This window comes from Pezoporus flaviventris, unplaced genomic scaffold (genome assembly GCF_033815535.1).
Source record: "Pezoporus flaviventris isolate CSIRO_AGI_PZ_B2104156 unplaced genomic scaffold, CSIRO_AGI_Pfla_v1 ptg000002l, whole genome shotgun sequence".
NCBI classification, from domain to species: Eukaryota; Metazoa; Chordata; class Aves; order Psittaciformes; family Psittacidae; genus Pezoporus; species Pezoporus flaviventris.
Genome location: NW_026892550.1, coordinates 21,922,712 through 22,211,069, shown reverse-complemented (window position 1 = coordinate 22,211,069; position 288,358 = coordinate 21,922,712). Strand labels below are relative to the sequence as shown.

The following is a 288,358-nucleotide window of genomic DNA, read 5'->3' as shown; positions in this document are numbered from 1 at the left end:
GCTTGTCAAAGTTGATTTCAAAATCAAGCTGTCTTTGACACCAGACATGAGGCCTCAGAACACCAGAAACCAGCAAAATGAGGTTTCTCTTTAAATGAAATGGATTTTCTGCTTTCTACAGCAACCAAGAAGTTACTAGACTGTATTAAGTCAATTTTAACATCAGATGCATGTTGTATCATTAACTCTATTGTTGAACTAGCCAGTTTGCTAAGGGAAGGATTACTAGCAATAATCACTATATATATACACATACAAAAAAAAAAATCCACCCCAAAACCAACAAACTAGTTAACAGCAGCAAGTTATACTAGAACTGAGCAGACTGACTATCAAGATAGAGGATTCTTATAATCAATGAATACCCCAAACAAAAAACTTGTTAAGGTTTTAGTACCTAAATTCTCAAGAGTTAAGCTTGCACATCACCTTCTCAAAATCTGAAAAGCAAGACAAGAGAAATAATTTCAATTCCTTATTGGTCACTTACAGCAGTGCATAGTGAATTAAGTAGAAGAATTCTCAACAAACCAAGGAAATCAGTTGCATTTACAGTTTTCCAAAATCAAACAGACTTATCAAAAATAGTTAGACTGGAAGGCAAACAGGTTTTACACTGCCTTGAGGAGTCTCTACAGAGGAAACTCAGTAGCATACTCTGAAAATGCCTGCAATAAGCCATAGGTGTTTTGCCCTTCTATAGAGAAGCATCTTCTTCATGTAAACAGGCTCTTCAGTGCTACAATAACATATTTAACCAATAAAATAGCACTAAATCTAAAACTAAAAATAAAACAAAATTAAAGCGATGTTCACTCACTAACTGTCAAGAAGTCACAGAATAATCAGGTTGGTAAGGACTTCAGAGGGCCTCTACTCCAACTTCCTGCTCCACACAACAGCAGCTCTCAGGTCTGACCAGGCTCTTTACAGCTGTCTCTTAGTGAGGCACAAGACACCAGGAATGGTGATCTCCCCGCTTCTCTGGGCAGCCTGCATCATTGCACAACTGGTCTCGTGGAGAGAAGAAACCTTCCCCTATGCCAACTCATAACCTTCCCTATTTTAGTTTATGACAAGTATCTCGCTTTCCTGCCACATACCTCAGAAGTGCCTGGCTCAGCCTTCTCAAAAACCTGCCCACAGGTACTGTGGGGCTGCTGCCATGTCTCCACAAAGCGACCTTTCCTGAAGAGGCCCAGCCCCATCACCCTCTCCCTCAGGGCAAGTCCCCCAGCCCCAAGCAGCCTGGGGGGTCTCTGCTCAGCTCCCTCCAGCTTACTGATGTCCCTCTCACACTCTGGTCCCCAAAACTAGATGCAGTATATCAGGTGTGGCCTAGCAAGTGCCAAGCAGAAGCAACCAACCACTTACCACTTCCATCAGTCTACTGGCTTCAGAATAACCATGACAGGTAACCTCCTCCTGCTGAGGCTGTTGTCCCACAAGTCCCCCCAGGTCCTTTCCTGCTGAGCTGCTGCCCAGCAGTCGCTCCCCACCCTGCCCCATGTACAGGGAGTTCATTTATTCTGTTTATAAGACAAAAAGCAGTAATAGGCAGTATTATTTTCCCCCATTTTAAGCTGGGGTGTGTTAGAGTTCTTCACATTCTTACAAGGCTGTCTGAAGGGCAAACAGCCCTTTCACCTGAAACAGCTATTAACATAACTGGGAGGAGTTTCAGCTATCCGTTTTGATGCTATGTTATTGGTGCCATAGTGGCTGTTGTAGTCATTGTGGTCTGAGGGACTGAGCAGGGCAAGGAAAGACAGTACTTTCTTCTCTAAATGATATATTGGAAGGAGGAGGCAGGAAAGCTTAGATCTTCAGGGTCAGCATAACAAAATGTTCATACCTTCAACTTATGCAGCTGCCCTTTTAAGTAAAAGCTTCACCTCTATAAATCTTGGTTTTTCTGTAATATTGTTCCAAAACTGCTCGTTTGCAGAGAACTAATGCACAGAAGTATTCATCTGTGGACAAAAAGATTCTAGACTGGTAGATTTTCCAAACAAAAGATAATGCTATTCTTATAACCTGTCATGAACAACATTGCCCAGAATAATTTTAGAAGGTAGAAAATGGCTCTGATGCATTGACCTGCTATTTATCCCCCATACTTGGGAAAGATTCCACTTCCCTTTTTAGAGGACTAAAAAAATTTAAAACATTAAGAATGCAGTTATTACTAGCAGAAATAAGTTCAGTGAGGTTACATAGCTGTGCTAACTGATCTTCACCTTCCATTGCATAATGGCTTTCCAGACTCCTGTGTTAAGGGCAGATCTTTTACCCATTTTAAAATTTTAGTACTGAAAGGAGAAATTAATGCAGTTTTACAACAATTAACAGCTCAGTCCTGCATTTTCTGACATTATCCCTTTATCAATAGTATTGTTGTTCTGATTAGTCTTACCTCTGTGCCAAGTGCTACTTGTAACATGGCTTAAACAGATCTCATGACAAGGGAACTGGGTCCATGTACACCAGACAGAAGGTCAGCTGCCAGGCAACTGGGAAAGGAGAAAATTTCTAGAAGGCAGCAGTCTGACAGGGTCAGGGAGTTTGGGCAGGTTCTTCCACCTCCTTTGAATCAATTCAGTTTTCATTCCACCGAATGACTAACTTAGCCAGAATGATGAACATCCCATCTGCCCTGTCTGCAGTCCCTAAATGTTGCCCAGAAAGAGATATAGAGATAGCAGTGAAGAACTCTCCATGATCAGTCACTATAACCACAGTAGTATTATTCTACACACACATCCATCTAGGACCAGAAGCCAGCCACCCACCTTTTGTCTTCTCATGGCTGCTTTACAGACACTGTGGGAAGGATTCCTTTGGCCTAACTTTAGCTTGTCCACGAATCAGGCAACTTGTCTAACCCATCTGCATAGGTTTCTTCTAGCCTATCCTTGCTTACTTTAATAAATTAATTCCCAATACATTAAGTATATAGGTAAGACACACTTCCAGTAGAAGAAAAAGAGCAAAAAAGAAAGGCTGAACAATGACAAATTTGAACTGTAGGCACTACTTAGCAACTCATTCAACCACTTTCCTACAACATTTAATTAATAAAACCATGCAGTCTTAAAGTCATCATTCTACACTTACGTGGTTGCATTCAAATCATCTCCTAAGGCAGTCAGACTGACTTCTCTGGAACTGCTTGCTGAAGAAAATGTTTGTTGGATTTGATCCGTTCCTATCCAAACAACAGCAAGACTGCAGTGGCACCCAAGGTCCCAGTCTGGCTAGAGGCACCAGTGTTTTAGGAACTGTGTCAGTGTTCAGAGGACTAGATCATACTCAAGGATCTCAAATTCAGGTTCACAGCAAATGAAGAGTAGATGTCCAAACATATTTGGAAATACAAACTCTCCTGCGGGGCATGGGTTACTCATACACTCAGTGAATCACGGAGCTTACCCAATACTTTTCATTAAAAGAGCTTTATCTCTGATGTTCCTCATACTATATTTTGAAGATCATATAAACAAACTTGCGCATTCCTCAAGTTTCAGGCCCCTACAGCAGATACTCCAAACAAGCCCCTTCACCAATCAGAAAAGGTTCTGTCAATGGTCTCCTTTTAAGTTATGCTTTTGCAGTGGGAGCCATAAGTCTTAGCTCTCTGGCACTTCATTGCCAGGAATGAGAGACATCCTAAAGAAACCCTGTTTCCAGACTCCTGCCACAAGACAGTCACATGAAATTTATTTGCCTGAATCACTGAACTGGTTTTATGGCTCTATTACTCTTCTCATAGAGACAGTGCTGCAGAGGAGTTCTGCCATGTGGTATGCAGAGGCACTAAGGAATACACTTGGTCCCACTGCTTCTCCTAGAAGCAGCACCAGTGCTTCCCTCTTTAATTCAGAAGTCTAACACGGGTAAGTGTTTTTGCTAGAAGGAAAAAATAAAATAACCCACAAACACACAACAAACCCTTCTGGCTGGCAAACTTCTCCTTAACTAGAGCATCCTCAAGGGGAATATATACAACGGAAAAGTAGCACACTTACTAGAACTTGATAGGATTTAGCCTACACACATCTAAGGCAACAGAAAAGTCAGGCACTCACCACAGGGGACAGAAAAACTTCACTTGTTTATTATTACCGCACAACTATAAAGGAAGCACTCTTATTAGCTGGCAAAGTTTATAAGGAATGTAAGTCTACGGAAAAGCCATCCCTAATTGAACCAAGTCTTAACAATGAGGAGAGAGCATATTAATGAGGCACGGCTAGGAGGTGTGATGAGGAGATAACAATACCCTTAGGAGTTACACTAGTACTAAATGTGACTTTATTACTGTACTACCCTCTTATGAATCTTTACAGCAAGAATAAATGTTTATACAGATGTTCTTTCAGCCATCAGTTATTCTAATTTAAACACATATACAGGGAACCTTGACATTTTAAGATTACAGGCCATTAGTTTAAATTAGATTTGTTATTTTGCTGTTGTAACCCACTACACTTTACAAGGCTGATATATTCTTTCAGTGAAACTGAGATGCCTTAACTGAAATGAAATACCACACCTTTAATAATGCAGACTGATGTAGCTCTCTCATAGGGGCTTTTTTTTTTGTTCGGTGCCTTTATTTTAATTCCTCTGAGTGCAACTAATATGGTTCATTTTATCATTAAGAGGGCATTCTTCACTTAAGTAGAACATGCCAAGCTAAACTAAAATGCCACCACTGGTTTACTGTTACACAGAGGGATGTACGGTTGATATTTATGTAAAATTAAACAAGGCTGACCTCTGTTTTTCTACCCAAAATGACTGGTGATCAAAGCGAAAAGTCCACAGAATTCCAAAAATCTCACCTTCTGCAACATACAGATGACACCAAATCTATCACTGCTTGAAATACTGTCTTACAAAACATAGAGTGCTAAATGTATAAGCAGCCTTGGCAGTAAGAGTCAGAGCTCTGACCACCCCTTTTCCCTGCTCAGGTGAACACATTAGTGCTGCTGGTTCAGAGCTCCAGGGAGACACAGAGGATTATTATAGGGATCCACCCAAACTTCAGCACAACTTAGGACTCTCCTATCCTGCAGCATCGAGATGAAACTAATGCTGGCAGAGGAAAAATAAGACTTCTGGCACCCAGAAGACCTGATCTGATAAAAGGTCACAGACCCAAGGAGTAAAGACAAGATCTCTAAAACCTCTGGACCAGAAGAAGGGAAGTACCTCCATCTTTGCAGATTTATAGGTTCAGCCACTTCATGTTTTGGCTCCCCATGTGTAAAAAGAGGACAGCCTCCCTTTCCAGTCCCACTAGAGAAGAAATGCACTGCAGACCACATGGTTCATTCCTGTCAGCACTACACGATGGTGACAGTGCTCATGTGAGGATTCAAACCAGATGAGAATCAAACTAGCAAGTCACACAACTTAATTGTTAGCAGTAAAATGCACAGCAAGCTCAGTTTTCAATCTGTCCATTCCTACTTTAATTTCCTTGTGTGGCAACATTTTACAGCCCAAGACAGGTTTGAAACTGTCTCACACCACTAACATCCTCACTAGCCTGTTCTCTCCATCCTAGGGAGATACACCAGCCCTGGTTTCTTTTATTTTTGTTTGAGATGCCATTTTAAACAGTCAGAAGTGAGCTGGAAGACACAATACAGTGGACATTTGCTGTCTCTAGACCAAAGAATAAACTGGTGAGAGACAATGACAGAGCCAGCAGAAGCAGATAGGTCTAGTAGCCAGACACAGCATGACCCCCGTTTCTGGTTTTCACCCAAATTAGCAGGGCTTGGCACACTGAATGTTGACACCTATAACATTTCTCGATTTTTATATTTTATTTCTTTTTAAGATTGACATTGCTTTTCAGTAACTTTGGACTAATGTCAAGCTCGGTATAATTCAGTCCAAATCATCCAGATTTAGAACAGTGAATGGTGACCTGATTTTTGGAAGAGATAATAACCCTCATGCTCCAGGGCTTAAGCCAAACTGGGATTAAAAGGAAATACAATGTGTTAGGCAAATTAAGTCACATTTGCTTCACTGGCAGCTTCTTCCTCCTTTCTCTCAGTAGAAGCATCAGCTCTGGGCACTGCTGGAAAGGCAGACGCTTCCCTCTCACACCACAGCCATGTCACTCCAGGCTTCTGACACACTGCCTCAGGCAAGAGGGCAGTGGCAATAGTTACAGCTTTATCATTCATGTATCAAGCAGATTAAAAAAGAGAGGAGGGAGCACAAGAAGATACAGGCAGCTCCCTTTGTACGCATGGGCCCCCTGGGCCTGCATGGAGGACACAAGGGCTGGAGAGCCCTTCTGCTCTGCTCACCAGACCCTGGGTCACACAGGAACTGACATAAGACCTCCAGTCACAGCAAACTGCAGCATACACTGCCCAGGAGGGGAATTTCCAACTGACCCACAAGTTTCTGCTCTTACACAGGAAGACTTACACCCCATTAATTGTTATCAGGCCTGGAGTGGTTGCTGGCAGCTTCACTACCTAGAGAACTGCTTCACCATTGAGTTCTTGGCTTCATTAGCAGTCAGCAGAACTCATGTCACAAGGTATTTCATGTACCATACATATGATGGGGTCACGTGCCACTCTCTTGGACCTCTATTGCAAAGAAGGAGATATAGGAAGCACCACATTCATCTTCACAAGACAACCGGAGTTTATACGCACTTCCCTTTCCCTCTTCCAGACTGCATACTCACCTTTCCTTGGCACAAAAGCCCTTCTTTTCACATTTCTTACTGCTCATACGTCCCTCGTCCCATACCAGCAAGTTCACTGTGTCAGTGCCAATTCCCCGAAGCATTACACAGCATTACCTTTCCAGCTGATACTGGAGTGAACTATTACAGTTCTGAAATTCCCAAGGCTTCAGGGAATCTTAAAGGCACAGCAATTTTAGCAATAATTTGCCTAACTGCTGTCAGAAAACAGAATCCACTGAGGCTTACTAAAAGCTGCAGATTAAACTCAAAGCCCACAGCTGAAAGGGAGCTGTTACCCTGGTATCTGGGTTTATACCACCTTCATGCGTGTTCTGACCCAGCAATCAGATGAAGAGCTATTTAAAGTGTGTCTATTGTTACATGCCAAAATATTTTCCTATTAAATGTCACCTGCCACCTGCCTGTCTTTGCGTTTTGCGCACGAGCAAACAGCAAGCAGGTCTGGGTTTTTGCCCTGCCTCCAGAGCGAGGCCGGGTGTCTCTTCTTGGCTCGGCCGAGCGATGGGAGAAGCGGCTGCAGGGGGTGCTCCCCGCGGGACGTGGTTCCTCCCCCACCGACCGCCTCTTCGCGCACTGCGGAGCGGTAGCTGCGCGGCCGCGGGCATCCCCTGCGGGCCAGGGAAGCTGGAAGGGCGCGGGGCCGGGGGATCCCCAGCAAGGAGGGGGGCCCTCTCCGACCCCGGCTGGGAGCCGCGCTACGGGACTAGTGAGGCCCGCTCCGCAGCTCTGCGCACCTGCGTGGCTCCTGTTTACAGCCGCTCTGTTCATCCATCCCAACCCCAGGGGCGCAGAAGGGAAATGCGATTAGGAGATTAAGTTTGGAAGAGATGCGCCGGGGGAAGGTGGTAGGGGCTCACCCAAAGGCGCGTATCTTGCGCTGGCGCTGAACCGCGGCTCAAGCGTCCCCTACCTCTTCCCCGCAGCGAGCAAAGGGGGGGGGGGGGGAGCGGGACGGTGCTCGACATGGAATAAAATGCTCAGTCTCCGTGATAAGGCGGGCAGGGAAGGGCACCGGGTGGTGTCGCGGGGTATCCCTGTCGCCGGCCATCCCGCGGTCTTACCTCGATCCACTTCTGAGCCTCGGTGAAGGCCAGCTCGGGCTGAGGAGGATCAAGAGGAGGCTGAACCTCTCCCAGCTCCACTCCAGGACTGGCCATCTGCAGGGCCCCGGCGCGCCGCGGCTGCGGCGGGGGAGCAGAGAGCCCGAGGTGAGCCGGAGCGGCGGCCGCAGCGAAGACGCCGGAGGCCGCTGCCTGTCTTTCCCTGCCTCGCAGCCGCCGGGGCGGGGGCCGGCGGCGCTCTGCAGCCCAGCTGGCTGCGGCTCCCTGCGGTAACCTCTCTCTGCCGGTGCCCGTCCGCCCGCCCTGCCGGCTCGGTCCTCCCTCGGCTGCCGCCCCGCCCGCCCCGCCGGCGGAGCGGAGCTGCGCTGCCCTGAGCTGCCGGCTAAAAATAAAGCAGGCAGGCGAAGCCGCTTTGCCTTCAGCCCATGCAAATGCCCGCGCCGTCGCCTCCCCGCCGCCAGCATCGCATCGCAGGCGGCGCTGCGACCGGGGGGATGGCACAGCACCCCCGGCTAGAGGCGGGGGGACGACGACACCAATCTGTCCCTCCCCGGAGCGGCTAGAGGGCACCGAGCCACCCATGCAAGCGGCAAGCTGCCGGTTGCGGCTGTTTCATTAAGCACCTGGTTAATTGATGTCGCCGCACGAAGCACCTGAGAACCTCCGGCCCCGAGGCGGGAAAGTGTCCTGCTCCCCCGCCCAGATTCTCACACACATCCCTGGGACTGGGGGCCTCCCGCCCCGGCGTCCAGCATCTGTAGGCATCTCGTTGTGTGGCGGAGGCTCGAGAGCGGCCTGGCAAGGACAAAGACAGGTGAGGGCAAGCACGGAGCCTGACAGCGATCTTAGAACCATAGAATCATAGAATCGTTAGGGTTGGAAAGGACGTTAAGATCATCTAGTTCCAACCCCCCTGCCGTGGGCAGGGACACCTCACACTTAAACCATCTCACCCAAGGCTTCGTCCAACCTGGTCTTGAACACTGCCAGGGATGGAGCATTCACAGCCTCCCTGGGCAACCTATTCCAGTGCCTCCTGGAATTTTCGCCTTTAGGAAGTGAAGCAGGCATCAAGGTGTGCTTAAAAAATACCCTGTGTGATACTCGGGTTTTCTGTTTATGCAGAGGAGAAAACAAACTGTCCCGCAGAGACCTGCAGGCCTAGCTTGCATTGTGTGAGCAGTCTTAGCTCAAAGAGATGCTCTTTGGCCTAAGGTTAAGTGTAGAAGTTTCTAGAAACAGGAAAGAAAATTTTTTCACAAGGCCTTTTAAGCCTAAACCCCCTAAAATGTCCATTTATGAGTGTTGGAAAGATGAGCCAAAGTCATTTGTGTGTATTTATGCAAGCGTAGAAAGATCTCTGTGTTAGAAAAGTAGGTATGCAAACCCCTGCTACTAAGGGTTTTTTGAGAAGAGTCGTCACTGGCCATGTTTTCAGATTGTGATAGTTGTCAACAAATTTTGATGAAGCAAACTCCAGGATCTATTTAACAAAATTCCCTTTATTTAGGTCTGAATTCACCTCAGTTCAAAAGTTGGGATTTTTAATCTTGTTTATTGTTATAAATTAGTCAAAGAAAAAAATGCCAATTTTGAAATATAAATATATCACAAACCCACATGTGTTTAACTCTGTTTCCATTCTAGGATTTTGTCTTTATTGTTCTCTACCTTTTGTTTTGCTCTTTGTTTATTGTTTCAAATTTGCTGCAGTAACAGCAGGCCTAAAAACAGGAGATAAGGTTTGTAGGGATTTTTCTGAGAACTGCAACTAAAAAAACCTTGATGAATGGTAACCTAATCTCAGACATTTACAAAAAAATAGTAAGTGTATTTTGAAATACTTGTGCTAACACAAACTGATTCTTATAATATTTAAGTATCACCAGTGTGTATCAGACATCAATTAGATTTCTTCTCCCAGGGCAGTTGAAGACTGACAATTTAAAATCATTAAAATCATTATCCTCTATTTTATTATTTTTACTGTACAACATTGAATGTATGATCTTGCTGTCTGGTGATCTCAGCATTGCCTCTCAGAGAACTAGAAGAGCTAGAATGGGATAAGCACCACACCACATAGAAAATCCCTTCAAGACAGAGACCACCATGTTCCTTGTCTGAAGCTGAGAGGTGGACATTCATTTCTTATTTATACAGTCAGTTTTCATGGATCACTGTTCTTATGCACACTCTCACACATATTCCTATGCACACCCTTACTTTCAAGCATACACAACTTTTAAAATTTATTAGATCTACACAGAGATGCAGATAAAGAGTTAGTACAGTCTTTAAAGAGCCCTGTCGTGTATTTAGGAGCGTAAAAGACACCCTGAATAGCAGCAGGAATCTGGACACTTCTTTCCTAATCCTAATCCTGACTCTGCTTCCCATTCTGTCAAGTACGAGGCAGCATCTCTACCTCCCTGTTACCATGGAAACGCACTTCTAGCATCAGCCCAGCCTGCCTTATTTACTTTTTTTTAAAACCACCATCTGCCTGGGGAGTTTCAGGGTTTGCTCTAAGTCCCTTCAATACCAGTCACAGGGGTTTTAGTCATTTTCCTTTCCCTATTACAGCCACCCTGGCAACTGGTATAGTGGCAATATGCGAAAAAAAGCACCTCGGAAACTCCAGCAAGGTTTTCCTGAGGTCACTCTGCTGCTCCTTACTAGAAACGTAGCAATGACATTTGTAACAGCAACAAAGCAACAGAATTTTTCTTGTAGATCTTTGCAAAACTCTCTTGTTTAAAAACAAATGCTTCAGTTTAGCTTCTCTGGTTTTCTTTCCAGTAAAGCTCAAGCTCACATCTGGGCGGTCCTTGGCATCTGAAACAAACTTGCATCCATACTTATTAGATGGAGGTGCAGGTATCAGTGCCAAGCTGCTTATCTGTGTCCAGGTACAGTCACTCTTCCCAAAAGCAGACTGTGCCTGTCCGCATGTAAAGCAGTTGTGGAAAAATGTGCAATATGGTGGCTATAGGTACCATAGGTAGAAGTAGAGAAAGGGGGTCTTGTCTGGTTATCAGGGATCTCCCTGCTGCTGTGCACAAAAAGACAAATAGAGGCTTTTAGGAAGATACAGTTTCAGGTAGAGTGGGGGTTCAGCTTGTGTTAACTAGTTTGGTCTTCTACTCAGTTTAGTTTTCTCTGCTGGGAAGAGGAACTCTCCTGTTCCTTTTTGTCTTCAAGACAACACCTAAAATCTTTAAGCCTCTTGAACAGCAGGAGCAGGGGTTTAGTAAGGCCTGACTGGTATCATGGGAGGCCTGATCTTATCCCACAGCAGCAATGAGCAGCTTGCATCAAGGAAGCTGTGTCCCGGACAGCCCCTGCCACTATCATGTGTATCCCTGAAGAACAGGTCTAGTGTTCAAGCTCTGAGCAAAACTACTCCTACATGGCATCTTTGTGGTCTTACTCCTTTTTCTGCTTGCACTAACCTGACAATAAATCTTTCCCTTCAAAGCAGATCCTCCAGTAACAAAGGCACCCTCCTTTTGGAAAACATTACTTTTACCAAAAAAGTACTGCTCAAAGAGCAAATGGGTGAAACACCTGAGGATCCTCTATTTCTATTATATCTTACCTGGCTTATCAATCTTTTCTGTGTGACCTTTTATAAATGTGCGTTAAACCAGCAAGGACCTTGGGCTGGTTAAGAAGTGAAGTTATCCTGCTAGCACCAGGGCTTTTCTGCCTCCTTATCTCCTCCACAATCTGTCAGTCCTGGCTGATATTCTCTGAGCAGATCTTCTTTTCCCCCCAGACCATAATGTTCATAGCTGGGGATGTTGCTCAATCCTGAGCCAGATATTGGAGAAATCTGAGCTGAGCCACAAGCAGGCTGTTCTGGCTAAATATCTTTTCTGTTGTTTGCCTAAGGACTTTTCTACATTTCACTGGTTCGCTTGTCCTTTTTGTCCCTTTAACAAACCACTGAATATCACACAGAGAATTTGAGGCTGTATGGTATTTACTGTAAAAATTCTGCTTGGAATTCCTCCATTCTCCAGAGTATAAAACAGGGGTAAGCACACCAGCATAGCTCTGTATAACCTCCAGATTATTTCAGAGCTGCTCAGAGCTACCGTGGGACTCACACTGTTGCAAAGAGCAACGTGGCTGCCTGATGATGGTGTGGGAGTTGGACAGCTCTGGCTTAAAACATCGCCACTGTTAATACCTCTCAATAGGTATTAATCCTGCTGGAGAGTGGAGATTTTTTACTGACTACTGAAGGCAGGTTGTGCACTTGCACAGATTGTCATGTGTGAAAGGGTGAAGTGAGAGGTGAGCTGAGCAAGCAGATGAGAAGAACCCTTACAGCAGCATCCATCAAGGCAGAGGAGTGTGGTGGAAGAGATCTTTACCAGAAGTTTACCATTTTCTTCCTTGATGAAACTAGATTCAAAGACAGGCCAACTCTCAGTGACATGCAGCCTGTCTTTGAGAGCAGGCTGGTAAAGATACCAACTCAGAAGCAAGAGAGAGAAAAATCCTAATTCTGAAAAATGACTCAAAGGAAGACTGTTCCTATTGAAGATGATTTTTAATATATATCTTAAAAACTTACAAGCTAAAATAAAGTAACAGCAGAGCTTTGGTTATTTTTAATTCTCATGAAAAAGCAATGAAACTAATCATGAGAGCGTGTTGATTTTTTTCAATCACTCGAACAAATGCTGTGACTTCACATTTTATTTAACCAGGGCATCTGCTGTGATGCATTTACTGTGTTCAGCATTTGGCTGACAGCACCTGTTTGTTTATCCCAGCCATGCTGTCTTCTGTCACCGTCACCTTCTTTCTGCTACCACTCACTCAGCAACATATTGCCAGGCTTGGCATCGATGTTCTCTGTCATTCTGAAAATTACAAGAGTGGATGAATCATCTGAATTTGCTCTTTCCTTGGAGAAAAGCAGTATTATGCCTTCTCACCCAGTCCTGGGAGAGTGAGAAGCAGTTTTTCTTTACCTTCGAGTTTTATGTTGATTTTTGAAAGCTAGTACATCTAATATTCATGTGATGAGATCTATATTCATAGATGAGAACCATTTGACATTTTCCAATTTACCTCTGTTTGCATTTAATTAAATGTTCAGATCTTAAAAGCTGTTGACTGTCCCTGATCAGTATATCCCAGATATACTACTACACATGCTGCTATTTAGCTAGCTATAAGCCTAATGAATCAGACTGTAGGCAATTCAGAATAAGAGATTGTGTGCATAAATGTCTGTAAATATTCAACATTATTTACAAAGCATAATTTTGGGGGTCTTTACCATCCTCTCTGTTCCCTGTGTAATAAATCCCTGATCAGTATCTCTGTGGTGTGACTGCGGCTATGTTTTAGGTGTGGGGTTTTCCTTGCCAGGCCCTCCATTCTGACTTTGACACTAGGTTCTGCCTCTCCTGGAGACCTTCAGATCCCAGATGGATAGCTCTGCTGATTGCACAGAGCTTGGCTCAGCTTCTCCTTTCATCCGCAGCCACGGTCAATTCTCTCACCCAAACAGCCACTTCCTTCCTTCTCTATATTGTTCTCATCAAGACCTGTCTTTCCTCCAGTGTAGGAAATTCCTATATCTAGAAGCCTCTTTAATTACCATCCTTTTTTCCTCCACCAGCCTGCTTTGCTTTGTCCCAGACTGCCATAGTCTCCTGTCTTTCAGCCCCATTCTCTGTCTCTTCAGTCTCCGGTACTTCTCCCTTCCTGTTGTAGGAGGAGGGACAACACGTCAAGTATAAACCATGAAAACCACTGGGAAAGAGAAGCAGAAGGAAAGAAGGCCAGTGAAAGGAGAAATATCATAAATAAGTGGTACCAAGTTACAAAAGGTTAAAAAGACATAAACTGGGTTGATTGAAGAGCAACTGTATGAAAAAAAGTGGAGGAGTGGTGAAAGGGAAGTGAAACAACCAGAAATAATGAGGTACCAGGGTAAAGAGTAGACCTGATCAGAAAACCAGTGAACTTGTCAGGCCAGGGAGCATCCTTTCATTCTGTGTTGGTAGCTGCCAGGCACAGCAAAGGTCCAGGTCTGTACATGTGCTTTCTAGAGCCTGCTTAGAATGCATACCATGTTACAAAAGGAAAATGACAACTCATGCAAACCAGCAACTGAAAGAGGACTTTGAAGGAAAGTGTGGGTCTCTCAGTCAGCTCTCTGCTCCCAAAGCTGCATAGTTCTGCTCTCTGGATAGGTCAAGTTGGGAAAAGGATGTGGCAGGACAATCAGGCTTTCAACAGTTGTTATCAAGGATCTTTTTAGCCCATTAAAACAAAAGCATGTTCGTGGGGAGCTGATGCTCGTACATTTGTGTACCTGCAGTGAGACGCCCTGTTTCTTTAATGCAAAAACAACAAACAGCCTTCACTTCTCTGCTGAGCCGGAAGCAGCACAGAAGAGCAAAACAATTATTTCCCTTCCAGTTTTCTTTTGAGTTTGCTTTCTGGCTACTTACCTATGATCTACTTTATTAACTGGAAGTGGAAGTGTGTTCTTCAAAACACAGTTTGATCTGGAGCAGGAATCTCCCCTTCCAGTATGTACTTACAATAGCCCTCCAGCTGATTTTTCACTCTGCTCATTTAAATGCAGCATTTTCCCCCACTGTCACCCACCCAGCATACATCTTACCCGACTTCACTATCCTGAGTAAATTTCAAGCTCACAGAGTTACTCAATCTTTTCCCAGTGAGGGGCATAGTAGAGGGGTTTTAGTACCTTAGGGGAGATGTTCCTCAACACTTCTTTTGTAGTGCCATCACCTAAGATGGGGCTCTTTTAAGCCAGCCAACATGCTCAGAGAGCCCATGCCAGCTGCAAGTTCAGCAGCTGAGTCTGTCTACACTGAGTACATGAAAAGATGAGCAGCCAGAGCAGGTTGTTCATCAGTCTGCAGGCCAATGCAGCAAGCCCTGTCTTCAAACCAGTGCTACAGAACTGTGCTGTTCCAGGGAAGCGAGGGGCTGTTATGTATGAGACAGGATGCAAAGAAGGCAGTTAAAAACTTTTGCCAAACTGATGTCAAATGGGATGAAAATCAAAAACTGTATGTGGAAAAAGAGGTGATTTGGAAACCAAGTCCTAGCTTTCAAAGTAAATTCCTAGGTTCTGATACTTGTTTTCTTGGTGTATAACAAATTCTGTGGTGACATAACCATGCAGTTCACCAAACATGCTCTTTTTGTCAAATATGCAAAAGGAATAGCAAAAACCCTCTCACCAGTGTTAGAACAGCTACTTGCTAGGTAGCTGCTTGTGAAAGTTTGAGAGATCTGGGAAAAGCCACATCATTTTCAGCCTTTAATTTTAGCAGTGACTTGCATCATCCAGAAAGAACGGGAGAGCAATATCTTCCCTTTACTTTTCTTAGTAACTATCCCTGTGGAGCAGATCAAAAGGGAAAACCTGTATCTGAAATTAACACTGGGCTTAATCCAAATTTGTTTGGGGTATTAGCTCATTCACAGAGAATTGGAATACTTCATTTACTCAAGATAAGGAAATAGGCAGCTGAAAGTGAAAAACAGAATGGAAAAAAGAGAAGCAGGGGCAGAAAACACGATAAAAAATAAGTAAGAAAAGACTGACTTCATGCAGCAGGACAACAATATATCTTATTTAGCAACATTGTAATTTAGTTCTATGACATAAGAATATTTGTTTGGGTTTTTATCTCCTATGTATTGAATTTCTGAAGGGCAATATTTAGCAGAGGACTGTGTTCAACTGGGAGCAAAAGAAAGCAGTGTAGTATAAGGTGCATGTGAGTTTATCCCTGAAGGCAGGCTCTCTTACTCAGTGATCTCCTGTGGTCTGACAATCCTTGCAAACGGGACACTCTTTAAAGCCACGACAGGCACCACTTAAGGGACAGACAGCATCCATCATGCCATCCAGACATGGATGGTCACATATGCAGAAGAATCGGGCTGTCAAAATCTGCAATCAGTCCAAAATCAAAATGAAGGCTATTATGTGTTTTTTTTGTTCCACCACCATTTCAAAGGATGGAGTATTATTTGCAACCCCACCTAAATTACTACTTCACATTAAGAGGAGCTGTGGACATCTCTCCAGATAACAACTGCAGGTACCAGCAGGCTGATACGTCTTAGCACTATTATTTCACCATTTACATACACATACCAGCTGAAAGCTCATTCACCAGAGCTACTGATGGTGGAAAATGTAAATCTAAGTGTGACCAAAGATGCACAATACTTCATAATATGTGTGTGACATTTAGATATCAAAGAAACAAGCAGTACAATGAGTATTTATTCGACCTTCCTATAAGCTTTCAGTGCTCCCAGGGGATTACTTCCTCTGCTGTCCTCTGGACCTCTTGGGGATCAAACCTGACTTCACTGAAACCCCTGGGAACTTTTCTGAACTAGGCCTTATCCTGTAAGAGTGGGAGTCCAACAGGGTCTTCCACACCTCTCAGGGCTGGAAGGGCTCACATAAGCTTTGAACTTTGCTCTTTCAAACCAGACGTAAGTTCATTCTGCTCCCAGCTGGTCAGATATGAGCCAACTCCAAACCAGTAACTCCATTACTATACCACTGACTGTGACTTAACAAGCTGGGCTTATTTGCTCAAGCCCAAGTACCTAGGAGCACATTTTGAAGCAGCTGGCTCTCTCCCAGCCTGCTTGAGGACTCAGTGTGGTCTGTCTGTCTGACCATGGTCCATGTTGACAAACTGGAAAGAGAAGGGTATTACACTTTGTTGAATCACTGTCTGAACTGCTAAATGATTTATTATATGAGAGCTGCCCACCCATACAAAGTGGAATTAATGAGATTGCCAAGAAATCACTGCTTTTGAGCATACAGCCAAAAAAGTTCATGAGCATGGCCCTTAAAATAGCAAAATAGGGGGGGAAAAAAAATCCCTTTAAATTTATTTTCATAACTTTCTCATATTATTGCTTTTTTAATTATGTCTTTCTGTCTGGCCAGCAAAAGTGTCTGGAGTTTTTCCCAGTTTAGAGGCCCCAGTGCTCCTCTGTGGGCCTCCAAAAGAAGCCCAAAGGTCAAAAAAACCTCAACTGATCACTCAAGAGAAAGGAAAATACTTTCTGGGAGTTGATAATCCATGTTACTGAAATGGTTGCCAACACCTGTTGACTCATTCTCTGGCACATTTTGGCCACTGATGGGACTGCCCATCACAGAACTCCTGATATAGTCAGAGGAAAGGGCAGGCAACCCATCTGCTGCAGAACTGTCCTGCCTGTAGCTCATGCAAGCCAGCATTTTGGAGCACATCTACGTTTTTCCATTAATCATTGGTTTTTGAAAAGGGCTGTGTTTACCAAGTGTTTTTTCTTCTTGAAATATAATATTCATTGAATGTGTCCTCACTGAATGGATGACCCGTGCCTGGTAAACTGGGTAGGGATTTTCATAGGATGTTAAAGGAGTTAGATACTCAAATCTCATAAAAAAATAATGGGATCAAGCACCTAAGTCCCATCTATGCATTAAAAAATTCCAGTCCTAAGACACCACTGACACCATGTTTGCTTAGTGTGGTAGTAGAGCAGCAAAAGATCAAGATGTTGGTATGCCTCTGAGAGATTGGAGTACTAACATTGAGAAAACATTTTAGAAGTCATAGCTCTAAGCTAAGGTCAGACAGCACAGGGAACACTAGAGTAATTCATTGTTCAGCAAACTTCAGTTCAGCATCAACCTTTTCTAAGGGACAAGGGGTCTCCAGTTAACTTTAGACAATTTGCGGAGCGATGCTTCTCTGGAAATAAGTATTTTAATCAGTTTTCTGGGCTGGTTTAGAACATGCCGAACATGTGTCTGTGCACTACTTTTTGACATTTCAATCAAGCTTCATTGCAAATCCTTCTCTTTATAAACCACTATAGGTGCAGGAAGCGATGATCAGTCTCTGGAACACCTTGTGAGACTGGTCAGCATCTGTGAAACTGGGGAATCAAGACCTCAAATCTTGTTGGTGATCAAGATCTATGGGATCTTCATCCCAGTGAGTAAGGGAGGTCATGTAAGTGGTTCGACAGAGTGGAAGATTGTCCAGCAGCACAGAGTGACTAAGCTATCAGCTGTGGGAGCTCTTATAACATGAGATTGTTTCCTTGGTAACTTAAGGTAGCTGATATTGATACATCACTCAAGTATTCATGATCTAAGCCGGGGGGGGGAGGGGCAGGGTACCTCAACAAGGAAAATGAAGCCTCATGTATAGGGAGCATGACATCTAGAGAAAAAGTGGTTCTTCAAAGCAAAAACTGTGGCAACCTGTCTGTATGTCCTGGCATCACTAGGTTGCTACAGTCTTCCCTTCCACTTTCTAGAGCAGTTAATTTCTTCAGCTGCTGAAACACTGTGTAAGAGTTGAGTACAGAGCATGGAAGCAGCAGAAAGCACTCACAGTGTAGGAGAACCCAGCTGCAAACTTGTGGCGCATGTATGTGCATACTGGAGATGCTGTGCTGTGGAGAAGTACAAGAGCTGCGCATATCCTCCATTAAAACTCCTGGTTTGTACGGCTGCTTTATTGCAGAAGCTGTGTGGCTCTTGTTTTCTGAGGCTTTGAAAGTGCTGGGGCCTCCAGGAGCAATGCAGGGGAAAGAATAAGATGTCAAGAAATTCCTCAGCCCTCAGGCAGGTAAGAAGGATTTCTTAGGGAGGGAATCTGCTTTTCAATATGTAGGATATGGACCTGGTTTGGTTTTTTACTAATTCTTCTGCACCCCTGTCATGACCTTGGGAAGAGCATGTAGACTTTCTGAATAGATTTGTATTTTTCAGTTCTCAAGACTGAAACACAGGGAGGAAAGAGAGATGAGGTTTCTGCAGCCCAGCCCAGGGAGGACGTGATACAGTGGCGCGAGCACATCCTAACATCCAGGATCTGCTTCTTATTTCTCCCTTAAACTTCTGGCACTCAGTGCCTGAATTGAAAAGACTTTATTGGAACATTCTGCATTCGAAAGCTTGTGATAATATAGAAAACATCCTCTGACTGATTTCTTCTTACAGAAACACCATTCAAAAGTCTGGAGGGAGATGTTTACATCAACAGATATCCTTAGTTTATAACATGGTGAGTGATTGTGAAAGTTAGGACTGACTTTCCAAACCCATTTCTCAAGTGACCATGACACAGTTAATAAATCCTTTACAGAAAACATGTACAAAAATAAGGAAATGAACACTTAAACACGTAATAAATCTTTGTTCTCCACAGAATAAATACGTTGTGCTTATCAGGTATAAACTGTGGCCTGTTTCTTCGTAATCGTAATCATAAATGTGGCTCAGCCATTGTGTACATTCTACTATCTGTGTATTTACTTTTGAAGGATACTGCTGTAATTTCTGACAGATAAAGGGATTAGGATTTTTCACAGATATTTGCAAGTTACTAGTTGTGGGTGATAACAGCAGGAATGCTGTCAGAAAGGAAGGTACATAATGACAGTTTATCTTAAAATTACACGTGCAGCTAAAGTTTCACCTAGGATTGGAAACAGAATAATATTGCTTTTCAAACTTTATATATATATGTTATTGAAAGAAAACATAAAAGTTTTGGGGCACGATTGAAACAGTTGCATTTATGTAGAAATACACCTTTCGTTACAGTTTAGAAAGGAACAGTGTGTTTTCTGTCGTGGGTCAGATATAACTACTTGTTACTTTGCTTTCAGGCATGCCTTGGTATTGATGCTGTGGCAGCTCTCTAGCTGCAAGGCTTACAAAGACCATTGCGCTGTAATGGGCGCTCTGCACCCTGAGGAGAAGCCATGCTGCTGAGCTGTCCACGTGGATTTCGCAAAGGGTTTTGACTCTGTGAATCAAGGTAATATATTGATATTCCTGGATAAATTAAATACTCCTAAACCTGATGAACTAACAAGTCTTTGTATGGGGGTGTTTTCATTTAATTATATTTTTATAAATGTTTTATGGTTACAAGCAGTATTAAGTGAACTGGCATATTTGCTCTGGTGTTACTGAGAATAATGTTTGCTAAACTACTGCTGAGCACTAAGGATGCTTACTGTGCCATTGATACATGGCAATGTTAAGATAGAAGAGCCCTTGTCATGAAGAAATTATGTGCAAAGAGAACGAAGGAAACCATGTATGACTTGTCATGTGTAAGCAGTTGTTTTTAGTTAGCTTCTGCTAGTAATAATAATCATTTGCACATTAATCGCTTCAAATATCTTACAATGCATTTGGATTTATGTTCGCTCTGGAAAAAAGAAGTTATGTTTCAACCAGGACCATCTGGTTTGCTATGGATGTTTAAAGTATTGGTGCAAAAGCAGTTGAAGAAATTTGCTGAAGAAAAATCTGTCAAGGGGTATTAAATATAAAGATACCACATCTGCCTGTGTGGTGTCCCTCCACCCCCTCATAAGCTGGTTCAGCATGTAAGGGCACACCACTATATGTTTAGTCTCCTCTTACCTTCCACCCCAAGGTCATGATATTTGCCATCCACAGAGGCTGGATATTAAACCAGGGTGCTTTTGTATCAGATGCTGTGTAATGCTATAATGCTCTTGAGACCAGAAATCACACTTGCGATTTGAAATGCAGCTCAGTGTTACTGATGGTTTCAAGGGCTTTTTACCTTCAGTGTGCTTTTTTGAGATGGCATAATGCTGATAGCCTCAGAAATATTGTGGGCAGGAAGCAAAGCATTTGGAAAGTTACAGTGCCATCTATGGAAGGAACGAACACAGCACCAGCCTGCAAACTGAGCAATCATTGCCTTCAAAAACCTTATTTTATACCTTCACAACAAGGTCTCTGTTTTAACCATCAGCTGTAACGAAACGTTAAATCCAACAGAAAACTGTTGGAACATTGCACTGAATCTTAGGGCACTACTGAAATCCTCATAAAATCTGTTTGTTCAGCTTCCCCCCCTAGCTCCCTCAAACCGTATTTTTCTGCTAGTGTTGTTCCAGCATTGCATTTGTTTTTTCTAGTGGTCCTCCATCTCCTGGTAACACAAGCTGCTTGGTGGTCTCAGTTAACAGCATGGGGGTGCCAAGGGAGTGGGCTAGTAAAGGTACTTAGATGATACTTTGCACAAGACAGAATTGACCAAAGTCTGATCACCCAGTGGCAAAGGCTCTGACTGGGAGGTCAGGAGTTTACCTCCAGCTCCCTATTGTACTTGCAGCTGGTGCTTCTGTATTTTAGGAGCTGGCAACCACCAGCAGACTGTTACAGTGTACGGTGAGTTTTACAGCTCTCTGAATTAAGTTTTGCATAAAGAAACTGGATATACATTAAGCCAAGGAGAGGTGCTGAGGTGTTGACTTATGATGAGGAGTTAGAAACTGGTGTGGAAGAGTCAGATTCAAGTCCCTGTTCCAGTGACTGTTTTGTTGCTTATGAAGTGGAGGACCACCGCAGGAAGAAAGAGAGAGAGCCATTCACCATGAAGTGACAAATAGCTTAGTATTTAAACTTAGTTAAACATGGAGAGCTTCAGTGTATGTTTTAGCAGCAGAGCAGGAGAAAGGACATAACCCAGGGCTGTCTGTCATGTCTGTTTTCTCTGTCATTCACAAGGGCACCTAACATTAGGAGAGTACTCATGGTAAGAGCACGGTAAGCAGGGAGAAACACCTTCCTGTTGCTGTCACAGTGTGTTTATCTCCTCTTAGAGTAAGTGCCCCTCATTCCTCCCATTGGTTTTGCAGGGGACCGTGCTGCCTGACTGAAGGCAGAAGTTTCCTTGAGGGACAGCATGTGTGGGAGTGGGGCTTTGCCCTGTGTAGCTTGTTTGAGAAAGCTGGTGCCACAGCAGCATGTTTAACGTAAGGCTCTGGTGACCCAGCCTGACTGCCTGGTCCTCCTGCTTTTCTCTACCAGTTGGCCTCAGTGCTGTAGTGTATCACTAAGCGTCCTCATTGCTTTGGGCAATACTGGCTACGGTTTGGAAACTCTGCCTCTTATAAATCTGTAGCGTTTGGTTAGGTGAGTAAAAAAAGACCCAGGATCTAATGTACCATCATGTACCATCGCTTGGCACTTTGCCACCAACTTCAGCTAGTTTAGGAGTCGGTTTTATGACCCTGAAAGAACTGGATGAACTGTTCTTAAGGTAATGAAGGGAATGGTTAACTCCAGTTACTTTTATACTGCCTTCTTGCCCACACTTGCTTCATTCAGACCCTGATTCTGGAGGACATAAGATCAAAAAAGTACCCAGCTTCACTGTGCAGCTGCATTGCTTGTGCCTACCTACAGCAAAGTGCTTCCATTTCCAACACTGGCAAAACCTACTTGCAAACCAACTTGAAAACAAAAGACATAAGACAAAATTCACAGACATTTAAAAAAGAAACATTTTAAAGACCTTCAGCAGTGAAAATGACTTTTTGCGTTTATTTGGTATTCACGGAAAATGCTGTGTTATCTTTTCAAAAGCCTTAGACATACTTTGAGGAAAATATTTTGAATAAGCAGGGAAAATTAAAATTTGTCTTCCAGCAGGACTGATGCTTATGATCTTAGATGCAGAGAGGTAACAAAACCGCTGTTAACTCACGGAAGTCTGACTAGCTGAGATGAACATCTAGATGCTGCCATTTCAGAAATACAGCCCTGTAGTTTTTTTGACACTGACACCTTCCTTTATCTGTAATCTAAGTGAATACTTCCTTTCTCTAAAAGTCTACAACTCTGCAGAAAGCAGTCTGTAGAAAGCAGGGCAGAGTAAGATGATACTTCACAAGAATTAGGGCATGAAAATGAGTTATTAGCTCCCACTGAGCTGAGAGCTCCATGGGGTCTCCTGGGCAGAGGCATTCTTTGCACAATGAAGGGAGAGTATCACCCTTTGAGATATGGTGGAATTGAAGAGGATATCTTAGGACAAAGACCATTCTGGAAAACAATCCCTACATCATTTCATGCTGGTTAAACCCCAGCATAACTCATGCTGTGTGGCTGCTGTGAAGGAATGCAGACCTGGGTTGCTTCTGTCCATCTGTTGTGTCTCATCCAGAAGGCCTCCCAGACTAGCACACTTAGAGTTGTACTAAAACAAGCACATCTGGGCCACCAGACAGAAGTGAAATTCATTACCAATCCAAGTACAAAATCTGTATGGTAGAATACATTTCTATATGAAAAACACATTCAAGACCATGAACATTTTTCATACTAGCTATAGTTTTAGATGAACCATGAAATGAGAGGCCTGTCCTCCCATACCGTGTGCAGCAGATGTGTATATGAATGCCATAAACATGCACTGGCTGTAGTTCCGGCAAGCATTTTCCAGTAGTCCATTCTAACAGTTTCTGGTGTCCTTCCTTTTTCAATGCAGAAAGGTCAACTGTAATTCCCTACAAGAAATGACATGAGTTTCAGAGTACTTTCCTACATTATGGGTTATTTCTTTATTTTCACAGCTTGTAAGTAAATGCATGTTAGTAACTGCAGAGATTTCCTCCAGCCAGTTCCCTCATTGCTGCTGCACAGATTTTTAAGGGTACCACTGTGTACCCCTTTGTTTTGTTATGGATTTCACTGTTCATGCTTTATTTGCAAATAAAGTATGCACAAGCTTTTATTTTGCCCCAGATAAGAATGAATATGAATAAATAAACAAGCAGGTGTTGAAAGCCTTTTCTAGTTCCTGTATCTGTGTTTCCCTCCCAAAACAGAATTCATTCTGAAAGCTTCACTGAAAGCTTGCTTTGAAAATGAGTATTTTTTTTGACTGCTGACTGTGGTACTACATTTACTAAAGAGATGCAGTGAGACAATGGTTTGCTTCTGTATTATCCATGTCATGGGCCAGAATTCTCCAGGGTGCTAACATTTTCAGTTAAGCTGAATTTGTTGGTGCACAGTGCAGCTATTTTCCTATTTAAAGCTGGTCCTAAATGGGAATGCTGAGTGCAATGCCTGGTTTAACTGTTTTCAGTTCTTTGTAGAGTCGAGGGGTGAAGTCCCCTTTCCGAGTAGCTGGCCACTCAATCTGCCATTTAACCTGGTGTTGAAGTTCCTTAATATATGTTCCTCACCCCATATATTCACTACTGTTGATTTTATAAAGTGACTCTGGCAGTGTTGTAGGAGGGTACCTGGAGGAGTTGATTGCAATCATCCATTAAAAAGAGTAGCTCAACAAAATACAGCCAAGGCCGGTCTCTCTGCACCAAGTCTAGGTACTAAGAGCCTAATTTAAATTCTCGAAATGTAAACCCGAGAATTTAAAAGATAACCTATTCCAGTAGACAGTGGATGATAAACTTTCCCTAAATTCAGTGCAGTAACTGGTCTTCTTTGTGTTCCTAATACTTTTGCTCTTACACTTCAATATGCTTCTCAGCAATATCTCTCAAGCATTTTTAAAAAGTACCATGCAGGATGTAGTGGCTGCATTTTGGTTTTATGATTTTTTATTTAACCTTAAAGTTTTAAAAATAATTCTATATATTATGATGACTCATGTTGTATGTTGCATATTTTACACAATCTGGATAAAGTATTAAATCTGTTACGTACATAAGAGAAAATAACAAATCTGGGTCAAGTCAGTGATTTCTTCAGGACAGTGCATGGACACCAGAAGATAAACTCTCTGGCTGGTTCCGGCTCTCATTTTCTATAGATCTGCTTGTTCTTCTGGAGAGAGCCTTTTCTTCACCTGCTGGTCCATACTGTATGCATGAAGTCATTACATGGATCTAACAAGAAGCATACCTTGGCCTGATGGCTGAAGCACACTGGATGGAAAAATATTGAGCTCTTGCCATAGACACAAAGAACAATGTGGGACTGGATAAACCATATCCAAGTTGTTATTGTTTTCTTTCCTAAGAAGCTTTATAGAGCTTATTTCTAAGAAGCTTTCCAGCAGCATTCTTATGAAAAAAAGTTAAAAACCCCATCCAGAGGGAAGCTGCTCTGTTGGTGGTCACTGCTGGTGAACACTCCAAAAACATCCTGTCTGAGAATGAAGGCAGAGACAGCCCACACAGGTCTGCGTGCTCCTAATACACACAAACGTTATCTATTATATTGCAGTGTGCAAATATGCTAGAAATGTATACTTTATTTATACAAACTCATGTTATTGCTGCGGTAAAAAGTATTTGAGGAAGCAGTTGAACTTGTGAACGCTTACACTTCAGACTAGAGTCACACTGTTGAGATTCACATTTTCTGCCTGGTTATAATCTAAACACTGGATTTAGTCAGGGAAAGTCTTCATACAGCTTAACTGCAATTTCCTGTGGTAAATGGAGTCTGATGAGTGAGGATATGAAATCTTGGAAAAGTTTAATCATTCTACGGAAAACTGTCCCACTTGATGGAGTAGAACCGGTGCAATTTTGTAAGGAGGATTGTCAGTTTGATAATTCCCTGTCCAATCCAGAATGAAAACTACCCAGTGAGGGGCTTCCACTTGAAAGCAAATGGGTTTTTGCCCTCCTAATATGATGGGATCAGGATCTAAATCTAAGCAGATGTGGAAATATCATCAACTGTCTCACTAAGGAAGTCACTTCAGCTTATACATAACTTCAACCACATGCTTGAGCCTAACTGAAAGGCTTGACTTCAGTTGAAATCATGGAGTAATTATGAGCTGAGGCGCTTTGCAAAATCAGAGCCCAAGTGGTACATAGTAATTAAAAATGAGCTCTCCTGTTGCACCCTAGGAGCACACTTTAGCTAGTGTATTTGAGGAGAGATTTCTCTGCCCCACCAAATCTAATGGAGTCTGCTGCCAAAGTGATAAAATGACATTTCTTGGCATGGACATTTCAAATCAATGTCAGTAACAAAAATAATATTGCTGTGGAGCTACTGTTTTAATTTTTTTTGAGAAGAATTTGCTGGTCTTTTGATTGCACCTTACAGTGGCCCAGATGCACTTGTGGATTCTCCTGTCAAAAGCACCAGCTAAGGCTATAGGATAAAAAAACCCCACCAGAATATTGGTTGCTGCTGGTGGGACATGTATGTCAAGTTCTGAAAATCAAAGAGATTTTAAGCTGATTTCTTCCCATGTTTTTCAGTCTATGAGTGCGTGGTTCTCAGATTGCAACACAGCAAGCATGTTTGCTGCAGGAAACAGAGGCAGCAGTCACAGGTTCTCCTGGGACGCTCTCCTATTAGAAGCCTCAGAAGTGGCAGCTATGAGCTATACGCATCAAAACTGCAGCTAAGCAAAGGATTAAAGTCCATCATCTGAGTGACATGTATCCCTGCAGCAGCTGTGCCATATGGGCAGTACAGATGAAGCAACTTTTGTAAAACATGTCATGCAAGATCCCTGGCTGCTTAACCAACAGCTTCTCATTGCCCCAAAACACTGCACTTTCCCAAAGAGCAACAACTTTCCTAAACCCTCATAGCCCAATCCAGGGCATGAGCATGCATCAGACTGATTCAAACCAAACAGAGGATTTTGCCACCTTTTATAGATTTGCATGATGTTTTACAGGGAAGTTCCTTGTCAATTCTGCATGTGCTAATCATTTCTCAAACTGCAGAAGGGGTTACTTTATGACTTGCTGTCAGAGGGTCATGAAAATTGAAAACCAAGTCCCAAAGTGTGTCTCATATTTAAGGGAGATCATGTCTGCCTCTGTATATAGCACTGGGCTGCACGGAAAACTCTAATAGCTGCTTTCTGATGTAGGGAACAAATAACCACTCAGTATCTAACCACTCCTCTTGCCTTGTTCAGTAAGAATTGATCCTGACAGATACGTTGTTTATAGCCATGACTTGACCATCAGGTCCATTGTTCAGTGAAAGGGGAAAGAATGGTTGGTAAAGTTAGAGAAAGTATCGAAGTAGCCAAATAATTATATTATTTTCTGAATTACCTTGTTCCTTCATCAATATTTCTCCAAACCATTCCATAAAACCACCAGGAACATGGCCACAGCTTTGCCACCTAACTCTTCTGTTGGTCAGAAAGCATGAATACTACAGTCACTGTTTTTTGTGTAATCATCTGCAGTTTAGATTTATGCACACTCCTCAACTTCGTAGTGTTGCTAAACATTTTTGTGGGATGGAAGGAGAAAAAGGAGGGAGAAAGTAGTGTTTCTTGAATGGTGATGCAATATACATCTACTGGAAAAATATCTTCAGGCATTAGAAGGGGACTCGGGAGACTGTATGTCAATACAGACCCTCATTTGCAGACAGACGTGAGTTCGCCTGACTGTTCTCAAAGTCAAATCAAGTTGAGGTTAGCCTAACACTGAGCTTCAGCTAATAAGCTATGCTAAGAGGCAGAGTATATTAACTCACACCCAAAGCCAAAGTAGAGTAAATATAAAACCCTGTCTCAAAAAAAAAACAACAATAAACCCAAACCCAACAAGCCACATGTAGTCATAAAGTAAGATTTAATTCCAACTCTGACATCAATTTCAAGCACCACCTTGGGCAAATAGCTGAACCTATGTCTTGGTTCCTTACTTGCAAAATGGGGATAGTACAACCACATTTCTCCCACTCTTCATACATTAAGTGGAAGCTGTTCTGGTAGGATGTTAACATACGCACATAGAAAGACTTGAAAGGAAAATGCAATTCAGTCTGGCTACAGTGCTGTAAGTAATAATACCTCTCAGTATGGTACTGAGTGTTCCTAAGCAATGGAATTGACTGTCTTGTTTTTTATGGTACTCTGCTTGAAATGCTAACCCTCTGAAATACCCTTGCCCTGTCTTGTTCCTCCAGTATCAAGCAGATCTCTTCACTTTTTATCTTGCCGCAGGACTTGCAATATCAGCTAAACACATCTGAAACTCATCTAAGCAAAACGTACGTAAGAAATCTTCAGATCAGTTCTACATAGCTCATTACCTGTGCATTAGGCTTCATCTAGAACCACATTTCTGACGCATGGCAATTCTTTAAGGGGCTAGGAAACTTTGTTAAACCATCTTATGTTGTTCATGATACTGCCGGAAACACCACAATTGAAAAAATGCACAGGAATTCTCTCCTTTTCCCATTTTCCATATCATTCTCTGCTCTTTTTCCTGTTCCTTGTTCCTAGCAGGATTTGCTGTCACCTGTAGGGATGTTACACACAACCTCAGGGAGGACTCCCCACATTTCTGTTTCTAATTCATTGACTGTGGGAGAGCTCCTTCAAATCTTCCCCGGCCCCAGCTTTCCCCAGCTCTTTGTGAAGAGGCAACCTTCCCATCAGTGACAAAACCTGCGTCACATCCTAGATGCATTGGATCCGTTCCTGCAGCCCTTCTTGTGCTTCCACCCCAGCCAGAGCAGAAAAGCAGCAGTCAGCAGCCTCCAGCTCTTCCTGCAGGAATGGCTCCCCCATGCACAGCAGAGGGAAGAGACTCACAATTAGCTCCTTGTCAAGTAGCACTCAGTTCCCAAGGCTGGAGCAACACTAATTGCTATTCCAGTTTTTCATCATGTAATAGGTAACCTGAGGCAGTTTAACAAAAGCTGGTTGTTTAATCCTGGTCCCTTGCAAACTTACAAAGATAGAGATGCCCTCATTTCTCTGATGACTTGTTCCAGCACTGTACTACTTTCCCATGAAGAAGTACTCTTCTAGTTTCCAAATATCCCAAACTGAACCTCCCAAGCTGCAATTTGTTGTTATTGCCCTTTGATACACCATCTCCAAACTACCAAGAAAAAAATTGTCATCTTTGCAACTGCCACTGAAGTAGCTATAAGGCTACAATTAGATACTCCCTTAGCATGCTCCATGCCAAGCTATATACACCCAGCTCCAACAACCTCTGCTTGTAGACCACACGCTCCATGCCTCTGTCTCAGTAGCCTGCTGCTGGATCCTCTCCAGATGCCTCCACATCCTTCTTGGACTGGGCAGGAGGAGAGGGGGGTGGATAGCACAACCAGAATTGAACATGCTATTCCAGGTGCAGCCTCAACAGTGCCAAGTAGAAATGGATAACTTCCCTCCATCTGTTGGCCTTGCTCCTCCCAACAGAGTATGTGATTTGCCTTATGAGGAGAGCACACAATATGTGGGCTTGTAGTCAGTTTGGCATCTCCCATAACCCCCAGGGCCCGTTGAGCAGGGCTGCAACTTAGCCCATCACCTCCCAGCCTGTGCAGAGACATACAGTGGCTCCAGCCAGGTGCCAAGAAACCTCACTGTGCTGAAGTTTAAAGAGGTTTCTTCCAGCACCATCCTCTCATCTATTGAGGTCCCCTGGGTTTGAAGAATTTGGAATGTCAACCACTCCCTGTAACATAATATCACCCTGTGCAAGAAGTTCAAAATGACAAAATGCAAGTGATATTTTAATTCCTTTGGTCACAAAGGACTTTTAATGCTCTTACTCATCTTTTGACCATGTTTTTCCCAGTTCTTGTTTGCTCCCATTTGGTCCACAGTCTCTCTGAGCTGCAGTCATGTCGTGAGCCAGGAGTCAGTCTTGGCTGGAGTTATGAGTCTTGGCTGGAGTTATGAGTCTTGTCTGTAAGCAGCACCAGGAGAGGGATGCTGTGTCCACAGGGTTTAGTGTGAAACTCCTGTTTTCTCCCTATGCCCAGTACAGGGGCTGGTGGAACTGGGTCCTGGAGCTCCCCAGTGCCTGTGCATCAAAGACAGAGGATATAATGTCTGGTTCCCTTTTTCAGGTAACTACTTCTCCATCTTAAGTATTTATAGACTGATAAACAGGTCTGTTTATCAATCTAAAAAAGCCAGATGCTGCTGGAGTTATTCCCCACTCTTTCTTTCTTTTTCAGAAAGGAAACTCCCCCCAGAAAGAATCCTATTTAGCATGGAAATAGTACTGCATATACTGTACTGCACTATGTACGACAAAGACGTGCATGGTGCTGTTTCAGCTGCAAATAACTTACGAACCCAGGCCAAAGGCTATTGAAATGCATGAGGCTTTGGACGTTGCATCATGCCTAAGGTAACTTTTGACTAAAATAAGGGTTGGCTATTTGGCTCTGAAATCGGAAGCGTGCTTAAGCAAGTGAGTGCTCCCACTAGAAGGAGTAGGTCTACCTGCGCACTTTATATACGTGGCTGAATAAAATTGGGCCTGGATCTGTTTCACCTCTGGGAACGCCTAAATCAGACTTGTGGCTGAAAGTTTCGCAATGCTGCCACCTACAGAATAGGTTAACTACAGCTTTCAACACAGGAGAGAAAACTAAGGAAATAATAGTTTGGTTCTAAAACCAGCAGTGTGCAGGTCTAAACAGGTAAACCTGAAATCCTAACTGAGATTCTGAAATATTTCTCAAATATTTCCAAGGATAGTTCTATATGTTAACTGTTAAAAGTCTGCTCTGGAAGGCTGCACAAAAATGGCAGGAACCTGTTAATTCAAATTTGATCAATAGATTTCTCACACATCTGGAAGAGCAGCAGCGGCTGCTGCCAGTCACAGATTCCTTTCAGAGCAGGCATAAAGCACAAAACAGGTTTCACAAGCTCCCGCCCTTCTCAGTAGCTATCACAGTGAAAATTCAGGGGTAAATTCAGGAAATACACATTGGGTTTTAGATGGGAAGTAGAGAGGGTCAAAAGACCTAACTTAATTAAGGAGGATGCACAGTAAATTCAGGAAAGGTAACAGTTCCATATGGAACTACAGATTGGAGATAAAAATACAGAGAGGGGAAAACAAGGAGAGGCAAGAAACAAAATAAGCCTCACTTCAGATAAGATGTGACCAACAGAAAATATTACATCACCACAGAGCATTTGCTCATGAAAACATGTTTTGATACCTGGCACTCTGGAAAAGCCTAGACATTTACACCTCCTGGTTCAAACACTTCTGCTAGACTGTGAAACAACAGGCAAAGACTGACGCTTGAAAACTTGCAAATAGGTAAACCTCTTAGTAAATATGCATGAAAATAATTTTTGAGCTTACACACACCTGGTATGACCCTAAAACATTTTCCATGTTTTCTACTTATGGCTTATTCTGTATGGTTTTAACTTGGTACTGTTACTATGGCAAAAGTTTCCATCTATGCAGCTTACAGATCCTCACCCATTGTCCACGACCTCCTTCTTCTGAAGCAACTCTCTCCCAACTCCTCAGATATCCACCAACTCATTTTCCTCTTTTTACCCAGGCTGTTCTAAAGTAAAGCCCAGCTGTTTAGCTGCCCCGATGGTAATTTTAGCAGGGGCAAACAGCCTTGCTAGCGATGTTACACAAGTGGATGGGTAACATTCATTCCTTATTTGTTCTCGGTATTTCCATCCTGTGAAGCTGTACCTGGAACCAGAAGGTAAGAAAGTAAGAAAGGTCTGTCAGAACCCTTTGCCTTGTTTTTCCAAGTGGCCAAAATTATTGAAGTGTTGCCTTTCAGCAGATCCTTAACCCAAATACTTGAGCAAGAGTAAAAAAGTTTTATGAAACAAGAATAACTTCAGTAGCCCTAGAGATTTATATTGCTAGATTAAAAAAACCAAAAAACCACAACCAAAAAACCACCAAAACCCAGACCACCACCACAAAACCAGAAACATTTTACTGCTGCAATGACAGTAGAAATACGGTATTATGTCAGAGGCACTTCCAGGTTGTGTCAGCATGAACTGCCTGCCTGTACACAGGCAGTTACAGCAGGTACCCTTGGCAATGGCCTTAAAGGCAGGTGAAGGGTTCCCTGTGGAATTAAAGCATGCTCCCCCAGGTACAGCATACAGCTGACTGAGTTCTGTATTCTCTCATATCCTCTCCTCAGCCCATACCTGGTTTTTATTGCTCCTTCCATCCTCCTTCCATCCTCCTGTGGTCACACCACATATGTTTCCTCTCTTGCAAGTTTTGTTGCTAAGCAGCCTGAGCTGCAGGCATGGCTCTGAGCCTACCCTGGAGCAGGAGGCTGCAGGAGATTCTCCAGGCCTCCCTCCACCCTGTGACAGCTTCTACTAACAGGCAGAGCAAAATTGCTGTTGTAGAGAACAGTGAGTAACACCCAACAGACATCTTCTCAGCAGGTAACATTCACCTCCCTGCTAACAGAATCTAATGTTCAGAATTACATACTCTGAACTTCAGCTGAGCCTCAGAATTCGAATTAAGATGTGTTGCAACCGCCTGCTAGCTTCAGCTATCAGGTAATTATATGGGCAGTAATAAAGCCCAATACTAAACATCTTCAGACCATGCAACTGCTTTAATTACAGCTTCTATTTCGAATCACCCTGCAAAGAAGCCTGGAAGAAAGAATCGTCTGCAGCATACACAGAGCACCAGCAACCACCCAAGAACTTAAGTTACCCAGCACAATACAACATGACTGGCAGGCACAAGCTAGGACATAATGCATCAGAAGAAAGTCCCAAGCTAAAGTGTGTTTTATCCCTTCTTACAGCTACCTGAAGTACCACCAAATTGTTGGAGGCAAGTAGCTAGACTTAGGAAGAACAGTTTCCACAAAAAGTCAGTTGAGGCCAAGGAGTATGTAGTATATATTAAATCTCTCCACCTTAAACCTAAAATTCTATTTTGCTATTAATTCACGTAGTGTCAGTTTCTCCTTTAAAGTTATCTGGTAAGGAACAGGTAGCATAGCCTTTCAAGGCCTTCCTAATGAAAATCAGAAGTTAGTAAGCGCACACTGGCTAGCTGAGAATTGTGTTCAGCATTAGCCAGATTTCTTTCAGTTCAAGGTAGGGAAAAAATCCTGTTCCAATACTGTCTCCCATTAGGAAACACAACACCAACCAATTCACTGGGTATGCTATTACTTGTAGCACTAATACAAACAGCCTCTGTTTAAGAGCAGACAGGTTTAAGCTGATATCTGAGTGTTAATTTACTACACTTTACCCCTCTAAAAATATATTCAGGGTGACAAACTGCAGCTTAACAGTTTCAGACTGGACATTAGGGAAAGCTTTACCAGAAGGGTAGCGCAGCACTGGAACGTGTTACACACACATGTGCATGTCTCCCATCACTGGAGGTCTTCAGGACACTAGATACAGGAGTTGCCCTGATAACGTGATAACATTAACTTTTTGCTCAGCAGAGAGCTTTGAGGGTCGTTTTTAAAAAAGGTTTATAGAGGATTTCACACAACTTTTGGAGAAAGTTAGTGATCACTTTAGACCATTTGACTTCCAGCAGAACATTTTATTCTCATTAAGGACAAGGAAATATCAACCAACAGCTCAATTAACATGACACAGATTAAAGAAGCCCTGTTAAGCATTTTCTACTTAACATGTGAAAAAAGTCTACAGACATCTGATGTGTCCAAACTGTTCACATTAAAACTTGAGCTCATCCTTCAGCGTAAGCTCAGCTGATGTTGCTCCTGTGTACAGCAAAAGGTGGAAACGATTTAAGTTACCAGAACAGCTGTGTTTAACAAGTACTGAAGCACTGGAGTTTAGACTGCATTTACTGGTGTGCTATTAGACTGCTTTCCTTGCATCTCTTCAGAGTCTCAGGCAGACTTGCAGAAAGCCACAGCAGAAAAACGAACTTCTCCTTTTTCACGTTCTGTAAATTGTCTGCAGATCTTTGCAGAATCCTTGGCAGAAAAAAAAGCTGTTTAGATTATCAGAATACACCTGCTACAGAGACCAAGTCTTTACAGCTCTACTCTGGGTCCCACCAAGTTTTCAACTCCTGCATTACCAGCTAATAGACAAGGTTATCTAGCTCTGTGGCACAGTACTACCTTGTTACCACTGCGTAAGAAGCACCAACTTGTACAGCAAGCCAGCACAGCTCCTATACACTGAATGCATTGCTCTCACCCTTCTATAAGCCTTGTTTTCAGGGAAACAAGCAACAAGGGAGAAGTCTTACCTTCAACAGCAAGTCGGCTGAGCTTGTGCCATGGTTTACAGGGAACGGCATGCGCCCATCTATGAAAGAAAGCCCTATCACCAAGAGTACTTACTGCTTCTGAATTAGCAGAACTGAGCATAGTGGGACCAAGATACAAGTACACTCAAAGACACCAGGGAGGTCAGAACAAGTCCCTTTGAGTGAGAAAGGGACAAAGTACTGCCAGCACTATAGGAGATGATATGCTTTACAAGAGGGCCTGGCCTTCAGTGCAACCCACCTCTAGTTAAAACCTTCAAGTGAAGGTGTAAGTTATTTATTGGCTTTGAGAGCCTCAGCAAACAGCTTAACTAGCACCAAGTTAAGCCCCCAGGGTTGTACAGTGTAAGGTAGGCCCAGTCCAACTACAGAGTTCTCAGAACCTTACCCAATTCATACAGATGTCCATCCACATTGGCAAACAGGATGAAATGGAAGTTCACACTGTTGTCCTCAACCTTGGGAAAGACCATTAGATACATTTGTTAGATTGTTAAAAGCCAAGCACTGCGGACCCTACTTGTAACTGCAAGACAGAGGAAATGTCCACAGCAAAGAAACAACAAAGCACTGAAGTTCAACTGAAGAGGTCTCTGCAAGACCTCTACAAGGTCAAGCACCAGAAATCCTACTGTATGGTCACATTTTCAGTCCAGATCTGAAACCAAATTTTCAGTCCATTTTTGAGGAAGAAACTGCGGCATGAGCATGTGCCCTTAAGTCACTCACTTCTTTCCTCACAAGCTATACCAATTATCTGCCACAAAAAATCTGTACTGCTCTACTACCTTCATTAATTCCGCACCCCTCCCCCAAGATTCTACACATTCATCTCTTACCCGACATTGTCCTTCTTGTGCAACAGAATTGTGGACTTCTTGTATAGCCTTAAGAGAAAGCAGACACAAGTTATTACATACTTAAGTGCTGACAGCTGTCAGAAGTTTATGTAGTTCATGTACCTTATTATTTGCAAAATGTTTTGCTCTCTCTTCAGGAGACAGACCAGCTGTTTCATCAAGAAACTTCTTCAGGACAGACCCCTCATCTGCACAAGATGATCAAAGATTTTATTCAGTATATGTAAAACATCAGTTACAGTTCAGATGCAGCCCACAGTAATCAAAGCTTGTTGCATTCAGCCTGGAACTATCCAGCATAAGCATATTGTAACTGCCACTTGAAGCTAGTTATCCAGAAGCTATCAACAACAATCCTACACAAACAGCTGAGTTTGAGTGCTTCAGAGTACTCCAGCTGCTTTGAATTCACTTTCAAATGGGATTTAGCTTTTCTGACTCCCCCTTTGCAGATTTGGCAGGTGTTCGGTCCCGCTTTGGAGAAAACTCAAGAAAGGTGCCAGCTGCAAGGACACTGAAATATCAACCAACAGAATACGGGTAGCTGAAACTAAGTTGTCTCAGTGTCTTCCAATGAATACAGCACTTGCTCATGATGGGCTTACTTTGGTTTTCCAGAACATAAGCTAGTAATGCAGTACTAAAGTGCACAGAGTTCTAATCTTACATGAAAGACATGCTGCATCATTCATATTGCTCATCAAGACTGTGTTATTTCAGAGAATCCTTTTCAGAAGAATAAAGCAAAGCTACTCTCATTAAGCCTTCCATAGCTTAAGAAGGAATCCCACATCACCCAGAGGGTTCAATTTCTCTTGGAATAAAGTTATTATTCAAAGACCAGAGAATTATAAAATGTTTCCTGGACTCTTTTGTACTTTTGACAAGCACTTGTAATCTTACACCCTAGGAGTTTCCAGCCACAAGTTGCCTAATCCAGTTTTATATCCTCTTCTATAGGAAGAGGACAATCAAACTATTACCTCTGCAAAAGAGGTCTGCTTTAAGACCTTTATCATCCTGTGTTACTTTGCCAGCAAGAAGAAAGCATGTTTTAGACTAATTCATAGGCTACCCCGAACAAGTTGTTCAAACTAGACATAAGCAGCATGAAAAACCTCAGTTGACATCAATGCTAATGTCAATAGCTACTTCTGAACATGATGCTTCCTAATTACAGTCTTTGGCCAGTCCTATTATGTGTCCTTTTCTCCTGCACTGCTCACTAGGATGATACCTCTGCAGCTGCCAGACAGGAGCTGAAGTACATTCCCTTCTGTGATTCAGGCAGTAGATGAGACCATATGCCTCTTCAAGGGCTGAAGACTCGCCAACTGAAGCAGTACAGCATGCCTTAGTTTAGCTTGTAAGAAAGCCCCAAGGCCTCCAATAGCCCATACCCACTCAATCTTTCCGTCATATTAAAAAAAAAAAAAAAGATGGGAATTCAAAGCACTTCAGAGCATTCATACTCACCAAGGTTCAGCTTGTCTTTGTTATTAGCAACTGCATGTATCAGACCAATTGTCCCACAGGAGTTGCTGACTGTCTGCTTCAGGAAATACACCTTGGAATTGATTTCTTGGTTCTTTATTTTCTCAGTCTGTTGTTTCCTGAAGTTCTCATGCTGCAAACATGTAACTGTTAAGCATTTCATCACAGGGATATTTTTTATTGTGCAAACTACTAGCAGTAGCTCTGCAGGAGAATCAATACCAGCACTGGACAAGGTTTTATCCAGAAATTCATCACTGCAGCACAGGTCCAGCAAAGCATTTGTCTATACCAGATGCTGGCCAAGTCTTAATGGACTACCTGCATGACTCAGTGATACCTAAAGGAACTGTTCTTAGCCTCTCCATCTGTTCTGTACACCGGAAATGGTTTCGGGTGGGTAATCATATAATGAAGAGACCCTTTTGTATCATCTTTCAATAGTTTTTGTCCATTTAATGAAACGACTTGTCATGTTTTTGCATAGTTTGCCTTTTTACCTTTAGTTTAATTCCCTGTATGAATCCCCCCGGTAAGAGTAATGGATGAAAAAAAAGGCGTAAATACCATCACTACTGAAAGGCTATAATCCTTCCTTTAAAGGACCCATTAAATATATTTTGAAATGAAGTCCATCTTATCTACTTCCTTAGTATCGATTGCACTAAGTGCATTTATCATACGTAAGTAACTCAGGCCTCTCCAGATGCAATGATTCAGCATTGTAACAGCATTGCTATTTCTCACACCGAGGACCACTTGTGGGTTTTTTGCCAGCCCAATATACAAAGTATAAGAGCAGCATTGGAGTAAAAGGCCTTGTTTTGTTGTTCAGCTCATTTTACGTCATACTATTTGGAAGCTGAGGCCAGGCACCCAGTATGTACTGCCTACCACCCACCTACAGCCCTAGTGCAAGCCAAACCCACTTCCAACCATCTGATGCTTCAGAAGATGACACAGGCACACTCCTGACAGCAACCAGCATTACCTGCTGACAACTAGTGGCTACAGACAGTGCTGCTAACAACAGCCTGCCTTTTACTCCAGGGGCATTTGGGCCATACATGGCTTAGTCAGCCTGCTCAGGGAAACAGCAGAAACCCCAAGAGCTACAGCTGTTCCACAGCACTAGGGCAGCCAAAGGCTTGGTGCCTGAACGCAGCCCATTCAGCTGCGGCTGCAGAGGTCCTGTGGGGCAGACGGCCCCGAGAGACACAGCAACCACCTCCACCGCGGGAAGCACCACCCACCTGCTCCGTGAGGGGGAACAGCAGGAGCAGCGCGCAGGCTGGGGTCGGCACAGCACCAAGCGCCTCCTCTTCGAAGCCCAGCACATCCACGAAGCGCCAGCCGGGACCCACCCCGAGGCGGGACAGCACCTGCACGGGGTACACTGAGCGGGTGGCACGGCCAAGGCATCCTCCCCACCTCGTGTCCCCACCCCCCAACATCTGGGCCCGGCCATTCCCCCCCTCCCGCCGCGCCCCAGTGACACAGCACAACGCGCGGCACCACGGTGCCACCTGCCGGCCGCGCCCGGGTGCTGCCTCAGGCACCACCTGCCCGAGGGGGCGCGCCGGGCGGAGGGTGCAGCCTCAGGGCCGCTCCGCAGGTGCGGCCGCGCCCGGCACAGCAGTGCGGTACCGCTCCGCGCCCGGCGGCGCTGCCCCGCAGGGCGGGATGCTGAGGGATGGATGGAGAAGATGCGGCGCGCGCCCGCCGGCGGCGTTCCTGCGACAAGGACTCACTTTGTTCAGCATCTGGAAGACAATGTGAGAAGAGAGGGGTGAGTGCCGGGGAGAGGCGGCGCCCCACCACCCCTCCCGGGCCACAGCCCCCTGCCCCGAGCCCCTTCCCCGCCGCTCCTCTCACACCTCAGGATTGATTTCCATCGGCTGCCAGGCCATGGCTGCAGGGTGGAAGGAAGCCGGAAAGAAGCAGGCTGCGCCCCAACCACCACGACGTTCTCCTCAACGCAAGCCCCGATACTCCCCACCGACGTCGACACAGGCGCAGAGCCCCCCACCCGGCTGTTATATAGGGGCGGGCTGGCCCACTCTACGCCGCGACGGGGGGAGAGGGAGGAGCAGAGCACGACCAAGGGACGGGGGGGGGGGGCGGGGGCCGCTGTGCCAGCAGCATCCCGGGCAGGCGCGTGCCCAGCGGAGGGAAGGGCTCGCGGTAGGGGAGTCAGTGTCGGGGAGCCGCGGGGGGGTGGAGAGAGCCAGGCCGGGGCAGCGGGAGGGCCGGGCACCGCCCGACCCCGAGTCCTGCTTCCTCCCCCGGAGCGGGCTGTGGCCGGCGGTGGGGAGGACCCCGGCCCGCCTTACGTCTGTGTGCAGAACGTGCTAGAAGCGTCGACGTGCGTACGCTTGGCGCGGCCCTGCCCGGCCTGGCCCCTGCCTCCCTCCCTCTCCCCCCGCGGGGCCGGGTCGCTTCGCGCTGCGTTGTGCTGCCAAGGGAGGCGAGTGACAGCCATCACTGTGGGCAACACGTTTCTCCACCATCGTCAGACCAGCCCCACAGCTCTGTTTATCCTTAGAGCATGTGCCTGAGCGCTGCCTAAGTGTTGGGCCCAGGTGTGTGTGCGTATTGCATTAAGTACATGTAGGTTCTGATGTTCAGTATAAGCAACAGATGATTATTTAAAAAAATTCTGTACGACTGCAAAACTGTCACTGAAGTGACCACGGATTTCATCAGTTTGAACCAACTACTGAACCAGTCCAATGAAGTTGGTTATAAAATGTCATGGAATCCCAGAATGGCTTGGGTTGGAAGGGACCTTAAGGATCATCTGGTTCCAACCCCCACGCCATGGGCAGGGACACCTTCCAGTAGACCAGGCTGCTCAAAGCCCCATGCAGCCTGGCCTTGAACACTGCCAGGGATGGGGCAGCCACAGCTTCTCAGGGCAGCCTGTGCCAGTGTCTCACCACCCTCACAGTAAAGAATTTCTTCCTTGTCTTTAAATCTACCCTATTTCAGTTTAAAGCCACGCCCTCTTGTCACATCCTTACTTGCCCTTGTAAATACTGGGCTTTTTATCTTTTATTCATGACCTGACAGTTTCTCCAAGCAATGTATTTGTACTAGAACACCTTTAAACACTGAAACAAAACCAACCTACTTGAAATACTAGAAATTATATGGAGTCCAAACAGCCTTTCAGATTTTACTGGTAAATAGCCAGATGGGAACTGTGGGGGTTGGAATGTATCAATGTTGTCAGAGACTATGGGAAGGAAACTACAGCTGGCAATTAAGAGTGACCTGTCCCTGACTGGTACTTGGAAGATGTTGGAACTGGCAAGGAACAAGGACGTCGGAACTGGAAAGAGGATGTTGATAAGAAAATCAGATAGACCTTTCACCTGATGTAACCGCAAGGCAAACACAGATGTGCTTTGCTACTTGCTTGGAAGCATATAAATATTGTGTAATCTTTTTAATAAATGATCCAGCTTGCACTCTACCTCTGGGTCCGTGCCTCCATCCTCACAGGGAACCTTGTGGATAACCAAGAGATGCTTCACTGTTATCTTTTAAATAAGGAAGATACTGAACAAAATAATCAACTGAATGTCTTCAGTCTGTTTGGTTTTTCACCTTGCTTCAGAATGATTTAGACCCCAGTGCAGCAAGATTTCTTAAGTACCTGCCTAATTTCAAACACATTTAAATTAACTTTCCATCTACTGCACTGTAAGTTAGTGGGAATCATTCAGATCAGGTGGTAGCACACATATTTTTGAACTGAGATCTGTTTATCAATCTTGTTCGGTTTACAATGAACTCCTAGGTATAGAAGCTTACAATTTAATCTTTGAAATAAGGGTACAAAAGGTTCAAGACACAGGGTCACATTGGTTCTACATGTAACAAGTGCTAGTGAAGAAAAAACAGGATAGCAAGGAGGGGTTTGTATTTTATGGGAAATCTGGGATGTTTCCAGACAGGGTAAAGCCTTGAGCAACCTAGGCTGGTATTGTAGCTGATCATGCTTTTCAGCAGGAGGTTGGTCTAGAAACATCCTGAGAGTCCTTCCAACCTGAAGTATCCTGTGATTCAGTCTATCACAGTAAAAGGAAGAACAGTACACACTGCTCAAAACCAAAGAGTTTTGGAGAGGACGGGGAGAAGGTTCACAGTAAACAATAGTATCATCTATTTCTGGTTTTACCCCTTATATTTTAGCTGAAAAGAGCCATTGGTACCTGTACGAAAGCTAAAATGGACCAGAATAAGAATGTTTATTCTTTATATAGTATCTTTGGCTATCTTTCCTTTATATGATCAACTCTTCATGCATTGTAAGATGCAAGTATGGCAAAACAATTGAATAGGCAGTATGTGCTAATGGTCCCTGATATATATGTAGGAGAGACTGCATGCAGCTTCTCTAAGAGGCTGGCAAAGCACACATCTTGCAGCCTACAAAACAGAAGGCTAAAAATGGCAATAAAAATCCTATTTCTGAATTTTCTCAGTGGCAAATGGTGGTTGTAACTTCAGTCTGCCTCAGAGCAGTGGCAGTGCTCAGATCCCAGGTTACGGAGCCTGAGCTCCCATGCTCAGGCTATGGGAGACTGCAAACAGCTTGTGCAAATGCTTCAGCCTCTCCGTGCCATGAGCAGCATACAGGGACCACAAGCAGGAGTGATCGTTTCTAAGGGATAATACGCCAAATCTGTCAATATATTAATTTTAGTAAGCAGTTAGTATAACAAGATAAACCTGCTAAAAATCTACCACCATTGCTAAAGATGCTTGCCTCTGGAAAGCCACATAAAAAGTCAGTGCTATCCAGTCATATCCAGTCCCCATCTAACTTCTTGCAAAGACAAAGTCTCTGGACCATCTTTCTTCAGTGCAGGTAGATACACCTAGCACATTTAACCCTATACATTCCCACTACTACAATAAGGAGGAACTAGACTTGCAAGTAAGGGCTGTTTCTGCCTTCAGAAGATTTAACAGAAGTACCTATGACAAGCAGAGTGGTGAAGGAGACAAAGCTGGCCTTAATCCAGAGCTCCTGAAGTGGAAGCTGAGCACAATGCCATATGCTTTGGGATATCCCTTGGTCAGTTGGGATCAGCTGTCATGGCTGTGTCCTCCTAACTTCTTGTGCAACCCAGCCTACTGCTGCAGGGACAGTGTGAGGAAACAGAGAAAGCCTTGATGATGTGCAAGCCCTGCTCAGCAATAGCTAAAACATGGGTGTGTTATCAGCACTGTTTTGGTCACAGGTCCAAAACACAGCACCATGCCAGCTGCTGTGGAGAATATTAACTCCATCCCAGCCAGAACGTGTACACTGGTACCAAATATAAAAATCAACACGGGTATAAGGTACCAAACTTAAAAATCAACAAACATATCTGACGCCACTGCAGGGTCAGCAGGCATCAGGGATCTGTGTAAGGCAGTAACATCCCCCTTCTCTCCTGGTAAATTGTCTGGAGCACAGAGTAATTCCTGCCCTATCCTTTATTAGAAGATCATAGGGATCAAAATGGCAAGCATAAAGACTTCTTTTGTAGAGGGCGTGGGTCCATGAAAGCTTTGAGCAAGAAGAGAGGTGTGTGTGTATTTCTGAATTGCAGCCAGGATAATTTAAATGCTTCTGTGAGGAGCCTTGGTGACTGTAGCCCAGTGCTGTGTGATAATGTAAGTCCAGTCACACCTTGGCACCTGGCTGCTAGGAACTCTGCCAGGAGCTCTGGGCTAAAATGTCCCAAACATCAAGCAGGAGTAGGACTGGGAAGTGAAAGAAATTCAGAGCAGATCAGACCTGAGTTGGGAATGGGGGAAAACCCCCAAATCTTTCTTTACTTACTGTAAAGGCTGGAAAACCTAGGTTCTCCCATCTCCCCTGCAAGAGGGGATATTCTGGCTAGGACTAAGGACTTCTAAGGTGGATACATGCTGAAGGATGTTACCTCTGGGTTTGACTTATGATGAAGCTCAGTGGGAGAGAGGTAACTCTGAAGTTATGCACATGAAAGTGGGCTTGCTCTGCCAAGCACTGTCTTTGTGTGTATTGACTTCCAGCAGTTACTCTGCAATTGCTCTGAACTACAGCTAAGTCTTCCAGCACAAACCCAAACTCTACAGAATACTCTTCTGGAGGTCTGTAGGTGTTAAATGGAAGTAGCTTTGAAGGCCTGCCTTGAGAGTCTTGGTTCTGGAGAGTGCAGCCATGGTTTTCTTGAATTCAGATCTGACTGGCAGGATGCTTAAGATTCTTCACCTTGTTCCTCTGCAAAAATGGTGCCCACCACATGGTGATGGTGTGTATCAGAGGCACAGTCATAGTATGCTTTGTTTCATGGCAAAAGTAGGACAAAGAGTGACTCCTTTTTCCTTCCACAAAGAAAGGCAGGATGGACGTGACTGTTGTCAAGAGTTTCCTATGAAGAGTGGGGTTGATTGAAGAATAGGGTGGATTGAAGAATGGGGTTGATTGAAGAATAGGGTTGTAAGTAAGTAACCTCAAGAACGTTAGGCTTATTTAGGATGCAAAATAACAGGAGGACAACCAGAACTTGGAGCAGCTAAGGAGGAAGCAATCTGCCAAACACCGTGACCATCCACAGTTAAAGATATCCGGACATTTCTGGGAATGACAGGATGGTGTCAACTCTGGATCCATGACTATGGTGTTCTGGAAACCCCTACCAAACCGTTGACTCATGATTGCTTGGCCACTATAGAGACAGTATATTCGAGCTGACCCGATCTGAAGGAGGAGCCTCTGGAGGGTGCAGATTTCTGGTTCACTGATGGCAGCAGCTTTGTTAAAGATGGTAAACGAAGAGCAGGATATACCATAACTACAACTTCAAAGGTAATAGAAGCTAAACCATTACCCTCTAACACCTCAGCACAAAAGGCAGAAATAATAGCCTTGAATAGAACCTTGGCGTTGGCAAAGGACAAGCGGATAAACATACGAACTGATTCCAAATATGCCTTTGGTGTAGTTCGTGCACATGGAGCAATTTGGTAAGAACGAAGACTTTTAAATACCCAGGGAAGACAAATTAAACATGCAGCGGAAATTCTACAATTGTTAAAAGCTGTAAAATTACCCAATCAAGTGGCTATCTTACATTGTAAAGGACATCAAAGAGGTAACTCTTATCAAGAGATTGGAAATAACTTGGCTGATCATGAGGCTAAACGGGCAGCAGAAACAGAGTTGAGGTGACGTCCTTAATTCCTGACGGTAAACTGGTAATTGAGCAAAATAAACTTAGGTACTCTAAAGAAGATATGAAACTAATTGAAGACTGGGAAGGACAGGAAAATAAAAAGGGTTGGATAAAAATACCTGATGGGCAAGTAGTGGTCCCCTATAATCAACTATGGAAGTTGATACAAGAAGAACGTAACAAAACACACTGGGGAAGTAATGCCTTGTATAAACATTTGAACAAACGGATCATAGGAAGAAATTTCTGTACCACAGTGTAATTAGTGACAAAACAATGTCAACTGTGTCTGAAAAATAACCCTGAGATTGAAAACAGGAATCAGGTAGGGACAATTGGAAACGTGAATTATCTGGGACAACAGTGGCAAACAGATTTTTCTGAATTACCTAGAACAGGAGGTTATCGATATTTGTTGGTATTGACAGATACTTTTTCAGGGTGGCCAGAAGCTTTCCCCTGTGGAATAATGCAAGACAAGTAATTGGAACATTGTTAAACAATATAATACCTTGTTTTGGAGTACCAGAGGCTCGCACTTTAGCACAAAATGGTGACAAGAAATTAGCAAAAAAATTAGAAATTGACTGGCAACTACATGTTCCATACAGGCCTCAGGCCAATGGGCAAGTAGAAAAGATGGTTCATCTGATCAAACAACAGACTGATAAAATATGTCAGGAAATGATTTAATATTGGTACCAAGGTTTACCACTGGCTCTATTAAGAATTTGAACTAAACCTCGGTCGAAAGAAGAGGCTAGGCCATGTAAAATTTTATACAGAAGACCATATCAGTCCCAGTTTAAAGGAGAAAGTCTTCTGGAAGTGGGAGAAGGCTATCTCTGAGAGTTTCTGGTCAACCTGGGAAAACAAGAAGAAGAAATAAGAGAACACGGGGACAAGAGTGAGAGGTGTGAATTATCCGACTCACCCTTTTAGATCCAGAGACTGGGTTTATGTTATGTTTCAGGAGATTTAGGAGAAGTGGAGCGGACCGTACCAGATAATATTGACCACCTTTACAGCAGTGAAGATAAAGGAACAACCTGCTTGGATACATTATTCAAGAACCAGAAACACATCAGAACAGAGAAGAAGTATGGCATGTTGAGTCTTCAGGACCCACACATATGAGACTACATCGATCATAATTTGGACTTGTATAATAATAGATGTAGAAGCATGGAATCAAAATCTGTATCTGAGATTGATACAAAATGCTACTAATGTCTTAAACAAGAGTGACTGTTGGATCTGTACTCAGCTACCTACATCAGGAGAGAGACTGGGTATTCCTTTAACTGGCCTCCCTATCCCCTTTAAGACAAATTGGAATAGATTGTTCCTATATAGATCAAAGTGGAAGAATTACTACTGATCTAAGGGAAATGCGGAAACAAAATATTTCATGAGGTGACTCAGGAAAACACCTCACGGGGCTTTGAGGAAATTTGGGAAAAATTAACATCATGAGTACCCAATCTCTCCTGGTTGAGACAGTTGTTTTTTTACTATACTTGTAATAATTGGAATGGTTGTAATTACATGCATAACGGTCCAATGCTCCTTTTGGTGTTGCAAACAAACCATGATGAACTATGACGAATGGAAGAGAAACAAAACTAAGCATCAAACAGAAACAGGGAAATACTTCAGGAAACTTTAAATAAAAATGAAATAACTCAGTTGCAAAAGAATTTGCAATGCGACAAGAAAAAGGGGGGATTGAGGAGTGGGGTTGATTGAAGAATAGGGTGGATTGAAGAATGGGGTTGATTGAAGAATAGGATTGTAAATAAGTAACCTCAAGAACATAAGGCTTTGTTAGCAACTATAGAGAAAACAAAATTACTAAGATAAGCTTTGCCAGAACCACCTACCTGGTGGTTACTGGTATGACAATGATCCTAAAACAAGGTGATGAAGAAATAACCACCGGGGGTCCAAAAGCCCACTACCACATTTTTGTATGCATACAGGAGGCATTGTCTAAGAAGTATGATGTAATGTATGTAATCTAATGAATATGTATGTTTAAGGACAATACAGTCACAGCCTGGTTGATGCCTGGGAGAGACACGCTTGGAGGAGCTATCCCGTGTGTCTCCTGGCGCCACAATAAAGAATATCTGCTTGTCAACTTAAAACTTTGTTGGCGAGTTCCTGGAGATTTCTCCGAATCACCTATCAAATTACATACTGTTTGCTTTTACTTGATATGAAAGCTTGCAAGGCTTGTCTCAGTGGATAAGGAAGACAGTATACTGGCACCTGGGCAATCAGCATGTGTCTCATTTCCTCAAATGCTTTCATTATAGACGTTAGCAAGCCACCCTTTTTCCTCTACAGAATACATCTTTCTAGTCTACTCTAGTAGAAGAGAACAATCCCTCATTCCTTCCTGTCTTTTGTTAATTTATAAACTCTTGAGATTAGTGCTTTTATCTAGAGAGTTAAAATATACTTCTCAAGTAAGAGCATCTCATTTTGTGCAATGTTTTACTGTAATACATATAATCATAAAATCATTGCATCATACAATGGTAAGGGTTGGAAAGGACCTTAAAAGATTATCTAGAGTAATAGCTAATAATAATGAATGCTAATCTTGATATAGCACTTGGATGATCTGTGATAAGGACTTGCATCCCTACGTACCTTTTCAGCCAGTTGATGCTTTCCTGAGATTAACAGGAACAAGAGTAAGTAAAATGAACCATGTGTGTTAAACTACTGGTTGCAAAAGATGTAAATAGCAGCACTTGACCCTTGCAGTTCGTTCTGGAGTATGCTACTTTTGTACACTCATCAGGCTAACATGGCACCCAGAGAGCATTCACAGCCTCTCTTCTGGGACTGCTAAAAGAGTTTACCTTAAGTAGCCTGAGCTTCTTGTGAAACAATAAAAGGCCACTTCATATCACCTCCTGAGCACTGTCTGCTCTTAAGCTGGAGCACAGCAGGGAAAAGAAAAAAGCTGAGGAATGCTGTCAGTCAGTAGAAAGGATATCAAGATAGTGATTCACTGTGCTTTTCAGGTGGCAGAGATTCACTTCCTCAGGTGCATGGGGTGCTGAGGGAAAGCAGTAAGCCACCTCCCAAATACCTCTACATCAGTGGTTTCCATCCTCAAGAATGAAACCTTTTCAGGGAAAGGAGGTGCTGAGGAGGGATCTAACCTCTGGACCAAGTCTGTTGTCACCTGTCATCTCTTACCATGGTAGCATGGGTTTGGTTTTCTCGGGGGAATGTGAAGAGCAAATAAGTGAGAGGTGGGGCTCTGCCAGAAGGGAGTAGCAAGAGCTTTTGTGTCTGTTGGGAAAAGAAGAAAGAAGGTGTCTCTTTCTGCTTGCATGACAACAGAGGCACCTGCAGACAAGAACTCTCCTGTGAAGGAGGTTTATTTTGAAATGTTGTCACTCCTCCAGTTTAGCAGCACAAAGTGGTGTACCCTATGTCCTGGAAGTCAGCCTCTTCTTTTATGGGGAAGGAAGAGGGGATAGTAGTGATGTGGATAAACCCAACTGTGGAAGGCCTTCCTTCATCCTGTCTTTGTTATGCAGATGGAACCTTTAGCAGAATTTAAAGTAGCTGACACTTAAAATCAGTGAACAACAAAGCCACATCATAAATAAAAGCTGCTTAGCTAACTCATTTATAGAATCCTGAAAGATGCTTGCTTTGTTCCAGACATCTGTTGTGGTCCTGCATTCTTGCTGTATCTTACGAATAGTCTCCTGGTGAAATATTTCCATCTGATTTTTACATACATGTTCACCCCCACCATTCTGAAATAAGCTGTGGCCAGTGTGGCATATTTTGTGAAAACTCCAGTTCCATAACAAAAACAGGTAGTACAAGCTACCCTGAACTCCTCCTATACATCAACAGGGACATACCACAATGTTTACACCAGCTTGTGCTGAAGGATTTAATTCCTCTTGAGTGCACCTACATGTGCACACTCTTGAGAAGCGTGGGGATTTTGTTTCTACTTGGAGAAGTGCCCTGAGGTAAAGCCTCAGCTGCAGACAGGTTGTGAGAATTTCAAGCATGGCTCTTGTGTAAGCTGTGTCACCTTGGGAACAATGCTGGCACAATGCTGCTGCTAGTCCAGTAAGTGAAGCTGAGAGCCTGAGGTCCCTGGATTGCCCTGAGACCTGCCTGCCTTTCTGGTCCTGTCCTGAAGTGGGCTGGCTGTGCAGGGCTGCATGGGAAAGACATTTTCTGCATTTAAGCCAGTCGCAAACTGTCCCTTCCTCATCACTCCTAAGGTCTATGGCATGTCTTAGAGTTACTAGCCACAATATACGTATGTATGCTTGGTGTGCAGCTCTGGCAGGCTGGTGACTCAGAAATGACTCAGAGCAGCACAGCTCTGATTTCTCAGTGTGACCACAGTCTCACAGACCAAGGTCTGAGCTGCTCTTGCTTCTCTGCTCTGTAATAGCACATAGAAGTATTAAATAGATCCCTTAATCATGCTAGTGGAATTCAGTATGTGCTTTTTAAACCACTGAGCTCTTTCCTGTACTGGTTCCTATGTTAATTACAAATTAACAGTAGCTGTTCACTTGTACTTACATGACAAGGCTTTGATTTCAAAATGTGTAAGAATGAGAGACTTAATCCCACATTAATAACCACTTTCCAGAAGTACATCTGGCAGAACGTATCCCTTTGATTAAGTTTAGTTCTGTAGCAAAGTATTTTACATATGTGTATCACTAATGAAAAGCAGTTGTGTTGTACGTGCTGTTCTTACCAGCTGGGGGGATGCAGCAGTGCAGAGGTCCAACTGCTCTGACTCTGCTGTGGATGTCACTGGTGGAAGGTTATTTTGCCTCAGTTGCAAGCAACTAACATTAAAAACACAGTGAAACAAGCCCAGTTGGGAAACATCACCCCTTCCATTCTTGCCTTTTGACCCAAGCCACTCTGATGATACTATATAGTGCCTCCTGTGAATCTTCAGAAGCTGGTCTCAGAGCATCAGCATCAGGGAGAAAGGGAGGCTTTTCTCCCTCTGCTCCAGGAATTTTTCCATGCTACATGAGGAGAGTATTTCTACCCCCCAACTTAAGAGGAATGTTTAGGCAGTGTTTGTCACTGGTGGAAAAACGTCTTCTCATGATCAGTTTAATAGGCACTGTTTTGAAGTGTGGGTGTTAAGAACACCATCATTTGGCCCTTAAGCCTTGTTTTAGTGGAGGTGTTTAGCGTATACAAAGCTGATAGCACACTGATACAAATCCCTGTCCCTGTCTCAGTAGAGAAAAATATTTAGATGGTGAGAGGAACTACACTATGGATCAGAAAAACAATGGGACCATATCACATTCTGCTGCTACAAATATAAATACAAAACATAGTGCTCTTTCCCATGTATGTTTATACACCTAGGGCAAAATTCCCATTGAATGCATTTGCAGCCTGGGCTTTTCTAGCTGTATTTAGGACATCAGACACCAGACTTTTGTTTCAGAGACAAAGCACTGGCCTTATGTTGCCAGTAAACCTAGTGATTCTAGCTTTATCTTAGCTTTCTACACCTCTCAGTTAATGCATACTGGTGCATGTGAATGCGTATATATGTATATATGGCATATGAGAGGGTTAGCCATTCTGGCTTGAGATGTAGGTTTCCTGACTGCCTCACAGGGAGCTGTAGTACTGCACCACCCTCAGTTGCTTGTCAGGAAGCAGAACTGGCAGTGCAGCACTTCCAGGAAAAGCTCCAAGGTTTGAAAGCAGCAGGGCTGAAACACAGCAACTGCCGGCAATGGAGAGGTGTTGGCCTAAAACCTCTAAGCTGTGCTTTATTTTGTGCTTTTTGAACACTGCCTTCTCAAAATATTTGTAGCCTCAAAGGCAAGAGGCATTGCAAAATCTCTGTTCTGTTTCTAATTCTGAGCTGTAGAAAAATACTGGTGATCTTACGTTTCAGTGCCCATCAGAAAGCAGGGTTATACTTCCCATTTTAAGCAGCAAAGGCAGGAATATCTAGCTATATGTTAGCTGTGCAAATGTGAGATATTCTCTTTATCTGACTACCTATAATTACAGGCCCTCCTGTGTGGCAACTTTTGATCATTTCTGTCCACATTAAATAATAAACAGAGTTTGCTGAAAAGTCAGCTCTGAAAGCACCTACTGTCTTGTAGCAGTGTGCCTAAGCAGCTGCTGTGGCATTTAGAAACTGCATTAAGGGCAGCTTTTTCTTACAAACAGCAGCTTTCTCTTGCCCTGCCTCTCCAACTAGAAGGAAGTCCAAAATGGACTGTTTTCCTGCAGTGGTGAGTTAGTATGTTCTCCTATCTCAAATACTGTGATTGTTTGCAAGCTATCACATTCACCCTGCTCACCTCCCCCGAACTTGCCTGTAATGTTGAAAAAATAAGTGGAGCTGCCCCTGTCTGTATAATATATATACATGATGTAATCAAGAGCCAGGCCACCTTTCCTTCACCCCACCTGTAGGAAAGCTCAATATACCGCTGTATAACAAGGAAGGAAAGAAGAGAGCAGAGAATTACGTCTATTCAGATGGCTAAGAGTTCATTTATAACTAACTTTACAACCATACCTGGATGCAAGACTTTGCATTCCTGAAGAGCTAGAAAGAAACCTTGAAATTATCACTCCACCTTGCTCGGCATGTCAAGAAATCACCAAACTGTTGGCCTGCAAATTGCCCCAGATTGCACTTGTTCCCATATGGCCTTCATTAATGTAGTGGTAATATGCCTGAGATAGCCAATGCAGTGGACAGTAGATGTCTCCATGAGTATAACAGGAGGCCTTGGTTTAGTTCCTGGCTTGATTAAACTACTGGAGTGATCTTATCTGAGACTAATGTCTCATGGTCATTGCTTCTCCATAAATAACACAGGGAAGTTCCTCCATGTCAGAATTAGTCTTTTATAATATGCTTGCCCAGGGAGCACTAATGAGACAGGAACTCAAAGTAATAGGAGCAGTACATGTTTTCACACAGGTCCTGTGAAGCAATGTGTCAGATGGACTGAACGCTCTCAAATGTGTTAAAGCCTGTAATGAAAAATTACATGCTACAAGTCTAATTCTTAAATCTAGCTGTGTGCAATGTGTGTGGTGTTTTTTGTCCCTTCTGGAATGTTACTTGCTTTAGTATTTTAAGATGGAGACTTAATGGCACAGCGAGCTGTGTGAAAATCTTAGAGAAGCAGTTCCAAAGAAAACTACCATTCTGCTATGACTGAATTTTCCTAATTAAATTTCTATATTAAGCTTGGGTTTATGATCAATATATTCAGAAAAATGTTATTTGGTGGCGTAGGTTCCTCGGAAATACGAAGGTACAGTTGCACCACTAGGTGGTACCCTTGCTTATTGCATATTCACCTCTTTCCTACCTTCCTCTGCAATGAGAAACAAGAGATGGGATCATTGTGTTAACTGTGTCCCTACACGGACCAACCTTTAAGTAAAAAACTGTAATATAGAAGAAAGCAGGGGAAGAAACCATAAGCTTCTCATCAGCACAGTCAGTCATAAAGCAGGGTCTGCAGACCCGTGCTGTACTGAGGAAGGTCGGGTGCAGTGGGTTACTTGCCAATGCAGCCTCCTATGGGCAGTCACTCCTTGCTGTAATGTCGGGTGGACTGCGACCAAAATAAACATGCAGATATAGCTCACACATAGAAACAGCAAGATGATGATGAAATAGTTTTGGTATAAGCTGATAATATAGAAAGGTGTATTTTTTCCCCTGTTATAAATGCTATTTCATGAGATGTTTGTATCTCAAGTAGAGAGGCAGTTAAGTGTTCAGTATCTATTCCTGAAGGCCATGACTGCAGGAACTATTTCATTGTACTTGGGAGTTAACACAATGGATTGCTCTAAACCAAGAGATCTGTGTATTGATGAGACTGGCTGAGCCTATGCAAGCAGCACATCCACTTGGAAATGTTTCTGAGATGTCTGAATGTATTGAGCGGCTCTCCATTTAGGATGTATATGAAATACCTTATTAAGTTTCTCCAACACTTCATATTTATGACTCTGCTTACTACACTGCAATCCAAATTCATTATATAGACTATGTAACTAAATGGCAAGCATAATTTCAACCGCATAACAAAACCCACAATGCAGTGCTTTTGCACGTCTCATCAGAGGAACATGAATTTATGAGTATCATACTGGCCTGTCAGGGAAATATATTAATAGCCTATTCACTAATAATCTTGGGTAACCTGATAGTTGTCTCGCATCTATCCAGCAAATAAAGTGCAAATTCCAGGGAGATTCAGCTCTTGTATGCCATCAAAGCGTAAAAGCTTTCCCTCATACTGGCTGAAGCGCTTTGTTGAAGAGGGAAGCACCCTGATTTGCAAATGCTGGAATTTGATGAATCACCTTTGGATGTTTCAGGAGGTCTTCAGTCCTTCCGGAATGGATTGTGATTAGGTTTCTATTACAGGTCATTAGAACTATTTGGAGGCTTTTCTGGAGCTTCATCATAGTTCTGGATCTAAAAATATAAACTGTAAGTTTTAGCTTATAAAAATTTTTTTTTTTTTAAACAGAAGATTAAATCATGTCCAATTTTAAGACAAATGGAAAAATGTGGGTACCAGTACATTAGAGTTACTAAGTACTCACATATAATTTCCAGCTGCTTTGCTCTGAATTACTACATCTTTGTCTAGTTGTTGCTTCTTCTTGTGCACCACTGTAGTACTCATAATTGCATTTTCTTTTTCCTGTTCTTTAGGCTGGTGGATGTCAATCTGATTCTCTCAACCCATAAACATTTCTAATTTAAGATGCTGTGTTCTTATTCATCTTACTGACCCCTTCTATTGCTCTGTTCATGAATGTTCTGCTTTTACCAGGAGCACAGCTGTGAAGCCAGGGGACAAAATACTGAAGAAGGTTCTAGAACACATAGAAAAAAATAATCTCTTTCAGATAGATTTGCCATTATAAATGGTGCAGCAAAGTAGACTTGGGCACTTCAATAGGATTACTAAATGTGTTTTCATTACAGGAAAACGAGACTGGCAGTTTCATTATTGTAATAGTTCTTCTTTGACCTCCTTGCATGTCTCTGGTCACTCCAGTACAACACTGTATGTTACTAATTGATTTGCATCTGCTGTTCCAGGGAATTCCTAACATTGTTAGAAGGTGTTGGACTAAAAGGTTTGTTAACAGTTACAAGTTTTCCACCGAGCTACCATCCTGTGTTAAATGTTTTGCTTTAGCAATGAGCAGCTTCTTCCCCTGTAATTTCAAAAGCCTACGTTGACAGAACAGACAAAATCTGCGTATTTGAAAGACTTTAAACAGAAGGATCTTCCCATGGGCGTGTTCTTTTAAGCTTAACTGTCCGGGGTGTTGCTGTGATTCCCTACTCGTGCATCTCAAGATTTGCCTAGAGATTTACTCTCAACCTTACCCTATAGTGCTGAAAGCAGATTAATAGTAGGAAGTTTCTGGGACTGGTCCTTTTACTCATTTCTTTGTTGCATTTGAGAACATCCCATTTCCTTCTGTCCATGCTGGCTACTGCACTCGAGACCCATCAGAACACTGCTGCCTGAAACACGGTGCTGGTGTCAAGTATCCTCTGTTAGCCCACGACTAGTGGGATTCACTGATGTTCGTCAACCACGCAGCATGCCAGGTTGAATGGGGCTTTGAGCAGCCTGGTCTAGCGGAAGGTGTCCATGCCCATGAGCTAGATGATCTTAAAGGTCCCTTCCAACCCAGACCATTCTGCAGGTGTTTGACCCACGCCCATGACATGTTGTGATGAGTCTATGTCCAGTGTGAAAAACGACCCATTCTCCCAGGTGGGTCCAACCCTGCTTGGCTATTTACCACTCCCAGTGTTACGGCCTGAGGAGTGCTAGGATACAGCAGGTGGCATTTGGGGAGCGTAAATGCAACTGTCTCACCTCTATCTGGGTATCATTACAGTTGCCAAGCACAAGCCTGCCGCTTCTTTTTTCCACTAAGAATGGTATTTCCTTGCTTTCAGGGGTACACCTACCCCCGCTCACACACCCTACCCCTTCGCGAAGCGCTGCTCTGGGGGTTACCGATGCGCCCCCAGCGCCGATCAGCTGAGAGGGCGCGGGATGCGGCCCGGGGGTTGGCCCGGCGGGAGCGGAGACCACGGCCGCCCCCCGCCCGGTGGCGGCCACGTAATATGGCGCCACGGCGCACAGCCCCCCTGCGGGCCGCGGCTCTGGGCGGAGGGAGAGGAGGGGCGGTGGCGGCCGGAATCGTTTCCTGGGTAAGCGCAGCAGGCTGGGAAGCGTTTCCGGAAGGTTGGCCGCATCCCGCAGCGGGCTACGGGCGCCTCCGGGACGAAGGCGCAGCGCGGAGCGGCGGGCAGGTGCGCACCGCGGCGGGCCGGGAGGGAGGGAAGAGAAGAGAAGGGCAGCGCAGAGCAGCTTGTCGCGCGGCAGGGCCCCGGTGCGCGGCCCCCATCGGTGCCGCCGCTCCGGCCGGCCCGTTACCGCTGCGAGCAGGCCGGGGAGGGTCCCGCTGGCCAGTCACAGAGCGGCTGAGGCGCATCCCGGCCCTCAGGCGTGCGGGGCCAGGGCTGCTGCGGCTGCCGGGTGTCATCGCCGCCCCGCTCGAGCTGCCTGCTTTCCCCTGCTGTATTGCGGTGCTGGGGCCGCTGCTGCAGAGAGCTGGCTGCAGCCCTGGAGAGAGCGGGGGCTTTCTGACGCGTAGGGACGGCGGCGGGTATTGTTCTGCTGCAGGGCGAGGGGGTTGTTTGATAAAAAAGCATCTGAAGTGTCAAAGGCGCCTGTAGAAATAGCTTTTTTTTTCCTTTTTTCCTTTTTCTTGTGATTCTGTTAGAGCTGAGCTCTGTGATTCAGCCGTACTTGAGGATTGCAGGCAGGGTTGCAAATGCGAGTGCAAAAATACAGTACTCTGAACAAAGCGTGGACCCCATTTAATCCCACTTGAAGTTCCCAGGAATTCGTCTGAGTCCCGTGACAGCAATGAAGCTCTTGAGGCTTGAGAGAGAATGAATTCAGGCTGAGAAAATAAAATGGGAAGTATAATGGTTTGTGTTTGTCCTTCATTGCTTTGCCTGCTAGTTCGTGGTCGTTTATAATTCTTGGCTGGGCTCCTGCTTGCTAGGGAGGATAAATGCAGATCTGTGCTTTAAACACAAAATAGCTAACATCAAGATTAAAAAATCCAACCCTGCACTGGTGCTGGCCTGGTAGGCTTTGTATGTTGTGGATGCTGTTAGTAGTCATACAGGATAAGAGTACCTGCAGTAAGCAGTACAGGATAACAGTACCTGAAACAGGTTTCAGTATGTGAAGCAGCAAGCTTCCCTAAAGGCCTGCTGTACTGCCCCAGAAGCTGAGGTGTACCTGTCGCTGCTGAGGTGCTGCAGTCTTGCTGTGTCCTCTGTCTCGCCAGTGTGCTCCTCCAATTCATTGTAGATACGACATGTCATCATCCTGCCATCTCATGATCTAGTACTTTCTGAAAGCCTGAATGAGTTGTCTGTCTCAGGTTTAAAACTATTTTTTGCCTGCGTGATTGCATTTGGTTAAAATAAGTGTGCAGATGTCCTAGCACTTAAAGGGAGAGACATCCTCTTACTGTGACCTTGGGACAAAATCTTGGCTGACTAACTTCCTTGTCTGGAACAGTTATGCTGAGTGTGGGATATTTTGTGCTTGCTTTACAGTGATCAGTATTTGATGGAATACTTCCTGGCTTGTATTTTTGGGGTTTTGGGCCACTTAGGGGAAATTGAGGTTTGGAGAGGACTGTGCAGGAGGAAGAATAGTTTTATCGTGTGTTATGAAGGGTACATGACTTGATTGTAATGAGAAGGAAGGTTCTTGGCTCTGAAGTAGCAGGAGTGAGTGTGCCATTCCCAGGGAAAAGAGGCATGTAAGCAATGGAGTACAGCAGTGAGGGAATAGTTTTCCAGGCAAGGAGATGCATGACTTGGAAACTGGGATTATTTCTTTTGTTCTGTTTCTGGTTTTCCGTGCTGCAGCTATATTGGGAACCAGTGACAAAACTGGTTTTTGGTGGAGCACTGGATGGACTCTGCTGTGCCCTTGGTCAGGAGGGATGATGGCTTCCTTAGGAAATGCCTGAGGAGCCTAGAGGGGGCTGCTGCTGGTCTTGAGCTGAAGAGAGTGGTGACTTCAGGAGCTGGTTAGGGAGGAATTTGAGTGCTTGAGATTGCCTACTGTAGGGATTTTTTTTTTTTTTTTTTTTTAGCAGAGGCTGTGAGAAACTAAAAGGAATCCTGGTGGTTGGTAGGAAATGGTGAGTAATCAACTGCTTAACATCTCTGTAGGGTAGCAGATCCATGCTTTTTAAAAGCTGACTTAGGTTGTGCAGTCATACTTGAACAAATAATTTGTGCTGAAAACAAACCATACCATACGTGCATCCCTTGCTAGTAGAAAACAAGGTCTTGCTTTTGTTCCCTGCTGTGAGCAAGGAGCTCTGCTGTTGGGAACAGCAGAGCAGATGTGCTGGGTACATTAGCTTGTTGCCAGCCAAGCTGCTGCTCTCTGATGCTGTGGAGAAAGTAAAGGCAATGGTGGAGCGTGTTAGGCCAGGACAGTGGCAGGAGGGGTGGAGGGGTGGGTGTGAGCTCTTGGGGATTGCCAGGCACAGGTCCTTTCCCCTGTGCTGCAGGTGGGACAAGATGCAAAGAGGGACTGGGAACAGAAATACCAAGTTTCCCAGAGGAGGCAAGGAAAGCCTGGCTTGTTTAGCCTAGCAAATGAGGCCTGAGAGAGAATATGATTGTAATCTGCAAATACAGCAGGGATCTAAACACTAGAAAGGGTAGAACACTGTTGGCAAAAGAACAAATGGATATAAACTGGCATGAATAAACTTAAGCTGGATTTTAGACAGTTCCTTCCCTAAGGAGTGTGGTTCTAGAACAACCTTCAAATGGGAGAAGTGGAAGAAGCCCTCTAACTGGCTTTTGAGGATATACTGAGGAAGTTTATTTCATATGCCTGGCTGTGGCAGTAGGAGATGAGGCTTGGTGACACAGGAAAAGCTTTTCTATACGCCTCAGTTAACTGAAAATAGATTTTCTGTGCCAGTGTTTCTTGGTTTTGAAATCTTGCAGAAAAGTAAAATACTTGCTTCACAATTTGCATTGCTACTCAGAAAGGTTTGTGATATGCTTAGTGGCCACTTTCTGAAATGTTTTGCAAGTTAGTTGATGTGTCCTCCCTCCCTCCAAAATAAGTGTTAGCTTGCAGTCGCATCTAATGGTGTGGAAATTCCTTTAAGCCAGAAATGTGTGAAGGGAGACTGTATGTTTATGTGTGCGAGCAGCTTGAGCTTATTATCCTTTAGGTTAAAAAAATGAACTGCAAAAAACCTTTTTTTTTTTCTGCCATTGAAGTAATTAATAAATCCTCTCCAAAAAAAGGAGGTTTTGGGGGTACAGCAGGCCTAAATGGTGTGAGCTGAGATCTGTGCTCCAAGCTATGCTATGACTGGAGGACTGGAATAAATGAAGTTTAAAGCACATATGAAAGCAAGCCTAGTTGAGCTAGTTGTGCATGGGGTTTGTGTTGTTTGCTGTTACACAGAACAGCTGAGTTACCTAGTGTGGTGGTTGCAGTAATTGAACTGAAATGGAAGCATGTAGTTGGTTCTAAAAGTACTGCATGTGCAATATGGAATGCGACCAGCTGCAGATGCTATATAATGGGTCCTGTGACTGTTAGTAGTACCTGACTACTTCTGAGAGATGTGATAAATATAGAAATGAAAGAGGAGCTGTGGTGGACCAAACCAGTCTCTCTCTAGCTGAGTGTAGCACAGGACTTGAGCAAGCCATGTAGTGGTTGGTTTTACCTCCAAGGAGCACCTCAGAGATGCCTCTAAGTGCTTCTGCATTGTTTCCTTGCCCTGTGTCTGAAAGTGGGTGCCCTGTGCTATCAGGAGGCATGAGGAGCTCTTGCAGGCTGACTTATGCTTTAGGCTTATTGCCAGCTGAAATCAAATGTACGAAAATTAATTGAGAGGTGAAAATGGGTGCAGTTATGATGTGCTTCATTGACTGTGACTAGCATCCCTTCTGCAGTTAAAAGGAGACCTTGGGCCATGTACATCTAATGCATGAGGCTGCAGTTCCTCTTCTGGCTCCTCCAGAGCCTTTGTGAGCTTATGGATGTTTTCTTAATTTGCAGCTTTCCTATCTATCACCTTAAGAAAGAAATGGGATCTTCTTGCCAGCTTCCTCCTGCCTCTCTGAGCTGGCAGCAGCTACATGGGCTGATGAGCTCCAGACTTGATGAGCAAGGTCCCAGAACCTCTATGTCTGTTTCCCTTTCCTTGTCTCATAATGGGTCTGGGTAGAGGATTTATCACTGCAGTCCCCAGAGCTTTAAGGAGCAGAGGATGCTGTTGGCATGCTCTGTGTTGTGTCCTGCTTTAGCTTCCTATTTTTTTTAACCCTTACCCTTCAGCCCGCTCCCTTTGTGATCTGTTATTCTCTGCAACTGTTTGGTTTTTGTTGTTTGTTTTGGGTTTTTTTTTTGGTTTGTTTTGTTCTGTTTATTTTCTTTTCCTCTCCTTGTAAGCAGATGCCCAGGGGAAAAATAAGAACAGGCTGATCTTATTCAAAACCTCCTCTATAGATGCTCTCGGAGCCTTAGGCTGTTCTCAGCTTGGGGTTGCCAGAGCTGGGTGCATTTTATTTCAAAACATTTGGTGGCATTCAGTTCCAGATGCTTGTCTAGACTCGCCTACAGCCCTCTGGGACCTCATTGCAGCCTCTACAGCCTTTGGCCAGGAATGCAGCTTGTCTGCGAGTCTGCTTCTGGCTGTGTAAAGAATTTCTTCCTTCTGCTTGTTTTCAGCTGGCTTCCTTCATTTGGTGGTTCTTAGCTCTTCTGTGGTAGAGATGGTTAATGATTTTATGTTATACCAGTCATGATTTTGTGGGCCTCTGTCTTCCTCAGTAAGTTGGCTTTTGACCTTCCTGAAGAGTTGCCTACTTACATATTCTTTGTGTGGAAGGCGTTCCTGACCATGAGCATCCCTTTCCAGGAGTCTGTCTTGGTTCTGTGTGTCCTCTTAGGACAGGAAGATCAGGGCTGTATACAGTTTTCAATATGTAGGTGAACTTTGGGCCTATACAATGGCATAACCATGTTTTGCTTTCTTTCTTAAGGTTTTGTAATGTTTGATTTGCTTTTTGACTGCCAGTGAGTTAATTTCATGCATCTGTGAAATTTTAATGTCAAGGTGTTGCTCAGGAGTATGGTCAGTTTGGACTCCCTTAGTTACATGTAGCTATGGTCGTGTCTTTCCCATGTACATCCTCTTACATTTCTTGTGTTTATTTGCATTAGCTTTCCTCTGCAGTGTTGTTAACTCAGACTCCCATGATTGTCTGGAATTTCTCACATCTTGGCCTCGCTACCACAATACATCTTTTTGATCATCAGCAGACTTCCTTCACTCGCTGCTTATTCCCCTTTCCTGGTCTCACATGACTGTGTCAAATGGCCAAAGTCTGAGCATGGGTCTCTGCCAAACTTCATTGGTCACTTCTGTTCACCCCAAGAAGAGCCTGTTTACTCATGCTTACCCAGTTTCTGTTTTTCAACAGTCTTATCATTCCACATAGGACCTTTCTTTTTGCCTGTCTGCTTAGTTTCCTTAAGAAGCCTGTAGTTTTTCTTAAGGAACTTGGTTGAAATCTTTTTTAGAAGATATGTCAGGATGAATGGGTGTATCTTGTCCATGTTTGGCAACTTTGAAGAACTTGAAGAGGGTTTCTTTCTATACAGACTGTGCTGACTCTTCTCCAGCAGCCATTTTCTATTCACCTTATGCAAAGGATGTTTCAAGTAGGTGGTTGCAGAGCTCTGGCAGAAGAATTTGACTGAAGCATTGAAGAAAGTGCCCTGGGATTGCTAATGGATGCTGGTTTAGCTCTGCCTCATCTGAGAGGTCTTGGTTGTGATTACGTAAGCTGATGGCCAAGGGTTTAATGGTAGCTCCCCCAGTGAGGTGACTGGAAATGAATGTAGGGGTCTGCCCTGACAAAGATGGTGGGTAACTGGCCTCCATCACCTGCAGGGTGATGAGTAGACCTTGTGTGGTGGGGGTTTCATACGTTAAAAAGATCAAACTTGATTTAACTTAAGATCTGAGGTGAACCTCTAAGTTATGTCTCGTACCATCAAATCCATTTTCTTTTTTTAACTGAAATGTGCCGAGCTTCTGTCTCCCCTGAGAATGTGCTATGTGTTTGGGTAAGCATTTAGATGGTGATTTTTACTGCTGAACAAACTTTGCATCTCTGTATAACACTGATTAGTGCCTTTTTAAAATGGTCTGCATAACAATTAGGATGATTAACTAGATGCAGATTTCTGCCTTTGTCAGTAGTGTGTGCTGCATTTGGTACTGAACACTGATCTGATGAATGAAGTGGAATGCATGAAGTCAGATGCAGTTTACTCTAGGATATTCAGAATGTAAACTGACTTGAGTAATAGTGCATTAAGAAAAATAGTATGTGACAGAGGAAGGCTTGCTACAAAATAAAATATGTAATTTTTTGCTTCTGATCCCAATACTAGATAGCCAGTGTCTGTAATTCTCATTTGTTTTAACTTTTGAATGGTGCTCCTGCTGGAAAGTACTTTAAGCAAACTCCTGGCAGACTTATATTTGACAGTTTAATCTTTCTGACTTCACAATTTAAAAACCTCTGCTGAAGTCTCGGTGGTGTCCTCCCGCAGCTATACCAAAATAGACTCATACCCACTGATTTGGTCATCTGCTTCTTACTGTTTGGCTGTCCTTTTTTTCTGTAGAAATCTAACAGAAATCTTTCTGTCTTTCCTTTGTGTTTGTTGCTGGATTATATTGCACCCCAGGTAATATGTCCCATCAGCTGTGCCTGCCCTTGGGAAAACCCTCCTGGAAGCACTAGATATGCTTTGCTATGATAGGCTTTTAAGCAGTTTTACAGTGTGTTTAAATCTTTTGTTGAAGTTGTGGGTTGTTTTTGTTTGTTTTTTAGTGCAAGTGCAGTTTAATTTCAAAGACACCAAAAGGAACATTTCTAGTGCAGATTTCAAGTGTAGAATATGTGCTTAAAGATAGCCCTTGGGTTTGATATTAGTGCTAAAATGTGTAAAATGCTTAGTCAGAACTGATTCTTTCCGATGTTTGTTAGCTGGTTATGGAGGCAGGTCTCCTGGTATAATTATTGTTTATACAGGACAGATTCCAGAGGGAAGTAAGCTGGCAGGCACTAAATGTTCCCTACCTTTATGAATTAACTTGTTTGAACAGAAGAAACTACAACAAAGTTTACATATTTTGTTGCTGTTGTAGACACATGTCATTCTTTTGCAGTGTTCTTGGGGTAGGAAGCCCTCAAAACAGTTATTAGTGACAATAATTTGGTGTGAATTAATATTGGTACAAATTAGTTAAGCCTTTATCGGAAACCTCACGAGTATAATTTCTCAAATGGGCTGGAGGGAGATGCTGCAGGCTGTTTACTGGTCAGCTGCCCGATTCAGCAAATGAGGAGTTTGACAGTAAACCGCCTATGTATTTAATATGTAATTTCATTATAAGGAACTGTAAGCAGATATTTGGGTAAATATGACAACTAATTCATTGCTTTTGTTGCCTTGTTGATTATACTTGCAAAGAGGATTATTGTTAGGAGGGAGTGTTTCTTAGCAAAATTTTGAATTGTGCAGCTATAAAGGAAGGTGAGCAGAGAACTAGCATGAAAGATGAAAGGTAATTGCAAGGAAGAGAAATAAGGAGGAGGGTTGCTCTCACATGGAGAACTTGGTGCTTGCTGGTTTAGATTGGGATTTAAGTGCAGCATAATAGAAAGATAGTTTAATTAGGTAGTTTAAATGTGTTGAAGATAACATGCATATAGGGCACAATCTATGAACTTACAGAAAGATTAATTTGGTAGCAAGTACGGTAGGGAATCCAGATGTTTGTGATGCACATGGTATCAAAGAAACCTCCAGCATTGTGGGATGACATTGTCTCATTGGCATCCTGTGTGCTTTGAACGTGAGCAGGAGAGGTAGGATCTCCATGTGATCGTTTCACTGACACCCACATGGGTGTGAAGGATGCTGTTTGGGGAGCATGCAGTGTGTCTGGGCCAGGCACCCAGGTGGAGCAGCATGGCAGGGGTGTGCCAGCAGTTCTGTCCTGGGACACTTCTGTTGCCCGTGAAATGGCTAGTGCTGGATGTGTTCTCTCGATCTCTGTAGAGATGCTGATCAGCAGAAAGAGCCACAAGAGTAAAAGTATTAGGACAGAGTTACATTTTGGTAACTCCCTTTAATGGAACAATGTGAAGTATTCCAAAGGAATGAAAGCAATTTATGCAAAAGTTTCTTGCTGTTTTTCTTCCTTTTTGAAAGCTTAAATGGCTGTTTTTCCTGGGTGTATAGAACTGTTTTCCTCTGACACAAGAAAATGTAGGAACAGACAAACAGGTCTGTGTTGCCATACCAGCAACGTTAGAGGTCTGTTTTAATGTCTTGAAACGTCTGGCGTGAAGCCCTTCAGCTAGGACAGATGAGTCCAGTGACGGAGTGGGTGCCAGATTTCTGGGGAGGAAGAGGGGTGATGTGGAGCTGGTGTGGCACAGAAAAGAAAATCCGGTGCTTGTAGAGGGACCATACCATAGCACTAGCCTTCATCCTAACTTCATCTCCTTTGTCTTCTTTCTGCAGCTCTGCCATCTGCTCTGCCATACTGCAGAGACCTGCATATGTTGGTGTTTACCAGTGTATACTTATTTGGATAGGTTAAGGGAAAGGTTATGAGGGTAATTTCACTTGAATCTGAAAAATAGGGGGAATTACCTGCTTGGGAAATAACAATTTTTTTTTTAGAGTCCTTTGGGCTTCTGTTTGCCTTCCTCCCCCCTGCCCTTTTTTTCCCACGACACTTCAGGGAAACAGTGAAACAATGTGAAAACTGTCAGTAAAGGGAGTGATTTAACCTAACACATCTGTATATGAAAAGCTTCATCTATTCAGGCAAATAAGATTGGGTTGTTTGGGTTGTTTTTTTTTTTGTTTTGAGGAGTTTGAGGTTTGTTAGCTTAAGGTTACCAAATATAAGTAATGAGTTTGACAACACCTGTGTATTTGAATAGCGAAGAAGGAAAAAAAATGTTTGATGTTTGCTTCTCAGGAATGTTTGAGGTTGGACTTATTGCTAGATGAATTTGTAGGCTGGGAAGATGACTACCCAAGGATATTGAAATAACTTGGTGACAAAGCAACGTTGGCTTTAAACATGCTGTTACTTAAGCACATGCAAGACCTGCTAGCAAGCCATACTTGACTATATAAATCTGTTTTAACCTTATTTTTACAAGCTTTGCATGCTGTTACATCAGCATTCAGCTAACTTCATTTTTTTTGCCAGGTCTTGCCATGACTAAACTTTTTCGGTAAAATATCCTATATGTTTCCCTTTGATACAAGTATGGATTAAAACTTGGGTAAACATACTGGTCCTATATATGCCAAAATACAGGAAGCTGACAGGTAGAGGCATATGAGCATTTAGGGACCAAGTAAGTCTTTCTTGAAAACCAATAGAGGTGTGTCCTAATGAGATAAAGATGGTGCTTTTGTTGGGGAAACTGCATAAGTAGTCCCTGGGTAATGTCTCTTTGTAGCCTCTCAGCATGTTGTTATTGTGATGCCCTAAATTTGCAACAAACCTTGATGGTAAGAATTGTATAGAAGTGTTCTTTGGGTAGCAGTGGCTCTGGTGACGCCGGGAGATGTGGCACAGGAAGAGGCGCAGGAGTTGGCAGCTGGCTGCTTGCCATTCTGAAGCACAGTGCTTTGGTCGACTGCTGCTAACCCAGCAGGTAGGAGTGCTAGCTGGGCGGAAAGCATGTTGTGGGGTTTATCCAGAATAAATAGCTAATGTTACATGGGTGAGGCTGAAATTCTTCTACTGCATCTCTTTCCACAGCAGAAGAGAAACCTGCCTTCCCCGCAATGCTTGTCCAAGTTTTTGTGCAAGTGCAAGGTAAAACCTATCCTCCTAAATTTCACTGAGTTCTCATGGGTGTCTAGATCTGTACCACTTTGAAAACCTGTTTGAAGACTGATAACCCAAACTTCTCTGAACCCTCCCAAAAGGTTCATGTCAAGGCATTTGGCTGGCTTCTCTGCTTCTGCTCTGTGCTTCTGCATAATCCCTCAAGTGTAAATATAGAGCTGGAAAAAATAGCACTCGATCTGACTGACAGTATTCCAGTTTGCACTAGGACTTGAGAAATAAAGAGCTTCTGCTGTAAATCAGAAATTTTGAGTTTGTAACCCCTTAATTTTTGGCCTGATAAATCCTATTACTCCCAGAAAGCTGATAAGGTTAATCTCTGTAAGTCTTGAGGATGTTTTAAATCTGTGGATTATTTAAGTAACGTGTGCCAAGGTTTAAAATAAGACTGCTAAGCCACACAACATGCTGGCAATAAAACCAGGAATGGACAGTGTGGGGCTGATACCGGAGATGCCGAGTGACTGATCCAACTTCATACCTTACTAGTGTTGAACTTTAGGTCCTGCTGCCTGTATTGTTTTTGCTGCTGTACAGGGATGGAAGATTCACAGGATGCTGATATTTGCACTAGTATTGTTAATTCTTGCAAACTAAATGGGGTGCATACTGGTTGCAGGGTGGCATTGGGCTGTTGTAGGATGTCTTTGCTTGGCATGTGGTTTTTACATGTCCCAGGCTTTTCCTGCTGCTTACTGTGAATGCTTGAGAGCTTCTTTAGGCAGCCAGCATTCAAGCAGTGAACTGGGCTTTCTTCCCCATTTTGGGGTTGCTCTTTGAACTGAAAATGCAAACAAATATTTTTGTCATGGGTATATGCAGCGTGCTGCTATGGCATGATGTGAAGCCTCCTTGCAGAAGGTGAGCTTGAAAAGAGGTGCTGAAATTCTAGATCCATCATGGTAGGGGATTAAGCTTGTATTTGTATAGATTTTTAAAAACTAAGAGGAGATGCTCTAAAGAGAGTGACACACATACCATGTGATTCCAGAATGAAGATACTGATGCTCCTAAAGGCTGGATCAGGAAAGGCGCTTGCTAAGGGGTTCAGGTGGAGGCAGGAGCTAGCACATAAATAGATGAAGCAGAATTTTAATTACTCAGAGGACTTAGATGATGAAATGGGCTGCAAAACGCAGTAGTAAAATAAGCCTAAATCACTGGCATGGGATTAGGCACTAACCTTGAAATAAAACTCCATGGAGCGGTGGGGAGGCATGCTCTGTAGTAAGTACAACATAAACCCACTTAATGTTTTCTAGGCTTCTTTCTTTTCTCCACTTGTCTGTTTTAAGGACAGACCTGGGTTTGTATTTGGTATTTCAAAATACTTTAAAAGTACCTAATTTGGAAATAAACATATTTTGTTTCACAAAAGCTGAAGTATGTTCCTTTGTATTTTCTTGGCCATTCCTAATACAGTAGTGTGTGTAAGTCTTATTATTTCTAATTCAAAAGCTTAAGCTAACTCAAATGCTTTCACAGTGCAACAGGAAACTTTAAAAAGTCTTGAGACACCCTGTGCTAAGCTTGTCAAATGGCCACAGCTGGTTGGTAAAAACGGATAGTTAAAAACTAGTGTTTTCCACAGTGGTGTTGGGCTCATAGGTCTGCTGTGTTTCTTCCTCTCAAAACTGGGGGTGAAAGAACCTTTTCTTCCAAGCAGAGCAGTGCACACATGAATGCTTTGCTCTGCTGGAGGGTAGTGCAGTCAAGAGGTAGAAGGTATCTATCTGCACACCGTAAAGAAAGTGGTAGTAAAATTATTAGTGTTCTTGAAATGGATGTTTTCATAGTTATTAGCCATAACTAGAAAGCATTACTAGCAAGAGCTCAATAAATGCTTAAACTTAAAGCAAAAGTGTTCCTCTAAAGGACCTTCAGTTGCAGAGAGCCTCTCAGTTTTGGAAGGTGAGAAGCGAATTGGTGGCTACTGAAGATTGACAGAGGCAGAGCACTGCCGTGAAATAACAGTGTGGGTTATTATTTAAAGAAAAATAATAGGAGCAGGTATTTAAAGAAAGAAAAAAGGCAACTCGGTAAGTCTAACAGTAGCGCTGTTAAGAGGCACCAGAGATGGCTTCAGAAACTGAACTTTTAATTGTAGAAAGGTTGCTCATTTTAAGACCCAAGATCAGGGAACTTGCTTTCTTGCTTCTGAACAGAAGTTTTAGGAGACTTTTACATGTTCATTGCTATTTCATGGTTTAACAAAAAAAAAATCTGTTTAAAACAAGCTTTTTCTTAAAACCGGAGGTAAAGCGCAAACTATTTATAATCTTAAAATTTATTTTGTTTTTTTTAGTTAGATGTTTTAAATAGAAAGAAATGGCATGCTGACGAGATGTCAGGCAAGCATAAACATTTAATGTATATTAGAAACGAGAAGTATTGTCTTCAGAAATTAATTGTGGGCCGCTGTAGAAGGAGAAAAGGGAGAACAGTAAGTCTTGTCTTCTTTTTCGTGCATCCTGAATGAAGTTGTGTAGGTAGATGCTGTGTCCTGCCACTGTGCTCAAACTGTGAAGGAAAGGTTCCTCAGTGTAATGTAACAATCACAGTTAGGTTGCTCAGAGGTGTGACCTATAATAATAACAAAGTCTTACGGGGACTAAGAAACTTGCAGAAGTGGTGCAGAAATGGGCTTAAGGGTGGCTATCTGAGGTCTCTGCTGCCCTGATGCTCTCAGCCTTGTCTCTTATGGTGCCTCATGCTATCACGAGGTAGCTGGTGTGTGATGTCAGATCTGCTTTTCAGCTTTGCAGATGAAGTCCTGCTGTCCTCTTTGGTATGGAGTTGTCCTCTATCAGGTGAGACCAAGGCTGGCTTTACATCTGAGGAGCCTAGCGCAAGAGGCATAAAGGACAGGCAATGGCACAGTCCCCCCAAATACTGATCGTGAGATGTGAATTTCTTTAGCTGTGTTAATTTTTTGTGCTGAAAACTTTGAATGCAGGTTGCATGTTGGTAATGGTTATGCTGCTGGAGGAAGCCTCTTGTTGTCACTCTTCGGGCAAGTGGCACATTTTGGATTTTACTCCTGTGAGGTGATGATGGACTGCTGGCCTATGTCACAAGGGCAGTAAAAGGTGTCCTGGTGAAACCTGTGCTAGGCATGTTTCAGCTGGGATGCCAGGCCTTTGGGGCTTGGGAGTGTGCACCTTGTTTGCTTCCATGGGCCTCTGGTGCCCCTTCTGAATCAAAAGGATTATTGTCCCAAAGTGCCTTTAAAAGAAAGGCGAGAAAGGGTGTTTCCAGTTGTTGATTCTCTGTCTCCCCCCCTGAAAACATGAGATTTTTAAATGAGGAATAATTACCATTTTAATTTTCTGAGTAGGGCCATTCGGTGCTACAAAAGCCACTAGTAATTTATTTATTTTTTTACCGGAGCTAGAAGTGATGATAGTATACCAGACTCTTCGAGGTTGCTTTTATCAGAAGGGATCTTCCTGTCTGAATATTCACTGGTAATCATTATCATTTAGGTCCCTCTGTCTTCAGAGGAAACAAATCCTTTAGCCTGCATCCTCATTTTGTGTGTGTCACTAATTGCTCTTCTGTTTCTGTACGCTGTGGCTAGCCACCATATTTGGGATCGTGGTATTATCATTAAGAAACTCTGGTGTTTAATTACCGCTCAGAAGCATAGCATATATGTATGAGAGGGGTTTTACACATTGGCTGGGCATCCCAGCATATGTAGTGAGAATAATACTTGAGATTTTTTTATGTCCATTTCTGACTGACTGCTCTTAAGACTGACATGTATGCGGAAGCCTTCAGCATATAGAGCACTAACTTGGAATATATAACTAGCAGAGCTTTACTCTGCTGAATTCATTCTCATGTTCTCAGAGACCAGAACTGCCTAAAATTTAGTGGCTGAATTTCATGTCAGTGACCCTTTGTACAAACATACACTTGTGTGGCTGGGGACAGCTGTGTGGGGTTGCTGAGGAAGAGCACTGCATGACGCTAGCTGAGCTGGAAAGTCTCATGTGTCCCTTCCCTGACATGGAATGGCTTAACACTTCCTCCCAAGGCTTGTGGCACAGTCGCGCTTCCCTGCAATTAGTCACTTGGCTAATTCCCAGTATTGGTGGGTGTTGGAGATAGAAATGCCATTGCTCTGGATTAGGTATTGTTAAAGAAGTGAAATTAACAGGTATATTTTGTTAAGGAAAACGTGGATTTTCTTGTTTTTTTTTTTCCTGTTGGGAGGGAAAGCACAAACTTTGAATTTCTGTGTCTCAGCAAACTGCTACTTCTTGGAGTAAGGGAACCAGAAGCTGTAGAAAAAGCTTTTATTTTCTTGGGTGATTAAATATATTGCATATTCTCAACATATACGTCATTCCTGTTTGTAATGAAAGAACTTCATAGGGGTTTGGGTGGTTTTGTGTGTTTTTTGGTTTGGTTTTTTTTGGGGTTGTTTTTGTACAGATTTTAAACTTATGCCCTGAGCAATGAAGTATTGTATTTTCATTCTTTGCATATTTTTTTGTTCTAATAGAATATGAACATGTGCATAAGTTATTTATTTTCTGAAATGGCAACAGGCCTGGTATGTTTGAAGCAGTATTGTGTGTTTACAGAAGAAACAGTCTTTTGATATGTAAAGTTTTAAAACTTATTAAAGGGAAAAGTAATTAAAACTATGAATGGATGATGGGACAAAATGCAGCGTAAATATATCCCTAGGCAGGCTGTGCCAGAGTAAATGGTCATTTTACCATTTTGTTTTTGTTTTGTTGGGTTTTTTTCTTCCCCACTCTCACCTTAAAATATGAATTAGGATAAATATATTGACTTTATCTGGTCTTTAATAAAACATTTCTTATGGCATGAAGTGGGAAATGCAAAACTAGAGGAGTGGGTCATTAGAGTTACAAAGCACTTAATGGCTAAAGGGGAAATAATAGAAGAGCAAAGGAGCCCTGTAAGCTGTGGAAGACTAGTGATGGGGTATTGCCACAAAAACTTTGGCAACCAGGAGTATGAGGAATGTGCAAAAGGTGTGTTAATCTTGATGGTATTAAATGAGATATTGTAGACCTCTAGATGTATCCAGCCATGATACAGTGTACTGTAGAAGTCTTGTCTAGGAAGAAATGAGTCTTTTTTTTATAATGAGAAAGAGATAATTTTAAGCCAAACTCAGTATAAGGCTCCTCATTCTGAACGCGTGCATTGGCTTTGCCCCAACTAGTACTCAGCATTTTATGGGGAGATTTCTGGGTTTCTGGGATTTTTTGGCTTCATGTTCTCTGGTCTCTCCCAGTTTCTTTTCCGGCTCCACCACTGTTTTCCATTTTTTTATCATGCTTTTTCTCTTGGAAGTCATACAGTACTCCTCTTTGTGCTCATGGCTCTGGAAAAGCTAATCGAAACAAGACTTTGCTAGTTGTCTCTGGAACTGGCTCTAAGGAAGACTGAACTGGCTTTCTCTGCCTGGGAAAGGGGAGAAGTGCTCTGTAGTTCCTGGACTGATCCTGGCTGTCTAATTTCCCAGGCTCTGGGTACAGCTTGCTATTTGGTCTCTCAGATCTTACTAGGAGGTGGATTCAGAAAGCATCAGCAGAATTTTGATTTTTCTGTGCTTGCTGAAAAGGCTTTGGCAAGGTCTTTACTGCATACATAACGGTATGTTAAATACAGAAGGCTGCATAGTACATTTCTGTTTATTAGATGCTATTGTTATCTGAATTTAGTTCATAGCTTGTGTGTAACCTGAAGTCCATGTCTGTCCTCCCTGCCCTTCCTGGTTTGGGGCTTCATTTGTGTTTCATAGTTGTCTTTAAAATGCCAAACACCATCTCCCTCCCTGATTTTTTTTAAATGTCAGTATAGCACTACTGTGGGTAAGTGGTTGTATCTTGGAACACAGTGCTGGGGAAGGGCGAGCAGGCCTAGGAGCAGTTAAGATTTTCCTGCTATCACCCTTCCCTAGTTCATGGTAGGTAAGTTAGGAGCTGCCTATTCCATCTCCATCCCATAAAGACAGGGAGTCATGATCCATGTAGTGTCTGTTCTTGTTCCTTGCAGACCTGCATAGCAAATGAAGATGGCTCTGTAAAGTAGACAGGGACAATATTAGAGCAACGATGAGGGATGGCCTCCCTGAATATTCTATAGTATTTAAAATCTTAATGTCATCAATTTGAGATTATATATATAGTCATTGGTGAACCTTTTATTCAAGTGGTAAGCTCCGTCCTGTGTTAAAGAACAGCATAGGAAGTATGTTCTTATTCTCTAAAGGAAGGCTTTTGCCACCCTTGTTAATGGCGTATGGTACCTATCTCTAAGTAACCTGTTGGAACTGGGGTGAATGAGGTAAGACTGTGAGCAGGGGTGGTAACTTTGGATTGCTTATGACCAGAAATTAAATATGACATTGTGTATGGTTAATTCCGTAAAAGATGTTGTTTCCAGGATCCTCAAAGACGTCTGGATCTGAATGGCTTGGGATGAAGCTACTAAGCTACTAAGTTACAACAGGGATTTTGATGTTCTTGAAAAATATTTTTACCTGCAGAAAAAGATTTTGTCTGTTTTGCTTAGCAGTGTCTGATTCTTTGACTTTGCTTTTGTATTTTAAGCACTGCTTTAATGCCTGCAGAACTTCTGTTTTGGCCTGCTGATGGTAATGGGATAGATGGGCTGAAGTACTTCCCTCTGATCAAGTGGGGCCTGAATGATGTTTGAAGGGCCTGTCACTTTATTCTATGAATTTATGCCTTCTTCTCCCTCCCCAGATATTGCAGCGTCTTGACACTGAGTCGTTTGCGTCTTGAAGAGCACAAGCCAGAGACAGCTTCACTTTTGCTTGAAGTCTCTGGCTCTAAGCTGATTTGGCTTTAGGCTGACAGCATCTAAGGAGCAGCCAAGCTGGAGCGTTTTTTTTTTTGATACTTTTTCTGGCAGACAGCGTGGCCTTTATAGTTTCAGGATATTGTTTTTCACATGTGTGCCATTAGTCTTAATGGTTCAGCTTGTGCTGCTTTAAAATTGATATATATCCAAGAACCAAGAGAAACTACTTGTCTGAGGAGAAACTGGAGACTGAATTAGAGTAGTGAAATACTGAGGTCAGGATGTTCTTCAGTTGAAAATGTTAGCTTTTGACAAGTAGTGTGTCTTTATAGCAAGAATATAGTGTTTGGACTCAAAGCTGACTGCAGTGGATTTGATGCAGAGCAGCATTCAGGAAGTGCATGACTTTGTGTGGAAGGCAGGAGCACAGCAATGGAAGTTTACTAATGGGTTTTGTACATGATTAAAGGAGGGCTGAGGCAGGGGAGCTGTGGCACAGAGCAAAGAGGAGGTGTAAGCACATGTATCATGTGGCCCTATTCCAGTCTGCCTTGGTGGGTCAGGCCATAAACTTCTCTATCTCACTCTTTGAGTTTTGCTTCCCGCCAAAGAAAACATAAACTTGCAGAGGATTTTCAGTACAGATGTACCTTTTAACTGCAGTCAGGACAGAACACCTCCTTCTCCATGTGCAGCCTGTAGCAGCATTTCTTGTGTCACTGTGTGACCAGAAATACAGAGAAAGATGAATAAAACCTTTCTTGCTGTACAGCTTTTTCCTCCAAGTTCAGATGGATAGGAAAGTTTAATGCGGTCGATGAGTTCTGACTTATTTGTTCTGGAGAAAAATTAAAAACTTGAAAGTTTGTGTTATCTTCATTTTCTTTTTAAACCCTCTGGTCATATCAAACTGTCTAACTAAAGTAGTGTTTTTAGCACTGTTTGGGGAAAATATATTTAGAAAAGCACTTTATTGTGGAATACCTTTCACATTATATAGAAAACCAGTATTTAATGACCAATAAGATAATTTATGTTGTTAAGGCAACCATGTTGCAAGACATGAAAACTAAGTATGGGTGCTGTTGATTGGTGCCAGGAAGGTGCCTGCCTTCAGTTCCCTACGTAACCACGTTGTGCTTAATCGTGAAAGGATCTGTCTGTGTTGGCAGTGCTTGGGGATTTAAGACATGCTCTAATGTTTAGTTTATGTAAGGATTCCTGCATATATTAAGTACTTGGTAACTGTGCTAGTGTGCTTTGGAGGAAAAGTGGAGGGAGGTGACTTGAGTAACATTGTGCAGTTGATAGTACAATAGATATGTATCTGTCTCTTACTGAGTCATAGATTTGAGGTGTAGGTGTCACTAAGGCATCATTTTCCTTAGCCTATAGAGAGATTTCTCCACCTCAGTTGTTGGCATGGGTGTTACGAGTGCCAGCTGCAAGCTTAGTCATGTAGATGATAACTAGTGTGGTAGATACATCTGTAGGGTTCATGTGTAACTAGCGTGGTAGATACATCTGTAGGGTTCATGTGACATCCAGGAATTTGCACGAGGGAAGTGTGTCTGGCCAGTTGATCGTTCACTTGCAGTTGAGCTCTTCTTTTATTAGAGATGGTTAAGACAAGAAAAGACTTCATAAATGACCTTGAGTCAGTGCCAGACTGTTTCTCTTTGAAAGACTAGCCAACAGGTTGTTTAAAAACTCATACAAGATTTAGCAGCCTGGCAGCCTGACCTGACACAGGCTTTGAATAGCATGTGCTTGGGAGCATTTCCCCTTTGCCTTGTCAGGATACCCAGTTTGACAGCAGGCATTATGCTTCTGGCAGGATTTGCAGACACATCCAGTTGCATTGGGCTCCTGAACTCCCATTGCTGGGGCATTCTGTTTTTCGAGAGTGCCTTTAGTTGCCTTCGACACCCTTTATCAATATGGCCTTACCATGGTATGGAAACCAGAAAGAGTTGCATAGAAAAGAGCCGTCTAGACCCTGACTGATGCTGCTTACATGTTTCATCATCCTTTTCTCCCATCAGGGATCTCTTTGGCCAGCAAGGAGGGGAAAGCCCACCAGCTTGTTTGCAGTGTGAGAGCCTGGAGAAATGTGAGTGGGGCTGTTTAAGTTGAAATGACTAGACTTTCTTGAAAGTTTAAGTTTTTGGGTGCTCTTAAGTAAAAAGAGGCGATGACTTTCCTAAAAGTTACCTGATAACCCTGAAGTATGTGCAGTAAGAAATTTGGTTGAAGTTCATACAGCAGTACATTTCAATGAAAACCGTAAAATGGTCGTGGCTAAGGTTTGCTTTTCATGAATTTCCTGTTCAGCTCTTTAAAAGCATTAATGCTGAGATATTCTGTTCCAAGCTCTTTCTTTTCCTTAATGTAAAAAGTTGTTTTGTTTGTTTGTTTGTTTTTTTAATTTTTATTTATTTATTTATTTTCCCTGCTGAACATTTATGGCAGAGAAGCTGGGAGAGGTTGTAAACCAACTAAAGTTGGTTTTTGGGAGTTAATGTTCTTGGGGTGGGAAGAGCTTTACTGAAGAGCAGCTGATTCCACAGGGCCAGAGGTCAGCTGCCCTGCCCTTTGGGCTCTTGCCTCAGTCCCTGGTCCCACTCCCGTGCTAGAGGTGGGGCATGGAGACACTGCCACCCTGGCTGGGGGCCGACCACTCTGCACAGCCACTGGCACTGCCAGAGCCCCTCTTTGGTGTCCATCTCCTACCAGGCATACCGTGAAAAATTCCAGTGCTAGCCGAGCTTGTAATCAATTAGGCACGAGGTGAAAAGGATAAGAAAGAAAAACCAAAAAGTGATAGCTGGGTGTGAAACGTCAGCAGGGCTTCATTAAGGACTATGTGATTGACAGCTGCTTGGCGTTGTCATTTGTGTATGTGCAAGCTGAGCCAAAGCTTCCAGTGCATCTGCTGCAAAGGCTAGGTTGATTGTATCCCTGTGTCTAACTGGTTTTTTGCACATCTGAGGATGTACTCTGCTTATAAAGTAACTGGTCCTGTGCCACTGCTCTGTCCAGCGTGGATGTTTACCTACCCCTTACCCTGAAGAGCCTCTGGTCTGAATATTCAGACTAAACCCGATTTATTTGGGTCCTTTAGCTTTGTTCTTGTTTGTTTTGTATCAGCAATTTTACGCAGCTTTGACTTTTGAACTCCTGTCCCAGTTTATATTCAGCATGCCTTTTTTTTTAAAAAAAAAAAAAGGTAGATGTGAAGAGCATGAATTCACCTTCAGAAATGCTCTCTTCCAGCCCCTGCTGTGACTCAATGTGGGAGGGGAAATCAAAATCTGGAGTGAAAAACTGTTGTTATGGCAGCAGAAATGTTTCCTGATTGAGACTTGCTATTCAGATGCTGCTTTCATGTTTCCTATTTCAATCTCGAAAGAAGTCTGTGTATTATATGATGAATTAAATGGCTTTTTAATAAGCGCATAACTAGTATCTCCCAAACTCTGTAATTTAGGCACTTACATGAATAATAGCACATGATGCATAATAGCATGTTGCCTTCAATTTTCCAGACTTTAATAGAGAGGGCAATGATGCACGAATGTATAACTTAATTAGGTCTTAATTTTTAGTACTTTGCAGCCCACTTTATGCAGATATCTTTATTTGTATTGTGGTGCAGTAGAATCACTGTAATAATCTGAGCAGTTAGGCTGCTGAACTAGGTGAGTCTGCAGAGATTAATATATACAGTTCCCATAGATTTTAGTTTTCTTTTTATTCAGCAAAATGTGCTGGATGGCACTGTTGAGAAAAATCGTCTGTTTTGACTTCCTGGGTAAGTACACATTTGTATACTAGCAGCTAACGTATTCTCTGACCATTATAACCTTCTGTGATGGAGCTATGCCTGCGCAACATGGCTTGTGTCTGAAGGAGAGTGTTGGCTCCTAGCATCTGCAGAAGACAGCTGCCTTCTGACTGGGGCTTTCCTCTGAGAGGCTGGGCTCTGAGCATCCTCATGTGAGGGAGCCAAATGGTTCCAGTTTCCTCCACTTCCTGTGTGAGTTTTGCTGCTGCAGAGTTGCTGCGTAAGAGGGAATTTCACCCCGTTGTAGTGGAGAGAGCAAACTTAAACACTGTTTCTTGAAAGGACTAATAACGCACCCCTCTGGAGTGTGTTTGTCCTGGGTGAGCATCTTGGGCCCTTGCAGTGCATGTGATTTCAGGCAAGTCCAAATCTTCAGTGTTTTGTTTTTCCCAGTTCCCCTCCCCGCTCCTTCTGTGTTGCTGTCCACAGTGAAATGTTGAATGTGATGATGTACAAGCCATGTTTTTCTGTAAGCCATTAATTGAACTAATTTTTTTAGTGAAGAGTGAAAGCTAACATATATCCCAGAGGTGAGTGTAGAGGGGAGTGGCAAGCAATGGAATGTGCTTTCTATGATGAGAGTTGATGAGTTTCCAGTGGAAACAGTAGAGGACTTTCAGTTGTATCTCCTCCACTGAGCACAATCATGTCTTCCCACTAGCTGGGCTTGTTAGTTGTTGGTAATTCCCTGGTCTGGGAACAGACAGGTAGGAAGGAAATGACAAGCTACATCTCGTGATTGTGTGTATGCAGCTCTAATTGGTATGGGACTCCTGTACCACCTTTACTGAAATAGTTATTGATGAGTTATTGTAATTGTTAACATTTCATCCCTCACTGGTGATTATCAGAATCACATTTAAGGGCTTAATCTCGGTGATACTGATATCAGGAGAATGAGAACCATCTTCCATCTAGAGATGATGACTGGATCTTCAGTAGGGAGTGAAAAGTGAATGGGGTCACACAGACTAGAATGGGTTACTTTTCCTTGGCCTGTGTTGTGAGTCAAAGGGGCTTTTGAAAGGACACTGTGGAGAAGATGGGATTTGGATGAACTGGAAGAGGGTGTCTGCTGGAGGAGCTAGCATCCTGGAAAAGCCGTGTCTTGGGCAGAAACACTGGTTCTTTTCCTAGCATAGAAAGGCAGATGACATGACAAATCTTGATGTCTCCGAAGACCACTTAGTTAACTCTGAACGCAAAGAAATTAATTACATTTGCTTGGCTTATGAAATGGCAGAAAAAGGCATAAAAACATTATTTTTCTTCAGTTGGAAAGAATTTCTTCTGGACTTGTCTTGAGGGCAGTAAGATGCTTTAATCTAAGGACTATTGATTTATCTAAGCTTCAAGCTAGGACATTAGGTCTCTGAGAAAATAGATCTTTGCCCACACATGACTCTATATACTTCCTGAGGTGAAGGGGTTGAAAAGTCTCTTTAGCAGCACATGCAGTACTGAGAAAATCATTAAGGAATGTGTACGATCCAGATGCTGAGTATGCAATTTCTGAAGCAATTTAAACTTTGCGCAATTTATGTAGAGGGTCCTCTTGTGTCTGTGATGTGTGAAGCAATAAGAGGAGGAGGAAGAGAACTCTCTGGCTGGGGTAGATGGCTTCCAAAAAGGTGTGACAAATCTCAGGATGGAAAATGCACCAAAATGTCATCAAAGTCACTGTTCTACAGATAAGTAAGAGGCAAGTCTGACATCAGAGAGCCTTTAAAGGGCAGCTTCTCTCCCTTCCTGAGCTGTAGCCACTCTGCAGAAGTTAAGCCTTTCTCTGAGCAGCCGTTGTGTGCTGCTTGTGCAAAGATCAAGAGGCTCCAGTGTGCTGAGCCTTATGGCTGGTTCTGTGGTCGTCTTTCTGTATCTTTTTGTCTCTTGGCGCTGTGTGGTTGGTGCTTCCTTGTTTTTTCAAACAGGCTGGCTTTGTCCGGGTGAAAGCTAGGAAAGGCAGATACGAGATTATAGGTCAGCTGGAATCATGGAATCATAGGATGCTTTGAATTGAATTAAAAGGGACATTTGAAAGATAACCTAGTTCAACAAGCTCCCTGCCTCGGGGAGTAGATAAGGTTGCTCAAAGCTCCCATCCAGCCAGACCGTAAACTTCCAGTGTTGAGTCATCCACAGTGTCCCTGGCAACCTGTTCCAGTGTCTCACCACCTTCATCACTAAAACTTCTTCCTTAAGTCCAGTCTAAATCTACACTCTTTGAATTTAAAACCAGGTCAGCAGGTTCATCTGCTCCTCTGCTGGGCCTCTTTTGCCTGGTACCAGAGGCAGACTCACTGTGGAGAGATCTTCATCTGTGCCAGATGGATGGTGTGCTTGCATGCTGTTTTGAGACTGTGGGTTGTCAGGGTGGATCAGGCCGTGTTGCTCTCTTTTCATTGTCTTGTCTACAAGGTGTTAGCACTGTATATTTCCAAAGAAGAAGTAGGAGCATCTCTGTTTTTTACGGGGTAATCTCTCCCATTGTTTTATCACAGTCTGTAATGGTTAGAGGTAGACCGACACCTTCAGAGTTGTCAATAAATGAATCTTAGTAATAAACCTTGCATAAATGGAACAACTGTCTGATCTTGGTCCTCACATAAAACATAATATACTTAATTCCAGTAACTTCCTGCAGGAGTTAATTTTATACACAGTTTATATTTATACATGTATGCACTGTCTTGTATATGCAAACAAAAACTGACAGACTTCCTTTTCCAAGAAAGTTTCTATCTTATCATACTTCGGTGTGTTTCAGAAGACTGGAATTGTTCAGGAAGTCTATTTTGAGGGTTTTTCCATTCTCAGAGCTGGACATGTTACCTCTCTCTTAAGCAGGTAACCCTGGCTGGTTCAGCAGCATCTTTAGGGATGACTAGCACAGCATGTGGTTATAGAGGAGTCTGTGCTATTGTCTTCTAGAAGACATTAATTAGGCTAATGTTATTCATCATCTCAATTACCATGGCTGCATCTTGAGCAGAGGCTTTTTGTGAGCTGTTCCAAGTCCCTTTCTAGAGCCCTTAATTAATGTTTTAATTTAAAACCTTGTGAGATGTTATAACAAGCATAAAAGCTCGCATTCAGTGCTCATTTGTTAATACTGAATTCAGTTGACATTGTATTTCTTGTCTGTCCATGTCACTTCTCTGCAGACTCCTTGCATTCCCGTCAGATACCGCTTTACATCAGAGATTGTCATCTGCTGATGTTCCTACCTTTCATCTCTACCTACTGCAGCCTTCCTTTCAGTTCATTGGACTGTGAAATACTGCAAAACACAAGGACATGGGAGACAAGCTACTGCTCCTCTTTGCTGTTACCCACACTAAGCCTGTATTCTCACTGTTGCTGTTGGTCTCCCAAACAGGGTTTGATATGTGGCATCGCACCACCTGCCTGTCACCTGCTTCCTTTAGCAAGCCCATGCTGCCTGGCTAGGTGCTTGTGACAGTACTGGTTTCCCTCCTCCTTGGTTGGGTAGGCAACGCAAAGTGTGCCTCATTTGAAATGCTTCAGGAGCTGCTGAATGTCAAAGCTGCCCTCAGAGACTGGTGTGTGTGTTGTGGCTGACCAGGGTTATGTTGCATGGTGAGGAGAGGAGAAATTTGGGCTTGTGGCCTTCATAGACCAGTCTAGTATGGGTTCTTTTATGCAATGAAGGGTGGTTTGTGTGACTAAGGCAAGAATCTTGCCTTAGCTACAGCTATTTAAGAATCAGGGTGGGGGGAACATTTTGGCTGAAATGATAAGAACTATTTTCTTCTTTGGCTGGTAAGTATCAGTTGCTCTAAAAGCATTAAAAACTTGGATGTGCTTCAGCCTCATATTCTACCCTTTCTTGTGCCTTTTCCCTCCTTATTTAGCTTTATGCCAAGAAACACCAATTCTAATCATTCAGACATGAGAACTCTTATTTCCTTTCCTTTTTTTTTTTTTGTTTTGTTTGTTTGTTTTAGCTCACCTTTTATATAAGCATGCATATCCTATTAACTTTTAAAAAACTACTGTTTGGAATTAATACTAAGCAGTAACGATGAGTGTGTTTGATTCCACTGTGTAAAAATTTAAAGTTAAAACTATTGGAGAGGGGGGTTCCATGTGCAGTCAGATGAGGGGGCACAGCCAGGCAACTGGCAGATATTGTTGGGTGCTCAGAACTGTAAAAGGAGGGGCTCGACTCCAGCTGATTTCCACCACCCCCATCCAAAGTTTGTTTTGACTTCAGTATCTGTAGGTACATGACTGCAAAGAGTAAGCTTTGCAATACATCTTTCCAAGTATTTCAGACCTTTAATGAGCACTAAGGGGATAGATTAGTACTAGTTTTTAATAGCCCGCAATGGCTTTTTAACTCAAAAGTAATCCCTATCCTGAGGAAGTAAGGCTTTATCGCTTTGTTAAATAAAGCATCATGCCAGATTTCATGTACATAATGAACTTGATGTAAAATGATGGCTAAAGTTCAATTTGATAACAGTGCCCATTCACACATTGCTCTGGTTTTGCTGCACATGAGCTACAATTTTTAGAGATTCATATCTGTTCTCTGTTTGAATGTTAAAAGAAATGTTGGGGTAGCTTCCAGCAATAAAACTAAACTGACCAGCTTTCCTGTGAAACTTCCGTTATTTCCTGCTTCTGTTCTGGCTTAAAATTGATGGTATTAAAAAACCTACCTTTTTTCCTGTCATTTCCATTTCTGATTTTAGCCAGAATGTGAAAGCAAGGAAGCACTGCAATAATAATAAATAACAGTTTTTAAGTTCATCATGATCACTCTGTTTTTAAATAACAGTCAGAGCTTTAGGTTTCTGTCGTTGGTTTTATAGAAGAGGTTCTTCTATGTCTGCCTGTATTTCCACATATTAAGATCTCAGTGCATATATGTATAGATGCATGAGGAAGAGAGGGAAGTGAGTTTGTAGGAAGAAGCAAGCAGCTGAATAAATACAAATTCTCTGTAAAAATTGTTTGACTTGAATAATTGGAATATTAGACCAGATAATGGCGTATATGTTGCTCTGGGGGGATTTATCAAGCAGTGTGTTAATGCTGCCTTGCTGCTCCCAGTGCAAGCCTGGCTGCTGAGATCAAATGGTGATTGAGTGTTAGTCAATAATTCTATGCACGTGGATCAAATATTTTCCAGCTCTCAACTGGTTTCTGTATACAGTGTCCTGATGGTACCCATCATCACAGAATTATGGAATTGTTTAGATTGGAGAAGACCAGTAAGGTCAAGTCCAACCGTTAACCTAGCACTACCCAGACCACCAGGAAATTGTGTCCCAGTTTGTTTTTTCTTTTTTTCTAGTATCCAGTCTAAACCTCCCTGGTACAACTTGAAGTCATTTCTTCTTGTCCTTGTCTCTGTCAGGTAGTTGCCAAGAGCAATGAGATCTCCCCTGAGCCTTCTTTTCTCCAGGCTAAACAGTCCCAGTTTTCTGAGCTGCTCCTTTTAAGACTTGCACTCTAGACCCCAGGTTGTATCAACAGTGAAGGAATAAAGGAAGAGTTAAAAAGAAAAGTACTGGATATGTAAATGAGTATAATTTGTGAAGTAGGTTTTATTTGTTGAGTTTAAAATGTAGAAGCAAGCTGACTTTAGGTGGTGGTGTTTATGGCAATATAAAAGTGCAATAATGCAAGTAAGTGCTCTGTCTTGTTCAGTCAAGTGTTTTTGGAATTCTTCTTGAATAGTGTTGCTCTACCCCCTCCCGCCTGGTTATTGTAGGAGGATTATCTGCATTGCACATAAATGTGCTGTGGCTACATAGGAGATCTGAGCTGGTTTCATGAAATCAAGCTCATGGACAGGAAGTTATGTGCTTGAGCTTGGGCAGCAGCATGCAGCCTTGGCAGTTTGGGGTGGTGCCATCTCAGGGATGGATCTCTGCTTTGGAATCTGCATTGCTGATATTTCTAATGTGCTCCTGTACCTTAGTTGATGTTACTTGAATTACTCTTGTTTTTACATTTGCAAGATGATATTTAAAAGAAAAGGCTTTATAGGTTGAGGAAAAATAGTTATCACTTGTGACAAGTCACCTCCAGGCATTCTGTCCTCTGCATCTTTACTTTGTAACATGAATAAAACTATATATATGTAAGCAACATCTCTTGTACTCTACTATTGTGTTATATAATAGGACTGTTACTGAAGGTTATATAAACCTGAAGTTTTTATAAATACTGAAGGTTTTTAAAAATACTGAAGACTTTATAAATTGTCTTTGGGTTTCTGTGGGGAAAATAATGCTGACATATTAATCAAATTTATGGGATTAAGATGAGGAGTTAAGTTAACTTTGACAGTTAAATACTGTCAAAGTGTATTTGAATTTGCTTGTGGAAACACAAGCAGGGTTTTATGAAAGATGTTAGGAAACAATCTGTTCTCTGTTACCATTTTAGAGGCCTGCAGTGAAAGAGAGGACTTTTTTTGGTTTTGCACACCCTGAGGAATGCGCTGTCTTGTAGGTGGGGTACCTCTGAATGCTTTTAACAGCCTAATTGGCACATAAGCAAAACCACCCCAAAGGCTGCTTTGTTATTATAAGGGCTGTGCTTGTGTGGTATGCATTTCTGGTTAGATCCAAGTAGGGAGTTTTTGGAAGCCTTTTGCTTTTGTAACCCTCTGAACAAAACATTTGAAGAACACACCCGTGTGGTGTTCCTGGGTCTTCTCTTTTGTCAGTGATCTGTTGTTTGAAAAAGCTGTGTCTAGAAGAAAGTGTGTGGCTACCTTTTTCAAAGGTATCTTTTGACATATTTCTATACTTCTTAATATAAAGAAAAGTATTCTTGCGATGTGCCCTGAAGATGTTGTTCGACAGCAGTGTAAGCCGGCATAAGCTGGTAGTTCTGGCAATGATGCCTTTGTAGGTAAGCTTCAAGTGGTAGACCACAGGGTTAGTGGTATGGGTTGCTGCATAAGCAGACTTTCATGTTTGAAGCAACTGGATGTGTTTCATGATTTCTGGAGAAAGCAAGCATTCAGTTACCTGGGGTGAATTTTCTTGATAAGCTGTCAGACTCTATTTTAACCTTCCAAAAGCCAGCTCTTATCTGATGGTAGAAAATAATGCCCGACTGTTCAAGTTGGTGCTGAGAAAGAAACGAGGAATCCTTGTAGAGGCTGGGCACCTCAGGTATGTGGCTGGTTCAGTGTTGCTGAGCACCTTCTCAGCTCAATTTGTTTCTTCGCAGAGGATCAGACCAAGTGGCTGGTACTGGATTTTGTACTGCGTTTCCCAACTGGCCCTTCCCTAGTGATGGGTATGTATTTCTAGCTGGCTTATAGTGCAGCAGAGATGCTGACATAGTTCACAAAAGCAGAGCAGTTACTCTTTAAAGATACCTCAAACTATGGAAGAACCTGAACTTCTGAAATGCTAATATGTAACTGTAAGACCTTCACGCTGCCTGCAGTGGGCTTTTGGTTTTATTGTTTGTTTGTTTTTAAAGCCAGCACAAACTCAGTGGGACCATGGCTGGCATTCGATTCCCTGTCATTGGGAGACTTTGAGGATGGTTATGTACAACCTCAAAATCCAAGCCCACAGTGGAGAACAATGTAGCAAAACATTCTTATGATTTCCTTATGAATAACTCTGTACGTGTGGGGCTGTATTTTTTGGTTTGGGGGTAGTAAACAGAGTGTCAGTCCTAGCCTGGACCTTCTGTGGCTAATTGAAAGTGGTTTTACTCCCCTGCCCCAGAGGCCTATAATTTGTTATCTGGGTCAGATGAACTGTGTGCACATGTGCTCTACTTTCATTGCACCTGGAAGCTAGAGGTATTTTTCCAGGGAAATTTTTGGCCATTTATGGTGTGGAGCCACTGGAACTGCATGGAGATTTTTTTCGTGTGTCTGGGCATCTAAGCAGCTGGTTATTAGCAAGATATTAACTACATGTTAGAAGGAGTATTGAGCAGTTCAGGTGTCGAGTTGTTGGGTGAGCGTAAGGAACATGAGCTTGATCATATGAAGATGACCCTTTTACTGCTGTGATTCTGAGGCACCCAGCAGCTGTCTACAGCTGGTTTGGGCAGAGGAAGATGGTGTTAACTTTCTTGGACCTAGCCAAACAGTGTACCATAGCTACAGGCAGAGGGTGATTCACCTTGTTGGTTAATAGAAGAGTGCTAATCCTGTGGAGGATTCCTGTCATTCTTGTGATGGAAGTTGTTCTGGGCTTTCACGCAACAGTCTTGATGTTATAACAAAAAAACAAAGGTGTGAGATGCTAATGTGGCCCTGTGTCCCAGACTATTTCTGTTGGTTGTTGTCCTTGGAACTGCTGTTGCTGAAGTAGAGTGTTGGCTGTATAGAAGCAGCTGCTTTCTTCACTGTGGGGTGGCTGCTGGCTTGTGTGTTTTGGAGCAAATTATGGTTGGGCATTTGGGTATATAGCTTTTTTAAGGCTGCTGGATGCCTCTTTCAGTTCTTCATTTCCCTATTACTCCTGCCTTTTCTGAGTTCCAGCAGGGACAGTCTGGGTCTAGTCATCAAGTGTAAGATTAATAGAGATGTTCCCATTGTGGCATGTTTCTTGAAGATGCTGTAGTCAAGGTCAGTGAGACAGGCTGGAAATCACTCTATTAAGTACAAAAAGGAATTGGCTCGACATAGTGACTGTCACTCCCTAGAGATGTTTGTCTAAGCATATATAAAAGTGCTTGTGGACTGAAGTTTGCTATTGCTTCAAAACCTTAGTCAGTATGCATCATGGTGAGTGCACAGGAGGTGCATTTTTAAGCTAGTATAACCAAGCAGAGAAGTAGCTTGAGTGCAGGGGATGCCTCAGAGAAACTTCTGTATAGAAAATGCAGCAAAGTATATCATCTAAATGGTGAGTTGTGGTTCTTTCAGGCATGACTTAACATGTCCAAGTGCAGAGGGAGGAAACATTTGAGAGCTTTGCAGCATTTTTTTCAGAAGATAGTAGTAGATCTTCCTAGCATGAGCTTTGCTGAAATATCTGCTGTGAAGAGCGTTGCAGCAGGCCTTGTTTGGAGGTGTGGCAGTGAACATGCTGCAGTTCCCTTGGCAAGGAGTATGCCGCTGGCTGACATGTTTGTGGTGGGCACTTGTGATTTCTCTGTTTAAACTAGTTGTTTGCATTAGATTGGTGGGGATGAAGGTGAAGTACTCTTTCCTTAAGTGATGTTGAAAATAATTGGATTTATGACATCGAAGGAGGAATATAAGCCAAGGGTAGAAAACTTACTCCAGTTTTACTGTATCTAACAGGCTTTTATATTTTAAATTTATTGCACTGTGTAATGTTATGCTTTGCTAGTCTGAAGTAAGCATTTTAGTGAAACTGAGTGCTCATTCACTAGCTTTCCACATCCCACTGAAACTCAGTGTTATTGAAAGTGCTTTCTGTTCCACATAACTTGTTTTGTGGTTTATTGGTTTGTTTGGTTTTGGGTTTTGTGTTTTTTTTTTTTTTAAATTTTATTTTTTTGGACTATTGCCTAGTGTTGCTGTTTCATCCTTTTGCTGTAAAGTGGTACATTAAAACAGGATGCCTTTGTCCATGCTCAGGCACTGACATTTTGAGGGGGGGTAGTTTACATGAGGGAGCAGGTGTTTGGTGATTACAGGCCTCTGGAGGAAGCAGGCAAAATGGGGCCTGGGTAGTAAAGTATACCTTCCCCAGGGTTTCCCCACTGCTTTACTTTTGCTCTGTGAGTTGCTCAAGCTGTGAAGAACTCCTGGCTCTTGGTGCTCAATGATATCTTGGTTAGTTGAAGGAGTGCCTATGCCATCTTCCCTGGTGTTGCTGGGCAGCAATGAGGGCAGGACGTCCTGTGCTGTGGGGCTGCCAATGAAGTCCTGCTTGTCCCATAGTCAGCCTTGCTGAATCCAGGCTGACCCTGTGCTGATCAAGCTTTGGTGGTAGGAGCCTTGTGTCCTGTGGTAAATATGTTCAGCAAAAGGTGACTTTTGAGACCAAACTGTCCATTAGCCGTGTCTCAAGGTTGGCACCACACAATTGCCTTGGCTGTTGTCTGCGGATTCTGGCTTCTGGGCAGTGGGAAGGGGAACATGGCAGTGAGGGCTCTTGCTATGCTCTGTTCCTTCAGTTGCTTTCCTTTAGGTATTTTTGGGCTGTCCTGCTACTAAACCACCAGTAGTCTTGCTGGAGTGTGGTAGTTCTCAAAGTCCTGTGCAGTTTCTCTGGGGAACTGTGGATCTGTGATAAAACTCGCAGCAGATGGGGGGAGGATTTCCTCTTTCCTTGATAAAAATAGTCTTTGGTTAAGGAAGAATCACGATTCCCAGAAATTCAATGCACTGGGCAAAAATTGGACTGTTGGGAAGCTCTTGCTGCAGACTTGCTCGTGAGCTCCAGAGGGTAGGTGTGTGGTACTGGCTCTGACAGCTGACATGCTGAGAGAAGGGTAGCTGTACTTGGGATGTGGGAGAGGAATATTCCATAGAAATAGTTGTCATTGGCTGTGGATTAACTTTTTTGAGAGTTTGGGAAATCAGTCTTCGATATTTGGGGCTAACTGGTGTCTCGGGCTTGTGTCTTCTTTGGAAACAAAGACCAGGAAAAAGAGGGAAGTACCTAAGATTATGTATGTTTCTGATGCTAAAATGGACGTATTTTGTACATCATGAGGTATATTTTGTTCTGCTTCACAGTTTTCTCAAATATAATTACACTTTCTTTGTGCTCTGATTATTTATTTGCAAAACAGAGCAATTATGTTGTCCTTCTTGATGCCTTGTTATCCCATGATTAGTCCAGAGGCATATATGTATGTAGGAGGACTTGAAGGGAAAACCCAGGAACACCCAGTGTGGATGAGGGAGCTGGCACTGCTCACACTGGCCCTGTAGTGTTCATAGCAAGCAGAAGTTCCAAGTGAGACCAGCCTGGCTGTAGGCTGTTCTGGAGGTATAGAGTGACTGTATACTGTAGTACACTGATGCTCTTTTCAAACTAAAGGTTTAGTACTCTGGGTACAAACTAAAGGTTTAGTACAAACTGGGGTTTGGTACTGAGCAATGCTTCCTCCTGTAGTAACAGTACCATACCCCTGCAGCAGGTACTGATTCTTACAGCGTATCTGGTACCTGATTCCGTATAGGTCAGAGGGAGAACAAAGTTGTCCCTGTTTGCTCTGCACAAGTTGTATTTACAAGGGTAAGGTAATGTAACAGCAGAAATGCAGTTTTGACAAGTTTGCCTGGTGGGTAATACGTACCAGACAGATTTTGTTACTAAGTCACATGAAGGAGGGTAACTTAAATGAATGTACTGATGTTGTGTTGGACCAGAACTGCATCTGAAGTTAATCAGTAAAGACCTGGCTCTATTTAAGTCAGTAATATGCTTGCTTATTGCTTCTTCCTGCTTAAAGAAAGGGTTGTGTGATTCTGCTGTTTCAGACCATGGGGAATAAAAACATTCAAAATACGAACTGCGGTCCTCTTGCTTACCGGTTGCCATAGAAATCTAAATAAAGAATGCTCTGCAAATAGTGCAGATATAGCACTTAACTTTCACAGCTCTCACTTTCTTAAAAAGACATGCCTTTGTTCAGATTTCTGCAGTAACTGAGCAGCTACTGCACGCATTCTGGATAAAATTGCTATATAAATACTGTATTTACACTATTTGCAAAGTATTCTCAGTATTGCAGAACTTTTCCATTACTCATTTTTAACATTAATTTGTGTTGAGACTGGCTGTGGTACCTGAGACTAGAAAGAGCTGCGTTTCATTCTTTATAAAAGCTGCAAAATGCTCAAGATCTTACATATTAAGGATGAGTCACCTACAGGACTGTTCATATAATTCCAGCAGGAACGCAACCCAGTGACATGCAGAGCAGCCAGTTGAAAGCTACAGCTAGAAATTCAGGAAGCAACAAGATGCCTTGTCTGGAAATGTGTTCCTCCTCTGGGGACCACTCAGACTCTCTTCTGGTCTGGCTTTCTTGCTCAACTTATTGCATAGCCCAAGATCTGGGAATGGAGGCGAGCTGGCATTTACGTTCTGTGAGTGGCATGGTCTGACTTGGGGCAAATCAGTGCGTGACCTAGTAGCCTTTTAGGAGCTGAATTGCTGCAGAGTGAAGTTGCTCCAGGTTTCCCCCTCTGTCCTTAGGAACACATATTATGCATGTCTTATCTGGTGGGACTTGGTGGTATTTTCACCAGTTTTCATTGCTTTCAAAGTAGATATTATAACTTTCTGTATTTTTTTAAAGCAGTCACTATGGTTTCATCAGTTTTCATCTGTTTCCAGTCATCTCATATAATGTAAATCACTTTCATGTAACGTAAATCACTCCATTTAACAGTATTTTTTTTATTTTATTTATTTATTTTTCCTGGTGTTGTCTCTCTGCTAGTAGTAACCTCCTTGCAGAAAGAGAGCTAAGCATGTAAGAATTTTAAATGAGTTTCCATCTGGTGTTGTTTTTGGCTTGGTAACAGGAATAAAGATGTTTTGCATTTTTACAAAGTAGAGGATTTTTTTATTTTTTTTTATTTTTCCCTCCTGATAATTCAAAACTGAATCTAGAAAGCAAAACGGAAATTTACAGATTTCCAGAGTCAGGTCACTGAGCTGTGCCTATACATCAACACACAGCTAGAAACCAAAAAACATCTGCAGCATGAGATGGATGGGCAAACTGGGGACTTTATGGGCAAATTTAGCTGGTGTGGCTTCCCAAAAGCTCTCTGAGCAATGTAGCTATAATTTCTGAGTTAGCTCTACAAGTCATCTGTAATGAAGCCAAACACAGTCCCCATGTCTATGTAACATTCCTGTATTGGAATGCTAACACCTAAAGAAGTGCTGCACAGAATTAGCCGGTCCAATAGGTACTTAACATCCTGGTGCTGGGTTGGGGAAAACCTCCTCTTCTTGTCTGGGGAGTGTGGAGGCTTTTGCAGATGTTGTCAATTTTGCTGTATTTGTCCAGAAAATGCAGGCATCTTTTAACGAATAGGATGATTTTGCATGAGGACAGTACTGGGAGATCTGTGTTTTTTTTCTCACTGACTTATGTTGTTATTTGGCAGTGTTGGTGCTGCTTGGGTCTGTGCCGTGTACGCTGCAGAAATGGCCCTGGAGGGTGCTTAATCTTTGTGTCATTCTGGTCTGGTCTGACCCACCCAGTGGGTGCCTCCATAGGGGGATCCATTCCTGTGGGGCATTGGTGCTTGGCTGTACTTCTGAAAGCCAGGAGGAATAATGTTGGCATCATTCACTGTGCCTGAGACCATTTATTTTAAGGTCAAAAGGATATAGGGGACATACTTATTATTTAATGGATATTTGACAATGTTTCAAGTCTGTTTTCTTGATATTCTGTCAAAAGATAAATAGTTGTTTCAGTCGCAGTTTTACCAGGCTTTTGTGATAAGAAGCTGATCTGAACTGAGAGTGAATTTTTTATTTTTAATGGATCTGCGATTTTGATCTTTTTCTTTTCCCTGTCCCACTTCCTGAAGAGCCTACTCAGCAAATCTAGCAACTATTGTATGAGTTGGCTGTGTTTTTATATGCTTGCAAAAATAGTAGATGGTAGAATTTTAGCTAAGCAATTTTCTTCTTAGATTTGTGCTAATACGGTGTTGCATTTCCCTTCCTCCACTAACTCATCAAAATTGAAAGCGGTTCTCACTAAGGCGTAGTGTGATAAAGAAAGGTTGAATTTAAATACAATGATGCCAAGTAATTGTAGTCTAGTGCAGAAATGCAGATGTAGCTTGAAGTTAAGATACAGCTTAATTGCATTTGAAACAATTTCAGCTGCAAACTATTAGTATGCTTTTTTGGACTTCTGGTTTATACGTGGTGTTTGCACGTAGCTATTGGTTCTTTTTCTTTCTGTCCTCACAGTAAAGAAATTAGTGATTTAATAAATAATTTATTAAATAATATTTTTCAGTTTCATCAACAGTCCCTTTGTGCTGTAGAAGATGGCTGCAGCTGGTAGGGTTTAAATCTGTCACTGTGCCTCACAGCTGTTCTGACAGCAGTGCTTGCAGTTGTGTATGCTGGTGCAGCAGCTCTGGGGAGAACTTGGATGTACATGAGCTCAGGTCGCTTCCCTTCATTGTGAATTGTTTATCCATTCATGGAGCTTTACATCAGTGTTAGATGCTTTGGGAAAGCGCAAATAACATTTTGACAGTGGTATTTAGTTGTCATAGATGTTGTCCTGTAAGGATCTGGTTATATCCTATCAGACATTGAGCATTTGCCCTGTAAGGGTCTGGTTATATCCTGTAAGACACTGAGCGTCATATCCTGCAATTGTTAAGGGAAAATTGTGGTTCACGGAGCATCAAGAATTGATCATTCTTGAGCCACTTTTATTATTTCTTGATCTGCAGCGAGAAGTTGATGTCATTTGCTGCGTGTTTGCTCACAACTGAACCATAGTGTGGTGGAATGAGTGATGACTAAAACTGTGCTGTTCTGAGGTGTCTTGCTGTTGGACATAGCAGCCTTCCAGTGTCTGAAGGGGGCCTATAGGGATGCTGGAGAGGGACTCTTCATTAGGGACTGTAGTGACAGGACAAGGGGTAACGGGTTAAAACTCAAACAGGGGAAGTTTAGGTTGGATATAAGGAGGAAATTCTTTCCTGTTAGGGTGGTGAGGCCCTGGAATGGGTTGCCCAGGGAGGTTGTGAATGCTCCATCCCTGGCAGTGTTCAAGGCCAGGTTGGACAAGGCCTTGGGTGATATGATCTAGTGTAAGGTGTCCCTGCCTCTGGCAGGGGGGGTTGGAACTAGATGATCTTAATGTTCTTTCCAACCCTAACGATTCTATGATTGTGTGATTCTAAGTTGCTTCTGTGGATTGTAGTGTTGATCACTAGTGAGCTGGTGCAGCAGTTTATCTCAAAAGACTTATCTCTATTAGGACAGTGATAGCTCTTTATATGCTCCAGTCATGGGCCTTATGCTGTAGTCTGTAAATTGTTCAGTCTCAGCAGTTTCAGGTTTATTGTTGCTCACAGTTGTGTTTCACCAAACAGAGCAACTAAATGGATTGCTTTAGAAGAAATGCTGTTGGGTCATGACCATTGACCCCTGAGTTTTCTTTGAGTTGAGAGTATTCCTAACATTAGCTTTGTGCTTCACTCAGTTCTGGGTGTTTATTACCTGTTTATTCTTATCCCTCGGAATGTTAAACTGATGCAGTAGATTTGTTATTAGTAACATAAATTCCTGCTTCATTTATCACTTGAGCCAAAGAAACTTTATATAGCTGCTGGGGGGGGGAGGGGATTTTTTTTTTTTATAGTTGGTTGGTAGGGTTTTTTGTTTCAGTTTTGTGTTGTTGGGTTTTGTTTTGTTTGTTGTGTGTGGGTTTTTGGTCGTTTTTGTTTTTGCTTTTTTTGTTATAAACTGCTTTTATCAGAAATGAAGAAAACAGTGAGAGCACAAAATAACAGTATAGCTTAGGTTTACATATTGTCTTTAGGTTTTTGTATTATCTTTAGTCAGTGGCTCTGGAGACGTTTTACAGACTTTCATCAAGCCTCTCCTGCCCTGAAAAATAATAGTTAAGAATGTCAGATGATGTGTGATTCTAGGCAGCAAGCAGCACTACTGCAGTAGGTGACAGTAGGCTCTTAACTCATCTTGCCTGCCTTGTGTGGGCAGGTTTGGCTGAATTCCTGAAGATCCATCTTATTTTGTAGGGGCTCTGGTGTAAGAACAGTTAGTCTGAGTCTCCTCTGACTGTTGAGGTATTCTTATTTGTGAGTAATATGTGACTTTGCTTTAGTATGACTCTTACCATGTCTTGTTTACTGGTTTATCGCTTCCTTGTACCTTGCTATGGCTCTTTGGTTTGGAAATTGCAGAGGTGATTGAAAAGACTCCATGTTTTGTGCACAGAATATACTTCAATGGAGGGTCTCTAAGCGGTGTCGAAATGAGTTATAAATACACTTGCAAAGGATGGAACAGGTATAGTCTTCCAGGTTGTTTTAACACACCTGTCAGGAAGCCACAGGTACTAATTGTGGTGGCTGTGGTTTTCAGTAGGTTTGTAAACTATCATACAGTGAGCTTAAATAATTTGTGCAAGGCCCTTCCCGCTGTTAGTAAATAAAATCCTTGCTTCCATTCTCTGAACTATTACTCTGTGTTTAGCCTCAGCTATGATTTTTCATAATCTTAACATTTAAAGAAATAATGTAGGTGAGGTGGGTTCAATCCCCCCCTAAACAACAGATGCCTTTAAGTATTAGGTAAGTTGCGGCTAACTAGGGGAATACAATTCACAGAGCTGCATGGTTGCAGGTATTTGAGAGGGTGAAGCAGCCAAAGGAAGTCTGGGGTTTATTGGCATTCCAGGTATGCTCTCCTGCTGTGTAAATAAATGATGCATTATCCTTGCTAAATCACATCTCTGAAGAAGAAATGGAGGCTTGAGAAACAAGTTTTCACTGCAAAAGAAGAATCTGATCTTTACCTGAGAATACTAAAAACCACTCATTTAAAATATCTGTAGTATCTTTTTTTTTTTTAACTGCAATCACTGTTCTTATGTTTCACTATCTCTGGTAATCACTATTACTTTTTTCTTTCTGCATAAAACTTAACTGCCACCTTTACTCTGAACAGGGCTCCATTGTATCTGTGTATGGGTGAGTAATCTACATTGTGTTACGGGGAAGACCTATTGTAAAAAGGTGTGTATGTGATTTCTTTAATTTCTAGCTGTTATTTTATTTAGGAAAACTGAAAAAAAAGCCTTGGTTCTGCAATAGATGTTTTCAACAGTTATTTTTAAAGTAATTGCATTTGTTGTAAATACAAGAAGGCAGTATATTATGTTAAACTCTTCTGGTACCTTGTATCTTCATCAGGCAAACCCAGGCTTTGTCTAAGTTGGGTTAAATTATACTATTGGTGGTGTTCTGTGCATCAGGAAACTGATCTTAATTTCAAAGTAACAGTTGTACTTTTTAAATGAAAAATGGAAACCAGCAGAATTTTTAGTCACAATTTAAAACCAAACCTTTCCTCACAGCTGGAGAGAAAAAGGCAGGCTGTTACCCTGTGTACTTGTATTTAAAAGGCAGATGCTCTCTGTTTCACTGTGGTGTGTAGTCTAAACTCTTAAGTTTTGAAGTAGGTGGTTGGGCTATCCACAGTATAAGCAGTTTGACTCGTAGCTTGCTGGGTGGTGCTGGAGTTCAGGAAGGGCAGGAGAAGGCAAGCATTGCACTGGCTGCAGACTGGGATGCTGGGAAGGCCTGGTAGCACCTCAGTCTAATGAGCTTCTGTGACTGTGTGCAGTTTATGTGGCAGGGTCTTACTAGTACAGAGGCTACAGTGGTGGCATCTGTGGGAAGCTGCTAGAAGATGGACCCACTGCTGGCCAAGGCTGAGCTCTCAGCCATAGTGGTAGCACCTCTGGGATAATGTATTTAAGATGGGGAAAAGGTTACTGCTCAAGAGCATCCTCAGCCAAAGAAATGAGTGAGAATATGTGAGAGGAACAGCTCTGCAGTCACCAAGATCAGCGCAGAAGGAAGCAAGGAGGCGCTCCAGGCACCAGAGCAGCGATTCCCCTGCAAATGCATGATGCAGGCCATGGTGAAGCATCTGTTCCCTGCAGCCCAGAGAGGAGCCCATACTGGAGCAGGTTTGCTGGCAGGACTTGTGACCCCGCAGGGGACCCTTGTTGAAGCAGTCTGTGTCTGAAGGACTGCATCCCATGGCAGTGACCCAGGCTGTAGCAGTCTGTTCCTGAAGGACTGCACCTCATGAAAGGGACTCATGTTGGGAGCAGTTTCTGAAGAACTGCAGCCTGTGGGAGGAACCCACGTTGGAGAAGTTCATGGAGGACTGTCTGCCGTGGGAAGAACCCCACACTGGAGCAAGCAAAGAGTGGCAAAAGAAGGAGCAGCAGAGACAACCTGTGATGAGCTGACCACAACCACTGTTACCCATCCTTCTGTGCCATGCAGGGGGAAGGAGGTAGAGAAAATAAAGAGTAAAGTTGAGCTGGGGAAGAAAAGAGAGGTGGGGGGAAGTGTTTTAAGATTTGGGTTTATTTCTGATTACCCTGCTCTGATTGGCAATAAATTAATAAATTAATTTCCCCAAGTTAAGTCTATTTCACCCATGACAGTAATTGCTGAATGATCTCCCTGTCCTTACCTAGACCCATGAGCCTTTCACTGTATTTTATCTCTCCTGTCCAGTTGAGGAGGGGAGTGATAGAGCAGTTTTGGTGGGCACCAGGGACCTAGTCAGGGTCAAGCCTCCAGAGTGACCTGGCTTTTGAAAACAAATGCATACTTGAAGGATAAGAGGATTGTCATTATCATTAGAAGGTCTCGCTTCAGAAGCGTTTTTGTCCATTTTAATGTCAGTATTGATCTGTCCCCGAATTAGTGAAGTGAGGAGAGATGGTTTGGGGTGATTATGTTTTTGGTTTTGTTTTTGTTTTTTACTCAATAGCAATTACAAATTCTCCATCAGAATATGGCAGAACTGAAATTACTTTGAAGTATTCTTCACTGAGAGGGAAGTGGACATGAGTCTGTCAAGGAAATGTCCCCAGTTTGGGAGGGTTGGTGTCTGTTGCACTTGAGACTGGAAATGGGCCAGGTGACTTGGGTAGCATTTATTTCCTCTCTGTTTAGTCTCTGGGGACTGTTTTCTTTTGGCTATCATAATATAAATCTTTGCTTGACTTGTGCAAAGCACAGTCACTTCCTTTCCTGGTTTTCAGGATTCACAGAATTAGCCCAGTTACAGATTTTTTTTGGCTTTACAGAATTTTTGAAAGTCATCTTGTGAAAAATGTGGCAACTGTTTGTGGGTTTTTAACTGCTCTCCTCTTCCTTATCGCCAATTTCTTGTGCAGAAGTGGGAAGAGAAGCTGTCGCTGCCTTTTGGTTGTAAGCTTTCTGGTCATGCTGTTTGGGATGTGTGTCCAACCTTTGTTAGGTGTGAGGTGAACTACCCCATTCTCAGCTAAGGCAGCCCCAGTGTCAAGTATCTTCTCTCGCTATAATTTGGCTGCCCCACGCTGCTAGATTTGAAAGCTCTGCATTTTGCTGGCTGTACCAGCCACATCAGCATTGAGTTAAATTTAAGCATAGATCTTTACATGCCTGCACAATGACCAACAAAGCAGCATGTATGTAGTTCATCATCTAGTGGTCTGCTACCAGTCAGCGACCTCTGCAGTGTGCATTTTGCATACAGGTATTCTGCATCAGGACTTTATCTTTTAGGAGAGTATTTTATTTAGTATGGTGAGCTTTTAGGTGTTATGTATTTTCTGCTGGTTTGATATGGTGATCTTGCAAAACGATGAGGAGCAAAGTCTGTCTCTTAGGAATACTTGCTGAATGGTAGTAACTGGATTTTTTAATAATCCCCCATGTTAAGGTTTAAGCACACAGTAGTGTGCCTGTGCTGTACTAATTGTGGATTTTTTTCTTATGTCTTTTTGGTAACTAGAAATAGATTTAATATTTTAATTTCTTTTAGCAGACTGTTTTTAGGTTGAGTTCACAAGCTGCTTATGATCAGTAATAAATACCCCAGGAGATCAGATGGCAGATGATGACTGGGATGAATGTAGTGAGAATTTTAAGGCATCCTCTTGCATCAGGCTTTTAAGCACATAGAATCACAAAATAGTTAGGGTTGGAAAGGACCTTAAGATTGTCCAGTTCCAACCCGCCTATCATGGGCAGGGACGCCTCAGATTAGACCATGTTGCCCAAGGCTCCATCCAACCTGGCCTTGAACACTGCCAGGGATGGAGCATTTACCGCTTTCCTGGGCAACCAGTTCCAGTGCCTCACCACCCTCACAGTAAAGAACTTCTTCCTTATATGTATCCTGAACTTCCCCTGTTTAAGTCTGAACCCATCACCCCTTGTCCTTTTGCTGCAGTCCCTAATGAAGACTTCCCTTCCAGCATCCTTATAGCCCCCCCTTCAGATACTGGAAGACTGCTATGAGGTCACCATGCAGCCTTCTCTTCTCCAGGCTGAACAACCCCAAATTTCTCAGCCTGTCTTCATATGGGAGGTGCTCCAGCCCCCTTATCCTCATGGCCCTCCTCTGGACTTGCTCAACAGCTCCACATCCTTCTTATTTTGAGGACACCAGAAGTGTACACAGTACTTCAAGTAGAGTCTCAAGAGAGCAGAGTAGAGGGAAGACATACCTGTCTTGGCATATTATATGGAAAGTGTGTGATGGTTTAAAAAAAAATGTTTATTTAATGTATTGTTTTCTCTAAAGATGTGATAAAGACCTGGCCAAATGTATCTGTAATTGAAAAGGAATATAAAAAAAAACCCACTGGTGTTTAGTATGGAATCAAGGTGCATAATCCTTGCCCTGTGGGTTTCACTGGGAGCAGATTGGTCTGCCAATTACTGCTATGAACAAGGCTTTCCCCTTGTTCACCAAAAGATTTTTCCCTAAATTTAAGGCCACGTTTAAATTACTGTGACTGACAAAAAGCATGTCTTTGAAATGCTTGTTCCTGTGAGTAGCATATACCAAATACTTCTTGATCCTCTGGCAGGGGCTTTTGCTTGATCGATGTTGGGGTCACCCTTCCTTTCCTTTCCAGTTGGCAAGGAAGGAGCAGGTGTGGCCCTGTGTCAGCTACTTCATCCTCCTTCTGGACCTTCAGAGAAGGAGGAAGACGACCAATTAAACTGTGCTAAAATTAGATCAGGCTCCCATCTGAAATTTGTGTGAACTCGTGGATTTTTGTAAGCTTCAGATATGACCTGTCGTGGTTTAAGCCCTGTAAATCAGAACCATGCAGCCCTCATGCTCACTCCCCCACTTTCTCACCCCGAGGGAGGGAGAGGAGAATCGAAAGAATGCAACTCCCACGGGTTGAGATAAGAACAGTCCAGTAACTAAGGTATAACACAAATCACTGCTGCTACCACCAATAATAATAATGGTGAGGGAAATAACAAGGGGAGAGAATACAATACCACCCACCGATGCCCAGCCAAGCAGTGTGATCTAGCCCTTCCAGGTAACTCCCAGTTACATCCCGGGCATGACGTGCTGTGGTATAGAATACCTCTTTGGCTAGTTTGGGTCAGGTGTCCTGTCTCTGCTTCCTCCTGGCTTCCCCCCCCCTCCCTGGCAGAGCATGAGGCTCACAAAATCCTTGGTCAGACCAAACATTTGAGCAGTAACTGAAAACATCGGTGTTATCAGCGCTGTTCCCAGGCTGAAAGTCAAAAACCAGCACTGCACCAGCTGCTAAGAAGGAGAAAAAAATGGCTGCTACTGCTGAACCCAGGACAGACCTCAGTGAGATTTATGTTCCACCACATCTCCTATTTTTAGACAACACTGAAAATACATTGTGGGCAGGATAGGAGTTGAGCACACTGGTGAGGTTATGGGTGTCATCCGAGTCATTAGTGCTGGCGGTGCTCCTGGCCTGTTATGTGTGCCAGATATGACATCTTTCAATGAAGTTTAAAGGCACGATGAAAGATTATGGGCACAGATACACATCACTTTGGACTGCTCCAAAATGAATGATTTAAAAGTGGTTGCTGACAGAAACTATGAAAGGGTGTCTGTCCATCATCTTCAAGCTATTACAACACACCTTTTCCCGCTCCCTGGCATATTTGTGTCGCCCTGTCCAAGATGATCAATTTGAGGACCCAGCAGAAAACTAATCCTTCAGAGAAGATACATCCTTGTGACACTGCTGTGATGAGGTGGCTGAGCCAGTCTGAAGGCCAGTTGCTGTTGAAAGGGACAGTTGGCTTAAATAGTGTATATATAAAACTGTACTGTAACATGAGGCATTTCACTCTGCCAGATGTGGAACAGCAGCTCAGTAAGTTGAGTTTTGACTGAAGACTCTTGAGTTGGCTAGCCTTGCAGGCATCTGAAATGCATGCCTGTGTCCATCCACATGCATACTTATATGTACATACCCATGCACACTTATCTCTAACAGAAAGTTGTGGAACCACTGGTTCTCCCCTAGTAGCTCTGAGCACAGCCAGCGTCCTAGGTGGGTAACCTGAAAACAATGGGAATTCTTCTTTGCTTCTGTGGACTTCAGCTGAGGTTGTAAGTGCTCACATCTCATACTGCTTTTTAGCAACTTCTGTCACTTTTTAGGTTTTGAAGGGCCTGGTAGAGCTTTTTAATGTTTTGGCTTCCAGGTGGTCCCACTTCAGCTGTCTGTGTTCAACCTTGGTATGATTGGTTGGTGGTTTTGTTCCTAGAGCTGTAGCTCTGCACTTGTACTTGAACCAAGAGGTTCTAAGACCTCTTGGAGGTGGTATGCGTGAGGAAAAAAAACATATTTGTAAGTTCCAAAGGAGTTTTGAATTTTATTTTTCAGTTTTTGGCACAGACCTCAATTTAGGTTCAGTGAAATTAGTGGCTAAATTCGCATTAGACTTACTGGAGGCTTCCTCAAGACCTCTCCATCAGTACTTCAGTTTGTTCTACCACATGCTTTGCTGCTTGTTCTAGAGGACCTTCTTGCATTTTTTGTCACAGATAAGCCAGAGGGTATCTATGCACAGACAGCTCCAGAACCCTCTTGTCCAAGCAGTATTGTTCTAGTCAGTACCAGTACTATCAGTTGAGCCCATGGCTCTGTTGAAGAGGTTAACTTTGTTTTTTGTTTTGCTGTATTGATTAACTTAACTGTTTTAAGTAAATTTGACTGCCTGTGGCTACTGCTGACCCTAAATTCCTGCAGTACTTCCAAGCAAGATGCTAAGCATAGCTGGCATTCTTGGTACAGCATGAGTGGGTGTGCTGGGAATTTGGGGGCCCCAAAACAAAGCATTGCAGTGCATATCCAGGGCAATGTTTTATTTGGGAGCAGGGGAAAGTGCTAAATTCAATTTGGGAGCACTGTGTTGAGATGTTCTTCTTGCTGTGGTTGGTAATGTATGATACCTCTCTCTGGAATTGAGGCCTTAGTTAAAACAAGGGAATGGCAGGAGATTTTAATTCATAGCCAGAAGTGATAGGGATATCATAGAATAGCTAGGGTTGGAAAGGACTTTGAGATCATCTGGTTCCAACCTCCCTGCCATGAGCAGGGGCATCTCATGCTAGACCGTGTTGCCCAAGTGAGCTAGTGTGAGGGAATTCTTAGGGTAAATTTTGTTGCTTACTTTTGAATCATCTGGCAATAGCTGCTGTCAGGTTTATTCTGAGATCATATTTCCTGTCTAAATCAAAGTGGTTGTAGCAGTGTACAGGGTATTTTACTTAAGACTTGCCATTACTGCAGCAACATACTAATTTCTGTTAATTTGACTTTTTGGTATTGACATGAAGTGTAAATATTTGGCAGTGTAATTAAGTATGTATGTTGTCCTGGAGGAAAATTTCCAGTTCAAGAGGAAATGAATTTAGAAACTTTTTGATTTAATACAAACATCACTGCCTCTCTTGTGTATGTGTATGAGCTTATTTAAAAAAAAAAAACGGACCAACAAAACCAACAAAAACCCGAGCACAATATTTGCTAATAAAAATCTAGGCCTTAAAACCTCAGGAATGGAGAATGTGGAAAGACGCAAAATGAGCATATTTTGGGCATAGCAATACAGCTATTAGTTAGTGTGCAACCTTGTTGTTTTATTAAATAAAACACTTGTAAAGTGATTTTCACTTGAAAGAGCTTTCTAATCAAGGAACTTATATTTTGTAATAAGTTAAATAAATAATTTTTTTTTTAATTTTATAAATAGCTGCCCTGTTGGATTTGTGAGCATGTATTGCTTTTTCCCCCTTTTTTTTTTTTTTTCCCCAAAGAAGAAATATGGAATGCAGTCCCACAGCATGGATGTGATGTTTTGTCTGCAACTGTCAGAAAGGGTTTTCCAAATTTGTGAAGAATATGCTTGTATGTTGCAGGATAGAGCATGGCTAAACTCTGGGGAATAAACTTCTGAAGCCTATTGGCTGGTTAAGGAAGGCTTTATATAACTGAAGGCAGAGACATAACGCATGTTGTTCTGAAGTCAGAGGTCGTACAAAAAATAACAGAAGTTGCTGGTCCACACAGGAAAAAAATGCAGACTATCTTTAAGGTCCCTTCCAACCCAAACCATTCTACAATTCCATACAGGAGTCTGGCATAAAAGTACCGGATTTCTTGTCATGTGACAGCCATCCTTGGAGTTTGCGCTTTAGCTACTGGTTCTCATGACCCGTCTATAGCTGATGAGTTTGTATGTTCTATCTTCCTAATTTCTGTGGAAAGTATTTTTTCCTCCTGTTGCTATCTATAATGGTTAAGCATCCTTTTTCTCAGGAGAGACTGCAGGATCTCTTCTACCAGTGGCCTGAAGTCAGCTCAAAAAAAAACAACACAAAACAAATAAAAGTATATGGCTTAGTTGATTGGTTTTAGCCTCATAGCAGGATTTATGACACAGTTGGAAAATGGATACTTGTTTTTTGAAGATGATCAGAAAATTAATCTCATTCTTTTCATCAGGTTTTTGCACCACGACTAGATCTCCCTATGAGAGGTAGAGGACTGAAAATACTGCAGAGCTCTACAACTGCAGGCTTAAGAAAAAAGAGTTTATCTAAGTATCTTTCAGTGCGAATTGTGAGACCACAGGTGCTGTATTTTTTCATCCTCCTTACTGCCTGAGGCAATCAACCCTGGATGGTGAGTCAGCTTGCCAGCAGAGATGATTAATAAAGGAGTAAGCTAAATAAGGATTTTATTTATTTATTTTTTTTTTATTAATCACTGACTATTCTGAGCGAGAAATATTCGAAGTACTTGCTGACCCTGGGTGCAAACAAAAACCCCAAATACCAACAATTGTTATTTAAGGTGATGGAGATGGGACAGGTCTGATAAATACTTCTAATGCTAGTTCTGTCTTAATTCTACTAAGCATGGGTATAATGATCTCTTCCAGACCTTTCATAGGCGTAGATATGATCTTTTAGTGTGGGGAAAAAATGGGCTGTAATTTTAACTTTCTTTGTTTCCGCCTGAATGACAGAGGCTTGTAAGGTAGAGGAGAGGATCCCTTCTTTACAGCTAAGCACTTACTGTGCAAAAAGTTTTGAATATGTTGTCTTGGTATACAGAATCAGTATGATTTCTGTTAGTACCCATTGCCAAAGTTAAAGGTTCTTCATTGTCTTTTAGCTGGCTTTGAAGCCAGAATTATGAGGTCTTGTAGCAGCATCATTAAAATTGATTATGGCTAAAACTGGAGAGAGACTTGAGCTTTTTATTCTGCCTTTTTTTTTAGTGCAGTCATTTTAAGTGTGCAGTCTGAGAGTCTGCCTGAGCTTTAAGGAATGCAGTTGGGTCTCCTGATGGACAGATTCCCTTATATGGATTTTCTTGATATATATGAAAATAATGTAAAAGAAATAGTATGAAACAATGCAGACATGAGACAAAGACACCCTTCTAATGGCATAATATATGTGCAGCGTGAGTGGATGCCCAGGCTAGTGTGCAGGCTGTGTGAAGGCAGCGGTGCTGGTGGAGTGATTGGCTGAACAGGATGCTGTAAGGCAGAGAGTGCCAGAGAAGCCAAGCTGGCCTTGCTGAGTGCCTTGTCCCATGATGCCGTATCTCTGTGCCTTGCTCTGGCATGGTGGCTAACAAGGATTCCCTAAGATGGAGCACCCTGTAGTGTACAGCAGAAGCTGAAAAGCACTGGAGAGTATCAGGAGGGGTTAGGAAGAATTATGTAGTGATAATGGTATTCAGAATAGGAATGAATAACTGAAGTCAGTTAGTGGGAGAGTTTGTGCTCAGAACACAGGTGAGTGATAATATTTTTTGAAAAAAAGCTGACTTGCAAATTCAAATTTCACTTCAGTTCTCCACTTTTAATAACCCATCTTCATTCCAGCAGGGTTACAAGCTAAGGCTAAGTGTGGCTCCATTTTAATTTATCCTGGTTTAGCTAATGGTTTGTGAAATTGTCTTAATGGTGGGAAAGTGCATCTCTTGGGAAATGTGAACAAAGAGCTACCTTGTTGGGAAAACTGTCTCTGGTTTGTGGGGCTCTTGAGCTGAGCAGATGATGTAATATTTTAACATCATCTTGTGAGAGGGTGTATTGCATTTCTCTATGTCCCTATTTCTTCTGCAGGGACTCATCCCGTTTTGCTAGGTTTGACCTGTCAATGTAAGTGCACAACAGGAGGTAGAGAGAGAATAATATGCTAGTGCCCTGGAGGGGGAAGGTTGGCTTCAGCTAGAATGCTGCCTCCATGTCCCATGGGTATGATATGTGGTAGAGTGACTGGATCTCCTGTATTATTCATTGCCACTGGCTTCTGCTGTGACGTGGGTGTTTATCACATGAATAGTTGTGCAGTGGGTTGCTGCGGAAAAGGTGTGTGTGACCTGAATACTCATCACCCACAGGTCTTTCTCTAAGTGACAGATAAAACCTGGTCTCCAGTGTGGTATGTCTGCTAAGAAGTCGAATCATTTGGAAATGTTTCTCTCGGACAGCCTGTGGGGGGGCATCTTAATTGCTTCCAGCCCTCATAGTTGGGCTCTGTTGCATGTATCAGCATGAATTTCTAGACTTTCAGTTCCTTGGCTTTCAATTCCTTTCTTAAAATTTGATGCCTGTTGTGAAAGTAAGTTTTATTCTTGGCATATATTTGGAAGAATGTTCAGCTAGCTGAGTTGCACCCCGTTGTGCTATGTGTAACTTTTTTTTTTTTGAGAGCAATTCTAGGCTGCTTTGTTTTCAAATATTATTCAAGTTTCTTTCTTTCCACTTCTAATATTTTTTTAAAATTCTTTTTATCATAGCTGCTTGAGTGTTTTCACAGCACACTTGTTTTGCTGCTCAAGTGCTAACAGCAAATCGTGTACTGGGCTTTGGCAAGCTCCAAAGCTTGGGTCAGGAGGGATGAGCAAACAGAAAATGTAGCTTTATTGCCATCCACTGGGGGCAAAACATGCTGCAGGGGTACCCAGCCTGTGCTTGAAGAGTTGCTGTTGAGTGATACATACCCCTCCGTTTGTTGTGCTATACTTTTGGTATAATAACCCAGAAACTGTCAGCCTCAGCCCAGATGAGAAAAATAGCAGCAGCAGCTACTTGTCTGGTTCTTGTTGTGAGTCATGATAGCAGTGATGCTGAAAGCTGGAGAGAAGGGGTGGGCTTAGGGGCGAAAGGGGAGGACACAAAGCTTAGTTGTCCTGCTGGGGGATGCTCGGTGCAGTGCAAACTGCCTGCCAGCCAGTGTGTGGGAGATGTATTCAGGATGCCTGTGTGCTCTCTACCTCTTCCACTGGCTTTTGAACGCTGGATGTGTGCTGAGACCTAGCACCAAAATAGCATCTGACTTTCTGGAACAGCTCCTTGTCCTGAATGGCTGGTTCACCCTTAGGAAGTTGAATTACTTGTCAGTGGAAATACCAGTTCCCCCAGCCTATAAGGGTAGGGTATTTCCATAATAGTTTTTACTAGTAGGATATTATGATCTATGGATAACTATACAAGTAGAACACAAATAGACGCAGGTTTTTGGCATGCACAATCTGACAGGACCAGGTGAGCTGGAGCCAGTGCTGTGCAGGGGTAGATGTCAGCCTCTCAGAGGCTGGAGATGAATTCTGCTTCAGTGTCAAACCAGTGCTTTGCTTCCTTCTGCTTTGGTATTTGTGCAGCATAGGTCAGCAAGCAGTAAGACTTGGGAAAAGCAGCAAGTCATGCAGCCAGAGCACCAAAGTAACACCCTAATTTTTGGGAGCAGTCACTGGTTATGTGGAGGTCTGTATAAATGATTTGGAGGTGATGGTGGGGAGGATTTGCTGAAATGAAAATACGTGTTTGGTCCACACTGGCATGAAAGGGAAGTTCTTGATGTCTTCTGCTCCACCCCTGTTCCAGCTGCACCTTCTGTGTAAAACTTTTTAAAGAGAAACAGAAACCACCTTCAAATATCCACTTTGGACATTTTAAAAAAAGAATCATTAAAATGAAGGGAACAGAATTCAGAATCATTCAGAAATGTGGCTTTCCCTCCTTGCAGTGTCTTCTGTAGTAACCCCGTGGTCAGCATGTGTTGTGGGGAGGGAGACCCATGTTCATGTTTCCTGTTGGACCAGGAGGACCTGACCCATCCTCTGCGCTTTTCAGAAAGGTGTCTAGAATATGCCTTTTAACCTGAAAGGGGAAGAATGGGACCCCTCCTGCAAATAATGGATAACCAAATCTCTTCAGTTTTGTTGGGCTTCTCAGAATTCATAAATAAAACAGTGCCATGTGTATTTCAGTGTTTTAGCCACTAACTGTGAAAGAAATGCTTCTTTCTGACCTTTGAAGATTTGTGAAGGTAAAATACTATCTAAGTGATGCTGTTTTCCTTCTGGCCCTCTAGGACAGTAAGTGAATTAATGTGTAAGGTGTTTCCTTCTCTGGAGTTGGCGGAAACTGCTATCAAGGAAAGTGAGATGCAGACAAGGAAAGGTAGATGCTAAAAATGTCAGAGAATTTTGGAGGTGGTGACAGCAGCCTTCTCTTTCACCCCATCTTTAATGACTCTTTTACCCATCATATTATGAGTTCTCCGTGTCTGTCAAGATTTGTTAATCTTTTGTTGTTGGCTTTCTGTTTGTGTTTGTTTGTTTGACTTTGTTTGTTTGTTTTGTTGTGGGTTTGTGGATTTTTAAAAACTATTTCCAGATTAAATACCCCAGAAACCTGAGAGCAAACCTCAGCTCTTCCTAGTCTCCTTCTGTTGGAAACAAACCCCAGCAGCCTTGGTTCTTGGGCAGTTGCATGAGGCTCACCAGGAGTCAGTCCTGTCTGATAGACTGGAGTTTAGAAACTGGAATGTGGTTTCTAGAAGGAAGGAAATTGTCCCCAGAACAGATGCCCATCCCATGGTGTACTTACTAATTATTGACGTTATGCTGGACTACTTCTTTGTTCTATTTCTAAATTGGAGAAAGAGGTGGAAATTTTAATTAAGGGGTAGGTGGGATCCTGTGATTCCTATTTAAAGACAGTTTAAGGCCAAGTAACCAGTCTGGTAACATAAATCATAGAATCATGGAATCATAGAATCGTTAGGGTAGGAAAGGACCTTAAGATCATCTAGTTCCAATGCCCCTGCCCTGGGCAGGGACACCTTACGCTAGATCATATCACCCAAGGCCTCGTCCAACCTGGCCTTGAACACCGCCAGGGATGGAGCATTCACAACTTCCCTGGGCAACCCATTCCAGTGTCTCACCACCCTAACAGGAAAGAATTTCCTCCCTATATCCAACCTAAACTTCCCCTGTTTGAGTTTTAACCCGTTACCCCTTGTCCTGTCACTACAGTCTCTAATAAAGAGTCCCTCTCCAGCATCCCTATAGGCCCCCTTCAGATACTGGAAGGCTGCAATGAGGTCTCCACACAGCCTTCTCTTCTCCAGGCTGAACAGCCTCAGCTTCCTCAGCCTGTCCTCATACAGGAGGTGCTCCAGTCCCCTGATCATCCTCGTGGCCCTTCTCTGGACTTGTTCAAACAGTTCCATGTCCTTTTTATGTTGAGGACACCAGAACTGCACACAATACTGCAGGTGAGGTCTCACAAGAGCAGAGTAGCGGGGCAGGATCACCTCCTTCGACCTGCTGGTCACGCTCCTTTTGATGCAGCCCAGGATACAGTTGGCTTTCTGGGCTGCAAGCGCACACTGCTGGCTCATGTTCATTTTCTCATCAACCAACACCCCCAACCATTTGTATGCAACCATTTGTACTGAAAACAGTACACTCATCTCTATACAGACAATATCCTCAGTCTCATGTTATTTCATAGCTGTGCTTCCATTCTAAAAGCCCAAGAATTGGGAAATCTTTAGCTGATTTTCCCAGAGCAACTGTATCACTGCTGGGTTGCATGTTACTGATTTTACACCCTTTCACCCTGTCCAGCACAGGCCAGTTTGCAGGCTGTTAGCAGTACAGAGCCATTACTATAAACGATACAGGAGTAGTGCTCAAGAGTGATATTATCCTAAAAAAATTTTTTCCCTAATGTAAATAGGTGGGTTTATTTTCCTACAAAAGACCAGAAAGACTGGTCTCCTTGGAGAGACATGACACTTCCAAGCTCAGGCTGGCTGCTCTCTGCTGGGGCCATCAAGAAGCAGTTGCCCAGTAGGGAACAGGGAAGGGTGGGTGACTGTTTTGTTGTTTTGGTGTTAGTTTTTAGATTAAGTGGATTTAGATTGAGACTAGCTCAGTTCATGTCAACAGAAACATCTGAGAACCTTGCTGGTGCAGGGTTTTTTCTGATTTGAAGGTGAGAACAAAACCGCAATGCCGCTGAGGAACACGCCATTTATGTAGTGTGTGCTTCAGGAAAAGGTGGTTACAGAAGTACAAAACATATTTTGGTACTGAATGACTCCAGTTGAAATTGTGCAATTGGAAACCTGCCTCTTTTATATTTAAACTAAAGTTTACGGTTCCTTACCAAAAGCCCAAAAGCTGGAAAGGAGAGCAATCAAAGCTGCCAGCCTTCTTAGTTCTTGTCAGGAAGCCACCAGGCTCAAGCGCAGGCTGCAGTGGAGCAGGAGGAAAAAAGCTGCAGTAATTCCTATCTTGGTGAATTCATGCTAAACCTCAAGAAAGTAACTTTGGTCTGAGTTTTGATGTTACAAATCTGTGGGGAGTCTCTGTCAGGTAGATGTCTGTCTCTGTTTTGAGAAATCTACAGAAGTAAGTTTTGTTCTAGCATCTCAACAGGAGTGATAACTCCCAATTTTTCTCCTTGCTGGCCAGTGCTTGCTGAGTTTTGGTTTTGTGAGTTCTAACTGAAATTCTGTGATGTGCCCAAGATCAGGTTTTGTGATCACTTGTTTCTGAGGCTACGTGAGGCCTGGATCTCAGGTTTGTGTCCCATGAAAATGCAAGTACCCAACAATATCTAATCCCACTTGAGGTGTATATAGCTATTGCCCTATCTTTGCAAAAGAAGGAAATAGGGACTATTTAATTTCTGAAACTTGCACCTAGTATTACCTCAACCGGCCAGTTGTTTATTTCATTAATTGTAACAGTATGTTCCTTCTTTGTCATCTGTGGGCGTTAAACATTTGCTAATTCATTCTCTAAGAAGAGTGCCAGTGTCTGCATGCTATCTGCCTTCCAATTTACTGCTTTTAATAAAGTCCTAGATGAATTATTCTAGCTTGGATAGCTCTGGGAGGCTGAGCTTGCTGCACTGTTGGCTCGCTGATCTTTTCTTTGAAATACTGAGATTCATAAACAGGAAGAAAAAAATTCCTGTCTCTATTCTCAAGTTGTTTTCAAGTCTGCCAATTTTCAAGGCAAGCAACATGGTAAAAATGTGGGTGGAGAGGTGAACGTGTTCAGCAGGACACTTGTGGTGGAGGGCAGATTCTGAACTGGGAAATAGAAAAAGTTGGGTGTGTCATCAGTGTTAATATCCCTTTGGTGAGAGGTCAGATGTCTCTTGCTGCAATTTTGTTTTGCAATGTGCTGTTTTGTTGGAGAGCTTGGTCATTCCTACCTTTGAGACCTGTGTTTTGTATTTCAGGCTTTCCTCTGATCTCAGAACTGGCAGCTGACCCCATCTTAGTTTGGATCAGAAAATTGTCTTGTTTCAGGCGTAAATGATTTTTGAGCTACTTGCTTATATTTTTTTTAATTGAATTAAGTACTCTTTGTGTTGTGGTTATGCTGGGCTTGGTTTGGAGCAAATTAGATTTCATATATAGGATGAAGAGGACTAATTACAGAAAGAATGTGTCTGTTTATCTTGAGAAGAAACCCCTTAAAATTATTTGGAAAAAGCTAGGTTGTATGTCCAGGCTGGAGAGAACTTCAGGGTGTCAACACTTAACTTAAAAGGTTTTGTTTGTACAAAACCTGTGAATCTAAAACAGAGAGAAATTGCTAGTTTTTTGGCTCTACTGGCATGAAGGTGTTAACACAATGCGTGTTTTCTTTCTCCCCCCCCCCCCTTTTATTTTTCCCCTCTATCTCGGGCCCTGGAATCTGGGTGTCTGATACAAAAGTACACAAATGTGCCTGCTGATTAGTTTAATGAGCATTGCTCTGTTTTCTTCCTGCCCCTTTGAAAAGTGTTATTTCATTAGTGAAATGGAAACAAGTATATTATACCTATTATATCTTGATTTCTTCAAAAAGGTTTAGATTTTAAAATTATTTTTATCTGGCTTATAGAAAGGTCTATTTTCAATTTTCCAAATGACAAATACAATTTTTAACAAGAACATTTTTAGCTCTCTTAAATGATCTGTTCTATCTCAGTACTTTCTAGGATTTATAGGTCTTGGATTTCTGTTAGAACAAGGACAGGAAAAAAATATCTCTCTTTAAAATGGAATGTAATTTGGCTTGATTGAGCCTGGCTTTTGCTTTAATAAAGGAAAAATAATGTCTTTTAAGCTCTACAGCAGATGAGATTTGTATCTTCAGTCTTGTATATCTGTTTTCTCCAGATGGGAGAACAAATATAAAGTTGAATAATACCTCAAATCCTAGAACATAATTTGACTGACAGATCTACTGCCGCTGATGGAGTGGTGGGGAGATGACCTCGCTTCTGTCACTGTGTGGCAACGATCACAATGTATTTTTTTGGTATCAAACCCCATAGTGTTAATATAATCATTTACCGGGGGTGGAAGGGTTGGGAAATGACTGTAATACAGCATACAGACTCTATAAAAATAATTGTATACTTGATGTCTACTGAACACAAGCATAACTGAAATGGCTTTTCACTTTATTTTCTGAATTAGGTTATGAACATACTGTTGAATGAGGGCTTTTTGCTGTTCTTTTTCTAACTTAGAGGCCATCTCTATTGTCGAAATGAATTTTGTGATAGTCAGTGCTTGTGCATGGGGAAACTGCAGGTCTGTTATCTAGCGCAGAGAGGGAGAATATAAAGCACGCTTTGCAGTGTCTCTTGCGTGCTCAAGCTGTTGTAGTCCAGCAGCAGCTTGTAACACCTGCCCTGTTTGGGAAAATGCATGCACTGCAGTATATAGATCCTCTGTTCCACTTACCCTGCATGGGTGTTTTTCAATGCAGATGATTTTTAAGGATTTAAACTGAAAGGTGGCTGTTTGGGTCACTCAGTCACTTGTGCTTGTCTGATTCCCAGGCTCCTGCTGCTGCAGAGGGCAGTTGTGTAGGTTTCTTCTGGTAACTTGTACCTTTGAGAGCTCAATAGTGTTCATTAATCCTGCCCTGACTTGTCATAAACAAAAACTCTAATACCCAATTTGTTTTTGTTTTGCAGCTTGCCTGACTTCTGCAGTGACCTGTGGGGGTGCTGGTGTCCAGGACTCCAGAACTTGGTGCTCTGGTACTGGCTTTCCAACAACGAGCTGGGGAGAATAAGTAACCTGCTCCATATTTGGGGATCCTCTGGGCTGGTGGGGCTCTTTCTGCACTTTTCTTGTCCCACATCTCAAACACTGAAGTCTCAGATTTCTCCCAGCAGAGAGACCACGTCCAAGGTACCTGCATTTCTATGTAATATTTACACTGTTTATTGTGATGCTTGTTAACAAAGATGCTCTAGCTCTTCCAGTACTCCAGCCAGAGCAGTTCTTAGTTTATCCATTCATGCAGTATTTGTGCAACTTGCTCTGCCACCTCACATGAGAAAAGGCTGTACTCAACAGGGATGTTTCATAGTAGTGCTGTTCCTCTGTGGTGTCAGTAATACTCTCTGTTAATTCAGACACCTGTGTTGGATTTCAATGTTCTGTGCAGCAGAAGTGCAGTCTCCTGCAATGTGTTCACATGGTTTTCTGTGGGCCTCGGAGTGGGAGGGAGGCCTACAGCAGCGATTGCTTTGTGGTACCAGCTGAGACCACCTGTGTGTATGGATTATCTGGTGGCATACTCCCCAGCAGCTTCTGGTGCCACGGTTTTCCTTTCATTCTCATTTGACCTTACAGGCATTTAAGGTCACACAGTAACTGGCAATTAAGGTTCACAGTAACTGGCAAGCCACAGGGCTTCTCATCTTCAGAAATGAGATAGTAAGAGGTCTGGCATTTTCTGTCCATGAAGAAAGTACTGTTAACTGGGAGACTTGAGCTAAGCATGTCTGTAGGCTTGCCTACGCTGTACAGACCATTGTACTGGTAGAGCCCCATGGAGAAACTGCACTGTTAGGTAGATGCAGGAAGTTTTCCTATCAGGATTGCTGTTCTGCCTTCTTGAAATACAGCAGCACTCTTCTGGATATTTGTTCATGTGATCCTTACAAGGGTGTTATTTTGTACAGTCCTAATTGATGGAGGTGAGCTGGCAGAGCTTTCAGAGGTATCCCAGCTGTATAGCCACCAGGCAAATCTTATACGTGCTTCAAGTTCTTGCTTTACATGAGGGGTGCATAGATACAGACTCTTATCCTGTAAGTTTCCTGTTTGGATGGTTAATTCAAATACAGAGAGGATATAAATTCTGATACCTAGCTGAGGCATTGATTTCAAAAAGGATCTTTCATGCTGCATATAACTTTCCCTAGAGAATTCCTTCTTTACAAAGGACTTCACATCCTGAGGAATTTCAGAGGTTTTATGGTTAGGTTCCCATCCCCATTCCATCCCAGCTCCCAGATGAAGCTACAGTGTGGTGAGATCTTTCTTATTAAAGCAGTCTTTGGGCAAAGAGAATGATTGGACTCCAGCCACAGCTAATATCATGTTGGTGTGCAGCTGTGAGACACACTAGTTTTAGCCAGTGCAGTTAAGATGGCTCTTCAACCCTGAACCCTTACATAAGCCTTTGTCTTGCTTGCTTTTGTTTTTGTCTTCATACTTTTTGTGTATGTTAATCAAGCAGATCTGGTGGTCTGTAATACACAGGAGACTGGGTTTGTGATGCAACTTTTCTTTCCAAGTTTGTTTTTTCGGTTTCTATACCTACTTGACAGAGCCCCAGTTCTTACATAGGAACCAAGCAGTATTCTGCTAAAACAGAAGAATAGAGTTGTCATGGAAATTATTAATTTGTTTCATATACTAAGTCACTCGCATGTCTTTTCTTCTTATTTTTTTTTTCCCTTTTCTTCCCTCTTGGTCCTTTCCCTTTCACTGGGAATAGCCTGTAAGTCCTCTTGCTGTCCTGAGTAATTTTATGTATCAGTGAATGAGTCTCAGAATTTCCCTTACGTAAGATTCCAGTGTTTTCCTTGGGAAAAAGCTATTGGGTTGAAGTCCTTCACCTTAATAGGACCAGTCGCCCTAGTTAATCTCATTCTGCTTTGCTGCCATATCTTCCTCCAAAGGCCTGTCCATCAACGCGTTCTTTGGGTGAATTGCTTGCTATGTGGTGCTTGACTGGCTCTCAGGAAGCACTCTGCCAGGGCATGGTGCAGCCAGTGCTGTGGTGTTAGGTAGGTGTCTTGCAGGCCATCCCTGCTAATCTTTAACCAGCATTTTAATGGCTGGCCACTTTGAAGCTTAGGTCATTGTTTAGTGCACTTGAAACTCCTCACCGCAGCTGCTCAGGGGGAGGATACAGCTTGCCAGGTCCTAGCTTTTTACGTTGAAAGGAAAGGTTACTCATTTTGTGATAACTCTGGGTTTTGGAGGTAATGGAGTCAGTGGGGGTTCAAGTACCTGTGCAGCTATCGCTGTTTTTCACAGTCTTTTAGCAAGCCTTGCAGACAAGGCATGAGAGTCATGCTCCGAGTGGAGCTGGTGATCACCACATCATTTCATTCACAGATGCTGTAGCATAGACTAATTCTCTTTCAAATTTCACTTTTCAGATTAACACTTATGTTTAACATGTCTACAGAATACATTTTAAGAGCGGAAGTCCATGCCAAGAGCAAACTCTGTGTGGACACAGCAATAGCTCAGGTTATCCTTCAGGTCACATCAGCATCTTCCTCCATGCCCCAGTGGGGTCTCTGCTTCTCTACTGCTAATAACAAGAAAGTTCAGTTTTCACAGCTGTTCTGGTATTTCTGCTAAGACAGTCATTTCTGTTGTGTGTGTTCTCTGTTAGGGGTTGAACCAGAATCAACAATTTGTTTCATAGCCTCGTAGAAAATTCATGGTTGCTGTCACCTCAGGATGTATTGGTATTGGTGACTGCTCTTTAGTTAATCAGTTTCTTAAGAGTAATTTAAAACTTTGGCTACAAAGGAATAAGGTTGGTTGAACCTGAATTTCAGGCCCAAATGTGGCCCAAAAGACACACATTCTGTGATACTTTGTAGAGAGCCTGTAGGAGTTTAATGAGTCCCATTCTGGTTTACTAATTCAGCCTGTTTTGGTGCTGAAGTCATGAGATATCTATAGTGCTTGTTGCTTGGCAAATATGGTTGCAGTATCTCCATGGTAGCTCTCCAGTAGTGTGTTGCAAGCCCTGATAGCAGAGGCTGTCAGAAAGTTTCTGCTGCGTTATCATCACTTAGGCCTGGAGAGAATAGCAGCTTGTTTATGGAAGATGTTATTCACAAAATCAGGCTAATTCTCTGGTGCCTGATTTGGTTAATAATATTAATAGGTTGTGAAGGAAACCCTGGAGGAACTTCTTAAATTGCAGTAGGTGAATGGAATAACCTATGCTTCTGCTCCCAGTGTTGTCATCATTCGTCAGCACCTTTTGCTGCTGGTAACAGCAGCAGCAGATACAGTGCTGGGTAGTGTGGGGTATGGTTCAGCCTGTTTTACTACCTTAGTATATCCTACTTTCAAAAATAATTACATTTCTTGCTATATTGATAGCAATTGTCCTTGCAAACCAAGGATATAGCTCTTGCCGTGGGGGAGATTGTTGTGGAGAGGGAAGACCTGAAAAGAAATAATTGAATCTTGTCTGGTTGTTTATCTTGAGCTGATAGTTTAATTGTCCCCAGACTCATCTTATTTGTCAAAAATTGGGAAGTGGTACCATGAGGTAGAAATTAACAGTATTTTAGAAAATGTTAAATAACATTCTTTTTAAATGGAGCACTGCAGTATTTGACATGGTTATTCCTGGCTCAGTCAGGATTAGGAAGCATCAGACACATGACAGATGTTTAATTATTACAAGAATTAGGTCTTCCTAAGAATAAGTTCTTCCATCAAGAAAGGTGAAACTCCTCTGTGATAACTGCAGATAATGAACTGTACCTTAACTTGTGACTCAGTTAAGTTTTTCTTTTTGGATGCTGAGAATCCTTTCCACTACACTGTTGCAGAAAAACATGACACATGGCACATCAGCTTTAAGGAACAATTTATGCTCTATTGCAGCGACAGTCAATACAGTTTGGGTTGTGAATGAAGAGGGAAGGAGGTACTTCTTATGTTATTCATTATTAGCTTTGAGGAGGGAATCAAAGCTTCAGTAAGAGCCTGTCTCAGAAATACTCTTCTGTTATTTATGCACATGATTTTAGTGACTAACACTAATATAAAACTGTATTCAGATGAAGGGTGGGGATGGGGAGGAGAATCGAAAGAATGTAACTCCCATGGGTTGACGCAAGAACAGTCTGGTAAAAAAGGTATAACGCAAATCACTACTGCTACCACCAATAATAATAATGGTAAAGGAAATAACAAGGAAAGGGAATACAACCGCTCACCACCCGCCGACCAATACCCAGCCCAACCCAAGCAGTGATCTAGGCCTTCTGGGTAACTGCCCCCAGTTTATATACTGGGCATGACGTGCTGTGGTATGGAATACCTCTTTGGTTAGTTTGGGTCAGGTGTCCTGTCTCTGCTTCCTCCCAGCTTCCCCTCCTCCCTGGCAGAGCATGAGGCTCACAAAGTCCTTGGTCAGGGTAAACATTACTGATCAGCAACTAAAGAGATCGGTGTTACCAGCGCTGTTCCCAGGCTGAATGTCAAAACCACAGCAATGCACCAGCTACTAAGAAGGAGAAAAATGACTGCTACTGATGAACCCAGGACAAAAGGAGAGGTTTCTTTTGTGTGCTCCGTTTGGATGCTACAGCATTGTTGTCTATGGAGTTGCTCATGACTTTCAATGTATTTTTCCTTCATATCCCTGTGGGTTAAAAAACAAAACAAAACCCAGTGGGCTGAATTGTTTTCTTGCCAAAAATGTAAATGAGTTGCTTGCTTCCTACATCTAAGACTCTAGTCCTTCCTTCAGCAGCAAAAGAAATATGCTGCTTATGTTTCTAGAGCTGTAACTGTTTGTCCAGTTTATGGCAAATTGAGACATTCAGCTGTGCTTGGTAACTGCACCTAGAAAAAGGGGCTTTTTAAAGAAGAAAAAAAAATAGTAGTAATTAAAATCCTGAATCATACCTCAGAAATAGTTCATCTGCTTTCAGTTATTCTTGGGCTTGATTGCTTCAGAGGAGCAAGAAGGCCAAGAAATTCTGCAGAAGGCAGAGTGAAAAATCTGTTCACAAACTTTCTTCCAAATCCTATTAGATGAAAGGATCTTATCCTTTGAAACTTGATACTCCCTATCTTAGGTGTTTGGTGTTTGGTTTTTGGTTTTTGTTTGGTTTTTTTTTCTTTGTGATTGATTGATGTATTTATTAAGGAATATTTTGTACTCTGGATATCCTTGTTATTCATTAGTGATACAATTTTGTAACCCTGATGGATTTTTGTCAGGAGATGGTAGTTTAGATTCTCATTGACTTCTCGGTGAATTCCACAGAAAAACTGTTGATTCTCTTTTTAATTAAAAAAAAAAGTCACATTTGAAGAACTGCAGCTCTTATTCATACATTTATCCCCAGCATATTAACACAATTCATAACTTTGATTTTGTTAGATGATTTTATACCCTTTTGGAAGGCCATTCTTGAACTGCTTTTCTTTGATGTTAGGTACGTTCTAATTTCGAGCCTAAATTTAGCAAAGACTACCTTACATGCACTCGTTTCTTATGCCAACAGTATACTTTAAAGTTGCTTCTCTCAGCCTTCATTTTGCTGTAAGCCAAACTCTTAATATTCTTGTATAAGGCAGAAGCCTGATACCTTGATTATCTTCCAATTTCCTGTGTTTTCCATTAATCCCTGGTGTGTGAGGGACCAGATGCTACTAGGCTGTTTCAGATGAGGTCTGGGCAAGATGTATCAGTGTTTTCCCAGCTCTGCAGGAAAGGCTGTAACCAGAGAATGTATTTGCATGCATCACACTGGAAGCACAGAGCAGGTCTGCTGCTGTGCTGGGTCACTTTCTTTTGTCACATCCAAACATTTGCATCAAGCCCAGTACTGACAGCAGAATTTCTTAGTGATTCCCTGAATGAATGCCCCTGTGCTCTGTGCTACTTTGTTACATTTCTATTATTCTCTCTCAACATCCAGCTTTCCTTTTGGTGATTCCATCTTTCTCTCTGTAGCAGAGCATCCAGCAGGTTTCCTTAACGCCTTTTGTGACAAGGTCAGTAATGGTAGTGTTAATTGAAATTTAATTTCTCACCCAGTGTTTTCCATTCTTTCAGTTAGTTTGTATTTTACTTTCTCTTACTGTGTCAAAAGGAACCATTTCCTTGGACCTTTCTTAGTGTTCTCTCAAGTTAACTCCTCTGAGGTGAACATGTTGTGCGTCACTCAGTGCATCAAAGCTCCTGTACAATAGCTTTGATAATTGTCCGTTCCCTAAGTCTTCTTGGTATTCCAGTCTCTGAAAAATACTTGGAGATGCTTGGGCTTGTCTGGGCTGCTGAAGTCTGTATTATGTTTGAGATTGCAATCAAGCATGGGGGAAGCCTGTGTAAGCGTCTTAACAGCCTTCCATTGCCACAGGTAAAACAACATTTTGTTAAAGTAGCAGTTTACTTCAGTCTTGTTCCTCTGCTGTGAATTGTGAATCGTATTTAGCTGGTTGTCCAGTGGTCAGAAAGCAGTTACACACAAATATATATAGAATCGTAGAATCATGGAATCATAGAATAGTTAGGGTTGGAAAGGACCTTAAGATCATCTAGTTCCAACTTCCCTGCCATGGGCAGGGACACCTCACACTAAACCATGTCACCCAAGGCTCTGTCCACCCTGGCCTTGAACACCACCAGGGATGGAGCATTCACAACTTCTCTGGGCAACCCATTCCAGTGCCTCACCACCCTTACAGTAAAGAATTTCTTCCTTGTATCCAATCTAAACTTCCCCTGTTTAAGTTCTAACCCGTTACCCCTTGTCCTTTCACTATAGTCCTTAAGGAAGAGTCCCTCCCCAGCATCCCTATAGGCCCCCTTCAGATACTGGAAGGCTGCTATGAGGTCTCCACGCAGCCTTCTCTTCTCCAGGCTGAACAGCCCCAACTTTCTCAGCCTGTCTTCATATGGGAGGTGCTCCATGTCTGTTTTATGTTGAGGACGCCAGGACTGCACACAGTACTCCAAGTGAGGCCTCACAAGAGCAGAGGGGCAGGATCACCTCCTTTGACCTGCTGGTCACGCTCCTTTTGTTGCAGCCCAGGATACGGTTGGCTTTCTGGGCTGCAAGCGCACACTGAAGCTGGCTCATGCTCATTTTCTCATCAACCAACACCCCCAAGTCCTTCTCGTCAGGGCTGCTCTGAATCTCTTCTCTGCCCAACCTGTAGCTGTGCCTGGGATTGCTCCGGCCCAGGTGTAGGACCTTGCACTTGGCATGGTTAAACTTCATGTGGTTGGCATCAGCCCACCTCACAAGCGTGTCGAGGTCCCTCTGGATGGCATTCCTTCCCTCCAGGGTATCAACCGAACCACACAGCTTGGTGTCATCGGCAAACTTGCTGAGGGTGCACTCAATCCCACTGTCCATGTCAGCGACGAAGATGTTAAACAAGACTGGTCCCAACACTGATCCCTGAGGGACACCACTCGTTACTGGTCTCCAGCCTGACATTGAGCCATTGACCACAACTCTTTGCATGCAGCCATCCAGCCAGTTCTTTATCCACCGAGTGGTCCATCCATCAAATTGATGTCTCTCCAGTTTAGAGACAAGGATGTCGTGTGGGACAGTGTCGAACTTTGCATAAGTCCAGGTAGATGACATCAACTGCTCTACCCCTGTCCATCAGTTCCGTAGCCCCATAGAAGGGGTTCCATAGTTCTATGGTTCTATAGAAGGCCACCAAATTGGTCAGGCAGGATTTCCCCTTAGTGAAGCCATGCTGGCTGTCACCAAGCACCTTGTTGTTTTTCATGTGCCTTAGCATGCCTGCCAGGAGAATCTGCTCCAAGATTTTGCCAGGCACAGAGGTGAGACTGAGTGGTCTGTAATTCTCTGGGTCATCCATTTTCCCCTTCTTGAAAATGGGGGTTATATTTCGCTTTTTCCAGTCATTGGGAACTTCACCTGACTGCCATGATTTTTCAAATATAATGGACAGATATATATGTAAAGCTTTATAGATTTATATAAATCATTTATATAATAAATACATCTTCTTTTTTTAGAAGAATCTCTACTTTGAAGTTTCAAAATACAACCCACACTACATTTGTTACTGCATCTGCTGCCACCAGGTCCCTGAGGAGCAGCAGCTAATGCTGTGACTGTTGTGTTGCAGACTGGAAATATAATTTGCCTGTGCTAAATAAAAATAGGAAATTCTGATAACAGGACTGATGAGTAATAAGATATGAACAGAATTGTTGTGGTTTTGTTTTGATATTTTGCTTTCAAGACAGAAAGAGTGGAGATTGCTTAGGACAGTGACAAGAAAAGTCATAGATGATGTCTGCTGGTGGTGGAAAAACAGTTCCAGAAGGAACTGTTTAAAGAAATGCAGGTTTTTTGTGTTACTTTACAATTCTCTTCTTCTGTCCTCCCTTTTTGGAAACCAGCTGAGCTCAGCTTTATCTTAGGCTCAGTTTGTCTTTTGAGGGCTTTCTAGTAACCATGGGAATTAGAAACAGGTTTGGCTTGAAATCCTGGTCTTCTGGCCGTTGGTGAGTTCTGCTGTGCTCACTGCTGCCATGGAAAGGTAAAACACAGGGACTGCAGATTAGATCATTCAGATGCATTTGGGCAAGATGGGTAAACTGGGAATTTTTGTCTTAAATAATGAAATGAAGTAATTTTCTTAAATTACTTTTCAGTATTTAATGGAAGATACAGGCAAGATGAAGAAAGATGGTGGGTTTGGGTTTGGTTTTCTGTCGAACAGTTTGGAGAGAGAAGCTGTAGCTTATCCCAGTTTGGGAGCTGTCAAACATAGAATTTATAATGTTTCTCTAGAGTTTTCAGTTCTGTTTTTTCACAGTTTCCAGTATTTTCACCCATTCTTGGATGTACAAACATCAAGGAGCAGCAACATTGCGTTTACTCCCACAAGATACAAGGTGGGGGAAAGTGGGGAGTAGTGACTAAATGCTTGCTGTAACAGAAAATCTAGCTGCGCTTGAAAAGCTCCCCACAGCAAACAAAAGCACAGTGGCATCTCTAACTTCAGGAGAAATAAGCACCTTTTCATTTAGAATTACTGCAGTTATCTGGCAGTCAGCTTTAAAAAAAGCTTTTTACTGATCTTGGTGTAAATGAGATTTAGAATGCATCACTGCAAATGTCAGTATTGCCTTCGTGGCTGAGGCTTTACAGGAAGATCTCCATTACCTGGCACTCATTGCTTTTGTCCTGTAATGTCTTTGCACTCCAGCACAGCTCCTTGGCTTGCCATGTTTCCCTTCTGGCACGCAGCCTGACCTCGCTGCAACCCCAGAGGCTCAAAGCATGACAGTAGGGGCCTCCTCAGCCTTCACTTTGAACAACTTTGTGTGTGTGTGTGTATGTTTGCAACTTCTAATTTAACAAATCCCTCCCAAGGAGGAAGTAAAATTGAGATGGTTAGCTGATACCAGTCCAGATAGCTTCACCAAAATCAGTGGAGTTATCTTGATTTACAACAAACTGCCATTGTTACAGTGTTTTTCCTTGTGTTAAACTATACATGTGCTGTATAGATCTACATAAAATGTCCTAATGCTTTTACTGATTGGTTGAACAAAGTCTGCATTAAGGTAACTTAATGTAGAATAAATAAATATAAAAAGCAGGTGTGTTTTACTGAGTACGTATTGTCTGTGCAGGGGATTAGGGTCAGGGGACCATGGGTGACTTGAGTTCAGTTTGCGCTACAAGATCTGGCTGTGGAAGTACTGAAAAGCTAAATTTCAGGGGGAAAGAAAGCATTTTTTTTAATGAGAGAGGGACTTTGTGTCAAAGCCTCAACCATGAATTAGGGACCAATTAGGAATTTTGTCCAAGTGGCTAACACTGGTGTTATTCCTCAGAGCAGAGGGGGAAATAGTAGCATCCATCCCCATATAGTGTAAGGGAATCTCGACTAAGTAGGCAGGTGACACAATACCTGGAAAAGACAACCAAGAATAAGACAAACCCTTATGAAGGAAATGGAGAAAAGGGAAAGCATTCTCTATCCTCAGAAATGGAGAAGACGGAAAGCATCCAAGTAGGAACTTGTTAGGGGAGAAGGCAGCCTAAAAGTATACAGGACAGAGAACTGCAAGTGAGAATGATTGCAAGAAACAAGAATTTGAGTACTGTGAATTTGCTGGAATGAGAAATGGCGGAGTCAGCAGCCTTTCAGGGCAAGACAGGACTTGTGTGTTCAGTATCGCTGCATCCCAGACAGGTCCAAGTGTGGTGAGCCCATGGTGAGTGCGGCAGGACTCGCCATGGGTGGAAGTGCAGGCAGGACATCTCTTGGCTTTGGGGTTGTATTTGCTTTTCCAGTTCTCAGAAGACTTTTATCCCATACCAGCAAATGGGGATGACAGGGAGCCAGTCCTTTGATAAACAGGGCAGCTCCTTCTCTCTCAGTAGAGACAAGTGGTAGGAAAGCATGACCTGGGTGTGAGTGCTCCCAGACAACACTGGAAACATGGATAGGTCTCTTTGGTAACAGCAGACTTATAAAAAGGAAAAAAAAAATAAAAAAACATCCCTGAAATGACAATACCTTTTTTAACGAAGTGGTACTTACTAGGTAAAAAGTAATGGATATGAAGCATTGATGACCTCTAAAAAGGTCACACTCGCAATGATAGAAGATACTTGGCTAGTAGACCGCATTATGCTTTCTCCAGTAGGCAGTTTTGCTTGAGAGATCTGCATTGGATAGTTGTTCCCAGCACAGAAAATGAATGTGTTGTCTCTGTATGTGCCTCTAGAAATCAGCAGCACAAATTCCTAATGGCCTGGCTGTGCATTCTGCTAGTTTAAATGGTGTTTTGCTCATGTTGTCCTACATTGATGCTTGGAGTGGCTGCTTGAATGCAGGGAAAGTGAGCAGCATTTGACTATGGAAAGCATATTTGCATTATGTATGCAAATACATACAGGTGTATGCAAAATCTGTGTATATACAAATACACTTTCTGGTCTCAAAATGATAATCAGCCTCTTTCAGTGTCTGAACCTTTTGCTGTAGTGGGACTATTTTGTATAGAACCTGTGGCCCCTGTGTGGTTTTGAAACAATGCAAGGTATTCCTCTTACTCATTCCCTAGCAAGGCTGTTTCCTGGCATTCAGAGCAAGACTTTGAAAGTGGGATTGTGTTGTTTGTCAGAATATCACGCAGAGAGTACTGGGATGTAATTTCTTGAGTTGTCCCCTGAGAAAGGTAATGCAATATCGTTTTTTCTTTCCCTGCTCTCTATGTCTGCTACTTGCAAGTGGAATGATGTAGTCAGTCACACTTGGATGACCTGTAGGTAATTTGCAGTCATCTCCTTTTTTCATATCCTTTTTCTTAGGCATGTTAGGGTAAGGCTGCTGGCAGTCTATTGTGTGAGATTGTAGAAGGCCGTTTGAGTGTACTTACATTGTGTTTGAACACAGACATGTGTATAAGCAAATATGTATATAAGCAAACTTTGCTTATAGAGAACTGGGGAAGGTCAAGGAGTTGGCTGGCCATTTAATACCTTCATAAGCAGGAGCATGCATGAACAAATAAATGTGGGTAAAACCAAAAAAAGGTTTAATGTCCATTAGAAGTATGAGGGTTGGGCTGTCATTATCTTTTGTTTGTCTTCAAACAAAAGACAGTGGAATTAGTTCAAGCCAACTTGATTCTGTGCACCTGCCTTATGGACATGACTCTTAGTTTGACCCTCTCATTTAAAAAAGAAAAAAGGCACCAGAACTTTGTTTTTTTTTCTCCGTAGTGTCAAAAGATGAACACAAGCAAAAGGAAACTCTTGCATAGCAGTTATAAAAACAGAATTGTAAAGGAGCTGCAAGAAAAGAAGCTCTGTGAGGAAGATGGGTTAGGGAGCTGACAGCCTCAGCTTAAAGTCATGGCAGGCCTCTCTGCAAGATGATTTATGCCCTCATTGTGTGTGATGGTGAGTAGCTGGTAGCTCTATCACCACAGCTCTTAGAAAAGGCTTTGCATGAGGTGAGGTGGATAGTGCTTTCAGGTGTTCCCCTGGGTAGCAGGTATGCAGTGATAGTGCTCAGGTTTTGTTTCCATCTTTGTAATTGCTTGCAGTGTGGGGCTTGTCATCTGAAACAACTCGGGAAAGATCGTGAAGAATTGTCAAAAAAGAAATCTTCAGGCTGAGCCAAATCAAAGCATTTCTTGAAGAGAAACCATAAAGATATGTGCATTTGTGTGTATGTGATTTATAATTTAACTATAAAGATGTAAAAATCACTGTAAAACATTTTTTAAATAATCTGGCAGTAGAATAATAATCAACAGTCCCAGAAAGCTGTTATAAAACACATGTATTACAGAACTAATGTGAGAATACAGATATTAAGACGACCTCATCTGACATATTGTGTACATCCAGGCTTCACTCAGAATTATGTGCAGTTGTGGATGTCTGAGCTGTGTACATTCAAAACCAAAATCTGTACATACATTGTATTTGAATCTTTCAAAAGGCATATTTGATGCCTCCTTCCATTTGTTACTCTTCCCATAGGGGTATATGAAAAATAAATGCTCATCTTCAAATGTTTTAGCTATGGCATTTCGACACTGATGAGGTCACTTACATTTCTGTGGGAGTTCCTTGGGCTTGCTGAAACTCAGGAGTCTCTTTGAGAGTCTTCTGAGTGAGTGGATGTGTTTTAAAGGCAGGTTGTGTTGGCTGTTCTGGTCATAGTTCAAAGATGGTTTTTGGTAATAAAGAGAAAAAAAGAAACAAACCCAAGCAGAATCTTTGTTTATCTTGATCTGGGTATGTCCCTGCTGGTACATACAGCCCAGTATCAATATTGGTTCAGTTTAAGTTCACTTACTGTGTGACACTTACTTCTAAATTGACTTTTGATACTTGGCTTTAATGCAGGTTGTAAATCTTTGCAGTTCCCCTTTTATACAGTAGCTGATGAAACATTTGCTGTAATGAGAATATATCTTGTCCTTTCTGCTGAGATTTCTGGAGTTTTAAAATGTGGTATTCAAAAAGGTCCCACTGGGCCTTTCCAAAGAGTGGTTTATTCCTATGGTGGACACACTTCTTTAGGAGAACTGGCTAATTTAATTCAGCTGTTCAGGAGTGTAATTGTGGGAATCGAGGTTTTCAATTTATAGGTGTTAGGTTTTTTAATTATGGGATGGGGCAGAAGGCCTCCTCTAATGCTGTGGTGCTAGGTAGGAAAGGAATAAGGTGTCTCAAATGGAGACATTTCATATGATTTAGTGTTACCGCTTTAGAAACTTGTGCACCTTCTAGAAAGTCAACAATGCATTTATGAGAAATTAATCTTGCAGCTTCAGTTGTACTGATCAAGTTCTTTCATTAGCTAGGGAAAGGAATTCTCAATACTGTCATCTGCTTGCAAGTTTTGTTTCCCCTCAGTATTTTAACCTTGCACAGCTAGGTTGTATTCTGCTATGAGTTATGAACTTGTTGCATATATATTTGAGGGGAGTAAGAATGTTTATGAATTTGGGGTGAGGAGAGGCATTATTTTTTCTACTAATAAATATGTTGTTGGTGGTGGTGGTAGTGTTTTTTTGTTTTGCTTGCTTGGTTGGGGTTTAAAAATCTATAGATGAGGAGAGCAGAAGCACCCATCTGCAACTTTTTTTCCTTGCACAACATTAATGTGTTGAATCAGTAGGCCACCACAGAAGTTTGAAAACATCTGGCCTATGGCAAAGAGGCCAAAAGGATTTCAGGTTTTTTTGTTTGGGTATTATACTGTCTACTGTCTGTTTGGGTAGTATACTGTCACCACTCACTTTTCACCATAAAGTCAGAGTTCTCCTTTTTATTGCAAGAGAGTACCATCTCATTGATTCATTGAACTTTCTCCATTGAGAAGAGCTGAAGAGGACATGCTTTGTGAGCACTGATTTGGGAAATGATGGAGATCTTTACCTGGTTTTTGCACTCTCAGATATGCAGCCTTGTAGGTATATATTTCAGCAGTAGTACACAGAGGCTGTAATAGTGTTGTGTTATGTGTTTTAAGTAATTTTAAGCATGGGCTGCCATGGTCCATTTGCTCTCACTAGCTACTGATTCTAGATAACCACCATAAACCAGTTCAGGAGCCTAATCTGGCTGAAAATACATCTGTATGTGGAGTTTTCAACTGTGTGGCTCCCAGACCAGCTCACTGGAGAACTGCATGGATGCCAATATATATAAAAAGCTTCTCTAATTCAGGAGTTAGCTGATGTTCTGCTCCCGTGGGGACCTGATCTATCTGAAGATCTGTGGAAATCGTCCAGGTTTTAGTGCAGTTCTATTTCATCTCTCTCTTAATCTCTCTCTCTATTTCTTGGATAGAACAAGCTTGTGCTTGTAGCTGCAGCCAGAGACAATAAAAATCCTTAATGAATTAGCAAAAGCACTCTTCAGAATTTGTTGCTGGTTTGGCCCTTTCAGCCAGGGAAAGAATGAAATAAAAGGAAATGTATTTTTATAACTGGTGTGCTTGACATGCAGTGCATATTGGAAGACATCTGGGCACGTGAAGGCTATTCCCCAAAAGGTTAAAGCTGAAAATCAGCTGAAAGCTGTATTTTAGCACAAAACACTTTACACTGAAGACAACAACTTTTTTTTAGACTACAAAATTTTATGCTAGTTTTTTGACAGGTTCAGTACTAGTTCAGTTAAGAGTTTGGATTTGTGATTTGTTATTCCAAACTGACTATAAGATGTGCCATGCTTTTCTTGTTTGCTTGGGGTTTTGATACTTCTGCTACAAGAAAACTGATACACTAATAAATAGTCTGTATTCGTGTAAAGATGCTTTGGTTTTTAGGAACAGGTTCAAATTGATCAATGTTATGTAGCAGGGTTAAGTTTTGCTTCTGTAGCAAATTATTCGTAAACTTCTTGCTTAGTGGTTGCGTCTTAAAATTTAAGACGTTATTAAATCTCACCTATTGCCTACAACTGTATTTAAAACCAAAAGCAAACTCTTTCTTGAAGTGTTTGTTTTTCTGTCTGTGTCATGGACCAAAAAAACTAATGTATGACCTGAGACTTCTTTGTGCATTCAAATTTATGTGAGCTTATTAATGGAGGCCAACCACTAATAATAAATTTTTGCTGTGTGTATAGCACAACTGTTAATCTCCTCTGACAACATGACTATGAATAATTTATAGATGTAGTTATCTTGAAATTTGTAGGGGTCATTAGCATTTTAATGAAAAAAATACAGCTGTTGTACTAAATATTCACTTTTTTTTCCCTTCTCCCCCAGTTAAGCGTTTCGATCTGTGCTTTGGGAGCAGCTGACAGTGTGCGGTAATGTGCTGACTGGCACTATGGGCAGGCGGTACCCAGGGGCTCACTATCGGCCAAGCAGCTCATGTACGTATGCAATTGGTGTAATCTATTTTTTGCTTTATTACTTTCGAAGGCTGCTAAGTTTATAAATTTTGCAATAATATTTGTAAAGGATACTGACATATTCTAATCGATGCCAGCTCTCCTGTGTGTGCACCCAAATGGTAAGTATATTGATCTGTGATTAAACTGCAGAGGTGTTTTCTAGAACTTTAAAAAGCGGCTTGTGGTACGAGTTGACCAAGTCTACTTCAGTGAGCTGTGTTTTGTGCTGTTTTGTGTTCAAGGTCTTCATTTATTATAGGATTCGAAAGTTTAGCTGCTATTTGTCTTCACTCCCATCCCAAGTTTTTCATGCAAGATACCTTCAAGTTAACAAACTACTTAAGCTTATCCTAAAATGTCACTCTGCACTGTAGCTTTAATTGCTTATAACTGCAACTAACATCTCTAGTTCAAATTATTTGTATGTTTCAGTTCAGTATTATTCAAGGTTTTTTTTTCTCTGTAAATATAATCCTATAGGATTATATTCCGTATCTCTTACTGAAGGTTGTCTTGTGTAAAAATGCAGTGGCAACTCCTCAGATTTACCACCTGCACCTTCCACTAACTAAGCAGACATATCTCATGCTGGTGCAGATGGCAGCCACCACACTGCAGTGGTTCCACAGTGCAGGCCGCATGAAATGATCTGACGTGGCCTTCCCTGGAGAGCTGTGTGGTAGAGCCCCAACTCCAGAAGGCTGCTGCCTGTCCTTGTGCACTTCCTGTTGATTCCTCAGGCTGCTGAGGTGAAGCTGTGATGGGTTAACTTTTGTATTCACTCATCTTTCTGCTGTAGCAGAAGAACATGGTCCAGTGTGGCTTCTCTTGACATCAAAGCCAGCTTAATAATCTCTCATTTCTGTACCATTCCTTCTCTTCTTTGTAAGACTTGAAAGCATTTGACACAGTCTCCCACAGCATCCTCACAGCTAAATTGAGGAAGTGTGGTCTGGATGATCAGGTAGTGAGGTGGACTGTGAACTGGCTAAGGAGAGAAGCCAGAGAGTTGTAGTCTATGGGGCAGAGTCTAGTTGGAGGCCTGTAACCAGTGGAGTGCCTCAAGGGTCAGTACTGGGACCAGTATTATTTAGTATATTCATCAATGATTTAGATGAGGGAATTGAGTGTACTATCAGCAAGTTTGCTGATGACACTAAGCTGGAGGAGTGGCTGACACGCCAGAAGGCTGTGCTGCCATCCAGCGGGACCTGGACAGGCTGGAGAGTTGGGCAGGGAGTAACTTGATGAAATATAACAAGGGAAAGTGTAGAGTCCTGCATCTGGGCAGGAACAACCCCAGGTTCCAGTATAGGTTGGGAAACGACCTGTTAGTGAGCAGTGTAGGGGAGAGGGACCTGGGGGTCCTAGTGGACGACAGGATGACCATGAGCCAACACTGTGCCCTTGTGGCTAAGAAGGCCGATGGCATCCTGGGGTGTATTAGAAGGGCGGTGGTTAGTAGGTCGAGAGAGGTCCTCCTTCCCCTCTACTCTGCCCTGGTGAGACCCCATCTGGAATATTGTGTCCAGTTCTGGGCCCCTCAGTTCAAGAAGGACAGGGACCTGCTGGAGAGAGTCCAGCGCAGGGCAACGAAGATGATTAAGGGAGTGGAGCATGTCCCTTATGAGGAAAGACTGAGGGAGCTGGGTCTCTATAGTTTAGAGGAGACTGAGGGGTGACCTTATTAGTGTATATAAATATATAAAGGGGGAGTGTCACAAGGATGGAGCCAGGCTCTACTCAGTGGCAAACAATGATAGGACAAGGGGTAATGGGTACAAACTGGAACACAAGAGGTTCCACTTAAACTTGAGAAGAAACTTCTTCTCAGTGAGGGTGACAGAACACTGGAACAGGCTGCCCAGGGAGGTTGTGGAGTCTCCTTCCCTGGAGACATTCAAAACCCGCCTGGACACATTCCTGTGTAACATTATCTAGGTGTTCCTGCTCCGGCAGGGGGATTGGACTAGATGATCTTTTGAGGTCCCTTCCAATCTCTAGCATACTGTGAAACTGTGAAACTTCTTTAAAAGCCTTGATTACCTCAGGCATCCAGCTCCACACATATTTGTGTTGGCTGATGCAAGTAGGAAACAGCAATGACAACTTACAGCTGTGGCAGGACAGGGACTTCTTGCCATTAGAAGTGAGAAACTGCATGGTGATGTCTTGTTTCAGAACTTGACTTTGTGAGATTTTCCCGAACCCTAAAGCTAAATTCTAGGAAGCAATAAAGCATGTTTACTCTCTGCTGAAGACTAGTCATAGATGTAATGAAGTTAAAATGTGTTAAAATGGTGCATTAGAACCAGCCTAGATACTACTTTTCCAAAAAGTTTGTCTCTGATATTAACGTTAAGATATTGTCTATATGAGAATGCGGGTAATAAATGGATGTTATAGTTTTGACAGGTCTCTGGTGGTCAAGTGCTGGAGTACGGAATTGGACTGATCTGTTTGAACCACTTGATGTTAGATACAAACACTAGCATTCAAACATGTCCTCCTGCTGTAGTATGGGGCATGATACCCACATCTCATGCCTAGACTTGAAGCTCAGAGCTTTAAAATGATCTAATGTAGAGGTAGTTTATCAGAGAGAAAAATAATGGGCATTAAATTCTTAACCAGAACAGCCTAGGGTGCTTTTCCTTTTGTCTAATTGAGCAGTTGCAGACAGCGAACAAGTAGAATTGTTTGCGTGGGGGAACACTGGGGTTCCTAGCACCTGCCAGGGCCAAAACTTGCATCGGAATCAGTCGGCACCAGAGCTCTGTCTTAGGGCTGAGATATCAGAATACCCCATTCATGATTGGTTTATACTTTTGTTAAGCCAAGAGTTCCCTTTCCTTAACCTGTCAGGGTTTCTAAGCCAGGAAACTTGCTTTATTGTTTGGTTTTGTTACTGTATGATTTGTGCAACTTCCCAGTGCCTAATGTAAGTGCTTTGGACATTCAACAATAGTGGTATTGAAATTGCCTAGTCTTTGGGAAATGCAGCTCATAATGAAATCTCTGATAGCAGATTAGATCTCAGTGAAAGTGCTGGTAAAATACATCATTTTGCTTTTGATTTCTTTGCATAAATAATCACTAATTGCACCATCTCAGCTATTGTATTTCATGTTTGCAGTTGTTACAAACTTAATGTTGTACCATTAAGGACTTGGTGCAGCCTTAAGCCCTAGTCCCTGATTGATTTTTATCTTCTGTACATACATATATACCTACATGAAGTCTGAAGGGAAAAATAGATCTTGTGTGGAAAATGGCAGTTGTACTGCTTCTTTGGTGGCGAGATATTTCATCCATTTATGACGTTGACTCTTTTGTTGAAGGATTTCATAACTTTAACGAATATAATAGTGCATGGTCTTAGGAGAATGCAGAAGGTTTTATATTCAAGGAAACATGTAACAGTTTAAATAGAAAATAGCTTACTTGAAGCCTAGAGCTAGGAAATCTCTTTGAAATACAGGTGCTAAGTTAAAAAAAATAGCAAGGTGTTTAAAATGTAAAACAGAAAGCTGTGAATTTAATAGGTGCCTGCTAGTTTAGACTTTTTAGAAGTGTAATTAAAAAAGCAGTGATTTCTCTTGGTTACTGACAGTAAGCAAAGAAGTGTATCCCTGGCTCTGTCTAGCTTGTCCTTACTTAACACTCCCTCGTATGCATTTTGTTTGTTGGGGTTCTTTGTGTTTTTCTTCTGAGAAATGCTGACTGAGACTGTACAGTTTCCAGCTATTGAGAACCAGCTTTTGTAAACAGACTTCTCTCATTAATTTCTCCTGAGCTTCATATATATTTTTCTAACGTTTGCTCATGAAACTTTGTGTTGGCTGCAGCAGCTCTCCTGAAAACAGCACTGAAAACCAATTAGTATTGTTGAGGTAGCCTCAAATTTTCTTTCATACTGAAGTGTTTATTTCTGTGCACATAGTAAAAGGGTTTTGTATGTCTGGAAAAAGCTTTTTAAAGGGTTGTCCATGCATGTCCTGTCCCCAGCATAATACTTTATTTTCATTACTTGCAGTGTTTTGCACGGTACTGAAATCTAAGCGAAGTGTTTCAGAGAGAGTGGAATTGGTTCCAGTGCCATTCTGCTGGCATTAAATGCTCATGAAGGATTTAAACACCAGCAGTGATGAGCTGCAGAGTTTTGTGAGAGTGCTTAAAAAAAACAAACAAACCAGCAAACCTCTTTTTCAGAAGACACCAGAAGTGAGGAAATGCAGGAATTTGTGGGTGGTGGTTTCCGGCACTTGCTGACCTTTGGAGTGTGCCAGGGTGGAGGCGCAGTTCCTGTAATGGCACGTCAGCATTCGCCTTGCGCCAGGAGCTTTCCCAGCAGCCCTCACTGCCCATGGAAGACGGTGCCTGTCTCCCACCCTTAAGTCATCCACTTGGTTTGTGGCAGGCAGAGGTGGACTTTTATTTCTTTTTTTGAACTATTGGTCGTTTCGTACTTAAAACAACTCGAACTACAGCTCATGTGGAATGATTTATTGATACAGTTCTGCCAGTGTAATTACTAGAGCTGACTACAGTTTTATTTCAGAAGCTTCTGATGGAGGGTGATACTCTTCCCCTCTCCCCCTCCTCCCCAAGCAAACCTCTTTGGGGAAATACCATTTTGATAAAATGTTCATAAATCAAGGATGAGGGTGAAAGGGAGTATCCCTGCTGGGAAGGTACTCCCCTGGACTGCAGAAGGAAGAGGATTGAGTCTCACTTCTTCCTGATCATCTCCCATGCCAGAGCTTCTCTTATAAATAATTAAATATACTTAAGGGCATAGAGAGCAGGGTTGATCTTATAAACTCGGGGTTTGATTTCTTTCCTGGAACACTCAAATTCTTGCTCTACCTTTGTCTCTTCAGCTTCCCAAGGAGTGCCAAGCTGCTGCCTTACTTGCTCTGGGGCTGTCCCCTGCTGCTGCTCTTGCAGGGGACTGTTGCTTAGTGAAACTGCTGAAAAGTCGTCACTGCAGTAAAATAAGGAAACAGATGTGAGAATGGTAACATTATAAGTAACAGCAAACCACTGAAAAAAACCCAAACTTAGAATTGTAGAATCAACTAGGTTGGAAAAGACCTTCAAGATCATGAAATCCAACCTCTAGTCCAACTTCTAGTTTTGCAGTCAGTGCCAGTAAGTACCATTGCAAATGTTAGCCCAAAATGAGTTGGCGTGACAAGCCTGTAGGTTTGATTTGGAACCACTTCCAGAGTAACATGAAACTCATCCAGAGAGGCACTCTGACCCTCAAGGAGGAGTGTATCCACTGTGCAACTCCCGGCAGAAGCATCCCAGTAAAACATCTGCAAAATGCTGCCCTAAATCTTACCTTTTCTATCCAGGGAAAGATATCTTGGTGTAAATGAGGCTCAAGCTTTAGCACTGCTCAGCTAGTGTAAAGTTGCTGAAAAGCTGCACCTTATCACTGGGTAGGAATATAGATGATTCATGAAGTGAAAATTGCAGAAGCACCCAATGACACATACATTGCTCTCTCTGTTAAAGCCTATCTTGTTTAGGTTTCTGCCTTTCCTGGGAAGCTATGTGGAGACTTGCACAGCAACTTCACTGAGGTCTCTTAGGTGATCTTGGTGAAGCCCCAAAACCTGTGCTAGTTTGCACAGATAGGAGCTGATTCAGAACCTGAATACAAAAAGCTTTTTCTAAGAACTGCGTATTAATCTGAGTGTATATTGTCACTTCCAGTTTTATTTCTCAGCATAATTAAATAGTACCCTTGTCCCAGGCGCATTTCTTCTTCACAGTGAAACAGTGAAAGAGATAGAGTGCTTTGAAGCTGAAGGTTTCCTGGTAAATTCTGCTTGGGGTTGTGCGTATTCATGGAGAACCACCATGGTACCAGATTTGTATCATGTGTTTGTCCCCTTTCAGAGGAGCCCCAGTTCCTTTGCTGTTGAAGTGCCTTGTGGAGATCTATGAGTTTGTATACAAGAAACAGGAGTAGAGGATTTTGGCTAGTGCATTAAGAACTCAAGACTCCCTGTTGCAATTCAAGCCAGTAGTACTAGTAGCTGGTTCTTTTCCACTTGTTCAGTGTCTTCTACAGCTAAGTTTGCTGTTTGTTGAAACTGAGCCCACTTTTAGCCACACTTCAGTGTAATTAATATAAATGCCAATCACTGCAGTTGCTTTTTTGTTATGCTCTCCTTCCACTTCATTATGGATTGATCTGTTTGGTTTATGGGGACCATAAAGCAAATACGATAGTTTGATTTTATTTATGAGCATGTGGTTTTGTTTTATATATGAGCACTCTGGGTAGAAGTTTCTCAACAGCATTCTCAAGGAGCTCTACTTGCTACAGCAGGCCAAGATGAAAGTTATTCCTGCATTCTAGTACCATAATTATACTGGGAGAGTTACTAAAGGGTATGGCCATTTTAGTAATCTCTCAGCATTTTGTCAGCTGAAGCACTACTGCAACAGTTAGTTTTAAATTGGTTTATGTTTTGAAGTATTTCTGATTTGTCCCATTTAAGTTTGGTTGAAGACCATCTGTAGGTTTGCAGGCAGCCTTCAGCCTTGCTGACATGTGGCTGTGTAATAAACTTTATTTTAGTTCAGTTTTAATTGAAAAACAGTTTAGAAGCGTGGAGACCTTTTCTGTGCTCTGAAGTACATCCTATTCAATTACTGAGAGCAAGGGATATGCAGATAGGACATGTGAATTCAACTTTAAGACAGTTTTAACAGGTGTGGTTAAAAGTGCACATATAATAATCTTACTTAGGTGAGATACAGAATGTTTTTAATGAGTGTGGAACAGAAGCAATCTTGTCAGTGTGCACAATCTTAATCTCCTTTCCTCGAGAGACCTGATAGTCTTATTTTACCAAATCTAATGCTCTGCTCTGTAACTTTCTAGTACTCTCACTTTTTGTTGCTGACATGGACAGTGGGATTGAGTGTGCCCTCAGCAAGTTTGCCGATGACACCAAGCTGTGTGGTTCAGTTGATACGCTGGAGGGAAGGAATGCCATCCAGAGGGACCTTGACACACTTGTGAGGTGGGACAGTGCCAGCCTCATTAAGTTCAGCCGAGCCAAGTGCAAGGTCCTGCACCTGGGTCAGGGTAATCCCAGGCACAGCTACAGGTTGGGCAGAGAAAAGATTCAGAGCAGCCCTGTGGAGAAGGACTTGGGGGGTGTTGGTCGATGAGAAAATGAACATGAGCCGGCAGTGTGCGCTTGCAGTCCAGAAAGCCAACTGTATCCTGGGCTGCATCAAAAGGAGCGTGACCAGCAGGTCAAAGGGGGTGATCCTGCCCCTCTACTCTGCTGACAGGTCTCAATTTACTGTTGGCAATTGAGTTTGCAAACACAAATTGAAATTGGAGGTTTTTGTTATCTATATTGAAACATTTGATACACACATTTTTATTTCTTTTCATATAGTAGAGAGTCTACTGAAAGATTATTTCCTATTTATTTAATTTTCAGGTTTTCATCTCTAGAGCCCAATTTGACACTGAGTACAATCTTAGAGTAACAAGAAGAATATTTGGGTGTACCATGCTTTTTCAAATGCATTTTAAGATCTCAGCTTTGAGGCAGTGATAATCATAGAATGGTCTAGGTTGGAAGAGACCTTAAAGATCATCTAGTTCAACCCTTCCTGACATGGGCAGGGAAACCTTCCACTGGACCAGGTTGCCCAAAGCTCTGTCCAGTCTGGCCTTGAACATGTCCAAAGGTGGGGCAGCCACAACTTCACTGGGCAACCTGTGCCAGTGCTTTACCACCCTCACAGTGCAGAATTGCCTCCCAATATCTAGTCTAAATCTCCCCTCTTCCTGTTTAAAACCATTACCTTTGTCCTGTTACTACATACCCTTGTAAAAAGTCCCTCTCCAGATTTCCTGTCACCTCCTTCAGGTACTGGAAGGCTGCTTTAAGGTTTCCCCTGAGCCTTCTCTTCTTCCAGGCTGAACATTGCTAACTCTCTCAGCCTTTCCTCATAGAAGAGGTGCTCAAGCTCTCTGAGCATCTTCATAGCCTCCTCTGGACTCACTCAAGCAAGTCCACGTCTCTCTGTGTTATAGCCCTCAGAGCTGCACACAGTACTCCAAGTGGGGTCTCACAAGAACAAAGTAGAGAGGGAGAATTACCTCCCTCGACCTGCTGGTCACACTTTTGATGCAGCCCAGTATACAGTTGGCTTTCTGGGCTATAGTGTAAATGCTGGATCATGTCGAGCTATGTTGTCCCTCCATCAGATATTTGAGCAGTTGAAGTCCCCAGGTTGCTCAAAACTGTTGCTACCAGTCTAGGTAATTTGCGAGTAAAAAGATTTCTGGATAATTTTGATAAGAGCTTAATGTGTTAACAGCCATAACTTTATCCAATGTAATTTAGAGGGCTGGTGAAATCATGCTGGCTGGCCATCAGAAGTTTGTTAAAATACGTTAGTTTAAAAAGAGAAGCTGAGATGTCTGCATTATGTGCATGCTGTTGGTTGCTCTGAGAGAAGCAGATTGTGCTCAGGACTATGCAGTGTTTCTAGGCTTTGCAGGGACAGTGGAGTGTTTGCGAGCTGCAAATAGCAGGGCCACAGGCAAGATGTGGGGGAGGTGGTTAATGAAATGATGATAATCTTTTCTTTTGGGGGTTTGTTTTTTTTTTTTTTCTTTTTGTCCAGCACAGCATCTGTGCTGCAGCTTAACTCATCCATTGCATCTGACGGGGGTCAGTTAACATTTTTGCTCTTCCTGTTAATAATGCTGTGACATATGCTTAATCTCTTCCCTGCTTTCTCTGCTTGTGTCTCCTGGTCAAAGAGTGTGGTATTGGGCTGGTGCCATTATGAACAGCTGGAAAACTGGTACTGGACCCTGCAGATTTCCTTAACCCTGTTAAGAAATTGATCATACTTTAAATGGTTCTTGCTTCCTGATTTAGGAGCTACCGAATGATCAATGTTAAATTTATGTGGGGCTGAAAAATCCCTAGTTTAAACCAAGCTAAATCAGTCTAAGTCAGGTGCCAAATCCATGGCTGTTGATTCCTTTCTGTTACTCCACTAAGCCTATGGGTAGGCTTGCCTGTGTTACAGAGCATTTTGGTTACCTCTTTTTTCTTTTTTTTTTTTTTTAATTTTATTTTATTTTATCCCTGAAGAAGCTTATCCTAGCTTTCTTTTTCATATGGTTTCATCCTGCTTTGGTTTGGGTGATTCTGATCAGCTCTGATTACACATTGTTTATTTTCATACTTGGTAAGAGTTATTTTTGCCTCCAAAAATAACTTGAGGCCGAAGTTTCAGGATTGGGAGACCAAGACCTTCTTGCTTTATCGGTCATTTCAGTTGCAGAAATTTAAGTTACAGTTTCTGAGCTTGTATCTCTGTATAAAAGAGAATGAGATTTATGCTTGTGCCCCATGTTAGCATTTAAAGTAGCGTTGTTTGTAAATAACAAGTCTGAGGTGCGATCTTTATTGTAGAGATTGAATAATTTGTATATCAAATAAAAAAAAGAGTTAAGACTCAGAAGCTTAATTTACACAACAGAATTAGAAAAAATGCCTGAGGTTTACTTAGCAAATGTTGCTGTGAATGTATAGATCCGATGACAGAAGGTCTTATTATCTGTGCTTGCAAGTAGCCAATAGATAAAACACACTCCATCTTCTTGCTGTGACAATGCTGTTTTTTCCTGCCAGACTGTTCCATTCTACACAGGGGGAGAAATCTAATTAATGGGAGAAAATTGAATTTGGAAAAGACTTAGTATGCCATCTCATTTGTTCCCTTAGTAAATGCAGGATTAATTCTGACTGCATGTCATGGTTATGCCTTATGTAAATGAAAGAATTGCTCTTTATTTCTCCAGTTGATCACTCAATTTAATACTCTAGTAGCGTGAGATGACCCAGGTCATCTGCAATACAGAGTTTCAGTCAGATAGTCAAATACACACTGATTATTTAGATATATCTATCTTGATAAAATTGTAAGTAAAGTAGCAAAGGTTTTAGCCTGTTTATTTCTGTAATTTTAATTGTTTTTCTTTTGTAGCTGTTAGAATCTGATTCTGAGAGGCATCTTGTCTCTGAGTTTTTTGCTGGATGAGGAATTTGGCTGTGTGGGGAGGGGGAGGGCAAAAATGCAAATGTGAAAGCACGCTCTACTTGTGTGCTAGAACTCATTGCAGGATCTAAAGTTGTTTTTTCCTTAATATTACTTAAAGACAGATCAGCATTATGGATTTCCATTAATAAAAGCATCACTAGAACAGAGACAGCACTGCTGCCAGGCTGTTGCAGTCAGTTGGCAGCATGATTAGCTCTAAAAGGAAAAAATGTCATTATTGGAGCAGCAGGAGCTGGCAGAAGGTGCCTTCTGGGGAGGCAGGACAGAAAGCTGGTTACTGGACAGTGATTTCAGTAGGACTAGGGAAAGCGGGAGTAGGTGGACATAAGAGAATCTGCCTTTTGCAAGCAGGTCAAAGTGATGGTTTTGTCATGATGGGAGGACAGAACCAGGGTGGAGCAGACAGGGCGGCAGTGATTCCCTGCTTGAGCAGGGTTCTTGGACTAGATGATCTTGACAGGTCTTTTCTATCTTCAGCAACTCTGAGGTTTTTATAGAAGAGTCTGCAGATGGGTTTGAGAGCACATGTGCAAGCTGTTTGCAGCCCTGTTCCTTTCCTGCTCTTGCATTCCCAAAATGGCTTTGCCCGCTGTCGGAATTTGCTTTCCTGGCTTTGTTAAGCTTTCTCTCTCCAGTTTCCAGGCTCAGTCCAGCAGAGACGTTAATGCTGGAGGGAGCAGCAAAAAGAAAACCACTGGCTGTAGCAACATCATCGCTTGCTCTGATCTACAACAGCACCTTATTCAAGTGTTTTCCTTCCCTTTTCCTTCTGAAAGTGTTTAACATCCTCTGGAATTTGTTTATATACATAGGCGAGAAGGAGTACAATGACACTTGACACTAAGAAAGTTTCTAGTCTTGATTTAGCTTTCAGCTGCATTAATGTTAATCTAGACTTTATTAGGATGCTTTTGGCTGACATTTTGTTTAACTATTACCATTTAGCTGGTCTTAGTCAAAAAATGAATGCAGATATAAGAACAGTGTGTTAGTGTATTTAATTAAGAATTAATGTTTTAGCATTGGAATTCCTCCTTTGAAGCGGAGGGAGTTAGCTAGCGTTGAGTTACAGTCCTTGTATAACGGAGGTGTTGTCTCTAGCTGCTTAGGATTTGACGACAGCCAAAGTGTACAGGTCCCTATAGCATGAGCTTGTCATTAAATGTTCTGTACTTAACAGATTAAAGGAAATCTGCATTATGAAAAGGTTTGTATTATTTCTTTCCTATGTTTCCTAACCATAATGGCAGAAGGAGTCATAAGTGCATAGAAGTGCCTTGTCTCCCAGTGTATTCACATCCAAACCAGACTAAGGCAAAATGGCTTCCTTGAGAGAAGATGACCAGGAAGGAGTCCTGTACAAGAGCTTGCTGCTAGCTTGCTTTTTATGATTCCCTTCTGTGGGATCAGCCCTGCAGCCTATGCTTCCTGGTTTCACATGCTGGATCTCATCCTGCAAACTTTCATGTGAACATGCCTGACTGCTCTGTTTCTTTTTACCAATTCTGCTGTAGTTTCCCAAGCATGCTGTAGCTGGGTCATGGGGGAGAACCCAGTGTTTTCTAATGTCATGAAGTTTTTGCTAGAATATGTTGATTAAAACTGGAGAAATTATTGAACTTGTGGTCCTCAAGCGTACATTAAGAAAAATGTCATTATTTTTAATTGGTGTAAACTAGCCTCTCCCATACTTTAATCACTGTCAAATATCACTGAAAGCTCAAAAGATCCTCACTGTTATGTTCCAGGGTTTGTTTAGAATGCTTAACGTGTCTCAGGAACTTCTGAAATGTGGTAGTTTTATTTTGTGTTTTCCTTTGGTTTTAATTCTTAAATGATCCCTCTTTTCAGATTTCAAATTATAATCTATTTCCTGATGCATTGCTGACGCCCCGTGAGCCATGTCAGAAGTACTTCCAGGTCAGATGCCCTTTAAAAGATTCTGCTATGCAAATATGTGAAACTTTTCTCTTCTTTTCCTCCTTCCCAGGCCCATATTTCACTTTCATTTTGCACTTATCCATAAAAGAGCCAGCACTCTTTTCTTTTTAACAGTGCTTTTTGAATAGATTGTATTCAACTTTTAACAAAGTATTCCTATAGACAATACAATGCAAAAATGTCTTATTAGAGGTAAAGACAACTCAATCATGCACTATTTTGTGTTTGCAATGGCATTTTCTCTTTCCTCTTTCCAGCTCTGTAAGGTTTATGACAAGATTGAAAAACCTCAATAAAGCCATTGAAGTAATAGTGTTATTTGTATTATTATGATGCTTAGAAAATTTAGATTACTTTGTGTTAAACATGTTATAGTGGTAAAAGTATATTAATCTATATCTGTAGGCATGTATCTAAATGTTAGAAGTACGCAGTTGAGACAGTATTTGTTTTTAAAAGTAAGCAAGCTAAACCCATTAATGAATTGCTATGACAGATCTTCTACCTACTTAAGTGCTGTCTTTAAGCACCAACATTTTAATATTGTTCCCAGTAATCATAACATTCTAATTATTCTTACTTTTTCACCAGTCCAATATTTTTTTATTATAATACCCTATTTTTACTCACTCACAACTTGCCACTCTTCATCTGCTTTAGCTGAGATACCCGTATCAACTCAGTGATTCCTGGTCTGCTTGTCCATTTGCGTTTGCTTTTCAGCAGAAAGCAGTTGAAGGAAGGGTGCCCTGTGCCTGTATCATTGCCTTTGCTGGTGGCCAGGAAGCATGAGGAACTTCCCGAGGTGGGGGGACAGGGTCTGCCTGCATCAAGGTCCTGGAACCCCTGGCACAGGGTGTTGGGTTGGCTGGTGAGGGGCACCGCAACAACATGTGTTAGGAACCCCTGGGGTGAGGGAGGCAGGGACACTGGGAGAGACAAAATAGAAGATAGGGGAGGTCGGTGATTGGGATTTCAGTCTTGAAATTAAAGGCACAGGAAGAAGTTACATTTCCTTGAAGTTTTCATTATAAAGTTGGAACATGCTTCCCCTGGGAAAAGTGACATGTTTTGAGTATCACATTGTCTTCTATGAAGGAGGAGGGACAGGCTGTTGCTCTTCTTCCTTGTGCTGTTCTACTGTGCAGTCTAGATTTTCTTCAGTGTATTTAAGCATTTCCTTGCATTCAAATTTTTGCAAAATTTTGCATTTGCATTCAGATGTTTTCCAGCACTTCAGTTAGTCCTGGTCTGGTAGCAACTTCTGCTCCTCAGGTGCAAGTCCTGCCCTTTCACATCTGTATTTCTTCTTCTCTTTTTGCCTCTTCTGTTGCTTTTCTTTGTATCTGCTTCCAAGAATCGAGGGAAGCTGGCTGCGTACATCCCAGATCCTGGCTATGAGTGCAGGGTGATGGCTAGTGAGCAGGCACCTGTCTCTTGAGAGAAGTCCGCTCTTCCCTGTGCGCAACTTGTCATACTTTTTGCATGTTCATTGATCATTTTTTGGATGGGGCTTGGAGCAACCTGGTCTAATAGAAGGTGTCCCTTCCCATGGAGGGGAGTTGGAACTAGGTACCTTTAAGGTCCCTTCCAGTCCTAACTATTCTATGATTCTGTGATAAGTGGATCATTTGAAATGAGGCCAGGAGGGTGATGGTGTCTAGTGAAAGGTTCATTTTGACACTTTCCTGCTTATGATCATACACCAAACCAACTTAGCACCCAGCTTGCAAACACTGCTTGGGTCACAAAGACTTGTGGAGCTTTGGCTCAGTCATGGATCAGTGCCAGTGTTCTTCATAAATCAGTTGGGGAGCTTTTTGAGCAGATTAATAAAACATAATACATTTTTTCAATGTTTCTATGTGCTTATTCTTACAACATTTTTTGATAAGCAAAATGTGAACAGCAGGATCCTGGCTGAAGATAATCTGGCAGGCAGATATGTAAGCTTTATCTAGGAAGATTATTTTTCTAAGAAATATTTTTAGTGGTAAAAATAGTGACAAACATTGCATGAAGCAGCTCACTTGTAACAAAGGAGAAGAATAAATTTCAGTCTTGTTCCAGATTGTGGCAGTTTTATTTATTGATGGAAACCAGAAATGCTTGTTTTAATTTGCTGAAGCATAAAATAAAATACAATCTAGTGAAATCCGTAGATACCGTGTGATTCAATAGATTCTAAAGGTCAGGTAGTGGGTCAAAATTATCCTGCCCTAATGTCTGTTTTTTTTTAATGTAACTTCCAGACTTCTAATGGCTTTGGAAAAACATAAAGCAGCCACTCCATAAACACAGCCCATTTCATGGTTTTGATTAAAACATGTGCTTTGGTAACATCAGATGTGACCTTGCTTTCATTATACTTGGTTAGATTTAGGTTAGTTGCAGACAGCAACGTGTTTTGTTGTCATACATGAAGATTATGTGATAGTTGTGTTTTGTAAGTCTTTTGTGGCTAGAGCTGAAATTGTTTCTAGGATGTTTGTGACTGTTACCTAAGCTGGTGGCTTTTTCGTAGTGTGCATGAGGTGACCTGTCTTCCAAAGAATTTGCAGTTGGTCTAGACCTGACTGACTGGGGCTTGAGAAAATGGCAGACATGAACATTCGTAAAGTCTACTTTAAATTCTGTTTTGAGCAAGTTTTGGAAGTTGTTCTTGGTGGGTGATTCAGGGAGCAAAGAGTATAGCTGCTCTGCTTGGTTTTAAATGAACCAGGGTGATGGTTGGAAGTGTGCAGCTTTGACAGCACATCAAAGACAAGGGAACACTAGCAACTGTGTGTGCGTTTAGGTAACATTGTGGAGTGCTCCTTTTCATCCTGTGTTTATGTATATGTTCTTTTAAAACCCACATATTTAATCTCTTGTAAATCTGTACAGCTATCAATTCTGTTATATATCAAATACACAGTGATGCAGCATTACTCAGCTGGACTGATCTGTCATCGGCTAGCTCAAATTACAGCTTTTCATTCCTGGGTAAGCCCCAAACACGTTTTTATGTGCAATATAAGCAGTCAGTGATACCTGAGAATTAGGAACAACAGCAAGGGTGTTTCCTGCTGTGGCAGATGGGAGTGATTTATTAATTGGCCTCTAATTTGGTTGCTAGGTGTCAAACAGCAGTGACTGTTACAGTATGTAAAGTGAGGTGTTCACGCAGTTGTGTAGATTAGTGAGAGCCAGAAATAGACAGTACAGGAACAAATTACAGTTTAAAAAAAAGTATATATTGTCTGATTATTTTTCATAGCCTAAAAATCTGTTCCCTCAATAAACTAAATACTTTTTCAAAATGTGAGCTGCACCCCTGGCTAACAAAATTAAAAAACTTGCCTACAAATAGATAAATAAATGGTTTTATTTAGTGGTGGAATACGTGTACTGTGCCCTAGGATGTACGCTTTGTCCTTAAGCTTGAACTTTGTGAACTGTAGAAATAGTGACCCATCTTCCTCTCTGGAGTAGCCCTTTCTTTAAAGCTGATTGAATTAGAGCAGGATATTTTGCCAGGGGATTCCTCCCCCCTCCAGAAATGAAATGCACCTTTTTGAAATAATCTACTGTTTACATCACTTACCTTCTGACTCTCTACTTTCCACCTCAAAATAAAAGAAAAAACACAGGGAAGGGGAGAGAAAGACAAAGAGCAGAGAAAATGCAGGTGTTAGGAGACAACAGCTGACTGGCCAGTCAGGCTTAAAATTAATGGTACTTGAGTTCTACCCTCGCTGAAAAAGGAGCAGCATCTGCCTGTGTCTCTTAGAAATTTCTTACAATTTCTTCTTCCTAGTGCTTAGGACTTGAGGAGTTCTTCCCCTTGTCCTCATAGGTAGATATGAAATACTAGAATGAAATCATGATAAGGACGACTTCTGGACCCTCAGACATTTGCAGAGGGCACCTCTTCTGTCCCTAAGCCTGCTTGAAACAGAGACATGGAAAACTGCCCTGAAACTGCCTTGTATAGTGTCAAGCTTCCTGGTTATTCTCAGCTTCATGGTCCCAATGATTTTTTTCCCCCCCCCCCCGCCTCTGTTTTTCCTTATTAAATAAGTTCAGCTTTTGTCTATTGTCTTACCCACTTAGGTTGTTGTAATTTTCCTGCTGTAAACCAATTATGTAAAGTGCTGCATCCCTGTACCAGAAGCCCTAACAAGATAGTGTATGCAATGAATTAGTCTGTTTCATGACTGTCTCTTTTGCTTTTCTAGTTGACTCTGGCGTGGACGCATTGGCAGTGTTTATGGCAAGCGGCAGCACGACGGACGTTGTGAACCGCAACAGCCCTGCCACCCCACCCAACACGCTCAACCTGCGCTCCTCTCACAATGAACTTCTGAATGCAGAGATTAGGCACACAGAGACCAAGAACACCACTCCTCCAAAGTGCAGGAAAAAATATGCGCTGACTAACATTCAGACAGCCATGGGTCTTTCTGATCCAGCAGCACAGCCCCTTCTGGGGAACGGCTCTGCCAATATAAAGCTGGTAAAGAATGGAGAAAACCAGCTCAGGAAAGCTGCCGAGCAGGGACAGCAAGATCCCAACAAAAACCTCCCTGCCACTGCAGGCATAAACGTAACTTCTGAGAAGTTTGAAGGCAAAGAGCCGATCCCACAGGATTCCTCTGGCTGTGAAATACTACCCTCACAGCCAAGGAGGACCAAGAGCTTTCTGAATTACTATGCAGATCTAGAGACATCTGCTAGAGAGCTAGAGCAGAGTTTTGTTACGATGGAAGATAAATCTGCACAAAGCAACAGCCAGGCATCTACCATTATTGTCAATGGGGAAGGCTTGCCCCGGAAACAAAACAAGCCATCAAGCCCAGAGGATGGCCAAGTTGCTGCAGTGTCATCAAGCCCTGAGACTAAGAAAGACCACCCAAAAACAGGGGCCAAAACAGATTGTGCCCTCCATAGGATTCAAAACCTGGCCCCAAGTGATGAGGACTCCAGCTGGACTACGCTGTCGCAGGACAGTGCCTCGCCGAGCTCGCCTGATGAAACAGGTATGCAAGTAAAGGCTGCTCACAGCCACTGGTCTAGAAACATGCTGCTTCACTCTTCTCAGCTGGTGGCTAGAAGAAGAGATGTGATTTAGTGGTGCTTTAGTGGTGGGGAAGCTGCTTTAGGAAAGGGACCAGCAAATGCTACAGACAGGATCCTACAAATAGGCTAACTGCACCTTTTCTAGTTTTTAAATAATTGTTGTTCACTAATCAGTGGGTGCATGTTGTGAGAAGTACATGATTACCTGGAGATGCTAAACTATTGATAGCTGCCTGCACACAGCAAACTTTTCTGAACAATGATTTTTATGTTCAGCAAAGATTTTTACTTTTCTAATACAAAACTCTGAGTGTCCCCCCTTTGCCCCAGTCATTTGATGGAATTCTTTTACAGAGGGCCTCCCAAACCTTGGGTCATTTAATTTCTCTGTTTTGGGTTTTTTTGTGCAACAGTTCCATACAGTAACTCAGAAGCTGAAACCATGGCAGTTCATATTTTGCAAGCCTGGGATAATTATTTATTTGAGCAATAGTGATGACTTCTGCACTAGCTTTGCTTTGATGTACAGCACATCTGTATTATTTTTAAAACTCTAGAGCTCTCATTTATTCCAGTTAATGGGCTCTATACTGGCTTGGGTATAAAGCAAGTGATAAAGGTGTGTGGGGCTAAACAAGCTTGTCATACATTGTTTTCTGATTTAAGTGGTTTTGTTATTACAGCACACAAATTATATATTATTTGGAGGCTACTGCAGTCTAAATCCACATAACATGTCAGTTGTGCATGATTATGACAATAGTGAGTTATTTTAATGTGTAGGGAGCTTCAAAATCGCAGCCAGAAGCACTTTGTGCCATATAATGAATCTTCTGATCTTCTTTTTTATATGTAACAAACCTTTGCTGTTAAAAGGGAAAATTTTCATGAAGTCATCTCTTGACATGCAAATGAGAAAGGTTTCAGTTTACTAAAATTGCTATTTGGGTTAATGCTGTTTCTTGGGATACTTGATATGTATGTGATATCATTGATAGCATTTTCTGGAGAAGCTACCAACAGGAGGCATTTAGGTAACTTAATGCTGAGCTTGTCAGATCCTTCTGTATTTGTACTTGACCCAGGTTTGGCAATGAGAAGCTGCGGGTAGAAAATTTACATTTACTGAAAACTAGCTCCCTTAGTAACCACTGTGGAAATAAAGGGGAACTTTAGCTGCTGAGTATGGGGAGTTTCCTTGTTAAAAAAATAAAATAAAATTAAAAACAATTCATAAAACCCTTAGAGTTCACCTCTCTTCTAAGGCAGAATAAAGGGCTTTTTTAAAGTATCTCTACCATACCAGCAGCCAGTATATGACAAACAGGCAGGTACAGAAAAGACATCCAGATATCCAAGTTCAGTCTCTGTAAGAAAAGAGGTTCAAAAACAGTCCTAGAAAACCTCAGAATTGCCTTTCAAGAGCAAAGTTGTAGAGAAGTTTCTTTCTTATCCCTGCGGTCACTGTCAGAGAGCACTGAATAGGACATAGGACCTGTTATACTGGCTTGGATCACTGATTTTAAGATGCCTGTGTAAGTATTTATGGACTCTAAAAACATCCAACATCCAGCTTTTGCAACTTGCAGACATCCATCTCTTAGGATTGTTGACTACCTTGAGTTTACCTCCACTCCGATAAAAATGCTGCATTGTTTCCAGTTTCCTTAAAAAAATGAACTTAACAATTGATATGATAGAAGAGGGCTCAAGAAGTCAAATGTAGAGTTGCCATGGATGCCAGGATGACTCGTAACTTTTACAAGTATCTCCACACTGACTCATTTAGGGGCAAATTTTCTAGTTGTCCTTAGGTTCTCCAGCCTTCTAGATTTTAATAGTGTGCCATCCCTAGGCAAGTTCATATATCTTCAAGGATGTTTGAAGGGCAGTAAATAAGAGGTGAAACAAAAGTTGAGTAAATGAACTGAACTTCCTTTTCCGAGGCAGTGTCAAGAACAGTTAAGTGTTTTGCATGGTAATAAACTGTGCCTCTTCCATATCTTTCCCAAGCATTACGTGAGTTACTGTGGTGCCAGTTGGCAAGCATCCACCTCTCACCGTGCTAGGTCAAGCTACAGGAGTTACCTCACTTGCCAAAATATTGGGTGCTGTAGCAGTGGGTGGGGTTGGAGGTGCTGAAGGAAATAGAGTAGCACTTGCTGCTTGCTGAAATCCACTTGCACCTTTCTGCCATACTTGGGACAGAGAAGTAGTTTCCCAGAAGCAGAAAATACATCCAGTACGTTTGTTAGTGGTGGTTGACTGAAAACCTGGGACATTCCCAGGGAGCCATATCTAGCCCCTCTGAGGCCACAGAGTAGATGTGAGCCCCCACATTTAGGAATAGGCAAGAAGAAGAAATCTCAGAAAGCGAGGACTGGTGATATCTTGGCTCTCTTGTGATTTCTGATACGGTTTTAAACCTCCCTTCTGTGAACATGTTGCCCCAATGGCCTCATGCCATCTGTTCCAGAGGCGTGTGGTGCTTTCCTGTGGTAGATTTTTCCATTTTTCTTAGTGTAGTCTTTCATTCCTTGTTGTCTTTGTGTGCCAGCATGGGTGAAGGGAAGCCCTCCTGATTCGGGGAGTTATGCAGCAAGCCCTCGTGGCACCCATCCTAGCGATCCGAGATTTTGAGTGCGGTTAGGGTTCCTCACTGCCACTGCATCTGCATGGGAGGAGAGCATTGCATGGGGTCTTTGCAGCTCAGTGCTCTCCAACCCTTCCTCCAGTAATAAATGTTAGGGACCAAAGGGAGAAACATACCTGGAAGAAAAATCTGAAAAAGTAGACAGTTTTAGTCGTATGACTCCTTGGATAGCGGGGGTGAGGAAAGGCAACAGTTTTGAGAACAGTCCATTAAGGAGTGTTTTTAAAGTCCATTAAAGAGTCCATTAACTGTTTCCAGCAGTTACGTGGAAAATTACTAATATTCAATGCAGAGATTATATTTTCCGCTTTGGGATGCGTAGGAATATGATAGAAATAATGTTTTCCTGAGAGGACACTGTTTAAAATAACAGTGTACTTCTGTCAGGGCTTCTGAATTGTTTTGTCCTTCTCTTCCCTCTGTTAATAGAATTCATTATTCAAATACTGGAAAACTGAAAGTGGTTTTGTGGGGGATTTTGTTTGTTTTGTTTTGAAGTGTTTTGGAGGTATGTAATTCAAAGACCCTGGAAGAATTTACGTTTGCTCTGAGGATGCTTCATTGTTTAGACAAAATCCTCCTGAACTCTTCTTAGGGCAGGATACTTTTACTTGTGGTCTAATGAAAAGGTGTTTTCAAGAGGCTTGACTTTCTCTGAATGAGGTCAACCCAGTTTAAAGATGCCAAACAAATGACTGGTTATTAAACAAACCAGCTAATGTTAATATTGCTGATCAGTAATGTGGCTAAACAAATATAATAGAGCCCATTAATAACAGGGGCACCAAGCACCATAAGCACAGTGCAGTATAAGATCTGTGTTTTGAGGAAACTTTTTTCTCCTCCAGAGAAATTATCTGTATCTGCTTCTTGAGGACTGTATTGATGTCAACTTTCAGAGAATTTTATGAGCACTTACAGCTTTCTAACCTTTTTTTCTGAATATCAGTGCTTCAAAAATGAATTTGAGAAGCAGAAAAGACTTGTAGACAGCAGAGCAATAGGATGTTATCAATATGCCTAGCATGTGTTAAGCCCCAATGGGTTTCAAGCAGCAGTTCCTACAGGTATTCAGGGGCTTGCCACTGGAGCTGACTGACCCAGGACCCTCCCCAGACAACCAAGCTTGCCTTTCTTGGGCTCAGGTGCTGCATTTTTACCAGGATCTACTGCACCCATCCAGCTGATTTCTTATTTGGAGAGTCTTGGAGGTAACCAAACACCAGCTCCAGATGTCTTTGAAACTGCCGGTGGCCCAGAACTGGTTTTTAAATCATGGGGGATACTTTCTCCTCCTCTCTCAAGAGAATTTTCTTAGTCTAGCTTTCAAAGTAAACACATCATATGTTTTTACACCACCTACCTGTTCTTTCTCTGTCTCTATGTATTCATCAGTTTCACCTACATTTTAGGAATCTCTGTGGTGCGAACAGCAGGAGCCAAGCACATCCCCAGACCTAGGGGAGGATGTGGGTGATGCTAGTGCCATTGTCTGTTTGTGGGAGGTTTTTTCCCCCTTTGGTGAGGCTCACCAGAACATCTCTAAAATGCGGGCACATTTCTTAAACATTTTTGCTTCCTGTTTTGTCTTTATTTGAACACCACCGCCCTCCTTCCAGAGCATGGGGTAGACCCACAATTAGGAAGGTCCCTGAAATGTGGGACTCTCGGTGTTAGAGAGCTGCAGGTTTTCTTGTTCTGGGACAGTCATCCTCCCTGCTCACTTCAGAGCTGTGGGGGACTGTGCAGAGACAGCAGCCTCCTCTACTTCCCGGTTCCTCAGCCTTTGGCTCACCCAGTGCCTTGTTTCTCCCTTGTTGAAAATGTTATTCAAAGGGGAATCAAAAGTACAAGTCTTCTCTTTTTTGGGGGTGTGCCACCACTACATGCAACTACCGTATACCAGATGCAAGCCTGCCGCTAATCTCCAAGCAAATCCAGGAGGGCAGTTTAATAGCTGGTTACGAATAATCAAGTTCAACCCAGTAGAGAAATGGCAGCAGGGAGTCTGGCTCTTGGGGATCAGGAGTGTCACTCTTTTAGATAGAGCCTGGTATTCTGAAATAACAGTCATTTAGGTAGAATAGCCCTCTAATACAGTAAAACTTAACAGCAAATCATAAACGAGTCAGATTTATACTGATGGTCAGCTCCTCCTCTGATTTTAACCAGCAGCTTTGACAAAATTAAAATGGATGTCCTCTTAAGAAAGCAGTTTTTCCTTTGCCGTATCTATCCATTATAGACATCAAAATAAAAAGTATGGTATTTACTGCAGAACATGTTTTCTGTGTTCCTGATTATGGAAAAAGATACATGTTAGCAGAAATACTTTCAATTACACTGTGGACAAAACCCTACAGTACTAGAAAAAGAATATGTTATCACCTGTACAATTGTAAGGTTCTAGGTAAACATCCAATTTTCAGATTTTGGGGAAAGGAGGCTCTGGTTCATACCTGCTATGCATCTTATGGCCTGACAGCTTTTAATATTGAGCTGGTTTTTTTAATCCTGCATGTTACTGATAACTGTGTATCAAGAACAGTGCATGTTTTGTAGTCTTGGACTCCACCATTTACTGACTGCTTATGAAATAGGAAAGGTGGCTGCTGCTGTATATCCCCAGTGTATACTAACTGCCTGTGTATCTTCCTTTTAGCTATCCCTATAAGAGGACTTCAGGGAAGAAAAAGTAAGCTAGTTTAAAAGAAACAAAACCTAAAAGGCCACACGTTTACACCACGTTCACAGTTGTTGTCAGCATTCAGAGTCTACTGGTAGAAGGCCACAAAGTAAATTGTACTTGATAGTAAATTGAGCTTGAAAGATGGCTCTCTCAAGTACATGCTGCTATCATTTCCACAGGGAGACCACTTGTTGCGTTTGGACGGTCAGGTTGGTTTTGCACACCCTTTGGTTTGCAGTGGAGCTACCTAAATCCATATCTTGGATCCTCAGATAAGTGCTCTGACTTGAAACCAGGATTTCGACAGGAAAGAGCAGTGAGCAGTATGCTTTTGAATTAGGAAAGTTAATAAAAATAGGTGTGAGAAGTGAATTAATGTGTTCACAGTCAGGAATGGCAGGATAAATGTTTTATACAGTTGTGATTAGCATCCTCTCCAAAGCTCTGTTTGCAGTTATACTTTCCAGCATATGTTGTATGGTCATGCTTGCAGTTTCATACTTACTGTTTACCAAAAAGATAAAGAACAATTCTTTATTTCATCAGAGCCATTCATTTTCTAGGGAGGGCATGGTTCAACTGCCTGCCTGGCATCCCTTGAGATGCCTGCTGGTGTCCAAGACAGGCAGCAGACAGGAGGTAAGAATGAGGACTTGTGTTCTGGAGGAACAACTATAGGCGAAGCGTGATGCAAATCCAGGTAACACTGACGAATTAACCAGCTGCATAGAGCGTGCAAAATCTACCCTGCAGAAACTAAATTTATTCCTTTTCTGGGTCTGGCTTTGTCTTAAAAATCACTCCTTGGTTAATCTCTGCTATATTGTGCCTAAAGGATCTAGGGTGGTTTGTCATATTTCCAAACACAGGTGTGACATCTGTCCTTGGGTGCTCTGAGTTCAAAGACACTTGCCTTCTCGTGGCTGTGCTTTGACTACCAGAGCATTGCTGTGCCTAGCTTAGTGCTTTGGCTAAAACAGTGTCAAATATGGCCCTTTCCTAAGCTTTGTTAATTTTGATGTTAACCAGTTGGATTGCTGGCCACTGGTCAGGAGCTTAACAAGCTAGCTTATTTTGCCCTTGATGCTTCCTCTGTTGCTCTGTGCTTGTCTTCTCAGGGACATTTTCCTTGCTAGCATAGTGGAGTATGTAATTCCTAATCTGGGCAAAATCAGAGTGCTGCTTTGTGTAAGTGCAGTGCAATGATTTTGAGTGTTTTAAAACTAAATATTTTTTTACTCAGTAAAATGTATAGTTGTGGGGCAAACAAATCCCTGCAGGCCTGGCTATTGGAAAGTGAAAAGTGACAATAGGGAATAGAGGTTGTTGTGAGACAACACAGGAAACTGAATGCCGGCATTGTACTGTGACCTCAAGTGGAAGCTGTAGAGTAAATCACTGTGCCTTAGGAGCACAAGCGTCCCCTAACTCCATAGTGCAGTTTATGTTGATGGGTAATGCTAAGAAGTGTTAGGATGTGCTTTTTACGCAGGGGTGCTTGTGTGTTGTAGGCAAGCGGGAGGCTCATCTGAACATCTGTAGGGAAAGGTCAAGTTTCAGAAATAGTGAACAGCTTAATTGTGTCTGGTACTTACCTTGACAAACTACTTTTGGAAGCTTTTTAAGCTGCTGTGTTTTTCAGTGGTGGCTGGGTGTCATTCTGGATCTTGCATGTCCTGAGATTGCGTGAGTCTGGCTGAAAAAGCTCTTCTGTACCTAGCATTATATGTTTTTAAAGGTCTCTTCTGAGACCATGGAAACAGTTCAGGTCCAGTCAGATGCAGGACCAAGCAAAGAGGAAAGGAAAACAAACCACATAAGGGAAAAGAGAGAAGTTAATGGGAAAAGTCAGGGTCCTGATAGCTCTTTCAGAGGGATGATAAGGCAGGAGGTTGCACGGAAGAAAACCCATCAACTCATGTCAGACTAACTGCCCCCCTTAAAACCAAAAAATTCCTGTTTCATAAAGCTGTACAAATAATAATAATGACCAAAATCGATCTAGTAAACCTCTGCCTCAGCACTTCCAAATGCTGCATAGAACTTGGGCCAAACTTCAATCCACCTGACTGAAACTTTGAAATGGGTATAGAAATCCCCGGAGAAGGAAAGGAAAAAGCAGTGTTACATTTGGGAGGACTGTTAATCTGCAGGCCCTGTTCATTAAGGCAGGCTGGGAACAGGTATATTCTGCTAGGTGGGAGCTCTTTGCAGTCTCTTTGAGTACTTGCTTGTCATCTTCTGTGCTTCTGTATCTTAGCTGGGGGAGGTGTGGTACAGAAACGGTGTTGCTGCTCAGCAGAATGAGCCTCTGGTCTTTACAGTGCCCCTGAGCTTGTGGAGGATCTCACAGCTGCTGGAGTAGCAGCAATTCACATAGGTGTATGCCAGTGCGGGTGGCTGGTACAGGTTTGGGAGTCCGCTGCTCAGAAGTGATTTGTGCCTCTCTGCAGCTAAATCCTCTGCAGAGTGGAAACCCCAAGCCTGGGCTGGGGCAGTTGTTTCTCTGAGCATCTGCAGCATCAGGTTCCCTAAGCAGTGGTGAGCTTGTCACTGGGGGGGGAAAGCAAATGGAAGATAACTGCCCTGGTACATTTGCACTTGCAGACACTTCTTTTACTCTGCGTAGGTTAGCAGCTTCTTTAGACCCCAGAGTCTTAATGTGCTGGTTCCTCAAATGCTTAACTCTTACACAAATCAACTTTAGCTGATTGAAATATAATTCTGCTTTAATTAACAACATGTGATTGGCTGAATTGAGGTCATGGGTCCCCTGAGTCACAGCTGTGCTACTGCAAGCTGTGGCATTAAACACACAAACTCACACCAAGTACCACCAAGACATGGACTAGATGGTGCTTCAGGCAGTGTTGGGTTCCTTGCTGATGCAGAAAGAGATGGTGGGTGGATTCGGGGTAGTACCATGCCATCTCCATGGCCCAGGAGAGGCCTGGTATGATGGGATTTGGCATACTGCAGAGACCTTGCTCTGAACTCAGTGCTTGCTTGAGAGTGGATGTGTCGTCCCTGCCTTAAGGGACATGAAGCCTTTTTTAAGCAATCCCATGAAAGCACATATATTTGCCATTAAGGCTCAATTGCTTCATTTTGAGATGTATGGAGCCCCTGGGTACTCAGCATTAGGTTGTAAATGTCCAATATCAGGATGCCACAGAGCTCAAGGTAATGACATTAAGTGGGTTTCTTGCAGTGCCCGAGATCTGGTTTTCTAAAGACTAGCAGTGTGTGTCCTTCAGTTTGCGTAGCAGATTTATCCATGATACTTGAGTGATGACAGATCCTTGGGGGAAGAGGGGGAGGACAGCCCTAAATATGAAGCATATATTTTTGCTCCCTGCTTGTAGGGTCTCTGGGGCATTTCTATCCATTTTTATATCATGTTGCATTACAGGGATTGTTTTTAACTGCTATTCGTTATGTTGATCATCTTATATGTACATCATTTGATACACGGACTAATTTATTACCTGTATAATTTTCATGCAAAATCCTTGCAGTAGTCAGTCTTGGAACTCTTCATGAAATTGTTTTTTAGTGAAACTAATTTCTTCTTAAACAGTGACATAATTTAATATTGACTGAACTTTTTCCTATTATTTTGGTTTTACTTGCTTTTGAATTGGGATTCTGCAGCGCTATATTTAAATATGGAGTGCTTCAGTGTTCACTCGGAGATAGTTGCAGTGCACTGAAAGTATAGTAGCACTGTCATAATACTCAAGTAGGAGTTGTAGGTCTGTAGAGCACGTTTTTGTTTGCACGTAACTGATAAAATACTCTAAGGTTATGGCTTCTTTTACTTTTTAGAAGTGGATTTTTGGCTCTTTCCTGAACTGGGAAGTTTTTGGTAAGGAACAAAGGAGACCATCCCTCCTGCCCTTCTCAAAATGAAAGCCAAAATGCACAATTCAGATTGGCCACATTAATTTTTAAATTGGAATACATTCCCATTCAGACTTTAATTTAATTTTACTAATACTCTGCAAGAAAAAGACAGTCAGGTTACCCTGGTCATTTTGGCTGACATGATTCTTGGCTTTGCTTAAATTATTGATTATAGTGAGGGGAGGGACTTTGCGATGAGAACAGCGCTCTCACTAATAGAAGCCTTTCACTAAATCAATTTCTACCACTCCTGCAATGCACCGTCAGGGAGTCGAGGTTAGCAGCCTTAAGAAGAATTTTGTCTTCTACCATACGTTTTTTAAGTCTTTTTGTGTTTATGCAGGCAGCTAAGGAGAAAAAAATAGCATAAATATATTTCTAGGAGTTGATTTGCAGGGTGAGGGGCTGTTCTGGTCCAAAGTTGAGCTGATTAAATCTTGATGTGATTGATATCTGAAGGCTTGTGAGCTGAAAGTACTGTTTCAAAAGCTCGTCTCCTGAGCAGAGTCAGTCAGAAAATACATCAATGTCTTGCAAGCTGAAATCAATTCAGTAGAGAATGCACTGTTATGCACATGCTGCTGTAATTCCTGTGTAGCCATCTCTCTCATTTTTTCTTGGCTTATTAGGAAAAGCAGTTATTTATGTGGTCAACATGTAGTGTTTCCTCTGTTACATCTACCGGCAGTTGAATGGGGGCGGCTTTTCTTTTCTCCCACTAAAGCACCATTCTTCATTAGACTAAGTGTCTGTTTAAACATATCAGTGTATTTTCCCATTTTTGAGTTGGAGATGCTACAGAGACGGAGAGTATGAAGCTGTTGGGGCATGTATATCGCAAACTTAAAAGATGCTGGTAGCAGATCAGTACACGCTGAACTATACGGGAGCATCTAGTAACTGTAAGTAGCACTTCTGTTTTACTTCTTAGTAGCTCTGGTTGGCAATGCCACTTAGGTCTGGATATTGAATATACAATTATTTTATCTGCTAGTAAAAGTTCTGCTCAGTGGAAAATCATCTGGTATCTAACAGCTTCAGTTGTAGAGTGCAGGGTGTGCAGTTAATGCTGTAAAGGTATCTTTCTGAATGCTCATCATTTCAGTAGTGAATTGACAAGTGATGTTTTAGACTTCTGATCCATAGCCCTTGAATGTTTTTACATAGGTTTAAAATACATTATGAACTGGACTTCTAGTTTCTCCTTCACATCAGAGATAGTTCTTCTCTGGGATTGCTTTATTTTCCTTGCAGTCAAAGGGAAGAAAAAAGTTGTCTAATGTAAGATTAGTACCCCTAGTCATTCCCTGAAGTTCAAGGCAAACCAACTTCTGATGTACTGCATCGGGCTTTGAGGTTTAGAAATGTAAGGCAGTTTATAGCCAGTATTTGATTGGGATCTATCAAAGAATGGTGACTAGTACCGTGGACCTTGGTGGGTTTTGTTCATTTTGCCAGCCCTAAATCAAGCAATTTGGCCAGGTTAAAAAAAAATCAGTCTTTTGTCAGAAAGCTGGTTCACACAAACCTGTACACAACTTTTTGCCTTTGTTTGTGGAATTATAATTAAATAGCGTAACTGTATTTGCTCCTTACAAAAACAAACTAATATCAAGAAATAGTGATCTGGTTTGGCCTTTGTAAAATTGTTTGAAATTTAGTTCAACAGTTTTGTAGGCAAGCCAACATCATATGTCATGCTCTGTAGCTATAGCAGACTTTTGATATAGTATTTGGTGTTAAACTCAAATTACCTTATTTTCTTTTGTTCTTAACTAAACCAGAATAATGAGTTTCCTTTTTTTTTTGCCACTGGAGCTTGTCAGTAGGTTGACTTAGGAACTTTGTAATCTCTGGACTACATTGCTTTCCGTGGTTAATTGTGCTGAAACATAAACAACATTTTCCTAACAAAGAGATCTGAAAAGCAGGAAGGCAGCATCAGAAAAACAGAGATTTTGAGGCTCAGCTGCCACTGGCATAGAATAGGAAGTTTATTTGATTTTTCATACAGGATTGGTTTTTTGCACTAAAATGGGGGTGTTGGGCGTTGTAAAAATTGTATTACCTCCAAGTATTCAGAGTACATATTAGGAAGTAAGGCCCTTTTGCAACTGTCAATGTGAATGTGTGATCATTAACAGAGAATATCCTTTTTCTATATTTCTCTTATAGAATCATAGAATCATATATCATGGCGTAATGTCATGGCGTAATAGAATCACGTCATGTCATAATTGAATTCTCACTTTTGTAACTTTGAGATTAAATTTACCAAGTGTGCTTCCTTCTATGTGTTTGACCAACTTATTTTTTATTTTAACCTTTCTTTTTATGTATACAACAGAAGCTTAACTGTAGGTGAGGGAGTATATCTACCATTTGCATACTAGGTCTCTCTTATTTTCTTCTGCTAAACCACTGCATCTGCAGACAGGGCAAGTGGACAGACTGAGCACTGGAAGCAGGAAAGCTCTTCAGAAGGAAAGGGAGGGAGTTTACAGTTGTTGCTCTTTTTTATTATTAACGTACTTCTTTTACATTTTAACTACACAAGAATGCTTATCATGCATTTATAAAGGCTATAATGTAGCGCTGATGAATAGGAATAAATGTTCTAATTTACACCAGAAACCAATTAAAAGCTATTGAAAAAAGTTATAAATTTTTCTTGAAACAAATACATCTTGACCCCAAGCAAGAATACAGAATGTGTCTGCAAAAACAAGATCATCGTTTATCTTTCAGGGTTTTCATTCTAAGTTTTTCAGGTTCTTTTTTTTTTTTTTTTGGAGTGGTATGTGTTGCAGTGAGACTTTTCTTCTTTTCTTTGGTTTATTTTGGTTTTGTTTTTTAATGGACAAGCTTCAATTTTCTCATGATTCCAGGAGCTGGGATATCAAAAGCACCAGATAACACAAGACACAATATAAAATTATAAAAGTTTCTGTCAAAAATGCTGAAAACAAGCATAAGTTCACAGGAGGAGCTTTTAATTTCTCTGGTGTTTTAAAAGTAGACTTTTGGAAGGAATGAGCCTTACAGCTTGAATTCTGCAAGGATGTACAAACCTACTACCTTATTTGGTAGTACACTGAAAGTCATGTGGTGGGACGTGCTTTGTTATTTTATAACTTCCTGATGGGTAAGGTGGTGGTCAAAGTTAAGACGAGAGTGAAAGCTCTATTTTGTCCTCCTGTTAACGTTACTGCAAAAGGGTCAGTGTGAAGGCCACCAGACGGAGTTATTTTGACTTAGTTATTTTTCTTTTGGCTTATCGCTTTACAGATGCTGTGTCAGGATTGTATCTTATACTGGCCACAGTCTTTCATCTGGGCTAATTCTGTTTTCAGAAGGTGGCAGGATTCACTGAGAACTTGTTACCAGTGCAGAAACAGTGAATTTCTAACTAGTATCTTGTATCCAGTATGTTGCTGTCATCTCTCCTTTCTATTTCTGAATTTTTCTGGAATGCAAATAGTACAAGGGAAGCACGGCTATAAACATTTACTGACGTAAGAGCTCTTTCGAACTGTAATAATTGTCATATGTGAAAGCCTGTAGTTTAAGAGGTGTTAATTACCTCTTGAGCAATTGGCTTTGCGGTAATCACTAGACCAGATCTGCTTTTAGTTACTACTCTTCGTGGTAGTTTGAATATGTTCCCTTTATTCATAAAGATATTTAAGCCTAACATGTATTTGCCTGTAAAGAAACTTCTATCTATTAGATGGCTCTGTACAATTTTTAGTGTAAAAGTTGTAACATCTTCCTGTTAGGTACATGTTAATATAAAATTGAAGGTGACAAATGTGTACGGATAGTAATATTCAATCCCATAACTCTCGTACTTCTGTTACACGAAGTGGTTATGTAATCTCAGGATAACAAACCGTGTACCTTTGTACTAAGGAGAACAAATTTATTGTGGATTTTTCTTCTGAAAATATGCATCTCCCTTAGAAGAAGCTTGGATATATCATAGAATCATAGAATGGTTTGGGTTTGAAAGGACCTTAAAATCGTCTGGTTCCAGCCCCCCTGCCATGGGCAGCAATGCCTCACACTAGGCCGTGTTGCCTTGAACACTGCCAGGGACGGAGTGTTCCATCCACTTCCACCACTTCGTTGGGCAGCTTGTTCCAGTGCCTCACTGCCCTCACAGTAAAGAATGTTTTCCTTATATCTAGTCTGAATTTATCAGATGGAGGCTTTTCTTACCAGATGTGGCTTTTTAATCTGACCCAGTATAATTGTTGTGATTTCTTTTATCAAAGTCTTCCAACAGTGTTGTTAATTCCATTATTTCCAGTGCAAGCTAACATACTGACTGGAAGCTAGAGCTCACTTTACAAGAGTTGGATTACAGTTCCATTTTGTACATCACTAGATAGTACATCAGCTTGTAAGAACGGCGTGTCGAGCAGACCTTTGGCTCATGTAGTTCTTTAGAGGTTGCCTCTGACAGTGGTCAGCAGCAGAAACTTAAGGGAGCAATAAAAACAAAAAACAGTATCGTATCTTCTTCACTTTCAGCAATTGTTGGGCTTAGGGCTTTCAGACTTGGTATGTCATTCATGTTATTTTCTTTAATTGCTCTTGATAGACTTTTTTAACATGATTTTTTTAAAAATCATTTTTAGCCTTATTTATATTTCTGGCATCCACAACATCCTGTGAGCATGAGCTCTGTAATTTAATTACGTCTTGTATGAAAAAGTATTTCCTTTTCTTATAAAATTGCTCTCCAATAATTTCATTAGGTGCCCATTGCTCTTCTGTTATAGGAAGCAGTAAATAACAGTGAATGATAATTTCCTTTCCATCCTTGCCTTCTTCCCACCATTCATGATTTTACAGATTTCTGTGACAACCTTCCCTCCCTCCTGTCATTCCCTTTCCAAGCTCAAGAGTGCTACTACTCTCAATGTCTCTGCCTGCAGAAATATTTTATCTTTCTCTTTTCTAGTTCTGCTACTCTCAATTTTATAATAGGGCATATGGAAGTGCACGTGCTAGTCCTCTGATAGTTTAAAGCAGTAGGCACGAAGATTTTTGTCTTGATCCTAGATCTAACATAAAACCTTTTCAACTGCCAGTGAGTACCAAGCTACTGCTTTCAAAGAACTTTGTGACCTTGATCCTTCCAGAGTGGCAAAAGGTAATTAATTACCTGCCATTGTATGTGAGGATTTTAAGTAGCAGGTCAGAAGAGTAATAGTAAAAGAACCATAAGAAATTAATAAAAAGCAGGAAGTAGATAACTGTGGTGAAGAAAACTCTAGAATGAAGGCTGTGCATTAGAAAAACAACTCTCAAAGCCACACGTGTCCTAATCCAGTAAGACCTATTTGCAGTCTTTCGGGATTTTTGCACAGCAACAAAGGTAAATACAAATCTAGAAAGGGAAGTCTTCTCATCCTGTGTAACTGTGGTTTTCCTGCTTCCCAAGAGCACCTGCAGCCCTTTGGCATGTCTGCACGTTGTCAGGTGTTCTCCAAAGATTGGACGCTGTTTTCAGCTAGGAGAAGAACCATGCTGTTGCTTGTGCATCTCTTGTTTTACAGTTTGTGACAACTTGTGTTGACAAACAGCCGTGTCATTTCCATAGTGCTAATAGATCTCAGTGGCTTGCAGTACGTCATATACTGGAGATCTTTTGTGTATTGTTCTACAGTGCTTTGGCATGTTTGCATTCTTACCAAGAAGGTGCATGTTTTGAGGGAGATTCTAGCTCAGGTTTCACAGTGAAGGATATGCAGCTTTAAGGAGAGTTTGCCCTCAAGTTTTTAAAGCGAGTAGCTGTTTTGCTAATATACTTTGAAGGCAGTGCTAGTCGCAAGTGAAATTCCGTTGTGGTTCTGCAGAACTGTAAAATGAATCCCTCCCTTTTTCTCTTTCAGGTATTTGTCCAGTATAGGACTCTAGTTCTGCTGTGTTAGGCTTGTTTCTGGCTCCTGTTTGCTAATTTAGACTCACCAGGATTTGTTGATGCCACAGTTACTTTTCTGAATTTTCTTCTAATTCGTGTTAGTTATTATGCCAGATATACCATTTCTATCTCCTTAAATGGAAATTTCAGAACCAAACTTCAGTTATGTGTATAAATCCGTATCTTTGAAAAATAAACGAAGTGTTAGTGCTGGAGTGCCATAATGTGGATACGAGAATGAAAATAATGATATTTCTAATGCTAGGTGGATGCTTTCAAAGGTGATTAACATCTCTGAGTTTGCTTAATACTAAAAGCTATCTGGATAGTATGAGTAAAGATTTAGTAGAAAGTTTATACCAATGTAGTGATGTGAAATACTTAAATAGACTTCCGGGCTACAAGAGCCCCCTGTACACTAACGGCAGGCTTTCCTCTCCTCTTGGGGGTGAAATACAGCCAGCTCCCCTGATGTTTGCATCTGCTGTCAGAAAGCCCTGTTCATAAAGCCTTCCTGTTGTAGATGGTATACATTGTGTTTCGTATATGGCTCTGTACATTGTGCAGGAGAAGTTCAATTGAAGCAATATTACTTTTGAAAAGGTTAACACTGTTGGGGGTTTTGTGTTGAGGTTTTTTGGGTGGGGGTGAAGTCTCAAAGCTTGAAGTCTGGAAAGTGGAGCTGAGTTCATGTTACAAGGCCTCAACACAACCTTTAGCTGCCTGAGCTTCTCCCTTAAGATCTTTCTCTGCAGGCAGACTGTAGGCCTTGAGGGCAAATGCATTGCTTCCTCTGCTTGTGCAGTATTTCATGTTTATGCACCTCTAATGGTAAAAGAGTGGATTTTCACCATAATAATTTCTCCTTTCCCTTCAGTACTGTAGCAACATGAAATGACTATGGAGGTGGGGAAACATTAGGTCTTTGGAAACTATGTTGGGGAGAAAAAAAAAAAAAAAGCCTTTCTGTTTGTTCTCCAACACACATTTGACTTTAAAGTGGCAAACCAATCCATTACATAGATCATTAAAAGTAACATTCTGCTAGTACTATACTGACTAGGTTGGGTAGGATACATACTATAGTACTATAGGATACATACTATAGTACTATACTGACTAGATGGGGTGGGAATCACTTTTTTGCCACATCAGGAAGAGTAGCCCTTCGTGTGGGGTAGAAGGGGGCTCTGGCAGATCCACACACTAGAGAACTGCAGCTGGTGTCTGTCTGTGCACGTTGATCTTATGTTTGAGTGCAGGGGGCATGCGCAGATCTGGGGAGCATGCAGAGGTCTGGCCATGACTCTGAGCAAGCTATTTAATGCATCTCAGACCTCTCCTACCTCTGCCTGCCTTTGTCAAAAACAGGCGTTGCTCTCTCCTGCCTCACCAGGTTGATGTGAAGATAAAGTCCTTGTTTTCATGGTGTCGTACAGCATCTGTCAATATTGAGCAATGGATTGAGGGATGAGCAAAGCTTGCATCTGAGATGGGAAATGGCTATTCTTGCAGGTTTTGCTTTTTCTTGAAGCAAAACATTTAATTTCAGAGAGTAACTCCATTGTAATTCAATTTTATGTTCTGTTTTCATTGAATCATTAAATTCAGAAAAAGTTCTTTCTAATGCATTTACACAGTGCTGTAAATGAAGCTGTCAGACAAAAACAGCTTTATTCAAACCACCATTTGAATTGTATGTCTGTGCCACTGGACAGCTTCTCTGTTCTAATTAGCCGGTCATATGCACAAAATCCTCTAACGAGCATTTCTACAGAATTTCAGACTGTATCAATATATTTATGCATTATGTTCTCCAGAGAAGTACAGTCCTTCCTTTCTGTACATTGTTCTCTCCTGAAGCCTACTGACTTCATCGTATTTTAGAATAAGAAAATTATCATTTGCCTAGTACCTGACTTTTTATGCAAACTTCTTCTTTTTTTTTTCTGCAGTTGCTACTCTAAAGGAAGAAGAGAACAGTGACTGCTGGTCAGTCAGATTTCTTCTTCCATTCTCTATTTTAGTATTTTTGTCATTCAGATTAAAGAGGTGTTTACTAATGTCACCAAATTTATACTGTTGAGCCTCTTTCTATTCCTTGGTTGAAACAAATCAGATTAAAAGTCTGTAGTCCAAGCCTGTTGCCATTCTTTAGTATCAGGACTTGGTGGGAAGTGTATCATAGTTAAGTATGGGAGTAAGATCTCTCCATCTGTCTTTGGTGGTATGTGTCAAGTTAAGTAGCACCCGCTATTAGCAAAGGTCTAAGGGAGATGAGACCCACTTGTGGCTGCAGCCAGTCCCAGTATAACAGAGAATTACAGATCAGGAGATTCTGAACTCTGTAATGTTTGATGCTTGTAAAACAGAATTTTACTTGGAAAGAAAACATTATAGTGCAGCAGTTCTTGTGTGGAGACTTAAGGCTGTTGAGGTGACCATACTGCTGTATGCCATACGTTGGCGCAGCATCTTCTCACGCTCTGCATTCATCTTAGTTCTTTAAGTCAGAAGGATATCTGTGTTTAACTGCTTTTTGTGTCAGCATTTATAGACTCGAGTCTTTGTTTTGTGTGATTATTGCAGATTGTTTGTTCTGAGAAATGAAATAATTAATGGTCTTTTCTGTGGATGGTTTGACATTAAAATATCGATTCACTTTGAACAGATGGGAGAATCAAGCTCTCTATTTTAGTAGAGAAATATATAAATTCAGAGCTGTCACCTAAGTGATTTTTCCCTGTTTTCTTGTCAAATGGTGGCTGCTGTTGCTGAGATAGATAAATTTTGTGGGTCTAAAGAGAATGCATGTGCAGGTTGCTTTTCCTGGTGCGCTGTGCAGTGTGCTTGCTGGTGTGACAGTGCATGTGCAGGCTTTGCTGTGTGAGTCCAGCAGTCCCTTGGCTGAGATGGACATTTAATTTTATTTCTGCTGACCAGACACCTCTCCCCCTCTAAAACAATACAGAGTACTTAAATAGGGTATGAACTCGGAACACAAGATCGTGTGCTGCAGTCCTATTCTCTGTGGGGAAAGGCATGGGAAGAAGAGATACTATGTAAAAGAATATTAGAAATGCAGGTGCAGGTTGCTGCTGGCCTCTTTTAGCCCTGAAATGTAACTTACAGGACCATTTTTAGTGACTTGTTAATGAGGACGAAGATCCTGCTCTGGATAAATTATTTGTTGCTCAGAGTCCTCCTTGGTGAGGAGGTCCTTTAGAGCACAATCCCACAATGTGCGGTCACAGTAGATTTAGACCAAGTTAGAGGTACATTCTGCTCTGTGTTTTTAATTATTATCTGTTATTATTTTTAAGGAAAACCTTTTGCCATCTAGTGGAAAGAACAGAGAACTAGCGTTTCAGATAAGCAAGAAACCCATTAATACTGCCTCTCTGGAACTTGGGCTTGGCCAGTATGTTTTGAATGCCTCTGTGGTGGCTCACTCCCCCCACCAGCAGGATGGAGAGGAGAATCTGAAGGACAAAAGTGAGAAAAACTCATTAATCAAGATAAAGACAGCTTAATAAGTGAAGAAAAAAAAATCATATATAAAAAAGTAATGCAAACACAATCACTGACCACCACCCATCAGCAAACCAATGCCCAGACATTCTGTCTGGGGGCAGAGTGGGAAATCGAAAAGGTCATGGCTCTATGCGAGCACTGCTCAGCAATAGCTATACTACTGGTGTTTTTTCAATGCTTTTTGTGGTCACAGATGTATAATGCAGCACCTTAGAGGCTGCTATGAAGAAAATTTAACTTCAGCCAGCCCCAGTACAGCCTTTTGGTTGCCCAGCTCTTCTAAGTGTGAATCAGCCCCCTAGTGAAGAGATGGAGATCTTGTCACACAGTGAAGTTTTGCAGGAGCTGTAGGATGTGCCTACACCTTAGCACTTTCAGGGAGCAATTCACCAGCCTTTGCTCCAGCTCAGGTGGTCCTTCCTCTATGTCTGCCATTTCATATTGCCACCGCTGCTCTACCTGGCAAAGCAGCTCCCCTTTTGCAGGTGGGGCAGGTCTTCCCAGAAGACTGGTTTCTCCCTGGTCCACAGCTTCTGCCACGAGAGCTCACTTATTCAGGTTGCCTCCAAAGTCTTCCTTCCTTCCTTTGCTGGACTCTGCTTGTTTCATGGATGGATGGTTTTGGTTGATGAACAGGCTAGTCCTCTTGTTCTTATCTGTTTTTGGCCTGTTTTCCAGGAAGAAGCACATGGATCTTTCCTCACGGTCTTCCTCTGGTACTTTTCCCTGTTGCTGCTGCTATCAGTATCAACTCCTGTAAATGCAAGCTGTGGTGCTAGTTTCTCACAGCTTCAGCTCTGGACCTTGGGCTGTATTGCCCCATAGCAAACACTTTGCAGAGCCCTGAAGTTCTCCCACTTAAGCAGGAAGGGTAGTACCATACTGAATACTTGTCCAGGGCATTAACAGTTCTGAGCTGCTCTCCTGAAATCACTTGGCCTTGATTTTCTTTGGTTATTGTGCTAGTACTTCGGTCCTTATGGCAAAAGCTTGGGGTTTGGTGGTTGAAAGGGAGAAGAAGCCAGGACATCAAAACAAGTGGTTTTAATGGTGTGGAGGTTTTTTCCTGAATGTTGACAAATCTGCTTTCTTCTCTCTTCCTTAGGATTAGTCATCTCTGCTTGATTGCCTTCTGTGCATGTAGTAACTCATGATGTATACAGCAGGATGAAGGTCACATCACATGAAAAAAATAGTACAGGTGATTCATCCCAAGCTTCCTTAGGGTTTTTAAGAAGTCAGTGTCTTCTGGTTATGGTTTATGTTACAGTTGATCAAAATGGCAATTCTTTTTGGTGCAGATTGTGTCTGATTACCTTTATGCCTGTAAATCCCACGTTTCAGCACATTTTCCTGGAACCTGTTGGAGAATGTTCCTCTCCCTGAATGCATGCGGCTGGTTCAGCGATTCTGCAAGGCGGACGACAGGGTTGTCATGACAACCAGTTGCATGCTGTGAGGCGAGATGATGACAAATGACCGGCTTCTGGCTGTTCATCACTCTGTGTTGTGTAATGTTCCCCAAATTAGACAGGCTTGCGTGATTTATAATCACTTGTCCTAGTGGCTTGCATTTTTGCTGCATTTGTTTCTGAGAGAGCATTTGTGCTTCTTGCAGCGATGCTTAGGCGAGGCTACCTGGTGACTGTTGTTGCTGTGAATGATGGGAGTAGGTGGTACCATTGATTACACTGTAGTGTGTGCAAAGGGAGGAGAAAATTTGTCTTTGCAGCCTTTTTTTTTTTTTTTTAAACCTGAGGAAGTTAAGTTTGCACATTGAATCATAGAATCATTGAACCCACTATAGGAAATAAATGGGATTAAAATATTCAAGGCCTGTGTTCTTTCTGTTGTGCCGTTTAAGAGAAATGCTCCTTTACTTCGGTTAATGCCTTCATTCATTCACACAACATGTCTTCCCCTCCCTTCCAATGCCTGCCTTTATCTTCAGTGTATATAGGGTGGGGGAAGAATATGCTTCCTTTAGGGTCGCATCCTGGATCTGCTGAAGTGACTGACATCTTCTCATAAAGGCTTTACCATTTCTGTGGCTTTCTTTTCCTTTGGTTTTGCTTTCATTTAGGCCCAGAAGGCAGAAGGAAAACATTTTTATTTCAAGATTTTGGAAGTTCTGAAGAACTAAAAACAGTTTTCCCCATTCCTTTCCTTTTAGTAAAACCTGTTTATCCTCCTGTTTTCCCAGTTCCTTTCTTGTGCTTCCTCTCTTATGCCCAGGACACATGTGATGTTGTGGGCTAGTTCTTTCATATGCTTCATCCCAGTAATGAAGAAAGCCATCAGATTTGAAGCTAGTGGTTTCCCATTAGTGCCCAAACACTAGGACAGCATGTTGTTAGATCCTGTCACCATCCCATTCTTTGCAATTTTTGACATAGGAAGCTTTGGTGCAGCTCTTCTATTTACAAACAAGGCACTTTTCAGCTTGAATTCTTTCATTTACATTGTGTATCCACTACTGGAATGTGAGCAATGGGAAGGCCAGAGATTCAGAAGTGGATTTATAGGTTTATTATTTACCAGATTATTTTTCTGGATTTGGAAACCTCTGAAAGTGTTCCTGTTTGGACCGTTGTGCTTTCAGCCTGGATACTGAACACTCCTTTTCAGTTAACCGTGGAAATATACTTTTGTGACAGTTGTAGATAATCGAAGCCTGGATCAAATCCTGTGTTTCAGTGGTATCCCTTTTATGTGGAGAATGTTTACAGAGGAAAAGAAAGATTGTCACAAAACAGTCCTACTGATTGAAACAACTAAGCTAGGAGTACCAAAAAAAAAAAAAAAGAACTTTCTCATCTTTATCTCTGTATGGGTATTTTATTTCTTAACCTATTTAGATAATTTAGATCGTGTGCTTTAAGTATTTTTGAGTCTTGCAGACAAGTGGTCTCACTTGGTCATTCTGCTACCAGGCAGTGAAAAGAGCCCTCATTAGCTGGAAAGACAGACTAACTAATTTACACTGACTCTAGCAGAGCTGCATTTGCTTCAGCCAGAGGCTGTGCATTTACATCTGCTTCAGCTTCCAAGTAGCTGAAATAAAGCCAGTATGTGGAAATTAATCCCTTAGAAAGCAAAACACGCATGTTGTTGCCATGATACCTGTAGGATTTCCGTGAATATATTTTCTGTGTTACTGTGAGTCTACCTTGCTGCTCTCTCCCAATTTTCCAAAAAAGTGCTTTTAACTTGTGAAATGAAGTTAAATTGTCTTGTGATATAGGTGCTATTATGGTGCACCTCCCAGGTACAGAATTTCCAGCACTCTGATGGCTCTATACAGTACTATTGCTGTCTCTGTTTTGAAGTCACGTATGCTGCCAACTTTGAGCCCTTTGGGAATGTGGTTCCTTCTGTTCAAGAGTACTATTCTTGCCTATAATTACGTGCCCTAGCCATGCTGGTTGGTGGGATTTGTTTTCACCCGAAGAATAGCTGTGCATCCGAAATACATGCCTGTTTTTCCAAGTACATATCCCAGTTCTATGAAAAAGTTACTGCATTAGACCTGTTACCTTTGCTTAAGAGTATTTTGTTCAGGAAATAGGTTTGTTTGGCCTTTAGCAAACCAGGTTTGAGGTTCCAGTTCCCTCATGCACAAGGACCTGAGCAGAGGGGCACTTGCTCTTTGGTGTCCATCCCCGGCACCTTGCTTGTCATCACCACCAAATTGTCTTTCATGTGGAAGTAGCACCTAATTGCTGCTTTTATTAATTTCTGTTAGAGTGACTAAATGAAAGCAGAAAGTTTGTTCATTACAGTATAATTTAAATAATATTTAAATATTTGCTTCCACACAGTTCCATTGCTGGTGCATTTTTCCTTGAGGTGTCAATTATCAGCCTTTGTTTCTATCACATAATGAAATCTTTTTCTTCCAGTCCTGACTAATGTGTAAATACACTAGTCATCTTCTACTACCTTACCTTCAGAAAGAGAAGGAGCTAGATTATGTTCCTTCCAGACAGGCATGTTGAGATTTGTTACTGAAATGAGGTGGTACACTTCTGGCCTAAAACAAGAAGAGATCCTGATTAGTTTAGCACAGGCACATTATCATACTGCCAGATTTTAGTGCTAGACTGATGATAAACAGGCTTATGACAGTAGTGGGTGGAGTATTTATGCTAAGGGTGGCGGAGAAACTAGTTTTCTTGTTAACAGAATTTGGTACATAGGGAATCAAGCATCTTGCCAATATTCTTCCATTCCACCGTTGTTATAACACAAAATCAGCCCTGATGGAACATTTTCCTCAAGTTTAGTTCTTTCTTTAATTACTCATTTTTCTTTTTTTTTTTTTTTTTTTTTATAGTCTCAAAACTTTAACACAACTTGCTGATAAAACATGTTTTGGTGTACCATTTTATTCCTGCTCTTCCAGGCAGTGGCTCTGGAGCTCCTGGTGTTCTCATTGCATCTGTATTTGTTTCTTGCCTTTGGTCTTCAGTCACAGATTTCGAGCTGCGCCTGCAGAAGAAAGCCTGAACTGGTTAAAAGCTGCTCCAGCTTCATGGCATTTAGTCTCTCTAATTATGAAATATCCACAGATTACATCAGCAGAGAATGGCACAGACATAGTCAGAAACAGCAACTGGAAAGCTGCCCTGCGTTTAGATGCTGATCTGCATTTAGGTTTGCATCTGCTGTGATGCCACCAATACAACCTGTGCTTAGTGAGCATTGACCTTGGCTTACAGGGGATGCCTGGTAGGAGGGAATAGATTGTGGAACAAAATGATGGAGAAATAAATGGTATCCCTTTACTGCATATGTTTGCTTTGAAAGAGCCTGCTGAGTGCTGTAGTTTTAATTTCTATTTAACTAAACAAGGGAATCAAGTGATTCATAATGGCAAGAACTTGATTACTATCCTTTCCCTTGAAACAGCAATAAAGTGATAAAAATACTAGGTTTGCCAGAGAGCTTGGTCACCAATTACATGTGCTCTTCAGTGAATTATTTACAGTGTTTATTATCATCTTTTTTCAATATCCAAACACGTTCCTAGATCAGCCTCTGATAGTAAAATCATTTTGGCAGAGGCTGACATTTGTAGAAGGCAGTTATAAACAGCAGTGTATTACATTTATATAGGTTTTATCCTGCCTTCTTTAGAATACAGAATGTGTTCACAAAGCTCTCCTAGCCAAAATTACCAGTTAAAATGGCTGGGTTTATGGTTTTGTGGAGGTACATCTGTGTTTCTGTGTTGCGAGCTGTTTCAAGAATGAATTGAAAGGTTTATTTTAAGTAACAGACTTCATTTTTCCAGTATTTTTGAAGTTTTAACTGTTTTCCTCAGTTATAATGCTACTGGGGTGAAGTCTGTGTTTGTTTTTTTTCTGTTATAGGTTCCATGGTTCAGCCATTCAGACACAAGCATTTAGTTCTGAGGGAATTGACCAGACAATTTTAGCAAGTGGAATCTCTTCAGACTGCTTTACTCTTTTGTACATTTATTAAATACCTTTCTAAAGCCTTACTGGCTTTTTGTTAGGTTTTTTCTCTTTATTTTAATTTTTAAAAAGAAATTACAAATTCCCTGTTTGGTTGTAAAAGGGAAGGATAAGGCATTGCAGGTGCCTGCCTCCCCTTGGGCTGTCACGTCTGATTATTTCATTTTCTTCATTGTTTTCCTGTTCCTGTAAAAACATACCTATCACAGCTGTGTTGCTGGGTCCCTGAAGAGATGAACCAGAGGCTGCATGGTGGGGTGCAGCAAGCAGATTTCTCTCTCAGTTCTGCAGAGAACAGTGCCAGAGTTTTTCAGGGAGCATCCTTGTGTCCCATCATGTTGGACCCTGTAAGAAGGGACTGTGGTGCCAACTTTAAGCCAGCTTTAGGTAGAGGAGAAAGATCAGTTTTCCCTGAGGGACTTGTCATAATGGTTTTATGTAATCTTCCATTTTAGTCTTCAAAATCTTCTACCATGTCTTTTATTGTCTTTTTGCCGATTGGCCCATGCTTCTTCCGTAACATTCCCCTGAATAGGTTTGGGGATCTTTCCTCAATGTGGACAAGGTTTTAATCGTGTGTCTTTAGTGAGACAAAACTCCAATTGGAAACTATCAGTCCTGTCTTTGCAGCCTGTTCATTCACGTGAGCCTGCCTGCAGAAGACCAGCTGTGAACTTCTAGCTATGTTGACCTTTAAGCTGGCAGGGCTGTGTTTCTGAAGTGGGGTGGTGACAGCTCAGTTATCTTGGGAAGATTTCCAGGTAGCAGCTTGCTGACGAGGACTTGCTGGTATGTCTGAGGCAGTGTGGGGTGAGAGCTGGCCTGCCTCACTAGTGACGGCTCTCACTCACCCTTGTGTTTGGACAGGGATGCAAAAGGATCAGCTGCAAGCTGACTGCTTTGTCTCCTGTGATGAAAGCTGACTTTGGACTTCATCTCCTGAGTGTGTGTAGGCTGTGATGCTACCCTGTTCAGTAAGGCCTTTCTGCAGAAAAAGAGAGGTCTGTAGTGCTGTATAAAGATGTATCTCATTCTTGTGCAGAGTTTTAAATCAGTTACATCTTAAAGTAGTCTTTCTGTTGATAAGAATTTGACTCTTGTTGTAGAAAGACAAGTTATAATGCAAATCCAAGTTTCTTAAAGAAACCCAATGTGTGCTTTCTCATACAGCTTAGCTACACTGGCTCTTTTACTTTAGTTCAGTGTTTTTGTCAGAATTTTTCTTGCTCCTGTTGCTTTAAGAATATTATAAAAGAAATGTCTTACAGTACGGCCTTTGAGAAGATCATGGTTTACTGCAATACATGTGGTAGGTAAACTGACCCCTATACAAAAGGCTACATTCTTTTCATGAATCATGCTTTAAATTTCTGTTGTAAGCCATGCTTTCCGTATTATCGTAGAATTAATACTTTCAAACCCAGGAGCTTTATGAGTTTTGAGCCTCAGTAATTCAGTATTTCTTTCTGGTGCTCATTTACACAGGAACTGCACAATAGCAGTACCAGCTGTGTGTAACTTCCATGGGTCTGTCCCTGGTGCAAGTAGAATGATTCGTGTCTTAGTAAAATCAAATCTCTTCCCCCCCCCCCCCCCCCCCCCCCTTTATTACCCTCTGTTCCCAGCAGATATCTGGAGTGATCATTCATTTCAGACAGACCCAGATTTACCACCTGGCTGGAAAAAAATCAATGATGTTGCTGGGATCTACTACTGGCACATACCAACGGGGACAACTCAATGGCAGCGTCCTGTGTCCATCCCAACAGATCTCCAGGGTTCACGAAAAGGATCGCTTGGTTCCATTACTCCATCGCCTACTCCAGAAACTGAGGTAACTGAGTGTCTTCTTGTGTGCTACATACTGTAAAGAAAATTGAAGTAACTTTCTGAATTTGCAGGTTTAAACTGAGCTCCAGAGTATGGGGCCTGGTAATATCCTGAAGTGTAGCTATTTGTTGATAGTACATCGTAAGTATCGGTTTTGTGTTTGCATTTTCCAATGGCTGTGCCCTCTGAAACATCCTAAACTTTGGATGTTTAGGATGAAATCAGACATATCTCAGATAAATTAGCCAGTGCCTGATGAACGTGAGACTGCGGCAGCTCTGTAAGTGTTGCTGCATTATACGGATACAGGATAGGTAAAAGTTCTGCACATTCTAGCAGTCTTGACTGGGCTCTGCATCATCTTGCTTTTGGTTCCCTTGATAGGAGCATCACAGAAACATGAGTCTTCATTTGAGACTCTAGTTCCTTTACAGGGTAGTTTCTATCAAATAAACATGAAGTATTCTCAAGTGTAAGTTCCTTAATATCCTGCTAATATAAAACATCTGTATGACTGGATCACCGTGTTGCAGTCAACTTTTTAACAAGAAACAAAGTCATTCTCTCCTACATGTGCCAAAAGAGCACTGCCTTTAAAATAATCCTTTCAGGCACAATGGAGGGGGTTGATTGGTGTCATATAAGCAGAAAAATAAACTATCAGGAGGAAGAGTATGCTTAAAAAAAAAATGCAACCACTTTATTTTAGTGTGCTGCGAAGACCTCTGTGGAATGCAATACTAATAGAAAATCAAATTGGTTTGAAATGAATTCTTTTTCGTACTAACTTTTCAGAACAGCGTCCACGTTTTTATGACATCAAGGAAAGGCTTTGTACTAGCTTTGAGGTTTGAATGAGGCAATCCTTAGGTTTTATTTATTTAAACTGTATAGAGGTGACGTTTCTTCTGTTCTTGAGTTTGTTGATACATGCACCAGAATAACTTAAATGAAAGTTAAGAGAAATTAAGGACGTTTGGGTAATGTTACCATCTCGACCCCGAGACTGATCCTTTGTAGGCTTAAACATGTACATTATTGTTCATTATTTTAGAAAGATTGCTCCCACATGTTCATAAATGCTACTTGTAAGGGTTGCAAGCGTGACCACAACATTTCAGTTGTGGTTAGCATCGGTCAAGCTCCTGTGGAATGTACTGTGCACAGCAAGCATGCTGGAAAATATCTGTGAAAGGGTTCATGGAGAAAGAACAGCAGTTGTTATGATTCAGGTAGAAAACAAGAAATCAAAGAATGTAAGCTTCCAGTATAATTTCCCACAATGTACACATGAGGGATATAACTTCACCATAAAGCATAAAATATGCTTACATAAAACCTATGCTTACAGGGTTTTAATTAGTAAGTTATCTTTCACAGAAAATCAGTATGGTTGCTCATTGCAGAGGGAAAATGCATATATTCTTGTCAAATACTTTTTTGCCTCTGTTTAAAATGTCTTTACAATAAAAATTTCAGATCTGGTAATGTGGCAAATATATTCACAATTTTGTTTGCTTTAAATGAAGAATAGTTCGTGATTATAAATAATGATCATTAATTCTCAGCAGCATCATGAGGAAAACAAAATGTGTGATTTTAATACAGCGTAGATGTATTTAATAAGACATTTGAGGAGTCATTCTAAAATGCTGTGTATGTGAGTACTTAGTCTCATCTAGGCTTTTATATGGCAGTTCTAATTCAGCAAGGAATTTGATCCAGCAAAGATTTATGCATATACAATTCTGTGGCAGCATCAAGACTATGTACTGTATTGTAAAAGATGATACAGAAAATAAGCAGATTTCCAAAATATGTATTAGTATGATATTATATGGTTATTTTAATTGTAAGTACAAACAAAGGCATTTGTCCCTTGAAGGTTTCTGCATTCACTGATAAGCATCTTACATACCATTATTGAAACAATACTGATTTTTTGACTCTGTGGCTATTAGAATAGCACTGCAGTACAGTACCAGCAGACTTAAGAGTAGTGGAGCTCAAAACGGGAGTGTGAATTCGGCTCAAGACTTTGTGCACTGCCAAATACTGAAACTGCTACAAAGAAGGGGTGCAGCTGGAGTTACAATGGGAACTGTTAGGAAAGGTCTTGCATTTCTTGAAACCATAGATGTTAAGCTTTGTTAAAAAGGAATTGGAGATAAAATCCTTCAGGTTTTAGCTGGTTTTGAGCAGAATCCCAGAACAGAGCAGTAAGAGGGATATAAGTCATGGTGTGGTCTTAAAATAGGAGCAAGTAATGAAATCACTTGTAATCTAGATTCAACAGCATCAGCTATCATGAGTCTTTGGTTTTTTTCATCTCTTCTTCATTGATACTTGCCAGTACCTGGTCATCTCCATGTCACTTGCAGGTGATACAGATGCAGTCCCTGTTCACTGCACTGCAGCCTCTCCCAAGTGCTCCCCTTCTCCCTCCGTGTGAAGGATTAATCTGGGTGTCTGTGATACGGTCAATCTGACACTTCACAAAAGATGTGGAATCCAGTCTAGAATAGGGACTCCCAAATGCCTTTATCCTGGCACTGTCATTGGCAGCAGCAGTTGTGGTGGACAGCTTCCAGCTCCAAGTCGGACCATGTGTGAGCTGTGTTCCCTCATTGCTGTTTGGAAGCCTGTGCTCTGAGATAATCTGGTTTGGGAGGGCTGGTTTAGCTCATTCCCACATGCTGGAATTTGTATTGCTTTCTTCTGAAAAGGTTGAGGGATATATAGGTCTTAGGCAGATGAAAGAGTATAATCTAGCATTGAAGACTGGCATGGGAACATTTCATATCTGTCCCAGTAGGCTTCCATGAGTCCATAAAAAAAAAATACTTCCATCTGTATCACGTTTGTTTGTGAAGCATCATTTGCTAGTCTTGAGATGAGTTTATTTGGGCCCTTTCAGATTCCGAGTTTGTCAAATAAACATTTAGACATGCCTTCCCCCCACCCTGAGTAATGCCTTTTTACCCTTTGTCTTGTTTCTTCCTTTTTCTTTTCTTTTTCTTTTTTAATTTTTAAATTTAAATTCTTATTTTGTGTCCCTGTCTCTTAAATGATGTGCTATTCAGAAGCTTTGCTTCGTATAGTAGAATGTGGCTCACAGCTTAGGGCAGTCAACAAAGAATGGATCAAGTCAGCCATTCTGATGTTGCAGCTTACTCTGGATGTTTAGCACAAAGAAAAGCTGTTACTGTTGTTGAACAGAAAATAAGGGAAAAATGGGTAGGGAGGAATGATGCTGCAAGGCTGCAAGGGAATTGTCCTTTCACAAGATAGTAAGTAAATTTCAGTCCAGAGCAATTATGGATTAATCATTATGCAAAAATCCAGGAGATTTAACCAAAATGCTAATAAATATTAAATATGAATAATCTGGAACATTCCTGCCTTTTCTCCCCCCTTAAAAGCATGAAAATGTATTTTGGTTTCACACAGCTGATTAATTTTGACTTTGTTTTTGAGGGCTCTTTTCTCCTGTGTGTTGCCAAATGACTTCCTTTGTGAATCCTCATCCTTTGCAACATTCTTTTCCAAATTTTAGAGGTTTTGCTGCCTCTTTCCTGTGGGAAGAAAAAGCTGTAGGGTTTAGTTTTTAGTGAGAGCTTCTTGGAGATCATGGCAGAATTTGGTGATGGTAGTTGTGTTGTCCTATAGCATGACTCATCCCAGGCGTGGATAACCTCCTGTGGGGAACATAACCATTAGCAGCTAATAATTAAAGAGGAGGGGCTTAGTAGGGAAACCTAACAACTCAATTAATTCAAATGCATTTTAGGGAAGAGTTACTCCAGGGAGTTGTTTCTCACAAATAATTCGTCCAGTGAGATGTACTGAGAACATTTCTGAGGTGGGAGGTCTACCCTACAAATTAGTGCATTGGGCCATATGAATAGGAATCACTTCATCTTGGGGCTGAGCTGGACATCCTGGGAGAGCTCATCTTAAAGGGGCCACTAGGTACAGGGTTACTTGGTTTGGTGAATCTATGAAGAGGTGGCTCTGGGTCTCTCAAGAACCAAATCTCCTGTCCCACCTGGCTCTTGTTCAGGACTCTGGGATTTCTGTCCTCATCACCTGCCTGCTCCTCCCAGGCTTAACAGAGAAGGATGAACCTCAGGTTGCTGTAGTGCTAAATGCACTGCTACTTGTTTGACTGTGCCAGTGAATGCCTCTGAAAATTTTGAGAAACGTGAACGGAAATGAGAGGTGGTTTGTTTGGGTTTTGGTTTGTTCCACTTCTTTAAAAAAGCTGCTAAGACTTTCTTCAGCAAGAAGTCTCTCTGCGCTCTTTATTAATCCTCCTTCCCTTCACTGTCCTTTTCTTGTGCCATGTCTCTAGAAATACTTAATTTTTACCTTGTATATACCTTATCCTTGTATATATATATAGTGGTGTTTCAGTATTTCCAGTTCCAATAGTGTTGGGGTCTTTTAGCAGAAGCGCCAATCAAATAGAAATCCTAATGTTTCCCCTTAATTGCTGTTTATCAAAGGCTGTAGCAGCTGTGGCCAACATTCATATTCAGATTCATTTTGCTTGCTTTTAAGATCATAGTTAAAGAGTAGTTTCATTGTCTGTTCCTAATTTATATTAACTTTCCTTGTTTCATTTGTTTTGGTAAGTAACTGTTAGAGGCATGTTTTCCCTCCCCTTCCCTCAAATGCCATGGTATAGCGGAGTAATTAGTTAAAGTTTGAGGTGATCTGTTCCCTAACCCATCCTGTAAATATCAATGCTAACAACAGTGTCTTGTGTTTTTTTCTTTTTTTTTCTTTTTTTCTTTTTCTTTTTTTTTTCTTTTCCTTTTTTTTTTTTATCAATGTGCTTCTTCCTGTGTGAATAATTATGTGTCTAGAAACAGCCATGGAGTGATTTTGCTGTACTGAATGGGGGAAAGATTAATAGTGACATTTGGAAGGCAAGTATATTGTCAGATTTTAGAACCTTTAATACTGTTACTCTTGTTTTTTGCATGGCAGTGGCTGTTTTTTTTCCCTTTTTATTTTTCCATGAATGTGATTCATAATCTAGGCTAAAGTGAATGGGGGTACTACTAGGGATGTCTAGCTCACAAACATGCTGCCTTTTCTGATCTTTCCACTTGGAATGAATTCAGTCTAAACTAGCAGGGCAACTGCCATGATGTAACAAATAAGATGCCTGCAGTGAATGAAATGCAGCTTGAGAATATATGCATGCCTCTTTTCAACTTCAGCCAGAAATACTATTGCTTCTTTGCAGGGAGGATTTAATTTCCCTTTGAAATGAGAAATAACATGGTGGTGTACTTAATACTATATTAGTAGCGCTTAAAACTATACTAATAGCTCTGCTTTTATCTCTAGGATCTGCATGCAGCCACTGTGAACCCAGACCCAAGTTTGAAAGAGTTTGAAGGAGCAACGTTACGCTATGCCTCTTTGAAGCTCAGGTACAATGACTTTAGAAGTCTGCATGGAAATCTCAGCTCCATTTTGCGCTGTGCTGTGATTTTTATATGACTTTAAGATGACTTCTTTTTTTTCTTCCCTCCTGTTAACAGAAATGGTCCACAATCTGATGATGATGATTCCTGTAGCATCAACAGTGATCCAGAAGCAAAGGTCTGTAAGAAGATCCACAATAAGATAACACTTAAAAATTTGCAATTGTAAACATGACTTGCAAGGTGCAGATGTCTCCTAAGTTTTGAAATGAACAGTACTTCTCCTCTTGGCACAATGTGGATTGACTATGCAAAACTATTTTCATCAAAGGAATTTGCAGATTTAAAGCTTCATTCAGTTTGGTCAGGAAAGTATTACTTCTTTTAAAATCACGTAAGCCAGGAAATTGAATGTTGCAGTTTAATATTCTAATGTCCAACTGTAATAACTGACTTCTTGCACACCTGCGTGAGGTTTCTGTCCTGCAAGAGAGAAGGCTCTGTTGTTTGTCAAGGCTGGATAGCTTCCTGAGGCTTTTGGTGTCAGAATTTGCTCTTTATTCTTGGGTTTACCTCTTTTTTAAGTACTGTTTTTTGTTAGTGTGCCTGCTTGAGCTCAGAGCTAATACCAAGACTTTTTAGATCAAAGAACTTCGTATTTTAGAACACAGAATGCAACCTGGTTTGAGAATAAAATTCATAGAAAAAAATGAGATCATTATGTGAACAAGCACATAATTAAATCAGAGTTTTTACTGTTGTAATCTAAGATTTTTGAGGAGAAAGAAGGAGCAGAAGGTTTTGACTGCTTATATGCATATCTCCAGTTTTGTCTTGTTCATAGTTTGCCTTGTGCTTGCATCCATTTTTAAGGGTGCATGTGAATCTCTGTAATTGGAAATCCAAGTAATTTATAGAATTGTTTTGGCTGTGCCACACACCTGCAGTGATTTTCAGGATCAGAAGCTACTTATATGCAGGAAGAAAGTATGTAACAGTTAATTGTACTAGCATTAATGACGTATTTTAGGAGAGAAAACAGACTGATCAGGGTACTTAAACTTCTTTGTCATCTTGATTATTTGGCTTGTGATGTTTAAATCAGATATGTTTTGCTTGGAAAGCTGACAGCTAAAAAGCAAGGGTTTCAGCTGTGCTCATTTACAATGACAAGCACTAAATTCTGAGCACAGTAAATGAAGTCAGAGGACTGATGAGCATTAGGTACCAGTTCACAGAACCAGAAAGCTGTTCCTTTCATGATAAGCCTTGTGGTATGGAAAGCATTATAGGGAGGCAGTCTTTTGATAAGTGTGATGCTTTACGAGGTGATTTGCACTGAGTAGAATTAGGAGCCTTTCCTACATGGGGAACTGTTGGCATCATTTGTGTGGATGAATAACACGTGTCATCATCTCCCTTCTCTTTGTTGCCTTCTGTTTAAACTTCAAAATTTATGGTACTGATACCCATCTGGTGTCTGTGAAATAGGTCAGTGCCAAAAGCTTGTCCTCTTTAGTGTATCACAGCTGGTTTTGTTTCTCGTGTTTAGGCAAAACCATGCTGATGACACATAAACAGGTGTCAAAACTGAGCGCTGAAACATCCACAGAAGTGACTGAGAGGAGCAAGGGAAAAAATAGAGGGGGAACTATACATGTTTGGTCTGGGTTGTTCTTTTTTTGTTATTTTTAACCACTTGAGTCAAAGCACCTTACCTGCTGTCTGTCAGAGCCTGATGGGGATGTTGTGCAGGGTCAGCCATGACCAAGTGTGTGGACCAGCAGGTGAAGCTCAGCAGCACTGATGTTGCTTTGCAGCAGGAGAGGCTGTGGGCAGAGCTGTTTAGTGCCTCTGCCCCAACCACAGCAAAAGCAGCTGCTGCATGGCTGTACCTTACAGGGGTGGTAGCAGCAGGGAAATGGCCAAGAAACAGCAGGGAAAATCTTCACTGGTGGAAAATGCTCTGGGATCTTTAATTCTCCCATAGATGGGAAAGGGGTATGGTAGGTGGATTCCTTTCCAGTCCATTTTCACAAAATATTAAGACAGAGAAGTCTGATAGGATTTGGAACTGATGACCTGAGACTTGGAAATCAAATTTTTAGCACCTTAGGCTCTCTTCTGCTGAATGCTGTGCTTTAACTATATTTCATTGAAGCTTGCTTTTGTGTGGCAGTAAGCACAGATACATTTTGTTAAATTTCAGCGTAAGAAAGCTTTTTTTAATTCATTAAACTGGCTATTGGAAGAATTTGTTAAAATGGACCTCATTAGAGATTTTTTAGAGCTCTTAAGCCTATTTAAACCTATTCATGATAGTAGCCAGTACATTCGGGAGGAAAAAAAAATCAATTTCCTCACTGAGTAATGCTCTTTCAGCAAAGGGAACCATGCCACCTTGTGGAAAGCTGAAGTAGTTGTCTTTCCCCAGAGTGTCAACTTCAAAGACTGTAGCACTGCATAGATGTCAGTTTTAGGGAAAGTGTGTCAAATAATTAATGTAATTCTTGTAAGAAGAGTGTTTTATGCAGCAACACAGTTACATATGCAAAATTGGCAAGAAACAGACATTTCTCTATACATCATATAATTTAAGATGCAGCTTTATATCCTTGGCATCTTCATGTAGGTTTTCTGCACAAGGCCATAAAAGAGAAGGGGAAGGGAAAGAAAGAAGAGAGCGATTACATCCAGCTTCTTGGTTTCAGTAATTTATTTTGGTATGAATTACTTGATGAGATGGCTCATTGTACTTGACAAGGATCCTAATTCTGCATGTGAAGCATGCACAACTGGAAACAAGTTTTGAATTGGTACTTCCCAGGAGACAGATCATAACCTTCCTGGTTAATTTATAGAGCAAACTGCACCTTCCTAATTGAGTTTCAAGGGAGGTAAAGATGTTTTACCTGTCCTGGTCTGTAAATTCCTCTGGGCTCTCTCTTTTTACATTGTCGTAAAATATGATGGCTGAGTGCAAAAGTATAGAAAGATGCTGAACTTTTTCTCATGGTTATATAAAGAAACTGAGCCTCCTGGGAAATCTGTCTCTAAAAATGGGGTGAAAAATTGAAAGCTCATGTGACTTAATTTCTCCAAAATAATTTCAGAATTGGCTTGTTTGGCCTGACATTTGGGCTTGCCTTTGTTCTGTCCTTTTAAACATGGCTTTCTACAAAGGCATATTGTAGTCTTTCAGCATAAAACACAGATTTTTGAATTCTCTGCCTAAATGAGTCTGTTCAGCAGACCTTCACTTTCTAGCCTTACCATTTTATAGTAGTTTCAGCTATATATCAACATCTAAGAATAGGAAGAATGTGTTTCTACCAGCAGAAGTACTAGGCAGTTGCTCTAAAACTCTGTTTTCTGCTTTAGAAACCAGTAAATGCTCAGGATCTAATAGAATCATAGAATAGTTAGGGTTGGAAAGGACCTTAAGATCACCTAGTTCCAACCCCCGTGCCATGGGCAGGGACACCTCACACTAAACCATCTCACCCAAGGCTTCGTCCAGCCTGGCCTTGAGCACTGCCAGAGATGGAGCATTCACAACCTCCCTGGGCAACCCCTTCCAGTGCCTCACCACCCTAACCTCAAAGGAAGAGGAGGAGACTTCCCAAAAGGGGTGGAGGTAGGAGATGCTGATACCAGGTATTTGAATTTGATTACTTACCTGTAGGTGAATGAAAACACAGTTGAGACACAGAGAGTGATTTGGTGAAGAACTCCTACAGATTACCTGGGCTTTAGGGATTAACCAGTTGGTCTTTTTGGAGTAATGTGAGGGATGCTTCTGACAAACTGACTTGTCAGACCATGTGGGGCTGTCGTGAAAGTGGCCTGTAAATAGCACTGTCAAAATAATTTTACTGTTTGTCCCCTAAAGGGTTAGTTTCCATCTCTCTACTGCTTTTATTGCTATGGAGGCAGGTATGTGTGTTTTGGAGGCATCCTACATTTGCTTGTTTCTGGTCTTCTCCAGAAGCAAATGTCCTGGCTAGACACTAGGCCATTTGTAAATAATTAGCATGTCTCATTGGTGTTAGAATGAATTAAATTTCTGATGCAAGTGAAGACTTAACCAGAGAGGAGGAGTTTTTGCCATTTATATTAGTTCCAAGAAAGGATGATCTTTGCAAACAGGGAGTATTTCAGCATTTTCCAGCAGTTTCACTGCCCACCTCATTCTGCATATAATCTTCTCATGAGCACATGAAACACTACAAAAAGCCACAGTTCAGTTAATTTCAATGAATGGACTTGAATCAGTTAATTAAATCTGAGGAGTTTATTCCATTTTAAGTCTCCTTATGGAGACAGATTAAATTGGAAAGGAAAATTCGGCTTCTTTAACAGTTTCTCATCCAAAAGGGTACTTCTGCTTTTTGGGTTTGTTTTTTATTGGCCTGGACTAGTCTTACTAGTCAAGTAACTGGTCAGCTGGTTCAAGTATTACCTTCCTTTGATGGTAAAAACCTCTTAACCTAAAATTTTGAGGCAGGTTTTTTTTTTTATGTTTAGCCATCTTGTAGTGCATTTATAGCAGGTGATTATGTCTCTCCTTCAGCTTAGTTTTATTAAACAAGCCATGTGGTTTTAATTATTCATAATGAGGCTAGAAGGGTTCTTGCCATCTCCTTATGAGTCCTTGTTTCCCTGACTGTTTTAGAAGCTGTTTGCTGTCTTCACTTCTTAACCATGGCAATCAGATTTGTTAGTTTGGTTGGAGTTTTTCCAGGGTTTCGTAGGGTAGCTTTGAAACATCCATATCTCTGTTTGAAATTTCTTGACACAGAATTTAACTTACTTTTTCAACTCCTAAGTAGGTAATCAGTTCAGTTGCAACTTAAGCCATAATTACAGCCAGTGTTTAGAAGTTCCACAAGAAGGAAAGTTCTGGGCTTCATCTCAAAGATTTGAATAGCACCGTGGTCAGGAGGGGGGAGTTGGTTGGTTTGGGCTTTGTTTTGGTTTTTTTTCAAAGTATCTTATTGCCAGTAGCTGAAAGCTTCTTGTGAACAGCAGAATTTTTTGTATTTTGGGGATTAGCCTGAGCAGTGTGTGCATAGTTCTTTTGCCACTAAGCTACTGCCAATAGAAAATTAAGTGCCTCTTTGGAGATACTGATTTTTGCATTGGCGAGACCGTGTGGAAGTGGCTTCACAAAATGCAGTAAAGCAGATTATACTCAGTGCTCACAGATCATCCTTAAATTATGTTCTTAAGTATTTGAAATCAAAAGAACTATAGAGTAAGAGTTCAGTAGTTTTTAAAAAATAGTTGCCTTTTCCTCTTGGCTTATCTTAGGCTTTCAGAGAGAAGAATAACAGCCTGGGAATAAAATCCTTTTTTTTTTTAAACAAACAAACAAATCCCCAACATAATCCTAAAATAAACACTGTAGTGCAGTTTGGGGTTGGGGTACTTTTCCTTGTTGCTTTCAAAACCAAAAAGGTGCCCTTAGTTTCTTCCCACTGTCACCACCCCAGTGGCTTTTAAAATGATGAGTTAAAATACAGATCTTCTGTTTGTAACGTCAGTGAATAACTGGAAAGAGGTCAGTCTTGACAATTCCTATAGCATAGCAAAAGTTTATCTATCTTTCCATCCTTGCGGCTTCTGGGTAGCAATGGTGAGTGATGGTGACAGCAGTTTCTAAACTGGTTACTCGTTTCTGATTTTGGCTGTTTTCTATAAGCTATGTTAAGGTATCACCCCAGCTATGAAGATGCTGCAGGCAAATGATGCAAGTGCTTGAAAGCATTCTGCTTCAAAAGCAGTTTTAGAAATAGCAGACTAAAGCACTAAAATACATCTCAACATTTTATTTCTTTTTTTCCCCGAAAAGAAAATTGTCTTTAATTTTGTACATTAGAACTTTTGGAGAGTATGTTTGCTTCTCCATTATCTCTGATTGATATTTACTACTGTTGACACCTGTTGTGTCATTAGGTGATGTTATAAGTGATAATGTCATAAAGTGAGGTACCTCATAATACAGATTTCCATCTAGAGGATGTTTGCTTCCACCTTGTCCCTAAGTGTAGTCTTGTTTAATCAAATATGGAAATTAGTCCAGAGCAGAAAAAGATGTAACATTTTCCCAAATCTAAGCTACAAATCTGAGTTATAATATGCTTAATTCATAGAATTGTAGAACAGTTTGGGTTGGAAGGGACATTAAAGGTCATCTAGTGCTAGCCCCCCTGCCATGGGCAGGGACACTTCCTAGACCAGGTTTCTCAAACCTCAGTTAAGTGGCCTTAAACACTTCCAGGGATGGGGTATCCACAACTTTTCTAGGTAACCTGTTTCAGTGTCTCACCACCCTCACAGTGAAGAATTTCTTCCTAATATCCAATCTAAATCTACCCTCTTTCAGTTTAAAGCCATTACCCTTTGTCCTATCCCTATATTACCTTGGAAAAAGTCCCTCTTCACGTTTCTTATAGGCCCCCTTTAGGTACTGGAAGACTATAAGGTGTCCCTGGAGCCTTCTCCTTATTACAACAATTGTTACAATATATGTATGCTATAAACATCTGTTTCTTGAGCCCTTCAAGATTTATAATTAGATCCTGCAAAATGTTACATGTTTTTCATTCCTAGAAATCCCGCATATCCTTGCGATCTAATTAGATGTAAAGCTATCATACATGATCAGGACATGGGTGATTGAACAGCAGGAGGAATAGAGACAGAGAGATTTCACTTGTAGCCTTCCTTAGAAAAATACATCACAAAGCTATTCCTCACGTGAAAGAGAATGGAAACTGCTTTAAAAGTTACCATTATTTTCCAGGTTTGTAATGCAAGAGTTATGTATTGAATTATCAGTATTTGCTTTATTAAGATGTAGTGTACCAAAGGGTTGTGTTGGGTGCTAGATTTGTACAGGATTGGGAAAAGAGAAGGTAAAATATAGGATCATGTTTGTTTCAAATCAAAGTATCTTTTTGGCCCATAAAGTTTCAGTATTGATGGTGACTTTGTCTGCCATAGGTCTGTTGACCAGGAATTGTTGTTAGAGTAGTAAGAACATAAATAGCAATTACATAACAGGAGGATAAACGATGCAGATGGGAGTTGTGTGGGTTGCACTTTTCTCTTGAAGCAGTAACTGCTTTGTGAGTGCCATGAGCAGCTTGTTGCATGGGCAGTTTAGGTGCATGCTGGTGACCTCTCCTCACAGGCAGGTAGCTTCCTCCCGTGACTGCCAGCTGGGAGAGGTGGTGCTGGAGCCAGCATGAAATCACAACCATGGTGCACCCAGTGTGCTGATGTTGCCTCTGAGTAACAAGAAGTCATTTCCAAAGTTGAAACAGTGATGTTAATGTTGTAGCTACTCTTTCACAAGTGTTGGCCATGTTTGAGAAAACATGAATGTACTTGCCTCTTTTTTTTAATTTTTTTTTTTTTTTTAATGATGCTGTTTCTTCCAGTGGTGGCTGTTTCAAGAGTATTCTGTTGCTTGACTAGGTCAAAATGCCACTGTCATCATCAGCACTGTTTCTCATGGATATGCATGGTGCATTTTTTTCTTGGCTGGGGTCTGTGTATGGCATCTTGCTGTACGCAACCATTTAACAAGCCATGGTTGTTGATCAGAACGTAGAATCATAGAATGGTTTGGATTGGAAGGGACCTTAAAGATCATCTAGTTCTAAGCCCCCTACCATAGAGAGGGATACCTTCCCCTAGACTAGGTTACTCAAAGCCCCGTCCAACCTGGCCTTATGTTAAATGTGGAAGAGTGGTGTTTTCCTGGTGTTTCTTAATGGCACAGGTCTACTTTTAAAGCTGTTCTGTCAGCCAGTCCACATTAATTGACAGTAGCTGGGACTGGCATCCAGGCATCTTGCTATTCCTTATGTCTGTATAATGAAAACCAGAAGAACCTAGCTGCTGCTCTAAGAGAGATTTTTTTTTTTTTTCCTTGGAAGACTCTGTGCTTCCTGGCATTTTAATTTTTCTTATTTTTAGTTGTATTTCATCACAATTCATTCTTTGTTTTGTGGTGCACTACACTGGGCAAGGAGTGCTTTGTGTATGACTGATGGAGTCCTCAGGAGTGCACAGAAACCAGGGGAAGAAGCAGTCTTCATTGTACATATGTCCCACAGGCAGAAAGCTCCTGTTGCCATTCTGCAGACCAATAGATCCAGTGCTCAGGCAGCTCCTAGTTTAGCTCAGCCTCTGCTGATATTGCTGGCAGGCGTTCCCATCAGCTCACTGGCATCTTTGCTAATATACTGCAGAGGTAATCACAGCTTGCAGCCTTTCATACTCGCCACTGGAGACCAACCGTTTCAACTCTTAACATCTAGCATCTGTCAGCTCCAGCTTTAGAATAGCCCACTGGTTGTGTACTGCCTTTCGAATGTCTGTTCATCATCTTGGTGCTACAAAATAAACTGATCAGATGATATTTTTGTATTTCTCTTCAATTATTTGCATTACCTTGTCAGTTTAGGGTAGCTGAGGGGAATAGCCTGTTCTAGTCTGCAGTGTCACAAAGCTTGCCACTTCATTGCGTAGATTTTTAATGAGAAAAACTGAGTGTGTTTATATATGTGCACGTATATATGTAAAAATGTGTTACATTATGTATCGTATATACACAGTCTGAAAACAGCATAGTACAAGCTTACTGTATTATTTGTCTGTTATAGACTTGCTGAAAGGTATATTTATGGAGGAAGTTAATTTAAAAATTAATTAAAATGGAACATTGTGTGAATAACAGAGCAATATTTAGGTAGCTTTAGCCAGCATGTATTTTGGTATATATATTTATTTTGGTATTAGTTCTGCCTTTAAATTTCACTATGAAAAAGCAAAAGTTTTCCTTGTCAAAATTTCCTGCATTTCATCAAAGAGAAGAGGGAGTGGGAGGCAATACTTATCTCTAAAGAGATTTAAATACAGGAGATACGCAGTACATCACGCTGTGTTGCCTCTATGTGGGTATGCATTATTCCATATGGTTGAAGGTGATTGCTCTGTGGTGCTGGAGGGAGGCAGTGTGACATTAAGGCAGTGTGAATCCTCAGATGTGGTCTACTGGGGCTCAAGATTTCTAGACTAAGGGTGCATATTTATTTGAGTCTTTTTCAAAGAGTGGGAATTGATCAACTTCATTGACTTTGGATCCTGTTGTAAACATAACTTCTGCAGAAACCAAATTACTCTTAACAATGTTGCTTCTGAAGAGACATGAAATCCCGAATCCAGTGGAGCCAGAAGGTTTTTCTCCATTGATTCAGCAAGGTCAAGAGTTCACCTAAAGGCTTTTTTGTTGTGGTTTGGTTTGCTTTGTTTTGTTTTCGGAGGTTTTTTTAAGTTGGATGTCAAGCATATTACCCTTGAAATTATCACTACAGGATGACATAAAGTGCTGCTGGCTGCCTTAGAACCACTTACATCTATCACCCTGCAGAAAAGCCCACATCAGAAAAATACCACTTTAAGGTTGAAGTTAAAAAGTGCAGAGCATGATTTTTTAAGAAATGAATGCACACATTCTTTCATGCCCTGTAAACTCCTGCATGGCTTGTCTTTACTGACAAAGCATGTGTGTTGGGGTTGTTTTCATGTGTTGCAGAATAATGAAACCTGTGTGAATTATCCTAACAGTTCAGTTATTCTGCAGGATAGATCCTAATTTGAGCATCATTGTAGCTATCATCCTTTATTAGTTTCCAGTGAAAAATATTACTGCCTTTTCTTCACTGAAGAAGTAGGTTTTTATTTTACTGTATTAAAATGAAATCTAAAACACCCTTAGCTCAATCCAAAGTGCATAAACCCATCCCTTTAGAATGTAAAGTCAAGGTATCTGCAAACCATCTGAAAGCCATTTCTTTACTGAAAAGACTGGAGAAAAGAATAAAGCAATTTAAATTTCTTCAGACTTACATATAGCAAAAGAGTAATTGTAGAGAAATAATAGTGTCCCTTCCATTTTTTGCTCAACTGACTAGATCTTTTACTTGATTGAGAAATACAGTAATAAGAAATTGAGATTCAAAAAATCTTCAACCAGCACAATAGTCCTGCAGCATTTTCTTGCCTTGAGAGAGCAGATTTGACCTCTGGCTGTGAGCCAGCAGGAACCACCGAGGCAGAAGAATTAAACTCAAAACAAGAGAGAGACTTTTGTCATTCTATGCGTTGGAGTCTGTGAGTCTGAAAAATGAGACTCTAGTGTCTTGGAGAAAGAGTAAGGGACTGTGAGAGCACACAAAGTTCAATATTGACCTCTAGAGAAGTAATTTGTTCTAAAGGTTATTCACAGTATTTGTAAAGCCTTTGCATTTTATTAATTTATAATCATCTGATTGCAATAGCAGTTACAGGGGATTTCTGCATTTTGTTGTGACCTGAGTATCTGTGTGCTTATTTTTGTTCTGCATGCACATTTTCAGCAATTCAAATAATACAGCATGAACTGCAACAGAAAGCTGGAAATGTTGAAAAACCTCATTAGCATGTTTTTGATTCTCCATTTTTAAGTTTTTGTAATTAAAATTTTCTATGTGACAACTGTCAGTATTTGAGAAAATGGACGCGTTGCTGTCTATTCATGTCAATTAAATGGAAGTGTTTGCTTGTTCATTGATTGCATAAGATCTTTTATTCTTTTGTTACTCAGTTTAGCTTTGATCATCTCCAGTATTTTCATCTGGAATCAGTGCAAGCTTTCTTGATGTAGAGCAGGCAAGTATACTGGAACATACTTCTTTCTCAGAATAGAGTGGCTCTATTTTATGATACTTGATCTTCCAAAGCACAAAATATGATACTTTATTTTATTTTAAAACTCTTAAAGAAATGCAATTTCCAACATTGTGTTGGCTGCATGAGAAATGGTTGACTGTGTGACCTACATGCTGTGTCTCAGGCACAGGCCTGCTCAGTGGTCTGTAACAAAAGGTCTTACTAAATACTGTAATGATTTACGTATGTCTGCAGGCAGATATAACCTTGAAAAAAACAGAAAGGGAAACTACTCAGAACCATGTCCTGTAGGTTCAGAAATAGAGAAGAATTTAGTAGCAGGAATTTAAATTGCCAAGGCAAACATATTCTAATATAGATGTTCATAGTGGCTACCAAAAGCTGTGTGATCTGAAAAACAATCAGCCCATGGTTTTGTAATGTACATTAGGTGGTTGGTCTCAGACTAATTTTCTCGTACATTTTCTCCCTGTAATGGGATCTTCTCCACCCATGCCCTTATGATCCATCCAGTTTCCAACGCTACCCTACCATCAGTCATACATAATTCATCTCTTGGCCTCTGTCTAGTAGGGTATTAGATTTTCTTTGGTTCCTTTGATTTTATTGTTGTTAATGTTACACGCTTAGCACTACATGAGCAACAGTCAGTGTGTGGCATTTGCTGACATGCAGAGAGCAGAGATTTGTCACGGTTCTGTGTTCCTGCCAAAGCTCCTTCAGGAGTTCCTCTTGGAAAATCTGGTACAAAGCAGAACCCTACTCTGAGGTAGAAGTTTTGCTGTGCCAAAGAGCAGAAGCGTGGTCCACAGTTCACTCATTCCTTCAGACCTACAGCTCCCCAGCTTTAGGCCATGCTTTAGGTCAGAACTGCACTGTGAGTGAGGTTTACAGCTTTTTAGAGTTTGGATTACCATTTATGAGTTTGGTTCTTTGGCTACAGATCATTAACCCTTCAATATTAATTGAATTTGCAGTCATGTGAATATCTGTTCTCCAGAACTGTAAAGCTGAGCAGTGGTACCTGTATTTTCATTTCTGTTCACCTGCCTTTTCATGGGGCAGTGTGTGATAAGGTGGCCTTTTTTCCTCTGTGTGTTTTCTTTACGCAATGTCCTGTGTATCCTGGCAGGAAATGCAGTGTCTCCAATCAAGATGAATGTACATACTATTAATGTACCATGGTTTAAGTGATGTTTTTTCATTCACTTTTCTCTGACACATGGTGTTTGTGGTAGTATTTTTTATCATCCCAGTCTCAAATAGCAGTGATCCAAATACAGTACACAATTCTTGTATCTCTTTTATCCTACTGTATTTATCAGCTTTCTTTGGTTTTCTTCAAACCTGTTTTTCTTTGCCAGGTCTTGGAAGGGGTCTGGGGACAGGCAGTTTCCCTTATCTTTATTAGATATTGTTATTTAAATCATCCTATGTAGAGTTTTGATTTTAAGATAAAGCAGGTGGTCTGACCAGGCACAGGAAACTGTAGGATTTCATTTTGTAAGTTAATACTAATAACATATAACACGATATAAGAGTTATTTGGTTATTCTCTGACAGACAAATGAAATTAGGTAGACTACTGTAAGCCAAAAGCTGGCATCTGGGTTACTTTGACATTATGATGGGCCAGTAATTATGATTTCCCAGTAATTATCTGTGAGCCTCAAGCAGAGGTATGTAACCAACTGGCATTACCAGGATTGCCTGTTTTACTGGGCTCATAGACAAGGAGAGCTGCAGCCTTATTTTCAGTTTGGCTTGTTGTCCTGGGTTCAGTAGTGGCAGTCATTTTTCGCCTTCCTAGTGGCTGGTGCAGTGCTTTGGTTTTGACTTTCAGCCTGGGAACAGTGCTGATAACACTGATGTTTTTCGGTGTTGCTCAGTAACGTTTACTCTGACCAAGGACTTTCTGAGTCTCACGCTCTGGCAGGAAGAAGTGAAAGCCGAAAGGAAGCAGAGACAGGACACCTGACCCAAACTAGCCAGAGGAGTATTCCATACCACAGCATGTCATGCCCAGGATGTAAAACTGGGGGCAGTTACCTGGAAGGGCTAGGTCGCTGCTCGGGTCAGGCTGGGTATTGGTTGGTGGGTGGTGAGCAGTTGTATTCTCTTCCCTTGTTATTTCCCTCACCATTATTATTATTGGTAGTAGCAGCAGTGGTTTGTGTTATACCTTAGTTACTGGGCTGTTCTTATCTCAACCCATGGCAGTTACATTCTTCCAGTTGTCCTCCCCATCCCTCCAGGAGCTGGCGGGGAGGGGGGGGCGGGGTATGGGAGGGGGTGAGACAGAGACTGAATGGTTCTGATTTACAGCTGAGCTTAAAGCATGACAGTTCTTTTTGGTGTATAGCGTGGGGCACGAAGGGTTGAGATAACGACAGATTAGACAGAGCATGTCTAATCATATTTGTGATATGCATTTATTGTTTTGGAGTAATAATCATGCGTCACAACGCTGATTTATTGGCTCTCAAAGTTGTTGCTCTTGATCTCACGGTTTCAGCATGTTGTACCTTACTTACAGCCAGTATTTGCTGTGTTAGTGTTTATCGGCTGGGGGCCTTGGGCTAAGGTTCTTGTTTCATTGTACTTTATGGTAATGACTTGAAATTCAATAGAATCATTGATCATGAAACTGATCTGGCTTGAATTCCCAGTGTGGTCACCACCTCTATACTTTGGGAGGTATATAGTAGAAGTGTATAGCAATTACGCATCTTTTTCCCCTCCTTGGGTGGTCAGCCTATGAGGGAGACATTCCCACACACCCCTGCAACAAGTACAGCAGCTACTCAATCTCCAACCATAGCAGACAGCGCAGCTACTCCAGCTCCAAGTACAGCAGCTACACCAGCCACAGTGACAAGTACAGCAGCATCATTTGAGAGTTCTGCAAGTTTTGGATGGCCTTTGGGTACCCTTGAGACCTGCCTGCTGATTGTAATGGGGATAACCACGTTGGCACACATACAGAGTGTGTTTTACCCACGACCGTTCTGTCTGATCTCGAAAGTTAAGCGGAGTCACGTTTGGGCCTTGTCTAGGTTAGATGACGATATAGGAGGAGCAAGAGATTTTCCCCAAGGCTGGACAGTCATGAGTGGCAGGGTGTGTGGGACAGCATGGGCAAGTATCTAGGCCAGTGGGCCCCTCCCGTGCTTTGGAAGCATTGGAGATGGAAGGCAGCTGTATGGCGTCCCCAACGACAAGCTGCAGAAACTGCTGAAAGGGAGGGTGAATTATTTTGAGCCTGATGGTCCCATGACACTTCAGGCCATCAGGGCAGAGATGTGGCATATAGATGGACTCATGATCAAGGGGTGGACTTAGCAAGGGACACTGTTGCTGAGTTTATTCATGTGTGTGAACACTGCACAGAGCTTCTCCTGTGCTGAAAGACTGTTACAAGAGATGGAGCCCGACACCATGGACCGGATGGACTCAGCAGCTTTATAGGGATTGGTCCATGCACTAAGGAATGATCTCGATCTCCATCTCTGTCTCTCTCTCTGTGGGTGTATATATATGTATATATATGAGATACGAGTGATGGTACATTGAAAATGCGGGATCTGAGCGTGACATAAATGGCATGGAATAAGGGGTGGATACTGCCCTGGGTTGAGCAGTAGCAGTCATTTTTCTCCTTCCTAGTGGCTGCTGCAGTGCTGTGTTTTGACTTTCAGCCTGGGAGCAGCGCTGATGACACCAGTGTTTTTAGTTGTTGCTCAGTAATGTTTACTCTGACCAAGGACTTTCTGAGTCTTATACTCTGCCAGGGAGGGGGGGAAGCAGAGACAGGACACCTGACCCAAACTAGCCAAAGAGGTATTCCATACCACAGCATGTCATGCCCAGTATATAAACTGGGGGCAGTTACCTGAAAGGGCTAGATCACTGCTCGGTCGGGCTGGGTATTGGTTGGCAGGTGGTGAGCAGTTGTATTCTTTTCCCTTGTTATTTCCTTTATCGTTATTATTATTGGTGGTAGCAGCAGTAATTTGTGTTATACCTTAGTTACTGGACTGTTCTTATCTCAACCCATGGGCGTTACATTCTTTCGATTCTCCTCCCCATACCTCTGGGAGCGAGGCGGGGGGATTGAGACAGAGACTGCATGATTCTGATTTACGGCTGGGCTTAAACCACAACACTTGTTTTGACTAGATTTTAGTTCCAGCAGAAAAGAAGATTCAGTGAGCAAAGTTCTTTCAGGTCAAAGGAAGCACTTTGTCTCTTAGCTAATAACTATCAGTGCTGGGAGCCAGAGAACAATGATGATTAGTGGGTGAGAGAATTAAGCAGTTCTGCTGTTGTGGCTAACTGGGCTAGCCCTGTTTTAGAATTGGGTCATACCTGATGAAAGATAAAAGGTGGTTTGTTTCTGCTGGGTTTTGTGCTCTTTTGTTATAAAGAGAACCTCTGAGTCAAATAAGGTGGGAAAAACCCGCCAACGATAAAAGGTGAAGTGGATCTCATGTAATACAGTTGCTGGCAATATACAGAGGGCTGCAGAGCTCTGTGCACGCACTTCCACTGTTCTTCCACCCCATAGCTGTGTGTATAAATACTTCTGTTACACTCATATTGAATGCGTGGTATGTATTGCATGTTACTCTGAGTCATATTTTCTGGAGCTGAAATCTGCATGAAGAACTTCATCACTTGTTAATCATGCCATCACATGTATTCAGTTGACCAAGAAGTAGAAGGTTTTTGGTCTTTGCATATATTTTGAGTGACAGAATGTGTCTTGTATGTGTATACTCAGGTACATGTGTTGTCTCATGAGTGGGGTGTTGGGTCTGTCTGGCTTTTATTGAAGAGGTTTTATGTTTTCAGTGGGTCTTTGGGAAATCTCTGTGTTTTGATGAAGCTGTTCAGAAGCACTTTATTTGGCTTACAGTATGGGCTTGTAAAACACCCAAGCAAAAGTTTGTTGGGTACCAGAAGCCAGCAGGGTTTCTCATATCTATCTGGCTTGGAAGCACCAAGAGGGAGTGGAATCAGGGAAGGAAACCAAGCCCCTTCACAAGAGGGGAATATTAGGATGTACAAAAGCATCCCATTCAGCTCACTCCACTATCATGACAGTGGGCTGGGAAGGGAAAGAAATACAGTGGATGCCACAATTGGGTAATTTTAAACGTAGAAAAAAAATGGCCAGGAAAAAATACCAAAATAGTTCATCATATTTACTAATAAGAGATTTGCCGCTTGTCAACTCAAACTGATTGTCTTTCATGAGGTTTTTGCCTTCTTAAGATACACTCTGTTCATTGCATCTTTGTGTTCAGAAAGCAGCTAACACATTACAGACATGGTTGAGATATGAAGAATAATGAGGAAGCAGTACACTTTATATATTTGGTTCTTCACCTCTTTTAAGATGATGTAGAAAATGTTTCTCTCTGCTAGTATGCTGTTATTCAGTTTAATGTTAAAATACTTGTAAAAAATTTCTTTCTTCTGGCACAGGTAAAAATCTGTGTTTTAAAAGCTTGCAAAGATAAATATTTAATACCCTAATGGGCATCACAGCACTTTCAACAAGACTCATGAGCATTTAATGTGCCAGAAGCAATTCTGCCATCTTGAGATTAAATGACCTTAATAATTGCTAAAAAAAAAATTTTAGTACCTCTTGTAGCCTTGAAGTGAAGAGCACCCTGAGTGCTGACCTCTCCTTTGTTTCCTCTTTCACCTTCTCCTTCATCTCCCTTTAAAATCTGAAAGTCAGCACTTCCGTGGGTTTCCAGAAGAGCTGGGTCAGGAAGCAGCAACGTAGGAGAATTTGAATATTGGTTTCCTTCTTTGCAAAGCAAAGGAAAAAAATTAGTAATACATCCACAAAAAGAAAGAAAAAAAGGAAGGAGGGAGAGGCACATTAATCTTTTTACCCACTGATGAATTTTATTCCTCCCTTAGTTTGCCAAAGTTGGCATGTTATGCATATTTAAAATACCTTGGTGTTTTGGGTCTTGTTTTGAGGACAGTGTTTCCCAAATGGCACTCCAGTGGTGGTGTGTGAGCTTGATCTACTCACTGACTTCACAGCAGTTTTTAGAAGGCAGCAAACGAATATTCAGTGTCAGCTTTTGAGCTTGGAAGCTGATATATTTACTGCATCTCAAGAAGAATGATTAATTGGTAACTCCAGCATGGACCTGCTGTTGCTGCTCCTGGACTGGGTGCCTATGTGATAGGGTCCTGCTGAAGGCAGTGGGTTTCCCAGCAGCCACCAGTTTCAGCATAACTTCAGGCAGTTCCCAGGATCATTGCCTGCTTTCCCAAGCACCATTAGGATGCTCTTGACAGCAAAGAAAGCACTGTGTCACAAGGCGACAGTGCCGAACAATGAGTGTTGGTCTTTGCAGGGTTAAAGTTGTGACAAATACATAACAGGGAACTGGATTAACTGAAACAATTGCAAGTCAGTTTGCCAGAAGAGCATAGCATTCCAGGGCAGCATAACATTTTAGAAGAAACATATGAATAACACTGAAGCAAGCAGGGGTACCAAGGAGTGAGAAGTAAGTGACATTAATGCTTGATACATCTTGGCAAGGGGAGGCTTGGGATGAAAGAACGGAGATGTTATAGGATGTCAGGTTTTCAGTTATTAATTGTAAATTGTACTTTTGGAACTTGTTCCTGCCAACTCCTCTACCTCTGTAGACATTTTCATGGTTAGCAAAGAGGATTTGGATGTAAAAAGTGAGTGCAGTCAGCGGTGGTGCAATCACTGACTCGAGCACAGAGTCACAGGGAAACCTGGATTGGTGTGGCTTGTGCTTTTGAAATGTATGTGAAGACTAAGACTGATGGACAGATGCCTTATTTTAAGATGATTGGGTGGGATTTGATTTGGCAGCATTTGATGGTGGTGTCTGTTGCCATAGTAAGTACCCAGAAGACAGCAGGAATTTGGTATCATTCAGGAAGTATTATTGCTGAACCTTTAGGAACCATCTTAAATGTTTGGTGTGTCCATTAAGGAGGTACAGCAGTCAGTCTGCTGTGCATCCATCACTGGTGGCGCATTGCCATTTGAGAGTGAGATACCCATACTGTTCTCTGGAGGAAATCTTGGTCTTGTAGACAAGCTCCTATTCACTTAGTGTGAGGTCTGTATGTCACCAATCATAAAGCCTGAGAGCAAACATGCATGTTTTTTTCCAGAATTAGTTTTTTATTCTCTAGTAAATGTAGGGTAGAGTTGGTGCCATTCCGTTTCTCCCATTTAGTTTTGTTTGCAAAAAGCACCATATGTGCAAAGTAATGTTGCCTTGGCTTGTTCTGCCAACCAAGTAGTCTGGTTGGCTAAACATCTTTCTGCTGAAAAACTGTATAATTAGGTTGGTTTATTCTAAAGGTCATTTTTAATTTCTTCTAGAAAAAAGCTGCTTTCCTCTTATGATAGGTTATCCTTTTGTTAGTGCTTTGAGTTTGTTATCATTTGCTACCTTCATTAAACTTACTGCAGAAATGATTACTGCAGTCCACAAAACAATTTCAGTTTCCTGGTTAAAAGCCAGGCAGTGAGTGTGAATCTCACAACAGACATAATCCACTACTATTTTCTTTCTTTTCAATTACAGCTCTAGATACTAGCTAAAATTTCAGTTCTACTATATCTGTAGTTACGCTTTTTCCTTTATTTCTCTGTGTTTATATATATCATACTATTTACTGCTCCCTTGTTTCCTCTTTTATATTAACAGAAGTATTTTTATTATAAATCATTACTGTTACCTCCATGGATATCTTTCCTGGCAAGTCGTGTATTCTTTGTTGTTCCTTCAAATGTTTTCACCCTGACATTCTCAAATTATATTTTAATTTACTTATTCTCGAGCATAAGAATAAGTAAAGGCCTCATCTACAAGGCCTTGATTTTGTTCCCCTTCTAGCTGGGGTTCTTTAACCTTACCTGTCTATAGTTTCTGTTGCACAACTCGATTTCCATAGCTGGATACAGCAGTGTGTTGTGTACTCCAGTACATCTTCAAATGTTTTCTGGTTTCTTTTCAGTGCTTTGCTGTGCGATCCCTGGGCTGGGTGGAAATGGCAGAAGAAGATCTAGCTCCTGGAAAAAGCAGTGTTGCTGTGAACAACTGTATCAGACAGCTCTCTTACTGTAAAAACGACATCAGAGACACTGTTGGCATTTGGGGAGAGGTAAGAACAGGGTCAGCTACTTCTCTTGTAACATCCCTCTCATGTAAGAAAATGTCTTGAAAGAACAACTCTGTAGGCAAATATGTGCATGCTGTGTGCCTGGGATTTCCCTAACCCAGCTGGCACTGCCAAGAAACATAAAAAGGCCTGAAGAAAAGTGCTGCCATTTTTGTTCTGAACTGATCAGGACAGCAGCACAAAGATCGCACCTTCATGTTTATGTCTGTGCTGGTATACACCTGTGGAATTACAGGGTTGGGTTCAGACAAACCAAAATCAGTGGAGGTCTTTCTCCTGATGAAGGTTTGAAAGTAGTGCTTTGGAACAGCATTTTCAGAGGTTTCAGTGACAAAAGGGCTTTAAGGAAACCCAGATTGGTGTGGCCTGTGCTTTTGAAATGTATGTGAAGACTGAGACTGACGGACAGATGCCTTACTTTAAGATAATTATTTTATCAGTTTTTCAGAAGGAAGTTAATTTCATGTCATCAGTCTGTTGGTTCCTCTCCAGTAACTCTTGAATCTGTTTACCAGTGTCATCCAGTTTTGAAGGATGCCAGATTCTCACACATTGAGGGAAAAACAGAGAGCCCAGCTCTTCTCTTTCTTGGTTTGTTGATGGGTCAGTGCACCTTCATCAGCTAAACCACGCAAGCTCTGTGCTTCTTTCTGATTTGGGAGGAAAGACAGGATAATGCTGTGTGATCTCAGGGGGAAACATGATGAAGGAAGCTTGAGGTATTGTGGTGTCAGAAATAGATGTCTGAAATAGATGGAGTAGAAGGTGTGGAGGGATCAGTAATTGAAACAAGAAGAAAGGAAAAGGTAGGGTTATAGTGGTGGGACATATAGGGAACATAGAAGACAAATCCATAAAAAAGCATCATTATTTGATTGTTCATGGAACAACTTAAACTTCATCCAAACCTTATTCTCTGCCTCTCTCCTGACATGTTTTAAGGAGGTTAGACTAATGTCGATTTACTACACACAGTTTGAATGCCAGAGTGATGTAGGAGTGAATGTTGGAAGCTTCACTTGCATGATCTAAGTGAAACATCACTGCCAGACAGAAGAGGAATTAAAAGAAAGGCTTACCTATTTCAGTAAAAATTTTAGGAAAAATATCCTTTCGTTTCGCAAGTTGTTGTTGCAGTCCAAGGCTTGAGTCAGCATCCTGGTTACAGCCACAACAGTGCAGAGACACTTCAGAGGAGGAACTGGGAGAAAGTGCCTGTTTAAAAATTAAAACTGTGTTTTGAGGAACACATTTGGAGTGTCTGTTTAAAGTAATTTCAGAAGGGGTTTTCTATGTAAGAAATATGTATTGTACATATAAATAAATAAGATAAGACTGGTCTTCTTTATCCTTCTGGGAACAGTCCTATTTAGTTAATACAGCTAGACAAGTGATTGGAGATGTGTCAGTCATGGACAGACATAGACTTACTGCTGATGCTGGGTTGAGAAAAACCCAGTCTCTTTATGTGTGTAAAGTACATGGGGTTTTCATCCATTTTTCAGCTGGAAGGACTTTGATCAACTTGAAATATATCTTTTTACCTTGAAAATGTGTGCTTTCTTTTGGTTTAAGAGTTAATGTTCACATTTTTCCATATTTCTCTCTGTCAGTCCCATTGTTCTGTGTTGGAAACCCTCACAGGTTTTCAAGACAAACTGGTGAAAAGTTTTGGTCTTCTTGAATGGAAGTTTTAATTAAGAATGCTGTTCATTAAAAAACATAAAATATAGGCCTGACAGAACAATGCGGCACTGTGCTTGAATAGGTGGCCCCTGAAGTAAATTGTCTTCTTGATTTTTTTAAAAGAAATCATTACAACCAATCCCATTTTTCTGCTGGCAATGTAATGCTTCAAGAGTGATTGGAAAAGACATGTTTTAGAGAGGAATCTGAAAAAAGTGTGTTTGTCACTGATATAGCAGGTGCAGCATGCACAGCAGGAATCTGTTATGAAGCTTAGAACCAATGACTGCAGAGACAGTTTTTAAGATTGGCTAAAGATTTATTTTAGCTAGAATATAATGAAAGTGAAATTTGGTCTGGGACCATCCCCAAGTTTTCATGATTTAAAAACACAAAATATAACACAACCCCCCCCACACACACACACACATGCTAAGTAAAATCCTGAACCTGCTGCAAAAGCTTTGTCACTGGCTTTAATTTTGGGGTTTCATGAAATTCAGGGAAATTCCCTGTAAATTCCTATATTCCATGGTTCTGTAGTAAAATCTAAGAAGAAAAACTTAACTCATCTGTTTGTGATGCTACTTTTCCATGCATTCTATTCATGTATAATTCAAATTCACTTACATGAAAAAGGATCATTGTTGCCATCGACCTATATGCCACAATTTATAGCACTTCCCTGAAGGAGTGTTGGAGTTGAGCCTGCCTTCCTTTATTCACTTTCTCAATGTGGCTGTTCCCTTTCCCTGTCATGGACCATCAGGCCTCTGCAGCTCTCCAGGAGTCTGAAACACTGAGGCTCATGTTCAAACTCCCATTCTATCTGAATAATTTCTTCTTGCCCTATGCAGTGTTTTTATCTCTAAAATAGCCTTTGTATAATAAGGCAACAAAACTTAGCAAAATATATTGCTTCTGACTGCAGCAAAGCTATCCCTTAAGCATTGCAAGGATAATTTCCTATGATTAATGTTGCTTATCTGCCTATTCTCCCATCTTTTCCAGCTAAATTGTATTCAGTTTTATTACCCTAATCCCAGTGTATTTTGCATGATGAACAGATTTTACCTTCTTTTAATAATTTCCTTCTGGAACAAATACGTAAGTAGAAATGGGTCCAAAAAGCAATCTTTGTGACACTTGGTAGCATTCTTCACACAATCTGTTTACTGCTTCTGTTCTCCAAGCAAATTTCTTACCCTTTTTCTTTGTGATGACTATTTTCTGTTTGGTTTCCTTCATCATCCTGGCCTGCCTGGTGTCATCCTGGCTTTTGTTTTTTATCACTTGTGTTTCTCTTTCTGTATGCCATAGGCATTTCAATGCATCGTTATAGCAGCTACATCTGTTTAAGCTTTTCTAGGAGCGGCCCATGTATCCAGCCTTGCATCTTGGCCACAGCTATACTTTTTGTATCAGGCAAAATGTTCTTATGTTGGCATTGCATAACCAGCCCACATCCCCTGCCTCTCCCATACCGCCTCTCGGCGCTTCCCCTGCCAGCTCTGTGTCACTGTTCCCCTTTGAATCCCTGTTAGGAGATTTGGGGGTGAGAGAGGTGATCAGTAGTGACTGCCCCTTGCCGTCTAGCCTGGAAACCCTGGAAGCAGGCCCTCCCAGGGTGACATGAATCTATGTCTTAGACACAAAATTAGATGTCATTAAAACCTGAGCCACTGTAACCAAGCGGGAAGAGGGTTTCTATGTCACTGAGGTGAAGAAAGAGGTTGTTGTTGAAACATTTGTCAGTAGGAAGTCAGACCCTTTCCATTCTTTGCGTTCATTTATAGGTTCTGGCACAATAGAGAGGAAATAAATTACTCTATATTTAGCTGATAGCTTCCACGTTCTTATCAGTAGGAGCTTGTCTTACCTTTCAGAAATAGGTCTAGATGATTTCTGTGGGATTTTGTGTTCTGCGGAGTAGGTGTGCAGTCTTTGAGAAGAGAGCTATTAGACGTGATAAAACGGGTAGCAGACCTTCTTAAATACTAGGCATAGGAGGAAGATTAGCACTTGTGAATTAGCATCAAAAGGAAAATTGCCTCTAAATTTGTTTCCTCTAAGGGGAAAAACATTCTTGTTCTTACATGCCAGAAGACTTAGGGAGAAATCCTGGCTTCAGGATTCTGCAGTCACTGGAAGAATTCACATTTGTGTCTTAATGCTAGGGTTTTCCCCTTTAATTAATGTTTCTTCAAAGAGTATTCTACAAATCCGTTGACTTGTACAAATTGCTGTCTGTTCCCATGACCCATTGGTTAAAGTTTATGGAAACATAGCACATTGTTTGAGGGAAGAAACTCTGCCTCAAGAGTACAGGTTTTGATGTAAGCTGTTACTATTGAGACAGTTCTTGACTTCTCATACATTTGGAAATATTTACTGGAGAATGGATAAACGCATAATTTGTTGAATAACTTCAAATGGGATCGAATGAGTCAAACACTTGCATTTAAAAGACGTCAAAGCTTTTTGTGATTGGGATAATTTAAAAATACAGTAGTAGCAAGATACCATCTTGGATCTTTTTCACACCAGAAGTAAATGAACTTGTTTTCAATTGGTCTTGGAACAAATGGAAACTTTGAATAAATGAAGCAAGTCTAAACAGCATAGGCATAACACACACTGATCTCAGATTGAGAGGGGGACGGAATGTGTAACTGTACTTTGTCTGGAGTTGCAGGGCAAAGACATGTACCTTATACTGGAAAATGACATGCTGAACCTGATCGATCCCATGGACCGCACAGTTCTTCATTCACAGCCCATTGTGAGCATCAGAGTCTGGGGTGTGGGCCGTGACAACGGCCGGTGAGTATTAACTCTCCTTATCCCTCTTGGCTTGGTGCTATTTCTGGCTGCTGATAGAGAATACACATACACCTGGAGCAAATAAAAACCTATTCTTTTGTTTGAGTAATTGTGTCCCAGGGGCTATGAGGAGGTGGGCAAATTTTCCTTTTGCTTACTGGCATTACTTTTTTTAATTTTATGCTTTTCATAGTGTACCACTTACATGCTGTTTTGATAAGCCTGTATTGAGCAAACCTATCAGATTGATTCATCCAGGTGCATAAAACTGCACATGCAACTTCATTCTGTTTTAGACATTTATATAATACTTTTCAATATAAAACCATGTTTTTAAATACACCCTGTAGTATGTTTCTTCTGGCTATGTGAAAGCATGTCTTCCTGCTGGTCCAAGTTAAATGTGCTATTTTGACTTTATGCATGTTTTCCACTTTCTTGAGGTATTTGATTTGACAGAGAAAAAATTAAGATGGAGGGAAAAGTAATGTTTTTAAGCCATGACTATTACTTAAAGATCTTGATGTAAGACAGTTCTGAAGGGTGTGCAGACAACTGTCCCTGAAACCTGACTGCCTGCGAGCTGAAGTTCCTCCCTGCCACAGGGAGCGGCCACAGATACACGCTAACATTCTTCCTGTCCTGGAGGCAGTCTTTCCTTAGCATTCCTTCCTGACCTGTCTTCTTTTGCTAACATCCTTCTTTGTCATGTAACACTCCTGTGGGAACAGAGTTGTGAAGGTGACTGATACACAGGTGAACAGGAAACTGTCTCCCTGTCCCATTGAGCATTTTGATGCATCAAAACCATTGCCATTCACATTAATTCCACGTTCTTCGGACAGTACCCATCCTGATACATGGGTAGTAAGAGTTGAATAACGTTAATGAGCTGCTGTGGTTTTTGTCCATGTTTGATTATTGAGAGATTTGCAGTAATAAGGTCTGGGCTTTTTTTTTGTCACTGACTTTTGATGGGAAATGCCATTTCAGACCTGAAAAATCTTTCCCAGTAAAAGATTTTCTGACACTTCTTTAGTCTCTCTCACACACACATGCACACACACACACACAGTCACACCCCTGCTAAGTTTCTGATTATCTCTGGCCAAATTTCCAAAAGGAATGGTGGCCTAATTCCATCTTTCAATATTTTTACTTCTATAAATGACTGATGGTTCATTTTGTTTTCTTTTTTTTTACTGTATTTCCCCTCCATTGGTGCAGATTTTGGGGAGGTCTGAAAGGGACAAATCCAGTTTGAAATGGTGGGAAGTAAAAAAGTTTTAACTTCTTATGAATAAACCCTTACAGTGCTTTGTTTGCCTTGGAAAATGAGTGCACTGCACATTTCCCTTCTTGTTTTGGTTAGGAAATAGGGCATCTTAAGGGCACCTAAATGTGATGCAGCTTTACAAGATAAAGGAAGTCAGCTTTGCTCTTTGCTAATTGTTTTGGAGTATTTATAGTTCTTTTTTTCAATATTTACATTTCTTTAGAAAATAAAATCATTCCATTATTTTGTTTATAAAGTATGTGAGTCACATGTCTCCAGCCTGGGTACTTTCTGCTTCTGAAGACAGAACTGGTCATAGAAATACCCATATTGAAAGGGGACATTAGAGTTTGAGAAATGTGCCGTTTGCAATCATGTGGCACCAAGAATGTTGTAAGCTTTTGGTGAAATGTATCTGAGGGGTGGGAGGCAATAGCAGACTCTCCTAGAGGAATATAAGCCCTGTCAGTAGGACAGGAGTTTGTGGGAAAGGTTGTGTGTGCACAAGTCATTCTCTCTGCTCTGACCTATGGATCTGCCATGGGATCCCACAACATTTACCTAAAGCTATGTACCAGGAAATAGCATCTCTGATCCCACTCTTTCCCATTTTCATGCCATATCTGGGAACCGAAGATGAATTCCAGTTCTGTTGACACTTCTGCAGAAACTCATGTCTCTATTAAGGAAAAAAAAAAAAAGTTATGGAGCATGTGGGAGAAGTACAGTTCCAAGTTTAAAAACAAACCAACCAGCCCCAAACAAACCCAGTCTCTTCCTTTTGATCGTAAAAGCTAGAAGCTTCCTCTACTGTTTTCCTGAAAATAGGTGGGTTTTGGTTTTGTTTTGGTTTTTTTGTAATACTGACAATACAGAGAACCTGGCAGAGCAAATGAACTGACCTTTTCTCATCTTTCTGCCATCAGAATAGGGAGCTGGACTTTCTGTGTTGAAAGTGAACATTTCTTGTTGTTGCTAGAGAACATGACTTGTCTTGATTGGTCACTGTAAATAACAGCAAGAAATAGTTTATTGTATATAAGCACACAATCAGTACCAGCCTTAATATTTCATTTGCTGGCACAGTAATATTCTTAGCCACTTCTACCAAAATCTACTTTTTTATCATAAGTTTGACTTCAGAGCTTTCCTGTTCTTAGCCCTTCTCAAGTATTTTCATAAGTGCTTCTACAGAAATTTTGTGTCTAGTATGTCAGGGCTGGAGCCCACTCTTTTTGAAATTTAACTTTATTGACCCATTAAAAAAAATAAAAGAAAGATTAGGAAAAGAGTTAGCCATTATTTGTAACTGAACTCGGACTGGATGTGATGATAAATAACAGGAGATACAAAAGACACGCAGAAAGAACGAATTTATTATTGAGTAATCCAGATGTACCATGTGTTTTGAGCATAGAGAGGTTCGGTATAGGAAACATGCTTTGAAGGGTAGCATAAACAATGTAGCTATTTGCTGAAGAAGTACTAATGCACAAGAAAAAAAACCATGGTGACTGCAGAACCCAAGCTGAGAAAACCATATTGTTAAGCTGGAAATTTTATGGCATCCCTTTTCATGTATACGTTAGCATGCAGTCCTTGGGCTCATCCTGGTAAGATTACGTATTGGTCCTGAGGTGAGAAACACCAGAGCCACTCACTGATTACAAAAGCAGCTTTCCATGAGTTTGTCATCATCAGAGAAAAGTGAGGGGATCACGTTGCTTGGACGGATTAATTGTCCAGGAAGCTGATGAAATCACAGTTTCTGGGATGAAGCTCTACCAGAAGTTGTTGCACACAGATTTTGTTGATTAGCTGCATCTTCTGACCCGAGAGCTTGTATAGTAATTGGATTTGTTGTGAAAGGCAGTGTATCAATTTTAAAATATTGTAGAAATGTGTATTTTCCTCTATTTTGAGTTAACAAAACCCCATCACAATCTGCAGGCCCTCCTTTTTAACTCTGTTTTGCTTATAGCAATTTATTTGGGTAGCTTTTGCTTTGGAAGATGAAGAGGTTTTCTAATGACACCTGACCAAATGATTTTCTAAGCTATGCCGTAATGAAAGATTGATGAAATACAGACATCTGCTGATGAAAGTTTAATCTGAGGATGTGTCTACTAATTCACCTCAGGCAGAAACATCCTCTGGGAGGTTGTAATCACTCTCTACATACGTTGCACTGTTATCCTGACCTCTGCAGTTCTGTGATAAGTAAAGGCTTCATCGTTTTGTTGGCTTAGGCGGTGTGGTGATTCTGTGTTTTGAAAGGTAGCATCCCTTGGTTTCAATTAATCAGTCAGTAGAACATGTTTGACTTTTAAGAAGCACCTTCATAAGATCGCGAACGAAAGCATGTTCCCACAAATTGGTGGTTGTGCATGTATATATGAGTACATCCATATGCAGACTCTGAGCTCCTATGTTTGATACATATATATGGGCATTAAAAGAAAATAAATATACTGCATCTGTCCGACTGTTTGACAGACTTGATTTCTTGTGATACTGTGTGATTTTTAAAAGTAAAAGCCACTATACTCTGTAGAGTTGCTTTCTCTTGCTGTACTGAAAACAGAGCCAAGACAATTCATTTAGTATTATATGTAAATAAGAAAAGCCCTCACACTTGTTTAAATAGTTTGATTTCGAGATCAGTGGGGTCATTGTCACTTGGAGGGTTGGTGGTATCACAGATGTATTCGCGAACAATTGTCAGTGCTGTGTTTGCTTCTCTAACAAGCCATCCACGACATGTTTTTTTCTGGGCTTTAAAATTACATTGTAAAATAGAGCCTACTGAAGCTATAAAAGGGTTGTTCTTTTCTCTTGTGAGTTGCAGGACTGTACATTAATCATTCCTCATGTTAGATTTTGTCTCCCCTTCTCTACTGGTGGTGCATGCCCTTTGCTTTCTGAGCAGCTCACTAACAAGGAAGAGAGAAAAGGCAATGGCTCATCAATTTTGCAAAAGAGTTTCTGTTAGCACATTTCCCTCAATGCTGCTTAATCTTCATTGCTCTTCCACCAATTCAAAGCCTGCCTCAGCTTTTAAAACCTACTCTACAGGACTTTAATTGCCTAAAAGGGCATTATTTCTTCTCTGCTGGTGTCTCCATACAACAACAGTATATTCTAGCTGAAAATTTCAGTGGCTAGCTGACCAGGAGGGCTGTGTGTGGGTTCAGGAGATAGCTTTGATGGGGCTGAATATGGAACTGGTTACTAGATGTTGTGGGCATGTGACATGTTGGACGAAACATGTAGCATGTGTCTTTATTCATCTGCCACATAGTGCAGCTTTGTTTTCTCTGTATAGCCTGTATGTTTCCCTGGTAGGCTTAGGAGGAAGCGTGGTTGTTGTTGGGTTTTTTTAAGTAGTGGAGAGGCAGATTCTCTGATATTGCAGTTTTCTGATTATGAGGCTCTCTGACTACACAGTGTGAAAGGATTGTGCTTCCTCCTCTGCCCTGATAATGGCCTTTTTGCAGGTGGTGGTGGAGGGGATCTGTTTATCTCTGTGGATGTCCATTTTCCTGCTTTGAACTGCTGCTGTTTTTCTGCTGCCTAGACATCAGGGAACAAAATGGGGCTGGGAATCAAAAAGGGAAGAAAGGCAGAGAGAACAACTGGATTAAAGAAAAGTAGGACAATGCATGCACCAAAGATGAGGCTCAAGCCGCCTCTAAAAGGGAGAGCAGACAGCTAAATGAATAGACACCCCAAGTCAGGTGGACATAACCTTGTACGGCTGGCAGAGAAGAAAGTCCTAACAGCAAAACAGAAATCACCTGAGCTTTGTTATTTCAGGAGATGTTAAGGCGAAAGATGAGAAAACTTCTGGGGTAATGTGAGAAAATGGGACAAATCTGTGGAAAATGAGGAGGAAATGGTATAAAGTGGTGGCTCAGATTCATCAGAATTTGGGGAACTGAAAGTAAGATACTGTTTTGCTAAGATCTTGTTTCAACAGCTAAATAAAAATGGCCTGGTTTCAAAGGTAATATCTGCACTGACTTCACGAGGATCTCTGTATATTCATTGTCTTTTAAAATCAAATGTCTAAATGCAGATTTAGGAACCTTTCTCTAGACACCCAGAATTAGAAATTTTCATTTGAGCAACAGTGCTACATCAGGTTAAATGTTTTCTTCTTAATTCTGGGTGTGTGTCAAGTTTAGAGTGGTAGGCACGTATCTGAGTAAGAACTGGTTTGTTAGAGGACAAAAATGGGGTGAGTGGGGAGTCTGGCAGCTGTGCTGCAGGTCAAGTGCCTGTCTCCTGGGTTATGCTTGTATTTCCTAGCTGAGATTGTGTTCTTACAGATATTGCCTGGCTGGAGCTCCAGTACATGTCTGTTACACGGACATGAGATATTAGAAAGGATACAGTTAATTAGACAAGCTAAGAGAAGTACGGGCAATAAATTCAGGTTTGGTAGTTGAGATATTCTGTTGTATCTGTAATTTATCATTCCTCTTTTCAGAAAATATTTTGTGTACAAGCAACACAACATCAGGCTTCAGTGATGCAGTGTGGCTTACAGCTGCATCAGTAGGGGAGGTGCTTAAGGTCTCTCTGGATTGCCTTCCCTTTGAGGTGATGATTGAATGTGCTCTGAGATTGAGTCTTTCTCTGATTCCATGAGAGAAGCGTATCAGGCTGTGCAAGATAATGAATAATAAACTTTCCTTCCTGCATTAAAGAGACATGGTCAAGAAAAGTAAGAAATAAAAGAATTTAAAGCTGAGATGGTTTTTGCACCTGCTCTTCTGAAAAGATAACACCCTCCAAAGAATGTGCAATTCCAGCTGAACTCTTCCAACTCTGAGACACCATTAATCAATATTGCCTATTCTCTTTGGCTCTCGTAACCTTGGAATAAAGACAAAACACGCTGTGAGGAATCACGTAAATGGGGCATAGGACTGGAGGAAAAGGATTTTGCTGGCTTTCCTGACCCATACTCTTAGCTGTCTTTTTTAGAGTAATCTTTTGTTTTCTCCTTTTCCCTAAGCCAGCTTCCTCTGAATATACTTTTCTGTATGTTTTGGTAGCATTTTCCTTCTCACTAAGAAATAGTTTAGGTGATTATTTACACAAAACTTCCATTTATATCCATAAGGTGTGACATTATTGTTTGCAAGTGCAGCATGTTCTAGGAGGGGGTAATGAAACAGTACAGCTGTTAAAGGGGAAATCCAGTCAAGCTCAGAGAATTAATGTGTTTTCAAGCAAATGTGGTTAAGTGGGCGCAAAAAGCTGTGTGTGTGCATTCATACTTTGATTAATGAAACTGACTCATTTTAGTTTCAGGATTTAACATGAAAGACACGGTAGACTGAAGTTGCATTGAAATAGGCCTGTATTAACTTGAAATCAGCATACACAGTTTTGCACCAGTGAATGGTTCTTTATCAGTAGTGGCTTCAACTGTGTCAGGGCAACACCCCTCTATCCTTCTGCTTAATGCCACTAATGAGATGGAAAATGATTACAAGAGACAGTGAGGGATTTTTCTGTTTTACCGATGGGGCTTGTGAGCAGCTCAGGTGTTCATGAACAGTGGATTCACCTTTTGAGAGCAGCTGAGAAAAAAGGATATGCTTAGGGAGAATTTTGGCCATAGATATTTGGTCACTTTCAAGAGGCTTAAATGCAGAAACAGCAGCTGAAAAGTGTAGCAGCAGTCGATTTAGCATGAGTGCAGAGAAGTCTCATGGAGCAAGGGAGTTGGGCAAACACAGAAGAGAAGAATTGTAAGGATTTCTGTGAGATAGTGGGACAGGAACAGAGAACCCCATGAAGGAGAGCTCAGGGTAGTGCTGAGGCATTTGCTTGTAAAGAAGTGGGGAAAATGGCAGGAGGCTTCCCTCCGTATTGGGAAGAACAACCAACTAACCATTTAAAATGTGTCAGTTGCTCTACTAGCAGCTTGAGTGTGGCAATGAATGCTTAGTCACCTTAAACAGAATCCTGTTTAAGTATTTTATTGTAGAATGTCTTTACTATTCTGTATTTATCTTCAGGTAATAATAGGAAGTATTGCATAATTTGGGAATTGTATAGAATCATAGAATAGATAGGGTTGGAAAGGACCTTAAGATCATCAAGTTCCAACCCCCCTGCCATGGGCAGGGACACCTCACACTAAACCATCTCACCCAAGGCTCTGTCCAACCTGGCCTTGAACACCGCCAGGGATGGAGCATTCACAACTTCCTTGGGCAACCCATTCCAGTGCCTCACCACCCTTACAGTAAAGAACTTCTTCCTTATATCCAATCTAAACTTCCCCTGTTTAAGTTTTAACCCGTTGCCCCTTGTCCTGGCACTACAGTCCCTAATGAAGAGTCCCTCCCCAGCATCCCTATAGGCCCCCTTCAGATACTGGAAGGCTGCTATGAGGTCTCCACGCAGCCTTCTCTTCTCCAGGCTGAACAGCCCCAACTTTCTCAGCCTATCTTCATACAGGAGGTGCTCCAGTCCCCTGATCATCCTTGTGGCCCTCCTCTGGACTTGTTCCAACAGTTCCATGTCCTTCTTATGTTGAGGACACCAGAACTGCACTTGAAATACTCCAAGTGAGGTCTCACAAGAGCAGAGGGGCAGGGTCATCTTGTGTTTCTCCTGGGAGGAAGGCTTTTTTTAAATAGCACTTGGAATTGTTTGACTGTAAATCTTTCAGTTACAAGAAATGGTGCGTCTAAACCTGAACTACAAATAACCACTGTGATGTAGTCACGTCTTAATTAATAAAAATACGACATGTTGACTGAGTCCCTGGCTTAAAGACTTTCTACAAATCTGTGCTAGAAAATTTCCATATATTCCCTATGATCCCAGCCATTAACTCAAACACTTAAGGATATAACTAGGGTAATCTGGTCAGCTTAAGTGGATATTGCACAGGTCCTTGGAGATCAGCCTGAGATGCCTGTGAAAGTATCTGTGGCTCAGGAGAACTACTGCCTGCTGGTTTGGGGTGGGAATCTGATATCTTCTTGTATTATTCCTTTCACTGTATGTTAATTAAGCAGATGCTACATCCAGGCTGTATTGCTATATTTAACTGCTGCTTTAACTCAGTGGCAAAACAGCGATGAAAGTGATGTAAAAAGCTGCTGCTCTCCGGCTCTGTAGCTGCGAATAGAGAACACATCCCTCCCAGGCTCTCCCCGGCTCTCTTGGTTTTCAACACTCAGTTACAAGCCTTGGTCTTAAGGGATGATCAGAGGTGGTTTTAACTTACCTTATTTACTTTGCTTGGTCATGCACTTGGGTGCATGCACAATCTGTTGTTTCCTTTCAGTGGAGGCTATGCTAACAAAAAACAGCATCCTCCTCCTAGACCAGTCAGGGTTGATTGAAGGTGCCTGGCTTTCACCACCTTCATCTTCAGCAGCACTGAAGTTAGTCTCTTAGTTTCACATCTCTCAGATGATATGTCAACTGTAGGCATTGTGTATAGAAGGAACCACCTGTGGAATGAAATTTCACAAGAGAATTATGTTTTGACAGCCTTCTCAAGGCTCAGTAACATTTTTCTTAAAAAAAAAATACAAAACTTTACTGTATTCTTTCATCCTTATCTCAAGACCTTATCCAGCATAAGCTCTCTGTAGCAGATGAAAGAAAACCAAATTAGCCCACTAGTGATTTCACTTTGCTAGTTTAATGTAGACTGATGCTGTTCAGTTACTAATAAGGTGGGCATATGAAAAACCTTCTGAGGAGCCACAGGGAGCATAGACCGCTGAAGAAAAGCGCAATGTTTGAAGAAAAATTGTACTGACAATGCTTACAAGCCACCATGTTGGCTGAGATGTTCCATACAGCTCTTCGTTACCTTGATGTATGTTTATATGAGCAGCAGCAGACTTTTCTCTTGTGTGGTGGCTTACTTGTAAAGGTCAACCTCTTGTAAGACATGTATTTACTAAGCTTATTGTTTTCTATTGTAGGCAAAAATTTGACTTCCTAAAAATTATCACTATCGTGGGCAAATAATTTCTGAAAAAGTAATTCAGAGGAGAAACTTCACTGTGCAGTGAAAAAGGTTTCATTCAGTTCTGTATAATTTTACTTAATAAAATGTGGGACATTAACAGCTTTCCAATTTAAAAAAGCAAAAAGCAAAAATACACCCAGAAAATTACGTGTCTCTAGCTCTTCTTCCTGTCCAAACAGCTGATGCCTGTACTCTGCCTGCAGGTTAGAGGGAGGTATGATGATTCTATATATGCCTTACTATGTAAATATTTATATCCACTTACATGAACCCACTTTTCATGTTTGCTTCAGTGTTACACTCCTGATATCAAGAGAACTTGAGACATAACTATGTATTTGTAGACCACGGAAGGTCTTCTGGAATTTGGTATATGCTGTAGTAAAAGAAGGTCCAAATTTTGTCCTGATTCTTTAAGGACAGTCATTAACTTTACTGAACTACACTGGTATAATCATTTGGAATGTGCCTCTAAAGTGTAAGAAGATGCTCTTGCGGTCAACTTACCACTTCAATTATTTACACATCGCATCTGCCTTGGGATGCTTTTCCATGTTTGCTACTAGCTGATTGCAATTCAAATATTACATGTGGTACATCTTTATGTATATCATCTACTGTCTTACCCATTACTTGTATGTAGTAGGCCTTTTCACTTCAGGCTTTTAATTCTGAGGATAGTATGTTGGCCTCTTTACTTTCATTGACTCCACCAGGGAAAAGGGCCTTAGTCAGTGGTATTTGGCACAATTTGTCCTCTGTCAAAGGAAGTAGATCACCTGCTGAAGTCTTTTTGATTGGTGCAGATTGATTAGCAGAAACCTAAACACAAATATGAGCAAACTAAAAGGTTTTTTTCAACAGATAATTCAAGTGTCTTAAACATTTAGGGATTGTTTTTACTGACTTGTTTTTCTATTTAGAAACTGTGTTACATGAACATCTGTATTTTTTTGAGAATAAAATTGTGCTTAATGACATTGAAAAAGCTGTGTGGATAATATCTCTTGTGATGATCTGCTTCACATAAATGCTCTTCATCTTAATTCCATAAAAATAATTTAAATTTATAATTTGAATCACGCATCAAACATTAATGTCTCTAAAATTTCAGTATTTTACTTCTTGGAGTTCTTCTCTCCCCACCTTCAGTAGTTTCTAAGCTGGCTGGGTGTACACATGGTGCCCCCTGCGTATGACCAAATTCCAGTTATAATTGATGGGAAGTTTTTATTAACTTCAGCATGAGCTGGGTTAGTCCGTAACTTACAGATGTGGAAAACCGGATACTGCTCAGCAAAATGATAGTAATACCTCTGAGAGCGGCAGGATGGTGTAAATGTTCTTTAGCAGGGCTTGGGTTCCTGTAGAAGAACAAAACAGCAGGTGCAAAAGTAAAGAGCTAACTATGAATCTTAGAAGGGTCTGAAAGAGTTTGAAGTCTGCAAGGTGGCCAGCTTCAGTATTTGACCTGCTGTCCTGCTGATCTTATGCTTAACATCAATGAAGTAAGTGAATTTTCCACTTCAGAGAGGAACCTGTGACAGTGAGCTTGCCTGGGATCTGGGATATCTGTTACATGTAGCAGTGTTTGCAGTGATGCTGTACTTGTCAAAGTAGATTACTGTAGATTACTTAAAGAATCATTTTTAAGAACCTCAGATGGGTTCCTATGGCCTGTCTTCTGCAATTTCAGGCAATCTCATAGTAGTTAAGGTCCTTTTGGCAAGCTGATCACAGGTGTAGTTCAGTTTGCTTAGGATGTATTGAATGGTTTTTGCTTTGTAGTTGTGTATCATCAGTCTTTCTTCAGTAAGAAGTTTATTTTCTGGCTGTTCCTTTTATGGAATAAACTTCACCTGTACATCTCCAACAATGTAGTTACACATTTAAGATAAAAAGTACCTACTCCCAACAAAAAAAAAAAAAGATGCACTAAGGAAAAATTTTTTTCTTTTGGGAGGGCAGTCGTGTATTTTATGAGGAAAATTGCTTTTCATCTCTGCTTTTGCTCAGCTGCCATCAAGAACATGATGAGGTGAATTGGACAAAGCAAACTGATTAATGGCTTTTGCCCTCTATTTGTTTATAAAGTACATATGTGACTTCAAGGGCCTTAGTTTAAAAAAGAAACAAAGCTCTTCTAGGATATTTCCAACCCAGGCATTCATAAATGGTATATTCATCACTTTTGAGCCTTTAGGATTCAAGGTGGTATTTCAGACTTCCTCCATCTGTCCGTGGATGCTGGAAACTGGTTTTGTGAAAGATTCTCTTATACCTGTCTGAATCCAGGATTTAAATTTTATTAAGTGTTTTCTCACTCATCTTTCACCTTCTTCCTTCTTTTCTCAAAGATAATAAGAAATTTCAGATAAATCAGAAGATTTTTGGCATTCCTGTTTCTGCTTTGTAATTTGTGATGAAAATAGGTGATCACAACAATGGAAGGGGTTTTTGTTTCCTGGAAATGTCAGAATGTTTTGCTACAGAAACAGAATGGATGTCTCAGAATAGCAAAAGGCCGGAAAAGCTGGGGAAATGTTTGTCTCTCTCTGGGTAGGGCACAAGGGGAGCTCCGAGTGCTGCAGGTAAAGGAGCTGGGACGCAAACCTGCTTCTGTTTTCATCTCAAGTGTAGGACTACAGGTCTGCAAGTGTGAGTGCAGCTGCTAGGGCTAACTACCTCTCCACCTTCAAAAATGCACTCTTGGCCTTACAACATAGATTTGTTAATATAACATAATTTTCCTTTTGTTCAAATTTAAATAAACAGCAACCTGAAGCCAGGTTCCTCACTCATGAACTCATTTTCTTTTCTTCTTCAAATTTTCTGTATGTGAAACCCTTGGATCCAGTCCTGGCACATGCTCAGGTTGAATATGAGGATATCAGCCACTGTCAGTGGTTTTGTTTCTTCAGTCCAAGCACAGCTCTGCTGGTATTACTAGAGCTGTGTGACAGGATACTCAGGATTTTGCCCTGAGGTAAATAGCTTCTGGCCATGCAGTAGGAATATTTGATCAATTTGGGGAGAACATGGTCCTACCCCTGTGCCTAGAGTATAAGCTAATTTCATTTACTTGAATGCCCTGCTGTTCATTGGCAGTTTAACCAGAGAATTGGGCACACCATCACTGCTGAGTGAGTGGAGATCTGCCCAGATTCCTTAGGGTGTTAAATATCCACTCCCTGGTGATGAGCTTGGCTGAACTTTATCTCTGGTGAGGAACACAGCAGCTTCAGGACATACAGCCCAGCTGGGGCCCCATGAGAGGGCAGCACATGACAGATGGGAGAGGCTTGAACAATGTGTATGGCATTAATACACGAGGCATGCGCCAAAGCACCCCTACTGCCTTGAATGTGGCACTTTCGGCAGTGCAGGAGTTGGATTTCTTAGATCGCTGAGAGCTCTCCTGGGCAGTTTTCACCTTGCCAGGGCTGGCTGCTTGTGATGTTTTTGTCAGCGTAAATTTGACCCATTACCTTCTGTAAGCTCATTTCTTTATCAGCCTGTAGGTAAACTGCAATACAGAGGTCCTTCCTGCCTAGTAATATGGGTGTAAGCTCACAGCTCTGCCTGGCAGTGGGAAATGAGACTCAGTGCAGTGTTTGGAAATTCTTTCACAAGGTTTATGGTAGCAGTTGTTGCTGGGAAGAGCCTGTCAGCCAGATGCTGCAGCTTCCACGACTGCTCTCAAATAAGTTATTGATCTAATTCTTTAAAACACAGTTCATGAAAGAAGATTTCTGTGTGGGTTTCCCCTTTCATTTTTAGGTTACATATATTTGGCCAAGTAAACTGTAAGGGATGAGAAATGAGACACCACCACCCCCCAAAAGCCTATACCTAGAATTTTAAATTCATGTTTGAATTCACATTTTTGGGTGGGATGGAGGTTTAGTAAAGCTAAGTTTTGCCAAAACAAAAACCACAAAGCACAGTTGTAGCTAGTAAGCAAATTTGTATGTGCACAAATGGGAAGACATTGGCCCCAAACTGTTTTTCATTTTCAGAAAATGCCTGCTGGCCAAGCCCTGGGAGATTTTCCTGTTGCTGGTGGCAGAGGTGAATCTGTTGCCCTTTTCATAGTCAGCAGCTAGAAGCAACAAATTCAGAGGAGCTAGAAGTGCGAGGCAAGGGAAAGGGAAGCTGAAATGCTGACATCAGGACAAGTTATTTCTCAGCAACGAAGGCAGCATGTTTGTATCCAGTCATACCATTACTGAAAGGTGCATAGGCAGTAAGTATCGCATCTATCACATACCAAAATATGAAAACCACACAGGATTAGAATTCAGTTCCAGTTCATTTTCTGGATAGCCAGCTAAGAATTTCAAGACTGGGATGTAGTTTTAATTACACTCATTTTTAGAGGATTCCAAAATTCTGCTGAATCTCTTTTCTTATACTGAAGAATGTTCAGAGAAGAGTGGTTCTCCCCCACAGACTGTTCCAGCGTATCAAAATGGCAAAGTCTGGCTTCTATCCTTAGAAGCCTTTTAAGTCAGTCTGGCATTGTTCTCACAAGTGCTGTTGTTTGGCCAGCTGGAAGGCTACCATATCCTGTTGAATGCTACGTGTTGAGAGTAAAAGCGGAGAACAGCAAAGAAATAGGGTAGCTGCCATAGATATCAGGTTAATTCTGCCTTCATTTACAAATTTAAATCAGTTATGTTAAATGCATAATGGAACCTGGATTAAAAATGTAGTGCACGTACGTTCTATTGCATTTAACCAGTTTCAGGTGCAATTTTGCTTGTCCATAAAAATGTCTTTCTTTCCCCACAAGTGAGTTCCACATTTATGTCAAGGCTTTTGAGAATTTACTTGTTTGCTTCAGTGCAAAAACTATCACATGGATTTGAATTCTTGTTAGCACTGGACGTCCAGCACATCCAATAGAGGAAGAGTTGGATCTGTTTCTTCTTAGGCAGCATCAACAGATTTGTTTATGAAATTCCAACCTGTTACTCCTGTGGAAATCAGCAGAAAGCTTTCAGGATGGCATAGGTTGTTGCTTGGGCATAACTGGTCCTGCCAAGCCCTATTGATGATACATAGGAGGGAAGGAAGGAAGGAAGGAATCTCACTAGATTCTCAAGGTATAGTTAGGTGGTGAGCAAACATCCTGCTCCCAATGAATCTGTGTGGGTGGAAAAAGTGACTGCCAGAAAAATATCCTTTACTGCTTTTCACCCTCTGAAGCCTGCTCGTGTAGATATCCGTAGTCACGTTCCCTGCTCTGCTTTCACTTGTGTTGTGCTCGACTAGTTTAAAGAGGCTGGTTGGTAGGCATTTGCCATGTTGGCTCATTTTCCCTGAGGAGGGAAAGGTCTGATCCCTTGGATGGAGAAGAGTGATGTGTAGGGTGGTGACCCATGTCCTCACACCATTGCAGTTGTTCCTTGGTTGGAGTTTACCTCCTCCCAGTCCTCCCCTGCATCCGGGAGGAGTGATGTGCAGTGCCACAGGTAGCTGTGAAAGCTGAATGCCTCGGGTGGAGATTTAAACCTTGCCACTTTCTGAGCAGAGCCCCTGGGGAAGCAGCTCTTTATTGTTCATTGAGTACGTCTGATGGGGAGTTTTGCCAAATAAAAAGCAGAGCTCCAGGAGCATTGTGTTTACCAGCAACATCTCTAAATTAGATTTACTGTTATTGCATGTGCCAGTCCTGGCAAGTCAAATGATTTGGTATGTTTCTTTTTACAGCTCGAGGATAAATCTCACTTGTAGCATAAGCAGGTGTAATTTCACTGAAGTAAAGGCAGTTGCACTTCTGTCTGAATTTTTTTATTTGTCTGCAAATCTTTGCTGCCTTTTAGAGAGACTTGCTTTCACTGTTGCATTCAGAGTCATGCTGTGAAAGCTTTGTACTGGCTTTGGAAAGCTGGGCGGGGAAGACTCCCTGCGCTCTTCAGCTTTCCCCAAAAGATCGTTTCTGTCACAGCAGATTAGCCTGGGGGGTTTACAGGCCAGGAACACAACGCGTGGCAGCAGAGATTTGTTAAAGGTGGGGGAGGAGGAGAGGGGCCTCTTCCGCAGGTCAGGGCGCGGGAAGCGGGCAAGTCGTAAAAGCCACGGGAAGGGAGGAGAAGACACACCCCTGATGGAGCGGTGCCTTCCAGAGGAAGAGCAGCACCCACTGTCCCACGGCTGAGGCGTGCACAGACCGTGAGGAGAGTGGGAGCTGACATGATGTGCTTCAACTCAATGCAAAATGAATGAGCTGCTGTTCTCGGGGGCTTTTCCGCCCCCGTTGTTGAAGTGCAGCTACACGGCTGCATCAAGCGTACTTTGCATCATCTGGTGCCTAGTTACATGCTAACGGAGACGGGGGCTAGGCAGAACATTGAGTTGGGCGCTTGTGTATGACGTGCTTGGCATTAAATTCGTGTTTGCTGCAACAAAAAGGTAAGAAACTTGAAAAAGTGACAAGAGAAAACGGTCAGCCGCCCCCCCCCCCAGACAGCAGTCTCACGTTAGGAACAGCCTTTGTATCGAACTGTATTTTCAAAGCTATGCTTCGTTAGTCTAACGCTTCTGTGTGGATGCCTGCAAGGCAAATTACAGCTCGTAGTGTGACAAAGGCAAATTACAGCTCCTAGTGTGACAAAGGCAAGTCGGATTTCTTTTCTCCAAAGCTGACACTTAACAACCTTCAGGAGAGCACTGTAATAGAAATGCTGGACTGTGTGCTGAGCGGTGAGTATGTGATGCCGTTTTCCCTCTCTTTTATCCCTTCTGATGTTGTTCATTTGAGCAGTAAGATAACTAATGGATCCTGATGATTAATAGGTCTAGGGGACTATGTTCAGCACAGAATTACATGTTCTTAAACTGGCTGTGGTTACTGGCTGCATATCGACCAGCATGGTTCTACAGAGGATGATCATAATTTGTTTTTACTGGTAATGCTGTATTAATGGATAAAAAGATGCTGTAGGTAAGAATAGTAGAAGCCTCATTTAGTGAAGAGAAGAAACCCTGTGTTTTCCCCCAAATGTACAGCACCTGTATAGTTATTTATGTGTAATTCCCAGCTAACTTCTAGCTAGCCAGTCTGGGCTTTCCTCTTTCAGCCCATAATTGACAATGGAGATTGTGCAATCTGAAATCATTGCAGAGCTCCAAAAGAAGTAAATAGGTTTAAAGACAGAAGTATTGCACTGGGGGGGGGGGGGGGGGGGGGGATATACATGCATGTAAAAATATACTTAGTTGAAGTGAAATACTTCATGGCTTTTTTGACAGAAGAGGAAACTTCATGATTTAAATGTAATATATTGCCTTGAGATCTCTGTGCTTGCTTAATCCTATCTGTATTCATAAAGTTTTTGCAGCAGGAGAAATGTCATTGATTTGTTAATTGATATATAGCTTCGAATCCTCATTATTCTGGGTGCAGGGAGGAGGGAAGAGTGACATTCGTCTTTGTCTTTAAACTCAGCATCTTCACTCGTAAGTTTCTCTCATGTTATGGAACCTCATTGCTCTCCCTGCTCTGTGCAGAAATTTTTCTTTCTGAAAGGATAGCAAACATTGCTGAGTCTTATATGAAGTGTTTAATCTCTTAAAACTATGGCCTTAATTAGGTCTTTGTAGCTGTTTCCTTGCAATTAATGTAATTATAACAACTTGTGAGTGAGGAAAAGGGTATTGTTTAGCCCTGGAGCATTTCTTAGTAAAAATTGGGTTATTTATTTTCATAAGGAGTTAGAGGAGGGGAGAGGTAGTGGGGGTTCCTTATGTAGTACCAGTTAGATTTTTTTATTATTATTATTGTTGTTATTATTATTAATTTTTTTTTAATTACTGGTTAGTTTTCCCTTCTGCAACAGCGGATGTATATGAGTAAATAACCCTATTTATAAAGATATTTTAAACACTGATCAGTTAGAATACAGATGAGGATCAAACTGTGTGAATTAGTATTTTAGGTAATTAAGGAGTTGCTGTAGTCTGTTGGGCAAGGTTTTCTGGTTTGCTGCTTGGAGTTTGCTGCATTTTGTAGTAAAACTCTGTTACTGGGGACAAAATTCTGTTCTAATCAATATTAAGAGTGCTAGTATTGATTCAACTGCTCCGTATAGCTTTGTGTTAGAGTGCAGACTTTGCTCCAGTGTAGTTTGAGGTAGGCTGAGATAAGCTTATTCTCTTGGTGAAGTTAATCCAGGTCAAAACCTGACATTTAACAGTTCTAAGTGAGGGAATATAAAGTCAGTAAGATGCATTCAGTTTGATTTCCCGCTGTTAGAAAATAACCGGCATGTACCTGGTTTGGTATCTTTGTTGCTGTTGTATTTTGATGTGATATTTAATGCCTTCTCTGTATGTTTTAAGTTTCCAAATTGGAAATATCTTTATGGATGAATTTAATAATTCTTAAAATAAAAAATATCAATCATAACCAACTGATCCATCTAAAATGGTGGGCTAGTGATCTGGGGAAAGGTGGCCTGCTGTTCAGAGTTCTTTCCATGCTTCCAGAAATGTGCTTGTTTTCCCTAACAAGCCAAATACGACATTTCCCTACGGAGAGGAGGCTGGCAGCAGGTTATAAAGGATGCCCCTAGCTTACTTCAGGAACAGAGGTTCCTGGGATGTCCATGTCCTTCAAGGAGCTGTAACTGTACCCACTCTTTCATCTCAGGTCTTCAGTCATTGTCATTCAGTGTGTGCAGATGGGAGAAATGCTGAAGAAGTGGTGACCTGAAGTTGCTTGTTTATGGAGAGGACTTGAGGAATAACAAGGAACCAGCTTGCCTGTCAGATACCACTGTGATGTCTAGCACCCGGACTATCAAGGGGATTTACTGATTCAGAGCTTCTGGTCTCAAGAACCCAATTCAGTCTTTCAAAAATGTGGATTCATATAACATGTCAGGCTGCCTCATGTATTTTTAGTTAAAAAATAGAATCTGAGTAGGTTATAGTAGTCTTCATAATATATGATAAGCAACAGAAGGCTAGATCAAGCCATCAATTTTTAAGCAGAAATCTTTTTGCTGCCAGTGGAGAATTGCTTAAAAATTGATGGCACAATCTGGTCCACAGTGAACAGGGGACTTCTGCAGAAAGCCTTAGTTCTGCTATTACTCAGTCTTCATCCTCGTGGTAGTAGGGACCCAGAAACCCAAGGCTAGTCTGCTGGAATAGTCTGGAAGACAGAAGGCTTAAAGAATGTTTTTTTAAAAAAGGAAAAAGTTAAAAAGCTACAAACCCCTTAGAAAAATTCTAAACCACAGCTGTTTTCCTTTCAGGGAAAGCAACTATATTTCTCTAATGGCATACATAAGTGAAGGACATAATAATTCATTAAGCAACAGAGAGGCTTCCAAAGACACAGAAATGAAGGTTGTTTCCTTTATTTGTTAATTTCCTGTTGTTGAGGTGTAAATACATTTTACATAAACATTTTCTGCATTAAGTGCTACTAGACTTCATAATTGCAAATTAGAAAACCAGGGTAGGGCCTCTTATGTGCCTCAGAGGATATGCTTGGGCGAGTACTTCTAACTGTAAATAAAGACGAAAGGCTCATGACATGCATCATTATTCTCAGTCAAGTAAAACATATTTTACTCCATTAAAACTCTGCAGTAATTGAAAGCAAAGACATTTCAGTTGGTTATTATCTCTTAGGAAGAGAGATGGTCTGGGCTGCTGCTGTATGGTCCCATGTCAACAGGCTGCTGATGGGTATGGTCTCATGTGAACGTGTTCGAAGACCAAGGAGGTGGGAGGGCAGTCCTCTGTACTTGCTCAGGGTGTAGGTGACACATGGCAGCCTGATTTTCCCTGGTCTGCTTAAAAAAGACAACTGGGGAGGTTGCAGTCAGACTCCAGGGGAAGCTACAGGAATGAAGAGGCATGACGTGTTAACCTCTTCAACCTGTTAGCTACATGCTCGGTCACAAAATGCGTGGCCTGTAGACTTAAGTTAACTGCCAGGTACAGGGGGCGTAAACTCCTAATGCTCTCCCAGGCTCATGTGAAGAGCAGTGCCCCACTAAAACAGTAGCTGAGCATGGGAACATCACCTTGACCTTTAACTGTCCTATCAGAGACGCCAGCAAGAACAAAACCTGTCTGGTTTGTTGGTGTGGTTTGCTCTCTGTCAACACTATAGTCTTACAATGGCCCCTGTTGAAGTAGAAGACACAACAGTAGCCACCCTGGAGTGGTTGGAGCCCAGGACATCTGTCTTGGTCACAGGGATGAATGGCCACTGGGAGGCTTGAGAAGCTGGGGCTCTCAGGCATGTCATTTCATCCCTGCCAGCCTCCCTCTGCCCAACGCTGATATGGGCCCATAGCTGGTCCTCTGCGTAAGCACCTCCAACTGCACAGCACATCTCCATCCTGTGCATTGAGGCTACAGTTACAGGTAAAAAACAGCCTGGGAAGGACTGCAGCAGGTCACCTTAGACCAGCCTCCTGCCCAAAGTGGGCAGGGTTCAGGATTACGTCAGGGCTGGTTTTGGTTGATGTGTTTTAAAACCTCCAAGAGCAGAGATTGCACAGCCTCTTGGGAGTATCTCTCTGGGCTTACCCATTCTTGGCAAAGAAACTTGGGTTTGCTCTGCTTTTCTAAAGCTCCCATGAGTGAGTGAGAGACACCAATTAGATCCTCATTCCCTGGCTAAACAGGCATATCTCATTTCCAGGCTGAGTAAGTATGGTTCCTGCAGCCTTGGTTGCCCTCAGCTGGGCACCCTCACACTAGTTTGTCACTCTCTCCCATGTACTGGTAGGCCCAAACCTACATATAAAAATCTAGATATGGCTTCATGAGTGCCATGTGGAAGGTGTTTTTGGGAGGACAGGGGTGTTAGCATTGTGTCTCTAAGCTTATTCAACTCCCAGTGAAATCTCAGTTACCCTTCAGCTTGTGGGGTGGGCATTTTATACCAATAAAAATAATAATTCCATAATTCCGAAAAAGTTCCATCAGTCACTGATGTACAAAAGGTGGGGCTGGGAGGAGAAATTACCTTATACTCAAGCACAGCCACATACTGTGCAGACCTCACACAAAGGATGGTGCCCCATCAGTTACACTACTCCCTGCAACTGTCTGGCATCTGCTGTGTCCCGGGGCCGGGACAGCCCTCTGGGAGAGGAGTGTGGAGGTGATCAGGGATGCAGGCACCCTTGGCAGTGCTGTAATATGCTGCCTCCAAAAGTGGATTGAAAACCAAAGGGGGAGGAGACTGTTCACCCCCTTCCAGGGCAGGCAACGTCCTGTCCCCTCGGGGCTCACTGGCACAGGGGCTCCCTTCGCACACCTCTGCAGGCTGGAAGGTCATGGGCTGTTTTTCTTGCAGGTCTTGGCCTTTTCCCTCAGAAATTAATCTCAAATCCTGTGTAGCAGCCCTGACACAATTTTCTAGGTATTATCTTCCCGTGTTATTGGCAGGCTCTGGCTTGACCTCTTTTAACTCGGTCAGCTTGGAAAAGGATATGTAGAGCACCATACTGAAGCACTTGCACAGCTGCTCTTGCAGCATTTCTGGCACTTGGAGCCATCAGCAAAATCTGCTGTTTGAACTGCAACTTTCCTTGTCTGCTTTTTAGCCTTGAGGTGATTTTAATTTATTTATATAAGTTTAAAGGTAAATCAGCCAACCGTTATCTGAGCTACCAGAATGTGAAATGAGTCCAGGCAAATAGTCTTTTGTGTGAAAATTATTCATAAATTACAAGCAGTCTGTGAGGAGATACTGGGCTAATTGGAAAGCTGTAATTAACTGGTTAGAAACAGGATGCAGCCCCCCTTGATTCACGTGCATCTCATGGTGTGGGAGCCCCACTGGTTCCTTGCTGTCAGGCAAAGTCCAGCACCCTAACTGCTTGTATTTTTCTCTGACCTTCCTGAATTTCTTCCTGTGCTCCTTTCTTTGTCTGTGCTCGCAGCAGCAGCGGTGATTGCTCTGTACAATCGTATCTTGCATAGCAATAGGGGAATAAACTGATCTCCCTTTCAGAGTTTGAACCAGCAGGTCATGTTTTGCAGTTAACTATACTGTGGTCAAAATCTACTAGATCCAATACATGTCTTTCCGCTCACCTGCACGCCTCCCAGTACACAGTACCTAAATTGCCAGAATATATTTCCAATATAAAGCTTTTTCTGTTTGTCCACTTCATATAAAGCCAGTGATTAATGCATAAAGAAAACTATGTTTATTTTGCTTCTCATACTACTTAGAAACATTGTACATTCTGGAAAGTAAAAGTGATCCTACTTTTCAATTCTGATTGTCAAATTGGCACTGAAATATAGGGCCAAGGGCCATTTAGGCTTGAAAAACTTCCAGTATTTGTGATACTGAGATCTAATTTTAACCTCCTAATATATAAAATGCTAGCAATAAGCATGATGAAGTATTTTTTGGTTCTGGAAAGCACAGTAGAAAGCCCCTGTAGCTGAAATGAAGGAATGAGTGGAGTTTCAGTTGAGGAGATCTATACCAGGTCACCACTGGATATTGAAATAGGGAGACTCCCAGTTCACTGCATGGAAAGCAGTGGAACAAAGCAGCCCATGTTTCTTCTTTACAATGCAGCTAACGCTTCCATTGTAGAATTTCTGGGAACGTCCATTACATTTGTTAAATATGGATCTTCTTTCCAACTTGGCAGCTTTTGTTGAACAGCCCAGGCTGGAAGAATGAGAAGACCATCTGATCCAGCCTTTCATAGAATCATAGAATCATAGAATAGTTAGGGTTGGAAAGGACCTTAAGATCATCTAGTTCCAACCCCCCTGCCATGGGCAGGGACACCTTACACTAGATCATACCACCCAAGGCCTCATCCAACCTGGCCTTGAACACTGCCAGGGATGGAGCATTCACAACCTCTCTGGGCAACCCATTCCAGTGCCTCACCACCCTAACAGGAAAGAATTTCCACCTTATATCCAACCTAAACTTCCCCTGTTTAAGTTTTAACCCGTTAACCCTTGTCCTGTCACTACAGTCTCTAATGAAGAGTCCCTCTCCAGCATCCCTATAGGCCCCCTTCAGATACTGGAAGGCTGCTATGAGGTCTCCACGCAGCCTTCTCTTCTCCAGGCTGAACTGCCCCAAGTTCTGGAATCAACTTCATATGGAACGAAACCTAGATGAACCTGTCTAGCACCCTTTCCAGTCACTTCCTGAAAACCTCCTTTGATGGGGACTCTACCATATCCCTAGAGAGGTTGTTCCAGTGAATTATTGTTTTTCACAAGGAGCCACATGGAGATTAAAAGGGGCAACGGGTAGAAGTTGCACCAGGAGAGGTTTCATCTCAACGTAGGAAAGAAATTAGGTCTCTAGCTATGTACATATGCATCCATGTATGCCTTACATTTCAGTGTTGGACAGAAGAATCAGCTAACCATATGCAGGTTTAGTTAAAACCTGGCTTAGAAAGCCTATGTTTATTCCAGACTTACTTACCTAGCCATTTCTTACTAAGCAACAGATCAATCCCTGTAAGCTTTGCAAGCTTGGTAGAGTGAGATGTCTATTGGGAACTGGATCCCTTCCCTTCAGTGTGCTTGGTCATTAATCCTGCCCGTATTACTTGAGATGAGATGATTTTTCCACTCCACTATTTTTTTCTCAGGGTCAGTCACAAACTAGGATGCTATATGGTTCCACATTTTTGTGCACAGTGCATGAACCTTGCTTGCATGCTCACTGGAGGTGAGACCTTCTTAAAAGAGGGGAATTTTGAGATGCATGCAGGGCAGGAAAGCAGGACTAAGACTAAGCAGTTCTCTTCTGGAGAATGATTATTAACTGTGTAGAGACACTGTACATTGCATAAAGTGGTGTCCTGTTTTTAAGAAGGGCTGAGCAGAAGCAGGCAGCAACCCACCTCATTCCCAGCACGGGTAACCCTTTGTGGTAATGTGATGGGAAACTGTGTGCTTTCATGTGACGGCTCCAGAAGTGCACGTGTACCTGCAAACTCACATTGCTGGTGTTCCATGGTGCCTGGTGTGACCTAGAAAGCAGGCAGCAGGGGCTCAGGTAGGGAGCAGGGCAGAGCAACTCAGCGGGGAGGGGATAATGGTCAAGTTGTGGTTGCAAAAGTGCGTCAGAAATGAAGGTATGTAGTGATTTTGTACATCCTGGCTTTGGCTCAGTGCTTGTGTGAAGTTGCTCCCCAGGCTGTCACTTCTTCAGGGTACAACTTTCAGAGGAGCCCAGGTGACCTTGGGGCGGGAGCTTTTGGAAAAGGCATTAAACAAAATCATTACAATCTTTCTACTCTTTCAGTTTAAACAATGTGTAAGGTTTTCACAGCCTGAGGAATTGTTCTGGTTTGTTTCATCTGTGTCTGCTTTAAATAATGTTATTTTGGAAGAAGGACAGTCCATGCACTTTCTTGTGTCTGTTTATGCGTCCTGTATACTACTTCCCGGACTTGCGTGTGGTATTTTAAGCTTGATTACCTCCCACTGTTGATATGTCTGTGCTGCCACTCTGAAGTTCAGCTGATGCCTGTTGGCTTCATTGCATGTTTCCAAAAATATGAACTTCGGAGCAACAGGATTCAAGGAAAATAAGTATCTAAAGGAAATAGTGTAGGTATGCTTAGATACACTATGCTACCAACAAACAGCAACCATTAAATGTACAGCACTTTCAGCTACCCTGTCTCATCCTATGCTGGAGCTCTGACTGTGTGAGCACTTTCTAACTTGCTCTTTCTATTTCTTCATGCTTCACTGGATTCAGAGAGAGGTAAATGATTTTTGGTTTTCCATTTTCATGTTTATCTTTCTGGCATGCATCAAACAATGTTGTATCAGTTTGCTTGTATCGGTGAATAGAATCTAAACTTCAGAGAATATCTCTCTGTCACCTTGCTATTAACAGTATTGTCAAGTTGATACCACCTGTTGGGTTTGGTTGGGTTTTTTTTTCCGGGTCCCAAACCCTCTAGTACTAGAACAGTTTAAAATTATGCATAGCAGTGGGGTTTTGATATTTGCTTCTGGTGTTTGAGTTTAAAATTTAGATGCTGTTGTTCTCTGCAATGTGAAATGCAAGAAGTTGTATTAAAATACTGAATTCCCACCTTTTACTTAAAAAAATGAAAAAAAACCCATGAAACTGATAGTGGTTTGGGGGGGGGCAGGATTTTTTGGTGGTGTTCGGTTTGTTGGGCTTGGTTTTTTTCTTACCCAGCCCCCCTGGCAGGGAATTTCAGAGCTATGTTTAGCAAGAGTTGGAAATGTCAATGTTTATTTCCTATTATTGGTATTTGTTTCAGATCTGGCTGGGTTGGTTGCTTGTCTTTTGAGTTAGAAGAAAAGTTGTCCCCAGTATGTCTGATTTGTTTAGATGTACAAAGGGATCGTTTGGGATTCTCTACAATGCTTCCCGTTTCATGGGAGTGCAGACAGTAAGGCATTGTAGTCAGGCGCTTTGCAGCACAAGGGCTGCAGCCACTCCAAAGGCTCTTGCTGATAGAATTGCATCCCACAGATGAGATTCGGGGTTTGTTTGCTCTTCTAAATTGCAGGGGCTTGAAAGTGGCACTGGGCAGAAGGAATGTGGTTTAGAGATGTGGACCGTTCCTCGCGTTTGCTTTGTGGAATATAATGAGAACTGTTTCCAGGCTTCACAGGGTTTTAATCAATTCTTTAGGCAGTGTTGGCCTAAGGAAATGTTTGAACTTTCTAGATTTTGACTTTGCAATCTAATATAGATTTAATGCATGTGGGAAGCGATGATCCTCTCAGACTAACACTAGCAAAAGTGTGCTGCAAACAGATTTGTGGGTAGTGTCTTTGCACAGTTGCTGTGTTCTCTGTCTGAATAATAAAGAACAAAGGAGAACTGGTAAGTATTGCTTATAAACCAAATCACATTGCAGAGATTAACTGTTCTAGTCTAGTCTGTCATCTTCAGTTAAATCTGTAGTAGTGCTTTGAGCATCTCAACTTGATGTATTTGTTTATTAAATCTTCAAATATTCCTTATAAACCAAGGCCCACATCTTCCAGTTAGATTTGGAAGATTGAAGAATTGTTAAAAACACCTGAAGTACTTCCTTGTCCAAATTAAATTTCTAGGATTTGCTGCAAAGAGCTGTTCAGATGTTCACAGGAATAATAACATATTCCCTCACTTACAGGAAATTCAGCATTCATCAGAAATGCTAGACTGGCCACCCTGAGGAGTTAAACTACCACCACTTTGTGATGCTGCAAAGGAGAAGCAGCAGCTACAATGGCCTTGAGAACCTACCTTATCTGTGTGCCTTTTCTTTGAAAACTTGCACAGGGTAGGAGGCAGCCCCCTGGCTGTGCACATTGCATAAATGTTTAAAACAAAAACAGTCACCGTGAAAAATTTGTAGCAATAAAGTCAGTGGTCAGTGGTTTTCACAGGATCTGTCACAGAAGTTGTCTTCCTCTAAGTCCTTTTATAAAACAAGCTGAGGTCTAAGCTGCTGCTTGACTTTCCAGTTTGTCATGTCTGTCTAGCAGTTGGTGAGCAGCAGTTAAGCCCCATCTGACCCCTAAGCACCAGCTGGATGTGGCACACTGTTAGCTGGGACCCCTCATGCTGCCAGTGCTGCAGAAGCACATAGTCCCCGGGGCAGTCTTGATGGTGACCATGGCACATGTGATGGCTTTAAACTGACAGAGGGGAGATTTAGACTAGATATAAAGAAGTTCTTCCTGTGAGGGTGGTGAGGCACTGGCAAGTGCCCAGAGAAGTTGTGGCTGCCCCGTCCCTGGCAGTGTTCAAGGACAGGTTGGATGGGGCTTTGAGCAACCTGATCCAGTGGAAGGTGTCCCTGGCAGGGCATTGGAACTGGATGATCTTTAAGGTCCCTTCCAACCCAAACCAGTCTATGAATCTGTAATATGCTGTCCTCCTTGCCCTGACAGTAGTACTTTCAGCCATATGATTGTGAGCTGAGGCTGGGAATGAGGACCAGCACGGAACATAAACCTTAGTACAGTCTGTACTGTTGTCATTACGTTAATATGTCACAATGTCATTACATCGCTATGCCTCCAGCTCATGGATCTGGAGAGCTTGGATACTGAATTGTGCTTTGACATGATTCCACCTACATCAGTCATAGAATCATAGAATAGTTTGGGTTTGGGTTAGAAAGGGCCTTAAGATCATCAAGCTCCAACCACCATGCCAAGGGCAGGACACCTCACACTAAACCGTGTCACCCAAGGCCTTGTCCAGCCTGGCCTTGAACACCGCCAGGGATGGAGCATTCACAATTTCCTTGGGCAACCCATTCCAGTGCCTCACCACCCTTACAGTAAAGAACTTTTTCCTTATATCCAATCTAAACTTCCCGTTTAAGTTTTAATCCATTACCCCTTGGCCTATCACTATAGTCCCTAATGAAGAGTCCCTCCCCAGCATCCCTGTCGGCCCCTGTCAGATACTGGAAGGCTGCTATGAGGTCTCCACACAGCCTTCTCTTCTCCAGGCTGAACAGCCCCAACTTTCTCAGCCTGTCTTCATACAGGAGGTGCTCCAGTCCCCTGATCATCCTCGTGGCCCTCCTCTGGACTTGTTCCAACAGTTCCATGTCCTTTTTATGTTGAGGACACCAGAACTGCACACAATACTCCAAGTGAGGTGTCACGAGAGCAGAGTAGAGGGGCAGGATCACCTGCCATCAATCTGTTTGGCCCTTTGTAGGGCTGGAATATTGCCCTTGATTGTAGAAAGGGAAATGACTTATAGCATCTCAAAACCATCTTTCTGGCTAATGCAAGGCAGTGGTGGCAAGGCTGACAGGAGTCCTGTCCTCTCCCCACAAGAGGAACTGATGGGCAGCGTTGAAACACACACAGGAAGCACATCTGGGAAATGGCTTCTGCAGCTTCACAAGGATCAGCCTGCAAGAAGGAAATTGGAGTGAAAGTCGTGCAAATACTTTCAGGCTTGGAAGTGCTGGGCTCTGAAGGGCTGTGCCGGGTATCAGACCTACCAACTCTATAAGGGGTTTAACACACTTTGGAAGCACAAAGCACTGTGGCAATGATAAAACATCAAAGCAAAACTGTCAGGCTGTGTGTTTTTCAAGGCTGCCAGATTAAAGCCTCCGAGTATTGCACAAAGTAGCCATAGTTCCTCCTTGAGAGTTAGCAAATGACGTTATCAAGGAATGAAGCAAACAGCCTTTCAGCAGGGGATAATTTGCCCTACAAACTTTATGCATGAATTAGAAAAACAAGCTATGCTGTGTCAGTGCCAGACCATTTAAGGAGAGTTTCATAAATGCAGAACTGATGTTTTGCTGCAAGGAAACCCATTTTAAGGGAGGGTGAGGGCTAAAAAAAGAAAAGTCTCCCAAAAGTCTGTGCTCAGAAAGGCATTTTAACTGCACAGATCAAAAATTAATGGCCAGGATAATGTAGTGGTGGCCAGGTCTGCCATTCTAGGTTGCAGCTGGGGAGCAACTAGAGAGCCAGGAGCAATGTGGGGTGGAGTGCTTGGAGTGATGAAAAATTACAAGGCTTTTGTGTGTTTTTAGGATTGTCAGCAATTGTCAGAAATGTAGGGAGAAGTCATTCTCTCCCACATCTCTGCCAACTCTAATCACTGAGGAGGAGGAGTACGTGTGGTTAAATGCACAGTAACTACCTGGGGGAAATGTGAAAGAGACTCGTGGGACTAGTTATTTTTCTTCCTCCTCCTGCAGGATTTGATTCCAAAGTAGTTGGTATAGTCACCTGGAGAAGGGGCTGTGGGTTTCCTTCGGAGGGTGTAGAAGAGAAGCAGTGGTTTCATTCAGTTCCATTCTGGTATCTGATAGGTGAAACAGAAGTTGAAAGGTCCTCACAGTAAATTTTCTACAAACCAATTTTGCAGCTTGTGTGAATGCTGCTTGTCTCATCTAGTTCTGGTTTCTTACCTTTGGGGTTTTCTCCCTAAATTCACAGAGTCCTTGATCTGACCTTAATAAAAAAACACAAGTGAACTGAACAAAGTCCCAGGCTTCATTTCAGATATAAATCATTCCTTTTTCTCCTAGGTGAAAGAGCAGACTTGATTAAAAAAATGAAGTGTTAATCCAGAAGGTCTGTAATTTCTGTCATACATATTACTGCAGGGCTTCTTGCACCTCATCTTCTCTGCTGGTTGTGATACAAGAATATTTGTGTGTCATGAAAAAAGCCCCATTGGAGCATGGTCTTAGGGGTTAGATTTATCTGGTTTTCTTCTTATGTGTCTCCTCTCACTTTCCTTTCTCCTCCTCTGCTGGCGAATGGCAGCCTCCTGCCAGGTGCCTTCTGACCCCACTCTGCTGTTGCGATGGCTGCCCTCCTGTTTTTTTCTTCCTGCTTTCACAAATCACTGGTTAGCTGTTTGGGAAGCCTGAAGGTTATAAACTCAGGAGATGGTTCCCCACAGCCCAGCAGTGTGTGCTTTGTGACCCTGCATGTCACCAGTACATGGAAATCAACAGTCATCTTCTGTAGGCTGTTCTGGATGAATTTCAGTCAATTTTAAGCCAAGGCCAGGCAATATCATTTTCTGGTTCAAGGATTCTTGTTACAATTTGTAATACGTAAATCTATAAAGCAATTTGCATTTTCCTGCCTATCATTTTAATACAGTTGTTTTGAATAGCAGCAATTTAATTATGATTGATAAGAGTAAAAAAAAATATTTCAGACTTCAAGGGTAGGGCCTTGGGTTTTGTTAACTAAAAAAAACAAACCCAAACCAGCCACAGTTCTACACTCCTTTGAAGAAACAAGTTTACAGTGAGAAGGTAATGGAGACTGTGCTGCTCTTTCAGGCTGTGCTTAATCAGAATGCCTCCCTAGGACTTCAGCCTGAAGGAGGAAAATAGCAATGGCTGGTACTCGAACAGGTTAACATAAATTGTGTTTAATGTCATTCTATTCACCCAAGGTTGAGCAGCTAAATGATGCTTAGCCAGGTGTTAAATAGGTATGGCTATCTGAGGTTTAGTCAATTACTGTAGACATTGCCAATTGAGGAGGGAAAACGAGCAAATAAAAATGAAATTCCTTTCTCCTTAGCACCTTACATTGCCCTTGCAATTCTCTAAATTGCTTTATAAATGCCTGTCTCTGGTCCTGTACTCTTTCAAAATACAGAGATCTCTACTGAATTCTTACCTGCTGAACCGAACCAGAGTTACCCACTTGTCCAGCAAAATAATTCTCTTACTTATTTTTCTGGTTTTCTAGCTCTTTTCCAGAGTACTGATTTATATGCAATTCCTGTAACTGGAGAGATGATTTAATAAAAACTAAAAAACCCAACAACCAACTGTGCAGTACCTCTTCTCTATAATCCTATATCACAGAAGTGGTGTTATAAAGTTTTAAGAATATACAGCTTTTTTCTTCAACAAAGTATCATTGGTCAGTATCGCTGTTTGTGCACTGTCAGAAGGAAGAAGGATGGTTTGTGTGCTAATTTTGATTGATGATTTGAATACAGCTGGTGCAGGCGGGGTTATGTATTGATGCGGTATCACAGGTTTTGAAGAACTCAGATTTCCAGCTCTGTCTTGGCAGATTTACAGACGCAGCCCCTATCGTCTAAAGGTTTATGTATGTTCACGATCCATGCATGTAATTGGCTGATTTACTCTTTCAAGCTGTTCAGTTACTTACTCACTGGTGTGAGTCTGAAGCACCACCACACTTTTACTAGCTTTCAGTAGTTGAAACTGATGTACTAGCTGGTGCTTCATGTTCTCCTGTACTTGTGCCATACTGCCTTGTTTATGAATGCATACCATTACAGGCAGAAATACTTTCAGAAGCTGCAGTGCCAAGTGTGGAGAGGCTGACTTTGTGTTACGTGCACCACAGCAGTACTGGGGCAGCCCTTGCTGAGCCCAGGCATGGGCCAGGTGCTCCTGGTAGCACCTTCCTGGCACTCTCCAACCCCCTCACAGGAAGGAAGTGGTGGTTTTGGCACTTCTTCAAGGTGACAGCACAAGTGGAATTTCACAGAACAAAAACGAGACATCTTGTACATTACTGGGGGCTTCCCAGGCCACACACCCACAGACTTGCTGCAAGCGGTAGAGTTACCAATGTTTCTTCAAGAAGAACCTCCCAGTATCCAGCTGGGGATGAGGGCATTGAGAGCAGCCCTGCAGAGAAGGACTTGTATACCTCACACTGGTGGATGAAAAGCTGGACATGACCTGTCAGGGGGCTCTCAACACCCCAAAAAGCCAACCCTGTCCTGGGCTGCATTGAAGGGAGTGTGACCAGCAGGTCAAGGGAGCTGATCCTGCTGCTCTGTTCTGCTCTCATGACAGCCCACCTGCACTACTCTGTTCAGTTCTGGGGCCCCCAATACAAGAGGGACACGGACCTGTTTGAGCGAGTTCAGAGGAGGCCATGAATGTGTTCGGAGGGATAGCGCACCTCTCCTATGAGGAAAGGCTGAGAGAACCGGCCTTGTTCGGCCTGGAAAAGAGAAGGCTCCAGGAAGACCTTATAGCAACCTTCCAGTACCTCAAGGGGCTTATAAGAAAGATGGGGACACATTTTTTAGTAGGACCTGTTGTGAAAGGACAAGGAGTAATGGTTTTAAACTAAAGGAGGGTAGATTCAGACTAGGTATAAGGAAGGAATTTTTTACTGTGAGGGTGGTGGAATGCTGAAACAGGTTGCACACAGAAGTTGTGAACGCCCCGTCCTTGGAAACATTTAAGGTTACGTTGGACAAGGCTCTGAGCAGCCTGATTTAGTGGAAGATGCACTTGCCCAATGCAGAGGGCTTGCACTAGATGATCTTTAAAGGTCCCTTCCCACCCAAACCATTAAAAAAAATAGTTATGCAGCAGTCTGTGGAGGAGAGCATTAGGTGGCCTATAGGGCTGCTACCAGCTCTGTCAGAAAATCAACACATTGCATTTTGACTAAAAATACTATCTTTGTGGGCAGTATTTGCCCTTTCACAGCGAGCAAGTTTTTCTTGCATGTAAAGGAGAAGGGAGAAATCTTGATGAAGCTGTGGTACCAAATCCGTGTCTGTTAAATGAACTGTGTTTTCATATTGCAGTTAAAATATTTGTAAGCGAAGGCATTTAGACTCCAAAATGTGAAGTCTGAAACTTAGAGCATTTCAAAGGTGGCAGCTAAACCCAAACACAGAGAAAACGGAACTCCTGCATGCTTAGGATGTCTGGAAATCCCTCACAGCTCTCAAACCAGGCAAGGTCTCTTCAGAGCTCAGGATATTGTATGTGGGACTTTCATGAGCCTGGCATTTCCAAAAACCTGCTCTCAGGTCTTTCAGGAGCACCAGCAATATTGAAAGCTTACTTCAAAAGGCAGAGATCGCAAAGGTTTTTTATGTGGCTCTTGGTTTTGCTTTTTTCCCCATAGGTGCTAATTTTTCATAGGCCGTAGCTGAGCCATGCCCCCTCCTCTTAGTCTTATTACTAGAATCTAGATGGGAGTCTGCAGTTTGCTTTTGAAGCATTAAGCTAGGAAAAGCCCTTCCTAAAGCAAGGCTTGGCACATGTACTGATGAGCCAAAAAGCATCATCTTTTTTCCAGGAGCAAGATTCCAGCTGGAACTCAGCATCTCTTGAAATTCCAGTGCAGAAAAAGGGAACAACATGCCAAAAGGCTCTCACAGATTGTGGCTGAGGTGCTTGGGGTGTGCTTCGCTGGGTTTCTGCATAGTTCTGTCATGTGGAATTGTTTCCGAATCTCAGCTCCTGATAGTTTTGTGGGTGTATTTTAAAGTATTATTCACCAGGCTATTATTCACCAGTATTATTCACCAGGTTGCAAAGCAGTTGAACAGAGGAACAACCTGTACCTGTCACTGAGCAGCCTGGGCTGCAGGCAACTGCCCTTTTCATTGCAAGGCTCATTAATGACAAAACCTAGGGCTGCTGAATTAGGTACAAGGTACTGGACCTGCAGGACAATATTCATATCTCATACAGAGCTGGAAGTCTGGCTACCCATCTGCCAAAGTCTCTGGTTCTCCCTGGATAACTTCAGTAGAAAATTCTTCGATTCATTGGGCATCTATGATGAACAAATAAATTGGCAATCCATGCTACGTTAAACCCTGCTTGGGATATTAACAGACTTTAGTATAAACTGAAATATTCCTATATATAAAACCTGTGGTTTAGGAATATCTATCCTATCTCCTCACCAGTTAGAATGTTGCTGCTGATTATTTATGCAAGAAGAGAAAAGGCACTGAAAGGAGACTTCAGGTATAAGGGGTTGTTGGGAGCTCCAGCCTCTCTTCTCTGATCTAATTCTAGTTAGCTGCTCAGCATAGCTCTGCTAGGCATGCAGAGTCCCAAAGATATCTGGAGACAGCAGAAAAGTCTTAAAGTAGGACTGGGCTATGGTTGCTCAGAGGACATGAACAAGGAGAGGATCAAGGCCAGGGAGCAGGGTCTGCTGTAGCAAGAATGGCAACCAGGCAAAGCCAGGCTTATTCCTGACTCCGTATATACCAGTTGGGCTTTGTCAGAAGGGCTCCAGCTCTTAAATCGCCTGGGGACAAATAAACATAATCCTGGCACTTCCATTGCTCATGCTAGGAAGCTGTGCTATGCTGTGGTGACCAGCCAGTGCAGGGCAAAAATCTCTTATAGGGCAGCTTTATTTAACTTTTGAAAAAATAAGGTCAGAAATTTGGGCCAATTAGTGTGAGCAGAGCTCAGCAGGTTCATGTTTCCTTTATGCAACCACATCTCTAATTAACTATCTGCATGGTTTAAACACTTTATGTAGTCCTTTGAAATACTTGTGTGCTGTTTCTCAGGGGTTTTAGCATTTAAGAGCTGCATGTGTTTTCTGCCTTAATTTGTAATTCTCTTCTCCACTTAAGCTTCAATAAAATATCTGAGTAATTTTTTCTGTGTATTTCCAATTGCAGTTGGAATTATGGGTTGGCAGTTGCGCAGGTTAGGAAATTGTAATGAGCTCTGTCATGATATAGGCTAAGCATCAGACTTCAGATACGTGTTTCATGGGTATGCAGCTCATTACATTTGGGGATCTCCTTTGTCAAAAGCGTGTGTTTTATTCTTTGACAGCCTACTGTTAAATGAAAGTAGGACTTGCTGGTTTGAAGATACTACTGATCCTAATGCCTTAATTTGTTTTTATTGTGTCTGTTTATCTTGTTTACACAGAGACTTTGCTTATGTGGCAAGAGACAAAGACACAAGGATTCTGAAATGTCATGTGTTTCGATGTGACACACCGGCAAAAGCCATCGCCACAAGTTTACATGAAATCTGCTCCAAGGCAAGTGGATTTAAAGTCATATGCATTCCTCTGTTTAGAGCTCACTGAGCCTAAATTAATCAGCAATTTTTTACGCATTGTTAGTTTAGTTTACATCAACGGCAACAAGAAACTGGATAGAGAATTTGTAAAGGGAAGGACATGAATGGCTGGAATTAATGAGGAGGGACGAGTATTGAGATTGGAGAAGGTGCTTTTGAGTTGACGTGTGTATAGAGACTGAAGGTTTTCTTGAATAATAAAGAAGCTGTGGACTGAAAATGGAAAAGGAACACAGTGCTTCAATTAATAATAAATGGTGATGTTAAACTCTGTAAATAAATCAGGCCTTGTTTGAATGCTATTATTCAGCGGTATTGTCCCACAGGACAGACAGGAAAACAGTTGCTAACATAACGTGGTCACTTAAAAAAGGGGGAGAGGGGAGAAGACTGGGTTAAAGCTACTCTAGTTACAAATACTAAAGTATCTTTATTCCTGCTTGTGGTAGTGTTGTCTGTAATGCTGGAGAGGACCGTTCTCTTCAGTCATTTTTATCTTACAGAGTTGCCACTATTTGCTGGTTATTAATTTTGATCTTCTTGCATGATCAGTTCATGAGTCTCCTCTGGACAGTCATTTCATGCAGCTGTAGCAAGGCAGCATGTCCTTTACAGCAGGCAAATCTGATTGAAATGCTTTATAGAGAGGCAGTTAAACCAATCTACTTTAAACTCTTTTTTATTCGTTGTTGAGCTGCGGTGAATTTGTGGCTGCATTCCTTTTCTAAAAAAATACTATGCTGCTCATTTTGGTTTCCCTGAAAACATGTCAGTGTGCATTCCAGAAGTAGGCTGTGGGGTGAATAACCTTATCAGTTGTCCCGGTGTGACTTGTTCCTCCTCGTGAGTCACAGCTCTTTTTAAAAAGCTTATTAGGAAACCCTTGGGGTTTAACATTCTGCTCATTTACTGTATACCTGTCATTTGCTTTTTAAGTTTTTACTTCATGATAGTGGACAGAATCAGTGATGTAGGAACTTGATGGTCTTAAGGTCCTTTCCAACCCTAACTATTCTGTGATTCTATGTCAAATTCCCCTTTGTAGACAGTTGTATTGTGTAAATGTTTTTGCAGTGCTGCAGCCATGGCTATTGAACTTGCAATGCTTTATGAGAGCAATGTGGGCATTTACTCTGTGCATTCCTGTAACATCCTGGGCAGCAAAGTTCTGCCTGGGGCAGAAGGTGGTCCAACAACTGTGCAGAGCCTGTCAGGTTTGCCTAGGCTTGGGTGTCTGAAGAGGTGCAGGTGGCAGGACAAAGGTGGCTGCTCAGGTTGGCCAAGGAGCTGCAGGCTGTGCTGGTGAAGGTTAATGCCAGGGGCTGCAGCAGTGGCTGGCTGGAGAAGCCTAGACCTGTTATGTCCATCCTTTTTCTCCTACAGCTTTCAATTCTCACATGTTTCCAGCAAAGGAAAAACATGCTACACAGGCCGTATCACAGCTGCTCTTACCCAGTTAAGGTCAACACCAAGTAGATGCTGTGGTAGCTATACACAGGGGTGTCAAAAGGGGAGTAGAGTTGTCACATATATGTAACTATGACATGAAATTCCTGGCATTAATTTTGGATTAGAGAGTAAGTAAGCATTTAAAACCATAACTAAAGTAACACGGATAAAACAGGATAGTGTTGTTAAGTAGAGCGTGTTCCTTCATAATTCAGCAGTAGATATAATCCTGATTCAGGGAAGCACTTGGCATGTGCTAACTGGCACACTGGTCCTCTTGGCTCAGTCAGGGCTCCTTCCTAAGATAGTGTGTGTTGTTTTTCATCTGTCCCTGGAACAGAAAATACATTCAAAATATGCAACCTAAAAGAAAATAAAAGGGGGGGGGGGGGGGGGGGGGGCGGAATTTTGTAGGAGCATCTTCAGACCAAGTGACATCTGGAGCACCGGTTATCTTTCTAGTTAATTACAGTTAGCAGTCATAGCATAAAAAAGCACACAGCAATGCTTCATATATGAGCTTTGGAGAACCTCTGTTATCCTCCGTGGGTCCCTTCTCAAACATGTATCTGTAGAGAGTAATCATCCAAAGTGGTTATTTTGAAGTGTTTCATTGGTGTATTTTTTTCTTTTTTGCCAATATTCTACATTTTGGGGGAAGAAGAGGTTGTATTCGCATGGGATTTTTGATTGCAAAAGAAAACATAAAAATGGAGGAAGAAATTACACAGAGCATTAGATCAGAGAGGAACATGAATAATGAACACTCTTCTTGCGTGTTAAATATTTATATTTCTTGCTATATTGCTCCTCATTGCAATTTTGCTGTTGATAAAAGTGGCTGGAGGTTTTTTTACCTTCTCCATCGATCTTTCATCTGGGCTTGGACACCACTCACATTCTTACTACAGTTAAGGAATGGTGAATAAACTGGAGGAAAATTAAAGTTGTTATTTAAAAAGAATAACCTGTTTAGTCATGTAGCTACTGACTTCAGATTTCACAAACTAAGGTTGAAATAGGAGTAAATTTATACTTATAGTTGCTACTGAACTATGTTAAAAAAATAATAAATGCTGTATTATCACTGTCACTTTCAGATTATGGCCGAACGGAAGAATGCTAAAGCTATGGCTTGTGGTTCATTGCAAGGGGGGACAAATGTCAACCTCGATGTTCCTCTGCAAGGTATTGTGTGTTACAGCTCCTATCCTCGGGGTAGTCCTGGGTTAGATGTGTTTAGTTCCTGATGCTGCTTTTGACCAAAATGGAGCATGTTGGGTGCAGAAGTCTGGAGTGTAATCCTGTCTTTTAATTATTGCATCTGACTGTAACCTCTTATGTTGATATTAAGCATTTTTATTATCTGTGTTGGCAGGAATGGAGTCCTGCTCAGTTATGTCAGCTTGTACATTTCCTCTTTTATTTTCAAATATAAATGTGGCGAATGCAGCCTTACTTGTTTGTGGCTATTTGCACATATTGTCCTTTTCAAATCAAAATACCTCCTGACTTGAGTCTGCATTAAGTTAGCCAAATCTTTCTTAAAAACACAGTATGAGCCAGTTAATCACTTAGATTCAGGGGAAATGTAGGAGCACTCCTAGGTTTCAGCATCTATTTTAGCAGTTTCCAAGGCAAGGAGTGCAAGTGGGTTATCATCCACCTTAAGGGGTTTTTGCACACTCTACTGCATGGCCAAAGTAAGTTACTTTTGCAAGCCTTTATTAGTCATTGCTTAATATTTGCTATTTTGAAAGTATTCCAGGAGAACAAACACACTTTGTGTTAGCTTTGCAGGAAATTACATGCTTCTGGATCCACCAGTTTATACTGAATACCTTACTCCTAATCCATACATCAGCTTGTGTAACTGTCTGCTCAGACAGTACTATTGACTACTCGAGGACTGTGTTTAACATATTAACAAGGATAGCATTTAAAACACATTCCAGATTTTACATAGTTATGCAGTGAATCTTAGGTCTGTTTGTCTCAGAGATGCATTCATCTATATTTTCTGTTTTTTAATATGCCAGCAATATAACATGACCTTGTTCTTAGCATAGGTCAAGAATTAGGTAGTGCAAAGTTATCCGTAATTCCTTTAGAAATTATTGACCATTGTTCTTGGTCAGAAAGAGTAAAAAATAATTTCAATCAATACAGTATCTTCAGAGCACAATTACTGGGTAAACTGTTTCATGTTATTGATGAAATAAAAGTGGTTTTCCCTGCTGTGAATGCTGATTAACAGAAATTGATTTTTGTTCCCATGCAGTAGATTTCCCAACACCAAAGACAGAACTGGTACAGAAGTTCCACGTTCAGTACCTGGGCATGCTGCCTGTAGCTAAACCTGTGGGTAGGTGGCACTTGAGTGAATTCCAAAGTACCTCGTATATTACGTAGTAATTCCAGTGGCTGGACTCTGGCTAACCAAGTGTAAATACCTGGTTTTGAAGGGTAGCAACTCTTGTGTTTCAGCCATACAGGTCACATTCAGGGCCTCAATTGAACATGTATTTTGCAATCAGAGTAATCTGGGAGTTGCAGAGAAGGCAGAGTTCCTTTCTACTCTTTCTCTGCTACCAATGTGAAGGGCCTTAGAGAACTGGAACTGCGCAGCAGCTAAACATGATGCTACCCTATTTTTAACTAAGCCAGAGGCACCTGTTTTGTTTTTGCAGATTAAGAAAACCAACTTCACAACCCTTCTCTCCATTATCAAATTAAGTTTCTGGAGTCCAAAACGTTTTCTGTACTACTATGACAATAAAAATGTTGTGGCTTACTTATGTATTTATTTTTTACTATTGCATTTTCTTCTCTTCTAGGAATGGATACTCTGAACAGTGCCATTGAAAGTCTAATGACTTCCTCTAGCAAAGAAGATTGGATGCCAGTTACTATGAATGTTGCTGATGCTACTGTCACAGTCATCAATGAAAGAGTAAGGCAGACTGGCTTGTTCAAAACTCGTTTAACATAATAATATGAGTGTTGAAAACCAGAAACACAGAACACTAGTAGAGGGAGTTAATTTATGCTAGAATTTATTTGCTTATTTGGCATTTTATTTCTTTCCAGAACCTGCAGAGGCTCTTACTGCTTTGATCAGCTTCAGCTTGGTTTGCCATTCCAAGCATGTTCTCAGAAATAAATTATTATAAGTATTCATTAGATGCTTAAATTCAGTGTTATGCTTTCTAGAAATTTTGATCCTAAAATGCTGAAGGTTAAGCCCTAAGTAAGCAATCCTAAATTCTAAACTGTATTTACATTATTCTTGGTATGGGAGCCAAGAGTAATATTAAAATCTGTGTTTCATGTCACTGTCCTTTGTAGAGCATTTTCCATTGAGATGAATACAATGAAACTTCCAAGGAATGCCTTTTATTTATGTCTGTTGATGAAGTACTAAACCAACACCTCTGTAACATAGCAGTGATAGGGGAGCGTCTTTTGGAGTCATGGTAGCCATGTTGTTTTGTTTCTTTACAAAACAAGCAGTTTTTAAAGTACACAGTGCGCTCAGTGCTAACGCTCAAAGCCTTGGTCCTCCGGTAGTAGAAGGGGAGATCCAGCCCAGGCCTGGGCACACTGGGTGCATACAGATAGATAAAAAGGAGTGTTCCCCCGCTGTTTAATCAACATAAGGCTGACAGTGAAGTGCACAGAATATCGAATAGTCATGATCAATCATTTTATTCATAACCAGAATGAAGAGGAGATCATGGTGGAGTGTCGTGTGCGGTTCCTGTCCTTCATGGGGGTAGGCAAGGACATTCACACATTCGCCTTCATTATGGATACAGGAAACCAGCATTTTGAGTGCCACGTTTTCTGGTGTGAACCAAACGCAGGCAATGTGTCAGAAGCTGTTCAGGCTGCTTGTATGGTAAGTGACCTTCCGCAAAGGCACCTCAGAGGACTTTTTCATTGCCTCCATAAATAATCAGCTTTCCAAATTTGCAGTTATATTGATTTCAAGACAGAGAAAGAACAGATAAAAATAGGATTTGTGATTCTGATATATTTAATCAGTTAAAACTCAAACATTTTTAAGTTTGAAGTGTCAGTTTAGTGAACAGTGCTCCTTTTAATCATCTTCCCTCCTAACCTCTGCAACGTCTATGTAAGTTAGAAATCTTCTCTTTCAGTACACAAGTTCTCTAATGCTGGAAAAACATTTTACTTGTAGTTGTGTTATACAATCTAGCGACAATGTAGTGAAAATAATCCTTGTTCAAGAATAGCTGAACTCAGAAAACTCTTTTTTGAGGGCTGTTTGTATGACCTAGAATCCATTGTGTGCTGAAGAAGAGTTTCTGTCCACAGACTGATAGAGCAGTCTCTTTAACTTTAGCTGGGCTGTTTGTCACAACCGGAATGGAGATTTGACTACATTTAATGAGAAAGTACTAGGAGTGTATTTTGAATGGTGTGTGAAAGTATTGGATGCAGTAAGGACTGCAGGATGCTTCTGCTTTGTTGCAGTTGCGGTATCAGAAGTGCTTAGTAGCCAGACCTCCCTCACAGAAAGTGCGACCACCCCCACCTCCTGCAGACTCCGTGACTAGAAGAGTTACAACCAACGTAAAGCGAGGAGTGTTGTCCCTCATTGACACTTTGAAACAGAAACGCCCGGTCACTGAGATGCCGTAGCTGCGCCAGAGAAAAGAGCCTCCTAACCCTTAACTGAAGATAACATTAGCTATACTAAGGAAAGTGAACTGACATTGTCTGGCCTTCCATTTCAAATTGCTGATGCTTTGTCTTCAGAGAATTTATCCTTATCGAAGCAATGTTAGACAAGCATGTTCTCGTTCTTGCCACCATCGTGTGATATGAAAAGAAGCATGAATAATTTTTTTGCTGTCAGTGAGTTACACCATGAACAATGGAAGGTCTGTTTGATTGTAAATACATGAACGTTACCTAAACTCACACAAAAAAAAAGAATATGGCCACGTCCCTCCCAGTGAACTCATGCTAAAGTCCTTGGAGTGAATGATGCCCAAGTTGCTAGTTTCACTGTCTTGAGCTGAATTTGTCACAAACCAATCTTAACTCCTACAGCACTTTGCTCTGTTTTCAACACTGGAGTAGGTACCAAGTGTTAGCTACCATTGAATTACTGTAGATTAAATACCAAGTTTTATTTTTTACAGAACTACACCTGTCAGTTTTAAATTGTTTGTCAGCATTGGTCTAGCAACTACTTTAATAACTCCCCGACATGCTTCTGAATCATGGTGTCATTACTTCATCTCCCAGTTATACATCATGGTCTTAGAGAAGAATTGTGCTTAATACTAAAGCAATGCTGAAAAATCCAGAAGAGTTTTCAGTGACTGAGTTGCAGGGTGATCTACTGAAGCTTTTCAGCTTTAAACATACAAATGCAACTGCTGGCTGTTAAATTTATTCTCCTAAATCTGCCATCAATTCATCACAAATACCATTTTTTTTCACACAGGGCTCAAACCAATCAGGAGTAAGAAAGAACTAGCCTGTAATTTTATTGTCTTACAACTCTTACAGGGACTAAACTATTCCAAACCTTTTCCATACAAGTGTTAGATGAAATGTTCAATTCAGCATCTGGTTGCACAGTTCCCCCTTCCCCTCAGTTTGTTGCTGAATGCTGAACACACCTCAGAAAAATCAGTTGTGTTTCTTGTCAATTACAGAATTCCATGAAATCTCTTTTTAATACTCTCGTGACAAAATAAGGAGAGAGTTTTTTCTAACAGGATAGTGCTTCAGGGGGTACATAGAATCATAGAATAGTTAGGGTTGTAAAGGACCTTAAGATCATCTAGTTCCAACCCCCGTGCCGTGGGCAGGGACACCTCACACTAAACCATTTCACCCAAGGCTCTGTCCATCCTGGCCTTGAACACTGCCAGGGATGGAGCATAAATAAACATAAAACCTGATTTCATGCTTTGCTCCACAGGCTTCTTATAATTGCTTTGACTTACACACTTCCGCAGGCCCTGACAAAGCCAGCCCAGTGTTGCCCCTCAAAAGTGTACCTCAGGTGGATGTTCAAATGCAGTCACGCATCTTGAGTCTCTCCCTTTGCCATCTTCTGTCTTGACCTGCAGATTGGTACAAATTTTGGAAATGGAACAGTAAAGGTGTTTTTAACTAGCATTAAAACTGTTTTGCCTCCATCTAGAAAGATGTTCCAGACTGTAACTGCCTCCCAGGTCTACAAATCTGGTCATTTAATTTTAAAAGAACATTGGCAAGGTTGTCATTGCAAAAGCTGTGTTTATTTATTTTACTATGCAACAAACTGATATAAAATAACATTTTATTTCCTTGTTTAAAAAAACTAATGGCAACATCTGGGCCAAAGCAACGTAAGAACAAAAGGGGAAAGAATGATGATTCAAGAAATTTCTGCAGTTTTTCAATACGGAAAAATAATTAAGCAAAGCTCAGCATGATGTATGAGCACGTGTCAGCTAAGGCTAGCTATGCAACTGTTAGTTGTAATTAAATTTAGCTCTCCAGAACACCCCCTGAAGAGCTGATCTCCACCCATCTCTCATCTCCTTATGAGCACAGTTCTGCACCCTGGGCGCTGAAGCAATTGTTTTCCCTCCCAGGGCTCCCATTGCTGCTCCCCTGTCCACACTGGCTCCGCTGCTGGTCAGCTGGGGGAGTAGCTGCATATGCCAGGCAGGGAGAGCTGAGGTGAGGGGATGCCAACAACCCCACTTCAGCAGTACCAGAGGTTAAACTGACCATAAGGCCAGGTTGTGAAGCATGGAGATGGCAGGTTACACACATGCTTGTTCAGTTTCTAGTGTTGATCCCAATGATGCCTGCTGGGAGCAGGGTAAAAACTCACTTCCCCTCATGACCAGGTGTGGTCATGACGCACATCCAGATGTGGTGGCAAACACCATACCTCTGGATAGGACCATGAAGTTGAGAGATAAAACTTCCTTTATTTACCATTGTGCTAGTAATTCAGATGTTGGCTTCAGTTTATTTTAAATTACAGAAAATAATTTGACAGTGTCTTTTTAAAGTTCCAGCCAGGATTTGGGATTCGCAACTGTTCTACACCAGTGAATTTTAAACCACAGAATTAAACTTTGTACTTGTATCTGCACCGTGCTGATTCTCCCCAAGAGAGATCTGGACTCTCTTTAAACAAAACCAACACTTAGCAAAGAGTAGCATAGAGGTAGTTCTGCATCGGGGTTGTCAAGGCTACCACCATCCCAGTTGCTTTCACTGGCAAAGGGTGCCATTGCAGGAAGGGCTGAAGAGAAGACAGAAGGGGATTTGAAATGCCATAGGTCACCTGCCAATGTATGTTTTGAGTTTTGTGTCTGTTCAGAAAATGTTGATTTTGCCAACACTTCAGTAGCATGCTTAACTATCTGACTGTATGCGGCCTTTTTGCTTCAGTAGAACTCCATATTCTCCAAAAGATTAAATACACGCCTAGATGTTTGCAGAACCAGCGTAACACTGCAACACTCCTTGTCTTTTGTCAAACAATATAGTACAACAGTCTTTACCATGGCCAAAAAGTCTGTCTGGGATGTGTGTTTGAGCAACTGCCACTGGTTCAGTCAATGTTGCAGCAACCCTACAGTTATCTATGCATTTTTTATAATCCCTAGTGGTTCCGTAGGCCGGCAGCCGTGTTCACTATGCCTTGTATGTCTGATGCCATATTCTAAATTAACCTGTTAAATACAGCTTAAAATATTTTTATTTTATTTATTCTATTTTTACTGAAATATCCTGCATTGTTATGTTGATGTATTGTCTTTACTGGACGTGCTCTTGTAACATTCTCCACTCTGTATACTATAGGTTGCCTAAAAAAGGCAGGCTTTGTAATTATTTGTAGTCACATTTTTATTGAAGTCTGTAGAAAAATCATGTAAAGCAAAACTAATTCCTTAATTTTTTTTTCAATGCAAGTAGTAAGTTAGAGGTAGGTATCACATCAGTCATGTCATTGACGAGCTCACTTGCAGAAGCAAGGAGATTTATATTCACAGTCAACGACTACAAGATAAAAGCCGTTCTTCTGAAATCCACAGTGCTGGCTGTAGGTTTTATTTAAGCCACTTACTGTTCCATTTGAAGGGGAGCAAGGGCGTGTGGGAGATGTAAGGCTGCAGAGGCCACCCACAGTAGGGTGGAATGGGAATAGCAGAAACTTGCATGGAAGGGCACAGATTCCAGTTGCAGTAGAAGGAGGGTTTTGTGATGTACCTGATGGGCAGCCACCTGTACCCACAGAAATAATACGCCCCTCCGTGACAGAGGACCAAAACCTATGGAAATATCCAATAGTTCTGTGTCACTAAGAGTTCTACATCCCTTTTAATTTTATCAAGCATTTCATAAATCATTTAACTAGAGATCTAAAACTGTCATAAGTCACCCATGGCAAAGAGAACTTCCTTATTTCAACAGCTAGTAGGGGCTCAGCCTTTCAGCATTACCATTAACCCAGCACTCCTTTCTTGGGAAGGTTCAATACGTTGCTAAAACTTGTGCTGTACAGTCAGTGAAAGCAGGTCTGACTTGTTTTAACAACGGTAAAGAAGAAAATGCACCCACTGTTTATGAGCAGAGCTCAGTCTTACGTAAAGCACGTGACTGACAGCAAAAAGGACAATTTTCCCTGCTGTTGACCACTTCTCCACATCTAAATGTAATCTGTTCTGAGAATAAATTTAGCTGCATAAAACAATGGTCTCAACTGTTACTGGTTCTAAATTGTGGTTATGGGGAGGGAAGAACACACCGGTGGTTTAGAGGCAGTGGTGGAACAATGGACACTTTTTTCTCTGGAAAGCTAAATCAACAGTTTCTAGTTGAAAATAACAATTGTATTACAGAATATTACTGACAAAAGGTGCAGTTTCACTGTAAAAAGTCATCAAGTCAGATGACAAAAGTCAACTGAGCATACAGGCTTCTGCCTACAAGCCATCTCAAGACATTGCTCCTGTGTGATATTTGGTGCTTGCAAAGCAAGCTCCTGACCTGCAGAGCCAAAATCTCCACTGCCCTGCTCTGATCTTCTTGACAAGACATCAAGATACTCAGAGGTTCAGCCTCTGACATTCCAAAGATGTAAACTCCTGGTAGCAAGAAGAGACCAGGTGGTGGATGCCATGATGCGCATTACGTAAGTATCCAAGAAATTCTGTCATCAGACACAGGTGTGTTCTTTTATGAGTAATTTTAATTCTTTTTGATAATGAATGATACAGATTTTGATTTTCAAAAACTTTTGTGCTCTAAGTGCAAAATCTCTAAGTATATTTTAAGCATTTAACAACCATATTGAAAAAATAAACCAAAATCTTGCTGACCATTCCTTTTATCCAACATGTAGAATGTCTCCTCCTCTAAGATGGTTGGTTGGATGGAAACAAGAGCAGGGTTCTTCCTTTTATTGGAACAGGTAAGGAGCACAGGGATATGCAGTAGGTGATGGATGCCTCTGAATAGGACAGCTGGCTCCAATTAAAATGCTAGAAGAAATATTCACTGATTCAGCAATGCAAGGGTATGCATCTGAAGAGCAAGAAGCAGCTGTTACACTGCCGGTGTAGTATCATTCACATCCTTTCCTGTGAAGGTAGAGCTGATCCAGCTACGTTGACTGGTGTAGGTGAGGGAGAAAAATAGATACGTTAAAATGTTTTCTGTGGATGGGTATAAATCGAGACTTGTATGTCACATTGGTTAAGATTCCATTCCACAGTGCTGACACTACTGGCAGCGCTTCTGTCAACTATCTTAAATGATTGCCTTGAGGAAAATTTCTCTTCTGGGCCACAGCAACTTCTGCCCTTCTATATTGCTCTGCTGTCTTTGTTTCATTTCTACACTTCTAAATACAATTCCCGAGGTTCCTCTTACTGTCATTCCATCATTGATTGTCATTTTCCTTCTTTATTCTGTCCTTGTTTAATAGGAAATCATACTATAATTAAAAGTATCTCTGAGTGTCCCTTTTATCCTCTGCTCAGATTAGAAGTCAGTTGTGAATACTTTACAGGTATTTTATATTTGCTAGCAAGAGGGAGCAGGTTAGAAGCTCACAGCTCTTTCCAGAGACAAGCCACTCTGTGTTGTCATTATTCAGTGGCTTGCAGTAACACTTACAAAAATAACTTACTTGGACAGTAGCAGCTCTTTTCAACTGAGAGATGCTTAAGTTGTGAAAAGCACTTACGAGCTGTGACATCGTCTGACATGACATTATGATTATTCCGTATTTTTAGCATGAGAATATTTTGTCCAGTTTTCAGTGTTAGGATTTTGTGGCACAGCTGAGTAGACACCAAGGGAGTAAGTAGTAGAAGACCTGTGCATGAGCTTTAGTGCACTTGGCCAGTTGCCTGTACCAAAGTTCACATCTAGTTTTAGAACTAAAGCTGAGCTAACTGGTTCACTATGCAAGGCTTAGTTTCCATGTGTCAGAGTCTAAATGGTGCCTAGTACTTGTAAAGAGAAATAGTCACTTAAAAAATGCAGTCTCACTTTAAAAAAAAAACAATTTGAAATTGAGTATTGCTACAGATCTGTGCAGCTGAGGGGGGTATGTATGTTTTGACATGCTAGTTTAAAGTATATAGCAAGAAGTGTATTAATACATACAGGAATCTTTACCTTCTGTATAAAGGCAGGGCAATGTGTGAAGATCCCTGCATCCATGGTCGAGGATGAAGCACAGCTGGCCTGACTGTTTTACACAGAGGTGGTAGAAGTACCCTGCCATGGAAACTGTTTGCTCCACTCCAGCAGTGGAAGCAGTGATGAGCTGATATCCCAGCTTCGTTTCCTTGTGAACTTAGGTATGGCATTGCCACTGGAGGAAACATAATTTTTGCAGGCTTCAGTACAATCCGCTTGTGTTCTGCATGTGCCTTTCTAGCAGGTGTCTGCCTGCCATAGGCCTTGCCCACAGGTGACAATGGACGTGTGTGCTTCAGCACTTTAGGCAGAGATCTGACTGAAATGGGGTGGCTGGATTTCTTCAGCTGAACATTGCTTTTTGTTCGGCTCACACTCTTCTGTTGTATGTTACTGACTGCTTTAGACACAGCAACTTCAGCCTTAATATTAGATACAGTTTGACGGTGAAGGAGCTCTGCAGTCTTTGGCTCTACACCACCAGCAACAGTATTACGTGTAAGTTGTGTTACTTTCTGCTTTTTTCCCCCTTTCTTTGTTTTTTCTACAAGAATGCCATCTAGTAGTCCTTTTGCTGCAGTCTGACCCAAAATGTCTTCAGCAGACAGATTTTCAGAAGAATCTTTCTGCAAAATTCAAAGGAAAGAATGAATCTAAGCCACAACACAGAGCTGCAGACTCCATGAGAAACCTAGCAGGATGACACACGTGATAAACGCTAACCAGACTATTTATTCAGGAAATTAAGGATGTGACTGTTGTGTAAAGAGATGTCTGAGCAGTTGCTCTTCAGAGACCCTGCCCTTTACAGGCCTGAAGAGGGGCAACTGAATTCTGACTTCATGCCACATGTCTCCCACACTGACTTCGTCTGTGACGTGTTTGCAATAACGTGCATGTACATAAAAGTGTGTATCAGAAGTAGTTACTAAAATACAGAAATATTACCAATAATATTAAACATTAATAATTTTAATGATAATGAAAATCCTTGCACATACTACAAAAGCAAGGAACTCTTAAACTAGATTAACTAGGAACCAGGTCAACATCCAAGTATCTAAAGAGAAGCAATGGGGAAGAAACTATTTACAACTAGCCAAGAAGAGGGTTACTGTAAACCAGAAATTTCAGTTTAAATTCTAAGTACATATTTTCTGCCTTGCAGAAAATGTTAATTTCCAGAATCACCTAAAAATTGTCCATAGGAGCAATTGCTTCTGTGCACTAGAATTTGACTAAAAACCAACTCAAATTAGCTGCCTGAAACAAAAGTGTTTATTTGGAGGGAGGCAGTCCGGTAAACAGAGGTACATGGCATGATTAACTAAAACTTAGTAGCTCAGCCAGGTTCAAAAAAGTATTTTTCATTGAAAAGAAAGAGATGAGTAATAGATAACTTAAAAGGCTTTTCATGTCTGATTCTCTTAATAACATCTCATTTTCCCCAAGACACATGCTGCTTTCAAGCAGTGTAATTGCAGCATGACAGAAGTGGTACAAATAACTAAATAGGATCTCATATCTTTAATTTTCAATGAAATTTAATTATCCCCCCCTTCGTCTTTCAGTGAAAAAAAGTCCTGCTTTTCTCAGACACCAGAGGAAGATGGTGATGCTTGGAGATGCAGACTAGCTCTTTAAGGCCTTTTCTCAGGAAACATGCCAAGACTTTTAAATATACTCAGCAAAAGCCCCCTGCCTTTGCATATGCCTCAGTTTTAGAAGGAAACATATTCATACCTATGTTACTCAAATTATAACGAAGTCTTTATCCCTACAGTGACACTGTCTGCTTGGATACTGGAAGAGCTGGGTGACACATACAGACGTAACAAATAACTTTGCTAGTTACTATTTATTATGAGTCTAATCAAGCTGGTTATTTCATTGCAAGGTGTAACAGCAACCATACGTTTCCTCTAGGTGTTCCTAACACTGACTGGGAAACTGCTCTGATCACGAACAGCTCCAAAGGAAAAGGCACATATTGGAAAGCTGTGCTCAGCGTAAAACTGTATGAAGGTGGGCACATTTCAACTGCTTGCCTATTCTTCATTCTTAAGACAACTAAAGAACAGCCAGGATTTATTTATGTTCAATTTCATATATTCGTTTGTGGAAAATGGCACTGTTCTTTTATTTCTGTGAAGTCTTTAGGTGGTAATTTTCTTAGCTTACCTCTCTTGCCAGAACAGCCAGAAAGCAGCCACTGGAGATTTCTGATGGCTCTGTTTTGAAAAAAGGTTCAGTGGAAGCATCTGAATCAGAGCAAGTATCAAAAACAGGAGGAATAAGCCTGTAAAAAAATAAACAAATGACCATAAAATAATATTGAAAGCTATGAAAGGAAATAAACAAGATATAGTAAAACTAATTTCCAAATTACATCTTTCAGTTACAATCTTGTGCTGCCTATCTTCACTTTTAAAAACTGCAATTTAAGACAGACATGAGAATTAATCTTTTTAGAACTGTTTTTTTTCCCCATGTTTTCCAATAATTCCCATTTAACTTTTTCCCATAACTAAGTATTAACCACCAGAGAATAAATATGTACAAACATAATTAACAAGCTTGTTCTTTCTCAGGTTTGCAATTACTGGATTATCAAGTTGTCTATGAAATTGGGAAATGCTCTGAAAACACTAAGCAGTACACAAGAAACTGTAGAGGTGTTAACTTTGAATTAACTCTATGCTTATCAGAACTATCTACCTAAGCTAAAAATCTTAGTTGAGGAAAACTTGCCTATTTTTAACAATTGAGTTTTGCAGGGCATCCGTGAGGAAGGAAGGGAGGAAGGAAGGCTAGCTTTCTCTCATATTTCCCCTGTATTCCAGTAGTCCCTACCTGTTACAAGGACCTGGCCTGTAAAGCAGCTGAACTAGTACTAAGCTGTTTCAGTACAGAAAAATGCTATCAAAATGTCCTGATGCAATTACTACCTCTTCCTCTTTGCACTGCTGAGGACTGTAAGATACAGCCCCTCAGTGCTCCACTGATCCTCTTCAGATAGGGTTTTATTCTAAGGTGGTTTCAGAGAAACACATTCAATGTTTGTAAGCAATACGCTGACTCATCTGGCTTGTCCATTTCTAAGGGGAAGTCTTCAAAACTGTTTGTTCTCCAGTTTTCACCGTAACCTGATTTTGCTTATGTCCCTCAGAACTTGATAAAACACACTACAAGGCTAACATCCTTCTTGTATTACTAAATAAAACTCTGTCCGAGGACACACAGGAGATTTTTGCTTTTAGATCAGGTGATTCAATACAAGAAAGTGATAATCTTTACTTTGATTGACATAAACAGATTACTGTTACCAGGAATCCCTTTAGCGGATGGTCTAACCGTGAAAATTGATGCAGAAATTGGACAGGCCAAAGGGAAATGCATGAATGATTTCAATTGTCTACATGCACATTTGCAGTGTGTACCTTTACATAAGGTAAGGCCTTTGCTATAAACTGCTTGCCACATCCCTTAAGGTAAGCTCAGCTTAGACAGGGGGTACATCTGAAATTACCTTTGCGATTTCACACCCTGAAGGCCAACTGTATGACCCCACTCCAGCACAGCCTTGTTTTGTTCAACACCACTTTGTTCAGCACTCAGCAGAGTTAAGTCCAAAAGACATAACAAGCACAACTGGTGTAAGAGTTTCTTGAAAGCTTTCCTCTTTCTTGGAAAATTGATATTAAGTAACTTTGTGATGACCACACAGGATGTTTTATTAGTATAACTTGCCTCTCAAAGACACTACTGTTAACACAGGGGTTCGTAATTCTGCAACCGAGTTTTTAATTCTATCCTGCATGCTTTTAGTCAAATAATTTATCTAATTAATTCCAAGGAAGGTGTACAGGGAACTGTCATAAGCAGTACATGCATCTTAAACAGCTTGAGCTTTCATCTTAAGCATAATCAAATGATATATTTTATTTATGGTGTTGTATTACTGCTCTGTTTATGCTGGTTACCAGAAGCTTTATTGTAGCAAGAATTACTCATGAGAACATCCAAGCTGCGTGCAGGGCACTGGAGGAGGAACCAAATCTGGAATTGTTATTTATGAAGGTCATTGAGTCTTCAGCCACAAATCTGCTCAGGTCTGCAAGAATCCTACTATAGCTTTTTTCTCCCTTTCTTACCATCTGAGAATGCCTTGTATTTGAAGGTTAAAGTATCATCTGGTGGTTTGACAAGTTTCATGCTGTTTCTTCAAAACACGGGCTAGATTTTGGTTTGTCTTTTTGGGGGAGGTGAGGTCTTTAGACATAAGGAATTTTTCTGAAAAAAAAAATTAAAACTCCAGGGGGGGGAAAAAATCACAGTCTTTTTTTTAATACACATACTGTTACACATAGCATGAATTTATGTGTTATTTGTGTTCAAATAATACAGAGACCATTCTGTTCCAAGGTCACCCTAGTTCTTCCCATAGAATAGTAGCTGCATATAGATCAAGACATGATAGACTTGACAAGATTTCAAATCCCAGAGGAAAACAGAGTTTACAGCAAGAATCCATAAATGCTTTTGGGGTAGTGTAGCATCATTGGCAAGACATACCCTGATTTCATCCATTTGGCATAAAAATTCAAACATGCTACTCTTTCCTATCAGTGAATCGCAAGAAAGATGCATTCTGTTGTACTGTATCTTAACATCACACATAATGTACCTCTTTTTAAAATTCTCTGGACTGGCCATAGCTAACATTTACCATTTTAATCATGTGAAATGTAACTGCATTTAATGATACTTTAACCACAGAAGCTTTGCCTACAATAGCCAGGTCACTAACATCAGCTAAGATAATAGAAAATCTAAATATATAGTATTGCTCTCCTGTGCTTTCGGCAACATAAAACGCTTTTAACCTGCATGCTGTAATCAACTATTATCTCTATGTGCAAGAAAGTGCCAGCTGTTTTGTGTTTATCTACTATGACTGAAAGGAAAATCCAGGCAGTATCCATCAGTCTTTTAACAACTGCTCCATCTGATGGGTAGCAGCTCACAGGTTTAACTCCATATAAAGTATACATCACATTTTTTCATATATATTACTATTTATTATGGTTGCACAGGATGTTCTCTTACTGTAACTGGTTGTGTGTCGGTCCCTCTACCCCCCCCCCCCCCAAAAAAAATCATTTGTCTAAATACAAGGATGAACATTCCTACAGCAGAGGTTCTTATTTTTCTGTGTTATTCTCAAATTGTAAGATATAATTTCTTTTTCCTTTGAAACTGATCATTCAGGGTCAGAAGCTGAAAGCATGCTAGCAAGTCCCCCAACTTCTAGTCTCCATTTTAACTTAAACTAGCTTCATACTCTGAATACTGATAGGACAAAGCAATAGCTTTGGCAGAAGCTTGCCACGTTATTTCCAACTAGTGATGCTTTTCTCCCATCTTGATTTCAGATGAACAAATAGATTACATGAAAAAGTCAAAAGGATGAATGAGAGGCAGAAAAAAACTATTTTAAATGTTAATCTTATGCAAGACAGATAAGTCTAGGTTAAGAATTATGCTACAATTTAAAGTGATGCTGTAATTTTCCACACACAGAACTCATTCCATACCTATATGGTTGTACTTTATCTCCTTCCACTTCAGATTCCAGTGCTTTCTTCACTACTCTTTCATTTTCTTCTGGGTAAACTGAACAAGTGCAGTAAACAATAGCTTGTACTTCCTTAACTACAAAACAAACAAGATTTTTCCACAGTTCAAATTCTCCATACACACGGTGGTTTAGTGAGGACTGAAAGCATCACAAAAATTTATGCTTGTATGTCACTTCTACCCATAAAATACATCCTCCCGCACCCATCGGTATTCAGTTTCTAGTGGGTTTTAATAATAAAAATCTTTTCAAATATTTGTGGATTTCAGCACAAATTCTAAGCAATATCCAGTTTTTTCACACAGCTACCAAAGGAGGGGAAAAGAAAGTGGCAGCACGCAGGGGGGGTGTCAGGCTACACTTACAACTTTTTCAGAGCAGAGTATGACTAAGCCAGTAAGCTGGTTCTCTACACAATGCTACAGATTTCTGTACTAATGTCTGGTGAACACTAGGCCACAGAAACACCTTCAGACTTGAGATCACCATTTAGGGGTTTTAGTTATAGACTTACTGTTAACTAATAGGGTTATCAGTGTATTTTTACCTATAGAAAAACTGGTGATAGCACAATGGAATTGAAAGTACGAGGTCTTCCCAGAAACTGGAGAGCTGGCACACTTACATTTCATTGCATGAATCAACTCATTAAGCTGCCTTTCAGCAAGAACACTGAGTTTATCCTTGGCTACAGTTCCCCGGAAAAGGTCTTTTAGTAATTCTGCATCTAAATGCAAAGAGTTGTGAATTTATTATTGCAACTTGTACTAGTGTCTTAAATTCAGCTGTTTGCAAAAAAATGCTTTGGTAACAGACCTGGTTTATTCCTGGTGCATTGGAAAGGCAGTTTTTACAAATTAACAATACCAAGGAGTGCCTAAGTGATTCTTCCTTCCCTCTTTACCTGTAATCACTAGTGCCTCTTGCTTCTATTTGATGAAAATTGTATAGTGAATAGACTTATACAAACAGTCAATAAAGGAACGTAGTCAATGCAAAATCATACACACATTGGTATCTTGAAATAAGTTTTCTGCCTACAGTCTTTTTACTTTAAAAGAAAGGCTGTATACACTCTGATCCCCAGAATAACCCTCAAACTTCGTACCATCAAGTTGAAGCAGACACACAGAATTATCCAAGTTATTTAATGCATACATCTTATAGTAATTTAAATAAAGACAGGGTTTTTTTGTAACATGAAACAATTTACTGAGGCAGTTATGATGTCCAGACCACAATACTTGAATACTGTTGCTACCAGAAAGCATGAGCTAGCTATTGTATCAAAAATTACCTCCATGCTCATTTAAAATAAAATCTATTGGGTCGCCAGCACCCAGTCCAGAGCACTGTGGTAGCAGCAAAATAACTTTTGCCTTTTGAAGTTTTGGGTCTGTTGGTCCAATCTCCGTGAAGTCTTCATGTAACAACTGAATATCTGAAAGAAAGGAAAAACTTCACAATTCTACATGCAAGCAAGGCTGCCTAATTTTAATGCAACAAAAGGTGAGCAGACTGTGGTGTTACACAGGCTTCCATAGAGCTAGAGGCTGCTAGACCCAGATCCTGCTAAGTGTACCCCACTGATTTCAGACAGATGGAAGGACTAGCCAGACCTTAGCATCTTCCACTTAAAAGACTGCTAATGGGATTCCAGAATCTGGCTGCATTTTGTTCTGATTGTGTCCTCCGGGTAACCTGGACAAGTTCATATGTTTTGGATTAACACTCTCAAACAGGTGGATATCAGACTGAAAGCAACAGCCAAGACACCAAAAAAATGGACCCAAAAGTTCCCAGCTACCACCTACACCAACTGCTATACAGTAACTACTTCTGTGGAAAAATTCACCCCGATACTTCAGGAGCCTATGACATGGTTAATCTGCAACCTTTGATTAACTTAATTGTAGCTGAAGAGCTCTCAGTTCACCTTGTGACAAAAAATAAATTCTTACTGCCCTCCCCAAATCCTCAAACAAGGGATCTCCGAATTCTGATAACATTATGCCATATCTATATGCATCACAAATGTCTGTATTAAAATACTTTATGTATGCCAACTGTTTTAAAACCTACTTGTACATTCCATGTGGCTGAAAAAGTTCCTCAGCTCTGCTTCCTTTTCTGAAGATTTCACACCACAAACAAAGACTGTGGACATGCTGTGATTTGTCAGCACTGACAAATGGGCAATGGTCAGATGGGAGCCTACATGAGCCACTATAATGTTGTCACCTGAATTCAGCTGTGCCTGTGCAGCGTGTACAGCAAGGCTGCGAGACTTATCCTGGAAAATAATGACACAAAATCAAGTATCACCAATTAATTTGGTTTCTGTGAATGCCAACCTTCTTTTCCAAATTAGGAAAGTATTTCATTGTTTTCATGGGAAAGAATGGGAAAGAATGGATAAAATGGGAAAGAAGGCAGGAGAAAAACTAAGCAGGGATAGCTGCTAATATAGAATTAAATAAAGTATAAACCCAAACATCTTATAAAGTCATGGACTAAATTTAAATAATCTAATTCTAACTAATGCATACAAAAGCAAAATATCTCTAGGTGAAAAGAACGTGTGTATCATCCCCTTAAGGAGGAACCCCTAGCAAGAGCCAGCTCCAGAAGAGACACAGACCACATTATGCAGAACTCATCCTCAAAGGCAGCTTTACAGAGAAATACCAAACTATTAACATAGCTCTTGACAATAATTATGGGAGAAATGAAGTCTTTACAGATCAAAGACCAATCTGAACAACACAGAGGCAGATTTGAATTCAGAAAGCACAGGGACCTCAACAAGAGTAAACGATGTCATACTACAGGTGATGAAGAGAGATAAATCAAACATTATGCCCATCAAATTACTTTAAAAGTCAAAGAATGAAGATATGTTTAGCACTAAACTTGGCAAATACTGATGATAAGGGAGGAGGGGAGGAGCACTAAACCTTTACATTCACATCCTTGTCTACGTATCCACTTACAGCATTCAAGTACCATTCTACTCACCTCACTTTGAATATTCTTAAATAGTAATACTCAGAATTTGTTCCTGTGACCTATGGGGCTCTCATATATAGTTCTCTTCTGTATGTATATCTTCTATTCAAAATGTACATACTGAAACAGAATACTGAATTACTTTGTAAGTTGGGTAATACATTTTGAGGCTAGAATTTCCAGAAAATGCTAAGCCTCAAGTGAAAATGCCCTTTGAAATGTTTCTGCTAGGTAATCAAGATCATCAAGGCACTTCAGATTATTTGTGGTTGCATGTTGTTGCACTGTTACTCCAAACCACCACTCTACAACAGGAGCCTCTGACCAGTCTTGCCTGGAGAGCCTAATGATGGCAAGTCAGGGAGAAGACCAATGGGACTTACGGAGATTTAGGAACCATGCTGCACAAAATACAAAGAGGTGTCATCATTCCATCACAAATAAGCAATTGAAGAGGAAGAAAGAATATTGGCATACCATTAGCTGCTAACTGGGGTAAATCACATAGAGTTACACAGAAAATTTGCTCACATTTTCAGTGGTAAGACTGCCTCTTTGACAACTTTTGATGTTTATTTTTTAAGGTTAAATTTAAAACATTCCACTAACTCAAATGTAGCTATCAATTATAAGCATTAACATTTCCATGCTAAATTTAGTAAGTGAAACAGTTTCTAACCTCCTAATTATAAAAAATGTCCAAAACCTTATGTTGCTGCCTGTAATAGGACAGACACACAATACATAACCTAATTCTAATGTAAAACATTAGTTTGCAGATCCTGTGATTCAAGGGTGACATCAACTCACCTGCAGTAAGAGTTTCCTATCTGCAAAAAGATCTAAATTAAGCAGTTCTTCTTTAAAAGAGGAAGGAAAAACCAACACATCACCGCAGTGCTGGTCCACACCATACGTATAATGGTCCAAGTCTGACACAGACTCAACTTTTGTGAATCCCTTCTCCTTCAAATCTCTGAAAACATCTTCAAGGCTGTTAACATACAACTCTGGCCATTAAATATACAAGAGTTATTTCAGCAATACAGTTCACACTGATTACATGGATTTTTGCCTTGTATTTTTCTAGTGTGGGTGTATACGTATACTTACACATACATAATTGCAATACTGCCTAATACAAGAGGGGAATTCACTCTATTTTAGGCATATAAATCCTGTTTTGAAACTATTAAGTTAATAGGTCTGATGATAAGTTAAGAAAGAGATACGTGCTTCCAGAGGACAATTCAAAGCATCAAAACATATGTCCATTGCTCAGGAGACACTGTGGCAAATTTATGCTGAAATACTTAAGTTCTTTCAGTTGCTTTCAATTTAGCCGAGCTTGCAATGAGTTTAATGGCTGATAACTGAAATAATCTTTGTGTAAATGTAATGAAGGCAAAAATGCTGAGGTTTGCAATTCGAATATCATAGAGATTTAAAGGCATATACAACAAGACGTGTTTGCTGACATGCAGTTTCAGACAGTACCACAAGCTTATATGGTACATTAAATGTAGATTTAACGCAGTAGCTTTTAGTTCAGTCTTATTTAAGGGCTGCAAAATCACAACCAGAGTAAGACACATTCTCTATCTTGAAGAGCCTGTAACCTAAGCACAGGACATTGGTCCAAGACAAGAGTATGAAAACAAAATTCTTGAAAATCGTATCTATGGATTACCTGTCTAACAAAACTGGTATCAGGATAACCTGGTATGGTTCATGTATTAGTTACTACAGAACTGGAAACATATATAGTTACCTTTATAGTAAACCACTGAATATAAGGATTATTAAAGGGTATTTTCTATTTCAAGTCTACATTTTGTTTTGTATCTGTCTTAACACCCTTAGCCAAGATTATTGCTTACAGTAACACACTTTTAAAGAAGTTTTCTCTATTTTTCATCACAGTTTACTCACTCATATAGTATTTTCTAACTTTATTTTCTGATTTAATTAGTGAAAGACCCACATAAACAATAGAATAGTAAGAAAAACTGTTTCACAACTTGTTACAGTTCATTAATACCATTACTGCACTGTATAAAAACTTGTCCTGGGTTCAGGACAAAGAAACATTATGCAACGTCAGTGGTCTAAGCAGAATCTAAATGTAAGAAAGTTAAATTACTGGTAATATATAACCTGGAAATTCTAGAACAAGTGTGTAGCAAACTATATCACTTCCTATGTAAAAACATCAATATTAGATGATACTTAAAGGAACTTACCTGATTTTAAATGTGTTTATCCAAACACACAACGGTAAAGCAGAAGCCCTTTGGTGCTGCTTACGTATGGTTTCTGGTAGAACATATTCAATTGAAGGAGCATCATGTTTGATGCGATATCTTGCCAGTGCAGCTGCCAATTTGGTCTTAAAACTATAAAAACATAGTCACAAGTTTAGTATGTTTTATACAAGTTTACATCAGCTATTAACGTGCAAGATTTCTATTATATTACTGTCTTGCTCGGAAACAAAAACCAAAAGTGAGGTCTCGTTCTGCAAGCTGCTACAGAAAATACAAGTGAGGCATTTTCTACCCCAGACAACTGTATAGGCAGGGTAGTAGTACATAGCTAAGACTGTTTCACTTAAATGCATGAGACTGGAATTATGACAGGTGAATATGTCAGTTTTCCCAGGCAACTATGAAAAAAAAACCCACAGACACATTTTGGAACTGTAACCTGTGGGATACGATCATCAAATTTTTTAGCATGTTTGAAGATATAAACACATATATGTGCAGAATGAGCATTTGATGAAAGTTGCCCTCTAAATCTGTACAGAAACAACACAAGGATGATGGCAACCAGGAGTCAGTTCTATTATTATTATTATGTGAAAATGTCAGAGGAAATATTCCCAGTCTTTTCTTTCCACAGTCTTTATGCATAATCTTGATAGATGATAATTCAAAGTAAATACAAATTGCTGGTGAGCTACTTTAGATGTCAAGGTATATTACTTACTGCCCTCCAGAAATACCTTGCACTTATGAACTTTCGGGGCTATTCCAAATTCAGCAGCAACACAATTCTATTCAAATGTCTGTTGAGTTTATCAACAGACTGACAAAAGAAATACTTGAACACTACTTAAAATGCTTATTTCATATATATCATTTGGTTTGTTCAATATTTATTATCATAAATTAGAACAAAGTTTCATAATAGAAGTTTTGCTAAACAAATGGATGTTATTCCATTCCATGACCGTGAGACTGTTACATAGTTATGAATGTTTACTATCGAATTTCTTTTCTCCAGTTGTATAAAAAAATTTCAGCAATTCCAAAATAAGACCCTAGCAAAGTAATTCACAACAGAAAGACGGTTAGCTACATTTTTCTTAACTATTGGAACACGAAAGTTTCTCTCCAAACTAGGTTCTCATTAAAAATAAAAATAAAGCCTGCAAAATTTGAAGATAAGAGACCTCTGTAATAATTAAGATCAAAGACGTCTGTAATAATTATTTTAACAAAGGTACTGGTTATACAAGTCTGTATTTTTGCTAATATATATCAATAAAAAGATGTTATTGCATCTATACCTGTATAGATAATGCTCTATTTTCCGAACGTCTGCTACAGGTTCATCTTCATCAGAAATCTCTCGTGCTTGAAACTTTCGGTCTTGTAGGTCATAAAGCATCACAACAAGCAAGCTGGTTAATTCATCTGGCTGCAACAGAAAAGCAACTGGATAAAGTGACACAAAGCATGCCAAACTTCTGCAACAAGTTCCATATCAAACAGCAGTCTCCCATGTCAGCAGCAGAATAAAAACTCCAATGAAACTCTGATTTCTAAGTATAATTCCTATGGAGAGTTAGTAAAACACTGAAATTTGAGGGTTTTTAAAAATTCAAATATACAATTTAAAAGTAATTTAGCTTATCTAAATTAAAACATTCTCCATACACACAGATAATATACCCTATCTTAATAGCTTTTAATGTTACCTTGAAATTACTTTCTCCTCCTATAGCAGTTCCTTGCATAGCTATGCTAAAAAAAGCCTTTTGCCTATCAATTTGTCTCTTGTGGGACTGTTCAGCGTGTAACAACCGATAAGCTCAGCTATAACAATCATTCTGCAATTGGGACATATGTAGAACCTCCTTCCCATGCCTAAATGTTTAAAGCAGGGAACATCTTCTCTGTTAGGGACAGTAATTATCAGCACTTAACTCACTTTTGTCTACCTCTTTTCATGAAATTCCTACAGTTCTTATGCCTATAAAAATTCCTACCCTCTCACAAACAGGACTGGAATTAGCTAGGAAACTCAAGTTATTCAGGGAACACTACCAAAAAAATGTTACCTTACTTCCTTACAAAAACAAGCCAAAAATCAGTGTGTTAGATCATTTGCCTGCTCACATCAATCTCCACAAATAACATCTTGTAATTTTCAAAGGCATCTAAGACTAAACTGGAAGGGACAGAAGCAGATTATTCTGCTAGCTCTGGATTTTCTTTTCATGTCAAAGCAGGAAAGCACACTGGGAGAGTAAACTGGACCAACTTTTGTCAGTACAATATTTGCATTCAGTACATTGCCTAGGAAATGAAACATGGGTGCAATGCATTCTTTTGTCTGATGGGGTTCGCTCCATGCTTTCCAACTCCCAGGGACAGGAAGGGAGCATGACTTTCTTCACTACTCACAAGGGGACACAGCTGGGAATGAAAGCACATGGACATGCACTGGCTTATGGCCAACATTAGTTAGCAACTATTACAGTGCAGTATCATTATGGTTCACTCTCCTACCTTCTTTCTTTGAAGAATCGCAGAATACCAGCTTGGAAGGGACCTCAAGGGCCATCTGGTCCAACCCTTCTTGGCAAAAGGAGGTTCTAGATAAGCCCCTTGTCCAGCTGAATCTTGAAAGTTCCCAATATTGTGGAACCCACTTCCCTGGGGAGATTATTCCTCTAGCTGATTGTGAAAAATTTTCCTCTTGTACCCATTACCCAGTGGTTCCTTTAAATGCTGCAACATAGTCATAAGGTCTCCCCTGAACCTTCTTTCCTCAAGGCTGAATGAAACCCTCATACAGCTTCCCAGTTCTTTCACCATCTTTGTGGCCTTTGTGTGGACCCCCTCCAGACTGTCCACATCTTTTTTATATAGCAGGGGCATAATCTGAACACAGTATTCCAGGTGTGTCCTGACAAGCACTGAGTACAGTGGGATAACAACTCCTTTATCGCTGCTGGTGGTGCCCTTGTTAATACAGCCTGTTGGCTTTCTCAGCTGCAGCTACACACTGTTCACACATATTGAGCTGCTTGTCCACTGGGAGCCCCAGGTCCCTTTCCACAGAGCCGCTCCATTGGAAGCAGTAAGATGCAACAAGAAACTCAAACAACATATCTAGTACCTTGGAGATGGACTCTTCAGACAACAACAGCAGCAATATTTTAGTCAGGCTCAGCAATATTTCAGAGGCTACCGTATAGTTCAAAACAAGTGGTTTGAAGAATTTTGCAGAATTCTCAAAAAATATTCTAATTACATTAAAAAATATTTCTTCACAAAAATGTTCACTTACTATTGAATGGCATGGGTAGACACAACTATCTAACAGCATTTCTTCAAGAAGATCTTGATCTGCAAAAAAAAGAAAATATTGACAAGTTAGTTATGCTATGAAATCTGCAAAATTCTGTGGAAGGAAAAGAAAAAATTAAAAATTATTAATAAAAAGCTGAAAGTTTAAACATCATGAAAATTAAGGGCAAATTCAATCACAAACATTAGCAACTCCAAATACATGTAATTCTTTTCTGTGAAAAGATACAGAGTTTCAACATTTGGTTTCACAACATGCTAGTGATACTTGTTGATATTTAAATATTTGAGGGACATGAGTAGTCTAGTAGTAGTAACCTGTGGTTTAACAACAAATCTTTAACAAAAGATCTATGCTGTCAGGCAGAAACTAAACACCGTTCTGCCATATTTTCTCTGCTGCATCGTTTCTGTTGGCAATTCTTGGAAAAGTTTTGTACTCACATTTTAGAGCATTGAAAGCCAGTTCATAAGACAGACGCTGGGAACACACATCTTTAAAAGCCAGCACGGGAGGTGCTGAGTCACCCACATACCGCACCAGCATTCTATCCTTAGCCTTTTCAGTATGAATGCCTTGAAAAATCTTAGCTGCGTTCATGTATATGGTGTCGTGACAGCAATTCTTCTCAATCAGAGTCATTGTTCTTTTTACAACAGATTCTTTTTCATCTGGCTTTTTCACTTCACTCAAGTCTGAAGTACCATTTATAATATCCTCATGTAAAGGCAAGTTATTATTAGGCTCAGGCATTTTTCCAGTTGCCGATTGTGTAAGTCACAATCCTGCTGCCTCTGCAAAAAACAAAGTCTGTACTTAATTATGACATTTTATTTCACTAGAATACACTTTTCCCCTAATTTTCAGGTCTTAAATAGAATTTATTTTGGTTTTTTTAGGCTCTATTACATATATCATCTGTACTTTCTATGTCTATCATCTTACACATAGTATTTATATATAGTTGTCATAGCTTATCTTCACTAATGCAGACACAAAGACTGGTTACTTATTTCCAAGAGGCCACTGCTTTAATAAATGATCCTAAACAGACTATATGCAGAGATTTGATTCTTTGTGTCTAAAAAGAAGCAGACAGAGTATCTCTTACTAGAAATTCTCCTTCAGTAAAGCCACTACAGAAATTTCAAAGCAGCCACTGTCTCTTCCAAAGACCAACATCTTGAAAAGGGTTGCAGAGAATTCCACATGCTTGTTCACTAAACTACATAACAGTTCCTAAAAATGGATAACAGAGATCCCATAGGTGTTAAAGTAATTACTATATTACCTAAACAGCACAATTTTAAATGCAGGAAATCCATTCTGACATCTCTGAAGACATTATCCAATCCTCCATATGCTTATCTGTGTTACTTACATTTTCTACACATCTTGCATATGCAATAAAATAAAACCTATCTTCCCCAGAGGTGGAATAGGCAGCCATGGAAAGCCCCATGCTGTGCCAGCATTCACCTGTTCAAGCTCCCTTTCCCAAACACAGATGACACTCAGCCCATTCCTCCCCTCTCCAAGAGCAGCCCAAGTCAGTGTTCGTCCAGCACAGCATGCTCCAGGGAACTGACAAGTATTGCTTCCTGAATTCTGGCAGCCCATCTGGAAGAGGCCACATCTCCTTCTTTCCTAGGATTTGCTCCCCAAAACCAAGCTGCTAACCCTGTAGAAGCAACTTTTATTGTGTCTTTACAGACATCCTGGACCTCAAATGGCTGTTTCTGGTGAGAGTTAAGCTACAATAACCCTAGTGTGAGATACAGCACGGATGGATCCATGGAGCAAACATAAATTTATTTTATGAAGCTGCATTGCAACAGAAAAAGCAGCACTATCAAAACAAAGCACTGTTATTCACTAAAGTACCACATTACCTAAACCAAACTGAAGCTTTTGTGCTTAGAAAGGGGGGGGGGGGAAGGGAAGAAAAAAAAAATCACAAATGCTTTCAGGACCTTTTACACTAATTTGACCAGAAGACATATAAATGATTTTGCAGAAACAAGGACAGCATCTATCAGGGACCTGAAACTCAAACCCTTTCTCCAGCTGAACACAAAATATTCCTTTTTAGAACATGTAGCAAGTGAACCAATGTTTGTGGTGTTCAGACTTTTAAACCTTGTAGGGTTTACTGTTTATGACTTCTTTGCTGACCCACGAGACACTGCTATTAAGTTATTTGACGAATACACTTTCCCAAAAGACAACTGTCATGTTAATCAAGATGAGATGACACCTTTCTGCCCTGTGCGGACACTGGCTGCAACACTGTTAAATCACAGCTTGGACTACTGAACTCTGTGCCAGGCAGAGAACACTGGGCTGGATTAATAAGAAGCTCAGCTGAGAGAAGAGAGTAGAGACCCTGCCTTTGTCTATACAAGAAATGAGCTGGATCTCAAGCAGATTACTAAATTAGGAGAAAAAAAAACAAAGGTTCTAAGGAGGCCATCATTTTCTTAGAACAGAATGGCCTTTGAACTTCAGATTTTTTCCACTGTTTAGTTAAGAAAATCTTCAAATGAAAAATTACTTTCTTGTGTTTGAGGGTTAGTGAAGAGAGATGAAGAACGAATGTGGAGACAGATGAAGTTTATAATATTTCTGTGTCCTAGAAACACTAAATCTCAGCGATCTGGCTGACTGGAGGTCCAACTGCTTCACCTACAAAGCAGAAACTTGCTGTTGCAATAAGGTTTCCAAGTTCTTGCCAATATACTTCCACATGGTTTTCCTTAAACTTGATCAGATTTGCAAGACTAGCAATAGGATATGTGGAAGAAGGGAACTTAAAAGACACCTGTTGTGGGGGTGCAATGTATCAAAGCTGTCAGAGACCATGGGAAGGAGAAACTACAGCTGGCAATTAAGAGTGACCTGTCCCTGACTGGTACTTGGAAGATGTTGGAACTGGCAAGGAACAAGGACGTCAGAACTGGAAAGAGGATGTTGATAAGAAAATCAGACAACTCACAGTCAGCACAACAGTTCAAGTAAGACCTGTAGCATCAGAAGGCAAACAGGCGCTTCTTGCGCACATTATTTGTGCAAAGGGATGTACAACTCTCTCTTTTGAGAGCACCTGTATGACGGATGCAGACAGACTCCCGCAACACAAGTTACCATTATCCAAGTACAATGCAATAGCAATAAAGGTAAGAAGACTGCAGGTTTCCAATAACAGAGTGGGAACTAGAGAGGACACTGGGAAACTAAATCAGACTTTACAGCCAGGGAGGACAAGGCAGCAGGCCTAGCAGCATCCACAGTCTTTTTCCTGTCACAGATTGAGCAGGGCTTCCAGCTGCTCTGCCGGGCTCTGTATTCGAAGCGTTCAACACGTGTAAGACTAAACCGTCTGGGAAGTCTCTGGAAGAGAAACTCTGGGGATGGCGGCGCCAGGCGCGGCGGGTTGAGGCGACCTCCGCGCTGTCGCCGGAGCCCCGATACCAGGCCACAGTTACCCTCGTTGGGCAGGGGAGCAGAACCCCTCCCACCCCCCCGGCAATCCCGTCCGCACTTACCAGCAGCGAAAGACCCGCGCTGCGCTGCCCGGCCGGGCCGGGCTCAGCAGAGCCCAGCCGAGCCGAGCCCCGGGCGTGCCGGACACCCCGCCCGCAGACCCACCTCCGCGGTGGGGACCGTTGGGCCCGGGGAGGACGCCGCCAGCCTCCGCACTTTGGCGGGGGGGATCCACCTGCCCGCGCCCCCCCGCCTACCCGCGCCTCCCGCCAGCAGCCCTCCTCCGGGCCGGGGGCAATGGTCCGGGCCGCGGCGAGGGCGGGCGGTGCTGTGCGAGCGGCGGTCGGTCTAGCTGGGGCCTCGAGCGAGGTGTGGCGGATCGGGCTCTGCCCGCCAGGGCTCACCCCGCAGCGCAGGAGTAATCAGGAAGCCGCAACACGATGCCAAGCTCTACCCTGGCAACGGCAGGCAAGCGTGCGAGGTGTGTTTGCCAAGGGCTGCCATGGCTGGACCTTTGAGGGAACGAGAGCTGCTCGCAGTTTGCTTCGTTTAGTTTTAAAAAAGCCCTTGATTTAAAAAGATATTCCCCTAAACATCATTAACTATTGCAAACTCCATGACCACTTTAAAAAATCAATCTCGCCTACACCCACACTTCTAGCTGCGTTGAAACTCCACCAGTTACAGGACTGCAAATCCCACAAACGCAAGAGTAGCCCCAGCTAAGGTGCTGGGTTTTCACCTACCCTGAGCATCAGCAGGATGCTGTTACTGTACACAGTGCTCTAGTAACGCTTGAGCTGTCTCAACCTCCACTTTTATTCAGTCTTGAAGCACATCATCAGGCTTTTAAGTTGTTTCTAGACTTTAAAACAAAACCCTAACCCTAATCAATAAATCAGCCAGAACCTTGACAGAAATTTACTTCTGAGAATCATAGAATCACAGAGTGGTTTGGGTTGGAAAGGACCTCAAGGTCATCTAGTTTCTCCTGCCATGGGCAGGGGCCCCTCACACTAAACCATGCCCCCCAAAGCTCTGTCCAGCCTGGCCTTGAACACTGACAGGAATGGAGCATTCACAACTTCCCTGGGCAACCCATTCCAGTGCCTCACCACCCTCACAGTAAAGAACTTCTTCCTTATATCTAGTCTAAACTTCCCCTGTTTAAGTTTTAACCCGTTACCCCTTGTCCTATCACTACAGCCCCTAATGAAGAGTCCCTCCCCACCATCCCTGTCGGCCTCCTTCAGATACTGGAAGGCTGCTATGAGGTCTCCACGCAGCCTTCTCTTCTCCAGGCTGAACAGCCCCAACTTTCTCAGCCTGTCTTCATACGAGAGGTGCTCCAGTCCCCTGATCACCCTCGTGGCCCTCAATACAAACCCTAGTATATCTGCGGTTTCACAAATTGTCCCAGAGCTTTTTGTGAGCAAGCTCCTTTGAAGCACACAAGCCAACACTTGTCCTGAATGCAATCTTGGCCGTTAGACACATCCATTTCTGGTATGAATATTATCAGATTCTTACACAAACAAAGCTGTGACTTCATTCAGTCACATGCATTAGGACTGGAAAACTTGCAGTTAAAATCAGTCCTTAGTTTGCTGATGGTACAAAGGTATGTAACTGCTACGTGCTCCAGCAGTGCTGCTACAATTGCGACAACAATTAATTACAAAGCAAGCCAAGTAAACTGGGCAGTTCAAACAAATCTTCCTGGTGGTAAAACAAGTCTTTCTCCTTTGCTTTTCTGGTCTATTTGCAAATCCAGACAAAAAAATTTAAGGGGTCAATTAAAACCAACCAAACAAAAAAAGACAAAACAAAACAACAATTCTTGACATTTAGCTTTTCTAGTTGATTTCATTTTTAAAGTTAATGGTCAGATGAGTCCAAAAATTGCTAATAGTTTCAGAATGATCAATTGTTCACTGGAAAGGTTGCCCAGATATGTTCTGTGTAAAACAACTGTGCTTTTATTCAACTTTCTCATATAACAGTTACAAAAAATCTTGGATTATGCTTTATAATAAGGAAAAAACAAGTTGGGTTTGATCTGGAATGTTATCTTTTTTGCCCTATTCACTCTTCTGACCATTTATTTTACAGCTTGGAAGACCATGACTGTAATTCAGAATAGCATAGAACAACTAACAGGAGTTGGCTTGGTAGAATTACCAAGGCAGAATTCAGTACAATAAATGAAGCATTATTTTAGCAGCTTGAAATGTGGAGAACGAGGGAAAGCTGATGATGAGGTCTGAGGAAGAACTCTGAACATGAGACACCAAAGTAGCTATTAAGAAGATGGGTAGAGGCATGGAAAAAGACTGGATGAATATGAGCTGACTCAGGGATAAGAAGAGTAAGAGACAGAGGGAACAAAGTTTCTGGTTAGAGGCTATCAGAGAAGGAGCAGAGAAAAACAATGGAGCTTCCAGTCACACAGAAGCAGGGAAAATGGACATCATTACAGCTGTAATTAATGGTTTTTGGCACTCATGAGCTCATCTTTCCAAGTCTTCAGATTGTATGATTAAGACTTTTTATAAAGACACAGTAGTCAGGGTATTAATAAAATATTCCCCTTCAATTTCATTGGTTTATAGGTTATGCAAATGAATTCCTATTGTTTATTTACAAAGAAAAATGCAAGGCTGTGTTCCTTGTTCCTGACGGTTAGAAATTCCTGTCAGCATAAATGGAGTTTTATCAAAATAGTATTGTTTAGCAAATCTAAAGTTTGACATACCCATACCAGAAACCCCTTTCAAATGTTCTAAAATAAAGTGGATATATTTATAATATTATTCCTTGAAGCTATAAACAGGAGAGCAATTACCAGTACAAATATTTCCCTGTGTAATCTAAATACAACTCAAAGGTAAGGATTTAACATGTAAGTTCCCCCAGTTGCAAATGTTTATAGGTTATCAAGAAAAACAAAAGCACCACACACATTCCATAGAAACCATTTGTGCAAGACAGTGTTAATTTATGTTAATACTAATAGAATTGCAAAGATGTCTGCGAGGGAGATAAAGAAGATACGTGCAGAGAAGTAACACGCAATCAGATAATTTGACACCAAAAAGCAGTAGTTGTGCGGTTTGGCAAGATGTAACAGAGAACATTCTTTCACCTGTCAGGGACAACATGTTCTGGTTTAGTGACATAAACAACTCATTTAATTTTCATCTTGTACTTTTCATCCTGTACAAAGGTAAGCACACCTATACAGAATAGAAAGCCCTGAAGCTATAAATGCATAATGAACTGAAGCTCAAAAGGTTTGTTCCTGTCACTACAGTTGCAAATATTATAACCTGCCTTGTTAGTACATTCTGGGGGGGAACGTGTCTGAAGTGACACACAACACTGTCTGTTTTCCTCCCATCTCAGCTTAGGTTCAGAGACAATCTGAATGTCCAGGACAACTTTAGCAGATGTGAAGAAGTGGGACCCTCTGCTCTTCTCCAGCACCCCTGCACTAGTAATACTGAACATCTGGACGGATTTAGGCTCCTGGGGCTCTAGGAGCCTTCCCTCCCACTACCTGTATCCACTGAGCTAAATTTAAACACTCCTACTGAGTTCAGTGATATAGGATCAGGCTTTGTTGCCCCATACCTCTGCCCAGGTGATATACACCAGTGGTGTCAGTTTAGAGATCCTTATTTCATTATACCAATTGTTCCAAATAATTTCCATTCCATTCACAAGGAAGTGTTAAGCACCCCGTTGCACAGGAGGACTGGTGTTGTGGCGTTGTGCGAGTTCTCCTCACACTGGCTTTCCACTCTGTTGCTGATATCCCTCTTACTTACTATAATGGCGGGGCTTCAGTTACAGAGACCACAAATCTCTGCATGCTAGTTCTGCCTTAAATGGAATTAAGGTAGAACTTAGAATTTGGAATTCTCCAAACTCACTGCTGTGCGTGTCTCTCCTCTGATCTTGTTGCTTCTATATGAGTCACATGTCAATGATATGACAAAGAATCTTCCTGAGCTTGGTTCAAATTTTACTCCTTTTTCTGGAGAGGAATTCCAGTTTTCAAATTTCTTCCATCTCCATCTGACGCTCCAGCCCCTTACTTATAAAAAACCTAAGAGTATCTTTCTGCAAGATCAAACATCTCTTACAGCTCTGCCTGTTTGTACAGGGTACCCACACTTGATGTTGAGGTGATTTACCAGACTGCATTCCAGTCGTCTTCCCTGTGACTTGATATCACCTAACAGCATACTTTTCAGCCTAGGCTATTTTCAAGCATCCCTTTAAAGTTTGCAATATGTGTTAGGCAGTGTTATAAACAACCCTGTAAAGTTTAAAAATCTGGAGATTCATACTTCCAGTGCTCAAACCCTCTAACAACCTAGGCACATATTGTAAAAAACCCTATTATAATCCAGTAGATTTTACAGTCTCAGGCTGTTAACTATAAACTAAGGCAGAAAATGAGCATCTTTGTTAAGATTTTGCTGCTTTCCTTACTTACTGGAAATTCATCTAAGAGCCAAGTCTCAATTGAATGTCAACATGCTGCTTTTGGAATTTAAGATACACCTGTATGCTACAGGACATGTTTCTGAATAAGAAAACTGCAGTGCCTGCATGTATTTGTCTCTGCTAATGAACCTAAGCCCTGTTTCAGAAATCTCTGGCACTGCTTTGTAGATAAGAATATTGAAGAGAAAGCCATGCCTCTGACTATCCTTGGAATCCTACCAGGCATTTTAAGTCTCAAAATTAACTTAACTAAGCCCTATTCACAAGAACAATCAGTTCCCTTGGAAATATATTTTACGTGAAACAGATTTGTGAAAAGTGTTTCCTAAGAAATGCAATTTCAATGCAGCCACTGTGGCAGTGCGTATTCATCATCAAATCGTTGGCTGGGGATGAAGTTGCTTGATATATTATGGGAATAAGAAACACCCTGTTCTACTATTTATTGCTTTTTACCATTTGCAACTCACTTGATAAGTGCTCTTGCACAAAATTGTCCATTTTCCCCTTCTGAATGCTTTGTCACAACTTTCCAGCAGTAATCACAAAACAAGTCTGTTGATAACATGAATTGACAAGTTTTTTAGTCTGACCATTGCATTCCCAACAACAATGAAAAAGCACATTCCTTTCCCTGACAAGTCACAGTTGCATTTTCATATTCTTGAACAAATAGAAATGAAATAGTTCTCCCAACTGGAGATAAAAGAATTGAATTTACTCAACAAGCAGAGGCGATGTAAGGGTATTCATCAAAGCTAGGAGGATAAAGAGGAGGCATAGTGCTTTTGGATCATAGTTTGTGCTCTGATCTTTTGCTGTAGTTAAATGTTGCTCAGAAAGCAGCTTGTCATTGGGTGCCTCCTGACACATCTCAGATTAAGTGGCTTTTTTTAGACCTATTGTCTGTAAAACAGGTAACCTGCATACCCCAAAGACTTTCAAACTTTTTTTTTTTTTTTGCTGTGTAATAGGACAGAGACTGCTAAGGCTTGCACTCTGTCCTCACCGTGCCTACCTTTTCCTCTCTTTGTATTCCTTACTGTAAGCCTAGTTTCAGGGAGTGAAGAGCAGCAATGACCTGATATAAAGTCTGGCACTTCCCTAGCTTGTATCCTGCAGTGTTTAAGCATTCTGTAAAAAAGGATAGGCTTTAGAAAACATAGCCTTCCAACTGATTTCATGCCTCTAATAATAGCCTCTTAAATGAGGAACAGTTCATGTACCTCATGTAAGTGACCATACTGTCAAAGTAGACAGAGGCATACAAGCTGCAAGCTCAGAAAAACGGCTTTACAAGCTGCTGATTAGGTTTTGGTTGTTTCCATGCAGGCCAAAAGCATCAATTCAATATTGGGAAGGCCAACATGGAGTGAAGAAGACAATTTTCTTCCCTGTGGTTTTAGCATAAAAGGATTTATGTGGTTTTCACTGTTCTCTCTGGGGACTGGCCTGAAGTATATCTTTCACCTCATGGCTTATTTGCTTTCTTGCATTAAGCAGTGGGTATTAGTGTTAAAATTGCATTTTCTGAGTGGTTAAATTTGTTAACAGTAATAGTTAGAGCTGTTGAATGCCAGTGTGTGCTACTGTAATCATACTGTGTCTCTGAGCAAAACTTCCCTGAATAGAAATAGCAGTGTGTTTATCTGCCCTAAATCAAAACAGCCATCACGCTTCCATTTAAAATATCACTGATTCTGCATCTGTATGCTGGTCTGGTTCAAGCCAAAGAACACTGCGTGCATTAGCATTTTACAATTTAGTAATCAATCTTCAACGATATGGGTTCCCGTACAGACTGTTGGAATTCGATGCGATGCTTTTCACAGGAGAAGTAACAGTTCTATTTAAAATATGGCAGGGAAACTAACAGAAAAATACTAAGAAAAGAATGAGAAAATAAAAGATTGGGAGTATTTTCACATTTATCAGCATCTCCTTTTTCCAAAGCTTTACATTTACTAAATTCTTTGGTAAGATCTCATTCTGTTATCCTAGTGAAGGATAACATAACACTGTCATGTAAAATGGCACAGAAGGTTGTTGCTGTTCTATTCTTTTAGTTATTAAAAACTTCAGTGATACTATTAATCATTGCAGAAGAACTGCAGGGACCTGAGTTTTCGTCTTGTTACACAGATGAATCAAACACTGATTGTTTGATATCAAACTATTGATTGTCAGTTTGGAGGTTTTGTTCTTCCTGACAACAGTTTTATACATGCCTCTGCATTTCCCTTGATCTGTAGAAATATCAATGAAAGGAAAATACAGGGATGCAAGTCTAAACAACTTTTATTGTAAGAAACAAGATCTCAATTGTTTTATATTTAAGTTACTGAATGAGTCTTCAATTATTTGATCTTTTTTTCTAATTTATTAAATCCCTGTCTTGTTCATTCAGATCAACTCCCCTTGGTTTCAGCTGTGTATTACTGATCATAGCAAACCCTGGACATGCGAAATACTACATTAGCTGGCCTAGTTTGAATTAAACACATCCTTGTTACATGGAATTGCATCTTTTCATAATTTACTCATTCAGGTGACTGTCAGGAAAACTAATAAAGGTTACTAGAACAAATGAAAAGTGTTTTACTTTTGCCTGAGAATATTCACCCAGCAGTTTCATGCCGCTTAATTAGCCACATTTTTTGCTTGAGGTATGCCAGTAAAAATAAACACAAAGGTGTTAATTTTGATGCTATTCCAATGGAGAACCTGAACATTGTCTTCTGAACAGTCATTAGGTTACTCCTAAGAAACCTTTCAGATTTAGTCTCTCGAGTTTGTATTTCAAGTTCACAGCATGAAGTCCGAAGACACATTCAGAACTTACAGCCAAAAACTCGTGATTCTTTTACAGATTTCAGCTCCGATACTTGGCTGCTTCTTCTTGGCAATAACCCCTGACAATGTGAAAGCCCCCAGGATGTGTGGAGAGGACAGCTGCGGGGTAGGGGGCTGCTCTCCTGATCTAAAAGATTTCTAGTAGTAAGCTGTGTTATAATTTCACTACAACCAAGAGAAGAGTTAATAGTAGTTAAACCCTGATCTGATTCTGGAGGTGGGTTTCATGTTTTTAGTACTTCCTGGCAGTGTTCAGACTCTTTAAGCTTACTGTGCAGAACTCAGGTCACAGTTGCATCCTGATACCTAAACTGAAGCATTTGTAAATGGAAATATACTCCCTGCTATTTCTTAGCATAAGAAGGAATTCCAGAGAACAAACAATATTCCCAAACTGAACTTTGCCAGAATAATATAGGCTGAGGGGGTTTTATTAAACATCGCAATAAAATTCTGTAACATTACACTACATTTACCACACAAAAGTATCTAAACTCAATAGATGACATGGCCAATTTGGCAGTGTTTCATCTTAGTTATCTGATTGTATTAATCCTACATAACCAAATTCTCCTTGTTCTGTCTTTATATCTCTCCCTGTTGGAATCCAAGCCCTGGAGTCAAATAAGAAATTTTCCCCTACTCTTTGAAAGTCTTGGATCAAAGGAATGAGTGACAGCTCTGATCTCTGAGAACAGAGAAGCAGATACTTTGGTAAGATCTTGCTCACTGTTAAGAAACCATGGGTGGAGACACAGCACATGGTTAAAGCAACCCATGAAGTGCAGAGCTCAAACTTCATCTACAACGGAACTAATGTGATTCTTGGTGTTAAGAGTTCAGACTCAGCTGCACACTGAAAATTGCAACTTTTTCATGTTTGGAACATAATGTTTAAAGATGATTAAAATCATTTAGCTTCTCTTTAAATAAGTTAAATTTAATCAGAACGTCTCCGAGCCCCACCTGCCAATCTGCCTTTTCTCCTGGGTTTCTGATCCATTGCCATCTCTTCATTTGTTGTGAAAATCTATCACCTGTAATCAAATGGAACAGTGGCACTAGCTGGTTTGGAAAGCTCCTCAGGCATTAGGGACCACTGCACAGCTAAGTGGTCAGTGTTAACTGGTTCAAATGGACTCTTGGGGAAAAAAAGTTACCATCTACAGCATAATGCATCACAGAATACAAAGAATGAAACAGTCTACATAAATTTGGGAGTGCTGGAGCTGTAATCAGCTTGGATGCAGTCTGACAGTATAACCCATGTAAGAGCAGCTCTGCCTTGTTCTCAGTAGCTTGCATGAGCCGAAGATCCTGGTCTCCAGCTCTGCATTGCCATCTCCTGGCGAAGTCCCGGCACACCGATTTGAGAGGCTCTGCCTTAGCAAGAGGCTTTGGGTTTGAGAACGAGCAGTCCCTCTTCATTTCCAAAACAGGGCAGATTTGGTCAGTCGCACAGGCATTTCAAGCCTCCCAAGTGCTGCTGTGAGTGAGGTTTTTGCCTTACTCTGGCCCTACACGGAAGACTGGTGAGGAACAAAAGATGGGGCACAAAGGTGCTGGGGTCGCTGCTTGCCATGTGCAATGATGTAAAAAGTGTTTCCGTGTATGTGAGGTGTGTGGACTGCAGATATGACGCTGCAGGTCCTCACTGTGTTTTCACATTCTAAGCTAGGCTAAGGACCTGTCAGTGTATAAGAGACATCCTTACCCATCCGCCTCACCAGCTACATGCGTTGCCAGCTCGCTTCAGACAGTATTTGTTTGCTGGTACCCAGGACAAATGGGAAGGATCTACAGCCTCATTTTTCCTCCCTTGTTTCTCCATTTACCTCACTCTCTTATATAACCGGTTGTTTGCAGGGGCACATCACATTTGTTCATCACAAAAGTAAGGCTAGGCTTAGACATATGTTTATTTAGCAAATGTGTTACAGCTAATGCCTTCTTACCACACCTCTTACCCTAGGATTTGTTATCACCTCTGTGACAGATATCACTGGAGTAATGGCACACAGGAACACTCCTCACCCACATCAGTGCAAAGTCTGATGGCTTAATTTAAGCTGTGATGCAAGATGGTTCAAGCTAAGCGACAGGGTTTTGCATGGACCAGAGAAAATGGCTATATATTCTCTTCTGTCAGCAGAACTGAGAGGGGCTCACATTCAGAGTGAGTAGCATGCAGCTGGGAACTGTAGCATTATGAATCTCTGTTTGTTTATAAAATGCACCCTCCCTCTTACAGTTTTCCAGATGCATTTGCCATTTAAATCTCAGAAATACAATAAAACATTAAAGTGCTGAGTGGTTAATAAATATAACAAAACCAGCAAAAAATTTATATGTTAGCATTGCATAGCTTTCCTACTGTGCCTCTGGTGTTAGCAATATGCCCAACTTTAAAGCAGTGAAACAGCCATTTTAATTAGATTTTTAAATTAGATATTTTAGACCTGTGAAGAAGAAGGAAAATATAGGCCAAAAGATGCCCCTGTCTGCAGAGAAGCTCATCATGCATCAGCAGCATCCAGATAAAGAAGATAATGTTCTCTAACCTGACCACACTGGAGGAAGAAAGCATTGCAAGCTCTATCAGAGAAAAAGTGCATAATGTGAGGACTTCAAACTAGCAGATCTGCAGAGGGTCTCTACATATTTGAACACCTTGGGAAAACATACCAAGATAGAGGGAGACCTGAACTGTTGGCAGTGATTTAGAATTCCTGCATCAGTAGCTTTATATGTAGTTTTCCAAATAATTTGCTAACGGTTTTACAATATATTATGGCAAAGCTAAGGCTAGTTTTTGGATGTTTTTTTCCTCTGGGCAAATAGTACATGCCAGTCTTCAGGACTGGCAGCTCAGCATTTTTCACCACTTTTCCATAAAGAACACTTCAAATGTTAAAAAAATAAAAAGGCCAATGGGTCTGCTATTCCTGAAGTAGAGCAGAAATCACAGTACTAATAGAGAGGCAATTCTCAGACATTGTTTCTTCCTAGGTGCAAGTCATGAACTGAAATTTAACTAGATTTAAAGAGCTGACAGGGTAAAAGAGTCAATATTTGGGTTCCCACTGGTCATGGTAACATTGTTGTGAGGTCAATAGCTATAATAGGGATGCTGACTTTTGAGTAGTTTTTGAACTACTCATCCGACTGCTGTGAAACTCAATGTCTGGGCTGGTACTGACCAGTGTGTATGTCACTGTAACTGTCCATGTGTTTGATATTTTTTTCTTGTTGTAGGATCATCTCAGAGTATTTAATGCAAGCCAGATCTCAACTTTTTTTTTCTCCATAAACACTAGTGGCATATAACTGCACTATTTTAGTTCTGCATTACAGCTGAAGATATTTTCAGACATTTCCCTCTATTAAATGATGGAAGGTTTCATTCAGCTCAGGAAAATGACTGCTCTTGGCAATTACTTACAGCACAGAGAGCAAGGAGCAACTTCCTTCTACCTTTTTTTCCCTGCATCTCTATTGCTCATCCAGCAAGGGGAGTTGTATGAACAATGCAGCCAATTTCTCTCAAACTTAATCCTAAAGAAAAATATCTGTGATCATTAGTAAGGCAAGTTCCCCTTTTTCTATACCACTGTACAACAGGTCAAATATTAGACATTATTTAGGATCTGGCCATTTATTTCTCAAAATATTAGTCAGAAATCAGTCAAAATATATAGTCAAATATTAGTCTATCATGTAATTAGACAGTGTTTTCCAGGCACTGATGTTGGGTACTCCTCAATATTAATTATTTTGTATTGGCTCTTGGTCATTAGCGACTGAGTACATGACACCTGTGTGATCCAAATAAAAGGGACATGAATATGGTTGAAAGGGAAGGTATAAGTTTGTTTAGCTTTTCATTATTTAGCGCAGTATTTTTACAGAATAGTTCAACATAAGTAAAAGAAATTAAAATGGCAGCCTAAATTCATTGACTGTGCATGATAATAGATATTTAACTATGGATAAAATGAACTTGAGCCATCTATTCAGCCTATCATTTTTCCTGTACCTTACCTGCATATTGGTCTGCTTCATTACTGAAATGTGTTCATCCTGCTGTCGTATCTTGGCCTATCCCCTTGTTCTTTTTCATGAAAGTTTGTTTCTTACTATTCATTTATCTTACTGTAATACTCTGTCAGGAGCAGATCCTGTGACAAGTTGTCTGAATCGGTTTGATTTCATTCCTAACCCTGTGCTCACAAACACTTTTGTACTTTTGGGGTAGTAGGAATGCAAGTAGACCCAGGGAACAATGGCAGCAAATAGACAAATTACATGCTCTACATTAAGCTTGTGCAAAGCTATCTGTAGCATGTGGGCTTTATTCTTATCAGGTTTATCCAATAACTTCCCTCTGGTAGGTTTTGCTGGCTGGTTTGTTCATTATCTTTGGTCCTCATGTCTCTTTCTCAGACTGTGTCACAGTGATCTTTTTTCCCTCTCTCATTAGGCACTTGTTAGACCAAGACATATCATATTTTATTCACCAAGCTGGACAATGTAATAAACTGAGAAATAACTGGCCAGATCCTAAAAGTGTTTCATATTAATGCACAAAGGTTTAATATAAAGTTATATGGGACCCCAATAAATAGATACTTATGCTGTGCTTTTTACCTTAATTCCTCTTAAAAACATGTAATGTGCAGCTCTGGTAGAGCTTCCCATATTGGGATAGGCTGTTATACTGCAACCTCCCTCATTAGGTGTGCATCTAAACTGTAGAGCAGAAGCAGCCTCCAGACCAGCTATAAAACCCCCAAAGGCACACTTTAGCAAAGTTTGGGTTTAGGTATGGATCCAGAACTTCACATTTAGCACAGACTCTGAAATAGGCTTTTTCAGGTGGCTTGCTCAATGTTTCCTCAAAGCTCCAGGCCCACGGTCATGACAGTCAACATGATAATTCGCAGAATATATTAATTTCCAGCCATACTCTCCTGCCTTTTTGTCTACTGATTACATCAGCTTGACATGCTCTTAAATCCTGATAAAAAAGTAGCAGAATTTTACTGAGATTAAGTTTGTGTTATCTGCCTACTTCATCACATGGTCAAAGGATGCATTAGCAACAACTTCACCAGTGATAAATTTATGTGGTCTTGCCACACACAGAGTTGTTAGAGTAAGGAATTGTTTCAGTCAGACTGGGACAAGAGAAATCTCCTTTTCAAAGAATGGGTGAGGCAAAACCAGAGTTTATTCTGGAAGATTTCCATGCAAGACTAGGAGATAATGTCAGATCCTCTGCTTCCTTTAATCAAAAGGGTGAACTTTTAGCATGTGTCACTCTGAACATATTTATTTGTTTAGAGCTTCTTGATTTTGCCGCACACAAAGAGTTGTGGTCAATGGCTCAATGTCCAGCTGGAGACCAGTAACGAGTGGTGTCCCTCAGGGATCGGTGTTGGGACCGGTCTTGTTCAACATCTTTATCTCTGACATGGACAGTGGGATTGAGTGCGCCCTCAGCAAGTTTGCCGATGACACCAAGCTGTGTGGTTCAGTTGATACGCTGGAGGGAAGGGATGCCATCCAGAGGGACCTCGACACGCTTGTGAGGTGGGCTGATGCCAACCTCATGAAGTTTAACCATGCCAAGTGCAAGGTCCTACACCTGAGTCGGAGCAATCCCAGGCACAGCTACAGGTTGGGCAGAGAAGAGATTCAGAGCAGCCCTGCGGAGAAGGACTTGGGGGTGCTGGTTGATGAGAAAATGGACATGAGCTAGCTTCAGTGTGCACTCACAGCCCAGAAAGCCAACTGTATCCTAGGCTGCATCAAAAGGAGCATGACCAGCAGGTCGAAGGAGGTGATTCTGCCCCTCTACTCTGCTCCTGTGAGACCTCACTTGGAGTATTGTGTGCAGTTCTGGTGTCCTCAACATAAAAAGGACATGGAACTGTTGGAACAAGTCCAGAGGAGGGCCACGAGGATGATCAGGGGACTGGAGCACCTCCTGTATGAAGACAGGCTGAGGGAGTTGGGGCTGTTCAGCCTGGAGAAGAGAAGGCTGCATAGAAATCTCATAGCAGCCTTCCAGTATCTGAAGGGGGCCTTTAGGGATGCTGGGGAGGGACTCTTCATTAGGGACTGTGGTAACAGGACAAGGGGTAATGGGTTAAAACTTAAACAGGGGAAGTTTAGATTGGATATAAGGAAGAAATTCTTTCCTGTTAGGGTGGTGAGGCACTGGAATGGGTTGCCCAGGGAAGTTGTGAATGCTCCATCCCTGGTGGTGTTCAAGGCCAGGTTGGACAGAGCCTTGGGTGAGATGGTTTAGTGTGAGGTGTCCCTGCCCATGGCAGGGGGGTTGGAACTTGATGATCTTAAGGTCCTTTCCAACCCTAACTATTCTATGATTCTATGATCAAGCGGAAATGGGACACAGTCACCAGGGGTAACTATAGAGCAGCCAGGCTTGGAGCAGTCCCTATGGAGCAGCGCAAGTCTTGAACTGAAATGGGAGAAAGTAGAAAACTGGCCCATCTCCACCTTACCAGGCAGGATCACCACGCTGTTGTACAACGAGATGATGTAAGGAGGCTGTGGCTGCACATACACCATGCTGAGGGGTTTCTAGGAACTTCACCTTATCTGCCTGCCCAAGATCCTAGTAAGTGTAAAATATTGTGGAACTGTTGTAGATCTTTGTGTTTAAGTAAGAAACTGAAGATACAGTGGCTTTGGCATCTTTTTCACAACTTTCTGATAACCTTCAATTAATAATCTTAGGCTGGAAAGAGGTGGAGCTTGAGGCGTAAACCTGGGGCTGTTGCACCCTGGTAACTACATGCATACACACAGGCTGGGCATTGAAATGCATTTGAAAATGTGAATAAAAAAATAATGTGGATCTATATTTGGTAGTAATATGAAGGAATTGACTGCTTCTGGAGATCACCTTACATCTGCACTTCAAGTCAGGGCAACTTGACTTTTTCTAGGTTTTCTGCCTGAGCTAATGTGCCATCAAGAAATGCAGGGGCTCAGTCCTACTTCAAAGTCCAGTTGAGACCCAGGGATGAATGTGCTCCATTATCGCACTCACACTCATTTTTTCTGGGAGCCCTTCCTTTCTTTACTCTCTGCTGAAACAAAACGTATCTGCTACCTGGTTCAGACTACAAAGAAAGTGATTTTCCTTCCCCTTTCATCACTTGTATTTTTTTAGCTATCACCTTATCTCCAGCCTGAAAGGTAGGATAAATTGTGTCTTCATTGGAGTATAGCTCCAGGCTCCCACTTAAAACATTACAGCTGATGCTTTAGCATCTAATAAGAGCAGTGATCCTGCTCCATGGATTTAGCTTAAATATATATAGGTTTGAAAGTTCTGCAATCAGTAATCATCCACCTCTGTAACATAATTATTTATTAAATTCTAATCAAGAGTAAGGATCCCAAATTTGCTTTCTATGTATGTGTAGGGCTTGGATAAATATTTTCATTACTGATGTTCAAATTATATAAAATAAATGTGGATGAAAGCTTTTTTTAAATGGCTAGTAAATATATAAGTACATATAAATAAATATAATATGATGTTTGATTTTAAAAGAAAAGAAATGTATCATCAAATGTCGGATAAACTCTGAGTTTGGCTTGTTACTAGCTCAATTTCACAAATTAAAGACAATAAAATGTATGTTCATGGACTGACATTTTAAATTATTACTGTCTCAGATGTATACATTGCTCTTATATTTCCCAAACTTGTAAAAACAGGGTAGATCTAACAAATGAGAACTACTTGGTTTTAATAAAGAGCAAAAGAACAGCAAAAGCATTCTGTTTTGACACAGATTCTTGTACTGAATGGTATTTCCATCTGGAATCTTATTCTGGCATTTTTTGCTGGAATAAGAAAGATTAACATATTTTAATGGAATATCTCTGTAACAGCAGTAGACAATGGTCTACTCAAAGACAGAGTTGATAATCCCCCCTGAAAATGATAAATTACTACTGTGTATTTACTACAGTTTTTCTTTATCTTCATTGAATATGTGCCCTTTAGCTTCCTGATAGGTAATTAATAATGTATTTGGACTTGTAGTTTATTTTATATGTAACATTACTCTCTAACCAATCTGGATTGTACCCGGCCTCATTTTTCAAGCTTTTCTTAAGAGCAAAGTTATTATTCCTCAGACTTCTCAAGCCGAGTCACACATCACTGTTTTCAACGTAACAACCACAATTAAAATCCCTGTATTTTTTCTATTGTATTTGTGTTTGGGTGAGCACCCAAGTAGCCAACCAAGAAAGGCAGTTTCTTGATGTGGCCTCACCTTTTGCACTTGCACTATTGCTCGGACGTCATGGGCAGTACAAAGCTGGCTTTGTCAAAACCATAGTCATGTCCTTGAAAACTATTGAAATATCTTATGCATTCCTTAAATCAAGACAGACACACGTGCATGCACACATGCACACATTTATGAGGGTAAAGGCTTTGAGTTTAGTAGGAGGCATTGAAATGCCTCTTGTTGTTAAGTAAAACATTGAAATACACTTAAAACAAACTTCTACCGATCTTTCAGCTGCCCTTTTTGTGTGTCATTTGCATCCACATGCATCCTCTTTTTTTTGTTTGTTTTTTTGTTGCTGCAAAACTAGCAAACCACTCCTTTCTAAGGTGAAGAGAAGGCAGAGCACTAATTGTTTGGGTGGAACTTGGGGATAACAGCTACAATGACTCCCAGGATGATTTAGTGATCCAGAAAGCTGAGCATCAAAGCATTTCTCTTTGTTTCACGGTCTCACAAAGCAAATCTAGAGAGGTACTTGATGTACATCAGGTTTTCCCCCCTTTTTATGCTGCAAGGTGTGTTCCCGCTTTCTGCTGTTTTCCCTCTTCTCTGCTTTTCTCCCCAGGCCACAGAGCCTGGTGCCTGCTCCTGCCACTAATGGCTTTTGTTTACAGGTAAGTTGTACTGTCTGTTGCCATGCAAATCATTGCCCTTCTGAAGACCCTTAACTCTCCTTTCTCCTCTGATAGCAGGGCTACATGCCAGCAGCTCCTCACTTTTTAAATTCAAACCATCTAGGTTGTGTAAGAGGCACAATACTGGATGACACAGCTTTGGAGTGTTCTTTGTGGCGGCTTTTAATACAGAAAAGCGCAAGCTGGATGTGGCAGAAAAGGCCATAGAGCTGATTTTCAAAGCAATCATTAATAGTCAGACCCATTGCACTGGATCAGTGAGTTTTCACTGAAGAACCAAGACAAACCTATTCAGTCAGCTTACACAAGATGGAGATCACTTCCTCTAGGAAGTCTGCAGGCCTGGTTTAGCTGTACTTTTGAGTTCTCTGTGATCTCATGCTAGTGAAGCTGAAGACCTGCATTATGTAACTCTCATCATTTAACAAGTTTAATATATGAGTTTCTTTAAATATCCTAGTATCAATCCAAGAAGCCATTATTTAATGATGTCAGAGAATGAGATGGGGGTTAGTATCATTTTACCAGTCTAATATATGCCTGGGTAAGAATTTTATTTCTTGCAAAGCTCTGAAATTCAGTTGCAAGGCAGAATTAACCTAAACAGAGAAGGTTAAACTGTGCATTTTCTTACCCCTTGATCCAACCCTGTGCAGCTCAGGTGGAACAGACATTTTGAATTCAACCTATTTTTATTTTCACCTTTTTTTATTCCTCACAGACATGGCATCTGCTAAAAAAGTTGTGCTTGTAGCTGCCTGTGTTCTTATGCGTTTTAAACTCTCCTTGTGTTTAAACTTACTCTTTTTGGATTCAGCTGGGAATGAAGTGAAAGAAGAGAAGCAGCTGAGCAAAGAGGGAAGCAAGGTTTGTCAGTGCTTCCATGCTGCTCATTGTAGCCAAAAAGGTGATGGAAGGAAGATCCTGTCACCCTTAGGCTGTGGTTCCAAGGACACTTCAGGTGACTTGTGCTGCTGTGGGCAGCTCCCTCCATTTCACAGGTGCTTGCTCCCACAACCATATAGCCCCATGAGCTATGCCTGCAAACCTGAAACTGTCTATGAGAGCTGGAAACTAGCAGCAGAAATGGAAACAGTGGGATGAAATGCTTATGTTTGCATTGCTAATGAAAAAAGACCCATGGAGCCCCAGGCTTACAAGGGTACCTGGGCAGCTGCAGAACTGGAAGAGTCTGTGAGACCCTGGTGTATGTTTTGCCTTAAATTCCTTGCTCCATGGAAGGTGGACAGATGGTAAGTGTACTGCAGCCAGCTTCAGTTTGTGGGAGGGTTTATCTGGAGCAAGGTGAATATTTGGCTGCCTCTTCAGGAGGACTTCTTGACTACTTTATACCATCTCAGGAACACAAACAAATCTTTTGCATAATGCCCAGAAATGTTCAAGTGCTTGGTGCTTTAAAATTCATCCAAATCTGGCCAGTTCTTGAAAATAATTAAGACACTTTAAGTGAAAATTCAGGAATGTTCAGTAAGCATTATACTGTGACAGAATTTCACCACATTGGATAGCAGCCCCTAAGCAAGGAAAGACTGTTATACTACTAATGTACTGTTATGCTAGATGAGGAAACCAGCAATGGTACCTGAGTCAGTCACTCAAAGGCCTGTGAAAACACTCATTTAGCAAAGCCCCCACCAGGGCATGTGATCAGGAGTGATACCTTGAGGCAGGGAAGGATTCTCACCTTTCCAAGTACTTTTGATGTGTTTACACATTCTGTTTTCTGAAATGGTTTCATCTGCAAGACGTGGTTTAGCAGGAATATCCACATGGCCTTTGCAATGGGTTGTAATGTACAACAGGGCCAACACTGAAGGTCTGGGTTGTTATGGAGGATTCCTCATCACTCTGCCTCAATTATCTTCTGGAAGGTGTCTCCTCCTCTGCCAGGACATCTCCACTGGTAGGCAGCAGTGGCTGAACTGCCAAAGCTGAATGACAGCAGCTGCCCAAATGGGAACCAAACCCAACAATTCCCAGGAAAGGATCCTATTCTGAGCAATCAGTTTACAAAGTTCATGAAGAATTATGTGGGAGACCCTCACACTGATCCTAATATGCCACTTTTTGAGTTACCATCATGGTTTTCTGCCATTCAAGACTTTCAAAGCCTTACATTTTATGGCCTACCTAATTTACATTATATGTGGAGGAAAGGTGCAGAATTTCTGGACGTTTTGACTGACTGGTAGACTTGGCACATGCTCTTTTTCCATTAGAATACAACACTAGCTTTATTTACCTTCTCTGCTTTTGTATAGGACATTGCAGGACTTTGCTACTCTGCTGGATCCCTGGAATACATACTAGAGCTGACTGAATACCTCACTTGTCCACATTCACAATCTATCTTTCAACAACCAGCACAAAAGAAAAGCCAAGTAATGCTGCTGGTTAGAAGTTTCCCCTATTGTTCATCAAAAATAAGCACATCATTAGCTTAAAGCCAGCTGAGAGCTCTGAGGAGAGTGGATACAGTCTGCAAAAAACAGCTTCAAAAAACAGGAAAAAAAAGAAAAAGAAGGGAAACAAAGGGGGAAAAAAGCTGTAACAGTGTAATTCTCACAGATGTCAGAAGCAATTTAAGAGAGGTGCCCTAGGTCTTGTAAGTCATTTTTCCCTGAAGTTTCCCCAAACACTTTACAAATGCTTGCTCTAGCTGGTGAATTTGACACTATTGTTTAATACAATTATGTGTTTACAACCACTGGAAAGTAATGCTTTTCTACAATGGAGGGATTTTTTTTGCATAGCTATGTTTCCATTCTTTGATGTGGGTCAGGTGATCTATACACAATCAGTGCTTTAAAAAATGCTTCAGGAAAAAACCTCCATCTTCTAGATTTCCTATATATTAGATCCCTTTTTTCCCTTGCAAAATGCCAAGAACCTAAACAAAAGCCTGTCTATCTGTGAAGAGAGCTATCAGGCCAAGGAGAGTCTTACTGAGTTTTTGTTCACCTGTTTGGTTCGTCTGAAGGTTTTCATAAGCGCTGCATTTCTGAATGCTGGTGTTTGTATATTTAATGGAAGTAGCTAGCTTGTTGTACTGAATATATGTAGCTGAGTATACAGAATGCAAAAACCAAAACAAAAACAGAAAAAAAAATGATCATTTTGAAGGCTTTTGTAAAGGAAGTACTAAGCTTCTTTTCTTTACCTTTTTGTTTCTTTTCTTTCCTTTCCTTTTGTTTTCTTAGATCTAGTCCTAGTTGATAACAATGCTTCACATCTGGGGCTTGAGGCTCAGTGTGTCCTGTGCTGTTCCTGAGGTGCTCAGGGCAGCCACAAAGGCTGGAGTCCCTTCTATTCCACTCTTGGTCCCAGGAAATAGCATTTCCCAGCAGTAACTAACCACAGAAGCCTGGCAGAAAAGCTGAACCCTATAAGCACAGTTTGCATATAGAGCGCAACACCTGCAGTGGCAAAGGAGGACAGCACTCTTGGTTTCAATTGCCATGTCACCCAAATGAGTTATATTACTATTATACATTATGACTCATTATGAAGAAGACAAGGTTATTTCCCTGTAACCTTAAGCCTGTGAGTTATATTGTTTCTGGACAGCACTATTAAGTCCAACTTAATAGGCTTGCCTTAAATGGCCTTGCAAATAAGGTGTTTAAACAGTTTTCTGTTAAATACAAATGGTTTAAATTTGAAGGGTATTCTCTGGCCTTGGCATTACATTCTCAGAGTTTGTATTCTGCTGAAGAATTCATATTCAAAGGCCACTGCTGCTTCTGAGCAGCTTCTCACTGCCATCAAGATACCAGTGTTGATGCACACTCTCAAAATCAGATGGAGTACAGGATAGGAAAACAGACCTTATAACATTGTATCTGCCTCCTCCAGTTCTTCCAAGGCAGCTTTTTTCATCTCAGAGCAGGAAAATAGCCTGTCCTACCCATTCATACAAGCCACAACACAGAGTGCCTGGGATGACACCATGGGGCTCACCTGGGATTAACTTTGGGGCAGAAGGGCTGCTATGCGGCCTGCCAAATGGTTTGAAGGGATACTTAGGCCCTTAATAACAAAACAGTTTCCTCTTCCTGGTGTAAGGGATAGAAGGAAACAGCATGTAGCAGAAATAGCATCACAGGAGCTCCTCATTAGCTTCCTCCTCACTCTGGCCAGGCTTATCACAGGAGGAACCTGCATGGGGCACCTTGGTGGCTGTGAACCTGCATCTACACATTGTCCTCTCACATCTGGGTGCAGAGCACCCCTGAGTCATGGCCACTGCCTCTCTGGACAGCTTCAGGGAGTGGTGGGTGCTCTTTGGTGTCTCCTCCCAGTCCTCCATGGATCCACTTTCAAGCTAGTGACTTCTGTACCCTTTCCCCTTTTTTTTCTCATTTGTTGTCCCCTGGAATCAGTTGATTTTCTTTTTTTTTCTTTTTTTCCCAGGCCTTTTCCTTCTGGGAAGGGCTTGAAGGTTGCATTAGAGCCAGGAGCAGATAGGGTGAGTTGTTGTCCTAAGTGCAGCTGGTGGTTATTTGGAGAACTTGGGAGCTTGGCTGTGACCCAGGAGTTTTAACCTGCCCTGAGGAAAGGTGCTGGGCTCTAGGGGTTGGCAAGAGACCAGGGTGTGATAAAAAGCTCAGCTGTCCCATCAGCCTGGAGGGGTGGGAGCTCTGCTTGCCTCAGTAGAGAGGGAAGAAAAAGTTTGGACTGTGCCTCCTGTGCCCCCTTCACTAGGGTGGGTTTTAAGCCCAGACCTTGTTTGGTGTTCCACTACCAAGGGGATATTTAGAATAAGAGGATTCCCAGGCTTTTATTTTCCCCCTAAAGCCACGCTTTTCCTTTCCTCTTAATTTTACCAGTTTCTTTCTGTTTGTATTACTTTTTTTTTCTTTTTAATGGTTCTATCTGTCAGAAGTTTTTCATCCCAGTACAAGAGTGATTTGTGTCTGCTAGTCAGTGTCTGGGTAGCAGTGTGGAAAAGAATATAGGAATTTTCACATAGACAGTGGTTTTCCAGGTTTTCCTGATGGTGGCAATAGCTGGGATTTGGCCTGTGGTTTCAAAACTCCAGACTGGAGCACACGGAAGGAAATCATAGCAGCAGGTTTTTTTCAGAATGCCTTTATCTTTGAGCAGTGCAAGTGAGGTCAACTTCCAGACATGAGGTTTGTATAAGCAGAAGGCAATTGGCCCAGCTAAGGAGTTTGTGCTGGAGATGTCAAGTTCAGCTGAAGGAGTTTGTATCTGGATGTTTTCAGTGAGCTGAAACTCAGGAAGATGATTTCCCAGCCTTTGAGCCTCCTGCCCTCAGAGAGTGCTGCTTGATCTTGTTCTTCAGAACATCTGAGAAACTACTTGGGGCAGGAGAACATACCTGCAAATTGCAGGCAGCCGCATTTGACTGCTCTGGGGTTTCATTTCTTGTAACAGCCGCTCATGCAAGTGGAGTATAACTGGTACCAGTGCTGCAGGCTGGTTTTACCAGTGCACATCTTTTACAAGGCCTCACAGTTAAATGCACGCCTCACTCTACATTATCATGATGTTTTTAAATGTAGGGTGGCACCATATAAATGAACAGCTTTACTCAGCAGTTTTCTGCAAATAATAGGCACTTTATTAAACAAATTCCAGATCAGCTTACAGCTTAACCCCAGCCATTGACAGCCATCTTTAACAACAAACCGCTGCTTTTCAGGGTATGTGACTTGTTCAGAATATTGAAAGCTCAAGCCTGTGCCTGACACTTTTTAAAGATCTTAAAAATTAGATACCTCAAGAGACAGTTTAAACAGCTCCTTGACTGTGTCAGGAAGCTGTGGCCTGTTGAGTGGCAGAGCCTCTTACTGGGCTGATTTGTAGCAGCTGAAGTATTTCCTTGCCAGCATTGTTTATAAGAGAAGTACCTAAGGGAAATAGTCTATTGATAGCATATGGTCTAACTGAGAGCAAAGAATTATAGTGCCAGTCTAATTACCGATCCACTGGGGTTTTCTTGCACAGGCTAAGTCATTCATTTTGCACTTGTTGCAACATAGCTAAACTAGCAGGTGCTTTAAGCACCATCTGTGTCTGTGCTTACTTAACAGATAAAGTAAAAGCATCACAAAATTCTGATACTCTGAAAAAAGCCAAAATGGTGCAGGTACCATTAAAAATATCTAGTAGTGCTTCCCATGCCATTTGCCAGTGTGCCTCCTCTCAAAGTCAGTCTTTGTTCCAAGTATTTGCAGGCAAAATGTGTTTAGTTTGCCTCATTTTCTCACTAAAGCAAACGGCTTGGCTGAAGCAGGCTGTAGGATGGCTGGTTTGGGTTATCCAAATGTGAAAGGTCTTTTAACCTTTCTGCAATGACAGGGCTGCACTAGCAGTGGGACCATGGCTTGGCTGGGCCAAGGGGACCTGCACCCCTTTCACATGCTTTAGAGCCCAGGGTAGCTGCTCCCATGCAGAAGGAGGCTGTCATGCAGGCGCTGGTTCACTGGTGCAAGGTGCTCATCTATCACTCAGTTGTAATGACAGATGGAGGAAAACATGAAGATCGCCCTTCCTCCACCATCCTCTATCTCCCAAAGGAATCTATTGGCAGGTCTGGTTATTTCATCCAGAAATTAAAAAGCTTTGTTTTATCATCTTCCCATCTCTGACAAAAGCTCTGAATACTCCTGTGTGTCAAAAACCAACTTTGCTTTAGACCCCAGATAATTAAAAATCAAACAGATATTGTTACAACTTTAAAAAAGAAGGCTAAAACCTGTGAGCTGAAGATAAGCTGGAGACTTGCTCATTTAAAAATAAGGTTTCTCCAGTTGACAAGGGTTTATAAAGCTCACGTTTATACACATACACCTGAAATCTTTCCATCTCTTCACCAAGCATTGATAAATAAATGGAGAAGACATTCATTTCTTCACACACACTTGGTCTGATGTATGGTCACAACATGAGCAGGAGCAGATTTTTCTGGCTTCACAAAACAAAGCCAGCAACCTCACATTAACTCAGTGCCCTGGATGAACTTTATGCTCTTTCTGTTTTCCAGCAAAGGTTCATTCCTGGAAACATCTTGTTCTTGGGATAATCCTGGCAGTCAAAGAGACAAAAATGGCCATTTTTGGCTGCTTGTTTCCAGTGGTCTTAGGCTTAGCAGGTTGCTAGTGCCACTGTGTACCAGCTGTTCCCCCAGGGGATTTGACAGTGGGTGCATCGTTGGTAGCTGCAGAAGTTTGCATCTATCTCTTTCTTTTGAAATTTTCAGAAGGGAAAAATATTGCTTCTACTTCCAGTGTTTCCTCTTGAAATCTATGGAAAATTAGAAGTTCACAAATGTAGCTCTTCCATAGTGAACAATAGAAAACCTCGCAGAGCAGAATTTGACACCATGTTGTTATTGCTGTATTTAATCCTTCAGACCACTTTTGCTAACGAGTAAGTAATTTTAAGAAAGTTTACTTCAGAACTTGTGTACTAGATTATTACAGTGCCTGCATACTCCAGGCTTATATGCGGCAGCTAAAACATACTTTTGCCCATACTCGGTAGTGAGTGTATAAGGCTGGTCATGCTTCTTTTCCAAGTTCATTTGAAAGAAATTCTAACATTAGGTCTCAGAATACGTGCTGCTCCTAATCCTTATAATCTTCCATTTTGCTTATAAATCAATTATAATGGTAAGGTTTACTTTTAAATTTCTGTGTTCTCCCATTTTAGAACTATGAAAACAGAAAAATATACAAGTACCCGAATGAAGCCCAGCTCCATCTCAAGCTGCCTTTGTTCATAAACAATTGTATATGCTGACAAAATACATGCTCTGACTTTCCTTGTGCATTTCTTGTTCATAAAGTTTCTAAAGATGCACTCTAAAGCTATTTCTTATTTAGAAAGGACTAAAAGTTTTATTCAAGGAGCAAATAACCACCCTGAATATTCGCTTATCCCCAGAACATGCTTTTTCACATGGGGTCACAGGAGCAGTCTGCTCCTCTACAGCAGCAGCAAAGAAGCCATTTTCCTATTAAATTTTTACATCTTCTCTCTGCAAGGATGTAGTTTGTACAAAGTTTGTCAGCAGAGAACTGCACAGGGAGTGACAGAGATGGAGTCTACTGTGGGTGAAACTTTTTTTCCCGTGTAATAAATGCAAAACAATTCCCAGGAGCAGTTCTGGTAGTTAGGGATTTCATGGTACACTCCGCTCCCAGGCAGGGCCCAGTGCAATACCTAGATCCTATCTGTCCCTCTCACCCCAGCTGTGGCTGCCTCTCTGGGCTGGGTAGCATGACCTGGCAGATGGGGGTTTCTGAGCATGTTAAGGAGGCAAAAAGAGAAACATTTCCATAAGAGCACAGAGGGATGATACACAGATATGCAGTTCCACCACATCATCAGCTGTCTCAGGTGATGTCCATGTCTCCCACATTTAATATGGAATTTTATGTATTTTCTCCCCCTCCAAACAGGGGTTAAAAAAAATGGCCAGTACAAGACAAAATAAATCAGCTCTCTACGTCTAGAAAGCCAGGCTCCTCCTCCAACTTTAAATGTTTAGCTCTGGCTGTGTCCTGGCATATCTTCTCTGCTCCTTGTTTGCCTACATTTCCCTGGGTATGTTTTCACCATTAACTACAGATTGTCTCCCGGAGGAGATGATGCAACATGCCAGGGCAGCATCCCTTGTGTGATCTGCAGCTCAAGAGCCTCCAGCCTCCCGCACCCCCGATTTGCAATCCTGGTCTCTGTTGGGGATGATTCCAGTTCTTGTGGAATCAGTACAAATCTGTTTGCTGTCTAGTAGATTTGAGTGTTCTGAGATTACTCCTAGCTGTGGGAGTTGACCCTAAACATCTCTGCTGTGACTGCCTTAGCCAGGGTCTCTTTGAAATGCAGGTTCCAGGTGATTGACTTGCAAGTAAGAGGAGCTGAATGGGTTTAGACAGATTAACATTCTAGCAGCAAGTGGCAGTCATTCCAGGGAGCTAAATCAAATTCTCAAGAGCTCATTAGCAACAGGGAAAAAAAAAAAAAAAGAGGAAAAAAAACCCTTAGAGAACATAAAAAAGAATCAGCACTTAATGAAGAGATTTGGTGGAAGCAGTTTTCTTCATTAGTTTTTCACTGATGGCCATCTCCCTAAAACACCAGGTCACAGGGTGTTGCTACCTAGCATTTGTTTATAACTCTTTGTGTTATAAACAACAAAGGTACAGTGGGCCCAAGTTCACTGCAAGTTCAGAATCAGCTTGGTGAACTTTGTCTGGAGAGACATGCATTGACAATACTGCACTTCAGTGGCTGGGTAAAAATTACTGCAGCTGCTGTTTGCTGTCCGGTCTTGGAAGGACTGCTCTACACCCCCAAAAACCAAAATACAAGTCTGCTATGATGATTTCACACAGGTTGTCCAGGGCACCACGTGTGCTCATAATAATTTGTCTGTTTGGAGTGTCCTAACAGGACATAATTGCATAAATCGTTGTGTGGGGGAGGTAAAGAGGGCTCTCACCTCTAGCAATCTGGACAAGACATACAGCTCTGTCTGGGGTGTGCAGGGACAGTGGCTTCCCCGCGGGCTGAGAAAGGTGCAGTGTGAGTTTTTCACTGACATTATCCATTTCCAAACATGCTGAGGAGGGTGGCATAGGGTGGTTGTACAGCATCCCACCACCCCAGCATGGCTGCCTTGTGTCCCCTCCTCTGGCAGCACAGACCCCAGCCCTGCAGCATTCTCCTCCCAGGCACCCATCCCTCCTTCCCCTCCCCTTGATGTCCTCATTGCTCACTTCAGGCTCGGGAGCAAGGGTGAGCCATGGCCTGAATCCTACTGGAGATGTGCAGTAGTTTACACTAATTAAAAATATTTACAGCTTTTTCTCAAGATTGTTTTCCTAGAATTCTACAAATCATGCAAGCAGATTTCTGCAGTTCAGGCAACTGCACTGGAAAACTTCACCTGTTCTCACTAAAACCATAATAAAAGGCATAAATAGGAAAAATCTGAAATGATTAATAACTAGTCCAATAAAAGTAAAATCAGCTTTACTGCTGGGTAGGATTTTCTATGCACAATGAAGTCCCGTTTACCTTTAACATTTCAGAAACAACAGAGGCAAATCCTGCCCCAGATCCCCCTTGCTGCTTGATTTACTCAGAGAAATATTTTCTCTGCTGTTTCACACAGCACTAATGAGTTTAAAACCTAGCCAGTTCACACAGCTGAGCGGTGGCAAGAGCAAAACCCTGAGCTGTACCCAGCTTCAGACTGCCTGGAGGAGAGGAGGGAAACCCAAAAGCACTTTGCACACTTGAATGCTTGAAGGAAAGCTGTCTAAGGGGTTGGTTGAAATCACGATTGGCTTCCTGCAGGTTGGTGCTCCTGCTGCCAGCTTTCCTGGGCTCTGCTTGGCTGCCACCTCTGTGCAATAGTGCTTTGTGAGTGAAGCTTACCCCTGGCACAGGAGCATCCCTGATGGAAGGTGCCTGGGTGCTCTGGTAACAGAGTCAGCATGAAGCCTGGAGACAGACAGTTAAACAGATTTCCTTGACCACCACACACATTTTTCAACACCTTTTAGAAGACCACTTTTGCTGAAAAAAAAAAAAAAAAAAAAAAAAGAAATCCAAACAAACAAAACGGCAGTGAAGAAGACATCAGGAAATGCTTTTGCTGACTTGGTGTGAAAAAAATACTTTCCTTATCCAAAACAGCAGAAGCAGCTGAATAAGCCACTTCACCTTCCTTCCTTTCCTGTCCTCTCCTCCCTCTCTAGGCCTTCTGCCTTTGCAAAGGACATTTCTTCAGCCATTTGACATCCTGTCTGACATATTTATTAATGACATTCTGTTGCATGGTCAGCTCCTGGAAGCATTCAAAATGGTGGACACCTCTTGGGTAGACCCCCTACACTGCACCGGTGGGCACAGCAAAGACTTCTGCTTGGATCAGTCACACACACATGGTGGTTACAGGATTTTGCAGTATCACAGAAACAAAAGCTGTAATAGCTACAACTGTTTTTTTAACCTGGGGTTCTGCATCTCCCCACTATAGTTTTAGTAGTTTACAACCAATAAATTAGTGGATCTAAGCCCATTATGCTTGAAAGCACTGCATACTGCAAAATTCTTGCAGGAATTTGAGTGATTTCTGCTAGGAAGTGTCATGCATTGCCCCCATGATCACTCTTACAAACTGTGATCCTAATTAAAAAACCAAAACAAAACACAAAAAGTACCTTTGTGTTCAGAATCCTGCCTCTTTGCTAGCATAAATGATTATTTCCTTCCTTTCTCCTCTGAATTTCTTTACTCCTCTAAGCCAACACAGGCAAGGAACAGAGTTGGATGCTTTTCCTGCAATACCATACATCAGGAGGAGCATCATTCACCTGTACAGCCCCCACTCCAAGCACTGTGGGCACAATATGGTCTCCAGAATCATTATTAACAGTGATGATTAATGAACAAGTATCTGTCAGAAACAGCATGGGAGTAACTGATCATCGCTTTAGGCAGAGGGATGCACAGGATGACCTTTCAAAGTGTCTTCCAGCACTGTGACTCTGTGATAACATGAGGAGAAAAGGACCCTAGCTTGATTTTTAAGTAGTCAGCAGTTTGCAGGGCTGCAGCTATCAGCTAGGAAATAAAGCATCCTTCCCTCTGCAAGCAGAGTCCATTGATAGGCATGCAAAATTCTCCTGCCATGTAAAATTTTCAGGAATATTATACTATTTTCTTCCAAGTATTACCACACTTTATGTGTACTATGATGCTACCTGCTAATGTCATGCTCCCTGTTCAAAAAGATGCTTTTTGTGGCATTAGTGTAATGCATAGGCCTGGAAATGAAGCCTGGATTGCAATATTGGTATTGGTATACTATCGCCTGCTATTTTCTTATCTGCTTCAATGGAAACAGATTTATGTTAGAGAAGAATGCAAATACTACACCTCGGAGATTTTTGTAAAGCCATTGTCAGCATGGTTCTTCTTCCTGTGTTCCACAAGAAAACTGAGGACAAGAGCACACTTTAAGAAAAATTTCATTTGTAAATAAATATCCCAGCTTTGAAAGGGGTTTTGTGTGGTGTCTCCCTGCAACCTTTCCACAGGTACTCAAAGCCTAATTCTAGTTTTCTCCACTTGCTCATGCACACTGCCTGTTACTCATTTCTACCCTTGTGGGTAGGGTGTATGACTTTCTGCTGCCTACAAGTTAAACTGGTGAATTTTGAGATAAACTGGGGCTGTGTGTGTATGCCTGGGAAAGAAAAAAAAAAAAGAAGTGAAACGCCGTAAAGATTACAGAAATAGAAGAAGAACAAATTAGAAGAAATCAGAGTACTACTCAGGAGGGAAAAAACAAACCAAAACAAAACCCAGAAAGCACCTTGGCCATCACAGTAGAACATGCTGCTAGCAACACAATCGTGTCAGCATTGGCTAGAGGGGAGGTGCTTCTGACTCAGTGCACCATGTTCCTCTCCATCTCTTCTGCATAAAACAATTCTCTCTCTAATACCAGTAGATATTTTGGCTTTGTCAAGGTTATTATTAACAAACCACTAATTACTAAGCTAATAGCATTAAAAAAAAAAAACAAACCAAAACAATTAAGGCCTATAAAATTCATATAAATTCTCTGCTTTTGTAAGAGCAGTCTGGCAGGGGGGGCCGAGTCCATTACACAGTGCTGAAGATGGCTGGCTTCCAGGGACTGTAAGTCATCAGGTCTGTGGCAACTTGTACTCAGCAGAGGTGGGAGGGTATATGGAAAACTGCTTATTGCAAGATAATAAAAACTAGTTTTGAATTTGTATTTCATTTCCTAGGTGAAGGAATGTTCAAGTATTGATTATTTTGATTAGCAATAACTCTGTATTAATTAAGCTGAAGCAATTCCTTCTGATACAGGTTTCTTTCTGGTTAATTTACTTAAAACAGAGAAATGCTGATCTAGTGAATTAACAGATGAGTTAGTACGGGTATTCTCTGAACTTCTAGGTTAAATGTAAACCCCTTGGCATCACCATCTTCTCCATGTCTGCTTCCTGCCACCTCTTTACTCCACTCTGCTTCAGGTTAATTATCCCATTTGCCTTCTCAGCTGGGCAGGATGCAGCTTCACAACCCATTTGCATTCCTCATTTCCTTCTTTTTTACCTTCCTGTTCAAAGCTTTATTTTCAATACAGGCCTGATCTCAGTGGAGGCAGCACTGAGACATCACCCTCATGGCTTCTAACCATCACTGACCACGATGTCCCTCTAGTATGGCCAGGACCTGGAGAGTAATTTATGAAATAAAACTTCTAAGTGTCAAAGCAGAACTGCATTTGTTGATAAGAGGCTATTTTAGGGCACACATATATATTTGGCCTTCCCTTACTAAGACCAGCCATTAGTTTTTTCTTCTAGTGAACCCTATTAAATCAACCTGCCAAATATTTCATCAGTATTCCTGATGAGAAAACCTATGGAGGATCTAATGGTTATTATGATCACTGATATAGCTTAGCTTATCTTAGCATAGGGCTGGAGGGACTTGGTCTTCAGTCAGGACCTTGTTATGCCA

At 41.5% G+C, this 288,358-nt stretch overlaps 4 protein-coding genes across 20 annotated transcripts in view; 1 reads left to right on the top strand and 3 right to left on the bottom strand.

Annotated features, from left to right (window-relative positions):
• LIMCH1 (LIM and calponin homology domains 1) overlaps nt 1–8,368 on the bottom strand; it is a 180,441-nt gene extending 172,073 nt beyond the window's left edge. For 2 of the 4 annotated variants that reach the window (XM_061471607.1, XM_061471618.1), the window contains exon 1: nt 7,816–8,367. In XM_061471607.1, the coding sequence (XP_061327591.1) occupies nt 7,816–7,911 (96 nt within the window). In that variant the 5' untranslated portion in view covers nt 7,912–8,367. Of the gene's footprint in view, nt 1–7,815 lie in introns of all 4 variants that reach the window. The other 2 variants (XM_061471599.1, XM_061471636.1) reach the window with 2 other exon arrangements.
• Nucleotides 8,369–32,958: 24,590 nt separating this feature from the next.
• On the bottom strand, nt 32,959–38,005 carry UCHL1 (ubiquitin C-terminal hydrolase L1). Of its 2 annotated transcripts, XM_061471582.1 has the most exons (9): nt 37,916–38,005; nt 37,790–37,801; nt 37,292–37,420; nt 36,021–36,171; nt 34,647–34,732; nt 34,524–34,571; nt 34,073–34,142; nt 33,664–33,722; nt 32,959–33,382 (listed from the first exon to the last, which is right to left on the bottom strand). In XM_061471582.1, the coding sequence occupies exons 1-9, from the start codon at nt 37,946–37,948 to the stop codon at nt 33,296–33,298; spliced, it is 675 nt and encodes a 224-aa protein (XP_061327566.1). In that variant the 5' UTR covers nt 37,949–38,005; the 3' UTR covers nt 32,959–33,295. The 2 variants fall into 2 exon arrangements, with proteins under 2 accessions (XP_061327566.1, XP_061327574.1); XM_061471590.1 differs by lacking the exon at nt 37,790–37,801 and having other exon boundaries at nt 37,916–37,973.
• An 84,729-nt stretch (nt 38,006–122,734) lies between these two features.
• APBB2 (amyloid beta precursor protein binding family B member 2) lies at nt 122,735–238,749 on the top strand. 13 transcript variants are annotated; one of them, XM_061471501.1, is made up of 15 exons: nt 122,735–122,844; nt 134,848–134,916; nt 139,158–139,958; nt 165,821–166,026; nt 170,894–170,956; nt 171,384–171,469; nt 171,581–171,641; nt 190,256–190,402; nt 194,802–194,929; nt 228,399–228,513; nt 231,104–231,191; nt 232,285–232,368; nt 232,841–232,956; nt 233,725–233,904; nt 234,504–238,749. In XM_061471501.1, the coding sequence occupies exons 2-15, from the start codon at nt 134,898–134,900 to the stop codon at nt 234,669–234,671; spliced, it is 2,262 nt and encodes a 753-aa protein (XP_061327485.1). In that variant the 5' UTR covers nt 122,735–122,844; nt 134,848–134,897; the 3' UTR covers nt 234,672–238,749. The 13 variants fall into 13 exon arrangements, with proteins under 13 accessions (XP_061327485.1, XP_061327475.1, XP_061327465.1 ...); XM_061471491.1 differs by having other exon boundaries at nt 165,818–166,026; XM_061471481.1 differs by having other exon boundaries at nt 165,818–166,026; nt 171,578–171,641.
• Nucleotides 238,750–239,522: 773 nt separating this feature from the next.
• NSUN7 (NOP2/Sun RNA methyltransferase family member 7) lies at nt 239,523–256,228 on the bottom strand. The gene is made up of 13 exons (XM_061471650.1): nt 256,073–256,228; nt 255,405–255,755; nt 254,941–254,999; nt 252,932–253,062; nt 251,601–251,753; nt 250,168–250,351; nt 248,431–248,641; nt 247,646–247,789; nt 246,974–247,075; nt 246,305–246,422; nt 242,889–243,006; nt 240,684–241,333; nt 239,523–239,670 (listed from the first exon to the last, which is right to left on the bottom strand). Exons 2-13 carry the CDS (start codon nt 255,712–255,714, stop codon nt 239,604–239,606), a joined length of 2,247 nt encoding a protein of 748 aa, XP_061327634.1. The 5' UTR covers nt 255,715–255,755; nt 256,073–256,228; the 3' UTR covers nt 239,523–239,603.
• Between the last annotated feature and the right edge of the window lie 32,130 nt (nt 256,229–288,358).

What these genes read in the sequence shown, in the direction of transcription:
- UCHL1 (XM_061471582.1), bottom strand. Translation starts at nt 37,948, where the DNA reads ATGGCCTGGCAGCCGATGGAAATCAATCCTGAG. An exon ending in CAAAGACAAGCTGAACCTTG is followed by an intron (nt 34,733 to 36,020) that starts GTGAGTATGAAT and finishes CATCTTGTGCAG; the next exon opens with ATGAGGGGTCTGTCCTGAAG. An exon ending in AACATTTTGCAAATAATAAG is followed by an intron (nt 34,572 to 34,646) that starts GTACATGAACTA and finishes CTTTCTCTTAAG; the next exon opens with GCTATACAAGAAGTCCACAA.
- APBB2 (XM_061471454.1), top strand. Translation starts at nt 122,799, where the DNA reads ATGGGCAGGCGGTACCCAGGGGCTCACTATCGGCCAAGCAGCTCAT. An exon ending in GAGCTCGCCTGATGAAACAG is followed by an intron (nt 139,959 to 165,817) that starts GTATGCAAGTAA and finishes CTCTGTTCCCAG; the next exon opens with CAGATATCTGGAGTGATCAT. An exon ending in TTAATAGTGACATTTGGAAG is followed by an intron (nt 170,957 to 171,383) that starts GCAAGTATATTG and finishes TTTTATCTCTAG; the next exon opens with GATCTGCATGCAGCCACTGT.
- NSUN7 (XM_061471650.1), bottom strand. Translation starts at nt 255,714, where the DNA reads ATGCCTGAGCCTAATAATAACTTGCCTTTACATGAGGATATTATAAAT. An exon ending in ATAAACACATTTAAAATCAG is followed by an intron (nt 250,352 to 251,600) that starts GTAAGTTCCTTT and finishes GTATGTTAACAG; the next exon opens with CCTTGAAGATGTTTTCAGAG. An exon ending in TGGCTGTTCTGGCAAGAGAG is followed by an intron (nt 241,334 to 242,888) that starts GTAAGCTAAGAA and finishes TGAATTTTGCAG; the next exon opens with AAAGATTCTTCTGAAAATCT.